Source organism: Lissotriton vulgaris, chromosome 5, assembly GCF_964263255.1.
Source record: "Lissotriton vulgaris chromosome 5, aLisVul1.2, whole genome shotgun sequence".
NCBI lineage: Eukaryota > Metazoa > Chordata > Amphibia > Caudata > Salamandridae > Lissotriton > Lissotriton vulgaris.
Window position 1 is genome coordinate 550,300,794 of NC_141693.1, and position 214,320 is coordinate 550,515,113.

Below are 214,320 nucleotides of genomic sequence, written 5' to 3' on the forward strand. Positions count from 1 at the left end.
ATCATTTGGCCAGTTTACTGCAATTTTAGATTCTGCCCAAAAATTGAGAGGAACAACAGTGTCAAATAACCCATCTAGATCTTTTAATAACACTTTTGAAACCTTTAAAAATGTCTCAACCTGTCTGTACCAATCTACAGGTTTCTCTCTGAGTTTTGGAAATTCATTTGTAAATGACAATATATCTTGTCGGGACCATGGAACATGCACATAACCTCCACCAGATATTTCTCTCATTGGACACAACCTTTCTACTTTTTCTGTTTCTTTCAACATATATTCTGATACAGTGCTTTTCTCTTGAGCTTCTTCCTTTTTCTTTAACCATCTAGCTTTCCATCTGTCTATGTCACCCTATTTTTGCAACAATGATAACAGTTCTTTTATTTGTAATTTACGACCTGACACATTCATATTTTCTAAATCTTTGTCAGAAAATTGAGCTCGATATGGTTTCTGTAACACTTTTGATTTACCAATGTCAATCCCCATTTCATTTCCTAAACTCGTCAATTTTTCATGAAATGTTTTTGTATTTCGAGTGATACTTCGACATATAAACAACAATTCATCTTCATTTAATGCATTCAATCGATCTAATCCCACGTTCCCAGCAATAATTTCTTCTAATTCAACTCTTAATTTAAAAATATCCAATGTCTTTGAGTGTGATTTTGGTTTTTCTATTTCTCGAGACCATCTTTCAATTTCTTCTGGAGTAACTACAGTTGCACTGAAGAGGTTTCTATTTGCACTTCTCTAGTATTTACAGGTGTAGTTTTCCTAGCTGAGCTACATACAGGTTCTCTTATAGGTAAATCCATCAAAGACAAAGAAATTTCTGACCCACATTCACTTGCTTGGTCAACCACTATTAATGTTTCTTTCCTTGGCTGTACTACAGGTGTAGTTAAAACAGGAGGTCTGGGACTAGTCTGTTTTTCCCCATATAAAGAAACAACTGGACCTATAGTCACCGGAATTGTCAAGGCTTCAGAACTGATATTTAACTGTGTAATTTTCTGAATTAACTCATTCCTTTACTTAATTATTGCTTCTCATTCCTTTTCCTGCAGCACTTTTTCTAATGATGCCTCATGTAACACTTTTGGAACTTAATGCGGCTTTAAAAACGGAGCACTAGCATTTGTCTGATTCTGCTCCTCATTATAAGGTGGTATAAGGTGGCAGATTTTTCAATAATACATCCTCCAAGTAATTATCTTCCGGATCAGCATTTGTCAATACATTTTTATTTTTCTCAGTACTTTTACTCCCTGTTTGTTCTTCTAATGCTCGGACAGGATATAATCCTTCCACCACCATGGACTGTCTCCATCTGCTTATCTCTGGTCTCTTTAGGAAATTTAGGATAACATTTACTAATACTTTTATTACTTCTAGATCTGTCTTGCTCAAAAGCTTCTGTTTCCGATTTCTCCAATGCCTCATATTGGGTTAACCTAGGTCTTGGATCTAATTCATTTATGCGTGCTCTTAAATTGTACAAAACTCTACCATTAAAGGTACCATTTTCTGGAAATGCCAACATTCCATCATCTTATGTGTATTCTATCCAGTTTTCTAACCATATGCAAGTATGGTAGCCCCTTTCAACCATCATGTATGATGCGGGCGCATTCGATGGTGGAATAATAATCCCTTCTCTGGTTTTAAACGGTTTATCCTTTTTAAAGAAATGTTTAACTTTCTTGACAAATTACATTTTTCTTTTGTCTCTGTACATGATATAAGGTCTCCCTCTTATCATCTGCTCTTTAGCAAAACCTAGATATTTTCTATCTGGTCTATTTCCTATGAATTTTGGATCTAAATGCCACATATATTTTATGCCGCTTTACTTCGTAATAACACTCAGTTTGTTTCCGAAAAACCTCCAATACCAAAACGTTTCTTATTTTCAATGCCCAATCAACAATTAAAATCCAAAATATTTTCAACCAATGGTTGCGCAGCTTTTTCCAGTAAGACGATTTCTCGCACTCCTGTACTCACCCGTCCTTTACAAAATTACCTCAGCTTCACACCCGCTGTATTAACCAATACCAGTGCGGCTCTGAGTGGCGTCAGCGCAGCTCCGCAACTAACTCCCTCCTTTGCAAGGTAATATGAGAGATTTCTTTTAAATGCTAATTTTTATAAATTAACAACGTAAAATCATTTGCCACTTTGTCCGAGTAACTATTTTGAAAGAAAAGAATGATTTATGTTCACTGTGAGTAACTCCCTTCCGTTTACTCTTCATACACTACAAGTAGATCCCTTCCGTCTACCTTTCACACAAGCATCGGAGAACCTGTTACTCCCTCGAGCTTACCCTTTCTAGGTTATGCAAGGCCAAAGTTTAACCAACGAACCCCTTTGCTGTCAATCAAGCTCAGAAGAACCTGCTACTTCTCCAGTGTGACCCTTTCTAGGTGATATCACACCAAAGTTTTACTAGCGAACTCTTTGCTATCAATTATTCACACATTTATACAGAAAAATCCCTAAAACAGTGCTTCCGGTTTTATCTAACCATGCACTTACTACCTCGAACAAGTGACCTCACTACAGAATCGCTTCCATTTACCACCTGTTATTCTGCCCACGGGGTTTCCAGACAAATCATAAAAACAGGTACGAACAGTTTTGGTTAATGCATAAAATCAATAACTAATAATCTATCAATAATCAATATTTACTAATTACCTATCTACACTAATCCTTAACCTTGCATCTGACACCAAAATAACTGATAGAGCGCAGATTCATCTGCTTAACATACTCACCTGGGTTCATATGATTATATATACATTAAACAAGTAAACCTACACTCAAATCAATTGGGGTTTTTACCATTTGGATTTTATTCCATTTATCTTACCAATCCAAGTCACTGATATCAAAAGTCTTAAAGGATTAAAGGAGTTAGGGAGAAAATAGGTAGCAATAATAATATTTAGCATTTCATAAATAACCACAAACTCTGGAAAGGTTTTAAAATCTTTATCTAAGTAAATCTTTGAAAGACTTATAAAACATGAAACCCAAATTAATTTCTTATTCTGTTTAGACTAATACAGATTTTAAAAACAAGATTTGCAATAACTTGGAGAGAAATTGTTGTTAAGCATTTGAACAGAGGGTGGGTAAGAGAAAAAGGGAAAACAGTACAATGACAAACCCACACTTAATAGTTACCTATTTCAGTGTGATGACCAACCCTAGTCATAGGCTGAGTCAAAGAAATAGAATCCCAAAGTACAGGTGCCAGAAGAAAAGAACAGGTGCAAGCCAGAATCAGGACAGGTTACGGAACAAACTGGATCAGGATAGGACCACCACAAGGCTAAGACCAGCACCACAGTTAAAGTTCAAAACGCCAGCGTTGTAAACCCTCTCTGCAGCTAACAGTCGAACCCGATTGGGTCATCGATCTCCTCTCCAGAGCCCCGATTGGGTTATCAAATCTTCTGACAGAGTGCTCCGCCAGCAACTCTGCTCCCGATTACCTATTGAGTGTGTTGGGTCAGTGACAGGTCAGCAATTCGGACAAGTCGGACAAACTAACTAACTAAGCCTACCCTAGTTATACTATTTTTCAGGTCAGTGTACAACCCCCAAATGTTGCAAATGTGTGAATCCCACAATTTTATTGGACAAAGAACGAGGAGTAGCCATCACACCATACTTTTCTAGAAGCAACTTGTCAATCATGTATTCAAGTCGTTCCCTCCCATAACTTTATCTACCCATGTTCTTTATTCCTCCCGGTAGTGAAATGTATCAATGATCATTTTAAACAATGTAATCAATTCAGCTTCCTCTGACAAGGCAAGGAGTTCACTCTTCTCCGCCTTCCATGTCCTTCTTGGCCATGATTCAAGGCTACAGCTTCTGTGACTTCAGGACATTTGTCGCACAGGCGCAGTTTCTCCGAAGATGGAGTTCAGCAAAGCATTCAGGCCCATAATTTTGATAACATGTAACAATAGAAAAGAAACAGTTTTAGAAACACAGAATAAATGAATGCACTGTATACCATTTCTTTCTACTCTATTCCCATTATTTTATTTTAACTATTGCGCTAGATATTAAGCCAAAAACAAACAGCTTACAGGGGTGTGGAATTTTCCAAATAATCTAGTTGTCCAAGGGACAAAATGCCACTGAGATCTACATGTCCTGTAAAATCCACTTGTCCCACCCACTCCCGCCCCACATCAAACATAAGGGCTCCGGCTGACCGAGAAATATTAATATATTTTTGCTTTATTAAAATTAGTAAAGCTGTGCAATAATAATGCTAAAGGAAAACTTGACAAGCGATATTATCCCTTTTATCCAAACATATAGAAATTGAATAGAAATACAACAATAAACGATTATGCATGGGGCAGGATGCTCTAATATTAGCAATACTTCAACAGTTATGATAGATGTGGCCTTTTATGTCTGCACACATGCTTTGTGCCTCCTTTTGTAAGCCAGAGATCAATAGCTCTGCTGGGGTCATAATCCTCAAAGTTGGGTCCTTCTACCTTAAGAAGCATTAGGTCATGGAGAACATCTTGATTTAACCGTGTTCTTAGTGGGTTCTTAATGATATTCATGGCAGAAAACACACGTTCAGCTTCTGCTGTAGATACACTGAATGTGAACATCATCTCCACAAGCTTTAATATATTAGTCAACGAGTAAGGTTTTGTTGCTAGCAGGGTGGAATATGCAGGCAATACAGGAATACCTTTGGTCTGAAAGCTTTTCATATGGGTTTTAAGTCCACAAAACTCCTCTACAATTGCCAACCTCTTGTCTGTGGTGAAAAGTACCTCAAAATGTTGTACAATTGCCTCAATATCAGAGAGCCCATATGTATAGCGCTCCTCTCTACTTTCTGGCCACAGTGTATAATCGAATGCCTGAAAACCTTGAACCGACATGCAATTAAAATTTTCAAACCTCTTATCAATGTACTTAACCATACTGTCAATGAGCTCACTGTCACTTTGGATTGTTGCTGCTGGTGGGCAGTGTCCTGATAACTTTATTTCCCAGCCATCAGTAGAAATGTGTCCAAACTTCTTTTCTTCCGGGTGGTACAGTTTTTTAAACTGCTGCATATATTCACCCAGCTCACTCTTTAGGCCTACAAGGGTCAATGCACACTTCTCTACAGCAGGTGGAACATGCAATAAAAGCAGCTCATTAGACTGAAAGAATTCTGAAAGCTGAGACACTGGCTTCAGAACATCTCTCAGACTGTAAAGGTTTTTTATAAATGTAAAACTAGTAACAACTGAGAGGTACTTTTTTGCCTTAGCAGCAGAATCATCACTACCAGCTGCGACCTGTCCCAAGTGTAGAACCACTGTCTGCAGGTTTTGTTGCATGGCTGCCAAAGCCCTGGTTTTGCTGGATACCCATCTAACCTGTTTAATATCAGTGAAATGAGCAAAGTTTTCATCAATTATTCTTGAAATTTCTTTGGCATCTCTTCGCCTCTTAGGACTATACCAATAGAATTTGAAAATCCATTTCAAAGTTTGCTCAAACTGACAAATAGAGGGATGGGATTTTACAGCATCTAGAATCCCAAGCTGAAGCTTGTGAGCTACACAGTGGAATGGGAGAAGAAAAGGAATGTCTTTCTTCAGGAGTGCTGCAACCCCTCCCTTAGATCCCATCATAACTGCAGCACCATCGAAATTGACAGCGATTAGTGATGGACCCGGATGTTCTGTAGACCTCATAGCTACTAAATCCAAAGATAACCTTTTGATTCCTTCAACTATACCGTCCAGAACTCCTGGAGCATGTGCATGTTCAAGTGGAACAAGATCTGCAAATAGAGTGTAGGGTTTTCCACCATTGACTACTCTGACCAGCAAAGTTTCCTGTTCAGTGATGGCACTATCTGTGCTTCCGTCAGCAATAATGCAGATGAAGCGAGAATTTGAAACAATTTTTTTGATGTCCTGTCGAAGTATATCCGCCTCACATCTAATGAACTCTGAGGCTTTTTCGCGGTTTGCATAATTTTCTCCTATATCCACACCTGCTTTCTTCATAGCCCTACATAGGTGTCCATGTCTGAGAGTGGCTTTCCTTGTTTTGCAATTAGGTAAGCATTGTTGAACAAGATGGTCAGTTTCTTTCTTTCTGTTTCCTTCAGTTTTTGCAGTGCTTGCATGATGAGGGGCTGCTCTGTAGGGACACTGGATTTTGAGGGACTGGATGTAGGAGTCTGACATTGCAAAGTGGTTTCTTTCATTTCCTGGCGGTGCCATGAAACACATGTCATATTTGCCTTACTAGTTTCATGAGCTCTGATTGGTTCAATGCGCAACTGGTCACATCCACTTAAGAATGCATTCCTACCGGAACCCGAATAGCTGACTGCTATAGTAGGATATTTTTGGCAAATAGTGCAGTACATTTTTGGTCCTTCCCCCTCCGGACTTTCCTTCAGGGCTAGCCATGGCCAGGATTCCACCCAGTGTGACTGAAAAACTCGTTTTCTTTTTTCAGCGTCATACTTTTTGTTCTTAGTTATGTTAGGATTCTGTGCAGTGGTAAAAGGCCCAACTTCAGTTGGTTTTTTTTGGTTTCCTTCTCCTGGACTATCTTTATCACTGTCTTTATGTTTTTTGAATCCAAAGCTGAATAGACTTTGTTGAGACATAATCGCCTGTCAACTGGACAAAGTAATCAAGTATGAGACTATACTTAATTCAGTTTTAAACTCACTGTCCAGAAATGTTGAGCTTTTTATAGCAACAGACTTTTCACAGACAGGAAATTACACTAAATCTTGAATGATGCAGGTTTCCTCCTACACTTGTCCAAACTGTTCGAGAACCAAGGGTTGCGGCTGCCTGCTGCAATGAACCTCTATGCTGCCTCTACGCTTCGTAGTGATTCTGTTTCAAGCCAAGTTGTGAACGCACAGCTGGTGCTACACTGGTTGGCACTCTAGACCTAGAAGCCAAGAAAATATGTAACACTAAGAACAAGGATTTGAGCTTTGGAAAAGTACAAGCTTACATAAAGGTGATTCAAATCTACCATCCATGTTACCAATAAAAAAAAAAAATGAAAAACATTAGAAATCGTGTGTAACTGACTGCTCGAGAAAGATGATTGATGGATAAAATAAAGGAAATATTAAACAGAAAGGAAAAAAATGAAAGGTAAAAGAAAATAAGGCGAAAGGAAAGAAAAATAAAGAATGAAGGAAGGTAATAAAGAAAGGAAAGGAAAAAGGGAAGATAAACAGGAAAGGCATAAAAGAAAGAAGGAAGACAAAAAGGCAAGAAAGAAAGGCAAGAAAGAAAATGGAAAAAGGGTACTTAGTATAAAGAAATATTGGATACTAAAAACCAAGTTACATACGATACCCCACCTTTATTTCAATAAAACTACAATAAAAACTACAGCAAATTAAACACCATAAAATGTGTTTTTTTCCCTGGGCAAAGTTGCAAATAACCACTGGTGAAAGAGTCTGGGAATGTCATGAAAGAGCAGCAGTCCACTTCAAAAAGAATTTACAACAGCGTTGGAAGGAGATAGAACTGATAAAGCTGAAATATGCCATGGGCTCACTTCAAATGTGTCCTACCATCACAGATCTGGGAACACTGGTACTAAAGGAAACTCCTTGAGTGTGGATGTGCACCTTGTAAAAGAGAAAAATGCACTGCAGCTACCCAAAGTGACTTTAACCAGAGGAATAAATAATGATGCTGACCCACTTCCCCATGCTGTATGCAGTAGTGGGCTGAAGCAAAATGGGAATGACACAAAAACAGACCAATGGGTGAATAGAGGTGGCGGAAAGCACCATTAAGTAATATCATACATATTTTAGTAAAATCAAAAGGTCTTGGCTAAAACCAGACCTAAAAGTGATGACGCAATCACACATCACACCACTTACATATACATGCTTGATGATCATGTACATTATCAGAAAGCTGCACGAGCAGAACGACTTCAGTGCCATTTATTTTTATTTACTGCTTGATCAGAGAAGGATCTTGCTTTTCTGACCTATTGGTTTTGCCAGTGCTTTTTGCCCTTGCTGTGCAGAATTTTATATTATTAGTACACTGAGGCGGCTACTGTGTTCTATGGAAAACAACGTTCACTTTTCGAAATAAATGTCTTTTTCACCCACATTCAGTCATGCCATGGCGTTTTGGGTCTGAACAAACAATGAGAATGGTGAAATGTACGCGTTGTGCCTCTGTTCCAGACTGACAGGACCCTCCTCAAGAAAATCATCATAGTGAGTCCCGCAAATGCAATGCCACATTTGCGCCTCCCTCTAGGGTACCTCCTTACCCATTATCCAGTAATGCCAGTGTCCTTTTACAATTTTTTAGCAAGCGTGGCAGCTCAGGAATGATAAATTGCAGTGCGAACGCTGAGGCGCCGCCACAGCTTAAAAAAATGTGCACAATGGGCCAAATTAAGCTTGAAAAATAGAAGGCACTGGTCAATTGAGTATTTTCTCGCACAAATAGGAAAAATATCACCTATTTGTGAGGGAAATTGCCCAATCTGGCATCTGTCACACGTCTGGTGTGAAAGGGAGTCTGAATCTGCTCTGCCCACCAATGGAAAGGTGCGCTGTAGGCACTACTCCAATAGCCCGTGCTTCCTGCAGCCACAAGGGTCTCTCAGTACACACAGTCCGTCACAGCAGGCGCAGCAGTTCTATTCTATTCAGAGTGATCTGCTCGAAAAAATAAACCTTTTTGAACACTCTAGCAATGCTTTTAAAAAAAAATGTAATCACTGTATTAAGAACATTACTTACAAGAGGTGAGATTTACAAAGACTGTCCACGATTGTTAGAAGTTCCACAAAAGCAAAGGCCCTTACACCTGAAAATGGAGATGAAAGCCAAGGATTTAAAAAATGAAAGCATTCCAACCCCCTCAAAAGTCCATGCAAAGGATGGGAAAGTTAAAACCTCTCCCCTTCCAGTAACATCTGATAGCGACTTTGACACTTCACAAATAGGTGGTGTCCCACCTAATTGAGAACACCCCTCACACAGCTGCATGAGCCAGTCAGGAGAAATGGTATCCCTGTATGGCAGGCGCGCGGTGCAACGCTGATTGGGATCAAAGGACTTTAGACTCCACTCCCTCACCCTCCCCCCCCCCCCCCCCCCTCGTGTGTGTCAGCCTGGGCTGAGACAGCTTAGCACACACGCAGCTGCAACCAAGTACTTCACAGGTCTTTCAAAGACCATTCGCTTGTTAACAAAGCTTTTTATTGTGTTTTCACCCCCTTCTTAGAGCCCCTGCATCGCCACTCTCTGCCTATAGTTGGAAAATTACCCCCCCCGCCACCCCAAATGGGCCTCAGTCTAGTTGCGTCTCTGCTGTCTGGCTTATTGACTTTAACAAACATTAATCCACTATGCAGATATTCAAGTGTGCTATACAAATACGTATTTACATGTTTTAAACATTTTACCAGTACCTAACCCTCGGTGCTCAGTGTAATCATGGTATCCCAGTGTATATATCGGTGAAAAAACAACAGCTTGCAAAATGCAACCCCAAGTTTCACACACCCTAACTTTGGTCAGGCCCAGTAGATAAAAACTTGAAAACATGAAACCCGTTTTAATACAAGAGTGCTTAAGCATGTTACTTCAGAATATTCCTGTATAACACTCACTTTTTTACAGTTTTTCTTCAGGCCATACAGCGCCCTGTCTTGCCAGATATCGGCTGTATACATTCAAACACCAACTACTGGAGAGTCTTGATTTTTTGCTGACGTCATTACGACCTTGCCCTCAGAAAACCTGTTACTGAATACACCGACCCCATCCCAAAGCTGGCAAATGAGTCATCAACCTCCATGTGTTTTTTATGCTCCGTGCACTGTAGAAAGCATCAAAAGAATTTCGGCCTCTGAAGAACTCTGAAAACATGAGGTCGGATCGCAGTGTAACTGAATGACGGGTCCACCGAGCCCGCCACCCACGCCCTTCATATTTATCTTCACTGTCGAAGAACTCTCGTTTTTTGGGGTCACTAACTACTTCTGAAGCCTCTGCAATCACCATTAAGCTGTCCTCAGAGGCTGGCTCCTTATTTTTGTCAGGGTGGTGGCGCAGTTTTTTTACGTCCTCTTATGAAACGCCACGGAGGGCCAGGCCTAGGCTTTTGAAGTGATTAATCTTTTCACCCATAGTTGCTAAAAAAAAAAATCGCACCTCTTCACAATTTCACACAATCAAGTAGAGATTAGTTTAATGCGAGCATCCAACCTCACACTTTTAAATACGAGCAAAGCTGCTTAATTTACCTGACTGCGAGCCCCGCGACGGCCACGGACTTCTGTGCATGCATAGGCTGAGTGACGTTTCACCCCCCCAGCCAATCACTGGCTAGAGCCCTGTGATGGACTGCTAGCCAATCAGATGCCTCCATAGACTATCTGCACGCTTCGGATTGGCTGTGAGCCCCAGAGTGCCGAGAGCCTGTTGTATTAACGTGATTTATTGTCTACATGTCCGTCGGACATAATAGACAATAAATCTTCTTGCCCATCAATAAAAAGAACATGGTTCGGGCGTCGGGCGATATGATTCCCCCACCCCTGAGCTTAGCAAAGCAGCGATGCAAGCTTCTTGCACATTAGGACACATAACAGCCATCTTAGTTCTATTGCGCAGAAGCAAAAGTTTTTTTACCAAGCATGTCACGTGGGCATAAGAGACACATGCGCAGTAGAAAATCCCGCCTAGCAGCAGCCATTTTAGTGCAAGCGGATTATAGTAAGTAAAACCACATTGGCAAGCTTCCCCTAGATATCTAATATGTCGTGTAATGCAATATTAAAAAGACAAAACATGTTAGTTAGTACATTAATATTATTATCAAGAGGGTTGAGTACGAGCAAGTCACTTTATGTGTGAAACCTTGCTCCATCACGAGAACCTCGAACAGACGCTTTGGTCTGCTCTATGCAGAATTCACGAGTGCTCTGAAGTGAGAGGATTTGGCTCTAAGGATTCAGTCCTTGTACTATTTTCGCAATATGTGAAGCTTATTCATACTGAGGTAAGAGGGTGCTAATCTCCATTCTTTCTCACAGTTTCTGATAAGCTTCTGTCTTCGTAAAAGTCAGTTTGAGTGTTCTTTTGACACTACCCGCATACGCAAAAGCAAAAATTGGAGGTCACTCATTCTCCTACATCGCACCGAAGACATGGAACAACTTCCCTCAACACATTAGAAGCACCTCCTCACTTCTTGAGTTCCGCAGGAAGCTGAAGACCTAGCTCGCCATACAAGCACCTTGGAACCACACACCTACAATAACTTGGATAGCCTCTCAGATTATTAGTGCACTATACAAATCAACATAACATAACATACTATAACAATGAACAGTTATAGAAATGCACTGGTGCAGTCTGCTTATTACTATACTCTATATCTTGGAAGCACGTTATCAATCATAAACCTAAATCTTTTAGCAGATTTTTTGTAGCAGCCTATCTACTGTGTGTACTGTAAGTTTTTAATATAATGACTTACAAAGTCACAATACTTTCTGACACAGGCTGGGACCTTTTTCCACTAAATACTATTCTCCACGGCACCAACCAGGATATAATTGTGTGGCTGTTTGGCTACGTGCATCGATGTTTCATTGTGAAAAATTATACATTTCCCATTGACTAGTTGAAATTGCATTTATTTTTCATTTAAGATGTGCCTTATTTTATATGCCGTTACCAGGATGGTGAATTAGAATATTTTGTTCTTTTTAAGCCACGCCTTTGCGCCTGTCCCACTCTTGGAGACCCCCCCCCCCCCCCCCCCCCCCCCCATTGCACACGGGGTACAAGTAACCAGCAGAGACGCCCTCAGACAAAATGGAGTAAAAGCCGGAAACGGGGCTCGTTAGTTGATGCAGAATCGAAACCCGGTGCTTTCCACCTTAATATTACAAAAGGCGACACTACGTAAGCGTCAACTGTGACCTAAAGGCTAGAGACGAAACAAGATTTCCGTGCCAACCTTGTGACAAGGGAAGCTGCAGCAGAGCGAAACTATCTCTCACTTTTCACCAGCAGAAGCAGGAAGCTGTGTTTTCGCCGTCTCTAATTTGCGACCTCTGTACCTACTGCAACTGAACTTCGGAATTTACAGACTGGAGCCCGGAAACATGTTTAACAGGTCTGTACACAGCTCAGGTAGGACACTTACGTGAGCGCTCGGCTCCTGTGTTTGTCCACGCAGAGAAAGACTTCGAAATAGGTATTTTGAAAGTGTTTCTGTTCTTAGGATTCCATTAAAAATGAATACATTCTGGTTTACCTTAAATTCAATAAGTTGCAAACATGCACATTGCAGTCGTTTGTAGATGGGAAAACCAGACTGGGATATTGTGCCCCCGAGATGCGAGTCATATATTCAGGGCCGTAGCTTGGTCCTTAAGATTGGGGGGGGGTGAATTTAAGACTTCAGATTTTCCAACAATCACGCTGGTTAAAATATATTATACAGGGCAACGTAAGAAGCAAGGAAGAGGAGTGCCAATGTGAGGGGTAATTCAAATTCAATATTTTGTAAAATGACCATTTTATAAGACATTTAAAACAAATAAAGTGTGTGTGTGTGATAGAGTTTCGGTCTGCATATGCAAGTAAACATCCCGGGGCAGATTTATGATAACTGGCGCATCCCCAGGGATGCGCCAGTTATTTTGCGCCGCTGCTCCGCCACCCACGGTGCGCCGCATTCACAATGCGGCGCACCATGGGGCATAAACGGCACAGATGAGTGACGCATCTGTGCCGTAAAGGTGGCGCATTGCTGGAGTTGCGTCGCAAGCGCGACGCAGCTCCAGCAAGGCTCGGGGGTGCCCTATCTGTCCAATGCTGCGTCAAGCCTTACGCCTGCTTCAAGCAGGCCCAGGGTTTTGACGCAGCATTGGCCTGAAAGTGACTGAGTGAAATCTTATAGATTTCACTCAGCCACTTTTGCGAGGCGCACCTGCCCCGGAACTCCCATCCTGCGCCGGAACGCCCACAAGTGGTGCAGGGCTTTACAACGTGACGCATCTGCCTAGATGCATCACGTTGTAAATGGGTCGTAGGGATGCGCCACGTTTACGCGGCAGTTGCGTAACGCAAACATGGCGCATTACCAACATAAATCTGCCCCCCCAAGTGTAATCCGACCAACACCTCATCATACCCAATTTACAGGATATTAACTACAGAATACACGTATGGGGGGAGGGGGGCGCGGTGTAACACCCATAACTCCCCCTCCACCCCCAGAGTGACCAGGCGTCCCGGATTTGCCGGGACCGTCCTGGGTTTTCAACAGTTGTCCCGGCAGATTTCGGTAAAATTGGATCTTGTCCGGGTTTTTGAGAGGGTAAACTGAAAACAGTGAGAGACTCTTTTTTAGTATTAAATCTGTTTATTAACAAATGAGCGCATATACAGACAGTACAACTTCCCATAAGTCTACAGACATTCGATGCATGAGAAATTGGCATGGGAAAACAGTGACGAAAACATATGTAGATCCCAGCTTGAATATGAGGCCCTCTCCCTAACTGGCAATTCTGCATAAGCGAACCAATATCCAAAAGAAAAAGCAGGAACAGTAACCAACCCCCCCAACCCCCACCCCTCCACCATCCCCCCGCCTACCCTCCCACCACCCACGTTCCAGGTCCAATACCCCTCCATGTCCATGCCTCAGAGCGCCTCAACATTCTTCTTGTGATAAGTGCAGCAAACGTAGATATCGGGGAGAGACACTTTTTTTAGTTAGAAAAAACAGCAATGGACCGCACACCGCCCCTAGGCACTCTGGTATGTGAAGTGCCTGAAGTTCGAAGAATTACTGAAAGTTCGTAAGTGGTTCACCTACGTAGGTGCAAGTAGATACTTGTTGTTCCCCCGATCTCTAGACCCAGGACATGGCCCGGGTTTCGGGATATCTTCTCTCATCAGTAGAGAAAGTCAATAGGGGTGGAAGAGAAGGCCGCCTCGTAACCGTCACGGGCCTTGTTGCCCAGCAAGCAGGTGCGTCGTCCAGAAGCTCGTCAGCTTGGGAGCCCTTATGTAGAAAAAACAGCAATGGACCGCACACCGCTAGCCCCTTCTCCGGGTCGCCCCTAAGCACTCTGGTATGTGAAGTGCCTGAAGTTCGAAGAATTACTGAAAGTTCGTAAGTGGTTCACCTATGTAGGTGTAAGTAGATACTTTTTGTTCCCCCGATCTCTAGACCCGGGACAATTATTAAATTATTCCAAAGCTGGGCTAGTAAGGAGCTGTTATGAGTAAGCAATGTATTTAATAGATATGATGCTGGTTTTAAAAATTTGATTTTGTTTATTTTCTTAGTGCCTCTTCTGTGTTTCTATGCTGTCATTCTTTGCACTTTTTTATGTAAATGTGTAGTCCTTCTTCTATTTTGTTTTTGGGTCGCACGTCTCACCCTAGCCCCCCCCTCCCCAAGTTACGCCCTTGCATATAGTAACCGTAGAATATTGTCATAAAGGAAATAACCAGCAGTTGTAATGGAAAACATTCTGGTGGACCTGGCTACAAGTACTAAAATGCAGAGAAATACCCAGAACTGGATTAGTGCATGGAAGTGAGAAGTTTGATGCCCCACTTGACTGTTTTGTGTGCACTAATAGAGGGACTAAAAAACACCTAGGAGTTGACCCTGGTTACAGAATAACCGTCACCTTTGTGTATCATTATTAGACCATCCGTCAAAAGAACCCTGATGGAGGAGACACATAAAGTAAACACTCTCCCTGAGAATGAGCAGTAAGAGGGCCTAGCTCTCAACTCCCTTGAACAGGCTTCCCACAGAGTCAGACTGGGGCGAAAAAATATCCTGGGCACCAAAATAAAAGCGGCACCCATTAGCGAAGCAGATATCTAAAAGAGGTACTATCAGGGAACTCAATTGTAAAAACCAGCCAACCTGGCTATAAATCTGGACCACAGCGGCGAATAAACTGGCCAACACTCCGATCAGTCAGTCCAGCCGATTAGGCACTACCCACATGCTGCAACACAGGAGACTCGCTGTCTTGTTGAATTTCTTAATTTCTTTATACTTTTGCCCTAATCAGTTACAGGGTGGTTTTCGTATTCTGGAGTTAGACTCCTGCACATCTGTGCTTAGGTTCTCTTACATCGACAACCTTCTGCTATTCCCTGCTGGAAACAGGATGTCGTTGATGACTGAAGGGCTGACCTACCCAGCGGCCTTCATGCCATGGCGCTCCATCCGTGCGTGACATTACACTCCTTCTTGCTTCAGAAAATACCTTCTCCCTTAGACATTTGTTATATTTCTTAAATCATTCGGGTCGGATTCTTGTGGCTTCACTCTGAATGACATCTCGTAGGGTTTCCTCGACTTTTGGCTCGGCTGCCTCGTCTTCACTGTCTGAGCTTGTCGTTGCAGTGGCACATTCATTTCCCTTGTAGTGCTGCTAATGATATGGTTTGAAGTCAGTGGAGGCTAATTCCTTTATGGCGGAGGAGCGTCGCCCCAAATAAAATGGTAATAAATACCTTTTTATTAAAATTTGTCACAGGCTCTCACTGTTACCGCGCGGGGGCAGAAGCAGGGCTGGTTCGTACAATTGCACTGTTACTGAAGCCCCTGCTACTGTGCAGCCGGCCAGTTAGACATACGCACTTCAGAGCTAGCAATCCCATGGCTGAGAAACAGCCAGGGAATTGCAGCCACAGGCCCCTAGCCTCAAAATGAGTGCTAGGTTAGCCTGCTCGAACCTGGCTTTGCACATGGGAGGAAGTCTTTCCCTTTCGTGCTGGAGTCACCGCCGAGGAGTGCGCCAGGGTGAAGTGAGACCACAACCAGAGCCTGCATGCCAGCAAGTGTAACATTTATGGGGAGCTTTTGGGAATTGCGCCTCACAATATTTTAATGTTGCCAGACGCCACTGTTTGAAGTGTGAGATGATCTGATTTGTCTGCTGTGTTCTGCTCCAATAGTTATGGTTTCATGCGTCACAGGTAGCCTGAGCAAAATATATGGCATCCCCTTTCCGATGAGGCTATTGCTTCACGAGGACCCACTCATCGTCTCAAACCTCTCTGCATCGAGAAAGTCCCCAGGCGTTCGCCTATTGTTTCATTATTTCAACTTCTCATTGAAACTTTTGGCATATCCTCCTTGTCTTCTCATGATTCAGGGTGGTGTTTCAGCTGGGTAGTCTTGTCTTGAGCTCCCATACAAACATAAGGGTTTCCAGCACCATAGTGCTGTGTGGCTTGTTTCTTTATGCTCCCTGGACAGTGTTCAGCAACTGTTGTAGAGGTTGACGTCTATTTTGCCCTTGTTGTATAGTTTTTTTCAAAGTCTACATGAATTGTTCTACCATTCCATTTGATTGGGACCCACAAAGATGTTGTCTTCCAATGTTGTAGTCCAGGTGATTTAAAAAGATTGTTATTAGTGTCTGGTGACAGTAATGATGTTGAAGTGTTTCCTGTGGATGGAAATCTGGTAGTGCCTACCCAGCCATACTAATGTCAAGCTCTCATTTTTGGGCCTGGGAGTATGATTCCTCCACATATGACATACTGTACCTGGTTTGGGTACGGTTGGTAGACAGTCATTCCCTTCAGCGGTGCTGTGCTAGGAAAGCTTCTAGGCTCACCAGACTGGCATCTATGGTGAGTTTGATGCCCAGTGTAAGGTCAAAGTAAGCCATGTTAGCAGTATGGTTCACTCTCTCTTTGATCTCTTGGAATGCTTATTCACATGTTGTGTTTCACTCAAACTAACACCCTTGCTTGGTGAGCTCTTGTAGAGCTTTGCTGATGGTGGCATAGTTTTTGATGTACCTTGTGCAGTAGTTGGCTATTCTGATAATGACATTAATTAAATGAAATGAAATATGTTCTTATATAGCACATGGCTACCCAGGAGTATCCCAGTGCTTTGGACATGCAGTGCGGATCAGAAGGGGTTATTGTGGGAATAACCATGTTTTAACTGCTCCAGAAAGAGAGGTGGTTGGTTTTGTGGCGGATGTGAAGAGGCATGGAGTTCTAGAGCTTGGACGCATTGAAAGAGAAACAGCGCCCTCCTGTGCGGGCCCTCCTGATTCTGGGGACCACTGCCAGGGAAAGGTCATTGGAGCGAAGGTTTCTAATTGAGGTGTGTGGTTTAATAAAATCCTTAAAAATGGGGGGAGGGGGGGGGGGGGAGGGTGCGTTGTAGATTTTTGTGTGCAATACAGAGGGTTTTGAAATGTATTTGTTCTTTTATCGGGAGCCAGTGCCGTTTTTTTAAGGCTGGTTTAGCTGAAGATAGGAGGTTAGTACCAGTAAGGAGTCTTGCGGCTGAGTTCTGGACTGCCTGAAGTTTGTGAATGACGAAGGTGGGGGCTCCTAGATAACGGGCGTTTCCATAATCCAGCCTTGATAATAGGAGGGCTTGGATTAGGATTTTATGGGATTTTTCAGGTAGGAGGGGCAGTATTTTACGTGTTGACCTTAGAAGGCCAAAACAGGTGGCAGCTGTTTTTCTTGCCTGGGTTCTAAAGGTAAGTTTGTGGTCAAGCCAGACGCCCAGACTCTTTATTTCCTTTTTAGGGATAGGCGCAGGTCTCATGCATGCCGGCCACAGAGTATGTGGGTCAAAGATTGCTTGATTTCCTAACAGCATGAGCTCCATCTTGTCGCCATTGAGTTTAAGATGTGACTGACTCATCCAGCTGGCGACTTCAATGAGACAGGAGCTCAGGTTTGAGGGGGCCTGCTCTGGTTGGTTCAATGCCACGATGAGCTGTGTGTCATCTGCATAGCTTATCAGTTGAATTCCGAAGGGTGCAACTATCTCAGCCAATGGAGACATATACACGTTAAAAAGTGTGGGACTCAGGGAGGAGCCCTGAGGGACCCCACACTGTAGAGGAAGTGGTAATGAGAGGATGTTACCTTCAAACACCTGAAAATATCTTCCTTCGAGGAACAATTCCAGCCAGGAAGGGGCCCTCCCTTTTACTCCTAGTTTTTCGAGCTAGTGTACCAGGGTACGGTGATTCGCCGTATCGAAGGCTGTACTGAGGTCTAGGAGGATGATGGCAACAGATCCTCCGGAGTCCAATATCTTTCTGGACTCCTCCACTACCGCCACTAGTGCAATCTCCGTACCTTGTCCTGGGCGAAAGCCCGTCTGGGAGTGGTGAAGTAGTTTAAAGGATTCAAGATATGCAGATAGTTGGCGGTTCACAAATCTTTCTGCAACTTTACTGATACCCGGGAGAAGAGAAATTGGGCGATAGTTGGACAGTTCACCAGGATCCAAGTGGGGTTTTTTCAGAAGTGCTTTCAACATTGCCATCTTCCAGTCCTGGGGGACTATGCCAGATTCAAGCGAAGAATTCACTAGATTGACAATGGGAGGGATGATGACTGGTGTAGCAGATTTCATGGTGTTAAAGGGGGCCGGGTCCAGCGGGGAGCCACTCTTAATTAGATTAAGGATAGGGGGAAGAAGTTCCTCAGTAAGTGGGGCGAGGGATTCCATCTTGGGGGAATTATTCTGAAGTTCGGCTTCAAATTGCGTGGGGAGTTGTTCACTATTAGCCAGTTGGAGAAGTTTAAGTATGAGTTGTATTTTGGTGGAGAAGAAGTCTACTAGCTCTTTACATCGGATACCAGTGGAGTCTGGGACCGCAGGGGGATCTAGAACTTTCATGAGTTTTTTTATGATCCTAAATAATTATTAGGGTGCATTAGAGGAGGATGACATTTTTTCTTCATAAAAGGCTGCCTGTGCCATTTTAAGTGCGGCTTTATAGGAGTTGATGGATGCCCTGTAGGTAAAACATTTTTCCCTAGAGAAGTCTTTCCTCCATTCTCTTTCTCATCTTTTGCACCCCTGCTTTGATTTTCGGAGTTCAGGTGTGAACCATGGTTCATTGCTAGAGCTGACTTTTTTTTAATAGGGATCTCCTTGGGAGTACTGAGTCTAATGAATTCTCAATCCATGAGTGGAACTCACCGCTAGCTAATACTGGGTCGGGTTGTATGAGGGGGTGTTGGATTGCAGTTCTTTAGACCATTCCTCAATACTTAATTTGGGCCAGTGGCGGGCTTGGGTGCGTGGTACAATCATGTGGGGGGGCGAAGGCTGCCATGCAAAAGGGATTAGAAAATGATCCGACCAGGGGAGGGTAACAGGATTTTTTCCTTTTAGTTTAGGAATGTTTGAGAATATCGGGTCCAAGAGGTGGCCTTTGGTGTGAGTGGCTTGATGGACTTTTAGAAGCATCTCGTATGCTGTAAGGTCATGAGTAAGATTATTGACTGTTGTATCATGAAGGTTATCAAAGTGTAAATTGAAGTCACCTAGAAGATTGAAGTTAGAAGAGATACTGGCTAGGTCTACCACTGCTTCAAGCATTGAGCTGCAGAATTGACCCAAGGCTCCTGGGGGGCAATATAGAAGTATGCCAGAAAATGTAGTTGAGGGGGTAAGAGCGATGGAGAAGTGGGCGTTTTCACAGTCTGCAAGGGGGCTGCCCAAAATGCGACATACTAAGTGATCTTTATAATGAATGGCAATCCCTCCCCCTTTGCTGCCCACTCTATTGATGTGCTGAATCAAATATCCCGGACGGAGTGCTCGGACAATGTCTGGGTCAGAGCTGGGTCCTAGCCATGTTTCCATAAGGAATAGCACATCGGGTACGGTGTCATGTAGAAGAAGGGAGATTTCTGTCACGTGCTTTGGCAAGGAACGACAATTAAGCAATGCCATGTTAAGCTGTTTGACATTTATGGATAAGATCCCCGCTTCTTAGGGAAGCTCATATGATCAGTGCCGGCATTTTAGTTGCCTTGTAGTGTAGTTCCTAGTTTCCCACTAGGCCCTGCGCATTGGAATAACATAAACAGTAGTATCGACGTAGAAGTGCGGATCTTCCAGGCCTCTACTGACTATGCTAAACTTAATTGGGTTTGTTACCAACTAGCTCAGAGGTCACTGGAAAATTTCTTGACTGAAATAGGAAGTGATCAGCTTCCCTGGCACAAACAAGAAGGGATTCAGTTTTCCAACAACCGTGCAACATGACAACTTTGCTCCTCAGATCAAGAGTCAATCTCTAGGGTCGTGTGAAACAATAGACAGTTATTTTACTCAGTCAGGTTAGTGCAGATTACTTTCACAATATGTAGAGAATAGAGAGACGGGCGTTTGTCAATAAAGGGTTAACATTTATTGAACAGTCTTTCTTCTCGTACAAGAGAAATGAATTGCCACAATTGCAAGACTTGTATTATAAAAAGTACGTACAGTAAGATAAGTATTGCGAAATAATACTGTAAAAGCATTGATATGGTTTCTTAGCCATACAATGGTTTAAAAGTAATAAAACATATATACAGTCATATATACATTAGGCTAAAATACTCAACTGGTGCTTCTAACTACGCCTACCCCAGTGTACCTGACCTAAGCCTAATACTTGGGAGGGGAGTAAGTAAGTAGCTTTAAGTTAAGCTGGTTTTGCCAAGGTTTGCTTCAAGAATTCTCACTAAGGGTTTAGTCAACACCATACCTCTGAATAGAATGATGGAGGTCTGGTATCTCCTTCAGGGAAACTCGGTATCCCAGTCACCCGCAAGGGTAGACCAGAAACGCTGGAGCTGGATTTCTCTGCAGGAGAAAGACAGCGTCTCTTCTCAGCGCATCGAGGAGGAGGAGGGGGGACAGCGTCCGCGGGCAGCTGGCATCTGCTGGGCTCTTCGCAGAGGGACGGCTGTTCAGCTCCTAGGCTCACCACACCATCGTTCGCGCTTTAGCAGCGATAATGGTATCAGCAGCTTCGTCAAGCGACGGGCAACAGGCTGCAGCAACAGGGGGGCTCATTGCTTAAGGCAACGTTGGTAATATTTATACCTGAAAGGTGCCTGGTTTGACGTAAGTTTGCTGGACATAAGACGTCAATTAAAGATGTCACTAGGAAGTGATAGCTATCAGTTGCTCATTAGAGTTCCATTATTAATCAAAACACAGCAAGCAGGGATTTCCAGGTTTGCTGAGTTTTTATCTTGTTGAAGAACTCGGAGTGTTAATCTAGGAATCTCAGATAGTGACTTCTGCTCTGTCATTGCACTAATTGGTTGCAAAGGAAGTGGCAGAGAACTATTCTGGAATGTGGCTCTGTTCGTGTGAGGCCAGAGATGACTTTCTGAATATTGTACTTGAACAGTTATGCCAATATAGGGAATAAATGGATTTATAGCCGAATAGGGGCATAAGGTCACAGTATCGATCAGGATCCTAGATAAGCACGCAACACCCACTCCACGGGTTCATGTCCATCAAATTACTAAAACTAGAGCAATAAGATGCATGTGTAACATTGCCCACCCCAAAATACATAAATGCATTTGAAATAGGCGTATATTGTAATACGTGAAAATTATAGGTACTGTACGTTTTTGAAGCATAGAAATCATTCAAAAATTATTGCATATGAAATCAATGAACGATTATGCAAAAAATAATTACACATGAAATATCTCTGAAACAGAAGAAGGGCGAGATAAATCATCACATATAAATGCATTGCAATAAATGTGCTAGAGGCTGATGTAACTTATTATGTCTCTAGATGTGTGTAGAAATAGAAGTTGAAGCTTCTGTTCTCTAAGAATAGTTTTTACCTTAAGCAAAGAATTGTTCGTGCCAAAAAAAGGGTCAATATTAAAAAGTGTTCAATTCAAAAGAATTAATGCTTGAACGGGGAAATAGAGTTCCAACGCTTTTAGCAGTTTTTGTTGTTCAAAACTGAAGGCCGAATTCAGAGTTCATGGGAACACTGTGTGTCGGAAAGCTTCTCTAAAGTTATTGTTTCTGTTCGGGTGAGAACATCATATCAGACAGGCTCTCAAAGAATTGGTCTACAAAATCAGGTGACAGTTCAACCAAATTTGATAGTGCTGTAACTTGGCAGGTGTGAGAATGATTGCTGTCATCATAGACAGGATCAGCAATGCTCACAGAAGGTCGTACCTGGGTGATGTTGCTTTTGTCACTTGCTCCACTGTTACCACCTAGTCGTAGCACAGGAGTCTCAACGAATGCCGTCATCAGGATTGGTAGCCGCTGTGGACAACACAATGCGTGAGCCGTTATTGGACTGAGCAAATTATCGCCGTCCATTGGTACTGCTGATGGAAGTGAAAGACAGATGTCCAACACGTACTCATCTCCGCATAGCATACATCGAAGTACCGGTAAGATACAATGTTGCCATATAGGTTTGAATGAAAGGAACCAGGTCATGTTTAGATCTCTCAGCCTGGCCAATCCAAGGACGTTAGTTATCCTGTCCAGGTAGCGCATTGCTAGGATTGTCTCTTCCATTTCAATGGGAGCTATGTCTGAGCTTTTGCTTGCCATAACGAAGCAGAAGGGTCAAAAATAAAATCCCTGCTACAAGTCCCAAGAATCAGAGAATGTACTAGGTTTTACAAAGTCACTTAAGGAAACCTTCAGTTGATGAGGATGCTTCAGGATTTCGACCGGACCATAGATCTCATAGTCTGTTTTCTCCCACACTACCCCACCAGGTATTGGAATGGCTGTGACATTTACTGTTGACAGTTCTCTTTTCTTCACGTGGGATGATCTGTGTGGTTTCAGGACTAGGCTGATGTTCTGACTTGCTGTGTCCATTCTACTATATTTTCCCTCAATTAATTTTCCCAAACAAAGTACCATGATGAGCCAAAGCAGGAGGAAAAATACACCTAGACCGAACCAGAACTCTAACCAAGGGGAAATAAGGTAGATTTCCTTCAGTTGATGAAAGAGTTCCATTGCTTTTTCTTTAAAAGTCATTTTTGTTTCTGGCATCACTTCGGGGTCGTTTTGATCTTCAGAGAAGTTGTCGAAGTTGATGAAATAACCAGAGGCAGTTCTGTCAATTGATGGGATTGTTCTTTCAATCTGTCTCTCGGTAGCACTTTCTGATGCCACATTAGGGTAGACTGGAGTTTCTTGATGAACTGTTTCAATCTGTGTCTCAAGAGGCACGAGTTCCATGGCATTATTGCATAGTCCTTCACGGTGCACTGCAGGCTGATCGAATGTGATGAGTCTTTCAGTTTGAACCTCTTGGATTGTTGCAAGTTTGGGTATTCTGTTGTTTCTTGGGAGTCCACTGGGCCTACTGTTGATTATAGGCCACATGCTTGTGGTTTTACCAGGTCGATAGACACGACTCTGTTCTCCTTTTTACCAGCAAGGGGCGGTAGTACTACTGATCTTGTTCCGATGACTGCTAAGACAGGTACTGCTTTTCTGTAAGAAGGCCCAAATTCCTTCTTCACCGCAATTTTTCCTCTGACTAGATCCCCAATCTTTGGAATCCAGACAGGCCTTGCTGGGGCTGTTGCTTGTGGTGCCTCGTCAGTGGTAGATGGCTGTTGCTTTAACTTTATGTTGCTTAAGGATTTTCTTGTTTCATTCAGTTCCTGTAAAACAGCCAAACGATCTTTGATGTCAAAGTCTGTTGTTTTTTCTTGTACCACTGACATCTGACTATCGAGGTCCTGAATGTTCATTCTAATTCCGAACAATAGTTCGTATGGGCTGAAACTTTTTAGAGAATTTCTTGGCAAGTTATTAAGACTAGTCTGGACACTTATTAGATGTTTGACCCACCCAGCGCCTGAACCTAATACCTTCGCTGTTATAGATCGCTTTATGTCCCGGTTTTTTCTTTCAACCACACTATTCCCTTCGGGGTGCGACGGACAAGAATACCGCAACCCAATTCCCATGCTGGCCATGGCCTCCCTATAAGCTCGAGAGCTAAAAGCAGGACCCTGGTCCGAATGGAACGTGGTAATTGCGTATGTGCCGATATAGACTCGCAGATCTCTCTTATAACAGTTCTAGCGTCAGCCGAGCGCTGGAGGCCACATTTTTTAAGTGTGTTTAGCCTTAAGGATGTACAATGGGATGCGCTTCTCTTCTTTGATTGCGCAGATAGACCGCCTTATGCTGTCTATCAGGGTTCCTGAAACTACACTGGCCTGTTCATTACTGCGATCTCTGTTGCAGTTTTCACAATTTCGAGCAAAACATTGAATATCTATGCTCATTCCTGGCCACCAGTACTCTGATTGTAATTCTTTCAGAGAATCCTTTATTGTTTGATGTCTCAGACCCAACCCCATGTGTGCTTCCAGTAAGAGGAAGCCCCTCCTGCTCCTGTTTGGAATTACTCTGTCCCCCACTCCAGGGATTTGAGCAAAAGGAACGGAGTTTGCATCGATTACGTATGCATAATTGAGTGGATAGTTCACGGGCAGTGCTGCACAGTCGCCTTTTACGGTCGTTTTTACTGCCAGCATGGTTTCCCCGTCTATGTATTTTTCTGTACGCTTTTTTGTGGCTACGGAAGCCGGTTTAGTTGCTTCCGCTGTGGCTGTATTAGCCAATGAATTCCCTGCAACGTGAACGCCATCACGTTGAAGACTCTGTGCGTGTATCACGTGAGTCTTTTGTAGTTCTTTGTGTAAAAGAGCTACCTGTTTCCAGAGCAATTTATGCTTTATTGTGGCACCTGTGTCATCTTTGTAATCGTTTTCAATCCACCTCTGCAATTTATTGTTGTAAGAGTTGACGCAAAAATGAGAATCGCACACGATAAGTGTCGGGAATTCACGTTCTGCATTTTCGAGCGCCATCTTTAAACTTCTGATTTCAGTTCTCTGAACCGAACAGTTTCTTAATGATTCAGTTTTTGTTACTTTCGGTCTGAATTTACCGCACAGCCAACGACCTTTAATAATCGCACATGCTGCATCGTAGGATTTGCTCTCTACGTTGAAATGCTGTACAAACCTATCTGTATAGATTATACAGGCGTATAGTGGGAGAGGCAGAAGTTCGATTGGCAGAGGATATTCTTCTTCATATTCTAAATCATTCAGTTCTTCGAATTGCGGAGCGAAATAGTATTTCACATCTTCCGCTCCTAGAGAATCTACACACTGTATCCATTTCGGATCCAGTGACACTGAAGGCAGGTTTACTGGGCTGAATAGCGCCTCGAAGGCGGATTCCGCTGTGAGGATATTAATCCTTTTGCCGTGTGCTAGTTCTCGTTCATTTGCTAATGCGATTTGCACTGCTTTCACAGTTCTTTCTGTGTGACTGAATGTTTTTTCTGCTTGTGTGTACAAGTGAGATTTAATTGAAATTGGTACCTTTTCTCCCTCATTAGAGGTTAGGTATGTGAATCCGCATCTTCCTGGGATGACTCGGATTACAAGATCACGTGTGTTGTCACGTGTATCTAATTTAGTTTTAGCTAAGATGTCTGTTTGCAATGATCTCAAAATTTCTGTGTGTTTTTGAGTCCAATTGATTTGTTTAAAATCAGGTTTAATTAGTTCGTAGAGAGGTTTAACCCTTTCTGCGTAATTTAGAATGTAAGTTCTTCCGAAATTCAGAAAACCTAGAATGGATTGTAAATTCTTCAGCGTTTTAGGAGCTTGGAGTACAGCGCATTTCTCTAAGAAGTTGTCCGCTAGGCTTTTCCCTTCACTTGATAATTCGTACCCTAAGAATAGTACTGTCAGATTGGCAATTCGAGACTTTTTAAAGTTGAATTTGTAACCCTCTGCTGCGAACTCAAGTATAATGGTGTTCACTCTTTTCAAGTGAGTATCCAAGTCGTCGTCTGTGAGATAGATATCATCTACGTAAGATAATGCCTCATCATCATATATTTGTAGTAACTCTGTTACTCTAGCTGAGAATAGTCCTGGGCTGTTCTTGAACCCCTGTGGGAGTCGACAGAATGTTTTCTGCAACCCAAATGCTAAGAAAGCGGTCAAATTTCTGCTTTCTGGTGCAATGTTTTGACAAAAGAAACCATTAGATATGTCTAATGTCGTTTTATATTTTTTCCTAACTATGTTATTCATTAGGGCTGCACTATGCGAGTTTTGTACTGCAAAAGTTTTACAACATATATTAAGGTGTCTGTAGTCCAAAACTAGACGATATGAATTGTCTGGTTTGAAGACAGGAAACAAAGGATTGTTCATTTGAGAGGTGCATGTTTCAATCACCCCCTGGTATTCAAGTTGATCTAAGATCTCCCTGACCTGTTTTTTAGCTTCTTGCTTAATTAAACAACTGCCGTTGGGCAGTTGTTTCACTTTTTAACTGGATTTTGTGGGGAGGTGAGTCCTCATCCCACCCTACATGATTTTTATATAATGCCGGTGCCTGGGCTACTGCCCATTTCCTTGCATATGTATATTTTTTGTGAATCGGAATGTGATTCGAGAAGGCAGGCATAATCATTTCTTCGCCACGAAGGCACTCCCTGACAAACTCTGGGGGCCAATCTTTTTCAGCTAACAGAATATCATAGCCTTTTGAGAGTTTATCCCAAAATAAAACCTTTATTTTCCTAGTCTTATCACCCTCTATACGCAATGTAATTTCGTATATTTTATGGGGCTCGCTAAGTCTGGTGTCGGCAGTTTCAACCTGAATGTATTCATTCGTGTCCACTGTGTCCAGATGACTCATCAAGATCTTGCGCGCTATACTGATTTCTGCTGCACTGTCCAACATTGTCAATGCCCACTCCCCGTTTTTCAACTGTGTCCTCAGTATTCTCGGCATGGTTGATTACTCTAATACTGGCTACCTTCTTTTTTGGAAATTGAGATTGTTTACTCTGAGCAGGTTCCTTGTCTTTGGACTTGGTGTGCTCTCCTGGGTCTGACCGTCCTCTTCTTTCCGATTTCTGCGAAAAAGATCGAGAGGGACGTGTATCAATACTTTGATATCTATCAGGTTTTTTCAGATTATCCCTATTTCTAAGGTTATATCTTTTCTCAGAGGGCTCCCTCTGGGGAGACTGGTGTTCTCAAGTCGGAGTTCTTTCCCTCCGTCGAGGAGACCTTCCTCTGGACTGGAAAACTTTTTCCTTGGGAGTGGATTGTTTATTTCCATCCCAGCTCTTTTTAGGAGTGTTTAAATTATTTTTAATAAATAATTTTTCAGGATTTTCGAGCAGTTGGGGCTTTACCGGTTTTCCACCCAAGCTGTCTCTACCTAATTCTTCATAGCATTTTTCTATGATTCTGGCAAGCTCAACTGGCTGATCTTTTATATCTGTTTCCTTCAACTTCTGGCGGATCACCACAGATGCTGCTTCTCCCTTTATATTGGCTAATAATATAGCTGAGACCTGCTTGAAGTCTTTCAGTAATTTCATACCAAGATTTAAAGCGGGCTCTGGACCGTATTCATTTTGAATCTGTTTTAGCACTTCTGGTATTACCGCCATAGACGGAACACCGTGTGTTTTTGTGTAAATGGAAGCAAAGACTGTACCCCAAGTGTCACAGTCCTCCACGTGTGGTGTGATTCCCATAGGAAGGCAGATGGTCCAGCGCCTTGAGACCCTACGGGTATGTAGCGCGCCTTATAAGTGTCACTGATTGATTGATTGATTGATTCTGTGTTTCTCAATAGGGGTAGTATCAGGAAATACTGCCTCTATTTGAGTGATTTTCTGTGCTAACCAGAAAGGAATTTGTTCCCGTTTTATGGGTGTTTTACCAAGACATGATTGTATGTTCTGTGGTGTAATTTTATTAGTGTTCCCCTGATGAGGGGTCAGCTGTGGTACATTAACAGCTGGTTGGACTATTGCAGTCCGCATTACATATTGGACTAATTGCCTATGTATTTTTATAAGTGTTTTTAGCTGTACTAACAGCTCTTCTCTAGACATTTTTGCAATGTCAGGATGTGGTGTGTAGCCGGCTAGAACCGGCCACGTTGCTCCTGGTCTACCTAGTGGACCGAGCCTGGTTATGTGATCATTATGTTTTAGGGCGCCATTAAACCAGAGCAGGTGCTCTTGGAATTTTAGTGGGATTTCAGTCTCCTCGAAAGGAGCGTACTCTTCCGGAGGTTCCTCTATTTTGTAATAGTGAAACTCTTTTGTTCTAGCGTTTGCCGCTGGAAAGTTTATCCATGAATAGAATACCTCTGTCTGCCGATATTCGTGAGCCTCTATCACGAAGATTACTGTACCACCTTGTGTTGTCAGTCCGTTTTCTATAAGTTTTAAAGTTATAGATTTTCTTAAGAGGATCGGGATGATAATTGCATCCGGGTCAGTCTGTAGGAGACTCGTGTCTTCCTCTATTAGTAGGGTTGCCAGTCTAACTGCTTCCCTTTCTTCTTCACTGTCTGACATTTTATAAATGCAGGCTTTGCAGAGTTGGTCTCCAAGGAGACAAAGATTAGGTGCACAATATTTTGGAACACTGCATCCTTCAACGTTGAATAAACCAGAGCTTTACATAGGAATCTCTTCCTACTAAGGTCGGGCGGATTTTAACCTTTCACCCACTCCAGACGTCTGTTGGAGTATTTACGGGAGAAAGGGGTCTGTGTGAAATATGCACGACTGAGTTACTCTAACGTCTTGCGTTAGTTTATCGCCTTACCAAACGTTGGGCGCCATGTAGTGTAGTTCCTAGTTTCCCACTAGGCCCTGCGCATTGGAATAACATAAACAGTAGTATCGACGTAGAAGTGCGGATCTTCCAGGCCTCTACTGACTATGCTAAACTTAATTGGGTTTGTTACCAACTAGCTCAGAGGTCACTGGAAACTTTCTTGACTGAAATAGGAAGTGATCAGCTTCCCTGGCACAGACAAGAAGGGATTCAGTTTTCCAACAACCGTGCAACATGACAACTTTGCTCCTCAGATCAAGAGTCAATCTCTAGGGTCGTGTGAAACAATAGACAGTTATTTTACTCAGTCAGGTTAGTGCAGATTACTTTCACAATATGTAGAGAATAGAGAGACGGGCGTTTGTCAATAAAGGGTTAACATTTATTGAACAGTCTTTCTTCTCGTACAAGAGAAATGAATTGCCACAATTGCAAGACTTGTTATTATAAAAAGTACGTACAGTAAGATAAGTGTTGCGAAATAATACTGTAAAAGCATTGATATGGTTTCTTAGCCATACAATGGTTTAAAAGTAATAAAACATATATACAGTCATATATACATTAGGCTAAAATACTCAACTGTTGCTTCTAACTACGCCTACCCCAGTGTACTTGACCTAAGCCTAATACTTGGGAGGGGAGTAAGTAAGTAGCTTTAAGTTAAGTTGGTTTTGCCAAGGTTTGCTTCAAGAATTCTCACTAAGGGTTTAGTCAACACCATACCTCTGAATAGAATGATGGAGGTCTGGTATCTCCTTCAGGGAAACTCAGTATCCCAGTCACCCGCAAGGGTAGACCAGAAACGCTGGAGCTGGATTTCTCTGCAGGAGAAAGACAGCGTCTCTTCTCAGCGTGTCGAGGAGGAGGGGGGGGGACAGCGTCCGCGGGCAGCTGGCATCTGCTGGGCTCTTCGCAGAGGGACGGCTGTTCAGCTCCTAGGCTCACCACACCATCGTTCGCGCTTTAGCAGCGATAATGGTATCGGCAGCTTCGTCAAGCGACGGGCAACAGGCTGCAGCAACAGGGGGGCTCATTGCTTAAGGCAACGTTGGCAATATTTATACCTGAAAGGTGCCTGGTTTGACGTAAGTTTGCTGGACATAAGACGTCAATTAAAGATGTCACTAGGAAGTGATAGCTATCACTTGCTCATTAGAGTTCCATTACTAATCAAAACACAGCAAGCGGGGATTTCCAGGTTTGCTGAGTTTTTATCTTGTTGAAGAACTCGGAGTGTTAATCTAGGAATCTCAGATAGTGACTTCTGCTCTGTCATTGCACTAATTGGTTGCAAAGGAAGTGGCAGAGAACTATTCTGGAATGTGGCTCTGTTCGTGTGAGGCCAGAGATGACTTTCTGAATATTGTACTTGAACGGTTATGCCAATATAGGGAATAAATGGATTTATAGCCGAATAGGGGCATAAGGTCACAGTATCGATCAGGATCCTAGATAAGCATGCAACAGCCTTTCCTCCAGAGAGATGGGGGTTTTGCATGGTATACCCTGGGTATTCCTGATTGGGAGGAGTGTGTTCCTAGTATATTGGTGGGGACTGTGGGGAAAAAGGGCAGGGGTTCTGGGCCTGGGGCTCGGTCTGGTGTGGACGGGCGCAGACGGGCATGCCTTTGGCACGCCACCGGCGCGCCCGCTGCACGCGTCCGCTGCGCGTGCGCATTTGTGCTGGTCTAAATAGTGGTGTGGGGCTCGAGAGCTGGTGCACTGACCTCACCGGAAGTGTGCTCCTTCCTGAAGCCCTCCGAACAAATGGTACTTGCCGTGTCGGACCGGGGCTGGGGATTAAGGTGTCAGGTAGGAAACAATGTGCAATAATAATAAACAGTATTTAAAGTTTAAAATATGTAAAAACAATTACTTTCTGCAGCGACCTAGCGCCTTTCCAGACACAGTGCCCCGCACCTAGCAGCATCCTTGCCCCGTCCACTGCCCGTGCGCAGCTGTGCTGATCTAAATAGTGGTGTGGGGCGCGAGAGCTGGTGCGCTGACCTCAACGGAAGTGTGCTCCTTCCCGAAGCCCTCCGAACAAACCGCACTTGCCGCGTCGGACCGGGGCTGGGGATTAAGGTGTCAGGTAGGAAACAATGTGCACTAATAATAAACATTATTTAAAGTTTAACACCTCCCATGCTCATGACGAGCTCAACTCGTCATGAGCCAGGGTGCTCGTGTGCTCATGACGGTCATGGCCCGTGGAACGCTTGCACGCTGTGATAATTGCCCTGCTGTGCTGAACGTTCCACGAAAACGGGTGCGGCCGTGAGCACACGAGCACTGTGCCTCGTGACGAGCTGAGCTTGTCATGAGCATGGGAGCGCTGTGCGTGCCCCAGCACAGCAGGGGAATAGCCCCAGCAGCCAAGGGGTCACTGGAAGTGAAGTAAAGTAAAAAATCTAATGTCGCTGACATTCTCGGTAGCTTGGAAGTTACTGAGAGCCTAGATTTTATCCGGGTCTATTCACGCCCCTTTCTCTGAGAAGATGTGTTTGTAGAATTTTAAATGTGTTTTGTGAAATTTGCACCTGTTTGTGTTGCAGATTTAGGTTTGCTTTCCTTAGTGCCATGCACACTTGCTCTAAGGTGTGGTCATGTTCCTCCGGCATGGTCTCAAACAGTAGGATGTTGACATTTACTACCGAGCGACACCAACACAGTGTTTGGCATCCAGGAATATTTCAGCTGACGATAGTACCCCAAACCTGAAGCATTTGTAGTGAAATAGGCCAAAGTAAGAGGTGAATGTTGTGATGTACCTCAAGTCTTCATGAAGTTCCAGTTGATGATATCCCTTATTGAAGTCCAGTTTGGAGAAGATTTGCGCCTCATTGAGGAGCATGAGCCATCGGCTAGGTGGTTCCTCGGGTGTGGTTCTCACTGGATAGCTGTGTTGGGTATCCACATGTCAAGCAGAAGTAGATAAATTGATTGAATATATTTAGTCTTAAATTTGGTAATAGATATTTTTTTCTTTGGCTCTTTCAAGACTGGCTGTATGAATGTGTGGTAATCGAAGAAGCTTTTTGACAATTGAGGTGTGTGAGTCTAGGTCTCCAAGGGAAAATATTTGTTACTGTTAAGTTTTTGCTTCTGTATTCAGGATTTTGTTGATGACTGCAGCGCTGACCTTGTAAGTCATCTTCGTTCTGCGGTGTTCCATCCGTTACATGACACCTCTCTCATTTGGAGGGGCTTGCTGTCCTTCAAGTCATCTTAACCATCCTAACTAGCAAAAAGCCTCACATAGACTTTAGTAGGATTACACCCCCTTGAAACTTCCTCCTCCATTAAAAGATGTTTATCTCTATGGGTTTCATGGATTTTCCCTAAAAAACCTCTTGATTTCACAGACTATCATATTTTAAAGGTGTGAACAATGTGCAGGTGGACAGTTTTCTCATCCGGTTGCTGGCTGCCTCCAAGCTTTCCAAACTAACCCCACTAGTTACTGTGAAAACGCAGAGATCTCAAGGTTCTCAATTCCATGCTTTAGTAACAAACTCTGTTAAGGTTTTCTGTTTGCATTCTGGTACTTGGAGTCCTGCTTTTATAAAGAGATACAAAGCATTTTAAGTACCAGAATGTGAGAACACTCTGGCCCGGATAAACTTCTCACACTTGGAATTGGGTATTTTGGGAGTTCTGCCAAGGTGCCAACAAAATAGTGGCTCCCTAACTTAGGGTTGATCGAGTTCCCAGGGGCACCCTCACATTGCGGCACCACCCAGAGAAGGACTAGAAACAATGAATTCCAAACATATGCAGTGTATTCTTTGTATGAGTTGTCCATTTTTGACATCTGCCAAACACACATGTTGCCTATCATATACTTAGTGTGGGCTGTGGGGCCCACCTTTCAGCCTCTGGCTTTTGTTGACAAAGATGTTACAGCCATTAGCTTGAGACTGTCACTCACACCTTGGCTCGGTGTAGAGAGATATCACTCTCACCTGATGGTAGGGTTTAGCTTTCCACCTCCTGTGGAGCGCTTGCATTGAAGGCACGAGCAACTGTTTTACAGCTCAATCAATAGTCGATAATCATCACACATCAAATAATTTCTGTCATGCACATGTTCCTTAGATAAAACCTTTTGTTAATTTATTAGTGTTGGCTTTTTTTCAGGACTGTTGTGCGAGCCTTACTTTAAAGTGACAGCCTATTGTATTGTTGAGTTCTGCAACACATGGCTCCAAGATTGCAACCCTCTGAAGTGTGGCGAGCCCAATAACTCAAGCTACGATCATGTGAGACACGGGGGCAGCTATCTTTGGACAGACTGCTCACTCCATGCCATACAGATGGAATATAAGTGTCTCCCCTGCTTCTCGATGCTTGTTTTCCCCGTTCTCCCTTCCCTCCTCGTTTACACATCCCCTTTTTTCGTGCTCTGTGTTCCAGTTGTCTCATTTTACCTATCATTGGTTTCTCATTAGTTTGGGGTTTTTTTTAGGAGGAAATACGTTTGGAAAAAATGTGATGGTGATAGAGCGGACACCTAGACAGGTTTGCTGATAATAATGACCTTGTGTCCTAAACACCACACCAAGAGTGAAGAATATAATTTTGTCTACATTTAAAGACATCCAAGTGACCTTTGTATTTCGAACAGTCAGACTTTAAGTATATAGACTAATAGTTGAATTACTGTTGTGCATATGGAGATGGGTTGTTATAGCCCCTTTAGTGAAACACTTAGGCCATGATTATGAATCAGATAGTAATGAAGGAAATGCAGTGAATCAACACTACAACAGGAATGTGGAGTTACTTGTGCCAATTTAGTTTCTTCTCTCTGAGATTTAACACATACTTTTACCACCAATTCTGAGCAGACTGTAATTGTATGTGGGGATGTTTGGGAGGGGCTGTGTGTGAGAATGAGGGAGGAGAGGAGGGAAGAGAAGAGAGTGTTTGGCAGGGTGTAGCATTGTGTACAACCCCTAGCAGAAACAAATGGGAAATTAGTCTTGATGGCTGCTCCTGCAGCCAAAGTCTCGTGCGATTTTTCTAACTGGAATTACAGACTGGAAAAATCCAGTATACTTCTTCCCCACACCCGAAATCAACATGTGTGGAAACACCTACCAGCCCAGTATTAGGCAGAGCGAAATTCCATGCAGAGATTTCGCTCTGACTGACTTTTTATCAGGATCTAAGTAGGCTCCAATTTCTGAACAACTTAAGTTGGTTTCATCCTAACCATTTGACCCCCGGACGTCCTTGTTGAAATATAATGTGTGGTCTCTGCACACAGAGACAATAGACAGTGGGTGTACTTACTGTGCCTGATGATCAATGGACACCGGCAGAAGATGTAGGCAGAGGTGGTAGTTAGCAAGGCTGCATAGCCCCGACCCAGCGGCCACATTACCTTGATTCTGTAGCATGCAGGAATAACAGCTACCCACAACTAGCTGACCTGAAAGGGTACATGCCCTTCCCTCCCTTTCTAACCACTGCTGTTGAAAATAGTTGGGTATGCCAGACATTAGGAAATTGATCCTCCCAGTCTTGGAATGAAATGCACCAGCCAGAGTACCACAGCAACACTCTTGGTAAATAAATGGGCTTTCAACCCACCTAACAAGACTGTTGGATCATGGGTTAGGAGTTTGCCCTATCGGCCACATGGACAGTACCCCTGCAGGCTACATTGGGATGCACCATGCATTGGACTGTCAGTACCTCTTCTGACTGCGTTCCTCAGCGTGACATTGCATGTCTTGAAAATACTGATCTCTCTTAGCAATGTAAAAGCAGAGTTTTTTTGAGAATGCTCAATGCAGGAAATTATGTCAAAATTGGTGTAAAACATTAGTCAGACGAAGTATTAGCTTGTGTGATGGACACTGCAAATTGAATGTGCTGATTGCAGGTGGTACTATCAGACGTTTCACCAGGATAAGACAAAGAGGCAAATTGGCCCATCAGGATTCGCCCCTTGCTGATGCTCTGTGCTTGCTCTTTTCTGTAACGGGTGCATTTATGATGTTCAGTCATGGGACCCTTTCCTGTTTGGAATCGTACCTGTACTGTGTTGCCGCCCAATCTTTCAGGAAAAACGCCGGTTTCACTCGCAGCCTCCCCGTGTCCCAGGAGGGATTGACCGCCCCGCCGCTTTCCTACAACTTGCAGCACCCGCTTCGCGGGTGCCGCTGCGCGACGTGTGGCGTGGGGTCGAGGCTGCTGGAGTGCTCGTGAGACGGAGAAAGGAGGAGAGAGCACCGTGATCCAACTGAGGGCGCGCGCTGCAGGGACTCTCAAGACCAGGAGTCACTGCGCTACACAGGTGTGCACGGCCGTGCCCCCAGTAAGACACGCCCCCCGGCTGACCAGAACTCTTAAGCAGGAAGACATCCTGTTTGACGTGGGACCCTTTCCTGTTTGGAATCGTACCTGTACTGTGTTGCCGCCGAATCTTTCAGGAAAAACGCCGGTTTCACTCGCAGCCTCCCCGTGTCTCAGGAGAGATTGACCGCCCGCCGCTTTCCTACAACTTGCAGCACCCGCTTCGCGGGTGCCGCTGCGCGGCGTGTGGCGTGGGGTCGAGGCTGCTGGAGTGCTCGTGAGACGGAGAAAGGAGGAGAGAGCACCGTGATCCAACTGAGGGCGCGCGCTGCAGGGACTCTCAAGACCAGGAGTCCCTGCGCTGCACAGGTGTGCACGGCCGCGCCCCCAGTAAGACACGCCCCCCGGCTGACCAGAACTCTTAAGCAGGAAGACATCCTGTTTGACGTGGGACCCTGTCCTGTTTGGAATCGTACCTGTACTGTGTTGCCGCCCAATCTTTCAGGAAAAACGCCGGTTTCACTCGCAGCCTCCCCGTGTCCCAGGAGGGATTGACCGCCCCGCCGCTTTCCTACAACTTGCAGCACCCGCTTCGCAGGTGCCGCTGCGCGGCGTGTGGCGTGGGGTCGAGGCTGCTGGAGTGCTCGTGAGACGGAGAAAGGAGGAGAGAGCACCGTGATCCAACTGAGGGCGCGCGCTGCAGGGACTCTCAAGACCAGGAGTCCCTGCGCTGCACAGGTGTGCACGGCCGCGCCCCCAGTAAGACACGCCCCCCGACTGCAACGCCTCCCCTTATGAACAGCGTCCCATCGCGTAGCGGGACGCGAGCGGGACGCCGAGCGAAGCCCGGGCAAAGGGCGGGCCCTCTGTGGCCCTCAGAGGCCAAAAGAGGCCGGACCGGGCCACCTCCCTAAATTGATGCAACGCATCTCGCATATCAGGTATTTAATCTTGACTTACTCACATCTGTCGAACCCACCTACTGCTCTCGCATCCTGCATTGTAGATTATGAGGAAGACTGCCAAGAAGTCCAAGATGCCTACTCTAAGATCAAGCACAAAATCCAAAACGGATCTGCCTCCGCCTTTACCAACTTTAACCGCTATCGACAAGATGCTTAAACAAACCATAGGGGCGGTATCTAATGCCATCGCAAACACTGAAAGAAGGATGTCCCTACCACCCGTGACTATTGTCCAAGAAACCCAGGAATCCCTTATTAATCTATCTGAAACTTCCCAAAATCTGGCAGAGGAACTTGACACTAGCCTGCCCCTCACCCCCTCTTCTTTCATCGACCTCCCTTGTGCCCAGGTGTCCACCGAAATTAGTAGCGAGAGATCTGGTGCACAAACAAACAACTACAATAAGAAATCAAATATTACAGACAAAACCTCACACAAGGAAGGTCCCAAATGCGGGGGTAAAAAAGGATCACTAAAAACTAGAAACCATAATTTGGTAACGCCTATAAATCCATCTACACCAGGAATACCCTGTTGGATCACCAATATGGTGGCTGACCTCAAAACGGACCTTGAACATTCCATCACTGTGCTGATAAAACCCCTTATAGCCAAAATCGATAGATTAACATCACTCGTAAACAATAAGGGGTTCGGCTCGAAAGGCCAACTAGCGCAAGAAGGCGCCCTAACAAAACAGAATGAGCCCATACCCAAAAGACTAACCAAAGATAAGGCCGCTGCAACACCCGATACGGCAGCAAAGATCTCCAACAGAGTCACACAAAAAAGTATCAAAGATACACAAAAGGCTACTACCACACTGAACACAGGTAAAAATAATAAACAAACAATCACTGATAATAACAAACCACCCCCTGGACCCCCTCAAACATTGGAAGGAAGCAATGCTCAAACCCCCAAAGCGAATCCGAAGACCAATTCGACTCCCTCCACAACAACTACCAAAGAAAACAAAACAGCAACTCGCTTCAGGACAATTAACCTTCCGCCTGAAGCATTACCCTTTGTAGTAGTTTTAACAGGAGTCCCACCTTTAAGGGAGGGCAAACGGGAATCACAAGTAGAGCTAAAAAACAAATGTGCACAGTGGTTACAAATACATAGACCACTGCCCCCCAATATTTATGGGGAGATTCTTTCAGTAAGAAGGGGGGAGTGGATCGGTAAAGGTACAAAGACCATAGCAGGGGACATAATCACGGTAAACTTCAGAGACATGGCAGCAGTCAACTTTATCTGCAATGCCCCCCCGAGCTATACCCGTTCACAAATTCATCCGGTACATCTATCCTACTTTTACCCTTTCGCATTTCAAAGACCCAGGCAGAGCAACAGACCACCACCGACTAGAATACCCCATATGGACCTTCAATATGGACCACCCCAGTGGCAAAGGCCAAATTATGTTATTCCAAATTATGACTCCTCCCTAATGCAGCATGCACACTGGAACTGGTTCAGCACACTTGAAGAGGTCGACTGACAGGGACGGGATAAACAACCCCCTAAGATCGCAAGGTGGAAGGAGGTAAGCCCACCATCATCAGGAAGAAGAACGGGGGCAGGAAACGGTTCAGTACTTGTGCCCAGTAAAGGAAGCAGTACCAAATTGCCGAACACAAGTAGAGGAAAAGAAGAGCGGACAAATCCCCCAAAATATAGGTCAACCACCAAACAGAGCAGACTAGCTGCCCCTAGCAGTATACAACCTAGTCCTGTCATTTCATCGAAAGCGGGAAAATATGCAATGCTCCCATCAGGAGACCCAAAAGGAACTCCAAAGGATATGACCCAAGAAAACTTACAAATTGCATCCTGGAACATTGCAGGATTAGCGGCCAAATTTGAATCTCAGGAATGGCTCAGCTATATAAACAAATTCCAAATCATATGCCTGCAAGAAACCTGGGCTGCCGAACTAAATGATTACAGCTTGGAAGGCTACAAAAGTTTTTCTGTCCCAGCTAAAAAAGTATCCTCGGGGAGAGCTAGCGGAGGACTCGTTACATATGTCAACCTAGACATTAAGGGCACCTGGTCCAACATCAAATGGGCTTCACATAACCTCCAAGCACTAAGGTTCGTCTCACCAAGACTAACCTTTTTCCTAGTCAACTGGTACAATGCTCCTGGAACGACGGAGAAGGGAACTGCTGTAAACGAGCTGGAAGCCTGTCTAAAAAATCTGAACTTTTTAAATAAGACACCAAGCCTCCCAAGCTTAATACTTATGGGAGATTTTAACTGCCACCTTTGTGATAAACTAAAACCCTTTAACAAAGACTGGTCAAGATGCACCATAATGAAAGGCCCACACTTCACTCATTCAAAAGAGGGATGGGACCTGTAGAGACTAACAAAAAGGCATGACCTAACTCAAACTCTAGACCTCGTGGTGCTGGGTGAAAAAGGAGAATTAACCCCAACATTCAAAGGAAGAGGTTGCCACTCCTACATTGACTATGTTTTAGTCTCTCCCATATTAAAAAGAAACATCAGCAAAACTATAATAGAGGCCAGCATCTTTAGTGACCACAACCCGGTCATTATCACAATTGAAGGTTTTGATTTTAACTTGTGTCCAAAGAGACCTGACATTATGGAAAAAGCAGTGGAACAAGGAAGAAGAATTAAATGGGCCAAGATTGATGGGGACAGATTTTACAAAAAACTACTAACAGAGGCCTCAGAAGCAATAGACAAATGTCTTGATCCAAGTGTGGTTGGTGTTCAGGTGGTCAGGGCATTCGAAGAAATTGCGTGCCATGTAAATAATTCCCTAAAGACTGCTGGGTCTAATAAAACTATTTACAACAAGGGGTGGTGAGGGACAGAGTCTCTGAATTAAACAGAATACTCTCACCCAGTCAAGAGATCAGGGCTAGATCCAACACCGTTTTTTAGCTCACTGCACCATCCCAGTTTCAGAACCTGGCTGTATGCAAATTAGTCTGTTCCTGTCCCAGTGCATGATGGGAACAGGGCAAACCAAACTACACAAGCCAATTCTTACACTGGGAAGGAAACAAGCTACCGGGGACCGGTTTCTGGCATTTCAGCCTCTTCGGCCCGGCTTGCTTGAATCCTGATGGTGCAATGAGCAAGGGACTCACATCTGAGTATACCCTTCCACGCTTAGGTTGGACAAAAATATTTACAACAAGGGGTGGTGAGGGACAAAGTCTCTGAATTAAACAGAATACTCTCACCCAGTCAAGAGATCAGGGCTAGATCCAACACCGTTTTTTAGCTCACTGCACCATCCCAGTTTCAGAACCTGGCTGTATGCAAATTAGTCTGTTCCTGTCCCAGTGCATGATGGGAACAGGGCAAACCAAACTACACAAGCCAATTCTTACACTGGGAAGGAAACAAGCTACCGGGGACCGGTTTCTGGCATTTCAGCCTCTTCGGCCCGGCTTGCTTGAATCCTGATGGTGCAATGAGCAAGGGACTCACATCTGAGTATACCCTTCCACGCTTAGGGTGGACAAAAATATTTACAACAAGGGGTGGTGAGGGACAGAGTCTCTGAATTAAACAGAATACTCTCACCCAGTCAAGAGATCAGGGCTAGATCCAACACCGTTTTTTAGCTCACTGCACCATCCCAGTTTCAGAACCTGGCTGTATGCAAATTAGTCTGTTCCTGTCCCAGTGCATGATGGGAACAGGGCAAACCAAACTACACAAGCCAATTCTTACACTGGGAAGGACTAAGCTACCGGGGACCGGTTTCTGGCATTTCAGCCTCTTCGGCCCGGCTTGCTTGAATCCTGATGGTGCAATGAGCAAGGGACTCACATCTGAGTATACCCTTCCACGCTTAGGGTGGACAAAAATATTTACAACAAGGGGTGGTGAGGGACAGAGTCTCTGAATTAAACAGAATACTCTCACCCAGTCAAGAGATCAGGGCTAGATCCAACACCGTTTTTTAGCTCACTGCACCATCCCAGTTTCAGAACCTGGCTGTATGCAAATTAGTCTGTTCCTGTCCCAGTGCATGATGGGAACAGGGCAAACCAAACTACACAAGCCAATTCTTACACTGGGAAGGAAACAAGCTACCGGGGACCGGTTTCTGGCATTTCAGCCTCTTCGGCCCGGCTTGCTTGAATCCTGATGGTGCAATGAGCAAGGGACTCACATCTGAGTATACCCTTCCACGCTTAGGGTGGACAAAAATATTTACAACAAGGGGTGGTGAGGGACAGAGTCTCTGAATTAAACAGAATACTCTCACCCAGTCAAGAGATCAGGGCTAGATCCAACACCGTTTTTTTTTTAGCTCACTGCACCATCCCAGTTTCAGAACCTGGCTGTATGCAAATTAGTCTGTTCCTGTCCCAGTGCATGATGGGAACAGGGCAAACCAAACTACACAAGCCAATTCTTACACTGGGAAGGAAACAAGCTACCGGGGACCGGTTTCTGGCATTTCAGCCTCTTCGGCCCGGCTTGCTTGAATCCTGATGGTGCAATGAGCAAGGGACTCACATCTGAGTATACCCTTCCACGCTTAGGGTGGACAAAAATATTTACAACAAGGGGTGGTGAGGGACAGAGTCTCTGAATTAAACAGAATACTCTCACCCAGTCAAGAGATCAGGGCTAGATCCAACACCGTTTTTTAGCTCACTGCACCATCCCAGTTTCAGAACCTGGCTGTATGCAAATTAGTCTGTTCCTGTCCCAGTGCATGATGGGAACAGGGCAAACCAAACTACACAAGCCAATTCTTACACTGGGAAGGAAACAAGCTACCGGGGACCGGTTTCTGGCATTTCAGCCTCTTCGGCCCGGCTTGCTTGAATCCTGATGGTGCAATGAGCAAGGGACTCACATCTGAGTATACCCTTCAACGCTTAGGGTGGACAAAAATATTTACAACAAGGGGTGGTGAGGGACAGAGTCTCTGAATTAAACAGAATACTCTCACCCAGTCAAGAGATCAGGGCTAGATCCAACACCGTTTTTTAGCTCACTGCACCATCCCAGTTTCAGAACCTGGCTGTATGCAAATTAGTCTGTTCCTGTCCCAGTGCATGATGGGAACAGGGCAAACCAAACTACACAAGCCAATTCTTACACTGGGAAGGAAACAAGCTACCGGGGACCAGTTTCTGGCATTTCAGCCTCTTCGGCCCGGCTTGCTTGAATCCTGATGGTGCAATGAGCAAGGGACTCACATCTGAGTATACCCTTCCACGCTTAGGGTGGACAAAAATATTTACAACAAGGGGTGGTGAGGGACAGAGTCTCTGAATTAAACAGAATACTCTCACCCAGTCAAGAGATCAGGGCTAGATCCAACACCGTTTTTTAGCTCACTGCACCATCCCAGTTTCAGAACCTGGCTGTATGCAAATTAGTCTGTTCCTGTCCCAGTGCATGATGGGAACAGGGCAAACCAAACTACACAAGCCAATTCTTACACTGGGAAGGAAACAAGCTACCGGGGACCGGTTTCTGGCATTTCAGCCTCTTCGGCCCGGCTTGCTTGAATCCTGATGGTGCAATGAGCAAGGGACTCACATCTGAGTATACCCTTCCACGCTTAGGGTGGACAAAAATATTTACAACAAGGGGTGGTGAGGGACAGAGTCTCTGAATTAAACAGAATACTCTCACCCAGTCAAGAGATCAGGGCTAGATCCAACACCGTTTTTTAGCTCACTGCACCATCCCAGTTTCAGAACCTGGCTGTATGCAAATTAGTCTGTTCCTGTCCCAGTGCATGATGGGAACAGGGCAAACCAAACTACACAAGCCAATTCTTACACTGGGAAGGAAACAAGCTACCGGGGACCGGTTTCTGGCATTTCAGCCTCTTCGGCCCGGCTTGCTTGAATCCTGATGGTGCAATGAGCAAGGGACTCACATCTGAGTATACCCTTCCACGCTTAGGGTGGACAAAAATATTTACAACAAGGGGTGGTGAGGGACAGAGTCTCTGAATTAAACAGAATACTCTCACCCAGTCAAGAGATCAGGGCTAGATCCAACACCGTTTTTTAGCTCACTGCACCATCCCAGTTTCAGAACCTGGCTGTATGCAAATTAGTCTGTTCCTGTCCCAGTGCATGATGGGAACAGGGCAAACCAAACTACACAAGCCAATTCTTACACTGGGAAGGAAACAAGCTACCGGGGACCGGTTTCTGGCATTTCAGCCTCTTCGGCCCGGCTTGCTTGAATCCTGATGGTGCAATGAGCAAGGGACTCACATCTGAGTATACCCTTCCACGCTTAGGGTGGACAAAAATATTTACAACAAGGGGTGGTGAGGGACAGAGTCTCTGAATTAAACAGAATACTCTCACCCAGTCAAGAGATCAGGGCTAGATCCAACACCGTTTTTTAGCTCACTGCACCATCCCAGTTTCAGAACCTGGCTGTATGCAAATTAGTCTGTTCCTGTCCCAGTGCATGATGGGAACAGGGCAAACCAAACTACACAAGCCAATTCTTACACTGGGAAGGAAAGGTAGTTTAGTCTGCCCTGTTCCCATGATGCACTGGGCCAGGGACAGACTGATTTGCATATAGCCAGGTTCTGAGCTGGGATGGGGCAGTGAGATAAATAACGGTGATGGATCAAGCCCTGATCTTTGGACTGGGTAAGAGTGGTCTGCTCAATTCAGACACTCTGTTCATCACCACCCCCTTTTGTAAATCGATTTTGGCCACTATAGGTGTGGCAGGGTATACTCAGACATGAGTCCCTTTCTCACTGCTCCATCAGGATTCAAGCAAGCCGGGCCGAAGAGGCTGAAATGCCAGAAACCGGTCCCCGGTAGCTTGTCTCCTTTCTGGTAAAGAATTGGCTTGGTAGTTTAGTCTGCCCTGTTCCCATGATGCACTGGGCCAGGGACAGACTGATTTGCATATAGCCAGGTTCTGAGCTGGGATGGGGCAGTGAGATAAATAACGGTGATGGATCAAGCCCTGATCTTTGGACTGGGTAAGAGTGGTCTGCTCAATTCAGACACTCTGTTCATCACCACCCCCTTTTGTAAATCGATTTTGGCCACTATAGGTGTGGCAGGGTATACTCAGACATGAGTCCCTTTCTCACTGCTCCATCAGGATTCAAGCAAGCCGGGCCGAAGAGGCTGAAATGCCAGAAACCGGTCCCCGGTAGCTTGTCTCCTTTCTGGTAAAGAATTGGCTTGGTAGTTTAGTCTGCCCTGTTCCCATGATGCACTGGGCCAGGGACAGACTGATTTGCATATAGCCAGGTTCTGAGCTGGGATGGGGCAGTGAGATAAATAACGGTGATGGATCAAGCCCTGATCTTTGGACTGGGTAAGAGTGGTCTGCTCAATTCAGACACTCTGTTCATCACCACCCCCTTTTGTAAATCGATTTTGGCCACTATAGGTGTGGCAGGGTATACTCAGACATGAGTCCCTTTCTCACTGCTCCATCAGGATTCAAGCAAGCCGGGCCGAAGAGGCTGAAATGCCAGAAACCGGTCCCCGGTAGCTTGTCTCCTTTCTGGTAAAGAATTGGCTTGGTAGTTTAGTCTGCCCTGTTCCCATGATGCACTGGGCCAGGGACAGACTGATTTGCATATAGCCAGGTTCTGAGCTGGGATGGGGCAGTGAGATAAATAACGGTGATGGATCAAGCCCTGATCTTTGGACTGGGTAAGAGTGGTCTGCTCAATTCAGACACTCTGTTCATCACCACCCCCTTTTGTAAATCGATTTTGGCCACTATAGGTGTGGCAGGGTATACTCAGACATGAGTCCCTTTCTCACTGCTCCATCAGGATTCAAGCAAGCCGGGCCGAAGAGGCTGAAATGCCAGAAACCGGTCCCCGGTAGCTTGTCTCCTTTCTGGTAAAGAATTGGCTTGGTAGTTTAGTCTGCCCTGTTCCCAGGATGCACTGGGTCAGGGACAGACTGATTTGCATATAGCCAGGTTCTGAGCTGGGATGGGGCAGTGAGATAAATAACGGTGATGGATCAAGCCCTGATCTTTGGACTGGGTAAGAGTGGTCTGCTCAATTCAGACACTCTGTTCATCACCACCCCCTTTTGTAAATCGATTTTGGCCACTATAGGTGTGGCAGGGTATACTCAGACATGAGTCCCTTTCTCACTGCTCCATCAGGATTCAAGCAAGCCGGGCCGAAGAGGCTGAAATGCCAGAAACCGGTCCCCGGTAGCTTGTCTCCTTTCTGGTAAAGAATTGGCTTGGTAGTTTAGTCTGCCCTGTTCCCATGATGCACTGGGCCAGGGACAGACTGATTTGCATATAGCCAGGTTCTGAGCTGGGATGGGGCAGTGAGATAAATAACGGTGATGGATCAAGCCCTGATCTTTGGACTGGGTAAGAGTGGTCTGCTCAATTCAGACACTCTGTTCATCACCACCCCCTTTTGTAAATCGATTTTTGCCACTATAGGTGTGGCAGGGTATACTCAGACATGAGTCCCTTTCTCACTGCTCCATCAGGATTCAAGCAAGCCGGGCCGAAGAGGCTGAAATGCCAGAAACCGGTCCCCGGTAGCTTGTCTCCTTTCTGGTAAAGAATTGGCTTGGTAGTTTAGTCTGCCCTGTTCCCATGATGCACTGGGCCAGGGACAGACTGATTTGCATATAGCCAGGTTCTGAGCTGGGATGGGGCAGTGAGATAAATAACGGTGATGGATCAAGCCCTGATCTTTGGACTGGGTAAGAGTGGTCTGCTCAATTCAGACACTCTGTTCATCACCACCCCCTTTTGTAAATCGATTTTGGCCACTATAGGTGTGGCAGGGTATACTCAGACATGAGTCACTTTCTCACTGCTCCATCAGGATTCAAGCAAGCCGGGCCGAAGAGGCTGAAATGCCAGAAACCGGTCCCCGGTAGCTTGTCTCCTTTCTGGTAAAGAATTGGCTTGGTAGTTTAGTCTGCCCTGTTCCCATGATGCACTGGGCCAGGGACAGACTGATTTGCATATAGCCAGGTTCTGAGCTGGGATGGGGCAGTGAGATAAATAACGGTGATGGATCAAGCCCTGATCTTTGGACTGGGTAAGAGTGGTCTGCTCAATTCAGACACTCTGTTCATCACCACCCCCTTTTGTAAATCGATTTTGGCCACTATAGGTGTGGCAGGGTATACTCAGACATGAGTCCCTTTCTCACTGCTCCATCAGGATTCAAGCAAGCCGGGCCGAAGAGGCTGAAATGCCAGAAACCGGTCCCCGGTAGCTTGTCTCCTTTCTGGTAAAGAATTGGCTTGGTAGTTTAGTCTGCCCTGTTCCCATGATGCACTGGGTCAGGGACAGACTGATTTGCATATAGCCAGGTTCTGAGCTGGGATGGGGCAGTGAGATAAATAACGGTGATGGATCAAGCCCTGATCTTTGGACTGGGTAAGAGTGGTCTGCTCAATTCAGACACTCTGTTCATCACCACCCCCTTTTGTAAATCGATTTTGGCCACTATAGGTGTGGCAGGGTATACTCAGACATGAGTCCCTTTCTCACTGCTCCATCAGGATTCAAGCAAGCCGGGCCGAAGAGGCTGAAATGCCAGAAACCGGTCCCCGGTAGCTTGTCTCCTTTCTGGTAAAGAATTGGCTTGGTAGTTTAGTCTGCCCTGTTCCCATGATGCACTGGGCCAGGGACAGACTGATTTGCATATAGCCAGGTTCTGAGCTGGGATGGGGCAGTGAGATAAATAACGGTGATGGATCAAGCCCTGATCTTTGGACTGGGTAAGAGTGGTCTGCTCAATTCAGACACTCTGCTCATCACCACCCCCTTTTGTAAATCGATTTTGGCCACTATAGGTGTGGCAGGGTATACTCAGACATGAGTCCCTTTCTCACTGCTCCATCAGGATTCAAGCAAGCCGGGCCGAAGAGGCTGAAATGCCAGAAACCGGTCCCCGGTAGCTTGTCTCCTTTCTGGTAAAGAATTGGCTTGGTAGTTTAGTCTGCCCTGTTCCCATGATGCACTGGGCCAGGGACAGACTGATTTGCATATAGCCAGGTTCTGAGCTGGGATGGGGCAGTGAGATAAATAACGGTGATGGATCAAGCCCTGATCTTTGGACTGGGTAAGAGTGGTCTGCTCAATTCAGACACTCTGTTCATCACCACCCCCTTTTGTAAATCGATTTTGGCCACTATAGGTGTGGCAGGGTATACTCAGACATGAGTCCCTTTCTCACTGCTCCATCAGGATTCAAGCAAGCCGGGCCGAAGAGGCTGAAATGCCAGAAACCGGTCCCCGGTAGCTTGTCTCCTTTCTGGTAAAGAATTGGCTTGGTAGTTTAGTCTGCCCTGTTCCCATGATGCACTGGGCCAGGGACAGACTGATTTGCATATAGCCAGGTTCTGAGCTGGGATGGGGCAGTGAGATAAATAACGGTGATGGATCAAGCCCTGATCTTTGGACTGGGTAAGAGTGGTCTGCTCAATTCAGACACTCTGTTCATCACCACCCCCTTTTGTAAATCGGGTCTAATAAAACGTCCTCAAATACTCGCTGGTTTGATTCGAACTGCACCAAGGCGCTTAAAAAACTGAAGGATAGCCTCCACACCAAACCAAGGGATAAGATCATGGTGGGACAGAACAGAGCTGAATATAAAAAAAGCCCTGAAGAAACGCAAGCAAAGCCTACAAAATCAAGCCTGGGAGGACCTAAGGGACGCCGCTGAAAGGAAAGACTCCGCAAGTTTCTGGAAAGTGATTAACTCCCCATGTTTTCGGGATCAAGGGGCACCAAAAATTATGAATATTATTCTGCCTGAACAATGGCAGAACCACTTCCAGAGTCTATACAATCACTCAAGCCACCTAACCCTGGAGGATGCTCCGAGGGGCTATCAGCCGGCCAAGTTGGACTTTTCCCAGAAAGAAATCGAAATGGGAATAGCAGGGCTCAGTAAAAATAAGGCACCGGGTCCGGACGGAATCCCACCAGACCTATTCCTAAGCAGACCCGATGTATGGGCCCCGTTGCTTACCAGGGTATTAAACGAGGCAGTGGTGGCAGGTCTGCCTCAGTCCTGGTCAGCGGCGACCATAGTTCCCATCTACAAAAAAGGGAACCGTGATGACCCCCAATGCTACCGACCCATCTCTCTCATTGATGTGACAGCAAAGGTATTGGGGCGAGTCATTCTACAGCGGTTGCAAGACTGGGCCGAGGAGCACCAAGTCCTTTCGGAAATCCAATATGGCTTCAGGAAAGGTAGATCTACCACCGATCAATGTCTAAACTTATACCTCCTGATAGCTAAATATACCATCGCTGGGAAGGGGTCTATTCACATGGGGTTTATGGACCTTTCAGCGGCTTTCGAACGCGTAAATAGAAGAAAGCTCTGGTCCATGCTGTTAGAACTAGGAGTGGATCAACCGCTAGTCGACACCCTGCAAAATCTCCACCGGAACACCACCGCAAGTGTGAGGTACAATCAAGAGGGAAAAAAGACCGACCCCTTCACCTGCACTAGTGGAGTAAGGCAGGGATGTATCCTCGCGCCCTTTCTTTTTTCTATCTATATTAACTCGCTGGAAAAAGACCTCCTCAAACTTAAGGTGGACTCACCCCAAATCGGTCATCGTGCAGTGCCTGTACTACTCTACGCCGATGACGCGGTTTTGCTTGCCAGAACCCCCCTAGGATTACAAAAACTGATTGACGGGTTTGTCATGTTCATGGACAAACTGGACCTGGCGACAAACCTGGAAAAATCCTATATTATGTCATCAGGGCAACTGACAAAAGGGAACTTCACCGATCACATTGGATCACACAAAATAGACCAGGTCAAGACCTTTTCATACCTAGGGGTACTATTTGATCACCACCTTACCTGTAAACCTCTGGTAGAAAAGCATTCCATGAAACTGGCAGCCTCAGTAGGAGCCATCATGGGGTACGGGCAAAGACTAGGAAAATGGTCCCCAGAACAAATATTGAACTTGTACAGGTCAATTTGCTGTGCGAAGGCATCCTATGGGGCAGAAGTGTGGGGCTTCCTGGACAATAAAGTACAGCAGATCCAGACAGAAGAAAATAAATTCTTGAGAAGAATTCTGAAAGTGCCCCAGAGTGTATCAGCCCACATCATCCATGAGGAAGTGGGAGAACCCTTCATAGAAGACAGGATTAAAATTAAACCTCTCCTGGCATGGGTCAAAGTATGGACCAACCCAGAGGCGGCCCTAACAAGACACATTATATTGGACTGCCTCAAACGAGACAAAGGTCAAACCATCCCCTGGCTGAAATTCGTCAAGAAATCTTTAGCAGAGATTGATTGTACTAACCTTTTTACATCTCCAGACTCTCTAACATCTGAGAGCAAGGCCCTGGTGAAAAAACTCTTTCCGGCACAGCTTAAGTTATCAAGGGCAGAAAAAGAAAACCATAAACCCAGTAATATTTCTTATAATGAACTTACAGCGAAGCACGGGATGGAACCTTATCTGAGGGTCATGTATAACGCTCAGGATCGCTACGTCATGACCCGTTTCAGACTCAACATGCTCCACCATCTATTCGCGGTCCCGGCTGGGTTCACCCACACTGTGGAGGAGAAGGGTACCTGCGGCTGCAACCACAGGTCTCCGCAGGATACCCTTCACTTTGTTTTACTGTGCCCATTTTATACCGTCCCAAGACGTAAGTTCTTGGTGGGGATCATGAAAGACTTAAAGTTCAAACATGCAAAATTGGCCCTGAGGTTCTTACAGGAAGCGGAGGATGCTTATACCCTTTTTTGTACCATAAATTTTATTCGGATGGCAATACGACTGAGGAACACTAGGGAAACTGGTCCCTAACATTACTTGTCCCCTTGAACATTTAAATTCCTGATCCCCTAGCCTTCTGAATTATGGTGCCAGATAATTTTAACATTTATAACCTTTTAATGGAAAATTATTCTCGTTTTTAAACATTTTTGTGTGTACTTTGTATTTGTGCTTTTATAGTGTCTTTTTAAGAACCGAATAAAGATTACAAATTGAATTGAATTGAAATTGATGTTCAGTCTTACCAGCTAGAAAGCCATTCTATAAAGAGGCTCACAGCAGACATCGAGCTGCGGCAACACTGGTCCCTGTCTGGTGACTGACCTCTTGAAGCAACAAGAGTAAGTGGTGGTGATTAAGGTACTGTTGGGCGAAAGGAGGGAATTTAGGAGATGAAAGGCAATAAGGGGGTAGGGAAGGACCGAAGGTGTGGTAGTTTAGAAGAGTGGCAAGAAAGGAGGTGAGTATGAAAATATAGAGAAGGAGATAAAGTTAGGAAAAGCATAAAAAGATATATTAATAATTGCAACTCATACAGGTTTCCGTGAATACTGTTGGCTACTCATTATCCTCTTTGAGAAACCAAACTAACGAGTACACTTACACCAGCACATTTCTGATTTTTTCCCGTAAACTTGAAAATTGGGTCAGAAGTAGAAAGTGTATTCTGTCTTCCAGTTCATGTAGTAATATACAGAGAAATTATTTGGCATGTGCGTATATATTTGGGGATAATGTGCAGAGTAGTTGCTAGAGTGATGGGATCCTAACCCCTCCAACAATTTCCACACATATATACATTTTCGAGACAACGATATGTAAGTTTATGGGATAGAAACCGAAACTCAAAGCAGTGGGAGTTTGCAGATGCGCAGCTTTCTCATGCGTAATGTGCCGGAAGACCTTGAAACTAAGGGCCAGATGTAGGTGGCCCAATACCGGTCAGTAACGGCCGAAAATACCGATTCTCGGCCGTTACCGACCGGTATTGAGCCATCGGGATGTAGGAGTCCGAAATCCGTCCGAATCAGTAAACTTACCGAATCGGTAAAGTTACCGAATCGGTAAAATACAGAATCGGAAAAAATACAGAATCGGTAAATTTACAGAATCGGTAATATACCGAATCGGTAAATATACCGAATCAGTATATTTACCGAATCGGAAGAGTTACCGAATGGGTAAAATACCAAATCGGAAAATAAGAAGTGGTAAAAACAATGATTGAGATGTAGGTAAGCACAGAAATACCGAATTAGCCTCAAAATCGATATTTAGGAGTCAGTATTTACCATGGATTGGAATCAGGTGGTAACCAACTGCAACCCATAAAAAAGGACCCAAAATGCAATTCTACTTGCACAATGGCGGCATTTTATGCCATTGCAAGACGGCTACGGCTACAGCAGGAAGGAGAGAGGGAATGGCAAAGAGAGGAGCAGGTCTACAGACAGAGGATCACCCTGTTCATGCTCACAGAGGCAGAGATCCTCCAGAGGTACAGGCTGGACTCAAACACCATTTTGGACCTCATCAGGGACCTCCAACCACAGTTGGAGCACACCACCCCAAGGGCACACGCTATCCCACCGCATGTGCAGGTGCTATGCAGCCTACACCTGCTTGCGTCTGGCAGCTATCAGAGTGTGGTTGCTGCGGTAGGTGGGGTGACCCAGAGCAGCCTGTCAAGGTTTTTCCACAAATTCCTTGACGCCATGTTACAGAGGATTGACCAATACATTTATTTTCCTGCAACCCATGCGGAACTGGTACAAACAAAATCAGACTTCTACCAGATGGCACGATTCCCCCATATCATTGGCTGCATTGATGGCACGCACATTCCCATTTGCCCCCCTGCTGACACAGAATACATATACCGGAATCGGAAGTCAACGCACACCATCAATGTGCAGGTGATTTGCAATGCAAAGTGTGCCATCACTGACCTTGTGGCAAAATTCCCTGGGAGTACCCACGACTTCTATATATTTCAAAACAGCGGCATCTATGCACGGCTGACTGCAGGGGAATTTGGTGAAGGATACCTCCTAGGTGAGACACAGTGTCAGACCCCCATAATAACAATAGCAGTGTGAAGTACATGTATGCATGTGAGTAATGTCACCCCTTATCCTTCTAGGAGACAGTGAATATGCCCTCCGCTCATTCATACTGACCCCCTACCTCAACCCCTCAACACCCAGCCAGAGGAGGTATAACCGGGCCCACAAAAGCACAAGGAATGTAGTAGAACGGACCTTTGGCATATGGAAAAGCAGATTCAGATGCTTGCACAAGAGTGGAGGTGCAAGGCAGTATACCCCCTTCTCCTGCTGTAAGATCATTGCTGCCTGTGCCATGTTGTACAACCTTGCGGTGAAGAAGGGCACTGAGGTGGAGTTGTCAGACTACGAGGATCATGACGACGACATTGCTGTGCCAGAAACCCAACCTGCTGAGTGTCAACACCAAGTGATGGCAGATACAGACGTGAGGAGATTACAGACAACTATTTCTGAGTGAGTAAAGATACACAGACAGGTTGTGAATGTGAAAAACAAAATTTAATGTTGCCACAACGTTCATGCACTGATGTGCAACAAAAAAAATAATTATTTAAACGTGGGGACTGGTAATGTCCCGGGTTGCCTCACCCACACTGTCAATGTCATTTTCGGCCGCGCTTCCCAGAACCACTGGGATGTTGCTCACTCCCTTCAGCATGGCCTGCAGGCTCTGCTGAGCGCCTGGTGCTCCTGCGTGGCTCTACAACAGCGCTAGCCAGGCTGCTGCGGCTACTGCTGTCGTCTGCCTCAGCCACGTCCAGGGCAGGATTGACAGCAGTATGAGAGATGATCATGGCCTCCAGGGCACTGGTGATCCTAGCCATGCCCCTGGTTACCTCCGCGGTGTTTTGCGTGAGGCTCTCCTGCATGTTCACGCCTCTGTGGCATAGCTGGGAAGTTGCCGTGGCCAGCCGGTTCATAGCCCTGTTGTGCACACGCGCATCCCTGTGCCTTGTGTGCTCCAGGGTTTCCATTTTTGCACACAGCTGGTTGATGGCGGTGGTCATGTGTAGCATTCCAGATGCAATGTCACTGTTGGTCTTTGCAACCTCCATGTTGCTTTCCACTAACTCACTTATGCCCTTGCCCATGTCTCCCATTTGCTGATTTAGGGTCCGGAATTGGCGGTGGCAGGCCTGAATAGATTTACACTGCAGGCGCTGGATGCGCACCATGCTCCCCTCAAGGCCACTGAACACAGTGCCCTCTCCAGGTGGACCTGCACTGCTGGTAGTGCGTTGGCGGCGGCGAGTGGTGCTGGGCTGACGGGTGGACTGTTGTGCAGCAGGAGTGACTTCTGTGGGTGCTGGAGCCTCACCCTCAGCTCCCGCCATGACACTCAGTGGGGCCACAATTCTCCGCCTGGCTGGTGAGGTAGCAGGTGCTGGCAGGGACCATGATGGGGAGTTCTCAGGTGTGAACACCAATGGGGGGGATTGAGAAAGGTGTGAGGAGTGGGGAAACACGAGGGGATGAACAGTGTCATCCTCATGGAAGATGGCAGTGGTGTCTTTCTCCTCCTGCGAGGCATCTACAGTGCTTGGCCCTGCCTCCACACTCTCCTCCCTCGCTGGTGCAGTCCCTTGTGATGCAGATGGTCCACTGCCTGATGTTGCCCCTAGGTATAAAGAAGCGTATGTAAACTGAGTGCTAATGTGTTACAGTCGCTTCAATAAATGCATTGCACATTTCACTTTCATTACCCTCATTTGCTTTCAGTGCCTTGCTGATTTCTGTGCACTTACATATGGTCCTACATTTGTTGACTACATTTCCCATAATGCATTGCTTATGTATAGTGCTAGCAGTACTGGACTGGGGTTGGCCTGTACACAAAGGCTAAAGGGAAGCTGTTTGCTTGGGGGTGTCATGCTGCGCAAGCCTCTTACCTTTTGTAGTAGCTCTGGCCGAGCTGTCCACATCTCCTACTCCCACAACACTGTCAGGCTCGATGATTGAGGCCATCAGTTCCTCCAGGTCAGTCAGGGGGGTACTGGGTTCCTGCCTCCACCGGTGACATCAGTCTTCTTGTGGATCTCTGCCATTTTTTTTTTGGTGAGGCTCCTGATGTCGTAAAACCTTTTCTTCAGGTCCTCTGTGCTCCTGGGGGTCACACCCACAGCATTCACCTTCTCTCCTATGGCAGTCCACAGTTTTCTTTTGGCTGACTCTGGTACAGTGAGGGACTGCCTGCCAAAGAGCTGTTTGTGGACCCTCACCACTTCCTCCACCAGTACCTTCAGCTCCATGCTTCTGAACCTTATTTTTCGTTTTCTTTCAGCCTGCTGGCTCTCAGTGCTGCTTGCCATTATTACAGTCTTTCAATACTAACAAAACTCTCCCTGCTGCTCTGTCTCTCTGCTCAGCTCTGACTGCCTCTCCAGAACCTTCTAATGAGTTGCAGCTGCCTGGGTAGCCACTCCCTGGTAGGGTGGGGGAGGGTGGTGCCACCTGATTGGCTGTTTTCATTAGTTTCACTTTTACTTGCTTGCCGATTTGGTATTTACCGATTCGGTATTTACCGAATCGGTATTTACCGATTCGGTATTTCCAATGCATTCCTATGGGCCTTTTGGCCCATAGGGTTGTATGGCCATTACCGATTCGGTAATTACCGATTCGGTAAATACCGAAAGTCCGATACCGAATTTTTCCGAATCGGTATTGTATTCCGATTTTTTTCCTACATCTCATTTACCGATTCTTGAATACTGATTCAGTAAAATTCGGTATTTAAGAATCGGTAAATGATTTTTTCCTACATCTGGCCCTAAGATACTTGGTGGAAGCTTCATCTGCTGAGCTAACAGGATTCTGAAACCTCTTGTTGAATGTCAGGAGCTAAAATTAGATTGTGCACGCCCAAAGCTAGATGATCTAAGCCGTGGCATCAAAATTAATGTTAAATAACGAACAATTTGAAAGATGGTTTGTGGTAAAATTCTCAAAGTTGCTAATCCTGTTAGTGCTGTACGTTTGAAGGCTAGTTCTTGGTTGGATCTCTATTCGTACCTGTTGAGACTACAGGCATTACGAGATTCCAGGTGCAATGCGTCCTCCTCATCCTTTTCTTCTACAGGAGATTGACTCTACTTATTTATTTATTTTATTTATTTATTTATTTAATTTATATAGCGCGTTATAACCACCGGGGCCTCTACAAGCACTTCCACCCCTGTGCTCTAATGCAGATTCTTACTCACTTCTACAGTAGATCTCTGAATATCATAACTTTATGTGCAGGTTTATTCAAACCGCTAGTTTCGCAGTATCTGCTACTGTAACGTAAATATCAACCTTGCACCTCCTTTATTTAGTTTCAATTCTTAATGCTTTTTTGCAGTAGTGTTTTACCCTGATTCCTGGAAATATCTCACAACTATGTCAGGGGTACTCACAGAAAACTCTGTACATAGTGCTTTGTACTATTAATGCTAGCTATGCATGACTATGAAATCTCCAATTAGGTGGTACTGTAGTTCCAGTTTATTGGGTTTCCTGAGTAATTTGAGGGTTTGTCTTTTAGCATAGCTGCCTCATTTTCTAGAACCTCCTTCTCTTTTAGGAAACTTCCAGCAGTCACTTTCTCAAACTCACACCCACTGGCCACTGCTCTAGGTCCCTCATTTTACTTATGGTAGAATTAGCATATTAACAAGGTAACAATACTTGTACTGGTTGCCACAATCCCTCTCCAACGTTTTTCATCAGAGAAATGCATCTTCACTGTCTTCATTGAAAGGGTAACCTCTTTAACGGGAAAAGTATGATCTCCTTTAATCGCAAGCTTTCGTTTCCCCCCAACTCACAGTGTCCCACCTTGCTGAAAAATTCACCCCATTATACCCCCCATGAAAAGATTTTTCTGGGTGACAATATATATACACCTTCGCACTCCTCTCAAAGATGGCAGCTTTCATGTGCGAGTGGTGGAAACAACAGAACCAGCTTGGTTTCCCCCTCTGTAAAAAGTGTTGCTCTTAAACTGCAAGACTAAACGGTGTGTGTGCCTGCCTGTTTGCAAGCAGAATCTGGAAACAGCTTTCTTGTTGTCTCACCAGTTAGTTTCAAAGAAATATTCTCAGAGCCTTGGTTTGGTCTTGTGCTTTTTTTCTCCCATTGTTAATTTTTCTCCTTTCTCTTGTTTGTGTTGCCTTTCATAACTGTATCACGGAACGGAATTGTCTAAATCTGTATTTTAATCTGCACACTTTGTTCTGACTCTTTTGTTATACAGGCGATTATTTTAAAACTTACTTTGCACACTTGTGCACTTGTCCTCATTCATCCCATGGCAGGTGATTAAAACACTGCCCGGGACCCGACTTTGGCCGCCATTTTGGGTGAGGAGCCGGGAGTGGAGCGGACGCGAGCGGACTAGCGCTCGGCCCCTCCCGCCCTCAGCCCTTCAAAAGCCCTTCGTGTCCACAGGCCAATTGATAGAAGTTCACGGATGCCCAAGGCTACATCGGGCTCCGTGGATACTTTAGAGGCGATGTGGTGATTTTAAAAACGGAATTGTCTAAATCTGTATTTTAATCTGCACACTTTGTTCTGACTCTTTTGTTATACAGGCGATTATTTTAAAACTTACTTTGCACACTCGTGCACTTGTCCTCATTCATCCCATGGCAGGTGATTAAAACACTGCCCGGGACCTGACTTTGGCCGCCATTTTGGGTGAGGAGCCGGGAGTGGAGGGGACGCGAGCGGACTAGCGCTCGGCCCCTCCCGCCCTCAGCCCTTCAAAATGGTCCCCTTACCTAGGAAGCGCAGCGGACGAGCGCAGCGGGCGCGTCGTAGGCGCGCCGGAGTTGCGCCTGAGTTAAGCCCGTCTGCGCCCGTCCGCGACCAGTTGGGACCTGGGGCCACTCCCCCCGCTCCTGGCATCATTTATCCTAGACTTACCTACTCTCGCTGCACTCTGCTTGGCTTACGTCCGTCGCTTGGCAAGTACTGCTCTCGCATGTGCTGTCAGGACGCTCCTCTAGCCTGCCCTGCTTGCGCCTTGGCTATCACGTCTTACCCCTCTGAGCTGTGCATTCCCTCACTCCCTTTCTGGACCGATTCCCCTTTCCCTGTGAAAGCTCATTTGTCTAACCCCTCTCCTGTGTTTAGTTTTATCAGTTTAAATTGTCGCTCGTTACCTAAGCACAAAAGGGACATATTTGACCTTCTCACTTCATATAGTCCGTCGGCCTTGTTTCTTACCGAAACTTGGCTAAAGGACTGTTCTGGCCCAGACATCGCTACCGCCCTCCCTGATGATTACGCCTTCGTGGGTCGTAACAGACCTCTTAAAGATGGAGGAGGCATTGCTATTATTTTTAAAAGGACCTACTCTTGCAAGTGGGATGATCTTGTTATCCCTTACTGCGAAGCTGGCAGTTTTAAACTTCTATTATCCCCAAATTTTACTTTGTCCGGTGCCCTTTTGTATCGCCCACCTGGCGCTGCCGGCGCATGGGCTGCCGCTCTTCCGGAACATATTTCTCCCCTTGTGCTGGAATCCAACAATTTTTTGTTATTAGGTGATCTAAATATACATTTTAATGACACCCTATGCCCTACCAGCACCCATCTTACACAGGACCTGGCCGCCCTCAATCTAAATCTTCTAAACTCTGGTCCCACGCATAAAGGCGGCAACTTACTTGATCCTATTTTTGCTAACCTAGATAATGTTACCTGCCTCCCCCCTAAACCAATTACTTGGTCAGATCACTTCATTGTAGAGTTCCACATCAAGACAACGGTCGCACCCGGCCCCCTTGGCAGCCCACCTTCCCTTGGAATAAGAAGGAACTGGCAAAAACTGAATTTGGAGCAACTTAATTTTTCCTTAAAAGAAACTCTCCCCCCTTCTGCTAATATCACCACGGATGACGTGGGCAAGATTAGCACCTGGCTTACTTCTGCTATTGAGTCCTGCCTTCCAGCACGTAAATGTATACAAAAGTTCCTGCACCCTCCTGCCCCTTGGTTCAATGAAGAACTCAAAGTGGAAAAGTCACGCTGCAAAAGACTGGAGCGCATTTGGAGATCCAACTACCTGTTGGCAGATAAAGAGAACTACAAACTTGCATTACATAAATACCACATTCTATGTAACACTGCCCGGGCTAATCATGTTAACGACACGATACTGAAAGCCCAGAATCGTCCTAAAGCCCTTTTTAAGGCAGTTCAGGAACTATCGGGTATGTCATGTGCCCCCAAAGCCCCCTGCCTGAATAGCAATCAATGCAATTCCTTGGCAGAGTTCTTTACATCAAAAATTGATAACATCTACGCAGGCTTTGGCGCTTCTCCTTCCGTCTCACTTAGGCCACCATTCCAGCTACACGACCAACTCTCCACACAGGATGATCCTGAACGACTTTCTTCTCCTCGACTAGATAAATGGGAATGTATCTCCATGCCCGTCTTCCAGAAATTGTTGGCAGAGATTAAATCCGGCTCTCCATTGGATCCCATGCCTCCCCAGATTCTTTGTACTTTGGACACTGTCCCTTTGGATTGCATCTTGGCTCTTCTGAATGCATCCCTCACTGAGGCAGTGGTTCCTAACATCTGGAAGCATGCGATGGTGGTTCCATTGCTGAAGAAAGCTAATGTGGATGTCAGCAATCCTGCCAACTTCCGGCCCATTTCCCTGCTCCCCTGCCTCTCAAAAGTGTTGGAGAAACATGTCAATCGTCACCTCACCACCTACATTGAATCAGCAAACGTCCTCCATCCTTCTCAGTCTGGTTTCCGTGCGGGCTTCTCTACGGAGTCCACCCTTTTGGGAGTCTCGGAGACAGTTAGGCGCCAGGTAGACAAAGGGGAGACAGTAGCACTCATCCTTTTGGATTTGAGTGCCGCTTTTGACACCGTCTCCCATAGCATCCTTCTGTCTGCCCTGAAGTCTGTGGGTATCTGCGGCCCCGCCCTTGCCTGGATTTCTGACTTTCTTTCTCATCGCACTTTCCAGGTTTTCTCCCCCTCTTCTGTGTCCACTGTTCACAATTCTCCGTATGGTGTTCCCCAAGGCTCTATTCTTAGTCCTTTATTCTTTAACCTTTATGTTAGACCTCTTGCTTTTCTTGCAGAACAGGCGGGACTTTCTATCTTTTCTTATGCTGATGATACCCAAATTATTTTTTCTCTCTCCTCTAATCAACACTCCCCTTCCTCTTCTCTCTGTGCTGGACTCACTGATATCGCCAACTGGATGCTGACTAACAAGCTTAAGCTGAACGGCGATAAAACAGAGCTTCTCCTGTTTGGGCCGGATTCCGCTCTCTGGGGCCCGCAACATTGGCCTCAGCAAATGGGACCTTTACCGGTCCCAGCAACGTCAGCACGCAATCTGGGGGTCCTCTTTGATAACCAGTTATCCATGAGACAACATGTGGTCAAGGTCTCGGCCACCTGTACCACCATCATCAGGTGGTTGAGGAAGATCACATGGATGTTGCCTCCAGATACCCAGAAGTCAGTGGTCCAGGCCCTAGTGACATCGCGGCTGGACTACGGCAACGTACTTCTTCTGGGTGCCTGTAAGGAGGTTACCAGGAAGCTTCAAGTAGTCCAGAACATGGCTGCCCGGCTACTCTGTAATCTCCCGAGAACAACCTCAGTCTCTTCTTCCCTGCGTAACCTTCACTGGTTGCGCATAGAATCTAGGACCAAATTTAAAGCACTTTGCTTTATGCACCACATCAAAGCTGGAAAAGCCCCCCACTATCTCACCACCTTAGCCCAGCAATATTGTCCCCCTCGCACCCTTAGGTCTTCCACTCACTGCAGATTCTCTGTTCCCCGCTTCAAGCGTGCCAGAGTCGGCGGACGTTCGTTCTCCCACCTGGCACCTGCGCTCTGGAATTCACTTCCCATTCCTCTGCGGTCTGAACCATCTTACATCAAATTCCGCAAAGGTGTGAAAACCTGGTTGTTTTCTCTGTAACCGATTCCTTATCTTCCGTTGTCCTCTCTTACTTCTGTTCTCTTAGCGCCGGGAAACCTACGGGTAGCTGAGCGCTCTACAAAACCAGATATAATAATAATAATAATATCAGTGCCTTATTTCGAAGGACTTTGATATCACTCGGAGAACTAATTTTAAGAAATCAATCAGTTTTCAGAATCGTTTATTGCAGGGGATATGGTAACAATGGGTTTTTGTTTTGGCGTAAAAGGGCTGCGGGTCATAGGCAAGAATCAAGAGTGAAAGTCAAGCTTGTACATAAATTCAGAAGGGTGGATCCTGATGGTTGTTTAAAAAAAGAGAGGATGAAGGGTAATTGGTCAGGATGGAGTTTAGAAGTTGCTTATTTTGTCATCTTCCTCAAAGGTTTCTTTTGCAATCACCTGTAGCGTACTAGACGCCTCATGTACTAATATTCCATTCACAAACAGTGGTTGCAAATTGTGCAACGACTTTTTCCCAATGGAATTGTATTTTGTGATTCAACCTATGTAGAAATAGATCCATTAACAAAATACTGAATCGCAGAGGGTTGCAAAACCACCTGCCTAATTAATATTCATTAGGTAGGTCATAATTTCTGATCCCCTTTCAACTCTTCCTGACACTTTTCTCAGCATTCACAAAGGGGAAGGGATCCAGAGGACACCCTAATCCCTTGTGAATAAGTTACGACCCCCACTTGAGAGTCGGTAACTTTTGAATGTTTTGTCACCGAATTAGTTGCGGGATATTGATGTACCAGGTTCCAAATCGCCTTGGCAAATAACGAGTCTGCAAATATTTCTTAACCTATTCACCAATTCTGAACTTTTCAAAATCGCTTAATGTGTTTAGTACATTTGAAAAGGGATTTTAATGTTTGCAATTTACTGAATTAAAGGGTTTGCAAATGTTAAAATCCTATGTACGTAAGACCTTGGGTTTCAAATATGCTTTTGTTTCCTTGATTTCTCTTAAAGTCCTGTAGTAGGATTGATCACCTTATATCTCAAATTTACATCTGTGCCCAGTTCTCATGCTTTGTTTGTACTGAAATGCATCTTTACCTGTATTTCGCCTTGATCTCTTGCTTTTAAATTAAATTGGTGCACCTGAGGCTCAAATATTCTGGGGCCATCTGCACCTGACCTCATGGCACCCATTCATATTCTGCTCTTACTGTACAACCAGCCCACCCATTGTGTGCCTCTGCTTTTCTATAACAATTACTTCTTGAGCCTTGATTCTTCTGATGTGCACAGTATAAACTACAAACTAGGTTCAAGTTTCCCTCTCCTTTGAATTCACCAGGCTAGAGACCCTTAACAAAGAGAACTGTGTGTGTCATGGAGCTCAATTCTTGGTGACTTAATTTGGCTTCTATTTCTTCCCATCCTAAGAGTATTTGTAATACTTGAATTTGATGTATGGCACATCATTTGTTGCACTCTTTTAACTTTGGTGATACTTTGTTGAAAATCATTTGGTCCTAAAGACGACCTGATTTCTGGTGATTTTTTTTTTAAATTCAATTTTTTTAAATTCTAATGTTGGATTGTGTGAGAAATTAGGTTGTTGGTTGTTGGTTGACTGGGGTGTGAACCCTAGTCAAGCAACAGTCACAATCTTTGGCTGAATGACTCACAAAAAGTCACTAAATTGACGTGTGCTTAAGGCTGGGTAGCTTGGCACGTAAAGCAGTCAGGCTTAACTTAGAGGCAATGTGTAAAATATTTACTGAGTACACAGATAGTAATAAAACACAACACAAGAAAGCTCTCACACCAATAGAGTAAATTTGAATACATTTTTAACACCAAACAAAAAAATCTAATCAGTAGAACCGGAGCTATGAATTAAAAAAAGTTTTTAGTAAAAACTAGCACCTTAAAGATCAAAAACGCCAATCACAGACATCTAGTTTCATGAGAACGGGTCAAAGTTGAAAAAATAGGCCGGCTGTGTTGGAGCTCGTTCCGTATTCAAGAAGTGGATTGGGCCTGGTCAGCGATTACCTTTGGACTTAGAAGAATTTTCAAGGAAAATACTTTGAAAGGCTACTGGTAGTGCCAGAGGAGGGAGCCTCGTTTTCGGGGAGCATCTGGGTGAAGCTACAGTGAAGATGTCTATGTTCGGACGTAATCAATTATTTGTAAGTCGAACATTTTCAGCAGGAGGCTGTAGGTGAAGACAGTTCCAGGAGCTCGGATAACTCTTTGGCAAAGGACCTCTGAAAAGGTTTTTCTGATGCCTGCACAGGATGTAGCAGGAGTAGCTGCAAAGTCAGCATGACCGGCGAAGCTCCTGGGACGAATCAATGACAGGTTGATCCTGGTCTATCCTCAGTTCTCAGATCCGTTTTTAGCCAAACTTTTCTAATCATCAAGTTTGGGATTTTGGCTATTTGGGCACATTTAGCATCACCACAAAGGGTCCAGGACTCAGGTCTCTCTCAAATGGGGATCAGGTTGGGTTCAAGATTTGAGAGCTTTTTATGTCCCTGTGGCTCTGAACAGAAGGCCAGCAAACTAGCCCTTGAAGTCACCCTGGTAGAACTGGATTCAGGTGAAGGGACAGGGCTCAAACAGCAGGACTGACCTCTGAAGGCTCAATGCAAGCTCCAGACAGCAAAGCAGTCCTTCTAGGTGTGACAGCAGACCACAGCAGCAGCCAGTTGTGAACTGAAGAGTGGGTCTGAGGGCCACATTTTTAGGTCTCGCTGAGTCAGAGCGCATGCGCTGCTCGGAGAGACTTAAGTAGGTGAGTTTTCAAAGTGCTGCTGGCTGGGGACAAGCTTGCGTTCACGCGAGTGTGCACGCGCGAACCGCCAACCTTCAGCGCCATCTGTCTTTCCTCTTGCTTGCTCTCTGCCTCCGCTCCTCCCCCGCCTTCGTGCTTACAAGCGTTCGGGATTCTCCCAGTGGGTGCATCTCCGTCAAGCAATATCAAGGCCACCTTAAATTTTTCTTCCATCGCTGCCTGTTGGAACCTGGGATGTCAGGTCATCTAGGGTAGCCTGGCCTAGGGGTAAGACATGCAATCCTAGAGGCACAGTGTGAAGGTTGCAAACCACCCAGCAGTAAATCCACGCAATAACACTTAAAAAGGACACTACACCAATTTGTTAGAAAAATATGTACTGGTTTATAAAAATAATATCTCTGCTCTTTTTGTTAATTATTTAACTTGGTTAAGACATTTCATTGCATTACATTTTACAGTAGAATTATGAATCTCTTCGCAGTTGTCAAGTTACTTCACTTTCTGGCTTACTCGCACCACATCACATTTCCTAGTTCTTAATTAGCAATGACTGTATTTAGTTGGACTTAACCTCCTTGGTAAAGCTAAGCACAAAGGATGACTTTCTAGAGTTGGCCCCTATGTAGGTACAGGCGAACGTTTTCAGTCCCTCAACTCCAACTTCCCACCTTCCACCTGTAAACAGGGTTATATGGCAACTCCAGTTACTTCTTGCTGTAATATTCAAAAGTGAAATACCGACCACAGCTGTTCCCCAAAGTTAAACAGGTGATATGTCCACAACCTCCCCCAGACATCGACTGTTGACAAGCTCCCAATTCCTCACCAGTCTGTCTAGGTAAGGGCAGTTTAACCTTTGGACACAAGTCTTCCCCACTCCAAGCCTGGGAAGTGAAACACCACTCTCACCAGGGCCCAACCGGAATGTCGATCTACTTTTGTACTTTCCCTCCTCCTCCTTGCTGTGTTAGTCAACCGGCTTCAGCTGGTGGGAGGGCTTCCGTTTCCTAAGAGGACTCTGCCACAGGAGCCCGGGGCCACGCAGTCAGTGTAACCGGCAATAGGGGGTTCTCCGCCCCCGTCGCCGGTCAGTCGCTCCTCCCGCCTAACTTCCTCGAGGTGCTCGCCTCACCGTCTTCTGGGACGCTTCCCCTCACCTCACCACAGTATCGGTCGAGGGAAGTACTCCTCTTCCTGTCCTGCGCGGAGTTCTCCCGCAGTCGCCGCCTCTCCTCAGGGCTCCGGACACTCCCCTCGGTTCCGCCCTCAATGCGCTGGCGCCAGGGTGGAACGCTACTCTCCCACTCTTCCGCGCAAAAGCGGAATTGATCCACTACGCACGGCGGCTTCCTTGAGCGCCTCCGCTGCCAATCCAGGATCAACAGAGAAGAAGGCAGAGGGGGCACCCGGCAGGGGCGCGAAAGTCTCCTTCAGCACGCGCTGACTCCCTACTTGGGTGAGGGTAAGGAGAGAGAGTTGGGAGACAGGCTGCTTGGTGGCACTATCCCCAACGACGTCCTGGAGCAGAATTTCCCCCGCTAAGGTCCTCAAACAGCTTGAACCAACTGGTGGAGTTTTACCAGAGGAGGGGAGGGGGAAGTAATCGTGAGAGGGAAGGTGGAGGTTTGTTTGGAAAGGCTAGGGGGGGACCCCCCTTCTTCTTAGCCACACACAGCAAAGTCTTTACAGAGTCTTTCTCAACTGGGCAGAGGACTGCGCTCCACAGCGCTGCAGTCTCCTTCTCCTCCTTACACCCCTTACTTTTCAAACTATGGGTTGGTCAGGCGCCCAGGGTCTCCCGCAATCCAACACAGCAGGGACAAGTCAAGTAACCCAAGGGAGGAAGGGTGGTGAATCAATAGGTCCAAACCTCTGACTATCCTACCCCCACCTTAAGCTACAGCCTGTCCTCCAGCTGACTCTTTCAGGTAGACAAAATGGCTGCCCAGCATTCCGCCTTATATAGGCTGACCCTCAGTGGTCCAGAAGGGACCAGAAGGTTCTGGAACGCCCTATACTAGTCTATGGGCAAGTTCTGGGTTTGGCAGTTAGGGCAGTTGGTAGCCACTATTTTGTGGTTCCAACTTTTCCTGTCAGAACAGGCCTCTGGGCCTGAGGTGAAAAACTATGAGGGGAAAAAGAGCACCTATCTCCTTGACCAACACCTAGAAAAAGTTAGTGGACGCAAAAATTATTACGGGTTGAGGGGCAAAAAGGGGACAAAATAAATAATAAATTGGAGGGACTACGCAAAAAGCCAGACAGGTCTAACACGCGTCCCCGCCAGCTGAAAGTGGGGAGAACTACCCAACCCCTTGGGAGTCCTCATCACTAAGGCGGAAATACCTGGAGAGACCGTCTGCATTGGCGTGGTCCACTCCAGGCCGATGTTCCACCCGGAAGTCCATTCCCTGTAGGGAGATGGACCACCTCAACAGCTTGGGATTTTCCCCCTTCATTTGCATCAGCCAACGAAGGGGTCGGTGGTCAGTCTGAACCAGGAAGTGCGAGCCAAAGAGGTATGGCCACAGCTTCTTCAGAGCCCACACCACCGCAAAAGCTTCCCTCTCAATTGCACTCCACTTCTGTTCCCGGGGAAGCAGTCTCCTGGATAAGAAGACTACAGGCTGATCCAGGCCCTCTTCATTTAGTTGCGATAACACTGCCCCAATGCCATGTTCTGATGCATCTGTTTAGACAATGAACTCCTTGGAGAAGTCTGGGGCCTTCAGGACCGGTGCCGCACACATCGCCTGCTTCAATTTCTCAAAAGCTTGCTGACAAGCTCCCGTCCAAACTACCCGTCGAGGTTGTTTCTTTGAGGTGAGCTCTGTGAGGGGCGCTACAATAGTGCCATACCCCTTCACAAAGCGACGTTAGTAGACCTGTGAGGCCCAGGAAAGCTCGAACCTCAGTCTGTGTCTTGGGGGGTTCCCAGGCCATGATTGCCTCAATCTTTGCCTGCAGGGGCTGCACAGTCCCCCTACCCACCAAGTGTCCAAGGTACACAACCGACCCCTGCCCAATCTGGCATTTGCTGGCCTTGATTGTCAATCCAGCTTGTTTCAGGGCCTGGAGAACTGCTTGCAAATGCTGCAAATGGTCCTCTCAACTGCTACTGAAGACAGCAATGTCGTCCAGGTAAGCAGCAGAGAAACTCTCCATTCCAGAGAGGACCTGGTTCACCAGCCGCTGAAATGTGGCAGGGGCATTTTTGAGCCCAAAGGGCATTACACAAAACTGGAAGTGTCCCTCAGGCGTGGAGAAGGCTGACCTTTCCTTTGCTCCATCTGTCAAGGAGATCTGCCAGTACCCCGAAGTGAGGTCAAAGGTACTCAGATATTGGGCAGCTCCTAGCCGGTCAATCAATTCATCCGCCCTAGGGATCGGATGAGCATCAGTCTTTGTGACTGAGTTCAGTCCTCGGCAATCCACACAGAACCTCAGTTCGTGTGTGGTGCCTGGTGGTGCGGCTTTTGGCACGAGCACCACCGGACTGGACCAAGGGCTGTTAGAAGGTTCAATAACTCCCAGCTCTAGCATCTTGGCAACCTCTCCATTGATGCTAGCCTTCACCTTGTCGGAAAGCCGGTAGGTCTTCGACTTCACTGGTGGGCTGTCCCCTGTGTCCACATCATGGGTACACAGGTGAGTCCTTCCCGGGACAAGGGAGAACAACGTAGAGAACTGCTCCAGGATCTGGCGGCAGTCCTCCCGTTGCTCAGGAGTTAGAGTGGGAGAGAGAATCACTCCCTCCACTGACCCATTCTTCTCTTGAGACGAGAATAGATCTGGGAGAGGTTCGCTTTCCGCTTCCTCTTTCCTGTCAGTCACCATCATCAACATGACTTCGGGCCTCTCATGGTGGGGTTTGAGACGGTTGGCATGCAGCACCCGTAGGGGCTGTCGAGGGGTCTTAAGGTCCACCAGGTATGTGGCCTTACCCTTCTTCTCCAACACTTCAAAGGGGCCTGTCCAGCGATCCTGGAGGGCACTAAGCTCTCCAGGCTCCATCACCCACACTTTCTGGCCAGGCTCCAATTCCACCTGGTGAGCATTGTGGTCATACCACTCTTTCATGACTGCCTGGCTGGCCTCCAAGTTGTCAGAAGCCTGCTTCCACACCTTCGCCATTTGGCTCCTGAAGGCCAGCATGTAGCTCACCACATCCTGTGGGAGTTTCCTGGGAGACTTCTCCCAACCATCCTTCACCAGGCTGAGAGAACCGCGTACAGGGTGCCCATACAGAAGCTCAAAGGGGCTGAAGCCCACTCCCTTCTGTGGCACTTCCCTGTAAGAAAAGAGCAAACAGGGTAGGAGGACGTCCCATTTCCTCCGCAGGCTTTCGGGCAGACTTCTGATCATGCCCTTCAAGGTCTTATTAAACCTCTCAACCAGTCCGTTTGACTGGGGGTGATAAGGAGTGGTGAACCGGTAGGTCACTCCACACTCCTTCCACATTGCCCGCATATAAGCTGACATGAAGTTGGTCCCCCTGTCGGACACAACTTCCTTGGGGAATCCCACTCAGGTAAAGATCCCCATTAGGGCTCTAGCCACTACAGGTGCAGTGACTGTCCTCAGAGGAATTGCCTCTGGGTACCGTGTGGCATGATCCACCAGAACCAGGATAAACCTGTGACCAGCTGTTGTTGGTGGATCTAAAGGCCCTACAATGTCAATGCCCACCCTCTCAAAGGGGGTGCTAACGACTGGAAGTGGTTCCAGGGGAGCTTTTAGCTTCACCCCTGTTCTCCCACTGGCCTGGCAGGTTACACATGTCCGACAGTAAGTGTTGGACGCCACTTTCATCTGAGGCCAGTAAGAGTGGAGGACAAGCCGAGCAAAGGTCTTGTCCTGGCCTAAGTGTCCTGCCAGGGGTATAGCATGAGCCAATTCTAGCGGAAAGGCCCGGTATTGTTGCGGGACTACCAAGGCCCTTGACGAACCAGGTAAGGGTACCTTGGGTTCACTGTAGAGGAGTCCATCCTCCCAGTAAATATGGTAGTGTCCCGTAACATCACCTGCTGCTTGGGCTTCAGCCTGTCGCCTCAGTCCCTCAAGGGTGGGGCACTCCCTCTGCCCCTTACAGAATTCCTCTCTGGTAGGACCTCCCTCCACATGCCACTCAGCAGGGATGGGTAAATCCTCCAGAGAGTCTACTTCCTCCTCCACGGACTCCTGGTCCACCACCGCAGGTGGCCGATCTGTCACATGGGGTGTGGAAGCCGGAGCAGGCTCTCCCTGTCTCCGGGTCTGTCCCTTTTTAGCAGCGGGTTGGGCCATTGTTCCAGGCTCCAACCCAGGCGAACTCCCTCTCCGGGCAGTCGCAGACCGTGTGCTTGCACAGGCCCAGTCAGGTGTACCCAGCATCGCAGAATGCGTCCGGTATTCCACCTCTCTCCAAGTGTTGTGCTCCATGTCATTTCCCAACAGACAATCGACTGGCACGGCAGGGCTTACGGCAACTCGAAGTGAACCTGCAACCCCCTCCCACTCAAGGGGAACCTCAGCCACTGGATAGTGGCCCATTCTGCCGTCAGCCATCACGGCGGGGTGGAGTACATTGGGAACCACCTGCTCTGGAGACACCAGTTGACTCCTCACCATAGTCATACTGGCTCCTGTATCTCTCAGAGCCTCCCCTCTCTGGCCATTGATGATGACCCACTGCCCATACTTTGTAGTATTTGGGGGCACTTGGATCTTTGGAACCATCGCCTGCTCTCCCAGGGACACTAAGGTGACACCCGCCCACTCACCCCCCTTATCTAAGGGCAACTCCTCCCCGAGCGCTACACTAGCTACTCCCGGTGACTTTCCTCCGGTGGGAGGTGGTGGTCTCTTTGGGCATCTGACATCTCCCTTATAATGTCCAACACCACCACACTCAAAACAGTGGAGAACCCTTGGCTGCTGGCTTTGGCCAGGATTAGGGTTTCTGGGCGGGTTGGCCTTAGGGGTGAAACCTGCTCCCTTTCCTTGGAAATTATTTTGGGGACCTTTAGAGAACTCCTTCTTTTTCTCTCCCCCCTCCTTCTTCTGGGGGGCGCCCTGTCCGGCTTTTTGAGAATCCCCTCCAGTCCCCTTTAAGGACACCCGGGTACTTGCCCAGATGTCCGCCTCCTCTGCAAGCTTCCGGGGATTGGTCAGCTTGCTGTCCACCAGGTGTTGGCGCAGCTCGGGAAAACATTTCTCGAGGAGGTGCTCTTTCAAAAATAGATTATACAGCCCCTCATAATCCTTCACCTCACTGCCCTTGACCCAACCCTCTAAGGCCTTTCTGGCGTAGTCAAGGAAGTCCACCCAGTTCTGGGTGCTTAATTTGTGGCTCCCCCTGAACTTCTGACGGTACCTTTCTGGGGTAAGCCCAAACTTCCTTAACAACGCCAGCTTCATGGTGGGGTAGTTGGTTTGTTCCTCTGGTTCCAGGGCCAGCAAGGTGTCCCGACCAGCAGGAGGCATGTATTTATACAAACCACCCCCCAGTGCTTTTCCTGCACCCCATGGGCTCTTAGGGAGACCTCATAAGCAGCCAGCCACTTAGCTATGTCGTCCCCCTGACTGAAGCTAGCTGTAAGGTCTTTCGGTAAATAGGGTCTGGACTCCCTGGTTGTCTCTTTTGTCTCGCTGCCACCATTCATTTCAGGAGAGGACCCCCGTCGCAGGCTTCTGAGTTCTAATTCCTTCAGCCTGAACTCATGGGCCATCCTCCTCTCCTCCTTCTCCTGCTCCAACTTAGCCAACTCCCATCTCAATTGCCTTTTCTCCCTCCTATCAGTGAGCTCGGCTTCAGTTAAGCTTCCCCCAGAGGCGCTACTGCCCCTTCTGGAGTAGGACACTGGTCCTGGGAGTAAGTTTTCCCCCTCAGAGTGGAATAACCCATCTATCTCCACCACCGTGTCCCGGTCTACCCCTTCATCCTCCTCCTTCCTTTCTTGGTGTGCCTCCACCCAAGTCCTGAGACTGGTCTGGAGCTCCCCCTTCCTGGCACCATGCTTGAAAAATACCCCCATTTGCTGGCAGAACTCTTTCAGCTGAGCCACAGAATAGACCTCTAGGTTTTCCAAGGCAAACTCCATTTTGAGATAGGCAAACCTAGATTACACACACCAGAAATTTTAGAGTTGCAAGGGCAACCTAAAGCTACCTCCACCCACCACCAGGAACAAATTTGGAAAAATAAAAAGACAAATTAGGAGGGCCGCAAGGAGAAAACTCCTGGTGTAGGTCAGTGTATTGCGTTGAATTACTATTGAGTAGCTGCAACCAAGTCAGAATCCCACCACTAGGCACCAATCTGTTGGAACCTGGGATGTCAGGTCACCTAGGGTAGCCTGGCCTAGGGGTAAGACATGCAATCCTAGAGGCACAGTGTGAAGGTTGCAAACCACCCAGCAGTAAATCCACGCAATAACACTTAAAAAGGACACTACACCAATTTGTTAGAAAAATATGTACTGGTTTATAAAAATAATATCTCTGCTCTTTTTGTCAATTATTTAGCTTGGTTAAGACATTTCATTGCATTACATTTTACAGTAGAATTATGAATCTCTTCGCAGTTGTCAAGTTACTTCACTTTCTGGCTTACTCGCACCACATCACATTTCCTAGTTCTTAATTAGCAATGACTGTATTTAGTTGGACTTAACCTCCTTGGTAAAGCTAAGCACAAAGGATGACTTTCTAGAGTTGGCCCCTATGTAGGTACAGGCGAACGTTTTCAGTCCCTCAACTCCAACTTCCCACCTTCCACCTGTAAACAGGGTTATATGGCAACTCCAGTTACTTCTTGCAGTAATATTCAAAAGTGAAATACCAACCACAGCTGTTCCCCAAAGTTAAACAGGTGATATGTCCACAACCTCCCCCAGACATCGACTGTTGACAAGCTCCCAATTCCTCACCAGTCTGTCTAGGTAAGGGCAGTTTAACCTTTGGACACAAGTCTTTCCCACTCCAAGCCTGGGAAGTGAAACACCACTCTCACCAGGGCCCAACCGGAATGTCGATCTACTTTTGTACTTTCCCTCCTCCTCCTTACTGTGTTAGTCAACCGGCTTCAGCTGGTGGGAGGGCTTCCGTTTCCTAAGAGGACTCTGCCACAGGAGCCCGGGGCCACGCAGTCAGTGTAACCGGCAATAGGGGGTTCTCCGACCCCGTCGCCGGTCAGTCGCTCCTCCCGCCTAACTTCCTCGAGGCGCTCGCCTCACCGTCTTCTGGGACGCTTCGCCTCACCTCACCACAGTATCTGTCGAGGGAAGCACTCCTCTTCCTGTCCTGCGCAGAGTTCTCCCGCAGTCGCCGCCTCTCCTCAGGGCTCCGGACACTCCCCTCGGTTCCGCCCTCAATGCGCTGGCTCCAGGGTGGAACGCTACTCTCCCACTCTTCCGCGCAAAAGCGGAATTGATCCACTACGCACGGCGGCTTCCTTGAGCGCCTCCGCTGCCAATCCATGATCAACAGAGACGAAGGCAGAGGGGGCACCCGGCAGGGGTGCGAAAGTCTCCTTCAGCACGCGCTGACTCCCTACTTGGGTGAGGGTAAGGAGAGAGAGTTGGGAGACGGGCTGCTTGGTGGCACTATCCCCAACGACGTCCTGGAGCAGAATTTCCCCCGCTAAGGTCCTCAAACAGCTTGAACCAACTGGTGGAGTTTTACCAGAGGAGGGGAGGGGGAAGTAATCGTGAGAGGGAAGGTGGAGGTTTGTTTGGAAAGGCTAGGGGGGGACCCCCCTTCTTCTTAGCCACACACAGCAAAGTCTTTACAGAGTCTTTCTCAACTGGGCAGAGGACTGCGCTCCACAGCGCTGCAGTCTCCTTCTCCTCCGTACACCCCTTACTTTTCAAACTATGGGTTGGTCAGGTGCCCAGGGTCTCCCGCAATCCAACACAGCAGGGACAAGTCAAGTAACCCAAGGGAGGAAGGGTGGTGAATCAATAGGTCCAAACCTCTGACTATCCTACCCCCACCTTAAGCTACAGCCTGTCCTCCAGCTGACTCTCTCAGGTAGACAAAATGGCTGCCCAGCATTCCGCCTTATATAGGCTGACCCTCAGTGGTCCAGAAGGGACCAGAAGGTTCTGGAACGCCCTATACTAGTCTATGGGCAAGTTCTGGGTTTGGCAGTTAGGGCAGTTGGTAGCCACCATTTTGTGGTTCCAACTTTTCCTGTCAGAACAGGCCTCTGGGCCTGAGGTGAAAAACTATGAGGGGAAAAAGAGCACCTATCCCCTTGACCAACACCTAGAAAAAGTTAAAGGACACAAAAATTATTAAGGGTATGAGGGGCAAAAAGGGGACAACATAAATAATAAATTGGAGGGACTACGCAAAAAGCCAGACAGGTCTAACACTGCCTCAACGTGCTTTCTCTTTCAACAAACTAAATGTTTGTGTTCCTTTATTTTGAAATGCTTTTAGTATTACTGACACACAACCACACACAAACCCACAACCATACACACAACCACAACCACAACCACACGCACAACCACACGCATACCCACACACACAGCCACATGCACAACCACACACAACCACAACCACACACACAATCACACACAACCACACACACACCCACACACACACACAACCACAACTACACGCACAACCATACGCACAACCACACACACAACCACAACCACACACAACCACAACTACACGCACACAACCACACACACAACCACACACAGTCACACACACAAACAACCACACACACGCAACCACACACACAAACACACACACAAACACACACAACCATACACACAACCACACACACAACCACACACACACAGCCACACACAACCACACACACACACAACCACACACAAACACAACACACACACAACCACACGCTCACAACCACACACGACCACACCCACCCAAAGACACACACACAACCACAAGCAAACACACACAACCACACACACAACCACACACACAACCACACACACACACACAACCACACACATACAACCACACAAACACACAACCACACACAACCACACACACAACAACACACACAACCACAACCACACACACAACCACACACACAAGGACACACAACCTCACCCACAACCACACACAACCACACACACAACCACACACAACCAGACACCCAACCACACACCCAACCACACCCAACCACACAGAACCACACACAACCACACACACACACACCTACACACACACACACAACCACACACGCAACCACACCCACATCTACACACAACCACACTCAAAACCACACACACAACCACACACACAACCACACACACAACCACACACACACACACAACCACACACATACAACCACACAAACACACAACCACACACAACCACACACACAACAACACACACAACCACAACCACACACACAACCACACACACAAGGACACACAACCACACCCACAACCACAACCACACACAACCACACACACAACCACACACAACCAGACACAACCAGACACCCAACCAGACACCCAACCACACCCAACCACACAGAACCACACACAACCACACACACACCTACACACACACACACACAACCACACACACAACCACACCCACATCTACACACAACCACACTCAAAACCACACACACAACCACACATACAACCACACACACAACCACACACACATAAACACACACAACCACACACACACAACCACACACACACACACAACCACACACACTCACACACACAACCACACACACATAACCACACACAACCACATGCACAACCAGACACACACACCTCACACACAACCACACACACAACCACAACCACACACAACGATACACACAACCACACCCAAACACACACACAACCACACCCACAACCACACACATTCCGTCCCCGTGGCCACTCACTGCCCATCAGCCACCTCTCAGCCAGGTAGAGCGATCGTGATCAGTTTCATTTTCACACGATCAGTTTCACTTACACAGCCGTGTTCGCTGTGAAAGTGTTTACGTTTCTACTTTTACTCAGCATTCACTCTTGTTTCCTAGTGCTTGACTATCCAATCTCTACAATATTTAAGCAGCCTGCACGTCTCCTGTCAACCATACCACTCCATGCATTTTCTTCGATCCACATAGATATCAGAGGTACAAACAAAGGTAACAAGGTTTCTTATCCTTCCTTCAAGCAATACCCAGAATGCTAAACTGCATTCGTGCCCCACTTAGTTTTAAACAGCAAACAGTTATTCTAATCGGTTTGTTTCACAGAGGTTGTGTCTTAGGAGAAGGACAGTGGCACTCGCATGGCACTATACGCTAGTATGTTAAAAAAAAAGTGTTATGAAAAATTGACTCTTTTAAAAAATCTGATTCTACCAGAATCCGAGTCCTCCACAACACCCTGTTTTTTTGGCTCTCAGCTGTGAAAAGAAGACCGATATTGCCCCAATTTTTTATTATTCTGTATCCTCAGTTCAATTCTGGGGTGCTTTTTCAACTTGTTGCTAGTTCATTGGGAATCTTACTGTTACTAATTCAAATTGTGTTAGCTTTGGCTTATTTGCAATGCAAACTTTATCTCAATAATTTGCTGCAACAAGTCCGCTACGTAAGCCCATTCATTTGCTAATTATTTTCCACATAAGGTTGCAAGACCATAAAGTGGAGTTTTCAGGGTTATGAATAGTTTCTTGTTTGAAGATGTTACTCTTTCCTGTGCACCCCAGTCCTGTACTAAGGTTACGAGTGACTTGGCACCCGCCTTTCAGAGGTTCTTGCATCCACCCAAGTCTGGCCTGGCACTGGTGTGTCCCAGCCTGGTACACACCGGGTGATGATCTCCGCACCTCCTTGTAGACCCCAGCTCACTACTGTTTGCAGTCTGTCACTCACCCCTGACCTCCCTGGCACTCACCCTTTACCCCTCAGGTCTGGCAGTCCCTCCTTGCACCTGGCACTCCCCCTTCTCCCTCTCTGGCACTCAGCATTGACTCTCCGTGAGATTCAACTGTCACCTCCCTGACACTAACCCTCGACCCTCCTGGTACTCATACTTCCCCTCCATGGCACACATCCTTCACCTCCCTGACACTCACCCATGTCCTTCCTGGCATTCACTACTCGCCCCCTTGGCACTCACCCTTCACCTCCATCGCACTAGCCCTTCAACCCCCTGGCCTGGCAGCTACCCTTCACCCTTTGCACTCACCCTTCCCCTCCCTGGCACTCACCTTTGACCCTCCTGACTCTTACATCTCACTTCCATGGCACTCAACCTTCATCTCCCTGGCACTCACCCTTCACCCCCCTGACCTGGCACTCAACCTTCACCTCCGTGGCACTTGCCCTTCACCCCCCTGGCCTGGCAGCTACCACTCACCCTTGGCACTCATACTTCCCCTTCTCGGCACTCACCCCTCCCCTCCCTGGCACTCACCCGTGACCCTCCTAACTCTTACGTCTCATCTCCCTGACACTCACTCCTCACCTCTCTGGCACTCACCCTTCACCCCCATGCCCTGACAGTCACCCTTATCCCTCCTGGCATTCACTCCTCACCTCGCTGGCACTGGTCCGGTTTTCCCCAAGAACAAAAAATAACAAGCATTGGCATAACCAATAGGTCTCGCCTTTGGGCTCTTATAAGTGTTTAACCACACAGCAGTTGATGTTGCTGCACCAAGGGTATTGTGCTGGATAACTAAATACTTATAAGGCCCCAAATGCGAGACTTATTGGCCATGCCAATGCTTGTTATATCTGTTGCTTCCTATGAAGTTGTCCTCTAATGTTATCCAGCTCTCATTGATTAAAACTTGTTTTAGAGAACTACTTAGTCTATTTTAAAACCCCTTTTTATGCACACATATTTCACCACACCGATTTACACTAAAGGCCCCACACCCCCACTTCACATACAGCTTTGAAAAAAAAGATCTCTGATAAAGCCCTTTGCGGGTGCCCGTCGGGTATTGCAGCGCCAGTCTGACGAAGAGCACACACTATGATGAAGCTTGACACCCATCTGGGTGTGTGAGTGCTCCTGTTCTAAAGGAACGGACCACCCCATCTGTTACTCTAGACACTAACCGCGCTCAATAAATGGATAACACATAACCAACCAAATAGTTTTCCCTTCTTTCCCCAATAAAACTGCGTACATTTGTTGATAGACTTGATATTTGTTAGGAGCATGTATGCTGGACCTACAGGCGCTCCTGGTCCTTCCTTCTTTGTGATATATTGGATTTTATTGACATTTAATGAGCCAAGATGAACCCTCTATTAAGACAAGGACTTTGAACACATCTATTCAGATGAATTTAGATAACACGGACAGTCAAACCAAATTGTTATGTGGCAGTGAAAGCTACAATCAAAGTGCTGCATCGATGTGTACATGTTTGATAACTTTCTAAATACTGGCTCCATGGAGAGGAACTTGATGACTTTGATAAATACAGGAATAATTGATGCTCGAATGAGAGATCGTGTTAGTTGTAGAGGCTTCCCTTCATCATGTGTGATTGATAGAGTATGCTTGAATAGGTGGTTTTGTGTATGTGTATATGTGTTACTTTTTCTATAGATGTGCTATATAATTAAATAATTACTTATTGCTATCATTTGAATTTTGTTAGGTAAATTATTACGTACATTGAACTTTGCTTTGCAAATATAGAACATATTACATTATAAACAAACAGTCAATCTCTAGTTAAATCTGGAATTGATCTTTATCAAAATAATATCCGGCTTGTATCAACTCTCTTTGAAAATTGCTTTAAAGTGCCCGGATACCACCCTTGTACAAAATAGGCCTACAAATACTGCACTGAATGATAGAGGGTCTCAGGGAAACGTTTTAAAGACCAGTGCGGACAAAAATCCCCAGTTCAATACTGTTTACACATATGTAATCCGCGGGTATACAATGTTCCTATAAAAACACAACAAATACTAACACCGATCTAGTGTAAGAAACCTGAAACATTTCCTATTGAAGAGAACGGAATCCCATCAGCCACCAAGGTGGCGTGTTTCATCATCTGTGATCTCCTCTTAGTTGCAATTTCTATTGCAACCAAGGGCTGCAACCCCCTCACTGTGAGGGGGGATCATGGATGTTTTAAAACAGGGACATGAGTCTGATCTCCTAAGATCGCTGAAGCATGGGTGAAATTATGTGAGATAAATTGTTTGCAGTACCAACAAAAATTATTAAAGTGATTTTAAAATTGACTGCCAAGCGAAAAAAATATGTTTAATGGTTATCGCTTAGTGCAAATAAAAACAGTGTATACGCGATCTGAATATATTAGCCCTTATCCTTGGACAGAGGTACTGACCTCTTTTCCGCACGGGAGGTTATGAATCTGATTAAATCTCTAACACCACTAAAAGCAGCTGGCCCGGATGGGTTGCCAGGGGACCTTCTTCGAGCCTACCCGTGCGAATGGGGGGTGTTGATTTCAGCCCTTCTTAATGCTATCATCGAGGGAGGTTCTGTGCCTGAGTCTTGGAAAGGGGCAGAGGTAGTTCCAATTTTTAAAAAGGGCTGTCGGGATCTACCGGGGAATTATAGGCCAATAAGCCTCATTGACTCAACCCAGAAGGTGGCGGGAAAAGCTATTCTAGGGAGGATTCTCCAGTGGGTGGATGAAAACCACATATTGTCCAACATGCAAGCTGGTTTTCGCTCAGGTACAGGAACTATCGAGCAAGTCTTTAGACTCCTGCTACTTTACTGGAAGGTGGTGGAGCTGGGCAAAGGCAGTCTTTACTTGGCCTTCATAGACCTGAATACTGCCTTTGACCTGGTTCCCAGGGAGGAACTCTGGAGGGTGTTGTATGGTCTTGGGATGCCCCCTTACATCTTAATGCTCCTCATCAAACTGCACAACGCCAACTATGCTCAGGTGCGATGGGGACTAAACGGGGAAAAGACCGATAGGATCCCGGTTGTTAGGGGCGTCCGGCAGGGCTGTGTACTAGCTCCCACCTTATTTTCCCTGTACGTGAACGGGGTGGTAGAGCACCTGCTTGGTGAACCAGCAGACGCCCCCTCCTTGGGGGGCGTAAGGATTCCAACCCTGTTGTTTGCCGACGACACCCTCCTTATTTCGAAAACCCCCCAGGGCCTCCAGAAGCTTATGAACCGCTTCCAGGACTTTTGTGCCAAAAGAGGACTTGTCATCAATGTGGACAAAACCAAATATTTAATCATGCACCCCCCCGCAAACTTGGCCGCCCTCCTATCCTGAACTCTATCCCTCTTGAAAGAGTGTCAGAATTTGACTATTTGGGAATTCGTTTGAACGATGTCATGAGCTGGACTCCCCACATCAACAAAATGACCATCAGTCACAAAAGGGTGGGGGGAGCTTTGTTGAAGGAGTATAACAATTCATCTAAACAATGCGTAGCTCCAATAATTGACATTTACAAAGCCCGAGCTGTAACTGCATCACTCTACGGGGCTGAGCTATGGGGCCTAGGTAACATGGAGTCTTTGTCCAAGGCAGAGAACAAATTTCTAAAGGACCTCTTGGCCATCCCGATGAGCACCCCGACAGTTCCGGTGCTTCTGGATGCGGGTTGTAAAGCAATCAAGGACCAGGCCAGCCTCCGGCCTCTTCTCCTTTGGGCTTGTCTGTGGAGGGTTCCGGAACTAAAATCATATGCAGACGGGCTGTCAGAGGTGATGGGTTCGGACGGCTGGCACAAGATTAAATGGCTCAGGGACATTACAAATCTCCTAGGGGACCTAGGATTCGGGTCTTGTTGGTCCACCCACTCTGCCCCCCTGAAGGCGACCTTAAAAAAACTATACTGGGAATGGGTCTCTGCCAAGCACATCAGCAACCAGCGTCACTGCAATTCCACCGCAGCTTACCTGAAAATAAAAGACGTTGTTGCCTTTGAGCCCTATCTGGACACAATCTCAATATCTGTGGACCGGGCAATCTTTATTAAATTTAGACTAGGCACTTTACCTCTAGCTGCCCTCCTCTCTAGAATATGCCTGCGCAGGCATCACGCCACTGCGCCTTATGTACTAATAGGCCCGAAACCGTGGCCCATTTCCTTTTTGAATGTCCTGACTACGCCCGCCCAAGATCCCACTGGCTTAAACCACTTTGTAGACAATTGGGTACTCGCCAGCATTTGGTGGCTCTACGGATTTTATTAACTGATACATCCTCTCCCATCGTTTGTGCTGTATCCAAATTTTTAAAATGGGCATGGTTGATCCGCTCAAAAAGACTGTCCATATCATTTTAATTCACCTTTTAATTAATTTATTTCTGATCAAATTGCCACTTTTTATCTGCTTTGTTTTTAAATGTACAGTCTTTTACGATGTGCTGTTTTTATATACTTTTGTACTGCTTTTATGATATTTGCATATCGAAATAAAGCAATCAACCAACCAACCAACCATTAGCGATCGCGTAGGTCTAGAAAGAGGGTCTGATTGTGCTTCGATCTTGGCCTTCCTCAGGACCAGAATGGAAATGCTGCTGCAAAATGGTGTATGTGAAAAATTATAAAAATGACAGTTATACCACGTAGGTGGAACGTTACAACCTACAGTCACCAGTGGTGTTCATTGCAAAGGATCTACAGGGTTTGTCTTGTCACCTAGGAAAAGAATAAGCACAGTGATATTCTATTCATTGTTAATACCTAAATCATATCAGTATTTGTTTCGATGAAATTTGTATCACTAAAGGAACTTATACAACTTCTTGTTTAACAAAATTTCAGTTTCTTACCCGTTCATAAACTGGCGAAATCCTCACCACTCCTGGCAACAGCTCAGGGCGTGAGGCACCGCTCTGTGGGGAGGAAAAAAACACTCTAGATTCATGGAATTAATAAATACACCATAAATCTATGGAACTCCCTTATAAATCGACTCACAAAAATCTTAATCTGACAAGAAAAAGAAGTTTTTATCACATAGAAAAGCTTGTGATTATCATTAGAACACCCTCTTTTTCTTTTACACTTTTCAATAGTTAGGACAGCACTCTAGTATGTACTGCAGTGTAAGTACAGATGCAGTACTGCTATCGATATGCCTTGATTAGCCCAACAACATGTAGAGATGATAATAGTAATGTTTCTCAAACATGTGCTAGATAATATGTGGTTGTCTACACAGTTTGTCACCCTCTTGTTTCACTTCTCTGTGATTAGTGGACAGCCCCACTGTGTTTGTTTGAAGTCTAAGCACAAATATGATCATGCTGTCAAAATGCCCGTTTTTGCCAAAGCACATGCAAGGATATAATGATGGTATTCATCCCCAAGAGTAGAATATACTGGTCTTAAAGTATGCCAGAGTCTAATCCTCACCCTTAAATTAGCGTTCCCTGACTCACCTGACCCTTAAATTAGCAGTCCCTGACTCACCTCTCTGTCGGTACTCCAGACGGTCTTCTGGCTGTCCCAAGCGGTAACCGACAAGGGGGGAGCGTGCGCTATTTATTCTCGCTTTATTGCTGCAATTGAGTACAGCTGGCTACGCTGCTCTTTTCACGTACTTAACGCGTCATCAAGCGATGGTTAATGTAGTTCTCTGCAGTCAGAGACTACATTCCTACAGCCAATCGTGGAAGGAGCAGTACGTTCCCTCATCGAACGTGCTGCGTGTATCCCACATCATCACAAAAAGAGTGATGAAGGGAAATGTAGTTTACTACGTTAAAATGCGTGTAGCCAATCCAGGAGAAGCAGCTAGCTCTTTTCACCAATCGCCCTATATCTAAGGCGCGGTATCATGTAATGAGTGATGATGGGGAGTGTAGTTTCATATACTCGGAGACTATGCTTTTATAACTACTCCTGAGAAATGTAATGTGTTGTAATATGTTAGTTAGTTAAAACACAATAAGCTAACTTTAGCTGTTCTCATCTCGTTCGAAAACCGTCATCAAACGATGTGTGGAAAAAGTGTAGTTCTCTACATTCAGAGACTGCATTGTGCCAACCAATCATGGAAGGAGCAGAGCGCTACCTCGTCAAACGCGCAAAAAATGTTGTAGTTTGCTACGTTGGAATGGTCATAGCCAGTCATGGAAAATGCAACTCACTCTTTTCACCAATCGCGCTACATCTATAACGCATTGTCAAGCAATGAGTGATGATAGGGAATATAGTTGCCTGTATTTCGGAACTGCGCATTCCTAACTACTCATGGGTCATGGGAAATGTAGTGTGTTGTTTTGTATTTGTTATTTAAATCACCTTAAGCTAGATGTACTGATTGTCTAGCACTCCACACTCATCACTGTCCATAACCTTCACTGCTCAGCATCGCTGAAAAACAATGTGGAGATATGGGTTCACAATTGTTATGGAACTAGTTTGTTCTTGCAGCATTCTCACACAGAACATGAGCAATTACTCATGAAAAAAGGTTGTTATTATGAAAAGCTTTTCTTTGTATTGTGTTTATCGCGTTTATCGTGTTTATCGCAGGTAACGTGGTAAGTTATGCTTATCTAGTTTGTTTACAAACGTAGCATGTTACCGGGAGCAACGCACCACAATGCCTTTAATTACATAGCTCAAATTCATTGATCAATATCCAGAATCTATTCAGATGGACATGATTGGATCCACTACAGTCTTATATCTAGATTATGCTAGATCATGATGCCCAGTTTCCTCCTGATACAATTGTATTTTTAATACTGCTTTGACAATGTCCACGGAATATCATCATTCAGCCCCAAACTGTCACTCAGCAATTTAAAAACCCACCTTTTTTCCTTCCTGAATAGAAACTTTGATATAGCAGCAGTGTGCGGAGGAACAAAGGTTTGTTCTAGAACTGTCCACATTAGATCGTCCGCTTTGTGCTGTTTTTCAAGGAAGTGGGTCGTCAATCTGGTTGATTTTTTTCTTGCTTTGAATCGTGCTTTTGTGTTCTAGTATGCTCTGTTTCACCTTTGCGGGTTGTTTTACCAACATATTTCAATCGGCATGGGCAGCTTATAGGATAGATTACTTTTTCGCTGCTACAGTTAGTATGCTTTACTTGCCGCCAAGGTCCAGTAGTGCCTATGTCCACTTATGTTCTGTGCTTCGTTTGTGGGCATTCAGAACATGTCCCGCTTGGATGATGTCCTTGTACAGACGGTAGACTCCATAAGGTTTCTTGTCGTTTTGGATTCTCCACTCTGGGTCTAGTGTAGACTAGACAGTCACGTAAATTGGAACTTAATTTGAAGGAGAACAAGGACAATTCGACCGGCGTTTGTCCAACATTCAGAATACGCCAATGCTTGCGTATACTTTTCTGAATCTTTGTTGATAGAGTGCTGTAAGTGTTGACACAGGTTAATCTGGTCATTGGTGGTTTTGTTACAGGGGGCTCTAGCTACGCTTCACGATTGTTATTTGAAGCTCGTTTCTTGGTTTGCCGTATCAGTTTTCTTGGGTAGTGTCTCTCCTGTAGCTTCAGAGACAGGTTGATGTGGCATGATGTTCATAACTTTCCTTTGAAGAGCAATTCCTAGGAAGCCGTAGGAATTGTCTGAATGGTAAGTTCATGCGTAGTGACTTAGGATGGAAACTTTCGAATGTCAGTAAAGAGTTTCTTGACATTGGTTTGGTGTAGAGTTCACTACCTAGACCCAATCAGGATGAAAAAATTCAAAGATCCAGGAAGGGCAGTTGGTCTTTGCTATACTTCACCGTGAATTTCAAGAATTCATTTCTTGTATTCAGCCAAGTGTGGAATGCATTAATAGTACTGGCATCACCTCTCCAGACAACAAAATATCATCAACGTAGCGTTTCCATGTAACAATCCATTCATTGAAGGGATTGTCAGCCGTCAATATGTGATGTTGTTCAAAAAGGTGAACATACAGGTTAGCTAGACTGGGGGAGAAAATGCTCCCCATTGATGTACTTGACGTTTCTAGATACATTTTATCTTCAAATTTGAAGAAGTTCTCAGTCATAGCTAACCTGGCGCACTCCATGATGAAGTGGACTGGTGTAATAGTCTCAATTTGTCTGTTGTCCAGCAGTGACCTGATGGCATCTAGGGTCTCATGTTGAGGGATGCATGTGTACAACGATTCAACGTCAAAGGAGACGAGGAAATCAGATGACACATCAAATTCAATCTCGGAAACAATCTTAAGATGTCCTTTGTATCTTGAAGATTCATAGGTTTTTCTTTGACTAATCTTTGCAAAAAAAATCCACAAAGGTGGATAATGGTTCCAGCAAAGAATTTATTCCCGAGATAATGGGCCTTCCGGGTGGTGGCCTTTGTGCTTTATGGATCTTCTGTAAAGCACAAAAGTAAGGCATCACCGGGTGTGGAGTAGCAAGAAAAACCTTCATTCTTGGCTTCCTCTATAAATTCGCCAACTTCTTTGCTTAATCTGTCTGTTGGGTCAATTGTTAGCTGTCGGTAAAACCGGATATCTGTAAGTTGCCTAAGGCACTCGGTGCAATAGTCGGCGATATTCATTATGACTATCGCACCACCCTTATCAGCCGGTTTTATAATAATCGATTAATTCTTTGTAAGAGATTCAAGAGCTTTCTTCTCTTTTCGCTGAAGGTTCTGGAATTGATGATTAGATGTTGTTTCGATCATCGAAATGTCATGTTTAACCACTTTCTCGAAAGTCACTACTTGATCTGGAACCAAGTGACTAGATGGACTAAAGGTAGACTTCAATTTGAGGCCACTGTTGATGTCTTTAGTGTCACGTGTATTGCTGTCGCCATCTTTATCTTTAAAGAAGAAGTGAAGGCGAATCTTCCTAATGAATTGAGCTAACTCACACTGAATGAAGAATGGGTCCCCATTATTGGTAGGGACGAATCCTAGTCCTCTGTTGAGTACCGTTTGTTCATCACAGATCAACGTATGGTCACTCAGATTCACCACTAAGTTATCCTCTCTGTGCTGGTCCCTGGTTGTTTCTGGGCACCTTTCCTCACACTGTGCATGCTCCGAGGTGATGGAGGTGGGCTCCAATGTACCTGCGCCTGCTGCTCTCTTCTCCGTCTGTGGAATCGCCCTCTGCCCTGGCCTAAAAAAGGCTGATTCAGGTAAAATTGAGTCTGTGGATGGTATGGTAACATTTGCGGGTGGAACGGCATGTTCTGAAAGATTGTATGGAAGAAGAGATCCCAGATGATGAAGCATGCCATCTTGGTGGGTGATGGGATTCCATCCTCTTAAATAGGACTTTTTTCAGGTTTCTTACACTAGAACCGTGTTAGTATTTGTTGTGCTTTTGCACTGCTCTTTATAGGAACATTGTAGACCTGCAGATAAAATAGGCCTACTCCATTTAAACAGAAATGTATGATCTGGCTGTTCCACAAACACCAAACAGATACATCTGGAACCTTCTCAAAGCCTACTCCTTGGCAACGCATGCCCTCTGAATGGACACCCAGTTCTGCTTTCTGGGTAGTAACCTATATTTATTTAAGACCACTGGATGCTCTCCTTGTCATCAAGTTGAGACAGTCCTGCTCCAACTCCGTTTGTCATGTAGTTTCCACTCTTCAGTAGGAACTGCCTACTTTTGGATAGCATAAAGGCTGGGATGGTACAAGACTTATTTTGGGCACCCCCTCAGGATATGTTATCCGATAGATCAACTAGCTTACAGTGCTACTATAAGCCCCCCTAAACCTAGACAGGTAGCAAATGGTTCTTCTAATCACTGAACATGACAAGCCTGATCCCTCAGGAATCATGGTGATACATCCAAAACCCTTCTTCCCAGTCACTCGTGCTCTCGTTTGCTCAGAGAAAGATACAAGAAATACACAGAGGGACTGAACCAACGTGATTCTTGTATAGAATATATGTATTATGATGATCAATAGAAGCAGATAAAGGTTATTAGAAGTATTAGGACAGTGAACAAAATAAAATGTTTCACCATCGTGCTGAGACAATGTATATATGCAGGTATTAAAACAATATAATAATCTTGCTTACTCCACGATAAGTTCTCTAACCTAAGCGTCTTCGATGTATGTGTGTGTTCTGCCAAGAATTCACATATTGGAGGATCCAACCCAATTAACTTATGGGAATTAATGTAGGACCCTGTCTTGGTCATGAGCTGAACACCCCTCGTGGAGATATCAGCAAACTGCTGGGCCCAACCATCGTTTAGGACCTCTCAATGACACAGAAGTGCTCCTCTGCCAACACCTGGAAACAGATGTTTATTTATAACAAAAAAATCTTTTCCTTAGGTCGATGTGGGAGTGCGGGCAGGGTAAACAGACACGGAGGCTGAATGTACTTTCTAAAGGTAGGTGTTTTATTGACAGGGTGTGTTTTTTTTAAAATAGTGGCAGGTGTTCCTCCTCCTTCTTTTTCTCGGATCCGTCGTCTTGATCTCGGGGCGGGGTTGGGATGACATTAGGCCTGGCTCCTCGGTCTCGCTGAGGTTTCCCCGGAGGCTCATAAGACAGGAAAATCAGGAGGCCGTCCGCAATCTTGTGACTTGAGGGTTTGGGAAATCACCGCACCGGAAGGGTCGAAAACAAGACAAAGGGGGGGATTAAAGAGGATGTCTAATTAGTTGGTAAGGGGTCTATCTTCCGCCAGTGTCTAGAGGTGCCGAAGGCATATACGAGGAAAACCCAAAAAGATAAGAATGGGGGAGGGAAAGAAGGAGGGTTCTCAAGTCGGGTTGTAATCCCAAAAGTGAAATCAGTGCTGGTTGGTGCTTCAGCCTTGTTAACCCTATCTCCGCTATCCTCCCACCTCCCAAGTACCCTCATTCGCCTTCCCTGGAGCTGGTCACTCACAGGCTCTGCCACAACTTTCCTGAGTTGCGGCCGCTCTCCAGCCTTCTCCGGTGGACACCACTACTCCTCGCTCCACCGCTCGTCCGTCTCTGCATCAGCTGCTCCGCTATGGTCTTCGTCTTCACTCTCCCCACTCTCCGCATTCCGCTCAGCATACACCTCCGCTCCTTCCCTGGTCGTCGACCCTCCCTTCTTGTCCTGGCTCGTTTTTATTGGCAGGGGAAAACTACTTCCAGGGACAGCTTCTCCTGCTTCCGATTCCCGGCCTCGCTCTCGCTGTAGGGAAACCGCTATTTTCCTGGACTGGACTTTTCGAAAACCGACCCTTGGAGTCCGCTTCCTACTCAAGAAAGGGGTTGATCAATGACGGTCTACTAACGCAGGTAAGAACGGCGCCCCTGTGCTTGCTGCCTCACAGTTGAGATCTTGATCAGTTTGCCAATTGTTTGTGTGTTATAGATAGCTATGTTGCCATATGTACGAAAACAACAAGCACATTTGCACAAAGTATGTATATACCTTGTATATGGTGTCAAGATGGCATGATAATGCCCTTGCAAAGTTGTTTCTGTAGGCAAGTATAGTTTAGCAGGAAACACGTTTGGGCAATGTGTGTCAAAAGTCACTGTGCGAAAAGTGAAGGCAATGTTAGGAAGAAACCTGCGTTCATTTGGAAATGGTAGTGTTTCTTTCTAGGCCTTGCTGGGACACAGGGCACCTTGTCTGAGGGATCTGTCTGTACTATGAAGGGCTGACTGTTGTCGGGGCCTATAGCATGTATGCATTACAGTGTGCTCCCTTTAGGTCCTGAAAAGCTTGACTGCTTCTTGGAAGTCAATGGAGCAACTATGATCCCATAGTCGGCTACAAAGTTCCTATATTAAACAAGCATTTACAATGCAATAGGTCTCGCATTATTAAAGTTTGAGCTATTGGCATTGTAAATGACAATGCCTTTTATTCAAACCTGCAATCGGTGCATTGAACGTATAGTCCTTGCTCACGATGAGCAAGGCTGGCAGTAAAAGAGACTGCCAGCCTTGCTTCTCATAAGCATGGACTATATGTACAAAGTGCTTGTTTACGCCCTGATGCAAATGAATAAAAGGCATTGTCATTGACTATGCCTATTGCTCACACTTTAATAATGCGAGACCTATTGCATTGTAAATGCTTGTTATTGTAGCTCGTGTTTTACGCCACACCCTGAGAGGACCACCGCCCTGTTTTCATCCCACTTAAAGCGCTGCTTGTAGTAATCAATCAATGCAAGGCCCTTCATATAAAGCAGCATATATTACCTATCCCTCACAATATCATGCTATGCATACAGGGACCTGGCCTGGCAGTTCGGGCTGGACTGTTACCATTGGGCACAGGGTCAAGACTGATTTGCATACGACTGGGTCCAAACTGAAATGGCATGGTGAGCAAAAAAACGCTGGATTTAGGCCCAGATCTGTGTACTGAGTTGAATGTATGACATAGTTCTGCATTCTGTCCATTAAAGGTTCTTGTTGCATTTGTGCATAAAGTCACTGGCAAATATATGTAAAATAACCCAATTATATATATATATATATATCATGGTAAAAAAGTAAGGCCCTGTACAGCAGTGCCAGGTCCCAACCCTTAAGAGAAACAGGTTTAAGATTATATTCCAATATCCATCCACTCGTCAAGGTGATGTAATATCAATTGTCAAATTAGTACTGCACCAATTTCATAAAAACACATTTCCCTGCTGCAAAGGCTATCTACCACCCAGCCCCTCGATGCCATTTACATTTGCTGAGCCCCTCCATCAAAAGAACAAGGCAGGCCTTGGCTGATGGCAAAAAACTTTGCTACTCCTCCCGTTTTCACGTGAATTACGCTCAACTAAGCTTCTTTCTGACAGTGCTAAACTGTAGACTAGGAGGGGTAGAGGGTGTAACTGTGAAGGAGATGGGATGCGAGAGGATTTCAATGTGGTGTCTGAAACCTGTACAAGCATGATTAAACAGTGTGGCTTGAATTGCAGAAGCCATTTCAGATGGTAACTGCTGTATGATCAGCGCGCAGACAGTTCCTTGCGCCCCTACTGGTGCCCAGCTCGCTCGTGCTAAAGACAGGCCCTGTGCACAAGCACATGATAATACAAAGGGAACAAAACTACTATCCACAGGACACGCTTTAGATGCAATACAGAGACAGGGATGCACAAGCAGAGGACAAAATACAATGGCAGCAAATGCAGTCGACAGTGCTTGGGCCAGGAAGGACACAATACATACAACGCAGCACAAGTAGTAGACACAGTACAAGCAGTACTTACAGCGACAGGGCTGCACAAGGAATAGGCACAATACAGAGGACAAGCTCTATATGATTAGGGCACAATGTAGTGCACCACAAACGGTAGACACAGTACAGGAACTGTACATATCCACTAACAGAGCAGCACAACAGCAGGGGACACTATACAGCAGCAAGATAAGCAACAGGCAGTACAGAAGCAGGTTGCACAAGCACTTACTACAACACAGAGCTGCAAAGCAGTGCACAAAATATAAGGCAGCACACCCTTCAGCTCAATTACAGAGACATGGTACCACAAACAGTAGACAGTACATACGCCAAGTCGCACAAGCACCGAATAAGGAGCAGCAAAGTAGTAGAGATAGCACAAGCAGAGCACCACTTAGCTCCATTACAGAGACAGGACAGCGCACGTAGTAGACACAGAAAAGGGCAGCACAAACAGTACGCGCTTTAGATACAGTAGAGAACAGGGCTTGCAAATGCATAATCTAAAATAAAGAAGTAGTGCTCCATAAACAGTGTGACCTCTGCGCAACTGTAATTGGCCCATGCCATCAACAGCTGCAGGTCACACAGCAGGAGCACTCCCCGAGTCGCTGCCCTTGCCCTGAATCAGGAGTTCTGCTATGCTTTTGGGCGGGGTGACTGCTGCCCCTGTGCTGCAACCTGCGAGAGCGGCCAGTACCTGTTGCCTCCCGTCACCTGGACCTTGGAGATGCTCCTTTACTGCTGCTCCTACTTCACGCAAACGAGCGCCTCCATGATGGATGGGGCAGGGCCACGGGGACACCCACGCGTCATGTCCTAAAAAGCACACGCCCCAGCCAATACCTCCCATTCAGAGAAAAGGTTACCCGCCAACACTATAAATCAGAAATTCACCCCAAGTAGGCGAGGGAGGGAAATATGGGAAAGCGGCATGAAATCAAACATCTGTAGCTTCTTTTTAGAGTGCTTTCATTATGTGCAGTAAAGAAAGTAACTTATAGGATAGTTAAACAATACAGCGTTAGAAGCATGAATAGCAGACGCTATGCTAAAACAAGCACAAAATCACTGTTGGGGGCGGGGGGAGAAACCAGGAAGTCAGGCATCCTTGCCCGTACATGGGCGGGGCCTGTGACGCGGCCCGAAGAGGCCGGTGTTGCTTGTTGATGCGGTACTCCCATGAGGGAGGGATAGCCCCGCGGTAGCGGTGGAAATCCAGAGAAGTCTCGGGTCCCAGGAGGGGGCCGGGTGAAGTGGTGAGGTGGGGTGTGATTCGGCATCGCATTGCCCAGCAGCACTGTGAGTGGGGCGCACCAGTAAGCTGACACGTCTTGGGCATGGAAAGTGAAAGTGCTTTCAAGGGCTTGCAAGGGGGACAGGAGATGTGCACGGCGCGCCCGTCCACATATCCAGTCCGATCCGGCCTGCATCCTGCGCGTGCCCCAGTCAGGCCTAGAGCGCGCGCATGCCCATCTCCTGTCTCCCTTTAAGCCCTGGAAAGCCGAGTCGACGACTATAGGTTTCGCTGCGACAGCGCTTCGCCCTGTGTCGCAGGTGGGCGACCTAAAAATGAGTTGTAGAAAGGCTATCAATTGTGTATGCTAAGTGCGCATCTCCCACCTCATCACTGGCTGAAAATGGGAGAATCTTCCTGTTACCAGCTGATGCCTGAAGAAGCCTACAGGGGACTACCCCACCTTGATTGCCTTGATCATCAGTTTTGCCTGCTGTATCCTCATCAACAACTGCTCTACATGCTTAAGGTAGTCCTCCTATGAATTTCTAAACACTTCAGTGTAATTTAGGTAGCCACACAAAGCTATTCTAGCCCTGCTAGTCCCTAGTTCACCAGGAGATGGAAAATGACTAGAGCATTTTTTTCAACCAAAACGTTTTTATTCAATTTTGAGGTCACATCATGCGAACAATCACAGTAAGCCAATCCAACCATCACTGTTATATCACAATTCCACCTTATCTGCAAAATCTCAACATTTAAGTCATTCCAGAGTTGTATGCAGTGAACTTGTTAAACTTCCTCTCGCCCCAAACCGTATTAATGTCCCTTAGACAGAAAATAGAGTCTGAAGAAAGTAAAATACAGTGGAAATAATAACCTCAAATGCATCACCCAACCCGTTTCACCCCTGCTCCTTAATGTTATGTTATGTTATATTTAATTTATACAGCGCACGGCTACTCGAAAGTGTCCCGGCGCTTGCTTCAGAAAAAGACTAATGCACACTAATCAGAGACTAAAAGAGCAACGTTTTTAGTTTTTTCTTAAACAGCAGTGGATCACGGTTGCCCCCAAGGGCCAAGGGCACAATGTTCCAGGCAAGACCGGCTTTGCGCACAAAGGAATTCCCACCAAGTCTTTGGCGCTTAAACCTAGGGGTCTGTATCAGCAGCTGAGCAGACAAGCGTATAAAAGGCAAACCTCTTCTGCAAATAAGTAGGGCCTAGACTGTAAAGGGCCCGATGTGCGATAGAAAGCATTTTGAATTTCAGACGAGATTCAACTGGGAGCCAAGGCAAGGAGCGCAGGTAGGTGCGAACACTGTGCCTTGATGACAGACCCAGAAGAAGTCTGGCCGTCGAGTTTTGGACAACTTGCAGTTTCTTGGCAAAGAAACCCGGACTATCAACTAGAAGAGCGTTGGCATAGTCCAATCGGTACAAAATCAGGGCACGGACCACAGTTTCTCTGGCACTGCCTGGCAAAAGGGGAAGACATTTCCTCAGGGTTTTCAAAGTGCCAAATCAGGTACCGGCCAGCTTCTTCACTTGTGTTGAGAAATTAAGATTTTCATCGAACCAGGCGCCAAGGTTTTTTGCGACGCCTTTGCCCGCAGTTGGTCGAGGAAAACCGGGAGGCCAAAGCCTTTCTTTGAAATCCGTCGAGAACGAGCCATACAGAAGCACTTCCGATTTTCCTTCATTACACTTGAGCTGTGCATTCGCCAGCCAATGGAAAACTGAAGATAGACAATGTTGCACAGCCACAACTGAGTCATCCTCCTTGCTCCATGAGAACAGAAGCTGGGTATTGTCAGCTTATGCCATCACTTTAACCCCGAATGACTCCGCAAGATAGACCAGCAGAGTCACATAGATGTTAAAGAGCAAGAGGCTAAGTGATGACCCCTGCGTCACACCAGTAGTCATCTGCATAGGCACGGAGGCACAGGGAGGAAGCTAAACCTGCTGCTACCAACATTCTAAGAAGGACCAGATCCACTGCAGAGCCGAGCCCGAGATACCTATCTCTGATAGACGGTCAAGGAGTGGGGCACAGTGTTGAATGCCGCTGAGAGATCTAGCATAACCAATGCTGCTCTCCCACTGGCATCCAAGCACTCCTGAATCGCCTCTGTCACCTCTACCAGTACTGACTCCGTGCTATACAAGGCACGGAAGCCAGATTGTGCCGGGAGAAGCAAGCCTGATACCTCAACATAGTTGGTAAGTTGGGACGTGACCACCTTCTCGCATACTTCAGCCAAACTTGGCAGAAGCAAGATAGGGGGGTAATTCTCAGGTACCAGAGGGTCAAGTGACGACTTTTTGAGGAGGGGAAGAATCAGCGCCTGCTTCCATGACATAGGAACACACGCCTCACGAATCGATTTGTTCACAATTAAATTCACTTCTGAATTAATAGTGATCCCGACTTTAGTGCTTTAAGGATTCTGAGACTACTGGGCAGATCAACCAATCTAAATTCGGAAAAAGTGGAAGCAGATTCTACCTTCGGCCATGACAGCAAACCACCTAAAAGCTTCCTGGGAGAAGTCGAAAACGTCTCTTGGATACTAGTTATTTTATCCTTGAAAAATTTCGCCAATGTGTTGCACCAGGTCTTCGAGATAGGAGACCCCGCCACCTGGGTGCTAGGGGCTAAGAAACTCTGCCCAATAGCAAAGATTTCTTTTGAGTTGTTGTTGGCCCGATTAATGCGAGCAGAGTAATTCTGGCCTTTGGCCACTCCAATAGCCTCCTTGATGGGTAGGGTAACTGACCTATTGTGAAAGGTTGGCCAAGTGCAGGGAGTCCAGAAAAGCTGCAGGGTCAGTCGTCTCCATTCGGTCAAGGTGGAGATTATTATCCCCAAGAAGCACATCATTTGAGAAGCGCAGTGTACGCTTTGCCAACACATCCCCACAGGTATCCAAAAAGACACTGGCTGATCCCGGTGGCCGATAGATCAGAGACCCCCCCCCCCCCCAAAGTGAAATGGGCCGACAGTTGTAAACTAAAATCCAGAGCCTCACAGTCTCCCCAGAGGGTGGGTAATTCACTATAAAGAGTCCAACATTCCCTATACAAGCCAAGTCAAGTCAAAGTTGCTTTATTCGAGGTTAACTCATAAAAGCATATACAATCTTCAATAAAACCATTAAAAAACATTTGTGTTAAAAGTAGGACTTAAAACAGATAAAATACATCAATTCCATTGCGAGATAAGAATTTACAGATAAAATGCAGACACTCTTGCAGTACATCATTTACAAAGTTAAAGAAATAGCTAACTTAAAAGAAAAAATCAACTGCCTAAAAACTTCTGTCTAATAGTTCATGACCAACCAAGATATTTGGCGGTGGCTATTACTATAGGCAGTAAAGTGCTAGTGCGTATAATTCTTAAAGCTACCACACTACTAGTCGTACCTAAATTCTTGCACATTGGGATAAGCCAGATGCGTCTTGGCTCTGCATAGATCGTACAAGCAAAAAAAAAATGGCCAATTGTTTCGTTTTGTGCTCCACAAGAGGGGCAATTGGTAATTGATGGACCACCCCACCTGCCTGTCAGAGATCTAAGGGGAAGGGCACCCGCTCTGATTTGGAAGAACAACTTCCTATCCCTCAGGCTAGTTATGGCGTCCCAGTAGAGTTCTAGGCTAGGATTGGACTTTGCTTCTATGAATCTTCCAGCCATAGTCTCTGAACTAGTATCGCTCCAGTTTCGAGCGGCCACCTTTTCCCAAAAGATTTCTTTGAGGACTTTCTTTGGTGGGAATGAAGCTACCTCTGGGTTTTCCAATAGCATGTAAAGACCAAGATCGCCCAGCATTTTTCTGAGTTCATTCAACCATTCAACTTTGTGGAACACGTCTGCTTTAATAATGTCCAAAAACCCCTCAGCATAGTGTTAAAGTTCAGGTGTAGTCCAGAGTCTACGCCAGTACAAGATTGGACGCAGCCTGGCCAAGTCAAAAACAGCCTTCCTGCTGAGATGATGCCTAAGCGGCAGCATGGGAGTGCTCTTAGGGAGGCCTGTAATGAGCCGCAAAAACGTATTTTTCGAAATTTCCAAAGGCTGAAGCTTCTCAAAGCCCCACAGCTCAGCACCGTAAAGTGCTGATCCGAGGGCTTTGGCCTCATTCACCTGGAGTGCTGGTTTTATTGGTTTTGTCAAGGATTTTCTATGCTCAGAGCCAAGGGCGCCAGCTAATTGTTTGTGCCTCATTACTGCAATATCTATGTGTTGGGACCATCTTAGATCGTTTGATACAGGAATTCCCAGGTACGTGAAGGCATTGACTACCTCTAAATGGCGACCATTCATGACAATGCGGGATCTACAGCCACGGTGGGGATTAAAAACCATGAGCTTAGTTTTAGCCACATTAACTTCTAAGCCATGCTCCCCACAGAATTGGTCGAAGATAGATAAAGCGTGCTGTAGACCACTTGGCGTCTTAGATAAAATCAGAGTGTTTCTGCAAACATTAAAATCGGTATCTTGGTGCAAGCCAATGAAGGGGCGTCCACATTTACAGACAACATGCGGGCGTGAACTGCGTGGGAGCCATTAAGCAACCTTGACGAACTCCCTGCTCAACCGGGAAGTCTGCGGTAACCATACCCTGCCCTCCCCATTGGATCTTTGCAAAATTTGCTTCATGGAGTCTCATTAGCATTGTCAAAAGTTCTACTGGTAGGCCCAAGTTCTTCAGCACCTGCCACAGCTTGGACCTTGGGACTAGGTCAAAGGCAGCCCGCAGATCGACAAAAGCCGCATACAGGCTGCCCTTGCCCAGTAACACAGTCTTCCACTGCAATAGGGTAAAATGGAAGACCTGGTCCATTGTACTGGTAGATTTTCGAAATCCTGCCTGGAATGGTGACAGAGCATTATTCTCATTGGCCCAATCCAAGAGCCTATTGAGAACCACCCTACCAACCACCTTTTTAATGGTGTCTATTAGGCTTATGGGACTATAGTTTCCTGGTTGGGATCTGTCTCCTTTCTTGAAAACGGTGATTATAACTGCGCCTTGCCAAGACGCCGGTATATTTGCGCCCTGGGAAACTGCATTGATAAGAAGAAAGATGTACTTGCTCCAGCGCTCTTTATCATTGATAAAGAGCTCCGCTGTCTAATCCCGGAGCTCTACCACTAGACACTGAACTCAGAGCCATCATAATTTCACTGCTACTAAATGAGTTGTCTTTATAATAGGCAGGTCTAATGCCGACCATCTGGTTATCAAGCTGTGTGTCGGCATACTGGGGCTTAAAATACTTGCCCCAGTCCTCCTGCGATACGTTGTTATTGGGAGGCTGAGATACACCCCGCAACCCATTTTACAATGTTCCAGAAGAACCTAGAGTCTTTTTTATCACTAGCCTCCTTTAACTCTTGCCAGTGGAGCTCGTCCCACAATTTCTTAGCATGTGCTATACTTTTCTTGTACTCTATTCTAGCGAGGCGAATAGTCGCCAATTGCCTCCCCTTAATCGCTGCACCTAAGGCTAATCTGGCATTCCTGCACTCAGTGTTGTACACAAAATAGGCAAGCCGCCACCTCTGCCTGCTGGACGATCCACCCGGTGGATTTTAAAGCCAGCAGGTGTAGCCAAGACCACGATGAGGTTTGAGAAGGCATCAAGCCAAGTCTCAGTGATAAACAATAAGTCTAGGCAATTGTCAATAATCAAGTCAGCAACATCTACATAGTGCTTCTTTAGTGATCTAGCATTGATGAGACAAGCACTAATGCTTCCACGCCTAAATGTGTCAACAGACATATCATTCGGATGTAGCTCCGGTGTAAATTTGAACCCACAGTCCACACAGACATAGTTCCTTGTAAGCCCTATCAACTTGCTACTGTGTGAGGGGTAAGGAAGAGGTCTAAAAGATTTTAATAACTCACTCGATCAGTGAATGACACTGGAGCTCCCTAGTTCAAGTTGTGCAGAATGGCTCGCCCTGAGCGCTGACTTAGTGCTGACGGGCGCGCCTTTGGCGGGCCATCGGCCCATCCGAGCTAATGCCATTTAAATAGGGTGTGGCTGAAGCCGGTGTACAGCGTACATCAACTGGAACGCTGACAGCGAGCAGGGCAAGTCGCGTCCAAGATGGCCGCTATCCCGCAACGCCTCCCAAAAAAATGCAGCCACGAGAGCGTGGAGTATAGTGCTCTCTGATTTAAATTTAAGAAAATGTCACAAAATAAAACAATTTCTACAGTTCTTTTAAAAAAATATCTAAGATGCAACAGTTTACACAGGGGTGTGGAATTTAATAAAATATCTACTTGTTCATGGGGCAAGTTGCTTCATAAATTTACTTGTCCTGTAACAAAATCCACTTGTCCGTTTGGTGCCATGTAGTGCAGTGACAAATTAGGGCAGCAATCTCATTATATAAGAGCTCCTATATAGCCTCTCTGATTATGACAGGGCTCATACCATAGTAGTGTTTGAATACTAGCAATCCCTTTATGTTGTCCCGTTTCTGCAGATCTACATACGGAGACTGAATGTAGTGGTAAGCAATAGTTCCAGTGTTGGAATGCCCTTTTGAGTAGGAGTAAACCTACTAACTTGCATGTTTTAAGGGTTTTCAACAACTCTTCTCTAATCTATTCCTATACTGAAATTTTTGGGAAATTTACTCTTGATAATGGCAAACGTAAACCTTCTTCCAGAGTTGGGGGAAAAAGTGGATGGAGGGAAAATGAACTTGCAAACACTTAGGTTTATGCATGAGCAAATCTACACATGCAGATTTGCTCATGCTAAAATGCAGTTCACAAACATTTTCTAGGAGTACAATTTCTTGCCCTACTTCTGCCAATTCTTGTGAATTCACGAAAGCCATATAGATGTGCTTAATGCAAGGACATATACCAAGGGTGCACTTTTGAGACTTTCTTTAATTATTGGGCCCCTAATTTGGTCTGGCGTTAACCATGACCTTTTGTGTTTATTAAAATTCTCTCTCTCTCTCTTGGTAACAGCTGGCTTCACTGTGAGTGACAGCATTCTGCTCTTTCACAAGGAGCATATCGACACATAAAGTAGTTTTGTTCAGTGCCGATAACTAATGTGGCAGTGTGTGCTTTATTGAGACCAAAAACAATTTTTGCTTTTGCCAATGTTTTTTTATAATGGTGAGGACACGGCAGCTCTCACATCAATAAGGTTTTACAAAAACCATGCGAAAACAAGTCACACATTGCCAAAACTAAAAATCTGACCAACAATTTCAGACATACTGGCTTTGCCAAAGCTTGTTTATTTTTATGTTTCCCATGATCTTATTGAAACTGCCTACACTGATTTTCCAATATGAATATTTTTGAGAAATACTAGCATGCATCAACACATTTTACTAAATGATGCTGCAATGAAATGGTACCTGAAATTTTACAGTAGTTTAGCTAAATGTTTTTTTCCCCTACTTTCATTTTTTAGGAACATTTTATATTGAAAGCAAAGAATTCTGGATTTCAAGCTTTGCAAATATTTGCATCTAATCAGAAAGAATTCTGGGAGCATTATGCAGAGCTTCATACTGCTAAACATTGAAACCGTGAGTACACATTTTTATACTGGAACCCCTATCAAGAGTGCAGTCAGAATTTACATTTACTTAGAGCACTCACCCTAATAATAAAGGTTTTAAATTAATGAACTATAAATACAAGTTTGAACAGCATTAACATATGCACACAAATATTAACTGCAGGCAGTGCCCTTCCCCGACCCCTAATGTGGCACTGCAAACTGGCAGTCAAAGGGTTTGTGCTGCAGGGGGTTGGGCCCACTTGTCCCAAGGACAAAATACACATTAAAACGTGTTGCCCTTGACCTCAAACAATATGTCCTGGGAATTGAGCTATAGGAATTCCACATCCCTGTTACAAGAGAAGCATTCCCCCCAATTCCCTTTTGTCGTAGCGATTAATTAAAGCTTTTCCAATTAGAATGTATTTGTGTAGTAGTCTTCTCTTCCAACCAGCTCCTCAGCTAGTCCTTACCTTCTTGCCTAAAACATTTGATGGATTTCAAACATGAAGGGTATGAAAGCTAGGGAATTCTCTCGGTTTGTGCAAGAGGTGGTCCCATGTTGTTTCAAAATCTTTGCCTTGATTGGTCATATGACAAGATACGTTTCCATGGCCATAATATTCCAAAGTCATGCCCTCCAGTAGGCAACGCCTGGTGAGTCTTTCCTTCGCTAAAAAGCAGCTACCATGGTTTTTGCTGCTTCCTTGCAGTTCCAGGTGAAGATGTAATCTTCCCAAAGTGGGAAGCACACATCTGCAGCTAGGGTACCAGTACCTAGGAATGTAAACCTCTTGGAAAGGGGATAACCTAGTATTTTCCTCGTAACTGTAATAATGTTGGGCAGTCCCACCAAATGTGCCCTGGTTCACCCAGCCAGCCAAATTCCCTCCAATAGAAAGGGGTAATTACAAGATAAAATATATGTGGTTTAGCAGGATGCATATAACAATAAAATAGGAGTATGTAGTGTGCCTCCCTTCTCAGGATGCTCTGTGTGGCTTTATCTGATAGAGAATCTAGCTGCAGATTCCTTAACTTTGAATTCTCTCCAGGCGGCAGTCTGGATCTGGACATTTTTCAGCAGTACCTATGCGTGCTGGGGGACGGTGTCGTACGGCTCCGCGATCACATTGTCTCTGGATATGACGTCAGTGGAGCCATGTAAGTCCCCTCTAGCGCGCGGACATGAGTTTTCGTCTCTTCCTCGCTGTAACACAGATACAGGAGAAGCGGTTCCTCAGGCCTCTTTTTATTTTTTTGACCTTCTGTACGCCTTTTCAGTCTGGAACGGTGTGCTGATGTCTTCAGGTTTTAAAACTTGTGAGACCTGTACGCGTCATATGTCGGTGATGGATCCACATACCATTTGTATGTGGTGCTTGGGAGAGCACCACCACTCCGAGGAGTGTGATGCCTCTCGAAGGCTGAAGCCTAAGTCCTTGCGGGAACATCGGATGAAGCTGCTGTTGGCCTGGCTGTCCCATGCAGAATCCAAGCGGCGTTGATCTCCCATTGGTTCTAAGGACCCTACTCGAGGCAGGTCGAGACGCCGCTCTCGCTCCCATTGACGTCGCTTGTCGAGGAGCCGTTCCTGTGGACGTCTCTGGTCGTAATCAAGTAAATCGCACCTGATGGGTTAGAAGTCACAGAGGCCCTCACCCTCGGGAAGTCGTGACGCTGGTGCCAGTTCCTCCCAGTCCCTACCGGAGGCAGTTGCAGAGGAGTCGGCCCGAGTTTTCCACCATATCCTGATGAGGGGGTGACTAGGGCTCAAATGGAAGTGTATTTCAAGGCTTTACAAACCTTTTATGGGTCAGCGCCTCTCCCTGGAGCGCCTTCAGGCCCAAAAGAAGTGGAAGGGACTTTGATTGGGCAGTCGGCAGGCAGGTGTGGTTTCCGGCGCCCATCGAGGACCCTGGCTCCGAAATTAGAGTCGCTTCGACGTCTGGAACCAGCACAGTGGGCTTCCTGCTGTGACATTGGTGGCATCTGCAGAGGGTACCTTGGCACCGCCTCGACACTGTGTGATGCCGACGAAACCTTTAGTGATGGACATCGATACAACACCGTCTCAACCTCGGTCGTCACCCAAGACATGCCTCATGGTGGACGTCGATGCGATGCCTTCTCGACATCGGTCGGCACCGGAGACGCCTTTTCTTGCCACTGTGGCTCCTGCTCCATCTCCTGTACAAATTGAGGATGAAGCTTCTTCAGTTGCCTTTTCCCCAATGTTGCAGGATGAGCCTGCAGATACTGCTAATATTGGGTGTGTGGGTACTCTTGGCCAGCCGCATGTAGGAGGCTCTTTGGTTTTTGGTGGGTTCGTCAGTCTTCAACAGTCCCCTACCTACGATTTATTTTCACGTCCTAGAATAGCAACAGAGGCTAGTGTGGCTTTTGCTGGTGTCATTAAATGGGCTGCTGACATTTTAAAGCTGCAGCTTCCTGTGGTGACTCTGTCCTCTGATCCCTTATTGGATCTGCTCCATTAAGGGGCACTGGGGTCATACCTTTGCTTCCATTTGTAGAGTCGTTATACAACATTCTTTTGCGGACATGAGCCAAGTCAACGTCAGGAGTCTCTGTTGAACGTGTCATTGCAAACCGTCATCGACCTGCTCCAGATGACCCTGTTTGCCTTTCTCAGGACCCTAAGGCTAAAGGGGTTGTCATGCAGGCATATGGTTTACTCTATGTGGAGTACTGGTTTGCTACTGTATAGCTTTTCAGGAAAACTACCTTCGTAGATTCTTTCTTCACTGTAAACTCTGATGTCCTCCTCGGACTTCGCATTATGTTCTTCTAAGAACTATTGTAGTGAGCAAGGACTCAATTTTCTTCTTGTGATACCCTTTCACAAGGTTCTGTTGCATTTTCACAATTATTTTTTTTTAAACCAGTGGCTTCTGTGCGATCTGTTGCACTTTCTAGGTATTTCTTTGAGTGCATCTGAGCTTTGAAGAGGTTTAAATGTAAATGTAAATGTATAGGCATTTATATAGCGCACTACTTACCCGGAGGGTCCCAAGGCGCTTCGACCGCTGCGAAACCCTTCCTGGCTTCCCTGAGAGATGGTCCCTTAATGGGTATCTCCAGGGTGAGGCCAGGCATCCCCGGCGGTCTGGTGGGGCCGTTAGTGAAGATGAGGCAAGCTAATGCCCAGAGTTGCCGAGTGTGAACGCTGATCAGAGTGGGCACCGAGGCGAGAGAATTATCGAGTCCGCTGACCCTGGTCCAGAAACCTGCCGCGCCGGGAATCGAACCCTGGTCCCGGGCCGTCCTCTGCTCTCGGGTCTGCCGCCTCTAACCAGTGAGCCACACTTAGGTTTAGCAGGTTGGTTTGTGCTCTAGTTCACGATTCACATTTAGCATTTTATATTCTTTGAATGTAAATGTAAATGTAGTGGTACTTGCATAGTGCACGACTACCCTGAGGCATCTCAGCGCTTGTACGAATACCGCTGAGGAATCCTTCCTGGCCTTTCCCTGTGAAGTGCCCACTCCTGGGCACCCCCAAGGTGAAGCCAGGCATCCTAGCGTTGTTGGGGCCGTTGTATGATATTTAATTGTGAGTTCTTCCTTTAGGGTAAAGAACAGTGTCTGGTATAAATATGATTTTAATACCCCATTACAGTCAATATCTACCCAGCTCCACATTGTGGTGCAGTATACTTTTCCATGCTCCACGTTGTCTGGTGGTATACTTATACCTGCTCCACGCAGTGGTGTGGTATTTTGGCAATGGTTACGTTTGGGCCACCTTTCCCCAAATTAACATAAATTAGTGAATTCACCCTTCTAGTGAATGTTCTTGGTATATGTAGTTCTGGATGGCATGTACTTTTTCTTTCAGCATTTATCACAATTTATTCGATTTGTAAAAACCATAAACACACATCAACATACAAAGGCAATTTAGAGGTTTCCAGTTCACGTTCGGGAAGTTAATTGATGAAATCCCAAAGCATACGTACATTACATACAATTCAGTTACAATAATCACTTGCCCGTTCGGAGTTTGCTGTATTTTGGGCTTCGGCCAAATATCATATCACATCTGAATTGGTCTAGTGATAGCTATTATTCGCTGCGATGATAGACAAAAGTGCCATGTGCAATATTCCATCAATAAAACTGCCATATAGAGATTGCTTTACAGGGGTAAATGCAGTTTCATTAACATCTGATCCATTCTAAAAAGTGTTAATAAGATTAAAAAACTGCAAATACCTACAAATATATTCCAATTAAAAACCCTCACCTATTACCTAAAACAATGCTCTTGGTAGGCTATGACCAGTTTCATGTCACAAGTGCATTGATGTCACTAATATGGTTGGCAAAGTGTCCTGTGCAATATTTCATCATTCAGCTTACTGCATAAAAATTTACATTATGGGAATACATTTGATGCTATCAGTAGTTAAGATCTCATGAAAATCCTAGGTCTTGTAGATTAATATAACTATGCCAAAGCAATAGGTAGACATGAAAACAAACGCATACAGTACATCATAACTGATTCAATTATTACTCGAAGGTTTTAGTATCCTAGTTCGTAATCTCCAGGCATATAACAGGTATCTGCACACAGAGAAAACTAAAAAATCTGTACAGTCACTTTTTAACATACTGATGATCTCTTTCAATCGATCTACCGCTAGAATCTGACAAATCGGGATTAGCCAAGTTCTTGTAATCTGCATGTACTTGGAACAGAAAAAAATAAATGGGCTTCAGTTTCAGATTCATCCTTGCATGTAGGACAGCTGGGGGAGATATTAGCACCCCTCCATTTACTGCAAAAGCTGTTAACTGATAGAATGCTTTACCTAAATTTCAAATATAGAGATTTCGCTAATGGCGGTTCTATACGGTATAAAAATTCTTCTTGATACATATTGTCTTTGAAACTCAGGAACCTGACTGTCAACTCCACTACAGTTCCTTTATTTAACCATGTATCATTGACATAATTCCAATATCTCTTTTTGAGGATAGGCAAAGCCCTTTTTTGAATGCTGTTTGGGTCTGTCCAAAGAACACTCACACCCAATTTTACCAATCAGCCCTCAATGAAGTTGAGCCACTAAATGCGCCCTCTAGTGTCAAGAGATAATACTTTGAGTAGAGATTCTTTCATGGGAAGTGGTGTGTTATTTGACCAAATATGGATCCAAAAAACAACTGGGCATATTACCAAGCAATAGCGATAATTATCGCTATTGCTTGGTTAGAGACAAAAATTTACCGCTGAGCTGCGGCGATTTTTATCGCAGATAAACCTTGGTATTACCAAGGTTTATCGCAAATGCGATAAAAATCGGCCGCAATGCATGAATAGTCAGCGATATTCATGCATTACCGAGCTAATGCTCTTAGCCATGTTATCCACCTCCCATTGGATAACATGGCTAAGAACTGCTCAGGGCAGGTGTTAGCTTTTGGAGATATTCGCGCTTAGCGCTAATTTCTCCAAAAGTTGGTAATAGGAGATAGCGATGTTAGCGACTATTTCCAGTCGCTAACATCTTGGCACGCCCACTTTGCATGTCATTAGTGATAAATATCACTGACATGCAAAGTGGGGCCCAAGATGGTCGCTATCTCCTACTCCTACTAGCTGTCGCTAACTGGTGTTAGCGACAGCTAGGTAATAGGGAGATAATTTTATCTCCGCTTTCTTGTCTTTTAAAGCCAAAAAAGCGGAGATAAACCCCCTTGATAATATGCCCCAAGGGGCCTGAAAGAGACGCATGAGCGACGTTCTTCAGTTCCAGATCTAAACGCATCGGTGTCAAGGGGGCATTCTGAGGAAGCTCCAATGCTGATCTCAATATACATTTTTTTTGTTTTTTTTATGGGAGCTACATTAATATGGCCCCATAGCTCTGCCCTATAAAGTGCAGCTTTGATGCCCTGAGCATGATACACTTGGATCACTGGGGCTAATGGTCTGTATATTGGCTTCCTTAGCTTTTTTATTAGGGCAGTGGCAATGTGTTGTAACGAGAGCTGACTTTTTACAATTTGTGGGGACCATGATTGTGTGCTGGTCAACCTTACTTTAAGGTAGTCAAATTGCTTCATCTCTTTAAGTAGGGTGAAACCCACCCCTATGATCCACTAAAAGACTTGTGCCGATTAAATGCCATGAATTTTGTTTTTGAAATATATTAATTTCTAGTCCTCGCAAGCCACATAAAACTGATCTACTACGTTTGGAAGCCCCATCGGAGTTCTAGACATGAGCAGGGTATCGTCTGCAAAAAGTAGTGCGGGCACTGCTTGTCTTGCAAGCTTGGGAGGGATAGAACCTAAAGTGGGTGCAAGGACACATCCTTGCTCACTCCTCTCTTCACCCAAAACCCGGTTGGTCAGCCCCCCTCGTACCCCACCTAACCTGGGCATAATTGTCCTTATGGAGTCTAATAATGATCTGCAATAGATTTCTTGATTACTCGGGATCCCCATTTTAGATAGGACTACATGGAGTTTTCCATGGGCGACTAAGTCGAATGCGACACAGAGGTCTACAAACACAACTTATAAATGACTGTCACATGTTTCCATAGGATCTATAGGAATTGGAAGAGCTGATCTATAGTGCTTGTCAATCAATCAATCAGGACATTTGAAAAGTGCGCTAGTCACCCGTGAGGGTCTCAAGGCGCTGGGGGGGATGCTGCTACTGCTCGAACAGCCGGTCTTGAGTAGCCTTCTGAAGGTTAGTAGGTCTTCGGCCTGCCGTAGGAGGATTGGGAGGTTGTTCAAGGACTTGGTGGCGAGGTAGGAGAATGATCTGCTGCCAGTGGTTGCTCTCCTGATCCTGGGGATGGTAACGAGGGCGAGGTTGGCGAAGCGGAGCTGGGGGTTCGGGGTGTAGAAGATGAGCCGTTTGTTGAGGTATGCTGGTCCTGTGTTGTGTAGTGCTTTGTGTGCGTGGCTGAGGAGCTTGAAGGTGATCCTCTTGTTGATGGGAAGCCAGTGTAGATCTCTAAGGTGGGGTGTGATGTGGCTGTGGCGAGGGATGTCGAGGAGGCTACCTCTAAATCCAACCTGAGGAGGTGACAGTATGTTCCCATCCCTCACCCAATCTAAGAGTCTCTCCTGCAAGTCCAAAATAGTCCAAGTGCAAAATATTTTTTGTGCATTGTCAATGAGGCTGTTAGGCCAATAATGTGCCGGATTGCTTTTATTCCATTTTTAGGTCGAGCCTAGCGCAGCGCGCATGCGCTGCTCTAGGAAAACGACCTCTTGAAATTGCTCTGAACTTGCGGCCTAAGGCTTGCGGTTATGAGCAACATGAGCTTGCGCGCACCACTCGTGGGACGCTGCAGCTGCATTCCTTGTTCGTAACTGCAAGGCTTAGGCTGGAAGTCCAGAGGACGCTGCAGCGCTTACATTTATGTGGCCGCGCTTGTTTTAATTAGCAGCTTTCACTTTTGCTGCTGCGTGTGTGAATCACTCTGGACTTCCGGCCTGCTGAAATGTTGTTAGCTCTGGTCGTTAGGCGAACATCTCGCTGTTCTGTCACTCCCTCCCTCACCCCCATCCCCGCATCAGAGCTTAGTCCTTGCCGCCACAATACCTCTCGCCTTGACTACTGCAGCTCAATCTGCTATCTTCCCGACCTGCTAACAGTCGCAGTTCAGCCATCCCACAGCACTCTGTTCGTGGGCTTTCTCCTTCAAGGCAGGCAAGACTCTGCACTCCCATCCCCAGGCACTTCACAGCTTCTCCTCCGCCCTCGTCTATGGCCCCCGTTAACTCCAAGAAATCCGTCGAGGCTTTCCTCATCAAAGCTCCTTCAGGAGATTGACTTTTACAGCCCTTAGAAACCATCCGGAGTAACGTGCGCTATTCATATGTAGAATGTGGTCGGTAGTAGTAGTGATGGTAACTCAGTTATCTGGGCTTCTCATCATAAAATGTGCGGAGTATTCAGGGCAAAATGATGCTTTTGCCAAACAGTATAATTTCAGGTGCAAGGAGATAAGACACTGAAATAGGTAGGGGAAGGGAAGGGACTACATACAGACCAATTAGTCTCAGGTTAGATGTTGCGTGCTTCGACTCCCGACAGAAAGCAGACCACCTCTAGGGGGCCTCAGAGATGCACCAACAAGATAGTGTGGCCCCCTTTACTCACACTTTTCACCAGCACCTTGTTGGTGAACATTTTACAAAGTGAGTGTGAACTTGGGACTTCAGTCCTAAAGTTGGCGCTCTAAGCATCAGAGCACATTTCTGTGCTGCAGGTGGGCACCAACAAGACGGGTGATGGATGGTGTGTGCCCCGGGAAAGTGGGTTGTGCTCCCGGAGGGAGGTGGTGGTGTTAATTGTTTGCGTTTTTAGGAGGCTTGTGTCAGTTGTGTGTAACTGAGGAGGCGGGAAGATACGGTGTATCCATAAGGCATTATTGTTGAGGTAATGTGTGCCTGGAGAGGCAGTGATTATTCTGAGGGTGTCTGAAAAGGTAGCATAGATGAGGTGGGTGTGCGCCTTGGAAGGTTGGTGATATCGTGTGACTGAGGAGACGTTGTCGATGAGGGTTGCGCATGAGGACGGTGGATCTGATTTTTTTTTCAACATTTTAATTTACAATGCGCAAAACTGCGTAATTTTACCCTGGAGCGGCTGTTACTTCTCGGCTGTGGTTGGGTAGGTACATAAAATGTTTGTATTCACTCGGAATATGCCACTGGGAGCTCGTAGATACCCCCGGTGGATCAGCTCTCTCCCTGAGGGGTTCCTTAGATCAGCCAAACCTTAACTCTCTGTAACCTACATATGCCCCCCACTCCACATTCCCAATCACACCACAGCTCCTGTTACCACTCCCATACCTGATGTGGCAGGTCACGAGCTGTGGCTACCTCCACCCGCTGCCTTCCCACATTAATTACTCTCTGGTTTGTTTCAGCGGCAGAAACCTTTCTGCCTGTCTCTGTCAGGCAACACAGTGCAGCGCACACAGGACCAGCACTGTCTCTGTCCTCTAGCGCTGCCTCCATGTGCAGCGCGGTGCATCCCCTCCCCTCACAGCAGCAACGCCCCTCCCCTGTGCTGAGGGAGGATCCGAGCCATGTGCCGGGGTACGCTGCCCCCTCCGCGCCTGCTGCTGCTGAAGCTATGGGGGTGACGTGACCCCAGGCTCTGCCAACAACACAAGGCTCTGAGGGGCGCAACTGGTCTCACCACAGGAGCCTTGTCTCTCTCTCTCTCTCTCTCTCTCTCTCTAGATTAGATGAACATTCAAATAGTGACCATTTGCACATTGTTTAACTTTGCGCTAACAACAAATTACTCAATTATGAAAGTCCATGCAAGGCAGATGCCAGAAAATTAAAATTACGCCACCCACACACACTCTTGGAACCAAACCCCTGAGAACCTGGGAGTCAGTAAAATAAACAAGCCAGAGTCATCCTGGAAAGATTTTCTTTATAGCTAACACTGCATACACGTTTTTTGTTTTAGAGTTTTATATGTCGCGAACTCGACCCGAAGGTATCAGAGGCTTTATATGAGCAACAGTTGAGTTACAGACGGACACGTTCATTTTTCTTGGAAACAGGCAGATTGAGTGATTTTCCCAGAATCACAGTATGTTGAGTGTTCTTGCCCGGACTCGGACCTGGTTCTCCAGCTTCGAGTCGACTAGTCTAATCGTTAGGCCACATCCTCTCCCCATTCATCATTCCTTAAACCATCCATTCATTCCCCCATTTTTCAGTTCATTTATTCTTACACACACATCCAATTCCTCCCTCTTCGCTGTCCCCGTCTATCCCTCCATCCACCATTCCAGCCAGCTACGATGCTTCTGTTCACAATAGATCCATCCACAAGCACCCTTTCGCTCATTCATCAATCCATCCACCCTTCCATTCTTCTTTGCCACATCCACCCACCCGTCCTTACACTCTTCCTTCATTTGTTCATTTCAGTCAGCCCTTTCGTCCTCCATTTCACCTTCCTTCATGTTTTGTTCCTTCCTGTCTTGTCCCATGAACTTATTAGGCCATGGAGTCCAGTGACAACCCCTACTTCATCTGCTAAAACGGGGGTTCATGACGCCTCTAAGTCAAATTATTGATCGGCCCAGCTCTGCCTACCTGCCCCACTGAGGTGCTGCCCTGCACTCGCCCAGGGACCAGAGGGAGCTTGATCCAAAGCGCTTTAGATTAGCACTAGTTACATTACACAAGGACACATTCATTATTTTGGTAGGCAGGGGAGATTAAGTGATTTGCCTGGAATCACAGAATGTTGAGGCACTGCAGAGGCACAAACCCAGTTCCTCAGCTCCAAAGTCGGCAGCTCTAGCTGTACGGCTACATCCTCTCCCCAATACATAGTGTGTGCAATAAGAGATTCATCCTCGGATAAATTTGGGCAGATCAAACCTACTGATACTTACTGGAAACAAGCATTGACATAGCCAATAGATCTCGTTTTTGGGACCTTATAAGTATTTAGTTATGCAGCACAATATCCTTGGTGCAACACCATTAACTGTTGCATGGCTAAACACTTATAAGGTCCCAAAGGCGAGAACTATTGGCTATGCCAATGCTTGTTTTAAATATGGGCACTACCTGTGCATCTAACCAAGAGTCTAACATTTCTGCCCCTTTTAAGATGGCATTAACCCCTTCGCTGCTCATGACGAGCTCAGCTCGTCATGCAGTACACTGGTCGTGTGCTCATGACGAGCTGAGCTCGTCATGAAATAATGTATTTCAAGGATCTGCAGCACAGGAGGGGAATTGCCTTAGCAGTCATGTGGTTAAAGGTGTAGTTTTAAATCGCAGTCCAAACTTTAGGCTCAGAGAGATAAAGGTCCCCCGGTATTTTATCTAGAAATTGTGCCTTGCCCCATTACAGAATGGCAATTACTTCCTGGGTTTCTTCTATGGTGAAGGTAAGTTGGTGAATTTTGAAATCTAATGCACGGTACTCAATGGTGATTTGGTTAATGTCCTTTGGTCCTGGCTACAGTTGACTTTTAGATATCAAATGCCAACATTGTTTACTATTTTTGGCTTGTGTCGCGGCTAGTAGAGCTATCCAAACCCTTTTGTGTCAGTTCCTTTTTGCCTCAATTTGAGCATTTTTATAGGCTTTCCTTTTTCTGGCTACCATGGTTCTTGAACTGGCTTTAATAGCTCCCATCATTGTTTGTCGAACTTGCTTACACGACTCATCAAACCACTTGTTCGTATTTCTGGCTGTTTTCTTGCCACTGTTTCCCTTATAAAAAACCTTTCGAAATTATTTAGGAAATCTGTGAATGTGTCCACCAGAATTTTTTTCTCTAAGCCCCGGATACCCATATTGGCTAATGAGTGGACTACTATATGGTAAATATTTGCCATGGTATCCGCATTGCTCACGATTGGGGGCCACTTAACCCTCCTTCTGTTATTACTAAGAACAGTTGGAGTGGGTAAGATGGTCTCTGGGGATGGTTGGTAAGAATTGAACACATCGATTAATTCTAAATTTAAGGCATTAAATTCGCTGTCAAATCTCTCAGTTACACACATGTCGACCAACGTGGGCCAGAGAAATACATCGAGCCAACAATAGTCAATCCTTGTTTTTCAGTTGGCTCTTTTATACGTATGGCCAAGCTTTAGATCAGAGGTAGAACGCCCGTTAGCAGCTCTCTACCCAAATTTGAGGGTTACAGAGGTAATTTGGAATGCTACCTCACGTTTTGAACTGCTTTACCTGACTCAGGCATGGGATGCCTAATTCCACCTCCTCTTTATCTATTACATTTTTAGTTACCTCAAGGGACTCAAAAGTTGTGTTTGGGTCCCCAGGATACCTATATGTTGTGTGATGCCCCTTCTCTTTTGAGGATCTGTTCTAGAGCAAGAATTGTGGGGGAGTCGTGATGTTGAGAGGGAAATCTATTGTAAATGTTAACCAGGAGCACTGAGCTGTTTTTGATGTTCAGGGCCATTATATCAGTGAAGTTAATATTATACTTTTTTTTAGCGAACCCCCATGTTAGTTTTGATCGAAATAACAAGGCCACTGGCTGGGCGACCCTTCTATGAAGGTGCAGCTTCAACACTATGATTAGTAAAACCCACTCTAAATATTTTATCAATGACTCATGTCTCCTGGAAAATACAAATGTCATAACTATGCACAACATTTCCCCCACTCTTCATAAACGATTTTAGACCTTAGACCTGCTAGGTTCCAGGACAGAAGTCTCAGTATTTTAGTAGTACAAAAGGGGGTGGTGATGGACGGAGCATCTGAATCAATCAAACACTCACACCCAGTCAAAAGATCTGGGTTTAATCCATCGCCGTTCTTTAGCCCACTCTGCCACCCCAGTTCAGACTTGGCTATATGCAAATCAGTCTGTCCCTGTGCCTCATGGGAACAGTCCAGCCCGAACTGCCAAGCCATGTCTTCCCTGGACCGGAAACAAGCTTCCGAGGAACGGTTTCTGGCATTCCAGCCGTCTTCAGCCGGCTTGCTTGAATCCAGTGGCAAAGTGAGCAAGGGACTCACGTCTGAGCATACCCTGCCACCCTTATGACGGCCAAAAGCGGTACAAAAGGGGGTGGTGATGGACGGAGCATCTGAATCAATCAAACACTCACACCCAGTCAAAAGATCTGGGTGTAATCCATCACCGTTCTTTAGCCATCTCTGCCACCCCAGTTCAGACATGGCTGTATGCAAATCAGTCTGACCCTGTGCCTCATGGGAACAGTCCAGCCCGAACTGCCAAGCCATGTCTTCCCTGGACCGGAACCAAGCTTCTGAGGACCGGGTTCTGGCATTCCAGCCGTCTTCAGCCCGGCTTGCTTTAAATCTAGTGGCAATGTGAGCAAGGGACTCACTTCTGAGCATACCTGCCATACTTATGGCGGCCAAAAGCGGTACAAAAGGGGGTGGTGATGGACGGACCATCTGAATCAATCAAACACTCACACCCAGTCAAAAGATCTAGGTTTAATCCATCACTGTTCTTTAGCCCACTCTGCCACCCTAGTTCAGACATGGCTATATGCAAATCAGTCTGACCATGTGCCTCATGGGAACAGTCCAGCCCGAACTGCCAAGCCATGTCTTCCCTGGACCGGAAACAAGCTTCCGAGGACCGGTTTCTGGCATTCCAGCCGTCTTCAGCCCTGCTTGCTTGAATCCAGTGGCAAAGTGAGCAAGGGACTCACGTCTGAGCATACCCTGCCACACTTATGGCGGCCAAAAGCGGAAAAAAATGGGGTGGTGATGGACGGAGCATCTGAATCAATCAAACACTCACACCCAGTCAAAAGATCTGGGTTTAATCCATCACCGTTCTTTAGCCCACTCTGCCACCCTAGTTCATACACGGCTAGATGCAAATCAGTCTGACCATGTGCCTCATGGGAACAGTCCAGCCCGAACTGCCAAGCCATGTCTTCCCTGGACCGGAAACAAGCTTCCTAAGACCGGTTTCTAGCATTCCAGCCGTCTTCAGCCCGGCTTGCTTGAATCCAGTGGCAAAGTGAGCAAGGGACTCACGTCTCAGCATACCCTGCCACACTTAGGGCGGCCAAAAGCGGTACAAAAGGGGGTGGTGATGGACGGAGCATCTGAATCAATCAAACACTCACACCCTGTCAAAAGATCTGGGTTTAATCCATCACCGTTCTTTAGCCCACTCTGCCACCCCAGTTGAGACATGGCTATATGCAAATCAGTCTGACCCTGTGCCTAATGGGAACAGTCCAGCCCGAACTGCCAAGCCATGTCTTCCCTGGACCGGAAACAAGCCTCCGAGGACCGGTTTCTGGCATTCCAGCCGTCTTCAGCCCGGCTTGCTTGAATCCAGTGGCAAAGTGAGCAAGGGACTCACGTCTGAGCATACCCTGCCACACTTATGTCGGCCAAAAGTGGTACAAAAGGGGGTGGTGATGGACGGAGCATCTGAATCAATCAAACACTCACACCCAGTCAAAAGATCTGGGTTTAATCCATCACCGTTCTTTAGCCCACTGTGCCACCACAGTTCAGACATATCAGTCTGTTCCTGTCTCTCATGGGAACAGTCCAGCCCGAACTGCCAAGCCATGTCTTCCCTGGACCGGAAACAAGCTTCCGAGGACCGTTTTCTGGCATTCCAGCCGTCTTCAGCCCGGCTTGCTTAAATCCAGTGGCAAAGTGAGCAAGGGACTCACGTCTGAGCATACCCTGCCACACTTATGGCGGCCAAAAGCTGTACAAAAGGGGTTGGTGATGGACGGAGCAACTGAATCAATCAAACACTCACACCCAGTCAAAAGATCTGGGTTTAATCCATCACCATTCTTTAGCCCACTCTGCCACCCCAGTTCAGACACGGCTAGATGCAAATCAGTCTGACCATGTGCCTCATGGGAACAGTCCAGCCCGAACTGCCAAGCCATGTCTTCCCTGGACCGGAAACAAGCTTCCTAGGACCGGTTTCTGGCATTCCAGCCATCTTCAGCCCGGCTTGCTTGAATCCAGTGGCAAAGTGAGTAAGGGACTCACGTCTGAGCATACCCTGCCACACATATGGCGGCCAAAAGTGGTACAAAAGGGGGTGGTGATGGACGGAGCATCTGAATCAATGAAACACTCACACCCAGATCTGGGTTTAATCCATCACTGTTCTTTAGCCCACTCTGCCACCCCAGTTCAGACATGACTTTATGCAAATCAGTCTGACCCTGTGCCTCATGGGAACAGTCCAGCCCGAACTGCCAAGCCATGTCTTCTCTGGACCGGAAACAAGCTTCCGAGGACCGGTTTCTGGCATTCCAGCCGTCTTCAGCCTGGCTTGCTTGAATCCAGTGGCAAAGTGAGCAAGGGACTCACGTCTGAGCATACCCTGCCACACTTATGGTGGCCAAAAGCGGTACAAAAGGGGGTGGTGATGGACGGAGCATCTGAATCAATCAAACACTCACACCCAGTCAAAAGATCTGGGTTTAATCCATCACCGCTCAGTATTTTAGTAGGCTCAGGATTTAGTACATATTGCCTCTCCTTTAGGTGGGACAAACAAATAGGTGTAGATAATAATGTAACCATTGAGGTAAGGGACTGCCTCTCCCCATCACTGTTCGTGTTTACTCCAGGTAGCTGTTCCATCATAAAGTGAAGTATGGGAATAATAACCTTCCTCTGCTGTGTTTATTCTAACACTGTGGGGAGACAGTCCCTGTGATGCATGTCAGATATACTTAACCTCGGGATCTGTTTCACCCTTTGGATTTTTGTTTGTTAGTATTATCGTTAGTCTCACATGCTTTAGGTTGTTGCCAGGTCCTTACTTGATAGAAAATGTTTCTGTGTATGTTCAAGGCATGTGTGCTCAAGATACTCATGCTTTGAATACTCCTGCCATTTAGGGCTGGGACAGGATGTTATAAGTTGTTTTATGCAAAGGAGTATATATCTATATATTTATTTATGTCTCTCTATGTATCTTGTGTGTCATTGAATGATTGTGGATGCTTCACACTATATTAATCTTGATAAAGGGGTGTTATTCATATTTCCTTCGGGAAATAGATTCAGAAGGTCATATTAGGTTTCCAGTAGGACATCCCTTTTTATGTTTCTTATTGTCAGAAGCAGCAGAGATAATGGGGCACATGCATCAATGTAAGGAATTGCGATTCCTTAATAGAGTTTTTTAACCCCTTCCATGCTCATGATGAGCTGAGCTCGTCATGAGGCAAAGTGGAGCTGCACTCATGACGAGCTGAGCTCGTCATGACCACACCCATTAACATTATGGCCCAGCACAGGAGGGGTATATCAGCAGCAGCGATGGCGTTAAGGAATCACAATTAAGGACTCTCAATTTCCTGTGCATGTAGGAATCGCTAAATAAATTGTGATTCCTACACATTTGCTAATAGGGAATGCCTACCACTCGCAATTTGTGATTGCCAAAAAGGTAATCTCAAATTGTGCATGCAATTTCAAGAGTGATAGGGGGCCACAAGGCCATCCTGATTCACCCCCAAAACTGGCATGTGTGCACATGTGGCGCACACACATGACCTAAGGGCATGTGTGTTCGCCACATGGTACTTAGAAAAATGCAATTTCTAGCATTTTTCTAAGAAATTGCAGATTACCACCAACTTGAAGTTTATTTTATTTTATTTTATTGTTATTTGTGATTTCTTAATGCTAAGTCGCAATCTCAGATTGCTTCTTGCATTGCATTTAAGGAATCACAAATTGCTATTCTCTAAATGCATTTGCAAAATAGGTAATTGCAAATTTTGAGATTACCTATTTTGCGATTGGGTTTGGGCTTGATGCATCCCAAATGGTTAATTACCCGTCGCAAATGGGCTGATTAGCAGAATCAGCCCCTTTGTGATCAGTAATTAGATTGATGACTGCGCCCCTATGTTTCTTTTATTAGGCATTTGACCCTTTTGGTGCTCCAGTCTTCTTTCCCCTTTTTTGGGGGAGTAAATGGGTCATGTCTGTCTTCTGACAGAGGACTCTTAAAGCTTAAAGACAACTCTTGAATCCTTTTGAACTCTTTCCCTTCAAAGACCGATTTTCTCGAGGTTGTACAGTTGCTTTTATTTGTATGCTCCATGACAGAAGTTAAAGGTTCTATTAAAAGCCAGCACTTGTTTTTCAATCCTACATGCTCTTGGTCAGTCTTTAGTTGACCACCTAGTTCTCCTTGTGACCTTTTGTGGGATTAGTTTACAGATCCTCCTCCAGTGGGATATACCTATGGTATGTAATTCAAAGTTAAGGAATCTGCGGCTAGATGTCTCATTCAGATGTAAAAGTTACTTACCTTTGGTAACACTATATCTGGTATAGCCACAGATTCCTTAATGCGCTGCAAATGACCTTTGAGGTAAGGGTTACACCCCATCAGTGATCAGTTTATGTAGCAGTGATCACTATCTCAATCTATTTTGGGACTAAACAAATCGCTTGACCTGGCCACTTAGCTTTTGTTTAGATGCTGAAATAACATCCATTTCCAAATGCGTGTGGTTGGTAGAGTGGTGATGTGTTTTCTCTCTTTCTTCTGGATGACACACCAGTGAGTAGTATTAATTTCTTTTTTCTTTCTATGAAAGTACAACCTGATGTTGTTTTGTAGGTTCTGTTGGCTTTTGCCATACCTTTTCTTACTACTGCAGAATGGTTCGTAGAGTGCATAGTTTTTTTCCCTATTATAGTTGTTATTCAAAAGGGCGTAGAGTTTCATGTAGCCCTGTGTTTGTTGATTTTTTCGCGGGTAATCATATACTATTTGATGTGATTTCTTTCTTAATGTTTCGAAGGTTTGTTATCTTTTTTGGCACACTGTTTCCACAACTAGTTTCTGTAGTGGCTCTGCGTTCTGGCACAGAAGTGTTCACAGAAGAAACTGATGTCCGCGTGCCGGAGGGGACTTATATGGCTCCACTGACGTCATATTCAGAGACGACATCATCGCAGAGCCGTAAGATGCCGTCCCCCAGCGGCCAGAGGTGCTGCTGAAAAATTTCTGGATCCAGACTGGCACCTGGAGGAATCTGCTGCTAGACTGTGTCTCTACCAGATATAGGGTTACCGAAGGTACGTAACTGTTACATTAAGATTCTTCAAAAAATATGTTAATTGTTTCTCTTTAAGTTCTTTGCATAACAGTGCATCTCATTTATCTTAATAGGGGTAATTTGACTCAAGTGATTCCAGTACAGCACAAGAATTAGTTTGTGTATAATGGAGCTATTTCCCTTTGTACATGGAGTTCTGAATACAAACCCCTCCATAGGGGACAAATCTCTACTTCCCGCTTCTTTATTTTTTGTTTAAATTGGTTTATTGAATTTTCAAATATTCAGTTTTACACATATCAGGTCATACATCAACAATACATTTCGAGATTCAGCTACAGATATTTCCGGGCTTGAATCCACCATGTTTCAGCACAATTAATTGTTACAAAGTCATGCCTAACACATTTGCAGTATTTGTGATGTCTATTGCTAACAATTTCAATCTTTATGTAACATAACCTTAATATAAGAAAAGAACAATACAACCCGCCACCGCCACCATCCATTGCCCACCCATCCCAGTGTCGACTTTCTGAATTCTGGAATAGTTGATGGTTCGTCCTGATAGATGTTAGGTGCTTACCATTCCCACAGCCTTGTTTGTGTGTCTGCCTCACTGTCTATTGCAGTTCTGGCTGGACTGTTCCCTTGAGGCAAAGGGTCAGACTGATTTGCATATGGCCTTGTCTGAACTGGGGTGGCGGAGTGAGGTAAAGAATGGTGATGGATTAAACCCAGATCAGTTGACTGGGGGTGAGTGTTTGATTTGCTCAAACGCTCCGTCCATCATCCCCTTTTGTATCGCTTTGTTTGCCCTAAGTTGGCAGGGTATGCTCAGGCGTGAGTCCCTTGCTCACTTTGCCACTGGATTCAAGATAGCCTGGCTGATGACGGTTATGAACCCGAAACCGGTCCCAGGATGCTTATTTCGGGTCCAGGGAAGATATGGCTTGGCAGTTCGGGCTGGACTGTTCCCGTGAGGCACAGGGTCAGACTGATTTGCATATGGCCATGTCTGAACTGGGGTGGCAGGGTGAGCTAAAGAATGGTGATGGATTAAACCCAGATCAGTTGACTGGGGGTGAGTGTTTGATTTGCTAAAACGCTCTGTCCATCATCCCCTTTTGTATCGCTGTGTTCGCCCTAAGTTGGCAGGGTATGCTCAGACGTGAGTCCCTTGCTCACTTTGCCACTGGATTCAAGATAGCCTGGCTGACGAGGGTTATGAACCCGAAACCGGTCCCAAAATGCTTGTTTCCGGTCCAGGGAAGACATGGCTTGGCAGTTCGGGCTGGACTGTTCCCATGAGGCACAGGGTCAGACTCATTTGCATATGGCCATATCTGAACTGGGGTGGTGGAGTGAGCTGAAGAATGGTGATGGATTAAAAAGTTCTGGGCTTCCCTTGATCAGAATAACTCGAAACCTGGGTACTGGTAACCCACTATGGCAATCGTTAAAAACTTTAGTCCTCTCCCTTCAATCATTTTCCTTAGAAGTACCAGTAAACACAATAGAATGGTTTCTCTGTATCGAACATCAACATGAGTGCCGGGATCTCTTTCTTCTTCTTGTTTGCTTTAACGATAAGATGTTTTACTTGCCTAATATTATTGTGTCTCTGCCGATTTCTTATAAGAAATTATTGGGCTGGGTGTATGAGTGTTAGAAGGACCATTTCCAATCTCAGGGCTAGATGTGTTGTGTAAATTTTAAAGTCAACATTCAGGAGGGCTATTAGCTTGTAAGAGGATCACTGCCCTGGGTCTTTCCTTTTTTTATGGATTATTGTAATAATGGCCTCGGCCATCTTGGGGGATTACACTCGCTAATGTCAAGAAAGATTTATGCAAGTGGGTTAAAGTAGGTGTTAGCTTATTCGAGAAAGCTTTATAAAAACTTCCAGAGAATCTGCAGGTTCCTGGGGCCAGATGTACGACCCACCAATTAGTGGGTCGCAAATTGCATCACATTTTTTACTCAATCAATCAATTTGTCTTTATTCGATCATATTAAAAGGATCATAAAAGCACATATAGATAAGTCACATTTAAAACTAATTTCATAATTCTGTCTTAAAAAAGATACAAATAATACATCACCATTTTTGAGATAAAGACGAAAAATACATAAAATATTAAAAAGAAGAAGTGAGCCTGTTCATGTACTAACTCTGGGTACTTAGGTTGTCATTTTTACATACTCAATGGCATACACGATGTTCCTTTCCTCTTCCTCATGCAAGCCCACAGGAATGACGAAACTGAATAGCAAACCAGAGGGTCGGGAAGTGTTTTCAGAAAGTATAAAGCTACCCGGCACTGCTTAAAAGTCCTTTTGTTTTAAATTGGTTTAAGGTAGACATTCCTATCGCTCTCGTATAGGCTGCAGAATAGGAATATGTGCAATTCTGTTTGAGGTGATAAATTATCACAGGGGCACAAACTTAAGTCAGCTTGATTATATGTTTTTTCCGGATAGCCTAACATTAAAGGTATCAAGTTAGTACGAAACCTTAATAATATAAATCTATGTTGCATCTTGTTTACATTAGTTAAATAGGAAAAGTCTCCTCCAGTTAGAGGTGGGTTGAGGCTATATGCCCCGACTGCATATTTCTCATTTTGTTGTACCCTTCGTTTGTACTTGTTCATCGACATAAACATGTCACTCACTCTCTGTTTGGAAACCTTCTTACAGGGTAGGGGGTCTTTAAAAAGTTTGTGCCGACCAATCTCTCTTAGCCGTGACTCTACAAAGTGGAGCCACCTAGACCTCTTCCACTTGTTCATTGCCAAGCAGCTCCTTAGTATTGACTGGTTCAATGGAACTGTATCTCGCCTCCAAATTGAATGCCAGAGGAGGACTCTGAAATATAAGGTATGTCCATTTCCAAGTGTAAAATACCATTTGAGAAGGAGGAAGGTAAACCCACTACATATTTAAAGAATGCATTTTCAATAGTTTGTAGTGGTGTCGTTGGGGTGCTGCCATACCCTAAACCCCAGCTCCATAGGTCGCTGCTGCTTTAACTCTAGCCTTTTCTACTCTGGTTGTGTATAAGGGAACCAAAAAGAAAAGGAAGAAAAATAAAACCAAAGAAAGAAAAGAACAGGCTGCAGTAGTGACGGAGAAGAGACAGAATCTTGGAAGTGTGATTATCCCTAGACCCCTAATTTTCAATGTGAGTACTTATACTATTCCATTCCACCTGGCATGATGGTGTGTATTTAACATGAGCATGTGCAGGTTGTAGTGTCTGCATTAAATCAGCCTCTGTCAATTTACCATCTCCTTCTGGCATCTCAACGTATTTTTCCCAGAGATAGTTATTGGGCAAACTATTTGGTGTCTTGCCAATGTGGGCGGAGCAAAAATCCTGGAAAAGAGCGCAATCATGGTCCTCAAATCTGATTTTGTCACATTCTTGCGCCACCTTCAAGACCTTCTCATTAGTTTGGAAATTCTGAAATTTCACCACTATATCTTGAGGGCGGTTAGTGTCGGCTGGAGGTCTGGGAACCCATTATGTGCCCTCTGTTCAATAAAATATCTTCTGCTTCAGCTCCCAGCAAGAACTCTGATAACCCCTCCAAAAGCGATTCCAAATTTGAGCCCTTTGTTCTTTTCATTTTTAATATGGATAATAGATTAGTCTTAGTGATGGCCACATTGGTATCCGCTTGGCCCACAGACTCCTCAGTAGTGTGATAATGCAGCAAATAACTTTGTGACCTTGCTTTGTGTTTGCTACCTGAGGTCATGGACTTGCTTCTGCTCCACCTGGATTGCGGTTCTCCTGTGCCTCCTTGTAACCCGCTTGCTCTCCCCTGCCTTTCACCGCTTTTTTGCTCCTTGGAAACTGCTTTTGCCTCTTTGTATCATTTGCCGCTTTTTGCCTCATTGTAACCTGCTTGCTCTCCCCTGTTAGTGTGGAGCGTTTTCCGCCGTATTTTCTCTGGCCCCCTGTGTTTTTTTCCTCGGCCGCTGGTCCCCTCATTAGGACGCCCAGCCCCTGCCGCGTTTCCCGCCACCTCCCCGCCGCTGCCCCCCTGCGGCCCCGCCCCCTTCCCTCGCTCGCCCTTCCCATTCGCCACCCCGCTCCCGCCTCCCAGCTGACCCTCCCTCGCTCCGCCCCCCCCCACTCTCCACATATGGCAGAGTGGCGTACGCGCAGCGGGCGCGCCGATTGTGCGCCGAAGGCACGCCAAAGGCAAGCCCGTCTACGCCCGTCCGTGCCTGGACTGCGCCCAGCGCCAGGACCCCTGGCCCCCGCAGACCCCAGCCCGCCCGCCAGACGTATGACGCCGCCACCCTTAACGCACTCAACGCCGGCCGATTCCCGGGCTGCTACCGAGCCACCCCGAGACGCACCCACGGACCCTTCTGCAGCACCTCCTGCAAGTTCACCTGCATCTGGACCTGCACTACTCAAGCACCAACAAAGACCAAGGCGAGCAACAACAGCAGCCACCTGAAATGCATCCTGCTCAACACCCGCTCCGTCCACAGACACGCTGTCGAGCTCTGGAACCTGCTCGACACCACAGCCCCAGACGTCACCTTCCTCACGGAAACCTGGATGAACGCCTCTTCAGCGCCCGACATCGCCATCGCCATCCCAGACGGCTACAAGATCATCCGAAGGGACCGCATCAACCACACCGGAGGAGGCATCGCCATCATCCACAGGAACACCATCCGCATCACGACCAACACCGACGACACCCTCGCACCAGCCGAGCACCTGCACTTCCAGGTCCACATCAACCCCAAGACCACCCTAAGAGGCACCCTCATCTACAGACCCCCGGGGCAACGCACACAATTCAGCGAAGACATCGCCGACTTCAGCAGCCCGCACGCCCTCTGCTCCGCTGACTACATCCTCCTCGGGGACCTCAACTTCCACCTGGAGAACAACAACGATCGCAACACCATGACCCTGCTGGACAACCTCGCAAACCTGGGACTCAAGCAGCTGGTCACCACCCTCACCCACTACGCCGGACACACACTGGACCCCATCTTCTCATCCAGCAAGGACATCGCCTTCAGCCACGCCACCGGACTCCACTGGACGGACCACAGCTGCGTCCACTTCAGCTTCGGAAGGACCACGATCCACCACCACCAGCAACAGGTTGCACGCAGAAGCTGGAACAAGATCACAGCCGACCAGCTCGCGACCTCCCTGAGCATGAACCCTCCCACCAGCTCAACGAACCCAAGCCAGGCAGCCTCCAACCTCACGAAGTGGATCAGCGACTGCGCAGACGACCTCGCCCCCCTGAGGACCCCGCCTAGCAGACCCGGTAGCAAGAAAGCCCCATGGTTCACCGACGAACTCAAGAACTCCAAGAAGAACTGCCGAGCACTCGAGAGAACCTGGCGTAGAGACCCAACTTCGGACAACATGGCTGCCCTCAAGCTCACCACCCGAAAGCATCACCAACTCATCTACGCCACCAAGAAAACCGCATTCAAGGAACGACTGGACAACAACGCACACAACAGCAAGGAACTCTTCAACATCATCAAAGAGCTCTCCAACCCCAACGCCGGAAACAACGACCTCACCCCTTCGCAAGACCTCTGCAACTCCCTCGCCTCCTACTTCCACAACAAGATCGCAGACATACACAACAGCTTCAGCACTCAACCGACGCACGCCACGACCGAACCATCGCCCCCCACCACCACCCTCCGCGCCTGGACTCCCATCACCACCGAAGACACCGTCCGCACGATGAACTCCATCCACTCCGGATCTCCGACTGACCCATGCCCTCACCACGTCTTCAACAAGGTCATCGCTGTCATCGCACCCCACCTGCGGGACATCATCAACACCTCCTTCGACACCGCTACCTTCCCGGAGAGCTGGAAGCACGCCGAACTCAGCGCCCTACTCAAGAAGCCATCAGCCGACCCCACCGACCTCAAGAACTACCGCCCCACCTCGCTGCTCCCGTTTCCTGCAAAAGTCATTGAGAAGACCGTCAACAAGCAGCTGGCCGCCTTCCTCGAGACGAAGGGATCCCTCGACCCCTCGCAGTCTGGCTTCCGGGCCAACCACAGCACCGAGACCGCCCTGATCGCAGCCACTGATGACATCCGAACTCTGATCGACAACGGAGAAACAGCGGCCCTCATCCTCCTAGACCTCTCCGCGGCCTTCGACACTGTCTGCCACCGTACCCTAGTACAGCGCCTCAGCAACGTCGGAGTCCAGGAGAAGGCACTGGAGTGGATCATCTCCTTCCTCGCCGGAAGGACACAGACAGTCCGCCTCCCTCCGTTCAGATCTGAAGCCACCGAAGTCATCTGCGGCGTTCCTCACGGCTCCTCGCTCAGCCCAACCCTCTTCAACGTCTACATGAGCCCCCTCGCAGACATCGCACGCCATCACAACCTCAACATCATCCCCTACGCCGACGACACCCAGCTGATCCTCTCCCTCACCGGTAGACAGTCAAAATATCGAGTTGGAAATATCGACCTACCATAATATCGAGTCTGAAATATCGAAGGAGCATAATATCGAAGGCAAGAATATCGTAGGACAGAATATCGACCCAAGGTAAGTAATATCGATATACTTAATATCGATGTAAGTAATATCGAAGTTAGTAATATCGATAGCATATATATCGATGTTAATAATTTCGATGACACTAATATCGATATTTGTATTATTTTATAGTTTTTTATTATGTATGTGTTATATGTTTAATTTAAGTATTTAAAATAATTACTATCATATGTGTATACATTTTCTATAATAATATATAAATTTATAAGGAAATTAGATGTTTTAGTACCGGAGCGGGTTGTGGGTTTATAGGGGAATAGGGTGGGAAGTAATTTAATTATGGTAAGTTGATTAATAATTAGTAGGATTAATTAATTAATTATAATTATTTGCTAATTAATATTGATTAATTGGGAAATTATTAATTGATTAATTGATATATATTTTCTGTAGCGGGATGTGGGTTTATAGGGGAATAGGGTGGGGAGTAATTTAATATTAATTAATTAATTAATATATGTTTTTAAATATTTATAACTAATTAATTGGCAAATAATTAATATTAATTAGTTAATTAATTAATATAATTTTGAACATATTTTAAATTAGTAATTAATTGGTAATTAAATAATATTAATTAGTTAATTACATTAATTAGAGTAATTTATTTATATATATAATTTTTAGTTACTGTTAATTAATTATTTGGGGAAATATGATATTAATGATTAAATTATATTAATTACAGCTTATGTGCTAATATATTTACTTTATTGTTATTGTTAATTAATTATTAATTGCTAATTAAATAATATTATTTAACTTTGGGTTAAGGAGTATTTTTAGGGTTCAGGGTCATTTTTGGGTTTTTGGGTAAAGGGGTATTTTTAGTGTACAGGGTCAGTTTTCAGTTTTTGGGTAGAGGGGTATTTTTAGGGTTCAGGGTCAGTTTTCAGTTTTTGGGTAAAGGGGTATTTTTAGGGTTCAGGGTCAGTTTTCAGTTCATGGGTAAAGGGGTATTTTTAGGGTTCAGGGTCAGTTTTCAGTTCATGGGTAAAGGGTTATTTTTAGGGTTCAGGGTCAGTTTTCAGTTCTTGGGTAAAGGGGTATTTTTAGGGTTAAGGGTCAGTTTTCAGTTCGTGGGTAAAGGGGTGTTTTTTGGGTTCAGGGTCAGTTTTCTCGACTGTTGCACTCTCTGGAGTGGGAATAGTAATTTTATCCCTACGCTATCAAACGCTTTCCCTACTGTTCCACTCTCTGCAGTAGGAATAGTAATTTTTACCCTTACGCTATCCAACGTTTTATATAATTAATTGTTAAAATATCACATGTTTATTTTATTTTTTATATTACTTACATTTTATTTATGTTATTGTTTTATGTTTGTAAATGTATTAGTAAATTAGAATATATTTCATTAATTTATAAATTAGTAAATTAATTATTAATACTTATTGTTCAGTACATATATATTATATCTTTACTGTATATATTTAATTAATGTATTATTAATATATATGTATTATTTAATAATTTTAAACATTATTAGATACTTTTAAATATGTATATTTTATTTATTAGTGTTATATACTTACTTTTACATTTATATATATAAAAAAAAATAACGATATTTTTAACATCGATATTTTTTACATCAATATTATTTTTTCGATATTTTTGTACTTACCATGTTGTAGATAGGATGTCGATATTTTTGCCCTCGATATTGTTGACTCGATTTTCTTGTAGGTCGATATTTCTGAGGTCGAAATTCTGTCAGTGATCCCTCCCTCACCAACGACCCCGCCACCACCAGAGCCAACCTTCACGAAGGGATGAAAGAGGTAGCCGAATGGATGAAGAACAGCCGCCTGAAACTGAACTCGGACAAGGCGGAAGTCCTCATCCTGGGATCCTCACCCTCCGCCTGGGACGACTCCTGGTGGCCCCCTGCCCTAGGCAGCGCACCCAAACCAACAGACCACGCACGCAACCTGGGCTTCATCCTGGACTCCTCCCTCTCCATGACCAGACAAGTCAACGCCGTCTCCTCATCGTGCTTCAACATCCTGCGCATGCTACGTAACCCAGGCCCTCGTCACCAGCCGTCTGGACTACGGCAACTCCCTCTACGCCGGAACAACCGCCAAACTCCAGAAGAGACTCCAGCGGATCCAGAACGCCTCAGCACGACTCATCCTGGACATCCCCCGTCGCAGCCACATCTCCGGACACCTGAGAGACCTGCACTGGCTCCCGGTCAACAAGAGAATCACCTTCCGACTCCTCACCCACGCACACATAGCCCTACACAACCAAGGCCCAGGATACCTCAACAGCCGCCTCAACTTCTACGCTCCCAAACGCCAGCTCCGATCGACCGGCCATGCCCTTGCCGCCGTCCCCCGCATCCGAAGAGCCACCACAGGGGGACGGTCCTTCTCCTACCTCACCGCCAAGACATGGAACTCCCTACCGACCCACCTCGGCCTGACCCAGGACCACCTCGCCTTCAGGAAGCAACTCAAGACCTGGCTGTTCGAGCAGTAGCGGACCCCCCTCCCCTAGCGCCTTGAGACCCTCTGGGTGAGTAGTGCGCTATATAAATGATATGATTGATTGATTGATTGCTTTATTTAATCCCCTTTGGCTTAGGGTTACAATCCTCCTGCGTCTTGTTGCTTGCCTCCAGAGCCAAATATAAGAGACTTCTTACATGCTTATGCAGCTACTCTCAATGATCCGTCTCCTCTCCCCCAGATGGAGTGCAGAAAACATGGTTCCTTTGGCTCATCGATGTTCCTGGTTCACTTGTGCTGGTATTCCCGAACTGCTGTCAGGACATATGTTTTACTCCTTTTGTCCATTTCTATTAAAATTGTAATTTCTTCCCAATCAGTGTCTTAGGCAGAGAGAAGTACCCGTTGATATACTCAAGTGCTCCCACCAGGGAGGTTGCGTCTCTTCATTCAAGGTATTGGCACTTCAATGTAAGTTCGATCCTCAGTGATTCTGGGATCACTCGCATGCTTCCCTGGGTTTTCAGCAGCAATTGGCCAACTCGGTCCATGCACGCTCCACTGGCAACTTTTGATAGTTCTCCCTCGAGAATATTCCTGCAGTGGTCTCTAAAGCACTCTCTTCCCCCCTAAGGAGAGACCAAGCGCAACTCAGTTACAAACTCTACTGGCTCTTGGTGACTGGGGCCAAGGGACAACCTCATACATACACTTGTTTGTGACACTACTGGTCCTGGAGTCATCACAAAAGCACAAACCTAGGGAACCTTGGTTGGCATCAACACCAAAGGAATTGGGCAAGAAATATGAGATCTCCCAAATACTCCCTAGCCAAAATGAATGGCTACTTTCACCTTAATGCACTCCTGGACTCTGACAAGACAAGCATCAAGTCTTGCTTTTGGCCGACAGTCTCCATCTCTTTTGTCAGTCTCATAAACACAGACAGACTTAAAAATGTGGAGTCCGCGAAAAAAGATTGTAACATCTTCCCAGCACCTCTCTACTCTCTTTCTGCTGCTCATGTTTATAAACATAGTGTCAAGCTGTACCCCGTTCACATATCTATCGTTCATGTCATTTTGCAGAGAGTCTGGCAGAGGCTTTCTCTCTTTAACTTCCTCTTGCATAGCCATGATGTTAACTGTGTAATCTCTTCAGTTTATTCTCCTGGAACACCTTCATGTATTCCTTTGGGCATCTCTGTCCACCAATTTGTTGACTCAAGAAACCTACTGCACTACCTTGTGCAGCCCACACCACTTATCCACCAAAGCTTTAGGACAAATGGGCTTCAGCATCAACACCTTCTGACGCCCTGCTAACAATCTGCACCCCATTCTGATTATGACACTCTTTCAGCTGCTCTTTGCAAGCCTGAAGATTTTTCTTTATTTGACCTATGTATTGTCCTGAGGACAATCATGTAATTCACAAAATGCTCCTGAAGTGATTCAGAAGTTCCTATACACTCCTTGAACAAAGTGAGTGGGCAATAAACTATTTGCACAAGCAGAGAAGTTCAAAAGGAACAGAAACCAACTCCTTTCTGTGCAAATTCCATGTAAGCACACAAGAAACATGGCAGAATAAGATTCCACTTCCTCCTGAGGTTCTCTGGTAGCGTTCCCATCATGCTATTAATGGTCTTGTTAAACCGCTCCACTAATTGGACTGTATGCCTCTGAGAAGTGCTAGCTACTACATCTCTCTCAAATAAAAGGAAGTAACATTGGTTCCTCTGTCTGAAATCCAACTATAGAAAATATTGAAAGGAGAACCTAGTCATTATGTTTACACCTTTACTCCTCAGATGCACCACCTGGATACCTGGTGGCATGATTTACCGTAACCAAATTGGCCAACAGCATCTATTCCCACTTGTTCAAATGGAACACCTTTAACTGGCAGAGGCATTAATGGTGCCTTGATCTTACCTCGGACATACCACTCATTTGGCAAGTGGGACTGGTTCCTTAGAACCTCTTTGTGTGTCTGTATAACCCAGTCCAGTAGAACAGAGGGTGCAACCTAGCCTGGGTCTTGCTAATGGCACTTTGTGGACCGAAGACAACAGGAAGTTTGTGCCCACTAGTGGGACCACTTGTCTCTTGCTAGCTCCTGGCTTAAGATTAAGAGGTGCACTATAAAGCAGTTAATCCTCACAGCTAACATAATGCTTTTTTCGCCAACCCATCGCTGAGCTGTTCATAGTTTTCCTTCTGAAGACGCACCAGCGAAGGGCACTCAAATTGCTCTGCCAAATTCCTGGGATAGGTACCCCAGTAGCTAAGCTAACACCCCCTGAAACTCTGTCAGTGAGCCAAACTCCAGCATCTGGTCTGCTTGGGATATCTTATCATTTGCTCTTTCGGGAGCATGGGCAATGGATGCCATTGCGAGTGCCTTCTCAGAGTCAGCCCATATTCTTTAACTACCCTCTTCTGGTATAGACAAATCTGGATTGGTCCCACTTGCCTCTTGAGGTTTCAGCCTGTGCTCTGGTTAACACAGCTGAAGGGGTTCAAGCCATGTAGGGTTCAAGTCTTGTACAAAACAAAGTGCAACCGAAAATTTGCTGTTGCGTTATTCAGCACCATGCTGCTCCCTCACTTACACCTCAACCATTCCGACTTGCCATTGATCTCTACCTCAGCTCTGGCAATGGCGTTTTCCATTTCATCTCCACTAGCTACCAAACCTGTACGTAGGGCAACAGGGAGAATCTCCTTGGGTTTGAGATACTTCCTCTTAACCATAGTTCTATACACCTCTGTATCTGTTGGGCCAGGAACTTTCCTCACTTTAATACTAACTTCTCACACAAACCCCATCCCTCCCGGTTCGTGGCAGAGAACTGTAGAGCCGGGCAGAGTGCCCCCAGGAAAACTCTCCACTCATTTCTCATGAATTGATTTCATTGGATTGTAGCTAATGACCCCTCTTATCTAGCACCTTCACAGTGGGCTTAAAAACCTCTAAAACAGTAGCTTCAGCTCTTTTCATTCGGGCTGTGTACATCTTTCCCTTTAGTGGTCTCTTTAATACCCCTTAGGACCTAAGCTGGTAGTAAAGAGACCGCTAATGGGAAAGAGGGGAAGGAACTGGCAAGTGGATAGAAAAATAAAAAAATCACAGGAGAACTTTAGTAGTCCGACTAAATCTGAAATAAGTCATAAAAAAGGGCCCCTAGATAAATCTTTGAGGACATTACAGATCTCCAAAGTGTGTAAACTTCCTACTGGTTTTCAAGCAGCAGCGATAAGGCCTATAGATAGGTCCCCTAAAAATGACACCATACCTCCGAGCCATAATTCAGGTTGTGGAGAAGGATATAATGCCCGAAATGAGGGGATAGGTGGAAAACTCCAGCCTACCTTTAATCTGAGCAAAGTTAGGTGAGTCACATGCATACTTCTTGGGTGAAGTAGGGGAACGTGAGAAGGCCGTAGAGTATATCAAGATGGTTCAGTAGGCAAATAAAACAGGAACAAAGACAAATCAGGAGCTTGCACAGTGCAGCCTCATGAATAAGTTTGATAGATTAGCCACTATCGTCGAGAATGATAAAAATTATGTAATAGAGAGATCTGGAGATGGGCAAGGAATAGAGTATGCCTCGCACTTTCACACTTAAGAAGAACCTGACCCAGGCTCTAACCCCTATTTCCCATAAGAAATCATCTTTATTATCTAATATGCCACCCACTAACCAGTCAGCACAATGCCAACAAAAGTAATGGCAGAAGTAAGGAGCAGGTTTAAAGTTTCTGAGGGAAACTAAAAAGAGATCCAGGAGGCATGCTCCTTATTGTAGAAATAAATTGTTGAGATTGGGAGCAGAAACACTATATTGGGAAATGTACTGTAGCAAATAAAAAAGACATAGAAAAAGAATACAAAAGAAACCTCCCAGTTAAAGTCACACGACAAATTTAAAAATGTATATTGATAATCTTGAAAGGTTGGAGAACCACTTCAGGAGGAATAATCTTACAGGCACATGCATCATTCTATGAATTTGCGATTCCTTATTAGCGATTTTTAAGGAATCGCAAATAAGGAATCGCAAATCGCGATGCATCATAAATTTAGCGAATAAATAATCTGTCAAAATCGCAGAAATATTAGCGATTCTGGATTTCGTAAATTGCGATTTTGCAATTTGCAAAATCGCAAATTCCGGAGTCGCACATTGATGCATCTTGATGACATCAGAACCAGGAAGTCTGCACTCCAAGCCTCATTTTCAGTGCAGAGGCTCAGGGAGAGGAGGGAGCTGGCTCTGGGAGCAGAAGAGGTGTTGGAGAGAGAGATTGCAAACACCTGGCAACCAACTGAAAATGAAAGCTGCACAAACAGCAGAGGACAGCCAAACAGGCAGAAAAAGAAAACTGACATTTTTTGAAAAAGAAATTGAAACACTGAGGGAGTAGTGTACAGCCATGAGAAGCTTTTTGGCTAAGCTTCATTGAAAGTACCAGAGCAGGAGAAAAGGAAAATATGGATCCGGATCCAGAACCGATTAAATGCAATTGGGGTGACACACCGCACCAATGATGAGCTAGAAAAGCGATGGTACGATCTGCGTAGTCGGGCTAAGGTGCGCATTGAAGACTGGTTGAAGGAGGCACATAAAACAGGAGGGGGAACACCAACAGACACTGGAAACACTCCACTGGAGGACTTGGTGGAATCCACAATCCAGCCTGAAGCTGTTGTTGGTGTGACACAGCTGGACACCTCAGGAACTGGACACACATCTGAAGGTAAAAGGAATGCATGTTGCCATTGTCCCAATTACTTAAGTCAGAACTTGAGCTCAGCACAGCGTAAGTGCACACTGTGAAGCATTTAGTACATTTGTTATCAAAAAGGGAAGTGCATCATGGGAGATGTAGGTAGGGCAAGCAGTTCGAATGATAAACACACACATATGGAAAAAACTAATACAAATAGTGTAGCAGATGTCCAAATGTATTGAAAATGTAATAATTGTCAACTTTGACATGACCTCACAAGCATGAATTAATGTTTTTATGCACTGTTTAACCTCACAAATGCAGAACATGTTGAGCTAAAGTTTCATAAGTCTGTAGGGGCAAGTAGATGGAGCTGAATTGGTAACATGGAATGTGAACTAATACCCCAAAAACTCAGATATGTTCACAATATTATGCATACCCTGAGAGTTTGGATACTTGGAAGGAATGTGCTGGAACACAGAGACAGTGCACAGGCCATTCAAAAAAGTATGATCACTTTTCAAAGTTTGATTTTTTTTGTAGTAGATACTCTTTTGGCTAAAAATTTGACAAATAACGCATCAACCAATCCATATTTCTCACCATGCAGGTTTTGAACTCGAGCTGTAGACTCACTCACATCTCACTAAGAGATGGACTATGGATTGTAAGTTGTTTCAATGAAAAGATCCTGATTAATACCAAAGAATATTTTTATTTTAAACTTAGTACAGCGGGTCTTGATATAGTTTGACATGCTTATAAAGCAGTGTTGAGAGGGTGTTAAACCTGACATCATTGACGTGTGTCTCCCTTCCTCTTTTACTCCTCCTGTCTTGTATGTTGGCTGGATGTAGATGTTCTGGGCGTCGTGCCACTGCTAATCAGTGCTACAGCGCCCATGCTCCCTGTATATAAATGACTGTATGAATAAGGAAAACTCTAATGCTTACATTTGTTTAGCCTGTTTGGTAAGGATTACTTCTTAGCACCCTATCCGGCCCTAGAAACCCAATAGGAACTTCGAGATTGATATGTGTATACTCAGGCCAGGGCGAACCACCTTTTAGTAAGGACCGTTTAGGTAGCACATGTTGTGAAATGCCTTTCCTGAAAACGTGGTAGTTTCTTGCCTAAAGCTTTACTGCAGACTGTTGCGAGTATGCGTATTGGCCATCTGGTTTTGGACCAGAAGGGCCAGCTGGGTCAGACCTAGCTTGAGAGAGAGATCGATATTGCAAGTGTGGGGAGGGGTCACTCCTTGATCCGAGCAGGGCCGTGCCTGACAAGGTGAATGATGGCTCCACCTCCCACTGGGTGTCGGATAGCAGACCCCCTCTTTCTGAAAGGGCAGGATGTCGCCTCGTAAACCAAGTGTGCCCAAACCCACAGAACTGGTTCTGACTGGAGTCAGTGATTTGCAACCTTGGAGAACAAAGACTTTTTAGGTATAAAATGCTGGGCTGGAACTTTGGCCAAGTGTGTTCCTTCTGGATGTCAAGACAAAACTCGGTCCGAGTGAACAGAGGAAAGGACTTTGCAACTTTCACCAAGCTTGCCGAAGAAACTACCCGAGGGCCTAAATCGAGAGACCCTCCTGCCGAAGTCTCAGGGACATTAGACTTCCCCCGTCAGCCGTCGGAATTCCTGTGCGAGGAGTTCTGCTTGCAGGTGAGGCCTCTGTCGAGTAATCCGGAGCCTCTAGTTCTCCTGTGAGGAGCATGGAATGGGCCTCTTAGGAACCTTTGCTAAACCTGTGTGGGCCGCTGCAAGTAAGAGACAGCTGCGCTGCTGAGAGCCCTCCCGAATCTGAACTGAGACCTTCTAAACTTTTCCTTAACCTATTCAGGCCGCTGCAGCTAAAAGAGAGCTGCCGCCGCTGAGCGCCCGCCTGACTCTGAACCTTTGAACCTTTCTTTGCTAAACCTGTGTGGGCTGCTGCAGCTAAGACGAGAGCTGCCGCTGCTGAGAGTCTGTCTAAATCCGTACCCTCCAACCTTCCCCCGGATCCGTGTGGCCCGCTGCAGCTGAGGGAGAGCTGCAGCCGCTGAGAGAATCCGGAATTAGCACCTCCGGACCTCCCGCTGAATCTGCGTGGACCGCTAAGCGTCCACCGTTTTGCCAGCCTGGTCGAGGGTATCCCTGATCCTGTGGGCCACAGCAGCCAAGAGAGAGCTGTAGCCGCTGAGTGCCCGCACCCTTTGCTACTGTGCACCATCATGATTTGTCCCGTGGGCCGCTGCAGCCAAGAGAGAGTTATAGCTGCTGAGTGCTCACACCCTTTGCTACTGTGCACCATCGTGATTTGTCCTGTGAGTCGCCGCAGCCAAGAGAGAGCTGTAGCCGCTGAGGACCCACTCCCTTTGCTACTGTGCACCATTGTGATTTGACCCATGGCTGCCTCAGCCAAGTGGGAGCTGTAGCCGCTGAGTGCCCAAACCCTTTGCTTCTGTGCACCATTGTGATTTGTCCCGTAGGCCGCCGCAGCCAAGAGAGAGCTGTAGCCGCTTAGTGCCCACCACCCTTTGCTACTGTGCAACATCGTGATTTGTCCCGTGGGCCGCCGCAGCCAAGAGAGAGCTGTAGCCGCTGAGCTCCCGCACCCTTTGCTACTGTGCAACATTGTGATTTGTATCTTTGGCCGCCGCAGCCCAGAGAGAGCTGTAGCCGCTGAGTGCCCACCACCCTTTGCTACTGTGCAACATCGCAATTTTTCCCGTGGGCCGCCACAGCCAAGAGAGATCTGTAGCCTCTGAGGGCCCGCACCCTTTGCTACTTTGCATCATCCTAATTTGTCCCGCGGGGCGCCACAGCTAAGAGAGAGCTGTGGCCACTGAGCTCCGGCACCATTGACAACTTTGCATCCTTTGGAATTGTCTCATGGCCGCCGCAGCTAAGAGAGGCCTGCTGCCGCTGTGAGCCCACCACGGAGCTGCACGACGAGAGTCATCGCCACCGCCAGCCCACGTAGCCGCACGCTGCTGCCACTGAGCACCCGCCTGTCCCAGAATGCCCGAATCACTGTGAGTGCCCTCTGCGGACCTCAGCTTGGGGTCGCTGGGAGTCCGCCTGTCATTGTCTCCTCTTCTTCGAGAAGCTATGTGCTGTCTCCCCTTTCAACAACAGGTATCTGGTGGGCAACCGATCGTGTAGGCCCCGGCCCTAAACTCAGTCAGTGTTACGCTTTGGGGAATACGTTGTTGTCTCTTTGAGTCCCTACAGGTTGACGTGAATTGTAGTTGTTGAAACACTTTGAGAGTTTTGAGTTAAACGGTTAGATAAAGATATTATTTTTCTATATCCACCTGAGTTGTGTCCTTTTGTGATGTCATTGCTGCCTTATTGTACATGGTCATAAAGGTTTAATGCACTGCCTCTGAGATAGGCCTAACTGCTGGTGCTACTTTACCCCAGGGTTGTGCAGGGGTTGTCCAAGGGGGTGACCCACTTGCCCTGACTTAGGAAGAAGGGTCCCTATTTGGACAGTGGTGCCAGCCAGTGCCAACTAGAGACCCTCATTTCTAACAGAGGCGGAATAACAAATGCCTCAAATCACAAGTCTAAGCTTGAGTGGCCGAGGCAAAGATCCAGAAGATCCAAAGTCAAGTTCAAATATGTACAGATTCCGTTATTCAAGACCATCTGAATATAGATCTAGCAAGGGCACAACAGGATTTCAGGATTATGCTTGAATTTTTTTTGTCGTAAAACGTTGAAGAATTATAACCTTAGCAACTATGAGTTTGGAGAGAAAAGAGGAGCCATGTTGACCTGGAAGGCTAGAACATATACTATTAGAAACCATATCAGGGAAGTAAGGAACCTCCTGACAAAACAGGTGATGTATAGCCCATTAGAATTAGAGGAAATATTCTGAAATTACCACAAAACAGTCATAGGGAATATCTTATTACACACTCAGTAGTAACACAAGAATAGCTTAATAAAATCAAATGTATGTGGGTAACTCAAGAGCAATTGGATGAACTATATCGCCCAGTGTAGGAGAAGGAGATAGCATCAGCTTTGAGTAAACGAAAAAGAGGTAAAGCCGTAGGCATACATGGCATTCAGGAAAGTGTATAAAGCTTTGACAGCTACAATACCTTTGGTTCTAAGGAGGCAGTTTAACTTAATCTTTGTAGACAGGAAAGACGTACTATAATATTGGAACAAAGCCATAATAGTTCTTATCTTGAAACCGAACTAAGACCCTAGGTGGTGTGAATCTTACAGCCCAACTTGTTGCTTAACAGTGATTATAAGATCTTTACTGGGATTCTTACTCGGAGATTTAAGTAGAGTTGCAGGACTGTTAATTCATGAAGATCAGAAGGGCTTTATTCCTAGTAGGCAGATTCTGGACACAAACATTGCTTGGATCCATTAATTTAACAGAACAGACCCAGGCCCTACTTGCCATTATCACACTAAGAGGCATTTGATAGTGTAAATTGGGAACTTTTTTATGGCAGCTCTCAACCAATTTGGTATAAAGGGAGGCTTCACCAGTGCAAAATAGATGCTATAGATGCTATATAAGGCCCATTTATCAAGGATCCTAGTAAATGGCAAATTATCCTCAAATGTTCGAATTAAAAGGAGATCCCAGTAGGGGTGCTGTGGTATGTTCCATTTTTCTCTACCCATATTCCTTTGTCTTTTCCCTTCCCCCACACCCTCTTTCATTGTTTTGGTATGTCCTCACAACAAATGCAAGGTTATGAGATTTCGATTGGTGCCAGTTAGGGCTTTTGTTGAGATGCTGAAGTTTTGTACAGTGGCGGAATAAAGTCTCTGGTACCTTTCAACTTTTGGTGCAAGTTTTCTTCCTTCTAACAGTGGCGATGGAGACCGAGATCCTTTATCACTATTGATCTGCACTCAGGTGTAAATTGGTGTTGTGCTCCCATCTGAAAGGTTGGAAAAGATGGTTGAAGATGATTCTATTGCCAGCACAGTCTTGATGGTGATTGCCTGTGCAGGGCGATTCCCAATCTATGCTCCGGCGGGGACGCGGGAGCCCAGTGCCAATATAGTAGGACTGTTCCCCATCAGAAACCTGGGAAGGTTAGTCGTCTCTGATGGCATCTCTTGTAGCTGATTCCTGGCATTCCTTGCCTCGTTTTGAGCACAATACCATCTTGAAATCTATACAACCCAGTGAAAATATGGGTTCCAATGCAATAAAGCGGTCATTTTACAGTTATTGAAATACATTTCCTTGCTTCAAGTTACTGATTTTGAAACCTCTTTGGGAAACAGCCAAAAATAACGTTCTTCCTCCGATCACCCGGTAACCTCACTTAGTTACTGTGGGCATTCTTAGAGTTCATAATAGTGGTCCACACTAGTCATACTGACAATTTCTAGTGGATAATTTGTGAAGGCATTTTTCCTTGCTGGTATCAATACTATTAAGAGTGCAAATAGATCAGGGAATCTCAGAGTACGGCCCGAGGGCCGCATGCAGCCCTCCTGACCTTTACCTGTGGCCCCCTGATCAACAGTAGCACTAAGCTGCTGTTCACTTGACTCAGGGAGGACATTACAAATTTTTAAATAGATATGCTAGCCTTTACTTAAAGGTTAATTGAAGTTAAGAAAAGAAAGTAACTAGGTTGTCCTGCACCATTTAACTTCAGGAACAACTTAATTTTCAAAGCCATCTTGCAGGAAAAGTGTAAAAAGTTCTTTTCAGAATTCAAAAACCTATAGAACCATTCCACCCTAGTAAATCAGATTAAATCAGTGCATTGAGATGTAATTTTTTTAAGTCATAGTTTTAAAATATGAATTCAGAAACAGTCTTTATTCCCCTTACACTGACAACAATGCCAATAGTGAGCTAAGAGGAAAGTCAGTTGTTATGCACACTCTTAGGGTCCCCTAGGTACCTATTGCACATGAACAACATTATAGTTTATTAAATCAAACACAGGAGAAGGTTTTGCGTAGCACACATACTGAGGTAATTTATTTTTTGAGGTCCTCTTATATGTGATAATGGAGAAGAAGGAGGGAAAGTGAAAAAAATAATTTGCCTAGCATCACACAATTAGGTAAAGTGGTGAAGCTGGGAATAATCCCAAGTTTTCTTGTTTCACATTGTGCAATTCAGCCACTAGATGTGTATGCTTTGCTTCCCCTATACCCACCTTACCGCCCCCTTCCCCACCAGACCACCAGCATGCTGGCATCAATGTGACCCTAGGTCACACCGCAGACCAAACTTTGTGGCCCTTGGGAAAATGTTTGTGAGTAACCATGAACTAGATCCACTTCAAAAAAATCTACAAACAAAAAGTAAGCTACCAATGCCTTGGAAACTGTGGATGGAGGATGTGAGAAGTTGGCCTGGTATATGCTGTCCACTATTTAAAGTGGGCACCTTGCGGGATTCCAAACAACCCTTATGGTGATTTAAGAGGTCAACGATAAGCTTAGAAAGCTATCCAATTGGTAGCTGTGGAGAGCAGCCTTCAGGCTTAGTCTTGAAGCAATGTTAAGCAGCTTGTTTTACCAGCATGCAACCATATAGTATTGGTTAAATGAAAGGATAACCACACAGTAGTTATAAAAATATGTATTTATTGATATAACACTATCTAGTACGACACAGTATCTCCTACACGTAGATAATCACAAAGCACACAATTCTTAAGTACAGAAACAACAGTAAATAGCACTAATACACAGTGGGACCCAGGGGGTACCAAACCATATACTAAATAAGTGGTATAAGAACCATGACTTGAGTCAAGACAGTGTTTCTTTTTGTTTTTATATTTCTTTTTATTAAAACAAGGGATCAAAAATAAAGACAAAACATGGAGAAGGCACTCCCCCCTATCGCACACCATCACAGAGGGGAGGGGGGGGGGGGGGATGAGGGAACATGATACATAATTATAAAACAATCACGGAGAGGCGGTAATATCAATGGGAGAATCAACAGGTGGCATACAGATGACTCCTCAATAGCTATTCCACAGCCCCCACACAGATGCCCACTTACGGGGGCGGCCTCTAGCCGTATCAACAGTCTTTTCGCTGAACATACACCAATCCATGTTCTCTTTTCATTCTTTGAATCTCGGTAGCCTCTCAGATCCCCACCGCTGTGCTATATTCTGTTTCGCTATCATATCACCTAGAGTTACCCATTTGGTCTGTGCTGTATTAAGATCAGTGGGTTCCCATATATTTAAGAGGCATCTCCTCGCCTCCCGTAACACAGCCATTCCCAAAACCTCCCGCATGACAACATGGATCCCACTCCAATACTCAGCTACAAAGCGACAACCCAAATGATATGGAGGAATGTACCCATCAGACCACACCCCCGTCTGCACAAATCTGTATCCGACAACCCCATCCGGACCAGGCGAGGTCTCGTGACATAAACTCTGTGCAGCACCTTCAACTGAACAAGCCTCAATCGCGCTGGGATCACAACTACCTTCGGCGAAGATACAGCAGACTGCCAGTCCTCATCATCTAATTCAATACCATCATGAAACCATTTTCCCCTCAATTCAACCAGGAGATCCGCCCTATGATTAACCAACTTTTTGTAAATCAGGGAAATTCTTTTTTTTTAGGCAGATGGCCATCTAAGATTCTGTCTTCAAGAGGGGACGCTTCCGGCAGGTCCGCCACCGCTGGCAGCGCTGCCATCAACGCATGCCTAATCTGTGCATATCGAAAGAACTCAGTCCTTCCCAGTGTGAATTCAGCCTGCATTTCTTCAAACGTTTTAATCCTCCCCTTAACCCAAACTTCGCCAATAGTCGAAATCCCAATCAGATCCCATTTGTCGAAACCTTTCGTATTCCAAAGCTTGCCCAACTTTTCGGAATCAAATAGTGGAGTAGCCAGGGTCAGACGGTCCCTCCACTCCAAAGAGCTAGTGGCATCACGCCAGATCCGCACCGCATGCCTCGTCGGCCCCGTCAAATTTTTCCCAACCGACCTAGCATATAGTGCCCTATTTTAGTTGCCTCCAGGAAGAAGCCATCTGTCCATCGCAAATCCAGGGTCGGAGGGGGGCCCATAAGTACCGAGGTTAATAGCAGCCAATTGAGAGGCCCAATAATATCACCTGATATCGGGAAGTGCGATCCCACTGCCATACCATGGGAGCGTCAGTTTGGCCAACGCAATCCGGGGTCTACCATCCCATAACAGAGTACGTTGTAACCCTTCAACCTCACGAAAGTAACTAGCTGGCACGACATCTAACGTATTTTGAAGGGCATAAAGAAAACAAGGTAAAAACATCATTTTAAAAAGGTTTGCACGCCCCAGCAGGGAAAGAGGGAGCCTCTTCCATCCGGCCGCGTCGCTTCTAAGTCTGACCAAGGGGGGAAGGAGATTCCTCGCATAGCGGACTGTGGGGTCCAATGAAACGAATATCCCCAAATACTTTAACCCATCCTCAGCTATTTGAATTGGGCAATTTCGCGGGAGAAGCAGAGTTTCCCCACTGAGAACGAATAAGAGCGATGTTCTCCAATTTATAGACAACCCTGAGTTCCGACCAAAGGAGGCCAACACATCACAAACAGAATCCAGGGATTCCTTAGGCGAGGCCAAATAAAGTCAAATATAATCAGCATACAGGGAGATCCTGTCCTCCCACTGTGGTGACCACCTGAGACCCCAAACAGAGGGCTCTCAGCGGATCCAGGCAGCCAGCAGTTCCATAGCTAATGAGAACAGAAGGGGAGAAAGGGGGCAACCCTGTCAGGTGCCCCGTCCAAGACAAAATGGCGACGAGACCCGGCCATTCACCACTACCTGAGCAAGGGGTTCAGTGTACAACAATCAAACTCATCGGATAAAATCTGAGCCAAAGCCGAATTTAGCCAGGACAGCCCACAAATAAGGCCATTCAACCGTATCAAAGGCCATCGTCGCATCGAGCGATGCTATTACAGTGGGCTCTAGCAGGGTGTGGGCCCTAGCAATCACACCATGCAACCTAGGCAGATTGAGGGCCGTGTTCCTATGAGGGATAAAACCCGATTGATCGGGGTTTACCAATCCACTGATCACCTTAAGCGATCTAGTGGCAAGGATCTTAGCAAGGATCTTGGGTTCAGCGTTTAAGAACGAGATAGGCCTATATGAGGCATAACTCGATTTGGATTGTCCTTCTTATGAATAACCACTATAGAAGCTAGTCTATGATCAAAGGGCAGTATCCCCCTGTCCCGGGCCTCACTGAACATACGTCTCAGGTAGAGAGCAATCTTATCAGGTTGAATCTTGTACAGCTCAATCCCCAACGCCTTACCCGAATCAATGAGCGCACCGCCTGGGCTACCTCGTTTACGGTGAGGGCACTGTCCATAAACTCACGGTCCTCCTTGGTCAAACACAGGAACTGCAAGTCTCGCAGCATCAACCTGGAGTCCCCCTCCGGGAGGTCCGAGACCAAAGTGTATACAGTGTGAAAATAATCCGCAAAACTATCTACAATATTCTGGGGGTCTGTGAGGTGTAGTCCGCTCTCCGTCACAATTTCTGGGACAACCCGATCCGCCCTGTCCTTCTTGTCCAACCAAGCGATAAGCTTTCCTGCTTTATCCTCGACATCATACAGCCGGCCCTACTGCTCTCAACTCAAGGCTTTAGCACTATCTGTGACCAGCGATCTATGCTCATGTTGTTTGAGATTAGGGACATGTAGCTTAGCATGACTCACCTCCCGCTCCAATCCTGCCTCCAGGCCCCCTAACTCAGCCTCCATGTCAACAATTTCCTTATTGCGGTCTCTCTTGGCTCCTGCAATCAACGAGAGAGGCTGACCCCTGATAACCGTCTTAAAGGCTTCCCAGAGTGTGATCGACGAGGACACCGACCCCTCATTTTCTGAGAAAAAGTGCTCTAGCGCCTTGATCAGGTCCCCTCTAATTTTGGGATTACGCAGCTGCCAGGGATTAATGGGGGCCACCCTACCCCCAGACCGCAAGGCAACACCAAAACGGAACCAGAGCGGCGAATGGTCAGAGATACCCCTAGCGAGATGTGTCGCCTCCACCACATAAGATGTGTGAGTGGCAGGCACAAGACAGTAATCTAACCTAGACAGACTACCATGAACCCCTGAATGGAAGGTGTACTGTTTTTGGTCGGGATGGAGCAGTCTCCAGCCATCGACCAAACCCATGACTTCAAGGAAGTCAGGTAACCATCTCTGAACTCGTCCCATATCCCGCAGAGGGTGACTATCCATAACTCCAGAGACCACCGCGTTAAAGTCACCTCCCAAAATCAATAGGCCACGCGGGAGATCTAGCAGAGCTTTTCCCAAATCGGCAAAAGTGAGAGCTTACATGCCCGGAGGCACATAAACCGACAACAAGGAGAGAACACGTCCCTCCCAGCGACCCGTCACTACAACATACTTGCCCCAGTCATCCTGAGACAGAGTCAACCAAAAAGGAAGCGCCTTGCGTGCAAGGATTCCCACCCCCTGGAGCCTGAAGTAAAGCCTGCATGCGCCACCAGTCTGTATTCCATTCTATGCATCGCCTTACACGTATTCCCAGCCAGATGAGTTTCCTGTAATGAAGCAACATCAGGAGCATACCATCTAAGAAACTGAAGAACAACACTTCGCTTGATTTTGTCACCCAACCCATTGACATTCCAACTCAAGACCTTTAGTTCCCTCCCCCCATCATCAAAGATGCAGAAGAAGCGGCTGCCCCCCAACCATTGACCATTCTCCAATTCGATGCCTTGATATACAATAACAAACAATACAAAAAAACAACTAAAAATGCCACCCCCAATCAAACCCTACTCACCACCCCCCTCCCAGCATCCCTGGTCACGGTATTCATCCGCCCCCAACTCGCAGTGTGCCTGTCGCCCCATAATCTAACTACTGAACTATCCAAAAGTAACTCTGAGGAGGAGTACGACCCCCTATTCCCCGCCTAACCCCAAAATTACCATTAGACCTGTATAAGCCACATCTACAGCTAACTTGACTGCGCATTCTGTTCAGCCAGATTAGTCAAGACAGTGTTGAGAAGACGTAGAATCGCTGGGGCCCCATGGAACCATCCAAGGTGAGTTGATAGGGACCCCATGAAGAACGGGTGCAGTGTGGGAACACGACCCCGTGCTCCGTACAATTCTATGGGAAAGTCACGGGTGAAGTTTTAAGAGTTTAAGGAACCTTCCCAGTAGACTTCGAACAGACCCTGTGGAAGATAGGAGGTTGGAGAGCCACCCCACCCGTGGATACCGAGGTACACAAGTTACCTATGTCAGGGAAGCCGGGTGCATATGCCTGAAGTGGCATTGGAAACCGCATTCGAACCCAATGGAGGACTTCGAAGAAGAGCCGCTCCTTGAAGAAAGAAAAGTGTCTGTTGGAATCCAATGGTGGATTCTTGTTGAGAAGTACCTGAAAGCAGAGGGGGCAGAGTCTGGGTCACTTGGAAGTGACCAGGGGCTCAGTGGACAAATGTGCACCGTTGTAGGGTGCTTCAGGTTGGGTGAAGAAGTTTGGTTCAATGGTTAGAGCGGCAGTCCCTGATGCAGAGGTCTAGCCCGGGACCAGGGTTCAATTCCCATCTCGGTGGGTCTTGGGCTCAATTTCCGCGGACCTGATAATTCTCGCCTCGGTGCCTATTCTAAACATGGGTCCCAATCTGCAACTCTGGGCAATAGCTTGCTTAATCTCCACAACGGCCCCAACAACGCTAGGATGCCTGGCTTCACCTTGCGGATGCCCAGGAGTGGGCACTTCACAGGGAAAAGCCAGGAAGGGTTCCACAGCGGTATGCGTCCAAGCGCCTGAGATACCCCTTCGGGGGTCGATTCGGGCGCTATACAAATACTACAACATTTACATTTACATTTACAGTCCTTGACTCTGCAGCTGCGGGGACCGGGAGACGTCAAGGATGACCAGGAGCCGGGTGCGAGCTGTCCCACAAAGGATGTTGAGTGCTGAGGGGTCGGTGTCCCATGGGAGATCCAGCAAGCCTTTGCAACTGCAGCCTACGCAGAGTCACAAGAGCACCTCGAGCAATTTCACAATACAAGAGCCCACGGAGCACTCAGTGGGAGCAGGTCGAAGTTCTTTATAAGATATGGTGCCAGAGGTTGAGGCTACTCGGAGCCCAATGTAATTGGTCAGAAAACGCCGGCAAACATATGCACATACAAATGTAGGCGCTGCATAGGGTTTCGGGTAATGTAGCCCATACGAGGGATTCTGACCTCAAACTTGGTGACAGGGCAGCTCGGGCTTTGAGGGATGTAGAAACCCACCTCTTGTGTTGCTGAAGCCTTCGGAATTCGTAGGAGCTCAGGATCAGCAGACTCGACAGCAGTGTTGCAGTGCCACCAGATGCAGGGGGGTGACTTCTTCACTCCAAGGGAGATATCTTCAGTTGGTATCAAACAAGGGGAATAAAAGTGGACGATTTTTAATGGGGTCCAATGTACTCGTCCTAGGAAGCAGTAAACAAAGAGTATTGTACAGAGTTCCCCAGTGGGAGCCAGTGGTTTAGCTCAGTTTGTCTTTTCTCTCACTGATTATAAAGGGGTAAGTGCATGGTGTAGACCCTTTTCAGAATATAAGGATACCTCACACAGGTTACCGGCAGGATAACAACTGTTGTCCCAGCCGATGGCCGTCCAGCATCATCATCGGTATCCTGCTCCTACGGCAGGCTGGCGGTGCAATGCCCGTCGGGCAGCAGGGGGAGCTGCACTTTGGCGGAGATCTTTTATTCCGAGCCAACGGGTGTGTGTGTGTGAGGGGCCTAAAAAAGTGCAATAGTGAGCGTGGGGGTGTGTGTGTCTAAAAAAAAACTGGGCACTATCGCTGTGGTTCCTGCGTTGTATGCCCCCAGACCATCCAGGGCAAAACCATCGAACTCCAAAGCAACTACACTTGGACAATGAACAAACATACCAACTGCAACAGCTCTAGATGCATTTATGTTTTGATCTGCCCTTGTGAGATGTTGTACATTGGGATGACCATGCGCCCTGTTAAACATCGGATAATGGAGCACAACAGCAACATTCGGTGTCACAAGACACACACTAAGCTTTATGAACATTGCAAGGAAAACAATCATTTCCCAGAAAACATTCGGTGGACTGTCCTTGAATGTTTACCAAACTTCAATCAACAGGCCCTCTTCAGACTCGAACAAAGATGGGTACATCGACTACAGTGCGATGAACTGGGGTTGAACGATGGGGTGCCCTGGACAACACTCGCCAGATAGTCATCAATCTGGACTACTTTGTCCATACCCAGACGATTACCAACACGTCGTACCAGACAACTCGGGCCACTTATTTCGACAACAGGATCGATGAAGCGGGGTGCACCTTCCCTCGGAGATTTCATACGAAGTTCCTCACGATCGTCGGGCTTGGACCGGTGCCACTGATGCAGCCCCACGTTGGGCGCCAACTGAAGGACTGGGTTCTGTAGAACCCAGCGGTGCCAGGGCACAACACCTGAAACCTTCGTGGGTAACCTGCTCCGGCGTACGAATGACAGAGACACGGGACACTTCCTTCGGCGTCAAAGATTCAAGGTTTATTTACTGCAGGGAACACAGAAGTCACGACAAGCAACACACGTGCAACTTGGGGAGACTGCTTCAAATTGGTTCTGTGAATCGCTCCTTTTATACATAATTTCCCCATAGAGTTACATTGAACACAAAAGTTTATGGCCCGGTTCCCACAATCATCCCCCAGAGGGGTCGTTTTGGTCGCTTTGATACACATAAGATCCGGGGCATAAGTGCGGAAACATTTGGCGGATCCCAACTGTAAAAACCCATCTTCCCAACATTAGTGCATTCCAATCGGTAATAAACAGATCGGAATAGGAACGAAAACAGGTGTAGAGGAAGACGGAGACAGTGGGGAGATCGGAAAGGGTGTAAAAGGGGAGGTATCGGGAAACACGAGATACAGGCATCAAAGGGACGTGCCTAATGAGATGCACGGCTGAGACAATAAGTCCGTGCGGCAAGATGAGCCTCGAGCGGCGCCATCTGCTTTACAGTAGCATCTCCCTCATCATAAAGACACTTACAAAGGACATGTGTCTTCCGAAAATATCTTGGGAGTCCCAGGGTCGCGAAGCGGACAACGTCCGTTCGCTGGCTACTTGAGGGCAAGAGACAAAATGGATGCCGTATCTAAGATGGAACCCGTGGGTACAGATAGAAATACCCACGTAACAGACGAACGGTTTAGGTTAGCACAGCGAAACTGCGTACACCCACTAAACTCGTCATTTGCGGTTCATAGATACCAGACTCGACTATATTCGTGTGAGTCCAATGCACCACTTACAATTGTCACGGAACCTCAGACGCTCCTTTTGCCCTCATGTAGGCAAGCACTAGTCGGAATCATACTCGATATTCATCAGACCATCTGGATGTTGCTGTAGCATAGCTCTGTCCAACCGAGTCCCATTGGTGACAGGCGGCTGTCTCATACACGTTGTAGCACAGAGGCCACATAAGGCAGGACCGCACTGCACGCAAAGGCAACACGTGAACAGGAACACCACAACGACTCCGATGATCATCAGAATTTTCCAACCCCAAGTCGACATTAGGCCCCAAAACCACCCAAGTAGCGTCCAATCCCCTACATCCACGTGTATGGATTCAGAGATTTTATGCAACTTAGAGATGGCTTGATAGACAGTCGGAGCATTATCTGGAATGAAAATGCAGCAGCTCGAATGGATCACCTTACATACCCCACCTCGATCTGCCAAGATGACATCTAAAACCATACGGTTTTGTAACGTCATAAGTCTATCCGCCTGAAGTTCTGTGGTGATATTACCAAGGGCACTGGCAGTAATATTAGCTGTCGATTCTACCACTCGAGTCAACTGTCTCAGGTTCCTACTATTAACCATAGGTCCCCAAAACGGGAGGAAACCCTTGAAAAAGTCTCCTGCCTCTTGACCGGCAGTGTCCTCTTCGCTAATTACGCCTCTCACAACTCTAGTCTTGTGATAATCAGCATCTACAGTGAACGTCGGAGGCAACAGATTCGCAATAAAACATGAGCCCATGAAGTCAGCGGGCAACCATGCATATGCGCGATCATGGCAGATAAAATATGTACCCTTGGCAGCCAGAAACACAGGGGACGAAAACATCGGCAAAATGTAATTTTCAATGCAAGCACTCGCTCCAAGTCGGGCTTGCGATCTTCGGCCACGACCCATAAGACAATAATTACCAATGTGGGGTACGACCCATATCGGAGGTGAGCTTTTAAGCTGCTTTTCACTCGTGAACACACTATACTCGCCTCTACTCAGGACCCTGTAAGCTTGTACCTCTTCTTCAGGAATAAGCGAGGGATCATAGATATCGCTGTCTAAGTCCTCTATTGCTATTGACAAAGGTTTCTGATACGAGGTAGGACCAGAGTAGGGGGAACGTGGTTCTCGAATGGGGTGGAAACCCAGTGCGCTTCGAAACATTGTTTGAAATGCTCGAGCTGACCCTTGGGAACTATATGGTAACACCAGATATGGAATTCCCTTATCCGTAGTATGTGGCATCAACCCACACACCCAACAATTAGTAGTGTTAACCACTAACTGATGCTGATGAAGGAGCTGAATAAAGGAATTATTGCGGAATTCTGCACGTCTAGCCTGCTCGTGTTCAGGTAAGATATGAAAAGAATGAGGGGAAGCAGTGGAGGTAAGTTTAGGGTCAGGGGTAGGAGTAGGTGTAGCAGAAAGTAAGAAGTAAGACATCGTGTAATACACCCCACCCGCCAATAATGCAGAAGCAGTCAAAAACAATAAACATATTTGGAATATAAAACATTTGGTACGACTAAGTTGCTGCAGCTTGAATCTATGAGCCTGTGCTCCTTCCAAATCGTTCAGCTTCGAGAATGCCATTCCCTATGACCGTCCGCAACGTTTCTTGACGCACTTCGTTCTGTGTAGCAATAGTCAATCCCTAGGAATTCCCAGGAATCGACGGTCTTTAACCTAGCGTCAAGACCTACTATCCAGAAGGAAGTACGCGCGCGGCCCTACGGCCTTTAATGCACAATATATATATATATACAAAAAACAAAGTCTCTCGGCTGTGGAAGCAAAAGGTATAAGGAATGAAGCTCAGTGTGTATATACAAGAATAATCACAGTAATATGAATGTTCAAACTGGTCGTGGAAAACGGGATAATGCAATTATCAAAGAACAGAACAGGATTTTTTATTAGTCTTTAGTGCGGGATCGTAGAAAGTATCGCGTTTTCCCAGGACGTGTCTGCTCGTCGAACAAAGGATCCGTTGAAGAGACAGCGTCCTGCTGATCAGTTGAGTGTTCTGGTCTTGAGTCTTTTGATGACAATTGTTCATCAGAGTCTTTCTGCTGCGCTGAGGATTCTCCAACAGGCTGTGCGTCGCTGAAAGGTACAAACGCCGGCAATCCTTCGGTTTCAGTTGATGCAATGCCTTTCCTCACCCACGAGTCTGCTGGCAACGGGATGGGGACTTTCTTCGTGTGGGTGGCGTGCACCCAATTCTTCCGCCCCTCAAGACGAACCGCAGTTCTCGTGGCAAGGAGGACTTGGTAGGGTCCGGTGAACCTCGGGTCCAAATTGGTCTTGCGCGAAAAGTTGCGCGTCACCACCCAGTCTCCGGGCTGGAGCTGGTGGCCTGGACCCTCCGTCTGCGTCGGCAATGCTTCGTGAACCTGTTGGTGAATTAACCTCAGTTTAGCAGTCAAGTCATGAAGGTAATCGATCAACATTGGATACTCAAGATCACAGAAAATACCTGGCCTAGGAACCCCCCAGACATTCGCAGGACGACCGAACACTATTTCATAGGGACTAAGCCCTACTCGGGAGTGTACAGTCGCCCTAGTTGACAGTAATGCTAAAGGTAAAGCGTCAGGCCACGAAAGACCAGTCGTAGCCTGAATCTTTGCTAGCTTTAATTTAAGGGTGCCGTTGTACCCTTCAACCAAACCAGCCGACTGGGGATGATTGGCGCTGTGGAATTTCTGATTAATTCCACGGCCCTTACACACACTCTTCATCACACTTCCCACAAACTCACTTCCGTTATCAGACCACACGACTCTAGGCATTCCGTACCGAGGAAAATATTCCTTCAGTAGGATTTTCGCAGTAGACAAAGCAGTATTGTCTTTGAGAGGATAGGCCTCGATCCATCGGGAGAATGCGCAAACCACGACTAAAACGTATTTCAGGTTATTGCATCGCTCCATATGGATGAAGTCCAATTGGATCACCTCAGAGGGACATGAAGGGGGAGCAAAACTGCCAGGAGGAGTTGGGGTTCCTTTGCCAGGATTATACATCATACACACCATACAATTCTTCACCAAGTGTTCAGCACATCTCGTGATACCATCATTCTTCCACACAGGAGACAATAATTTACAAATACCTTTCGCGCTAATATGTGCTAACCCATGCGCCATTGTCACAACGGCCAGCACATACGCATCAGGCAACAACCATCTTTTCTGATCCGACAAATCAATCCAACAACCATTCACGTCCAACTTTCCCGTGCTTTCTTTCCACCTCGTCTTTTCAGTCTCGGTGGCCTCATTCTGAATTACTTTCACACTTTCGATAGTGTCCTCACACATGCTCGATTCTGTAGGCCACCTAACCGAACTCGTCACATACATCCGAGTGCTAAGGTTCCGGGCAGTCTCCTTAGCGATCTCGTCTGCAAACGCATTACCACGACCAACATCATCCGTCACCTTACGATGCGCACTACATTTAACAATCGCTACTTGCTTAGGCAACGTCAGTGCATCCAAAAGATCATTCACAAGTTGGCCATGCTGAATCTTCGTACCGTGCGACGTCAAGAAACCTCTCTCTCTCCACAATAGGCCAAAACTATGTGCAACACCAAATGCATACTGACTGTCAGTGTACACATTCACACGCTTATCTTTCGCTAACACACACGCTCTAGTGAGAGCGATCAACTCTGCAGCTTGGGCAGAATTCTGATTCAACCTTGCAGTCTCAACAACAGTATTCAACGTTACAACAGCGTAAGCAGTAGTTACATCACCATTCGGCAACTTAAAACATGACCCATCCACATACAGTGTACCATCTGGATCTTCTAATGGAGTGTTTTTAAGGTCCACTCGACCCTTTGTTTCTTCCTCTGTCCTCAAGTAGCAGTCATGTTCTGCTACTTCATCTGACTCTGCGCTAATTGGTAACAAAGTTGCCGGGTTCAGAACATTACAACGTTTTATCTGAATATGACTTGCCAGCAACGTCAGTTCATACCCAGACAATCTCGCACTCGTTAAGTGCTGGGTTTTCGTACGATTCAAAAGAGTATCGACTGCATGCGGAACCATCACCGTAAGCATATTATCCATGACCAGTCCTGCTGATTGTCGGATGGAGACCGCAGCTGCCGCAGTTGCTCTCAAACAACTCGGCAATGCTCTAGCTACTGGGTCCAAGGTCGAGGAAAAATATGCACATGGACGCTGTTTACCACCAAAAGGTTGCGTTAAAACACTTAAAGCACAACCTTCTCTTTCGTGGACATATAATGTGAACGGCTTACTGTAATCAGGGGTACCTAACACAGGGGCCGAACACAATGAATCACGCAATTCAGAAAAACTTTTCTGACATTCCTTCGTCCATGGTAAAGGAGTTGAAACATCCTTGCACGTAAGAGCCACTAATGGTTTCGCTAGCAATGAAAAATTAGGAATCCATTGCCTGCAGTACGACGTGATACCTAGAAAGGCACGCACATCTCTTTGGGTTTTTGGCACAGCCATTCGCGCAATCGCTGCAATCCTCTCTGGGGTCAACCTCCTTCCCTCCTTTGACAATAAGTGACCTAGATAGGTTACTTCTTGACAACAATATTGGAGTTTAGAAGGGGACACCTTATGATTCAACTCACAGAGATGTTGCAGCAACGACACCGTAGCAATTTTGCAAATGTCCTGAGTATCAGCAGCCACCAATAAGTCATCGACGTATTGGATTAGGGCCGCACCAACCGGCAACCTAAACGCATCCAGTTGACCCTTCAAGGCTTGACTGTAAATCGACGGACTTTCACAGTAGCCCTGAGGAGCGCGCTTAAACCGGAAGCTACGTCCACCGAGAGAGAAACCGAAAAGGTCTCTGCTCTCCTCGGCAATCGGGATGCTGAAAAACGCATTTTTCAAGTCAATCACCGAAAACCACGATGCAGAAGCTGGAATCAGAGTCAGTAGCGCCGTGATGTCAGGCACAACAGGGAATTGAGGAACCACAATTTTATTCACCTCCCGTAAATCAATAACAAAACGATAAACGGGTGGCTTCGAAGGATCAGTACGTTTTAGAATAGGCAATACAGGGCTGTTGCACACGTTTCCCCGAGTCTCTTCAATAACGTCTTTCTCGATCAAATCATAAATGATCGCTAACAATGCTCGTTCACCATCAAGAGAGATACGATACTGGGGAATGCGTGGCAACCGCACATTAGATTTCAACTGAACAACATAAGGGGAGATGTCAAGCAGGCCCACATCATTGGGACCTGTTGCCCACAAAGACGCAGGAAGAGAATTCAATTCCGGTGGAAGCTTATCGAGAGACAAATACATAGGAGAGACAACCCTCTCTCCTAACGTAAGCTTTACCCCCGCAGGAGAACAATACAAAGTTGCATACAAACGTTTAAGCAAATCCAGGCCCAAAAGGTTTTCACCACAGCCAGTAGTCAAAATTAACGGAGCTTGAAGCTCACGTGGCCCTATTGTAAGGGGCAAAGGGCACGAAACTGGATTGCTAACAGGGGCGCCAGAGAATCCAACGGAAACATTTGTTAGGCCAGACAAAGGTGCGCCAGGGAGTTTCGAATGCTTGATGGAACTTTTCGCTGCACCAGTGTCCAACAGAAAAGGCTCAACGACGCCCGATGTAGCAACTGCGACGTAAGGCCCTCTCTGATCAACCGGAACTGATACCACTCCCTCTCCTTGTCTTTGGCTGTCCTAGTAATTACTGTCGTCAGTTCCCTGATCGACGTAATAATCGTCTACATTGTACTGCGCAGATCGTCCTTGCGATGATCCACGTTGATCAAAACAATTATTAGAATTAGAAGTGTTATCAGAACGATCATTCTGAGCACCACGAACCCTACCACGTGATACCTGATGAGAACCACCACGACCTCCTTTGGACGAATTACCACTATTTCGATCGTTCAAAACAGGGCAATTGAATTTAATGTGTCCCTCCTGTCTACAATAAGCACATTGATTGTACCCTAACGATGATCTTTGGGAGGAGGAATCATTACGCGACTGCAATCGATTTGATTGCGACTGCGATCTATTCTGTTGGGAGGCATTCTGGTTTGAACGCGGAGGATATGCTTGTTGAAGCAACACTTTAGTCTTAAGCTCTTTCGTCTTTTTATCAGCACGGTCGTTCTCCTCTTTCTCTCTATTCTCATAATATTGTGCTGTAGCCAATATCTGAGCTGAGGTAGAAACGGCCCATGCACTTTCCGAATTCTTCAATTTATTGCTCAAATCGGGCAATAAGTTTGAAACAAATTTATCCACAAACAATCGCTGACCACCCTCGGTACCCATATCCTGTCCACTGTGGTCAATGAATGCTTCCTCGAACCTCGTAAAGAAGTCGGAAACACTCTCGTCCTTCTTTTGCTTACAAGCTGACAATTTGTCCCAATTTACCCTCATAGCTGGCATAAGAGTTTTCATTAACGTTATTATTCGCTGAGGAAGAGCAGTAATCATCTGCTCAGGTTTAGCCCCACCAGTTTGTAACCCATCCGCCGCCACAATGGCAGCCCAATCACCACCTAATTCATTCGGATGATTTTCCTGCCGAATCTTAGCCCATACAGGTTGCGGTACGACATTGCCGAACAACATATCAATATCGGCAAGATTCATTATCGTAGCATCTACGAGCTGCGATAATTCTTTGTAAAACCCTGTAGGATTTTTGCGAGGGTCAGGCAAAGATTGCTTCACCTGTAGCACTTCCGAGCGTTTCCATGGGAGATGAATCCATACTCTCTGAAAATAGGGCGGAACGGGTGGAGCAGCTGCAGGATTACCTGGCATCCACACAGGTGGTACTTCACGCATAGGAAATTGACCAGACTCATCTGGCAGTCTTTCAATATCCTCAACAAACAAGGCATGAGGTATAGGAGTGGGACGGAAAGATAGCAACCGCTCAACAGCACGTCGAACGTTGGTATCCACTATCAGTCCGTTCGAGAACTGAAGCTGAAGATCAGACAAAGCGGCCAGCACCTCGTCAGGCGCATCAGCCGATATCTGATCGCGAAGGAACTTACACATTTCATCAAACACGTATCTCTGGGTTGGTATATTGAATTGACAAAACGTTTCGAGTACAACACGGGGTGGACTTCTAAGAGGGTTCACCATCCAACCCATCGCCATATTATATAGCGCAACGCGTTCTCTGTTTCCAGGAAGCTGACTACGTCTCTGAGGACCATCGGAACCAGCGGACCCATGGACAGGTCCGAGCGAATGAAAGAAGCTAGCCGCAAGAGGAGAATTACGAGAACGAGTCGAGGGAGAAGTATAGGACACAGGACTAACAAGTGAAGGGGTAGAAACAGTAGCGACAGCAGGAGTTAACAGAACAGGAGCAGCAGCGGGAGCAGGAGTATGTGGAAGCGGAGGAGCAGTAGGAACAGCAGTAGACAACGGAGGAGGAACAGTCGGAAGAGCGGGTGCAGGTTGAGGAACAGGCGGAGGAAGAATAGGCGGAAGAATAGGTACGGCAGGAACCACAGGAACTGCGGTACCCTGCACGTACGGAGGTGGCGACTTCATAAGATAAGACATTAAAGGATCCTCAACTGGCTCTTCCTTCTTTTCCGACTCCGTAGGCAATGCGGGATAACATTTATCGACGGTCATACGCTGTAGTCTATCAAACACTTCCTTATCCTTAACCTCCTTGTCACGCTGAAATTGCTCTGCTTTCTTCACTATGGTAGCAACATTATCTCTCTGATTTTGTTTAGTCTGTCTGATTTCTTTCTGTCGGGCTTCTTTACGCCACAACCGAAAGGCATCAAACATGGCCGGCCTTGACTTTCTTTCGAACAATTTAATCTCTAGATTATCTAGGATCGGGGCCTCGAAGCTACCGTGAGGTGGCCAACGGAGGTCACCATCCTTCTTCGTGTATTTAATCCAATAGTCATTAAAAGTAATCGGGCCTAGCCCATGTTTACTATATAGTTCATACGTGGGAGTTCCAACCGGAGGTATCGGACACGAGTCCTCCAGTCGGGAATCCGTACCACAAGGTCTGAAGCAACTAAACAAAGTACTGCGACCAGGCATCTTGCACACTAGCCGAGTTTCACAAACTTCAAGGGTTACGGGATTTACCAAGTCCCAGCAAAGAACAAAACCCTCGGTTTTTGGCGGCTGCAGTCGTCAAACAACACAACAAAATACGCTAGCAAAGTGTCATCGACAAAAACACTCTCACAGCGTCAACAACAAAAACACTCGCTAAAGTGTAAACAACTAAGGACTCTGGGAGCGACCCACAAATACTTAACTCAAAGATCAATGGCGTCACCAGGAAGGCCCGTCTATCGTCTCGCTCTACCAAGGTCTACGCCAGGCGCCAAAACAGGTCTACAGTCAGGGCAGCAGTCCGTCGCAGCCGTCAGGAGGCGGGAATCTTCGCGGGAAAAGTCTTCGGGCCACTTATTTCGACAACAGGATCGATGAAGCGGGGTGCACCTTCCCTCGGAGATTTCACACGAAGTTCCTCACGATCGTCGGGCTTGGACCGGTACCACTGATGCAGCCCTACGTTGGGCGCCAACTGAAGGACTGGGTTCTGTAGAACCCAGCGGTGCCAGGGCACAACACCTGAAACCTTCGTGGGTAACCTGCTCCGGCGTACGAATGACAGAGACACGGGACACTTCCTTCGGCGTCAAAGATTCAAGGTTTATTTACTGCAGGGAACACAGAAGTCACGACAAGCAACACACGTGCAACTTGGGGAGACTGCTTCAAATTGGTTCTGTGAATCGCTCCTTTTATACATAATTTCCCCATAGAGTTACATTGAACACAAAAGTTTATGGCCCGGTTCCCACAATCATCCCCCAGAGGGGTCGTTTTGGTCGCTTTGATACACATAAGATCCGGGGCATAAGTGCGGAAACATTTGGCGGATCCCAACTGTAAAAACCCATCTTCCCAACATTAGTGCATTCCAATCGGTAATAAACAGATCGGAATAGGAACGAAAACAGGTGTAGAGGAAGACGGAGACAGTGGGGAGATCGGAAAGGGTGTAAAAGGGGAGGTATCGGGAAACACGAGATACAGGCATCAAAGGGACGTGCCTAATGAGATGCACGGCTGAGACAATAAGTCCGTGCGGCAAGATGAGCCTCGAGCGGCGCCATCTGCTTTACAGTAGCATCTCCCTCATCATAAAGACACTTACAAAGGACATGTGTCTTCCGAAAATATCTTGGGAGTCCCAGGGTCGCGAAGCGGACAACGTCCGTTCGCTGGCTACTTGAGGGCAAGAGACAAAATGGATGCCGTATCTAAGATGGAACCCGTGGGTACAGATAGAAATACCCACGTAACAGACGAACGGTTTAGGTTAGCACAGCGAAACTGTGTACACCCACTAAACTCGTCATTTGCGGTTCATAGATACCAGACTCGACTATATTCGTGTGAGTCCAATGCACCACTTACAATTGTCACGGAACCTCAACACCGACCCCTCATTTTCTGAGAAAAAGTGCTCTAGCGCCTTGATCAGGTCCCCTCTAATTTTGGGATTACGCAGCTGCCAGGGATTAATGGGGGCCACCCTACCCCCAGACCGCAAGGCAACACCAAAACGGAACCAGAGCGGCGAATGGTCAGAGATACCCCTAGCGAGATGTGTCGCCTCCACCACATAAGATGTGTGAGTGGCAGGCACAAGACAGTAATCTAACCTAGACAGACTACCATGAACCCCTGAATGGAAGGTGTACTGTTTTTGGTCGGGATGGAGCAGTCTCCAGCCATCGACCAAACCCATGACTTCAAGGAAGTCAGGTAACCATCTCTGAACTCGTCCCATATCCCGCAGAGGGTGACTATCCATAACTCCAGAGACCACCGCGTTAAAGTCACCTCCCAAAATCAATAGGCCACGCGGGAGATCTAGCAGAGCTTTTCCCAAATCGGCAAAAGTGAGAGCTTACATGCCCGGAGGCACATAAACCGACAACAAGGAGAGAACACGTCCCTCCCAGCGACCCGTCACTACAACATACTTGCCCCAGTCATCCTGAGACAGAGTCAACCAAAAAGGAAGCGCCTTGCGTGCAAGGATTCCCACCCCCTGGAGCCTGAAGTAAAGCCTGCATGCGCCACCAGTCTGTATTCCATTCTATGCATCGCCTTACACGTATTCCCAACCAGATGAGTTTCCTGTAATGAAGCAACATCAGGAGCATACCATCTAAGAAACTGAAGAACAACACTTCGCTTGATTTTGTCACCCAACCCATTGACATTCCAACTCAAGACCTTTAGTTCCCTCCCCCCATCATCAAAGATGCAGAAGAAGCGGCTGCCCCCCAACCATTGACCATTCTCCAATTCGATGCCTTGATATACAATAACAAACAATACTAAAAAACAACTAAAAATGCCACCCCCAATCAAACCCTACTCACCACCCCCCTCTCAGCACCCCTGGTCAAGGTATTCATCCGCCCCCAACTCGCAGTGTGCCTGTCGCCCCATAATCTAACTACTGAACTATCCAAAAGTAACTCTGAGGAGGAGTACGACCCCCTATTCCCCGCCTAACCCCAAAATTACCATTAGACCTGTATAAGCCACATCTACAGCTAACTTGACTGCGCATTCTGTTCAGCCAGATTAGTCAAGACAGTGTTGAGAAGACGTAGAATCGCTGGGGCCCCATGGAACCATCCAAGGTGAGTTGATAGGGACCCCATGAAGAACGGGTGCAGTGTGGGAACACGACCCCGTGCTCCGTACAATTCTATGGGAATGTCACGGGTGAAGTTTTAAGAGTTTAAGGAACCTTCCCAGTAGACTTCGAACAGACCCTGTGGAAGATAGGAGGTTGGAGAGCCACCCCACCCGTGGATACCGAGGTACACAAGTTACCTATGTCAGGGAAGCCGGGTGCATATGCCTGAAGTGGCATTGGAAACCGCATTCGAACCCAATGGAGGACTTCGAAGAAAGAAAAGTGTCTGTTGGAATCCAATGGTGGATTCTTGTTGAGAAGTACCTGAAAGCAGAGGGGGCAGAGTCTGGGTCACTTGGAAGTGACCAGGGGCTCAGTGGACAAATGTGCACCGTTGTAGGGTGCTTCAGGTTGGGTGAAGAAGTTTGGTTCAATGGTTAGAGCGGCAGACCCTGATGCAGAGGTCTAGCCCGGGACCAGGGTTCAATTCCCATCTCAGTGGGTCTTGGGCTCAATTTCCGCGGACCTGATAATTCTCGCCTCGGTGCCTATTCTAAACATGGGTCCCAATCTGCAACTCTGGGCAATAGCTTGCTTAATCTCCACAACGGCCCCAACAACGCTAGGATGCCTGGCTTCACCTTGCGGATGCCCAGGAGTGGGCACTTCACAGGGAAAAGCCAGGAAGGGTTCCACAGCGGTATGCGTCCAAGCGCCTGAGATACCCCTTCGGGGGTCGATTCGGGCGCTATACAAATACTACAACATTTACATTTACATTTACAGTCCTTGACTCTGCAGCTGCGGGGACCGGGAGACGTCAAGGATGACCAGGAGCCGGGTGCGAGCTGTCCCACAAAGGATGTTGAGTGCTGAGGGGTCGGTGTCCCGTGGGAGATCCAGCAAGCCTTTGCAACTGCAGCCTACGCAGAGTCACAAGAGCACCTCGAGCAATTTCACAATACAAGAGCCCACGGAGCACTCAGTGGGAGCAGGTCGAAGTTCTTTATAAGATATGGTGCCAGAGGTTGAGGCTACTCGGAGCCCAATGTAATTGGTCAGAAAACGCCGGCAAACATATGCACATACAAATGTAGGCGCTGCATAGGGTTTCGGGTAATGTAGCCCATACGAGGGATTCTGACCTCAAACTTGGTGACAGGGCAGCTCGGGCTTTGAGGGATGTAGAAACCCACCTCTTGTGTTGCTGAAGCCTTCGGAATTCGTAGGAGCTCAGGATCAGCAGACTCGACAGCAGTGTTGCAGTGCCACCAGATGCAGGGGGGTGACTTCTTCACTCCAAGGGAGATATCTTCAGTTGGTATCAAACAAGGGGAATAAAAGTGGACGATTTTTAATGGGGTCCAATGTACTCGTCCTAGGAAGCAGTAAACAAAGAGTATTGTACAGAGTTCCCCAGTGGGAGCCAGTGGTTTAGCTCAGTTTGTCTTTTCTCTCACTGATTATAAAGGGGTAAGTGCATGGTGTAGACCCTTTTCAGAATATAAGGATACCTCACACAGGTTACCGGCAGGATAACAACTGTTGTCCCAGCCGATGGCCGTCCAGCATCATCATCGGTATCCTGCTCCTACGGCAGGCTGGCGGTGCAATGCCCGTCGGGCAGCAGGGGGAGCTGCACTTTGGCGGAGATCTTTTATTCCGAGCCAACGGGTGTGTGTGTGTGAGGGGCCTAAAAAAGTGCAATAGTGAGCGTGGGGGTGTGTGTGTCTAAAAAAAAACTGGGCACTATCGCTGTGGTTCCTGCGTTGTATGCCCCCAGACCATCCAGGGCAAAACCATCGAACTCCAAAGCAACTACACTTGGACAATGAACAAACATACCAACTGCAACAGCTCTAGATGCATTTATGTTTTGATCTGCCCTTGTGAGATGTTGTACATTGGGATGACCATGCGCCCTGTTAAACATCGGATAATGGAGCACAACAGCAACATTCGGTGTCACAAGACACACACTAAGCTTTATGAACATTGCAAGGAAAACAATCATTTCCCAGAAAACATTCGGTGGACTGTCCTTGAATGTTTACCAAACTTCAATCAACAGGCCCTCTTCAGACTCGAACAAAGATGGGTACATCGACTACAGTGCGATGAACTGGGGTTGAACGATGGGGTGCCCTGGACAACACTCGCCAGATAGTCATCAATCTGGACTACTTTGTCCATACCCAGACGATTACCAACACGTCGTACCAGACAACTCTGCCCTTTCCAAAATGGCCCCCGCATTGAAGTGTACTGGCCTCGCAGTTTTGAGCAATCCCTCTTTGCTCTCTACTCCCGCGTGCCGTTGCCTAGCAACCGGAGGGACACGCCCCCTTGGTGCGCGCTCAACTCTCCCTTATCTGCACCGGACAGTGCCCCACTACTTTGCTGGCTGTCCTGACTTCGGTGTATTCGTGGGAGGGGTAGGTGCTGAGATGCCTGCTATCAGCGACCTTTGAGGTAAGATGTTGAGCTAATCCTGGAACTCCGCGTGCTCTCTGCCAGACGCGCGGCAATTCACTACTCAGCTGTACTCCTTCACGCGGGTTACCGGACGGCTTTTATTTTATTTTCCTAACGGTCCCGCGGGATGCCTTACTCTCCCTGTAGGATCTCCTCACTCGCTGCTGGCCCCACCTGGACAGCTCGTGAGACCTTCAGGAGGAACCACAACGGGTAAGCGCATCGTTGATCTTGACATTGTCCTTGCTCACGCGCACACTTCGAGCTGGGCACTTTATTTATTTATTTGTAACCTCGCGAGTGATCGCGACTACCACGCTGGCGGCGACCTCACTTAGAGACAGAGTGTCAAATTTTACATGATCGTTCTATCTGTGCGGTTCTTTGTGATTGTGGCTAAACTCTTTAGTCTACATATATATTTTTAAAACATAGGCTCCTCACGCCACCTGACTGTGTTAGGGTGTAACATTACCACTGGCCTTGAATTATGATTGCCCACCCTACTCAGCATGTTTCACCGCCGTGAGTCCAGCCTTTTCACCATGATGCATGCTATAACTGAACAGTATGGCAGCCTAATACAGTACGTGATCTTCACGCGCTCTGTATTCTTTAATTCTTTTCTCTCACAGTACCACCATACACTGTCATGAATCATGCAGCTTTTATCCACTGGGCACGCATTACTGTCACTTTGAACACAGGCAGGATATGATGTATTCCGGGTACAACAAACTTCAACATCATTAATGTCTGCTTATTTCTCTCTAGTTCCCAGGAGGTCCCTCGTAAGGAACCATTTCTGTGCGATACTATACAGGTCGTATACCGGAGTCCTCTTATTTGAGAGGATTCCAGCAATCATATGAGCACTAAGGTCCTGACGAATTGCCCTTATGGCAAGAAACATGTCGACCGCATTCACATCAAGGGTTGAATAAGGATTGGTCCCATTGCCCATCACTCCTTAATACCCCTTCATTTTTAATAAAGCAGTGAGCCTGACTATTAAAATAATCCCTAATGGACTCGACTGACTTTTTTTTAGACACACACACCCCCACGCTCACTATTGCACTTTTTTAGGCCCCTCACACACACACACCCGTTGGCTCGGAATAAAAGATCTCCGCCAAAGTGCAGCTCCCCCTGCTGCCCGACGGGCATTGCACCGCCAGCCTGCCGTAGGAGCAGGATACCGATGATGATGCTGGACGGCCATCGGCTGGGACAACAGTTGTTATCCTGCCGGTAACCTGTGTGAGGTATCCTTATATTCTGAAAAGGGTCTACACCATGCACTTACCCCTTTATAATCAGTGAGAGAAAAGACAAACTGAGCTAAACCACTGGCTCCCACTGGGGAACTCTGTACAATACTCTTTGTTTACAGATATCTTCAGTTGTCCTTGATGCTCCACAGATCCTGCACGGATCCTGTATGGTGCACGGGCACATATGATGCAGATTACTAAGTGGGAGACTAAGTCGGGCCCAAACGAAGTCCAGTAAAGTCCAGAGTGTCGAAGTTCAGTGGTTTCTTGTTCAGAATATTGTCCACGTCAAATCTAAGGTCCTACAGCCAGGTAAGCCCTTAAGTACCCAATGAAGACGGTTGGCAAGATTCAGGGGAGGGTCTGGACAGTGGGGAGGTTACTCCCATGTCCTTTGTCCAGTTTTGCGCCGGAACGGGAGCCAACGGCTCCCACAACTGGTTTGAACTGGACTATGTAAAGGGCCATCAAATGTGACCCTCATTCAGACTTTCAGGCGCTGGCAAGCGCACCCACCCAGCCCAAATACACTAAATCCTATCTGGGAGGTGGTCACACCTCCCTGTGACAGGATGCCTATTGTTCTGCCTTCCCCTGCTCAAGCTTGGCTCAGCAGCATGAGGGCAGAAATGTGTCTCCGGTCAGCAGCAACCATTTTGTGCTGTCCAAGACTAGAAGGCTGGTACCGGGAACACCAGGGACCCCATGAAGCTCGCTTCTGAGGAGTGGAATCATACCCCACACACCAGTTACCGGTGTGGAGGGTATGATTCCAACATGTTTGACACCAAACACAATAGGGTTTGTTTTAGCTGTTTTAGAGTTGGTCCTCACGCAGTCTGCTGCAGGCGTGTCCGGCTTATGCAGTGGCACCGTCTCACTTAGAACCAAGCACCCTGCCTTCAGGATTGTCAAGGCCTGCTATAGGGGTGACCCATAGATATAATAAACCTATATTTTAAGTAAGTGGTGCATGCACAAACTTTAACAGGCTGCAATGGCAGGCCTGTAGTTCCATTTTGCATGGCCTCTCATGGGTGGCATAATGCATGCTTCATCCCATGGGAGGCCTCTAGGGTACCTATGCCCTGAATACATGTGTACCATATACTGGGTACTGATAAAGGTACCCCAGTATCCAATCTGGAGCGTACCTAAGTACATAGCATAACAGTTTACGGAGAAAGCAGATAGACTGGGGTCCTGATGAGCAGGATCCTAGTCAGACTAGTTAAAAACAGTATTACATGTAGCAAAAAATGGGGTTAACCATATGAAGCAGATCCTACTTTCCAACAGAGGCGTTTTATAAATATGTATTGGAAAATTATGGGAATTAAATGCCTGTAGCTATAAGAAAGTGTATTTTACTACATCCCCTTGCTTCAGAGGGACAAGACATTTTTAGTCCACTCACTAAAATGAAAGCTCCAGAAGGGTAAGATTAGTGTGATGAATTTGAGTAAGCAATGTTAAGGTTAGAAAAGAGGTTTAAACCACTATCTGGACAACATTGGAGAGAGATCAGTTTCACACCAAAAGGTAGAGGGAGGGTGAAACATTCAGTGAGTTTCTAATGACTTTTAGAAGCTTTAAAACATGTCATTTTGGGAATTACACTAACTAGATGATCCGTGGCCAACTCATGGTGAATACAAGTAACAAAAGAAAACAAGAAAGACCGAGAGTTATGGGAGATCCCACATGGGATGAGGTTAAGTTGTCACATCACCGAGGCAATAGAACAGTCCATGAGTTGGGAAAATGAGACTCATCCAAGTAAGAAAACAAACAAATTTTATTGTATGAGTAGTAGACAAAGTAAAACAGAAGTCATAAAGAGTCAAAGTACTGAAATAAAAACAAATGTTACATATGCGGAGATGCTTCACACTTGGCTTACTCAAACAATTACCCCTTGGCATACAGGAAATTTATTGTATTCATAAGAAAGGGCCATTTTGCAAGGGTGTGGCAGGACGCTAAGAAGCACATCAATTCTAGAGTGTCTAACGGAACAGCGGAACCTGTAGTTGATGCCGAAGGAGAAGACATTGAGAGGATGATGAATAAGAACATGATCCTAATGATACAAGTGGAAGAGGAAACCAATATGGAAGAAGTCAAGGATGATCAGGAGCCGGGTGCGAGCTGTCCCACAAAGGATGTTGAGTGCTGAGGCGTCGGTGTCCCGTGGGAGATCCAGCAAGCCTTTGCAACTGCAGCCTACGCAGAGTCACAAGAGCACCTCGAGCAATTTCACAATACAAGAGCCCACGGAGCACTCAGTGGGAGCAGGTCGAAGTTCTTTATAAGATATGGTGCCAGAGGTTGGGGCTACTCGGAGCCCAATGTAATTGGTCAGAAAACGCCGGCAAACATATGCACATACAAATGTAGGCGCTGCATAGGGTTTCGGGTAATGTAGCCCATACGAGGGATTCTGACCTCAAACTTGGTGACAGGGCAGCTCGGGCTTTGAGGGATGTAGAAACCCACCTCTTGTGTTGCTGAAGCCTTCAGAATTCGTAGGAGCTCAGGATCAGCAGACTCGACAGCAGTGTTGCAGTGCCACCAGATGCAGGGGGGTGACTTCTTCACTCCAAGGGAGATATCTTCAGTTGGTATCAAACAAGGGGAATAAAAGTGGACGATTTTTAATGGGGTCCAATGTACTCGTCCTAGGAAGCAGTAAACAAAGAGTATTGTACAGAGTTCCCCAGTGGGAGCCAGTGGTTTAGCTCAGTTTGTCTTTTCTCTCACTGATTATAAAGGGGTAAGTGCATGGTGTAGACCCTTTTCAGAATATAAGGATACCTCACACAGGTTACCGGCAGGATAACAACTGTTGTCCCAGCCGATGGCCGTCCAGCATCATCATCGGTATCCTGCTCCTACGGCAGGCTGGCGGTGCAATGCCCGTCGGGCAGCAGGGGGAGCTGCACTTTGGCGGAGATCTTTTATTCCGAGCCAACGGGTGTGTGTGTGTGTGAGGGGCCTAAAAAAGTGCAATAGTGAGCGTGGGGGTGTGTGTGTCTAAAAAAAAACTGGGCACTATCGCTGTGGTTCCTGCGTTGTATGCCCCCAGACCATCCAGGGCAAAACCATCGAACTCCAAAGCAACTACACTTGGACAATGAACAAACATACCAACTGCAACAGCTCTAGATGCATTTATGTTTTGATCTGCCCTTGTGAGATGTTGTACATTGGGATGACCATGCGCCCTGTTAAACATCGGATAATGGAGCACAACAGCAACATTCGGTGTCACAAGACACACACTAAGCTTTATGAACATTGCAAGGAAAACAATCATTTCCCAGAAAACATTCGGTGGACTGTCCTTGAATGTTTACCAAACTTCAATCAACAGGCCCTCTTCAGACTCGAACAAAGATGGGTACATCGACTACAGTGCGATGAACTGGGGTTGAACGATGGGGTGCCCTGGACAACACTCGCCAGATAGTCATCAATCTGGACTACTTTGTCCATACCCAGACGATTACCAACACGTCGTACCAGACAACTCTGCCCTTTCCAAAATGGCCCCCGCATTGAAGTGTACTGGCCTCGCAGTTTTGAGCAATCCCTCTTTGCTCTCTACTCCCGCGTGCCGTTGCCTAGCAACCGGAGGGACACGCCCCCTTGGTGCGCGCTCAACTCTCCCTTATCTGCACCGGACAGTGCCCCACTACTTTGCTGGCTGTCCTGACTTCGGTGTATTCGTGGGAGGGGTAGGTGCTGAGATGCCTGCTATCAGCGACCTTTGAGGTAAGATGTTGAGCTAATCCCGGAACTCCGCGTGCTCTCTGCCAGACGCGCGGCAATTCACTACTCAGCTGTACTCCTTCACGCGGGTTACCGGACGGCTTTTATTTTATTTTCCTAACGGTCCCGCGGGATGCCTTACTCTCCCTGTAGGATCTCCTCACTCGCTGCTGGCCCCACCTGGACAGCTCGTGAGACCTTCAGGAGGAACCACAACGGGTAAGCGCATCGTTGATCTTGACATTGTCCTTGCTCACGCTCACACTTCGAGCTGGGCACTTTATTTATTTATTTGTAACCTCGCGAGTGATCGCGACTACCACGCTGGCGGCGACCTCACTTAGAGACAGAGTGTCAAATTTTACATGATCGTTCTATCTGTGCGGTTCTTTGTGATTGTGGCTAAACTCTTTAGTCTACATATATATTTTTAAAACATAGGCTCCTCACGCCACCTGACTGTGTTAGGGTGTAACATTACCACTGGCCTTGAATTATGATTGCCCACCCTACTCAGCATGTTTCACCGCCGTGAGTCCAGCCTTTTCACCATGATGCATGCTATAACTGAACAGTATGGCAGCCTAATACAGTACGTGATCTTCACGCGCTCTGTATTCTTTAATTCTTTTCTCTCACAGTACCACCATACACTGTCATGAATCATGCAGCTTTTATCCACTGGGCACGCATTACTGTCACTTTGAACACAGGCACGATATGATGTATTCCGGGTACAACAAACTTCAACATCATTAATGTCTGCTTATTTCTCTCTAGTTCCCAGGAGGTCCCTCGTAAGGAACCATTTCTGTGCGATACTATACAGGTCGTATACCGGAGTCCTCTTATTTGAGAGGATTCCAGCAATCATATGAGCACTAAGGTCCTGACGAATTGCCCTTATGGCAAGAAACATGTCGACCGCATTCACATCAAGGGTTGAATAAGGATTGGTCCCATTGCCCATCACTCCTTAATACCCCTTCATTTTTAGGTCTCGGCTAAAAGACGCGCGTAAGCGCGTCTCCGCCGAGATCTTATGTTAGCGAGTAGCAGTCCCAGGAGACACTCCGGGTCGCGCGCAGGCATTTCTAAACTGGCACGCGCATTAGCACGAGCGCTGCGCGAGGCTCTCTCACAACACAGGCATACATAGAAACAGAAGCGCTCACGCACGCACATACATACAGAACCCCCCCACTCATATACACACACACACACACACACACACACACACACACACACACACACACACACGCGCGCGCGCGCGCACCGGCCCCCCCTCTCCCCTTTAACTTACTGCTCCGCACCGGCAGGGAGAGTTGACGCTGCGGCTCCTATCCCGGGACTCCCTCTTGGTCAAGGGAGCCCCGCAACACGCGTACAACGTCCTGTTGTCGGCCCCGGGGGCTCTCCACGCTCGCAGGAGCCCCGGGCCGCTCCACGCATTTCCTCCGCCTGCCTCCTCTTCCGGTCCGGACGCGGCTCCGCCCCCGTCACAGGCGACCTTGCCTGACTTCCGGTGCGGCCGCGGCGGAATTCCGGGGGCAGTAAGTTATTGTATATTTGGCTGCTAAATGAAAGCGTGTCCATCTGCCACTGACATTTAAATTTACTAAAAATATGTGAATATGCCCTAAATCCAAATGTAAATTTAATTTAGCTAAAAACTATTATTATTTTAAGTGAAATTAATGTTTTCATGTAAGTCAAAACCCATGCTGAACAGTTTGTTTCGGCATTACTGTTTGCATGTCATATTTTTATCTTTTTGAAGGAAATGTACTACTTTTGAGTAGAGAAGTAGTCTAAAGCGTGATTTAACACATGCTGCTCGAAATGTGAACTTGGCGTGGTACAGACAGCTTCAGTGTGTTTCCTTGTTTTCTCTGTTTTGACATTATGCACTAGTTCTAGCTGTGGAAGGAAGCTGTAGTGAGTGCAGAGTAGTGAGTGTGAATAGTGAGTGTGAGTAGTGAGTGCAGAGTAGTGAGTGCAGAGTAGTGAGTGCAGAGTGCAGAGTAGTGAGTGCAGAGTAGTGAGTGCAGAGTGCAGAGTAGTGAGTGCAGAGTAGTGAGTGCAGAGTAGTGAGTGCAGAGTAGTGAGTGCAGAGTAGTGAGTGCAGAGTAGTGAGTGCAGAGTAGTGAGTGCAGAGTAGTGAGTAGTGAGTGCAGAGTAGTGAGTAGTGAGTGCAGAGTAGTGAGTAGTGAGTGCAGAGTAGTGAGTGCAGAGTAGTGAGTGCAGAGTAGTGAGTAGTGAGTGCAGAGTAGTGAGTAGTGAGTGCAGAGTAGTGAGTAGTGAGTGCAGAGTAGTGAGTGCAGAGTAGTGAGTGCAGAGTAGTGAGTGCAGAGTAGTGAGTGCAGAGTAGTGAGTAGTGAGTGCAGAGTAGTGAGTGCAGAGTAGTGAGTGCAGAGTAGTGAGTGCAGAGTGCAGAGTAGTGAGTGCAGAGTAGTGAGTGCAGAGTAGTGAGTGCAGAGTAGTGAGTGCAGAGTGCAGAGTGCAGAGTAGTGAGTGCAGAGTGCAGAGTAGTGAGTGCAGAGTGCAGAGTAGTGAGTGCAGAGTAGTGAGTGCAGAGTAGTGAGTGCAGAGTAGTGAGTGCAGAGTAGTGAGTGCAGAGTGCAGAGTAGTGAGTGCAGAGTGCAGAGTAGTGAGTGCAGAGTAGTGAGTGCAGAGTAGTGAGTGCAGAGTAGTGAGTGCAGAGTAGTGAGTGCAGAGTGCAGAGTAGTGAGTGCAGAGTAGTGAGTGCAGAGTAGTGAGTGCAGAGTGCAGAGTAGTGAGTGCAGAGTAGTGAGTGCAGAGTAGTGAGTGCAGAGTGCAGAGTAGTGAGTGTGAGTAGTGAGTGCAGAGTGCAGAGTAGTGAGTGTGAGTAGTGAGTGTGAGTAGTGAGTGCAGAGTAGTGAGTGTGAGTAGTGAGTGCAGAGTGCAGAGTAGTGAGTGCAGAGTAGTGAGTGCAGAGTAGTGAGTGCAGAGTAGTGAGTGCAGAGTAGTGAGTGCAGAGTAGTGAGTAGTGAGTGCAGAGTAGTGAGTAGTGAGTGCAGAGTAGTGAGTGCAGAGTAGTGAGTAGTGAGTGCAGAGTAGTGAGTGCAGAGTAGTGAGTGCAGAGTAGTGAGTGCAGAGTAGTGAGTGCAGAGTAGTGAGTGCAGAGTGCAGAGTAGTGAGTGCAGAGTGCAGAGTAGTGAGTGCAGAGTGCAGAGTAGTGAGTGCAGAGTGCAGAGTAGTGAGTGCATAGTGCAGAGTAGTGAGTGCAGAGTAGTGAGTGCATAGTGCAGAGTAGTGAGTGCATAGTGCAGAGTAGTGAGTGCATAGTGCAGAGTAGTGAGTGCATAGTGCAGAGTAGTGAGTGCATAGTGCAGAGTAGTGAGTGCAGAGTAGTGAGTGCAGAGTAGTGAGTGCAGAGTAGTGAGTGCAGAGTAGTGAGTGCATAGTGCAGAGTAGTGAGTGCAGAGTGCAGAGTAGTGAGTGCAGAGTGCAGAGTAGTGAGTGTGCAGAGTAGTGAGTGTGCAGAGTAGTGAGTGTGCAGAGTAGTGAGTGTGCAGAGCAGTGAGTGCAGGTGCAGAGTGGTGTGTATTGGCAATGTAAATGACAATGCCATTTATTTATGATTTAAAGAAAAAAAAAATATGACATGAGCAATGCCAATTGCTCTACCTTTAATGATGCCGAGACCATTGCATTGCAAATGCTTGTTAATAAAGCAGTGAGCCTGACTATTAAAATAATCCCTAATGGACTCGACTGACTTTTTTTTAGACACACACACCCCCACGCTCACTATTGCACTTTTTTAGGCCCCTCACACACACACACCCGTTGGCTCGGAATAAAAGATCTCCGCCAAAGTGCAGCTCCCCCTGCTGCCCGACGGGCATTGCACCGCCAGCCTGCCGTAGGAGCAGGATACCGATGATGATGCTGGACGGCCATCGGCTGGGACAACAGTTGTTATCCTGCCGGTAACCTGTGTGAGGTATCCTTATATTCTGAAAAGGGTCTACACCATGCACTTACCCCTTTATAATCAGTGAGAGAAAAGACAAACTGAGCTAAACCACTGGCTCCCACTGGGGAACTCTGTACAATACTCTTTGTTTACAGATATCTTCAGTTGTCCTTGATGCTCCACAGATCCTGCACGGATCCTGTATGGTGCACGGGCACATATGATGCAGATTACTAAGTGGGAGACTAAGTCGGGCCCAAACGAAGTCCAGTAAAGTCCAGAGTGTCGAAGTTCAGTGGTTTCTTGTTCAGAATATTGTCCACGTCAAATCTAAGGTCCTACAGCCAGGTAAGCCCTTAAGTACCCAATGAAGACGGTTGGCAAGATTCAGGGGAGGGTCTGGACAGTGGGGAGGTTACTCCCATGTCCTTTGTCCAGTTTTGCGCCGGAACGGGAGCCAACGGCTCCCACAACTGGTTTGAACTGGACTATGTAAAGGGCCATCAAATGTGACCCTCATTCAGACTTTCAGGCGCTGGCAAGCGCACCCACCCAGCCCAAATACACTAAATCCTATCTGGGAGGTGGTCACACCTCCCTGTGACAGGATGCCTATTGTTCTGCCTTCCCCTGCTCAAGCTTGGCTCAGCAGCATGAGGGCAGAAATGTGTCTCCGGTCAGCAGCAACCATTTTGTGCTGTCCAAGACTAGAAGGCTGGTACCGGGAACACCAGGGACCCCATGAAGCTCGCTTCTGAGGAGTGGAATCATACCCCACACACCAGTTACCGGTGTGGAGGGTATGATTCCAACATGTTTGACACCAAACACAATAGGGTTTGTTTTAGCTGTTTTAGAGTTGGTCCTCACGCAGTCTGCTGCAGGCGTGTCCGGCTTATGCAGTGGCACCGTCTCACTTAGAACCAAGCACCCTGCCTTCAGGATTGTCAAGGCCTGCTATAGGGGTGACCCATAGATATAATAAACCTATATTTTAAGTAAGTGGTGCATGCACAAACTTTAACAGGCTGCAATGGCAGGCCTGTAGTTCCATTTTGCATGGCCTCTCATGGGTGGCATAATGCATGCTTCATCCCATGGGAGGCCTCTAGGGTACCTATGCCCTGAATACATGTGTACCATATACTGGGTACTGATAAAGGTACCCCAGTATCCAATCTGGAGCGTACCTAAGTACATAGCATAACAGTTTACGGAGAAAGCAGATAGACTGGGGTCCTGATGAGCAGGATCCTAGTCAGACTAGTTAAAAACAGTATTACATGTAGCAAAAAATGGGGTTAACCATATGAAGCAGATCCTACTTTCCAACAGAGGCGTTTTATAAATATGTATTGGAAAATTATGGGAATTAAATGCCTGTAGCTATAAGAAAGTGTATTTTACTACATCCCCTTGCTTCAGAGGGACAAGACATTTTTAGTCCACTCACTAAAATGAAAGCTCCAGAAGGGTAAGATTAGTGTGATGAATTTGAGTAAGCAATGTTAAGGTTAGAAAAGAGGTTTAAACCACTATCTGGACAACATTGGAGAGAGATCAGTTTCACACCAAAAGGTAGAGGGAGGGTGAAACATTCAGTGAGTTTCTAATGACTTTTAGAAGCTTTCAAACATGTCATTTTGGGAATTACACTAACTAGATGATCCGTGGCCAACTCATGGTGAATACAAGTAACAAAAGAAAACAAGAAAGACCGAGAGTTATGGGAGATCCCACATGGGATGAGGTTAAGTTGTCACATCACCGAGGCAATAGAACAGTCCATGAGTTGGGAAAATGAGACTCATCCAAGTAAGAAAACAAACAAATTTTATTGTATGAGTAGTAGACAAAGTAAAACAGAAGTCATAAAGAGTCAAAGTACTGAAATAAAAACAAATGTTACACATGCGGAGATGCTTCACACTTGGCTTACTCAAACAATTACCCCTTGGCATACAGGAAATTTATTGTATTCATAAGAAAGGGCCATTTTGCAAGGGTGTGGCAGGACGCTAAGAAGCACATCAATTCTAGAGTGTCTAACGGAACAGCGGAACCTGTAGTTGATGCCGAAGGAGAAGACATTGAGAGGATGATGAATAAGAACATGATCCTAATGATACAAGTGGAAGAGGAAACCAATATGGAAGAAGTAGTGCATCTTCCATTTTTTCTTTAAAGGTGTGTAGTAAAAACCTATAGGGCATGGCCCATTCCAGGTCACTATTCACTATAATCTCTAAATCATATTTTGATAGAAAACTGGGATCATGTATGAAACATTTGTTGCCACCTGATATTCAAGCTGTAACATTTGATGGTCGCAAACGTGATTTATTGGATATGTTTTTCCCGATACAATCTTCAAGGAACAATCAAATGTATGTGGCCCGCAAGAAAATCAATGTGTTTGGAGGGAAGTACAGAAATGTTTTAAGATAACTTGCCTGAAGGAGCAAATACCTTTTCCACACTCGATTCACAATGTGCATATCACCAAATATAACAATATTCGACTTCTAGACCACTAACAGCTTTCATGTTCACCTTTTGGTGCTTCCCAGTCCACAGGATTGCCATTTGGTCTGGGGTCACCATCCTCAATTTTCCAGAGGATAATTTTCCACATGTTCAAAGACATGGAAAATCAGATCAGGTGCTTCCAGGATGGCAGATTGTTATTTACTTGGCCAAAAGTGATAATTTTGAGGAAGTAGCAATGTTGTGCAGAAGATTGTCTACAAGGAGATTGGCTCTATGTGCAGACAAATGCTGATTATTTGCATCCCAGTTGAATTTTTTGGGACACAAAATATCGACCAGAGGTGTAGTGCCAAAGGACAACTTGGAGGATGCTGTAAAGAAAGCACCAGCACTTAATGACAGATCAACTGAAGTCATTTATTAGACTCTGTGACTATAATAGTAAATTTGTGTAAGATTTTGCTTCTAAGATGGAAACGTTAGAGAGGCTTCTGCACAATGTTGTCGATTTTGTCTGGGGTCAGGAATAGCAATAAGCTTTCGATTTCATCAAATCACAAATAATTTGTGCTCCTGCTTCACAGCCCTTTTCATATGGTAAAATGTACATAATCACAGAAAATGCAAGAGCCTATGGTCTAGGAGTTGTTTTATCTCAAAGAGCAGGAAGTTCTAATTGGATTGTTGTATGTGCTTCCAAGACCTTGAGGAAAGGCAGACGCAGGTACCCAGGGCCAGATGTACAACAGCTTTTTGCGGGCGCAAATAGGTTTTAGACCTGTTTGCGCCCACAGAAAACCTGTGGCCCATGTGCTAATCCTATTTTGCGAGTCGCAAATTGATTTCCGACTCACAAAATAGGATTTGCGACTTGCTATTAGGAAGGGGTGTTCCAAGAGCTTTCCATCCTTATAGCGACTCCAAAAGGTATGTATGAATGTTTTGCGACCGCAATTACAGTTGCAAAACACTCGTAGTGTACCACTCTTCTCAGAAGGGTGCTAAAGCACTCGCAAACGGAGAGGGGTTCCCTGGGGACCCATTCCCCTTTGTGAATGCATGAGCAAATATTTTTTTGGGATCAAATTTCTTTTTTTTATTGAGACAATACAACGTAACAGTTGGACAAGCACAGCATTGTAGGCGCCCTTCAATCCCCTTTTCTGCACCTGTGTTATGGATCATATTCCCTAGGGATAGATGCCATGTGTCCGTGTATGCTGGTGGGGGCAATACCCATCAAGGTGGTGCTGATTGGAAGTCCTGTGTCCAAACCCCCCACAAGGCCAACCCTAACCCCAACTGAACCCCCCCAATCTCACCCCCCTCCCCCGCCCCCCCCCCATTCCGGTGTGTTCTGCTTAGGTGCCGCAAGGTAGCCGAACGGACCCGATTTAGAGATTGCCTCTCTCCTCTCCCGGTGTCTTGTGGAACTCATCCGCCAGTCTGAGGACTTTTAAATATTTTGGGCGTGTGAGCTCATTAAATTCTTAGGTTAACAGGGAGACCAGTGGCAACCACTTTTCTCGAAAGGTGTCCGATGTTTGTGTCAGAGAGGCTTGTATCCTTTCCATCCCCATTATGTACCAAAGCCTGTGGAGCCACCCCGCGTGTGTGGGTTTCCGTGAGGTGCCCCATAGTGAGAGGATGTGTTGCATCGCCGCCCCCATCGCCAACCCCATTTGTTTCCCCCGTAGTGACTTGAGTGTGAACATGAGTTTGTTAGGTAGGTCCAGGATCGCGTATGCGGGGAAGCAGGGGATCTCCGTCTCTAAGTGCAAGTCAATGTCTGTGATCGCCCGCTTATCTGTAGTTTTGGAGAGGAGCCATTTCTTGTATGGTATGAGATGGCGGCCCACATGAGTTATAGTATCCTTGTGGGTAAGCCAGTGCCGAAGCTGGAAGTATTGGAAGTTTTGCGGTCTGTCAATCGCATACATATCCTTTATTGTGTCCAGCTTCATGAAGCCCTGTAAATCAAATAGGTGCCCAGCCGAACAACAATCTATCTGTCGCCACTGTGGGAAGGAAACGGGGACCATCCCTGGCGGGAACGCTGAGTTATCTAGCAGGGGCGTCATCGGTGACGGAAAGGACCTAAGGCCCCTGGAGACCGCCACTGTGTTCCACACCTGGAGGAGTGTCCTGGTGATGGGTGACTTTTTGATGTAGGCCGGCCTGTCTGGGCGCGCAAATGGGACTCTCCAGAGTGGCATGCCCGCCATGGCTTTGGCAATAGGGACATCTTAACAGAGGCTACCCGTCCTAGCCAGGAGAGCGGCTGTTGTCGCCATCTCAAAATGCCCCCTTGAATGCGCGTTAGAAGTTTAGTGTAATTTAGTTCGACTGTCTGGGCTGTTGTGGGCATCAGTTCAATCCCTAGATATGGCAGCGCCAATTGTGTGGTCAACCCCCCCTGGTTGTAGCAAGCCTCTGTTGGCCTGGCGGGTGTTGCTCCCCAGGGGTAGAATCACTGACTTCCCGACGTTCATTTAAAGCCCGATACCCTCCCATACAGTTCCATTTCCTCCAAAAACGCTGGTATAGAAACCCTAGGGTTGTCCACGGCGACAAGGATGTCGTCCGCGTAGAGGCTAATAGTTTGTTCTTCACCCCCAAATTTGATACCTGTAATGGCTTGGTTGTCCCGTACGTGTTGGGCGAAAGGTTCGATATAGATGGCGAACAGCAGCGGTGAGAGCGGGCAGCCCTGCCTCGTGCCTCGTCTGATCTCAAAAGGTTTAGCGCTTATCCCGTATACCTTGATCGTTGCCTGGGGTGACGCGTAACAACTAGCGACTCAAGCCCGAAACCTGTCCCCCATGCCAAATCTCGCCAGCGTCTTGTCTAGATGTTTCCAGTCCACCCTGTTGAATGCTTTTTCGGCGTCGACTGATAGAAGGGCCGCGTCTGTAGCGTTAAAGTGTGCCTTATCAATTACATGCATCAGGCGCTTGGTGTTATCTGCACACTGACGGGAAGGTATAAAGCCTGCCTGGTCTGGTTCTATTACACCTGGGAGACAAAGGCCCAGCCTCGCGGCCAGAATTCCCGTGAAAAGCTTTAAGTCGAGGTTGAGGAGCGAGATCGGTCTATAGGCCGCACAAAGGGACGCGTCTTTGCCTGGTTTTGGTAGGACTATAATGTCTGCCTCAAACATCTCCTGTGGGATTGAACCCGGGCCCTGAAAGGAACTGAATAGTTTTGTTAGAATAGGGGCCAGGAGGGGGCAGAATGTCCAATAAAAGCCAGCGGAGAATCGGTCCGGGCCTGGCGCCTTCAACGGTTTAAGGCTTTTAAGTTTGCTTCATTTAGATATGTTGTCCCCATCCCATCATCCAGGGCCTGATCACCCGTGTAAAGCTTGGCATAGAATGCCCAGAACGCTTCTGCAATGCGGTCGTCTTCTCGGAGCTCCCCTCCGCCTTCCGCGCGAATGACCGGGATCTTGGAGCGGACAATTTTTGTTTTAAGTTTACTAGCCAGGGGCGGCCGGTCTTGTCCCCCCCCACGTAGTACGTGTGTCTGAGGCGCAGTGCTGCGTATTCCGCCCGATCTAAATCGAGGCTTGCAAGCTGCGCTCTGGCTGCCTTCAACTTGCGCCAGATTCTGGGTCCTCCGTCCGGCAGTGAACTCTTTCAAGCTCTAGCACTTGCTCTGCCAGCTCGTGGCGACGTTCCTTCCGTTCTCTATTGTCCGCTGCCGAGATTGCAATGCGTTCCCCTCTGATGACCGCCTTGAGCGCCCCCCAGACTGCTGGCACGGCCACCTCACCCGTGTCGTTTCGGCTTAAATAGTCTGTGATGCTCTGGGAAAGTTGCTGTGTGACCCCCTTGCGGGAAAGCAAGTTCTCTCTAAGGCGCCATTTACCCTTGTGTGACCGTATACGTGGGACCTTCAGGTGAAGCACCACCGCATCATGGTCCGAAAGGGCAGCCGGGGCGAATTCTATATCTTGGACCATGGGGGCCAATTCTGTAGAACCAAGAAATCGATCTATCCTGGCGTATGTGCGATGCACGTGTGAGTAAAAGGTGTACCCCGGGGATGTTCAGCGGATCTCTCTCCATGTGTCTAGGAACCCCCTGCTGGTGAGCCCGCACTTCCCTTCAGTGGAGAGTGCTCCTGAATTACCAAACCTCCGGCCCGACCTATCACTTTCGTTGTCCATGACCAGATTTATGTCCCCACCTACCAAAATGTGCCTTGTGTCCGTGCCCATGACCTCTGATAGTGCCCCTTAAGGAAGACCTCCTGTTTGGTGTTGGGAGCGTAAAGGGACCCCACTGTGATCGACAGTGTAGGCCAGGAGTCTACCTTTGATTTCCGCCACTTTATCTCCCACCCGACCTTTGAAGTGTTTAGCAAATAGAAGGGCCACCCCTGCCTTCTTCTCCGTGGTGGAGGAGTAAATCTGAGTCGGGAAAGCCCTGGACCTCATACGATGCCAAGTCTTTGGCCAGCAAATGCATCTCCTGGAGAAGGCATATAGCCGCCCCTGAGTTTTCTAAATAGGAGAGTACTGCCCTTCTCTTGACTGGGTTGTTGAGCCCTTTAACATTTAGGGTAAGAACCTGGATGGACTCGTCAGCCATGAGGAGATGTGCGCCCTGTCCGTCTGTGGTGTGGTCTGAAGCTACCCTGTACCCCCAACGCCTGCCGCCTGATTGAACCGATCACAACGACACAGGGTCGTGACTCCTAACCAGTAAGGCTGAGTCCAAACTATTCAACAACAAAACACCTGCCAATACTGGGTATTGTTCAATCAATTTTAGAATTAACCTGTATGAAAGAAACATAAAGGTCCGTTTTTTAGTTTACGTCACTAGTTTATTTATTTATTTGAACACTAGTGGGTAAAAAAGATTTTTGCACCCTCTTAAATTGGACCTATTTAAAGAAATTATTTCAATTTTTGACAAAACGACCACACAACCGGTCAACGCGTTTCGAACTCCCCAGTATGGAGTTCTCCTCAGGACCAACAATCTTAATGTGGTGAAAAAAAGCACTCCAAGAGTAGATGGTATTGTAACGATAGACAACTTGAACTAGGAGACTTGATTTCGAAGGCGGCTTTCTGCAAACTTTGGACTCGGGTGATTAAATTACACACACGCCAAAAATTTACTACGGAGTTAAACCCTTCAAAAAACGACAATGCCATTATTAACTCTGGTCTAAGTTGTCTATCTTTATAATACCATCTACTCTTGGAGTGCTTTTTTTCACCACATTAAGATTGTTGGTCCTGAGGAGAACTCCATACTGGGGAGTTCGAAACGCGTCGACCGGTTGTGTGGTCGTTTTGTCAAAAATTGAAATAATTTCTTTAAATAGGTCCAATTTAAGAGGGTGCAAAAATCTCTTTTATAAAAAGAAAAAAACGTCAAAAAGTGAAAATTGTATATATGTACATTGAAAGAAATTCATATATAGATTTTTGTCTGTTTTTGACATTAAGACCTTTAGGATTTGTACTGTTTGTGTTGGATGAATGTAGATGGATGAATGTTTTGGCCAGTGTGCAAGCTTGGATGTGTCAAAAAACTGTTGTTAATTAGTTTTTTGTATATCAGGAATCACTTGTAGAAATGTTATTGTATTAGTTTTTTGTATATACACCAAACATTGGTTTCTAATGAAAATATAAGAAAAAAACTTTTTCCCACTAGTGTTCAAATAAATAAATAAACTAGTGACGTAAACTAAAAAACGGACCTTTATGTTTCTTTCATACAGGTTAATTCTAAAATTGATTGAACAATAGCCTGATTGAACCGAACACACCGGAGCCCGTCCCTGTCCCCGTCTCCCCCACTCTGCCCTGAACTCCAACTTCGTTTACTCCTATAGGCACCCCTTGTCCAACTCCCCTTGGCCCCTCCCTCCCCTCCCGAACCCCAACTGTGAATCCCCAACCGGTGAACATTGTCCCAGGCCTATACAATTACAGTCCAGGCCTGTGGTAGAGTTTCGAGTGAAGGAAAAATGTGGCAAAGGCGGCCCTAGGCCCCCCCGTCCCGCCCCCCCCATCCTGGCGTTGTGACTGTGCAAGATATCACCCCCATTTGTGTCCTCTCAGGATCCGGCGTTCGTGTCCCTAGAGATCTCTTGTATCGCCGCTGCGTGTTCCTGCTCCACGGTCTCGGGATCTGGTTTAAGACCTTTCTTGGATGAGCGTTTACATTGTACTTTCTGCCAGCCATCTCTTGTCGTAAGTGGGTACTTCGATTGGGAGGGCCACGTACCTGAGTCGTCATCCGATGTGTTCCCATCATGGGGAATGCCTAGCAGGTTGCAAGTGTCTCGCAGAGACCGAAGTTGATGGAGGGCCTCCACCGCATGACCCTGAAAGCGAAGGGGTGTTTTTGGCCCGCCGCCTTCAAAATGCGCTCTTTGAGGGGATAATCGGGCAGGAAGGCTAGGATGTCCCGAGGGGGAGCGGTCACTCGACGTACTAGACCCACCCTGTGGGCCCAGTCAATGCGAATCACAAAGTCCTCCTTCTCCCCCAGTATGTCTCGGAACAAACCCTTAAGGTAGGCTGTGACATTCTCCCCCTCCGCCTTAGATGGCACATTTCGGACTCGTATATTGTTGCGTCTCGAGCGGTTTTCGAGGTCCTCAGTGTGTGCCTGTAAGTCCGTGTGTTATTCGTGGAGCCAGATCATTTTTTGCTGTAGGAGTTCTACCTCTTCACTTCTGGCTTGCCCAGTGTTCGCGACCTCCGCCACTCGTTCTCCAAGTTCGTCAATTTTGCGGCGCAGTTCCTTGTATCCTCCCACCATGTCTTGCTTGGGGGTTTGAATGTCTTCCCTAAGAGAAGTGAATAGGGCTTCCATGAACGACTTAGTTGCCGGGGCTTTCCCCTTGACCTGTTCCTTCTCTTTAAGGCCTCGGTTTGTCGGGGCTCTTTTCCCCCTTAGATGCGCCTTTAGCCAGCATTTCTGGGATGGTACGACCCCCTCTGCGGTTTGTGGATGACATGTTCCACCTCCCTTTTGAGTCCGGCAGTATCCCACACGCCTGCTGTGTCCCCCAGCAAGTTCGCGGTCAGTGGCGGGTCCGTGAGGGAGGCTGAGTGCCGACTGTGCGGGCTGAGATGGATCTCTTGCGTCCACCAGCCAGGGGTCCGCGGCCAGGCCACGTGGCGTCCTACCTCAGTGCTGGGCCTGAGGTTGTGTCCTCTCAACCGGACCACCGCCACTCCGCGTGCTGGGCTGCCCCTGATCGCCGGGGGCTCAATCGGTGCCCCCCGAGTCCTCACCCTCGGCGCCGGGAGCTGTTCCCTTCACCCTGCCGGGCCCTCCCCGGTGACTCGGTATCTGCCCTCTAGTGCCACTCTCTTTCGACTTGTGTGGTGGCGCATGGCCGTGCGGCCGCTGCTGTGCCTTGATGCTGCCTCGTGGCGTTGCCGAAGGGCCCCAACCTCTAGGCTTCGGTTAGGCCCTCACGCCGGGGGCTCGAGTGCCTGCCCATCGCTTGTCTCCCACGGCGGCCATTTCGTCTCCCGGCGAGTAGGCCCAAACCGGGGTCTCGGGTGTTGCTTCGTGCCGCCTGGCTCAGCTCCTCGCTCCGTGCGCCTACCACCGGGCAACCGGCGGCCGGACCCCTGCTCCCCGCCTCACGTCTCCCTTCTCGCAATTGGGGGTCAGCCGTGCCTCGGTGCGATGTCGGCCAGTCCGTCGCAGAGAGCCCCGCCAGCCGCCTTTGCCCGGCGGGCTGGGCAGCTGCATTCTCTTCCCCGGCCTAGAACAGCTTCAACCGCCGCTGATGGATCCGCGCCCTGGTATCTGGCGCGTGTGGTCTCGCCCGGGGCCCCGGCAGGTATTTCGCTCGAAGCAGGCAGCCTGTAAAGCGTGTCAGGGGAGAAGGAATAAGCAATTGTGATTTAATGGGGGTTTGGGACGAGGAGCCTCTTCGAGTCGCGTCCTCTCAGGCCACCATCTTGGCCTCGCCCCCCAGCAAATATTTTTTAAGGGCAGGCAGTAGTTCCAGGGAACACTGCCTGCCCTTAAAAACTGAAAGTGAAAAGCTTAATTTTTATTTTTTAAATGCATCCCGTTTTTCTATAAGGAAAATGGGCTGCATTTAAAAAAATACTGCTTTATTTAAAAGCAGTCCTAGACATGGAGATCTGCTGACCCCAGCAGGCCACCATCCCTGGGAGTGCCAGCCAGTGCCAATGGGGTCGCAAATTGCGACAGACTCATCAATATGCATGAGGCATGTAATTTGCTACCCCATTGGGAATCGGTAACAGTGTCTCAGACACTGTTGTGCATCCCACTTAGCGAGTCACAAATGGGACACAATTTGCGACTCGCTAATTGGCGGGTGGTACATCTGGCCCTCAGTCTGTGAATGAGATATCCCTACCTGAGTATGGACAACAAACCATTTCAGACAACTTTGTGTGGGGAAGTAAATTTACACTACACACTGATCATAAGCCTCTTGTTCATAGCTTGTGCCCTAGTGTTGGAAGGAACTCTACTGCCGGCATTATAAGGTTATGCTCCTAAGTGCAGGTGTATAATTTTGACATTACTTTCATTCCTGGACACAGGAACCAGACTGCTGCCTTTTTGTCTAGGTTGCCACGCGGGGGAGAAAGACAAAGATATTTTTGAAAATTATGATTGTGATGTGGTTGCATGTGTGAGTGATAGTTGCATGATGCATGAAATAAAACTGGATTAGGACTTATTGCTGTTGGAAAATCCCAAAGACATTAAACTTAATTTGGTAAAGAAATATCTGCAGGAAAGATAGCCACACAGTAAGAATCTTAAAAGTACTCTGCACTTGTTTTCCATGTTGCTTCCAAATTCAGTGTTGAAGGAGATTTTATTTTCTAAAATGATAAATGTGCACGATGGGCAGTCATTCGTACTGGTGGTCAAGAATGGATGCCTAGGCAGAGGGCACAGATCTGTGCTGTTGCTGATTCAAATTGTAAAACTCAAACTCCACCTATGTAAAATGTTCAGTGCCCACGTTTGCGGTGCTAAAAGTTGGATTGGTCATTGCAGGCTCTTTAAAGATATGCAGTTCTGGTTGATTACCATGCCAGATAACGAGAAGTTTTGTTTTCAGCGAGAGAGTGATTAGGCCTTTTGTGCTGGAATTTCTGATGTAAATCTTCAGTAGAGAGGGATTTTCATAAGTTCTGGTCATAGATAATGGGGTTCAATTTATGTCAACCGAAATGATGGTATCCAACATTTGGGGCTGCGATGTATGATCCCAAGTGCAATGGCCAAGTGAAGTGAAGCAATTTAACCGGTACTTTAAGGACAGTATCAATATGGCCATGGTTGGAGGGATCCCTTTTATTATAGCAGGTCTTAAAAGGCCATGGACCTATAGAATCACTCCAAATTTTGTCTGTGGAGTGTCTCCAATTGAGTTGGCAACTGACTTTACTAGTTTGTCCTTGGTGGCTTAAATCAAAATGTAATATGTGTGAATGCCTACTCGACAAAATTGACCTTAAGAACGTTAGAACAAAAATATTCACTGATAAGCAAGCCACCTCAAAATTGAAGTATGATTCATTGCATGATATTACATGTTCTAAGCTGTATGTTGGTGACTGTGTCAGAAATCAGTTGCCCAAATGAGTGGAAAAGAGCAAGAGGAAATGTTCTAAGCGTATGGAAGTGGCCATGACCAACAAAGGGAGTGTATCCACCTTATATGGCTTGTGTTGGAGCCTTAAGAAATTGTCTAAATGTGAGGGGCATCTAATCCTGTTTATCTCGCAAAAAAGTGATGGAGTAATTGCCATGACCATAATGCTGGTGATAACATGAATGTGTTTGATGCAAACTTGAACTTGCCTGTTAAACATTCAGAAAACCATACCCAACGCAATCGTAGTGTCGAGCTAACAGTGCTTATAGGCGGGTACCTCCAGCCTTTACTGTTACAAAAGATACTTATGTGTAGTGAAAATCACCCTGAGTTACTAATAGCATTTGCAGTATAATAGAGACCACATTAGACACGATTACATTAGTGACCATCTTATTCATGAATATCAGTAGTGATCAACCAAGTTTGTCAGCCAGAGCTCCTAACAGTTAAATAAAAAAGGCTTTGTTAATGTGGAATGCCTGTAAGTGGGTAATACATGACAACCATAGCTACATTTCCCCTGGCACCAAAGTAATTAATGTTGTAATATGTCTCCATAAAGGCAAATGATTATCCAAATATCAGCTTTAATTATATGTTGCAAATTCAATCATTTTTCTCCAAACATCGGCTTAAGAGTTCTGAAAATGAACACTTTTATCTCAAATACTTGCTTTTAAATTTTGGTAAACAAATATTAATTAAACCAAGAAAAAGCTTCTAATTAAGTAAGCTGAGCTGCAGACAGGAGAGCTACTTGCTGGTATCTGAAGAGCTCACAAGATACTCGGAGAAGCCTGTTGTACGCAGCAGCTCTGAATCTGTTGCAGATAGGGACAAGAAGTATCTGAGGTCCAGGATGCCATCCCGGATGTTTTTATTTGATGATTAGTGCTCTGTTGTTGCCTTACCTTTTGTTAATGGATGGAGATGTGTTTGTATTTTAATAATGGAATGTTCCACTATTCTCCACCCATAGTCCCCTATCTTTTCCCTTCCTCACCCCCTATTTACTCATTTATTTTGGTATGTTTTTGTTTAAAACACAAGTCTATGAGAGTTCAATTGGTGGAAGTTGAGGTTTTCAATTAGATGCTGATCTAGTGTATGTTAGCAAAACAAAGTCCCTGGTACGTTTCACCTTGTGGTGCAAGTTTTCTTCCTGCTGACGTGTGCCTATTGTCACCACTTCTTTTTAATCTGTGTATTGAACTCTTTACCCAGGCCACTGGGTAGGATGAGAAAATAACTCCCATCAGATGTGGATGTTTCACTATTATTATTACATGGAGTGTTTTGGAGAGGATTAGTGAGATTACAAAAACATTTCAAGAGGTTATGGGATACAGGGTTAGTAGTGGAAAAATATGAAATTGAATATGGTGTCTATAGAGGCCTATATCCACCAGGAACATCTAACGCCAATGTAACATTGTAGCTCAAGGAACAAGCAACATTCCAATGAAGATTCTGGAGAGAGTGGCAAGAGGTCATAAAATGCCTTATAATTGGAAGAGCAATAGCAATTTGCTGGAAAGTGAACATTGTTAAAATGACTCACTAAATTAACCTATATCAATAATTGCCTACCCCTAAGCTTCGATAAAAAGGTAAATGGCACGTTACAACATAAAACACAATGTTTCATCTAGAGCGCTAAAGCTGTGAGGTTATCCTGGAAGAAGCGAAGAAAGAAACTTACTAAGTGGGGTATTAGGACGTCTGGATTAGCAGATATATTGCTGGGCATTCCACCTTGAGATCTTTAGGCCCCTACTTAAATATCAAGGGAATACAAAACAGGGAATATTATTGAAAGAAATGTTGGAAATTTATGGCAATCTAACTTCGTATACAAAATTGGTGCACCAATGTTTAAAAAAACCTAAAAACAATCTTGAATACAACTGTATCTCTGTGGTATTAAATCAAGAAGATATTCAGTATTCAATATTTGGGACAATTAGCACTGATTTGAGCCTCCCCTGAAGACCGGAGTGATTGATAGAACATTTGAGACTCTCCCTTGAGAAAGGAGAGGTTGTAAGATGGGAACAACTGGTAGATCAGAGGGTACTTTCATGGAACATACTACATGACAAAAACGGGGGGGCCTTAACTAAATTTGATTACTTGCAATTAACATCATGGTGCTCCCTGGAAAAGTGGACTGAATCCTCTATATTGGGCTTTGAGGAGGTTTTACAAAAGGCACCTCCAAGGAAGACAGAATTGACATCCTTTTATGGGGGCTACTAGAAGAAGAATACAACAAAAGACCAGCGTCATATACGATCTGGGAGGAAGAATTGCCAATGACCGCTACTGAGAATGTCTGACAAGTATCTTTATACTCACTTTATAAAACTGTTACAAAATTAGCACCACACAAGAAACCATTTTTTCACCATTCGTACAATTCATTTGAACCCAAAAAAGATTGCAAAGATGAAGAGACAAGAAGAAGTCAGATGTATGAGTTGTAATCGGTCACAAGTTGATGACATCTGCATGTTTGTTTGTGGAAATATACCTTTTTAGGGGTACACTGGTGCAGGGTCACCCTTTTGTCCACGGTTACAAAAATTAACAAAGAAGAGATCAGCACTGGAGTAGGAAATAAATAACAAGTTTATTAATCACTCATGAGTGGGATCATATCCACACAGCACTCTCAAGTGCTGGAGGAGGTAGTACACTGGCTTCACAAACCAGTGCATTTTCATACAGGTTTTGTGCAGTGTAAGCATGTGAACAGAAATAGGAAGGACAAGTTTAGAAATAGTTATCAGCAAATAAGGGCAGATGAAAACTACATGGTCAGCAAAGTTGGAGGGGTAGCAAAAATAATTATGGCAGCAGTAAATAATTGACAGTTAACATCTGAGACCAGGTGCTCTGGCAGCTACAAACGGTCAGCACGTACATTGCTTTTAGCTGAGTCAGGAAGTTAACTAAAATAGTAAAACAAGCTCAGTAAAAAGACGAGCAACAGAGGACGGGAGAATTACGAAGGAAACTACATGGATATCAATAAGCATCATGTTGCTGATTTCTTGATCTATTGCTAAACAGGCATTTACATTTTGGACATTCGTTTTACATGAGAGACACGTAGTACAAGTGGAAATACAGAGGGAACAAAGCATTGGCCCACATTGCATACATAAACAACAAGAAAAGAGGATTGCAATAATTATGAACAAGGCCAATATTATTTTTAAGCCCCATACTGGAAATCTGCTCCAGAACCATCTAGCCCAAGTCCATGTTCCTGAATCTTGATGTATCTCATTGGCTACTTTATGCATTTTGGAAATTACATCATAAACAGAAGGTGAATTGTCCGGTGTGACGACACAACAGCTGGATCCGATGATACAGCATGCTCAGTCTATATTGTTCCCATGTGGTCTCTGTCTGGTCAACTATGAAGACATTGATTTGCACTTTTCCCCTAGTACCGCATAGTGATTGATCAATTGCAAATCTTTTTTTTTTAACAATTCTTTTTATTATAAACAACTGGACATTACATACCATTGCACTACATGAGCAAGAGATTATACATCCTCCAATTCTCTGATCTGAGTTACAGTGAGTCAAATATCAATATACAAATCATAGCCGTTAGGGGTTTCAAGAGTCACATCGTCAGTCGGAGACACTGGTGGGATACATATATTACCTCTATACAAGTTCCAGGGTCCCCATACTTTGCCCCACTTCCTGGGACACCCACAAGCCACATACACTGATTTTTCCCGGAACATGCACCAATCCAAATCTTCCTTCCATTTGTCTAGCGTTGGCGGTTGGTGGGCCCCCCAATTTTGTGCTATGTTCCTTTTAGACACCATAAGTGCCAGGATCACCCATTGTTTAGTAGGAAGAGTGAGGTCTGTCGGTTCCCAAATATTTAGGCGGCACCTGCGGCTTCAGGTTGCAGGTCAACTGTGAGCACATCTCGGAGATTTTGACGTATGACTTGCCAATACGGTTGTGTATTGCACATTCCCATAGTATGTGGATAAACGTACCTGCCTCCCCACATCTACGTCTGCACGCACTATCATCTATTCTACCCATTCGTACCAAATCCGGCCCAGTGATGTATATTCTGTGCAGTATATTTAGCTGCACCAACCGTAGCCGTGCTTGGACCGCCACTTCCCTCGGGGAGGAGACCGCAGTTTGCCAGTCTTCGTCATCTAGTTCAATGCCATCTTTAACCCATTTGTCTTTGAGGGACTGGAAAGGGTCTTTCACTTTTTTATCAATTTTTTATAAATCAACGAGATAGACCTCTCGGGAAGATGGCTGTCCAGTATCCTGTCTTCTTGGGGGGGATGTTTCAGGAAGGGGGCATCTACTAGTAATATGAGTCTGGAGTGCGTGTCGGACCTGCAAATATCTATAGTACTCAGAATTAGCCAGTTTATATTGCTTTTGGAGAGAAGCAAACGAAAGGACGGCACCCATGCCCCAGAGGTCCTTAATCTGGGAGATACCAATGAGATCCCATTTATCAAACCCCTTAGTTTGCCAGAGGCTCCCCAACGTTTCAGAACTCCAAAGGGGAGAAGCCACTGTGAGCCTACGGTCCCACCCCAGGTGTTTAGTCACTTCATGCCAAACTCGAACTGAGTGCGCAGTTGGACCCGTAAGGGTGTATCTACGGGGTCTGGAGTAGAGTGCTCTACTATAGTCCCCACCTGGGAGGATCCATCTGTCCATGGCGTATCCTGGGTCATCAGGACGGCCATACATCCCCTGATTGATTGCAGCCATGTGTGCAGCCCAACAATATTTCCGAATGTCAGGAAGACTGATGCCGCCACCATACCAGTTGAGGGTGAGTTTCGTTAATGCTATCCATGGTTTCCCATCCTTTAAAAGAGTTCGTTGTAGAGTTCTGATTTCTTTAAAATATGATTTGGTGGCTGGGTCCATTGCATTCTGGAGCGTGTATAGAAAACGGGGTAAAGCCATTATTTTAAAAAGGACAGCCTTACCTAATAGGGAGAGGGGCAGGGACTTCCAGTGACTAATGTCACTCTTCAATCTCTGCATAGGCGGCAGGAGATTCCGAGTGAATCGGAGCATAGCATTTAGTTTAATGAAGATACCGAGCTATCGAAAGCCATCCGCAGCAATCTGTATCAGGTAGCCTTTCGGGAGAGTTGGCGGTTTACCGTGCAAGTCACAAATAACAGACTTAGACCAGTTTACAGTAAACCCGGAGTATCTGCTAAAAATTGCGAGGATATCAAGCAGACATATCAAAGAAACCCTCTGGGAAGTCAAGTACAGCAGTACATTGTCTGCATATAACGAGATCCTATCTTCCCAATCAGTGGCCCAGCGCATACCGCGAATCATCGGATCTCTGCGAATCCACGCCGCCAACCGCTCCAATGCCAGGGCAAAGAGGAGTGGTGACAGTGGACACCCCTGACGTGTTCCACCGCCAAGCTCAAAAACCCCTGATTTACGATTATTCACTACCACTTGAGCCATTGGTTTAGATTATAGTAACCGGATTCCTGTCACAAATTGGGGTCCGAATCCCATCTTCTCCAGAACCGCAAATAGATACGGCCACTCCACCATATCAAATGTCATGGTGGCGTCCAGCAACAGCAGGACTGTGGGTTCTAAGATAGTTGTCACTCTACCCAACACTCCATGGAGCCGATGTAGATTTAGGGCAGTGTTGTGGGGCGGCATGAAGCCGGACTGGTCTGGGTGCACCAGGGTAGCAATTACCTTCACGAGGCGTGTTGCCATCATTTTAGCTAGAATCTTAGGTTCAGCTTTATTTTATCTCCCAGCCCATTGACGTTCCAACTAAGGACTCTAACCCCTACAACCCACTGAGTACCCATCTAAGATTGAGTGTGCATCCCACTCCCATCTATGTTATAGTCCTGTGTAGTCTATTGAATCATACATTCAAGAAAAACTATTTCAAACAACATGAGAATACCCTCCCAACTAACCCCCTCCCTGCTCCCCTGCACGCTGGGCTTCGAACTGCCCATGATTAAACTGGCAGAGTGCCTGTCGCCCCGTCAGACAACTAAAAGTAGAAACGTGGGGTACGTGGTGCTCTCCCCCCACCTCTCTCAATACTCCCCAATCTCACAATCTTGTATTGATAAAACAAATCACCGCACAATATATTGCGCCAAGAGGGCTTAAAATGTCCAAAGTTACTGTTTGGCCTGTCCTCTTTTGAGAACCCAGTCTCGAATCACTTAAGTCAACATGGATTCCCATTTCAGGACTTTCCCGTCTCACCAGCCCCCACCCATTCACCAACGCATCCAATGCTCCACCGGTTAACGATTTTCCAGCCACTCCGCCACTTTTTTAGGATGTTCGAAAAACCAAGCTCTACCATCAGCCTCAACGCGAAGTCTGGCTGGGAACAGCATGGCATACTTGTAGCCTTTGTCCCTCACCGCTGTTTTGATTCCCAGAAAGGAGCATCTCTGTCTCTGGACTAGCCGGGTGAAGTCTGGGAAGAACGTAATGTCCACATTTTCTTACTTAAGGGGCGGTCCCACCCTGGTGTGTTGGAGTATGACATCTCGGTCGCGGAAGATGAGCACCCTGGCAAGGATCCGACGAGGGGGGCCCCCGGGCTTAGGTCAACCTCTGGCAACTCTATGGGCTCTTTCGATCACGAAAAATTTCCCAAGCCCCTTGGGTTGCAGGTGTTTCGGGATAAGCTCTTCCACAAAGAAATCTGTAGATTGCCCCTCTGATTTCTCCGGGAGGCCAAGAACTTGCACGTTGTTGCGCCACAGGTGTCCTTCTTAATCATCCAGCTTGGATTCTATGAATTTCTGGAATAATTGTAGGTCTTTAACCCCTTCTGTGCTGCGCGAATTTTACTGCGGTGCTGAACGTTCCATTGGGCCTATGGAACCATGACGGAACGGTTCCGTCATAAGCACAGGCCAACTTACGCTCATGACGGAACCGTTCCATCATGAGCATGGAAGGGGTTAACTTCACGCTGCAGTTCGAAGGTATCTTCCACGAGACTTGGAGTTGTTAGCTTCACTTGCTTCACCTGTTCGTTGTTTTTATTCCTATCAGCCTGGAGTAAATTAACTTCAACTGTGATGGTGTTGATCTTGTGCTCTAGGGAGGGTTTGATATCTGCGATAACTGCCAGGACATCATTCAGAGTGGGCTCAGGCGTTGCTTCTCCTATAGCTGCGCTTCCCTTGCCACCCGGGGAGGAGTCAGGCATTGAGGTCTTGGGGAGGGTGTATCTATCCAGCCGGTTCTGTTGCACTGGTTTACCCTCCCTGGACGAAGACCTGGTACCATTAGGTTGAAGCCGGTGCAACAACAGTAGGGTTCTAGCTCCTCAAGATGGTGGGTCAGTCCGTCACTTCACCCAACCCGTCCGGTATTAACGTGGGTTCTGGTCTATGAAGCAGTGACTGGGTAGGGAGGTCCTGGTAGTGGCAATGGCTTGCACGTATTCTCTTCCGGTGTCCGACAGAGTATATGTCCACCACAGCCCGGCAGCTGCAACCCACACTCCCAGAAGGCCAGCTGCACCTATCATGCGACAAATAACTGTGTCTGGCCCTTCCAGGTGGGGGCCCAGCACCAGAACAACAGCAATCATGAGAACCGCTGGGCGGACTGTGCCAGGGCAGCTGTTAAGGCGGTCGGGAACTTATTACTCCGTGTGAGTGCCAGTATACATGGACAGGAGGCGCTGTGGTAGCCAAACCGGCATCATAGCAATTGTGGTGGGTCTATGCCTGTGGGCTTTGCGAGTGTCCCAGTCCGTGAGAAAGAGGCCTTCACAACGTGAATACCTGGGCCATTAGTGAGGGCTATATAGGTAGGGGCCTGCTCTCCATGCGGTAATAATTCTGCTTCAACAGGTGACAGGCAATGCGAGCGCAGTGTGGCCCCACTCTAGGACATCGCTCCAGGCCCTGTTCACCACAATCCCCCAAATTGCCGATGCAGCACCCAGCTTACCCGCTCCAGGGGTTCCTCCAGTCACAGCGTTGTTGATACAGCAGTGGGGAGGGAAGGGGATGCGCCGAGCGGATTCCGATCAGCTGGTAGCGTTCCCCGACCAGGCTATTCGGCAGGGTCCCCGGAGTATCTCAGCCCTGTATCAGTCACTTCAGTAATCGAGGCCCTGGCGTTGGGGCTTCATCCAAATGTGTTTCAGGACTCCCCACACTGTTCCGCCCCAGCCGCAACAGGGGACCAGCCTCCTGCTCACTCCGGCGCTAAACCCCTGGCCGGGGGTATCTATGGAACGAGCCTCGTTTCCCACTACGGCAGCCAATCAAGGCGCCGGTCTCCTTGTGACAATTAGGCCACACAACGCACATGGCCAAACCGCCACCGCTGATGACTCCTCAAGGCTTGTTTCCATACCCGTAGGTAGCGGACACTTTCTCTAGCGATGATTGAGAGATTAGGTCTCGGATGGACATAATGGGTAGGTGAGGGAGGAGAGGAATCGGCGGAGCTCCGCTACGCTGCGGCCATCGCGCTTTGCGGCTTAGCCATGTCCCATCAATTGCAAATCTTGATGGTAGGTTAGGGGAGCTAAAAAACAGGTGGTAGAAGGAAGGCTATGTAACAGGTACAAGACCAGCCTGGAGGTAGGAAGTAGTATGCCTTAGTTCCACAAACAAAATAAGTATGAAGTAATGCAAGGAAGCTGCTTCGGCCTCTCGTAGACATCTGCAACAATATAGTACAGTTACTGTGGCCCACTGGCACAAAGGGGGCCAGTGGTCATGGCAACAGAGATAACAAGGAGTCCATTTCCTTTAGCCGACCTAGAATTTGAATACACATAGTTTGTTGCTGCACTTCTTTTACTATATTCTTCCATTTCTAAAGCAGTCCCTTGTGCTTGTGGGTCCCCATCTTCGTTGGGGTAACAGACTTTGTTCATTAGAGGCATGTAGAAGTTTGAACCAAGCCGGGCATGAGCCATTGTGAGAGAATGGCAGTGGCGACAACGGGATACCTTTTATGTTCTGATGAGGAGGAATCTTGCCACAAACCTAATAGTTAGTGGCATTGCTCAGCTGGTGTGCCTGATGCAACATTTGAAGAAATTAATTGTTTCTCAGATGTTGCCAGTATCCCTGTTCATGTTGTGGCAAATCAAAATGATTGTGCTCTTTTGCAGCAAGTGATGTAACAGTAATGTTAGGGATGGAGGCTCCAGGCATTGCTTTCTCCACTACCCACATTACAGCAGCGATGATGTCAACAGCCAAAGTCAGACCAGGGATGCAGATTGTACAGCCTTTGCACATTGTCGCAGTGATCTCCTTCTTCTTAGGCAAGCTCATTTTCATCGGCAAACAACAAAATAAATGATGCCCTAAGGTCCTGGGCAAGTGTTATTTTCTTCACTAAGGTTGAGACGAGTAGTCACTAATAAGCTACGCCCTTTGTAGTCAGTCTTTAACCACCCAGGAAAGTGGCTTCAAACAGTCTCTTTCTGCGATGAAATGTCTTTCTTCCTGGATCGAAGCAGATATCTAGATGTACCAGGATCGTGTGGTCCGGAAAGACTTCCTCAGGTCCTTCAGGTGGCGCAGCTCGTCCTCTCTCGGTGACCAAAATGTTGCAATGATCTGTCAGCATGACAGGGCTCACAAAGAAAGAGCTTCCCGCACATGCTGATAAATAGAAGACAAGCTGTCAGGTAACTGGGACACATAGTCACTCATCAACATGTCTGGGGTACCTAATACTGGTGCAGAACAAAGGGCTTGGCGTAACTGTTGGAAGGCATTCTGACATTCACTAGTCCATGGTAGGGGCTTCAAGTGTCTTTAGTCAAAAGAGCCAACAAAGGTTTAATAATGTGCAAAAACTGCCTAAAAAGAAGTGAGGCCAATCATTGCAGGGACATCCTTCTGAGTGTGGGGTAAAGGAGTATCTTGAATGGTCTGAATGAGGTTTGCTGTGAGTGCACGTCCCCCCTTAGATAGGAGGTGACCTAAATAGGTAACCTGCTGTCTACAATATTGCAATTTCTTTTGCGAGACTTTGTGATGATAGTAGGCAAGAAATGATAATAACAGTGGGGCATATTACCAACAACTAGCGATAATTATCGCTATGTTGGTTTAGCAGCGATATTTTTGTCGCCGAGCTGCAGCGATTTTTATCGCTTAGGAACCTTGCTATTATCAAGGTATATCTCCTAAGGGATAAAAATCGGCCGAAATGCATGAATATCGCTGAAAAGTCAGTGATATTCTTGCATTACTGAGCTAATGGTCTTCGCCATGTTATCCACCTACCATTGGATAACATGGCTAAGAACTGCTCAGGGGCAGTTGTTAGCTTTTGGAGATATTCGCGCTTAGCGCGAATATCTCCAAAAGTTGGTAATAGAAGATAGCGATGTTATCGACTGTTTCCAGTCGCTAACATCTTGGCACGCCCACTTTGCATGTCATTAGTGATAAATATCACTGACATGCCAAGCGGGGCCCAAGATGGTCGCTATCTCCTACTAGCTGTCGCTAACTGGTGTTAGCGACAGCTTGGTAATAGGGAGATAATTTTATCTCCGCTTTCTTGGCTTTTAAAGCCAAAAAAGCGGAGATAAACCCCTTTGATAATATGCCCCAGTGTTCCTTCTTCACACTAGGTAAAGACACCAGAGCAGCATACATATTGACAAGACAGGATCTCTCAACCATTGAATAGTTGTTGATTAAAATAACACGCACACCTCCCGGAGAACAACGTATTGTGGCACCAAAATATTTAAGCATTTCGATACCCACAATGTTGTGTTAGGGGAAAAACAAAAATGGACATGCTGCAGTGAATTTGTCAAGTCCAAATTCAAGTGGCTGTGAAAGTGGGCTAGGTGTCGGTGTCCCATCGAATCCTATTGATGTTATAATTGTGCCGGACAGGGGAGCCCTAGGAACCATTTTTAGACAGGGCATTACGGGTAGCCCAAGTGTCAGCCAGAAACCAATCAGTAAATCCCAAGACTGTTGCATCAGTATAAGAATCCATTTGATCTACTGGCACCTCAACTGGTTCCTTACCCCATCCTAGGCATCCCTATGCATCATTGAAATCCACAAGGGCATTAGCAGAATAATCAGACATTTGGTATTGATTTTGTCTATCAAAAGTATTAGAATAATTTGGTCCTTGTTCAAATGCTTCAAATCTGGGACGAGCTCCCATACCTTCCCCTGTTTCCTAAATTCCCTAGGCATCCTCTCATACTATCCCTTACCCGTTGGTACTGCTGACCTCGCAATAGAGGGTACTCAGAAGGCCTATGCCCAGTCTCTTTACAATAAGCACACTGATTAGGGGACAAATTTGCTCAAGGGAGAGGGGCCACCCCGGGTGTATACATTGCACGTCCGCCTCTTGCACCTCCCCTAAATGGTGGACCATATACTTTAGCCAACATAACCTTTGTCTTTAATTCTTTACCCTTCTTATCCTCCCTGCTTTTCGCTTCCTGTTCCTGTGGCTCATAATATTGGGCCATAGTCAAAACGGAAACTGGGGAAGATGTGTTCCAAGAACTCTTGCTGGCCTTTAAGCGACTAGCCATTTCTGTAACATATTAGCGACAAATTTGTCAACAAACAAATGCCTACCTATATCATCGGCTAATGACTGATCACTAAAATCATGGAATGTCTCTTAAAACCTTGAAAAGAAATCAGAAACTAATTAATCCTTTTACTGTTTACAGGACGCTAACATAGTCCAATCTATTTTCTTAGGGGGTATTAGAGTCTTTAACATAGCCACAATAGCTTTAGGAAGATCTAATATCTCCTTCTGAGGTTTCTGCCCAGGCTCCCTTTCCGCATCTATTTGTTCTAAATGTTCCCAGGTATCACCATATGCTACATTGTCATCTATTTTTCATATTGTTCTCCACATATCAGGAGTCAAAATAAGCCCAAAGAGCATATCAATATCTGGCAATGTCATAGTGCATGAGCTAATGGCTCCTTCCACCACGTCATAGAAGGCAGCAGGAATTTTCCGGGGGTCGGGCAAAGCAGTTTTAAGAGCCATCACATCAGTTCTACTCCAAGGAGTATAAACCCAATTGTATAAAATATCACTTTCCATCATCTGACACTGTACTACTGTAATGGCCGGATTTTCCGCTTAGATGGAATCAGCCCCTAGGGGCCCCTCTAACCCAGCCAGAACGTAATCACCTCCCTCCTTAGAACGTATTTACAATGGATATGGATACATATATGTACAGTTCGTACCTAAGGATGGGGAAATAGCAATAAACATGCATAGGTTTTCTACCATATCTTATTCACATCAGCTAGTCTCGCGGTCACTCAGACCCAGACTAATCTACCCTAGGGCAGATATGACACACAATCTGGCGTGTCTACACACGGGCCTGCAGTCCCAATGCTCTCATTAACACACGGTTCACAATCCGGCGAACCTCCACGCTGGTATCCCCCCCAGCGCTCTCACTTACACACGGTTCACAATCCGGCGAACCTCCACGCTGGTATCCCCCCCAGCGCTCTCATTAACGCCGTATATCAACGACGACCACTTTCCTATGGACACCTATGGGAGCAACTTCTCATTTATCTACTTGGGATAAAACTATGACAATGAGAATTAGTACGGTTTTCCGAATTATAATATGTACCTCATGCTCCTGGCATCAAAGGTCCCCTCGCTTCCTATTTGCTTGATCACTCCTTACCTGATCGGGATTTCACATCCGTTCATGCAAACAATGCTCAACTAGAAGTTTCAGTTACCATGATTGTACAAGAATACAAGGCACATGTCAGTTCACTAAGAACTAGGATATTTATTGATAATAAACATACAACACAATACTATGCAATGTAGTTTCTGCAAAGGAAAGGTAAAGGTTAGAATGCGCGCTTATTTTAAAGAAAGGGTGAAGGTCACCTGGTTAATGTGAAGTCGGGGCTCGGCAGTCATCTAGGTTCCCTTCTCGTCTCTGTGTCTTGGCTCGTCTTGAAGTCACACCCCAGCCGTCACAAGTACACGTCTGCACCGCTAGGCTCAATCTCTTCTGCTTCCCTCCAAGTCACTGGAACCTTGCTGGTTATTAGCTACCGTATCTCTCTCTCTCTCTGTCTCTATGCGCTCCGCGCTATTTCGCCTTCAGTCTTTCTCAGAGAGTCTCGGTCTTAAATCTTTCTCGGACTTCAAAGATGGCGACTGTCCGCCGTGGAAATAATTAATAGCAGAGATGCTAACGGCTAGCTGCCACCTACGAACTAACTCACTAACTGTCTAACACCTTCGCTAATATCAAAAGCCTGTCCCTTCATGGAAAGTTACGGCCAGTAACCTGCCGCCCACCAAATTCTTGTACCTCCCCGTACCAAGGACACGTTCCCAGCCGGCCGGCCTGAAGTTGTGTCTTCGGAGTGGAGAAAATTACATTCCTTCGATAAGGGCCAGTCTGAGCCGGTTCCCTCCAAGCGAACAACAGCTTAAAACTAAAACATTACACTTGACCTAGAAGGCCTCTCGAGCTACCAGGCAGAGGGCAAGATGGAGTCTGTCCCGTTTAAGGCCTACAGGGCCCAAAATACGCATAACTCCTTGGAAAATATCCTAACACTCTAGCAAAAGGGTGGATCATGACTAATACTTATATATTTATCCCCTAGCTTTAATTCATAAACCCTGATCTAAGGAAAGGGGTACGAAAATACCCTACTGTGTCTCATGAAGGGGTCCTACTTATAGTCCTAATCCCTATACTATAAGGCTGATAGACTGGAGTCATTCTCCATCATTCTCCCTCTAAAAGGGCCAGAAAAAGTCAGCCATTACATTACACCCCTTGACTCCAGTCTATTAATTATATTCTAAATAGAACTAACATCAGTGGAGGAATAGTAAGAAACAAAATTAACTGATCTATGTCTCTTGCCAAATCTACAATACTGGAGTAGGGAAGGAATGCACTGAATAAAGCAGCAGATAGCTATTAAAATACAAATGGAAACAATAATACCCCCTAAAATCTGTCGTAAAGAATGCAAGTCAGGTAACCAATTAAAGAGCCAGTCAAACCAGCCCTGATCAATATGCTGTCTAATTTCAGCAGTCAAGTCGTGGAGTTTGTCAATATGGGCTTGGATTGATTTAGAGTGATCGGACAAATTAAAACAGCGTAGACCTTCAAAATCAGAACACTCATGTCCATGTTTTAACAAAAGATAGTCGATCGCTGCGCGATTCTGCAAAATAGCTCGACGTTCACCCTGGGCATCTAGTAACAGGTCAGATAATACAGTAGAAGTTTGATTAATGGATTTAACCATCCAGCAGGCCATCTTGCCTATTGTTTTTGCATTATAAACGGCCAACGCTGGGACACCAATAATAGAAAAAGCTAAACCAAGGTATTCCGATTTAGAGTAGAGGTGAACAGAGGAATCACAATCTTCATGTAATGACATAGAGTCTCGCACCATACGGGAATGGGAACCAGGATGTGAGGAAAACATTAACAAACTTAATCTAGTAATGGCACATGGACCTCCAGAAATATTAGCAGGAATATAGGGCCAGGAAGAGTTTCCACACGAAAATAACCACCCAGAGGGCAGCAACATTGCACGGTAATAACTAGGGGCAACTAATAAACGTTTACATGTCATATTATTTTTTACGGAAACACATGAATTCGGAAGTCTCTTTAAACACAGCAATCGTTGATGATCTGAAAAAGAAGTGGCAGCCTGAAGTTTTAATTTAAGGCATTCGGTGATAGCCTTGGGATCACATGTTAGAATAAAACATAAGTCACCTTGCGTGATATTATAGGTTGTGATCTGGGAATGAATAGGGGGATCAGAATCTGAAATGATAGTACATAAAGGGCAAAACTCATGGGCCGCAAAATCGCCCAGAATAATATTGGGTCGGGCACTTGAAATATTAAAAATATATCGCAAAGTTTCAGTAGATGCTGGGACAGCAACCAAACAGGTCGCTAAAATGTCAGTCACAGACCTCATGGGAGTGAGGCAGAAATGTGGAGAGTTAGTCACTCTTTTTGAGAGTGTTATCCAGAAGTTGGCTGACGAATCCCACGCAGCGAAGGAACGCGGAACTCGGGTTCTCCAATCAACCGAAGTCGGTGGGTTCTCTCCTCTCCCGGCGTAGCAGGCCAAAAGGAGTCCAACGCCGACACATCCTGCAGCAGCAGTCCAGAGAATGATCTGAAAGAATACAAACACAGGCCTTAATCATTCTCGTAGGTAACATTTATCAGCTGGGACAGCTTCCCAGCTATCTTTCCCTGGCCTCATCACCAGAACGGTGTTGTCATGACCGGTCGCAATAATGTCAGCCTGTTCAGGGGGATGTTTAGGCGATTGCACCCATATTTTAGCTCCAGGAAGATCAGATGATCCGAAGCCTTTTTGTCCTCGCACAGTTAACAAAGTTGGGGCAGTGCCTTTCTGAATCTCACCACTGAAGACAGGCATAATCAGCAACTGGGCAACACGGTCAGACTTTTTGATCAATAGATCAGTCTCACTGCTATTAAGCAAGAGAACTTTAATCTCTCCCTGATAATCACTATCAATTACTCCTCCGAGTACTTGAATACCTTTCAGGGCAAGGCCTGATCTGGGGGCAATTAATCCAAAGCTACCGGCAGGTATACAGACACCAACGCCAGTTTCAATAATGATTCGATCTTTTCCTTTCAAGTTTGCATCATTTAAAGCATGCAGGTCCAAGCCTGCGGAACCTGGAGTCGCTCTACATGGAGCCAAAGCTCCGGGGGTAATCTCCCAATACATAACAGTGTTGGACATGGAATTGGGCTTTACATCAACATTTGGAGGAAACAAGCGCATCAAAGGGGATTCAGCATGTAACAAAGGGCGGTTATTTAATATCAATAATGCCTGAAACAAAAAGTCTCTCCAATTTTTATAATGTTCATCCGTCAATTTACGCAATTGTTCCTTTAGCAAACCATTCATTCTCTCAATCAGTCCCGAAGCCTGTGGATAACATGGAATGTGAAACACCCATTCGATGTTATTTTCCACACAGAATTCCTGTACCAATCTTCCACGGAAGTGGGATGGGTTATCAGATTGAATTTGGAATGGAACACCATAGTGCAAAATAAGCAATTCCAAAGTCTTAATGGTATTCACTTGGGTAGCGTGCTTGCAAGGGAAAGCGACCAAAAGGCCACTGTAAGTATCAACAACTGTACAAACATACTGGCAATTTTTGCTCATAGGGAGCGGGCCAATATAATCAATCTGCCAAATTTGAGCGGGAAATTGTCCTCGATGTAACTGGCCTCGAACAATATGAGGCACTTGTTTCTTTCTAGAATGCTGGCAAATGGGACAATGCAGAATGACATCTTTAATCAAAGGAAAAGGAATATAAATTCCTCGGTCGGCAGCCCACCTGCTAGTGGCTTTCTCTCCAAAATGTCCCGCTTTCTGGTGGGCCCATTTCGCCAATCCCGCCAAATCAGAATCCTGCAAGTCCACCACTGCCTCAGCAATTTTAGATTTCTCATCTGCAATATTATGAAAGAATTTGTCAAGGGAGTCTATCGGAGTGTGAGCATCCACGTGAAAGATTGTCACAGTACTCTGTGGGAGCAACTCCCAAATTTCTTGCCATAGCTCTTTTCCCCACAGTTCTTTTGACTGCAATTCCCAATTATGAGAATGCCATGTTGGTAACCATACCGCCAGTCCATTAGCAGTGGACCAGGAATCAGTAAAAATATGACATGTGCCAGGTAGTTCCTGTTTCAAAACCTGGTAAACTGCATACAGTTCAGCATATTGACTACTCTTACCATCACCAGTGGTACTCAATAATTTCTGCGTGATTGGGTTATATGATACTGCTTTCCAATGCCGTTTCTCACCAATGAACCTCGCTGAACCATCCGTAAACCACACATGTTTTCTATCCTCCGCGGACAGATCATCAAATGATTTACCCCACTTGACAGGAGATTCTTGTACTACAGGTACAGAACAATAACTTCCAGCCTCATTCGAGGGCGCCTGCGCCACTCGCTCATGCAACACTGCCACACCTTTCGGACCCACACGTGCCCTGTCCTGAATGTACCATTTCCATTTAATCACACTCGCCTCTTGAGCATGTCCAATCCGATGGGATTTTGGCGAACTCAAAACCCACTGCATAATAGGAATCTCAGGTCTCAAAATCACAGCACGACCTAGGGTCAATTGCTCGGTATCCACCAGAGCCCAGTAACATGCAAGTAATTGTTTTTCAAAAGGTGTATAACGCTCACCAGCCTCAGGTAACTTTTTGGTCCAAAAACCTAATGGTACTTTTTGTCTGCCCTGCTTTTGCCATAGACTCCAATTGGCATACGGACCTTCCACAGACACATTCAAATCCACATCACCTTCGCCCACCGGCCACAAATCCAAGGCGTACTGAATCGCTTCTTTCGCCAAATTAAAAGCATTCTGTTGTGGTTCACCCCATTCAAACGCATTCTTTTTACGAGTGACTCGATATAACGGAGCTAAAATCTGACTCAAATGAGGAATATGTTGACGCCAAAAGCCAAACAAGCCAATGAAACTCTGAGCCTCTTTTCTATCCCTTGGAACTGCAAAATCTAAGATTTTTCGCTTCACTTGTGAGATCACCTCTCTGTGACCTTCATGCCAATTAATACCTAAAAATTTGACATTTTGGGATGGGCCTTGTAATTTATCAGGATTAATTTCCCAACCTTTTGCTCGCAAACAATCAAGGATCTGATCTAAATGGGACTGTACCTTATCTTGCGTCTCACCTTGAATCAAAATGTCATCAATGCAATGACACACCTGTATTTGTGGATTCACGGGCACCTCAGACAAATGCTCCGCCACCAGCCGGTGACAGATCATGGGACTATGTACATAACCTTGAGGAAGACTTCTAAACGTCATTTGACGTCCATTCCATGTAAAACTGAATTGTTCCTGACACTCGGGGGCAATTGGAATCGAAAAGAAAGCGTTAGCAATATCAATGGACGCATACCATGTACCTGGATGCTTCTGAATTCTCTGAATCAAAGTGACAATGTCTGGTACTGCAACAGCCAAACGAGGTGTGTGTTTGTTAAATTCTCGATAATCAACAGTCATGCGCCAAGAATTATCACTTTTGCGCACGGGCCAGACGGGGTTATTCCAAGCAGACTTGACCGGAGTTATAACTCCTGCGTCAACCAAATCCTGAATTGTAGCACTAATTTCTTCATAACCACCTGGAATACGATATTGTTTCTGAGAAACCACTTTCGTGGCTTGAGGAATTTTAATGGGGGCCATCCGTAAACGGCCAACCCGTACGGGTCTGGTCGAAATGTAATGTTTGGTTCCAAATTGATAAAAACCATCATCCAGATGCAAAGTCATTCCTTTTAAAATATCAATTCCAATTATATACTCCAAAAGTGGTACAACTAACACAGAGTATTCTCTACGGGGAATCCTACCATTTTTTATTTCAAGTGTAGTTTGCACTGTGGGGGTCTCTTTTCCACCTAAACCAGTAATTGTGAAAAATTGTCCTTTAAATTTCTTTGATTTTCCATGAATTAAAGTGGCCTCCGCTCCTGTATCTACTAGTGCTCGGGCCCTTTGGATATTACGATGTTTCCAAAAAATCTCAATATCTACATAGGGTCTGTTGTCTCTGTGAGCCCACCTGTGTACTGGAGCTTGACCTATTTCCTAGTCATTTTTACTGCGTTATGTCAACCAAGACAAATCAGGATAAATGCTCTCAGTCTTCTTGGGTATCAAAATGTCTTGTTCATATCCATCTCCATTACGAAATGGATTTTTGTCATTTTCATAGTACTGTGAATTACGATCAGAAAGCCTGTGACGATCCTCCCTTCTCATTTCAGGGGAATAATTTCTCTCATCTCTATTTCGGTTGGAAACACGATCATCTCTCCCCCTTTCTTTTTCCCCCTCTCTCCCTCTCTCATTGTCACGATGAGGGGACACATCACGATCATAACGCCGATCACCACGGCGATCAGAATCCACACGACGTCTCTCATCACCACTGTCATCAGAACCACGATCATACTCATTCTTCCGCACACGACGGGCACCCTCCTTCCGATCCAGACCACGCTTACGAAAAATATCCCATAAGCGATTATTAGGCTCACCGTCAATGTCCTCCCTTTTCACACCGTCAGCAATAAGTGCAAGAAACATATCACGTCTAGAGAACTTATAGTCCCCAGCAGTGCGACCCTCAGGTCGAGATTGTCTCTCAGGTTTAAACCACTCACCCAACTCACCAAGCTGACGAACAGATTCAAGCACCGCAGACAAAGGATTGCCAGTTTGATTAATCAACAAAGTCATCATAACCTGCTTGTAAGCAACAGGCGAAGAACGGATAATGCGATTACGCACAGAAGATGTTAAAAGACCATCCAACAGTCTGTCAGAAGTACTGAGAAAAATCGCAGTTTTCATCACTTCCTCTTTCAAACGTTGCGACGCATCGCGCAAAGTGTACAACGGCTTGTCATTGACAGGCCAATCAGATTCAGTAGGGTATTTATGGTTACAGCCGTCAGACGCAAGCTGGAGCAAAGTAATCTGGCCGGCACCATTATAATTTCGAAAATGATCTTGTATAGTAGAATCAGAACTTAAAGAGCAAAACCGTAAGCAATCAACAGCATCAAGCATAATACCTGCAGCGCCCAGTTCATAAAGGCACACCATCCATGTAAGCAGGGCCTCACCGGGCCGTTGACGAAATCATTGTAAAATGTCACTAACCTCCTGTTGAGTAAAATCCTCAATACAATCCAAAGCAATACCAGCTGGATTACCAGGGGCTTGTTGTAATTTGCGACGAAACACAGGATGAGCAGAAACCTCAGGAAGAGCTTCCAAAGAAGCCCGCATCTTAGATTTAGAAGAACAATCGGGGCAAGACATATCACCTGAAAGGGAAGAGCGACCACGGTCGCCGGGAACAATATTATCGTTACAAGAAGCAGATTTACAGTCACGTCCGGGGCTGGAAGATTCGCGCTTATCACCCTCCTCAGCCGAGGAGTCAGACGCATTTGAATCCCAGATATTACCATCCCACTCGTCAGGGTTCCAATCCATTCCGGCTTTCGCCACGACCAGACGCACTTTCCGTGTAGACACACGACCACGACGGTGTTTATACTTATATCTCGCAATGCGAACTGCAGCCCTTTCGGCTATAGTTTGATAAGTCTCAAGTTTGTCGGCGAGCAATTTATTCTGACAGCGCAAAAGAGTATGCGCATTCTGTAATTCAACACACTGTCCTTCCATATCCGCAAACTGCTTTCGCAACTGAACAAACCTCTCATGAAGAATTCTGTATGCATTGAGCACAATCCAACCTCTGCGTCCCAAAATAGGAAGCTCATCACCCTTCACTACTGGCGCTTTCTGCAAGCATGACACCACATCAGCGGGCTCCGCCTGCTCCAAACAGGAAGACCAATTTTCACTCAAACCAGTAGAATCGGCCCACTCACGGGCCAAGGCCTCGTAAGGCGTAGACTCCCAGCCGGGAATCTGCATAGGCAATTTGAAAACAGATGTCGATTTTTTCGCAAACATGTCGACACACAAAAAGTATATACACAATTATAAACAAAAATTTATACGTACGAGCCGAGCGCAAACCAACAAGATTAAAACAATACAGCGCACACAGGCTTCGTAAACAGTTCGTGACGCCAGATGTAATGGCCGGATTTTCCGCTTAGATGGAATCAGCCCCTAGGGGCCCCTCTAACCCAGCCAGAACGTAATCACCTCCCTCCTTAGAACGTATTTACAATGGATATGGATACATATATGTACAGTTCGTACCTAAGGATGGGGAAATAGCAATAAACATGCATAGGTTTTCTACCATATCTTATTCACATCAGCTAGTCTCGCGGTCACTCAGACCCAGACTAATCTACCCTAGGGCAGATATGACACACAATCCGGCGTGTCTACACACAGGCCTGCAGTCACAATGCTCTCATTAACACACGGTTCACAATCCGGCGAACCTCCACGCTGGTATCCCCCCAGCGCTCTCACTTACACACGGTTCACAATCCGGCGAACCTCCACGCTGGTATCCCCCCCAGCGCTCTCATTAACGCCGTATATCAACGACAACCACTTTCCTATGGACACCTATGGGAGCAACTTCTCATTTATCTACTTGGGATAAAACTATGACAATGAGAATTAGTACGGTTTTCCGAATTATAATATGTACCTCCTGCTCCTGGCATCAAAGGTCCCCTCGCTTCCTATTTGCTTGATCACTCCTTACCTGATCGGGATTTCACATCCGTTCATGCAAACAATGCTCAACTAGAAGTTTCAGTTACCATGATTGTACAAAAATACAAGGCACATGTCAGTTCACTAAGAACTAGGATATTTATTGATAATAAACATACAACACAATACTATGCAATGTAGTTTCTGCAAAGGAAAGGTAAAGGTTAGAATGCGCGCTTATTTTAAAGAAAGGGCGGAGGTCACCTGGTTAATGTTGTTACAGATTCCAAAATTTAGCAAAGTGAGACAAGGGGGAAGATCTCTTACGGTTGCTGGTCCAACTTTGTGGAACAGCCTCCCACTGTATTTGAGACAGTGCAAGGACCACCTTCCTTTTAGGAAGCAATTAAAGACATTCCTTTTTCAAAATTGACTTATGTTTATGGTTAGGGTCCGCTAGTTGCTTTTTGGCTGCCAAAGGCGCGGAGATACTCCTTCGGGAAGTGATCCTAGCGCGGTACAAACACGCAAATAAATAAAAAATAAATAAATAAATAAATAAAATGTGAAGTCGGGGCTCGGCAGTCATCTAGGTTCCCTTCTCGTCTCTGTGTCTTGGCTCGTCTTGAAGTCACACCCCAGCCGTCACAAGTACACGTCTGCACCGCTAGGCTCAATCTCTTCTGCTTCCCTCCAAGTCACTGGAACCTTGCTGGTTATTATCTACCGTATCTCTCTCTCTCTCTGTCTCTATGCGCACCGCGCTATTTCGCCTTCAGTCTTTCTCAGAGAGTCTCGGTCTTAAATCTTTCTCGGACTTCAAAGATGGCGACTGTCCGCCGTGGAAATAATTAATAGCAGAGATGCTAACGGCTAGCTGCCGCCTACGAACTAACTCACTAACTGTCTAACACCTTCGCTAATATCAAAAGCCTGTCCCTTCATGGAACGTTACGGCCAGTAACCTGCCGCCCACCAAATTCTTGTACCTCCCCGTACCAAGGACACGTTCCCAGCCGGCCGGCCTGAAGTTGTGTCTTCGGTGTGGAGAAAAATACATTCCTTCGATAAGGGCCAGCCTGAGCCGGTTCTCTCCAAGCGAACAACAGCTTAAAACTAAAACATTACACTTGACCTAGAAGGCCTCTCGAGCTACCAGGCAGAGGGCAAGATGGAGTCTGTCCCGTTTAAGGCCTACAGGGCCCAAAATACGCATAACTCCTTGGAAAATATCCTAACACTCTAGCAAAAGGGTGGATCATGACTAATACTTATATATTTATCCCCTAGCTTTAATTCATAAACCCTGATCTAAGGAAAGGGGTACGAAAATACCCTACTGTGTCTCATGAAGGGGTCCTACTTATAGTCCTAATCCCTATACTATAAGGCTGATAGACTGGAGTCATTCTCCATCATTCTCCCTCTAAAAGGGCCAGAAAAAGTCAGCCATTACAACTACTAACAGATGCAACCTCATCGTTCTGAACATCTACTTTCTGTGCTGGGGATGGAGGCTGGCGAGCCTTCTCCCTAGCAGTGGTTTTTAATTTATCTTTTTCTGCTTTAGTCAAGTAGAGCGAATCTGTCGCCCATCTTGTTGATCTTGTTATTTGTCTTCTGAAGACAAATGCTCATCATCAGAAGCCTCATCAGTGGAACTTGGAGTGGGAAATTTATACGGGGTGGGGGGTGTTCTAACAGGATGCAGTCATCCTGAATTTTATTAAGTATGGGATAAAGAGGACGCCTAATAGGGTACTGGCCATTTACCTCTAATCGACGTTCCCTATCTTCTTTTTCTATTTTTTTCTTCTTTTCTTTTTTTTAAATTCTTGCACTTTTTGATATATTGTTGTTCTTTTTCTGCTATAGCTTCTGCTTACTCTCTTCACTCTCTCTTGAACTTCTTTCTCCCACAAACACACACAATCAAACATATCCTGTCTACTTTGTCTTTTAAATAAACACTGCTCTACATATTGAACTTTTTTTTTAACCAAATGACTCATTCACTGGCCATTGTAGATCAGAATCTGTTTTTGTGTATTTGTTCCACGGTGGACCGTACATTATGGAAGAAATGCCATATTTGACATACATGTCTCTATTAAGTGTCTCCTCTGGGAGAGCCTGCTTAGTTTTGTACCACCAGAGCAGCAACACCACCTATGGAGTGTGCTGAGAGCATGCTTCAAAAATATGTGTAAAATATTACTACTTCAAAAGGAGGAAAATCTCCACATTAACTGCTTTCAAACTTTGCTAAGATTGAATCACAAATTCAAACAAAAAGCCCAGGCTTAACAAATCAAGAGTGCCGCTGTAGCGACCTTACCAAACAGAAAACTCCAACTCCCACCTGCTGATCTCTGGTCGATCTAATGGGCACTTTAAAATTGAGCCAAAGAAACCCCCAGTTGAGACCGGCCACCACCTGGAGGGTCAAATCAGGAAAACCGGAAAATTCACATCGGCCTGCAAAGACAAAGGTATCCTTGTGCAGTGTGCTTCCTCAGTAAGATTCCAATCCTCCGCCAAGACCACTCCTTCGGACGAACCACGTCTCCAATGGAGTCCCACGAAGGGCGCCATCTGTGGAAATATACCTTTTTAGGGGTACACTGGTGCAGGGTCATCCTTTTGTCCACGGGTTCATAAACCAACAAAGTAGAGATCAGTACTAGAGTAGGAAATAAATAGCAAGTTTATTAATTACTCATGAGTGGGACCAAATCCACACATCACTCTCAAGCAGGGGTGTGGAATGTAATAAAAGATCTACTAGTCCATGGGCAGGTTGCTTCATAAATCTACTTGTCCTGTAACAAAATCCACTTGCCCCTTTGGTGCCATGTGGTGCAGCGACAACTTATGGCAGAAGTCTCATTATATAAAAGTCTTGATACAGCCTCCCTAATTATGCCAGGGCTCATACCATTGTAGTGTTTGAATACTTGCAATCCAGTTATGTTGCCACGTTTCCGCAGATCTACATACCGGCACTGAAGGTAGTGGTAAAAAAAAGTTCCAGAGTTAGAATGCCTTTTTGAGTCTTTGCAAACCTACTAACTTGCATGTTTTAAGGGTTTACTAGAACTCTTCTCTAATCTTTTCCCATACTGAGAAATGTTGGAAATGTACTCCTGACAATGGCAGACGTAAACCTTCTTCCAGAGTTGGGAAAAAAGTGGTTGGAGGGAAAGTGAACTTGCAAACACTCAGATTTCCGCATGAGCAAATCTACACATGCATATTTTCTCATGCTAAAATGCAGTTCACAAATATTTTCTAAGAGTACTATATCTTGTCCTACTTCTGTAGATTCTTGGGAATTCACAAAAGCCGTATAGCTGCACTTAATGCAAGGACATATACCATGAGTGCACTTTTGAGTCTTTCTTTAATAATTGGGCCCCTAATTTGGTCTGGCGTTGACGTGAACTTTTGTGTTTATTAAAATTCTGCCTCTCTCTCTGTATCGGCTGGCTTCACTGTGAGTGACAGCCTTCTGCTCTTTCACAAGGAGCATATCGGCACACAAAGTAGTTTTGTTTAGTGCCAGTAACTACTGTGGTAGTGTGTAGTTTTTAAGACCAAAAAACTATTGTTTGCTTTTTCCGAAGTTTGTTATAATGGTGAGGGCCCAGCAGCTCCCACACCATTAAGGTTTTACAAAAATCATGCCAAATCAAGTCAACATTGGCAAAATGAAAAAGCTGACCACAAATTTCAGACCTACTGGCTTTGCCAATGCTTGTTTAATTGTGTTTCCCATAGTCTTATTTAAACTGGTTACACTGATTTTCCATTATGAATATTTCGGAAATCCTAGCATGCATCAACACATGTTACTAAATGATGCTGAAAAGAAATGGTACCTGAACTTTTACAGTAGTTTAGCAAAATGTTTTTTTCTTGCTTTCTGTTTTAATGAACATTTTATTTTGAAAGCTAAAAATCATCAATCTTGCTTTCAAGCTTCTGCAAATATTTGCATCAATTCAGAGAGCATTCTGGGAGAATTATACATAGCCTCACATTGCTAAACTTTGAAAACGTGTGTACACATTTTTATACTGGAACCACTGTCAGTAGTGCAGCCAGACCTTACAACATTTACTTAGAGCACTCACCCTAATAATAAAGACTTTCAATTATACAATATAAATACAAGTTTGAATAGCATTAACATATGGGCAAAAATATTACCTTAACTCCAGGTCCATAATGTGGTACTGCAAATTGGCAGCCAAAGGGTTTGTGCTGCAGGGGGTTGGGCCTACTTGTCCCAAGGACAAAATACACATGAAAACTTGTTACCCTTGATCCCAAACAATGTCCTGGTAGTCGGGCTATAGGAATTCCACATCCCTGGAGTTGGCCAGTAGGCCTCGACTCCAGTGACACAGATAAAGTGGTCTGGTAATCTATGAATTCACAAAACAAGATATGCTGCCACCATCGCTTTACATGCAAAACCATACCAGGGAAACTAGTTAACTGTCAATGTACAGAGGTCACAATTAGTGTGCTCCTCCAGGTCACAGGACAGGATGTGGACTTCACTCATGTCAAGGAACTTACCTAGGTCTTTGCAGACTTGTAGGATTTCTGAGAGGCCAAGGCCAAAAACCAAGCTATGAGATACAGTTGGGCACTCAAGGCACTAGAACACAGCTGTAAGCTATGCAGGGGACATTACCCTCACAAATGGTGAAGGTGGTTGAGAAATCCTAATACATTACTTGCTGTTTTATATGGTATGGTGCTTTTGTTGTGTCATGGTGTCAAAAGCAGCTAAAATCAGAAAAGAAAAAAACAACTTTAGTTGGTTATCTCGCTGCTTCCACTATATAGACATACAAGAATGTCATCAAATGCTGTTCTTTTCCAAAAATGATTTTTCAAAATAATTTCAATAAACGTTTCAAATAAGAAACCTTTTCAATTTGTTGTGCATATGTTTATTAATCCTTGCTGAACATCAGGTGTTTATTATGTGAGCTTACCTCTTGGTTTTTATCATATTACTTATTCGTCTCATCTCACACCTCATATTTTACGTTGTTATTTATTGATCCATAAGTGCTTTTTTTTCAAGATAACAACTTCCCATAGAAATGCAATAAACATCAGAAGAAACTATCAGCCTGATTCATCATTCTCCCGTTTTGCGAGGCCCTAATAGCGATTCATAGCGAATCGCTGTTAAGGACTCGCAAAACGGGATTAATGTAGAAATTGCATGAAGATATGCGATTCGTACATATTCCTTATTTGCGATTAGCAAATTGCTAATCGCAAATAAGGAATAACTCGCCATTCATTCCTATGGGCCAAAAGGCCCATAGGAATGAATGGGGAGTATTCCTTATTTGCGATTAGCAATTTGCTAATCGCAAATAAGATAGCGATTTGAAGGGTGCCAGGGGTGTCCAAAGGACAACCTGTAGCACCCCTCAAATGAAATTTTACACAGGTGTTGCACACACACATGTCCAAAGGACATGTGTATGTGTGTAACATGCAACTCAGAAAAATGCTTTTAAATGCATTTTTCTGAGTTTTCGCTATTTACCACGAGGTCTGACCTCGCGGTAAATTGCGGCTAGAAATTGCGAATTCGCAAAATTAAATTGAATGATGAATTGCATTTAAGGAATCTCAAATAGAGATTCCTTAAATGTAATTCCTCGCAAAATTGCGAGATCGCAATTAGCGATTTTTACATTTGGGATGCTGAATCCCAAATGCAAAAATCGCTCTCGCAAAGGGCCAGATTCTCAGAATCTGGCCCTTTGCGAGCGCTATTTTCTTTGATGAATCGGGCGGCATGTTCTTGGTTCTGTCCGAAATCATAATCGCAACCTAATTTGATTGACATACAATGAATTTATTATATGCTCTCCAAACATTGAGACTGATTGCTTCCAATCATAGGATAAAAATTATTGATAATTTTGTGAAATTGCAGAATAACATTGCTATAATGCAAGAGTTGTTTGTCTTAGCATAGTATATCGTAATAATAATAGGCTGAAATGCAGTAATGTTCCTTTCAACCACACAAATAAGGTAGCAAAAATAATTACAGCTATGAGGGCGATCCTGCCTCAGATGAGCCAACCGGCTAAAAAAATATTTTGAGATCTACCCAAGGTTACAAAACGATACCCAGGATATTAGGTGGGAGCGTCAAACTGCCCATGGGCTTGATTGCTAATGTTCTGTTAATCAAGGAGAGAGAGAGGAACTAGAGTAGCTAGTTCGTTTCCCCTGGGATATAGTGTGAATCAAAGAGAACTAGCTATGTCTGTGTGCTATGTGTCTACTTGGGAAACCATTTGGTTTAGGATGAAGGCCCTCACCCACCAACCTAGTTGGTGGCATGCTTCATCATTGAGCCCCACCCGAGGCACGAGTGCGCCTCAGGTGTGCTGCGACGCCAGATTACTGCGGAGTGGGTGTTTTTTGGAAGGTGAGTGTGCTGTGCAGGTGTGTTGCGTGAGGTTTTACAATTCTGTCCTTGGGGTCCCTAACTGTTACTTTATTGATGGGCCCCAGGGAGAGGTTAAAAACAAAGACTTGGGACGTGTAGGGGTTGACTTATGGTCTCCCACGTCCAGTGTGGTCCACTTGATTGCTGATGCAAGATTATGTAAAGCATGCAAAATATAGGAAAGAACAACATGGTTACCTTGGCTTTTACACTCCTTGTTTGGAAATCAATGAGTGTTTTTTGCCTCAAACGTTGAGGACATAAAAACAGTGTTACTTGTGTACACAGGTGTGCCTTTGGTCTACTCGTGGATAGCAAGGAAGGAGGGGATAAGCAGGGCTCCCACTAGGGCTGCTCCACATTCATATCAGCCAGCTAGCTGCTCAAACATCAACATTATGTATTTAAGTGTCCTGCTAACGATACCCTTTGAACTGTTTGGCTTACTAACTCTCCTACCCTCAAAAAACTTGAAGGAGTTCTTGAGAGTAATAGGCAAAATTCATTTGGGAAGTGAAGGATACATCCAACTTAATTTTTGTGGTGCCACAATAGTACATTAGTTATGCTGTAAAGTGTCACTAAAATAAATCACAAACCTAACAGGTCTCAAAGGCAAGACCTATTGGCTTTGTCAATGCTTGCTTAGATATCTAATTTGCTAAATGGGGCACTTTTAATTTGGTGCCAGACAGGGCCGAAATGGGAACCCAAAGCAGCCCTGACAAATTTGTGGCCATCCCCTGCACGGTTTGATGCGAGCAAACGCAACAAGCAAGCCTGACGACTACAAAGGGGATACGGGGAGAGGGTGTTCTCTTCCCAAGAAAATGTTGGAAACATTATATAAATGGTGCATTCTACAACACATTGTATCATATATTCCATTGTATTAGCTTTTAGAGCACATTAAATGATGACCTTACGGTGCACCAGGATACAACAATCTTCTTGGAGCCCTTCAAGGATTCCTTAACTATCACCCTCCAACACTGCCCCTCATCTCTCCATAGCCCCTCTCTCATATGTATTAACTTGGAGCACTTTATATCATGCACACATACAGAGACAATGACTCATACATGTGTAAATCAATGTTTAGAAAATGTTTACAAGACAAAAGGGGCTACAAGGTGTTAGGATTCACATGCCATCAATTCTGTTTGGCATTTTTTAGGATCTGGAGAAGCACAACCCGAGGATTCAAAAGGTAACACAGTGGTTGGATTTTCTAATAAGAATGCATTTCAACCCAAACAAACCAATTTTAGCAGTATTAGGATAATGAATGACTGGAGAAAAAACATAGCTTACAAACCTACACCATGCAGTTTGCATGCAGGTCTTGGATGGAGGTCATACCTCAAGGTGCTTGATTTATTACAATTGTAAGTTATGCACTGCAAGTAACTAAAAGATCTCTACATGAAAAGTAGTAACCCACTGAGCTATGCCCATTAAATATAGTTCTGTGGTCTGTATGGTACAGGTTCTTTGCAGCAGGCATCTTAACCCGCTACAATGGATGAGTCAAAACTGTCAATAGACAATACTCCAATCTCTCTCCAACAGGAACATCAACCACCAGAGATCTGGGTAAGCCCCAAAATAATGGGCAGATGGGGTCAAGGGCGGGGCTGCCAATGTGTGCTGATGTGACATTCTATTGGTCACAGTAGGGACAGGTATGTGGCCTCCTCACTAAATGAGGCGTAAATCACTGCAGCAGTCGGGCCATCGTAGCTGTTTTTTTGTGCTGATTGATTGCTCCTCCAGTGCAACACTGCTTCTACAGTGTTGCTGGGCAGGTCCCTGCCCACAAATACAGAGGGGAAGGGGGAGGAAGTCCTGGCAGCTGCAGAGGTCTTCCTCGATGTGCACCACACAGGGCTGTAGGGTCCTATAATATATTTTATGTTCGGAGCATTCCTGCTGTCCTGGGACGCATTTTTGAAATGAAGAAGTAGGGGAACGGATTTAGTTAAATTTAAAAAGTAGGGGCACGCCGTGCCCTTCCGATCCCGCCATCTTCAACCACTGCTGTCACCTGTCTCTAGCATGATCCCTGAGAGCCTGTAGTGGAAAGGGTCAGTGGGCCCTGAGAGCCTATTTTGATGCAATTATCAAGGGACAACCAAACACTACTAGAGATTAGGGGCACAAAATGTTTCCCTAAGAGTGACATATGAGCCCCACGGAGATATGAAACCCAAGCCTACCAGGTGTGGTACTATAGCTTTTGAAAGGACTTCCTTTCTGTAAGTATGACTTTAACTGCAACGGTTAAGAGCAAGTCTAACAAGTCCATATATGTAGAGTGTAAGGGTTCTTAAATCCAATACGAGCAGCACCTCAGATGAGGTTTTTCCTCTACAAAGGATCAAAGAAGCAATCAATGCTCTTAAACATGGCTACTATACTGGTGTAACTGGTGGTTTTAATGCATGTTTGTCTAAAGAATTTGCTGACTGATTGACCCAAAACTATTGTAGCTTTTCAGAAGATGAAGGATACCTACAAAGGATTATAATTGAAGCAACATTCATTACTTTTTTAAATGAGACACAGATAAAGAAATGCTGGCTAAACATAACAATGTTTCCTTACCAGGTCCAGTTTGCAAAATATATGCATATATCTTAGCAGATCCGTTATTGAAAACCAGTCTAATTATATTACGTGCAGAAACTGTATATTTGCCAATGGCAATTCTGAAGTGACAAGAAAAGATTGCTCTCCCACCAATTTGTCAAATTTGCAGCAGGATGCCCTTTAGACTTAGTTGATCTCCTGAGCAAAAATGAGTGTATTATGATCTACAAGTTTATGATGGACAAATCTCAGATGGACTCTGAAAATTACTTGGACCATATACACTTTGTAGGTCTCTCAATGTTGTATTTAAAATTAGGATTAGCTGAACTCTAAATTCTAGAGATCAAAGGATGGTTCAAAGAATTTCCAAGAGCCTTCTGTGTGGGCTCTTTTCATATTTCTACTAAAGTTTTCTTTAAACTTAGGCTTTTCCGCAGTTGCAAATAAGCAATTTCTGAGAATTGTAAGTTATGTAAAATCAGCCCTTATATCCTGTAGGAGGTATATGAATGGATAGATATATTCTGCAATTTCATCTGGAAAGTGTGAAGGATGAGTATTTATTTTTCATAGTTTCATGTGACCTGATTGAGGTTGCGGCAACTTTTATCAGTTACCTGTGTGACTCAGGGATTACATTTTATAGGCTTATTTTGTGTTTTTTACATTATCTTAGCATGTTTTATTAACTACCAGTATTAATTGTATCCTTATAATATTCAATAAATTTAATTTTATTTTCTTACAGATGTGTGACCATTTGAAATTGTAAAATCAAGTACATTGAGAGACCAGATTAATTAATACAAATAAATTGCAAGAAATGGCAGAAAATAATCATGAGGTGAAGGATGGTTCTGATGAGATAATCCCTGTGGAAAGTACGTCTACAGCTGAGGATGCATGTAGAGTTGATCTGATGGATGTCCAGAAAGAAATGGCTTTGGCAACCATCCCAACATTAAGTGAGAAGGAGAAATACCATGTTTTCATCAGCTTTAGTAGCCTGGATACTTCTTGGGTCCTTGAACTGGTTGGTAAACTGGAGGCCACCGGTCTAAAAGTGTGTTACCACGGACGGGACTTTGTCCCAGGGAAATTAATCACTGAGAATATGGTGGAGTCTATTGAGAAAAGCCAAAAAACACTGATGGTCTTGAGCCCTGACTTCGTACGGAGTGGCTGGTGCCTATTTGAAGCCAATCTCTCTCTCCTCAAGGACTGCATGGAACGAAAGCCCATTGTACCTGTCATGCTGAAACCCTGCCATGTTCCTCTTCACCTGAACCACCTGACCTATATTGAGGCCAACGACTCCCAATTTTTCAGGAAACTGCTACAGGTACTGTGCACATCGAATCAACAGCTGAGGCACTCCACCATGGTTCCTTACCTACCCAGTGCACTGTATAATGGAAAGACGCTGCTGACTTTAAGTGCTATAAAAGAAGATATCCCAAAGTGGGACACAGGAACTTTCAGCACTGCACCTATCCCTGATCCTTTGAGAATGCTCATAGAAGACCCTATTATTTACCAGGCAGCAATTCAGGCAATCAATACCACTCCAGTCATAAGGTCGTGCATTAAAAACATATTTTGCAGGATATTTCTCTGTTTAATATTGATGAATGTAGCTCCCTCTTTTATTGCTATATATATAGTATTTGGTTTAAATGTTTTTACGGACCAATCCTTTTCTGCTGGGCGCCCATTTATCTCAATGCTGTTTTTCTTGCTAATTGGTTGTTGCCTTTTGCCTGTTACATTTGTGACTATCTGTTGTTGGGAAAAAAGGACTGAGAAGCGCAGGCATCATGAGATGGCTCAAAGAACTGGGCATGCCAATAATCTCCTCATTGGCACCTTGGTTTTGATAGGTTGTGAATCGCGGGTGAAGCTTCATTTTGTCTACATCTCCCTTGATGAATGCAAACAGACCTTTAGGGATACCTTCAGAAATGGACTTACATCAGCTGAGGAGATGTTCAGACGAGCCATTGTATACTTCTCCTCAAATTATGCCGTCTGTGTGGCCCAAAAACATTTTCCATTTTATGAGGAGGTGCCAATACCGGGGCACCTAGACTGTGGCATCTGCTTCTGTCAATATGTGTCACTGAGACTAAAGCAGGGGTTCTGGCATTAGGTGCCAGGTAGGAGGAACAGTGGGAAATGTGTGAAGCACCCTATGCCCTTTCACAAGCTATTCTGTGAGGTCAAAGAATTAAGGGGTTCTGGACCATGGCAAGGCACATTTGTTCAATAGTGGACACATAAGTGGAGTCCTAACTTCTGGAGCCGAATGATTTGAATCAGGCCAGTGTTATGGTTATTCTTTATTAGATATTTCAAGCAGTGAATTGAGCCACTTGATGGATGAAGGCAGACCTAAGGAGCAAATGACTGGAACCTGTGTTCTCTCAAGGTTATTGATTGTGATAGCCATTTTGACTGAAGACAGTTCACGCATTTTAGCCACATGCAAGATATGAGTAACTACAATCTAATCATTTTATTTAATTCACTTGATAGCATTATGTGATCATCAACGATAAGTTATAATCCTGTATAACTCTCTTCCCTTACCTCTCAAATTTGTATGAGCTTAGAAATGTGCCCAATGCCAATTGTATGAGTATCTTTTTAACTATTTTTGTATTTGTCCTCTACGTTACTCTCGGCATTCACCTTCAACATTGAGAAGTTCTGAATGCAGGTCATAGGCACATGACATGATGCAGTGGGAAGGGAAGTAGAGTGCTGGCAAGGAATGTATTTACATATGTGAGAATGATTCAAAACAAACTACTCCACAGTTTACAGTTTTGTTATGAAAGACACACTGTAAAAATGCACATGGTTTCTAAGCACATGAAATAGAATTCCACTTTAATGAAAAACCTAATTGGCTATTTAGAAAGAAGGGTTGTTTTGACTATAGTCCTCAACTACTGCATTTGAGAAGAGAGTTATCAACTGCTCAAGGAGGTGGAGCCAGTATGTTGTTGTCAGAATGTTTTCTATCATAACTATGCCATCCTAAATATCATGTACAGAAATATTGCCCTATTGTAGTAAATAAAAGAAATGTATACTCAATGCAATAGTGTTTTTGGAATTCTTATTTAGTACAAGATATTTGTGTCAGAAGATATTTCTGACCTGCAGCCTTCCAGTGAGACTTTGAAAGATAGCCTAAACCTTTGCTTTCTCCTGGCAACAAGCAACCTATCTGTGGAACTCAGAAGAGGTCAGTCATTTTGCTTTTTATTGCATGTGCATTCCCTCAATCATGTTTGTTAGAATAGAGATTGTAGGAAAATGGCATTTTCTGTTTTGTTACCCTGATTTCTTACCTTTTGCTGGAGGATATATGACGGTACAACGCGTACCGTCACAACGCATACCTTCACAACGCGGCTGTGACAACGCAAGTCGTTACCACGACTTGCGTTGGGGGGGCGCGGATTTCGAATAGTTTAATTTACTATTCTAACACCAGTCCCCGTGGACCCTAGGGAAGGTGTTAGGATAGTAAATTAACTATTTTTAGACCTTGAGCGCCCTCCAGCGCAAGTCGTGGTAACGACTTGCGTTGTCACAGCCGCGGTGTAAAGGTACCGCGTTGTGAAAACATCGTTGTAAACGATGTTTACCTTTGCGGGACCCTATAGTTTTTGTTGGCTTTGAAATCTGTGCACTTTACTTCTGCTAATCAGTAGTAAAGTGCCATTCTCCTTATTGTTATAGTTAACTTATCTATAAGTCCCTAGTATATGGTACAAAGTGTACACATGACCTGAAAGTTAAGTGGCACTAGTGAACTGCAACACCTACTGTGCCATCCACTACTGTGGCAGTCCAATAGAAGCTTCAGGCCTACCATTGCCACCTATTTGCAGAATTGTTAAAACTGCAATTCAACCTGTCAAAATAAACCCTTTTTAAAGGTTAAAATCCCCCCTCTAAATATATTTTAATAAGTCACCCCGATATAGGCTTTGTAGCCCACAAGACTGGGTGCATAACATTTAAAAAAATAGGATATGTAGAAATATAATGTTAAGATGTCCTTACAATGGCTAGCACCCAAAAGCTCCTTTCACAGTGGCAGACCTAGCAGTCCTATGTAGAAAACCGGAGTACAGATTAAAATACTAATACTGTATCTCATAAAGGGGACCATCAGGAACAATAACTAAACACCTATTTTTAATAGTTATTACAAATCCAATTCAGTGGTGTAGTCTGACTTTTAATACTTTTTGTGGGAAACTCAAGTTCCGAAGGTTACCTTTTCCCTGCCTGAAGTTCCTGGAGGCTAGTTTGCATGTGGCTCTCCAGCCATTAATTAGCCTTGGATAGGTGTTAAATGCCTCCCACAAGCAAACAATAGGCTAATCTGAATGGGCAGAGATGACTTGTCTGAACTCAACACAATATCATGGGGCTGTGGGTATCTTTTTTGACACTACAGTGTCAAATGTTGTTTGAGTGTCAAATCCTGCTTGACAGCTCTGCTGGGTTTACATATAACTTTTTGGGTATACTTGAAAGGGGTAGAGAACAGGATGCCAAGACAATTCTTGTGGATCCACTGTCTGGTTGCTGAAGGACGCAGCTTTGTCCTACTAGATGTCTGCCTCTGAGTTTACTGTTTGTACTGTGGCTTCCTCAAACTGGATTTTATTTTTAGATGCGAGAAGACACCAGGATTAAACATAGTACACCACGACATATGCACACTCAGAGCCTAGGATTAGTGTGGTCCAAGACTTTCACCATCTTGAAAATGTTCATAGTGGGTAAGGTTGAACTCAGGAACATTTACCCCACTGTTTAGGTCATGCCAAGTAGTTATTCCACCTAGTCCAGTACTGGCACAAATGAGGTACCCCTTGGTGCCCACTTCAAAGACTTTCTAAACCTGCAGAAGATCAGAAGAGGACTACACCTTCTGCCTGTAACCTAAGAGGAGCCTTGAAGAACTAGGACTGCACCCTCTTGTATCAAGGACAAAGAAGTGGGCTCCAAGGGTGATAAGGATGGCCACCTGTTCAAGCTACATGAAGTACCCAGCTGACCTGTGGCTACTGGACTGTTGGACTTGGCCCTTTTTGGCTAAAGTTTCCTAAACGTTTTGCCTTCCCTGAAGACCTTTTGTTCTGACATGGTGTTGCCAACATAGATGCTTTGGGCACTTTGCCACTGTTAATCAGTGTCAAAGTGCAAGTGCTCCCTGTGTAAAGTGTTATGGTAATTGGTTGTCAATAATTGGTATGTTTGCTCTACTAGTAAAGACCCTAGTAAAGTGCACTATGTGTGCCAGAGCTGGTAATGCAAATGATACTCATGGGCCTGCAGCACTAATTGTGCCACCCACACAAGTAGCCCTAAAAAGAGAACTCAGGCCTGCCACTGCAGTGCCTGCACACAGTTTGTTAAACTGCCTTGTTGTCCTGACAAGTACATCCACTTGCCAGGCCTTACCCATCCCTTTTTATGCACATCAGACACCCCTATGATAGGTCCAGGGTACCCCCATGGGCAGGGTACAGTGTATGTGAAAGGTAGGACATGTAATGAGGTGTGTACCATGTCCTGATAGTGAAATACTCTCCATTTCTTTTTTCACTGTTGCAAGGCCATCCTGCCCATAGGACAGAATGGGGAAGGCTATCTAATATGTTTCCAGTCTATCTTCCCGTAGGCTTAAGATGGAGAGGTGACGTTTAGTGTACCTGAACTCACAATTTAGGGTGGTTTCCATTGTGTGTTTAGAAACCGCACTTTTAGAAGTGGCTGTTTTTTTTTGTTCTAACAATTCTGTGTGTCTCTGCCTGATTATGTATTGACTGTCTGGATTTTAATGTGATAGGATCTGGGAAATGTCTTGACCCAGGGGAGGAGTAGGTGAGACAGCCACTGGCTGACCTGCATCTGGAGTGTAGGGGAGAGGAATAACCTCCTGGATGTGAAGAGACCTGGGCTGCTGCCATAAAAGAATGGCTCCACCTCCTGCTGAGTGATTGAGGAACCAGACCCCCACTATCAAAGGAAGAAGGTGTCACTGGCAGGGAGACACCCAGAACTGGTTTGGACAGGGGTCAGTGCCCCCTGAACACAAAGACTGCAAAGACATTTAGGGGTATAACTATGAGAGCTGAAACCTCTGAACGTTGGACTGACTAATCAAGACTGAAAAAGGGTTGAACCTACTTTGTGGTCAAGAGGAACCTCTGCCAAGGAAGAAACAGCTGAAGAGACTGAAGGAAATGACTGACCCTTGCTGTGTGTTCTGGGGCTGGCTGCAGTGTGCTGATTTAACAAAGAAGAGGCTAAGGGACTTTGCTGTGTGCTGTGCCCCCCTGCTTGAAAGGACTTTGCTGTGTGCTGTGTCCTGGAGTAACTTGTCCCCAAGGGCCCGAGGAGAGCTGGCTCCCTGTTGTGGAAACTCAGGAACATAAGAGTTTCCAAGTGTGTCTCAGCGAACCTGTGTGCGTGTGTTTCGTGCAGCCTGAGACCTTTGTGAGGATTGTCCTGTGATCAAGTACACCCGGAGTCCAAATGAGTGTCAGTGACGCTGTGTGCTTCGTGCAACCTGAGACCTTCGTGAGGCTTGTCCTGTGATCGCGTGCACCCGGAGTCCAAGTGAGTCTCAACGGCGCTATGTGCGTGTGCTTCGTGCAGCCTGAGACCTTCGTGAGGATTGCCCTGTAATCGTGTGCACCCGGAGCCCAAGTGAGTCTCAGCTACTCTGTGTGTGTGCCCTGTTGCACTCTGTGGCCTTTGTGAGAAATTGCCCCTTGGCTGTGTGTCTCTGAGCAGTCTTGTTCTCTGCTTCCATCGATAGCGTGATCAGAAGTGCTGTGATCGTCATTGCCATCGGCCCGGACCGGCCTCTCCAGAAGAGCTGTGAGATCTCGAACCATCACCTTCGGGGGTCCGAGTATCACTGCCCAAGATCAACAAAGTCGCTTTAGAGGCCCAAGCCATGAGGAGAGTAGAGTGGCATCGTACCCCTCGGTAACGCTCAGCGAACGTGCGTGGGTCGCCACCTGGGGTGGGGCGCGGGATACGAGAGAACCGCTCTCGGCCTTTCCCATCTTTGCAGCGCGAGCCTCTGCTCAATCCCATATAGTGGCCCGTACTTGCCGAGGAGTGGCAGTACCAGGACCGGAGTGTGGAGCTGCACTATGTTTTCCACCATACCCGTGTTGGGGCATATTTTTGCAGAAGCTGACCGCTAGTCAGTAAGAGTGACATAGAGACCGTCCCAAGGACCGCTCTCGGTACCGGAATACATTATTTTGGCATTACGAACTGCCTGATTGTTGCATTACGAATTGCATTATTTGTGCATGACGAACTGCCTGCTTGTTGCATTATTTTTGCATTACGAACTGCCTGATTGTTGCATTTTAAAGTGCATTATTTTGGCATTACGAACTGCCTGAATGTTGCATTACGAATTGCATTATTTTTGCATTACGATCTGCCTGATTGTTGCATTACGAATTGCATTATTTTTGCATTACGAACTGCCTGATTGTTGCATTACGAATTGCCTTATTTTTATATTACGAAGTGCCTGATTCTTGCATTATGAACTGCATAGCATTGCATTAGGACTGCATTGGATCATCGAGAATGGCTCATTAATACTGCAAGAACCTACAAGGGCTTGCTGGCCTAATAACCGGCAAGTTGAAATATTACAAATAAGCATATGTTGGATTTTTATCGTGTGGTCTCATCGTGTATCTTTTTTTATTAAAAATCTAATTGTTTTTATGAAATGTTTGTGGAGTTCATTTGTGGTGTTATCACTGGGTTACTGAGTCTCTAATTGGCTATACACTGTTATAAGCGTTTGAGTAAGATTTTAATTTTGAAAGAATTAAGTATGGCTCTTAATTGTTAGCCAGAAAGATATTAAAGGATAAACAAAAATATATAAAGTTTCTAACATACTTGTTCAATAGGATGTATTTATAAAAGGGGAACTCCTGAGAGGTTGTCGTTAATGCGATCATCCTAGGATATTTAGCGATTTTTGACGGTATTCCAAACTATATGCTCTATTTTAGTTTTAGAGGACAGAGACTAGTGTCCTGCATGATATGAGGACCCCCTTATTTTGACGAGTACACACAATATTTTTTTCTTTTCTTCCGTAAGCAGGTAGATTTCCTAACAAAAATAACCTATTGCTTTAGATAGAGTCGATCATTCATATACATTCCAGAGACGTTTGTATCATATTTCCGGCAAACAAAAGTACAGAGAGATAGAGTTGAGGCAATGTCTCAAAGCCAGTGGTGCCACTCATGCTCAATATTGAGTTCTTTTTCCAAAGTTTCATAGGTTAT

General features: G+C 45.9%; 1 protein-coding gene across 5 annotated transcripts; it reads left to right on the forward strand.

Moving 5' to 3' along the window:
• The first annotated feature begins 11,916 nt into the window (after positions 1-11,916).
• On the forward strand, positions 11,917-209,047 carry LOC147711220 (uncharacterized). Of its 5 annotated transcripts, none has more exons than XM_086922005.1 (3): positions 11,917-12,224; positions 50,813-51,191; positions 206,694-209,047. In XM_086922005.1, exon 3 carries the CDS (start codon positions 206,769-206,771, stop codon positions 208,092-208,094), a length of 1,326 nt encoding a protein of 441 aa, XP_086778131.1. In that variant the 5' UTR covers positions 11,917-12,224; positions 50,813-51,191; positions 206,694-206,768; the 3' UTR covers positions 208,095-209,047. The 5 variants fall into 5 exon arrangements, with proteins under 5 accessions (XP_086778131.1, XP_086778130.1, XP_086778128.1 ...); XM_086922004.1 differs by lacking the exon at positions 50,813-51,191 and adding an exon at positions 95,258-95,375; XM_086922002.1 differs by lacking the exon at positions 50,813-51,191 and adding an exon at positions 112,723-112,961.
• Positions 209,048-214,320: the final 5,273 nt, after the last annotated feature.

What these genes read in the sequence shown, in the direction of transcription:
- LOC147711220 (XM_086922006.1), top strand. Translation starts at nt 206,769, where the DNA reads ATGGCAGAAAATAATCATGAGGTGAAGGATGGTTCTGATGAGATAATC.